The following is a 288,358-nucleotide window of genomic DNA, read 5'->3' on the forward strand; positions in this document are numbered from 1 at the left end:
GGAAAGGGTGGAGGGCAACTCTCATTGAGTTATAATGAGGGCACCCTCACATAACTTCTTTTCTTATGAGTTTTCTCTTCAGTTTTTAAACCCTATTTTTTTAGGAAAAATGTTATTAGTCAAGAAGGCATTTAAGAATTAAAATTAAGGCTGTGAAAGTAAAAGAAATTTGGCTTTGGGTTTGGTTTTGTCATTAGTTTGGGTCTAAACTTGGGTTGGTCTTGGATTAACACTTAACTTGACCCAATCCATCCAATATATACCTACTTTTCCAGATGGAGAGGAAAGGAGGTATTTAATGGAGAGGGAAAAATGTTATAAACATTGACTTCAGAGAAAGTTTATTATTTTGGTTTACCCTTTTTTTAGAGTTAGAATAATTTTTACAATTATGAAAACATCTAAATTCTCTGTCTTAATTCATTTTTGAAGAAGTGCAATTAATTGATGATAACAAATCAAATGTGATTAGTGGAAGGCATTCAAAAGGCAAAGCAAATGAACATTCAAAAGATATTTGTGGAAGGAAACTCTAAACTGGTGATTAGCTGGTTACAACTTACAAGATTGGGGGGGGGGGGTGTCAGAATTATTGCTTTTTCAACAATGAAAGGAAGAAGATCAGGTGGCTAACCAGAGGTTAGAGGTTTGCTAATTCTGTAGTAGATGTCTTAGCTAAACAAGAGGTGGAGAGAGGTTCTATCATTCTATTGGCACACCTGTAGTTAATGAATTGCACCATCCTTTATAAAAAAAAAAATCAATTGTGATTTAGTGAGTGAGTTCACCTTACTTAAAGGGTGGTCTTGGGTTAAGAGGTTTGCTAATTCTGTAGTAGATACCTTAGCTAAACAAGAGGTGGAGAGAGGTTCTATCATTCTATTGGCACAACTTAAGTTAGGTTGGGTTTGGAATTTGTCACATTTTCATAGGATTTGAAGGGCCCTAAATCCTAATTTGAGCATGATGCAATTCAAATTCTTCAAGTTGGACAACCCAACTTGCAGCCTTAGCCTTAATGAGATTCTTAGAAAGTGGCATTAACTATAGAGAAGCAAATTAATCGATGCAAATACATACTTTATATATACATACATTCACATACACACACAATTTGAGGTTAGGGGTGAGCATGGGTTAGTTCGGTTCGGTTTCATGGAACCTACCATGTAGGGGTTGATTCTAGGTTTTTGGAACCAGAATCTACCATGTAGATTTCAGGTCTTTAAATACTTGATTTTCAAAAAAATATAATATAGTTTAAAAATTATATTATTTTTATTGATTAAATTGAGTACTTAATATGTAGGTTATCATTATACAGTTCAAAACTTATAATTTTAATTTAAAATGTGTAAATATTAACTTTTACATTATTTATACACATTCAAATATTAAAATGGAAACAAATGATCAAATCACATAAGTAACTCAGACTCAATTTGGAAGGAGTACAAGTACAAATATACACAGTGCAAATACATACAAAATAATATAAAATATAAGGTTTTGCACTCTACATATTTGTATTTGTCCTCCTTCCAAGTTGAGCCTCAATGTCAGTGAGACCATGGCCTTTGTAACCATGAGTGCTTAGGTTCAAATCTTTACATCCCCAAAAGTATGTTGGGGTTTATTTCAAGGCAAGTTCAGTTCCACCAAGGCCAAGTAAGGCTGGTTCGTCGGATCAATCCGGGTAGAGTAAACCCCTAGACTGTAAAACTGGCCTAAGTAGGGAATTTGGAACTAGAGACTACCCTATAACAGACTGGATAGAGTTGGTTCAAGACCGATTCAAGGCCGATTCCATCAGTTTCGGGTAGAACCTACCCATTATCAAGTGCAGCCTTAACCCATCATTTTTGGACCGGTTATTTTCACAAATGAGCCACTTGGATTAAGGGAATTGTGGTCACTGCCATTGGATTCCACTTCATAGCCTCGAGACAAATTGGACTCCTCTCACTCCACTCTCCTCATGTGCTACTGCTTCCACCATATCCTATAATGTCTTAGTCACCCCCACATGAATTAAGCTTACTTTGGTACCCATTGATTTAAACCTAGGAAAGAAGCCAAGAGAGCAATACAAATAGACAGAACATACCTTGTTTGTAACATGTAAGTTGACAAATTTCCATGGAGAGAGAGAGAGGAACCAACAACACTGGGCCCTAGGTGGGGTTTGTCCTAGCCATTGACTAGCATTATTTCCTTTTAAAAGTCCAAACTCCCATTTGTAAAATACTACTCTCCCCTCCCACATCCCAGCCAGAGTCCCTTTGAAAGTTTTTACAAGGTTGTCTGAAGAATCTCATTATCTCAATGCGTGGTCTTCAAAGCAACCCATCTTTGGTTTTGTGTCCATCACCTCTCTCCATTAGTCTAGTGGAAACAAAACACCCTACATGTCCTACTGAAGGACCACAGAAACATTGTTGCCAAAGTCCAAGGTCTGTACATCCCCATTCACAGAGATAAAAAAAAAGGAGACCATCCTTGACCATTTTACATGGGCCCCACCAAGCCTAGATGAAGACATATGGATGTGTTTAATACATCAAATTGATCAGATGTGAGAGGGCAATTTGTGTGTAGATTACTTGGCAAACTCTGCTCCCTTTGTATTATTAGGTGGGCCCTCAAGTGGGGTGCTCATAATAGTGACATACATTCACACATGCCACAGCTCATAGCTTGTCCCATAGTCAATTTGTATGAATTTTATAGAGATACGACAGAATGGAATGGTATCTCTCCTATACATGAGACCTGGTCAAATGCTTTCATTAGATATTGAAGAAAAATAAAGAAAGGGAATTTCCTTAGATTAGGTTTAGGTTTAGGTTTTTCCCAGGCTACAAACCGCCAACTGCATTGTAGCTTTGTACAAGCTAACCTCATCTTCTACTAAACTACACAAGAACCAGTTTATCAAAACAACAAAAACATATTAATTTCCCATTTGGTTCATGGTTGGTAGTCTTGCAATTGTAAATTAGGCTTGGTTTTGTAGTGGAGTTGTTTGCACTTTGCAGTCCTCCACTAGGTTGCCCATAAAGCAAATTTTGATCCCAAAAAAATCTTGCCACGTGGCTAATATTAGGGTAGGTCATCCAGAGGAGATATCTAATTCAGCAGCTTAATTATATACAGGAAGTCCTTTTTTTGTGGCAAATTGGCATATGGTTGGGCCCCGCATACATATGTGGCAAACCATAGTTTAAACCCTTTGCCACGTGGCTATGTCAGCCTCCACACCCCAATTTGAGGAGGTCCTTATTAAATAAAACATTAAATTAAAGCTTTAAATGGCTTTAGATAATTTGGGTGGAGGGTGGAGAGTGTCTTATTCTGCCATAGGATTCCTCCACCTGGCAAAAGTGGGTGAGATCATCTACCTGCCCCACCGGGTAAGCTAAAAGTATGTTGGATAAATACTAGGCTGGTTGGAGGATCATAATGGGGGGGGGGGGGGGGGGGGGGGGGGCTGTGTCAAGCATTTAAGCCGTCCAGATGAAAATGGGATTAGTGTGAACCCAATCTAGATGCACCTTTTGAATGGCTTAAATGGCCGGAACTTTGCCAAATTGGTGGCCCTCTTGACAGCCTAGCAGTCCCCCTTGCCATTATCATACATGAAAATGATTCGCTGTCTGCTAGCAAATTTAAAAGTGCGTAAGGTCTAATCATGATTGAAACTTGGCATCAAGAATTTCTTGGGGTTGATTTCTTTGCAGGGAAGGGTGGGACCAACCTTGTCACTTCTACCCTATCACGAGCATTCTGTGCGGTCTGATGCTCTCAGCAGATCTCCCCCAATCCCAGATGCAGAGAGAGGTGGGACCTACGCTGTCTTTTATATTCTATTCTAAGTTCTAGGTTCTAACCCCATCACGAGCTGGGAAGTGGGGAACGCTCGCTCATACACAGACGTTGTGCTTGGTGTGATGGTCAAAATCAAGTCTTCCCTTTCCCATGAAGATAGAGATAGATAAGGTGTGAGAGTGGGACCCACTTTGTCGTTTCTGTTTCCCGAGACTCGTTTTTGCCAGGTGGCAGAAGGCTTTCCATGGGTGAGAAGAAATAACTTGCCAGGCAGTATCAGTCTGGGCTGCCACGTTTGTTGCAGTGAAGTGGAACCGCCTTGTAAAAGTTTTTACTCGGATCAATCAGATAAATGGGAGCTTTGTCCAAAAGGGCGGATGATCTAGTATGGCAGTTCACAGAGATTTGTCGCTGGGAAAACGGCCGCTTTTGCCTCTGGCCGTCCAGAAAGAATCTAATCTCTTTTAGGTGGCCATTAATGCCGTGCAGGTTACAGAAGCAGAGAAGATTTTAAGTGAAGTGATTGTTTTGGTGGGACCAATCAAAGCTCTCATAGATTTCAGACCTTTCTCTTCACTCCACAACGTCAACGGTTCCTTTTGTGTCTTGAGCCCTGTTTTACTCTTCTTGAAATCCCCACACCCCCACTTCTTTCACGGTTTCTCTCTCCTCTCTCCTCTCTCCTCTCTCTTCACTTGTGGTTCCCTTTTTTCTTTTTTTGACTTTGGAGTTAAGGAGTCTGGGCAAGCAGAAGGAAAGAGAAATTGCTCCTTGTCTCGATACAGAGGGGAGGGTGGGAGAGGGGGAAGGGGGGAAGGGAAGGGGGGAACGAGAGACACAGGGAGAGAGGAGCAGATTTTTTCTCTCTCCAGGGGCTTTTTTATGTTTCTTGTGTTCTGATCTGAAAGGGGATCCATCAGAGCTTCGGTTGTATCTGCAAAATCGTTTCAGCAGTTATGGTGAGGCGCCATGGGTGGCAACTTCCTGCCCACACCTTTCAGGTTTGTTTCTCTCCTTGAATGAGCACATTACTTCGAACCAGTGAATGTTTGGTTTCAAATGGCGCCTTGGGTTTGCAAAAGGTGTAGTTTCAGGAGGTGCGTATCTGTCGAAAGGCTTCAAAAGAGGGTTTAGTCCATGACTTTTGGTCTTTGCTTTTCATGTTTCTGTGAATCATTTCGAATTTGGTTGAGTGACTAATTTTTCCCCCATTTTCTTGTTTTGTTTCTGAAGGATATTTCTGCTTTGTGGTTTAGGTTTCTCTTAAATGTTCCTAGTTATGGTTTAATGCATGATTTTATGTGGGTTTTTCTCAGTTCTTTGACCAGTGGTTATTTCAACTGACAGATTATTCGCCTATAACACAAAAAATTATATTAATTTCTAATTCGAACCCTTTCTTGTGATAATGTATTGGCTAGTTTCTCTTGCTTTACAAGAAATTAATTGGGTATAATTATATTTTCTACTTTTAGCCTTTAAATGTGTATAAAGGACTAATACTTTGCTTGAGTTGGTTACTTGGTTATTTGACTCTTCTTCTTCTTCTTCTTCACATAAAAATGCTAACTTTGATATTAATGTTATTGTTGTCATTTGCTATTCTGGTATTTTGGGGATAAAGGTTGACATAACCTTTAAAGAATTGGATACTGCTATATCGCTCCAAATCTATATTTTTCTAGTATGAGATTTATCAGTGTCTCTACTCCTAAACTAATATCTTAAGTGCTTTCTGTTTCATCAGTGCAACTTGCATCCAATAAATTGTTATGAGCTCATTATATAACAGAGCTTCCTTGAGAAATGGTTTGGATGGTCATACTAACATGAAATGGCTAGGGATTGGCTTCTTCTAATTTCATTTGCTTTCATAATTTGATTTACCTTGTGTTAATTAGTTTTATGCCATCCTTTGGGGCATCTTCTTCATTTATAATGATTTTTTTTGGTGGGTTTTTGGGGACTCGTAGCTTTTGTTTTCATTTTATTTATTTTCTTATGTTGGCACTAACAGACTCGTGAAATCATTTTGTTTCTTTCTTTCCTTGGAATAGGTTGTTGCAATTACCGTATACTTCCTGTTAGTTGTTGCATTTTATGCCTTTTTTGCACCTTTCCTTGGTGGCCCTATCTTGGAATATGCTTCATTCGGAACTTACACTCCTGTGGTATGTTTAATGATCTCAATGAGCTACCAAGTAAGATTCAACTGTTTTCTCGTATGGAGACGTAGCATTTTATTTATTTATTTTTGATATTTGCCTTTTCCTTTTTGTATTACAGGCACTTCTTGTTTTCATTCTTTATGTCCGTTGTACAGCAATTAACCCTGCTGATCCTGGGATTATGTCAAAGTTTAATGGTGAGCTAATGAATAAACCAGATACAGCTATGGGAATACCAGGTATGAACCTTACTGGTAATTTTGGAGGTGGCACTGGGGCACGTTACTCTCCATCATCAGCTTCTAGAAGCTCCATAACAGGAAACTCTAGCAAAAGGGGTTCAGTTGGTGAAGTTGCAAGAGGGGACATTCCAGTTGCCCTTCCAGGTGGAAAATCATCAACTGGTTTCAGCATTGGAGGAATTTGCTGTGCATTGTTTGTATATGAAGATTGCTGCAAACACGAAGGATCCACTGATCCACAAGGGAATTCCGAAGATGCCTTGTTCTGCACATTGTGCAATGCTGAGGTAGTACTCCATGTTTTCAAAATTGCTAGGATAGACAGATGTCCTACTTACATCTTTAACATTTTTTTTTTCACTTGGTGTTAGGACTGCATGGTCCTTGGTTTTGGTTGCCTTTTCAGCATCTTTAATCTTAATGCCTCTAATAGTCTATTGATCAGTCCTTAAGTGGGTGAACTCTTTAAAGCTTAATTGTGATGTTAAAAGTTCTATACTTCTGTACAGACAAGTTGTTAGACGGAGACGTAAATACTTCATACTGATAACATGTGTTTTATTATCTCTATAACAAACATCATTAAGTTGAGGGCCTGTATTTAGTCTAATCCAAGTTATATGTATCAAAAGACATCCAGTTCCAGTGTATCTGATAATTTTTTATAATGAAGAGGGTTTCTTAGTAGTTATTATGCTGGAGCTTTGGAGTTTTCACATGGTCCGGAAAGGGTGGTGAACCTGATTTAGCAGTCGATGCGGCCTTCCCAGACACATGGGAGAGAGCAGCTTGTTGAGGGTAGAGGTTTTAAGCTTTTCTCCAGGGTGCATACCTGTGGTCTATTTAGTGGATTGCTGTCTAGGGAGTATCATAAAACGTTAAGATGGATGAATCATGAATAAGGTAGCTCCCAAAGATTCAAGCTCATGTGTAGAGAGGCCAGATTTTTCTGCTGGGCTGAACATCTTGATCAGCTAGATCCTGAGATCTGCCAATTCCATGGCTGATAGTTTGCTTTCTCAGGAGAATTGAGGGCCTAGTTACAGGGAACTGAGATCCCATTCTCTTTTGTTATATGACTTATATCACTTTCTTCTTTTAGTTTGTGGTCTTATAATTGTATGCCTGGTTTCCCTTTTTCCCCTTTGTGGGGTAGAAGGGCAGTGTTTTTCTTTTCTTTTTTATGTGTGAGTTCTTTTATCAATTACAAAAAGAAGAAAAGGAATGGTAAACCCATCATTGTAGTCTAGGTTGAAGACTGAAAATTGATGTTACTCTAACTTGACTTAATTTATTCTGTATCCAAAGTTGCCTTTCTGGTTTTGATTATGTTTTCTCACTTTTTGTGTCTAAAAATTAGAAAGAAATAAATAAAAGTAATGCTTATCAAGGTTAAAAGTGTTGATACGTATCACTGTGTCATAAGATACATATTGGTTTTCAGGGTTGCCAATATGTGAAAGACATGGACTTTGGTCTTTTTAATAGATTTAAATAATAATAATCGTCCTGATAGGCTAATATACTTTTTTGAGAACCAAGCATATTGATACTTTGAACCTTGATGTTCATAAGGATTACTAGGGGCTGTTGTTTGGTGCAATGACACAAAATCTTGGCCTGACAAGCATGAGAATGTGAATTTGAGTCTAAGAGTTGCCACTACTTGCAAAAACCAAAGGAAAAAAGAAAAATACCAAATGTTAGGTCCTCATCCACTCTACTCTCCCAAGACTCTAGATAGTAGGGCAGGGGCCAACATTGGTCAATGTGGCCTTTAATGTTTCTTTTTTTTTTTCTGTCTAATTTATTCTTTTAGTTGTGGTGTTTATTCTGTAATGGGAGGGTTATAGCTTTGACATGAGAACATATCCATAAACTGATGGAAGAAGACTCCTCTTTTGTGCCTTTTCTGTGTCATTTATGGCTGAGACTCTTCATCTTGTAGGTGCGCAAGTTCAGCAAACATTGTAGAAGTTGTGATAAATGTGTGGATGGATTTGATCATCATTGTCGGGTACTTTTGTGCTTTACATAACCAGACATTCAATTTTTTTGGACTTCTTGGTTATTGAGAATGCTCTTAGGAAGTTAACCTTGAACATTCTTCTGGATTCAGTGGCTTAACAATTGCGTGGGGAGGAAAAACTATGTAACTTTTATATCTCTTATGGCCACAAGCCTCATCTGGGTATACATAAAAGCTCTATCCTTTATTTTTTCAGAGCTACTAGTATTGAGTTTTGCTTGGTATGTTAGTTAATGATGTCCTTTTCTTCCCATTTAGCTTGTTATTGAAGCTGGAGTAGGTATTGCTGTCTTAGTGCGCTGCTTTGTGGATAAAAGGGACATGGAGAATGAAATTGTTGAGAGGCTTGGCAATGGCTTCTCACGTGCTCCATTTGCAACTGTTGTGGTATGTCTTCTTTGTCAAACAATTCAATTCTGAAATATCTACATGGTAGATTATATGAACAACTTATAACTATCAGAGGCATTATGATAAATTCAGAGATAGAGTGGATACTGACTAGGTGATCACTTATGCTAATCTTAAGTTCCTTATTTATGCAGTCTATATGTTCTGCAGTTTCATTGTTAGCTTGTGTGCCTTTGGGTGAACTTTTCTTCTTCCACATGTTATTGATAAGGAAGGTGAGAGAGTTTTTTCCTTCGGTATTTCTTTTTCATATAAAAAAAGAAAAACAATTTTTACAAGGATATGCATATTTCAAAGTTTCTTGTTGATATTTCTTTTCTTTTACTCCTATTTGTCACTATCAGGGCATTACAACATATGAGTATGTTGTGGCAATGAGGGCCATGAGTGAGGCACCTGCTGGGGCATCTGTAGATGAGGAGATGCCGAATGTTCTTTATTCTCCGACAGGGTCTGCTACAACAGGCTTAAGTGGTGGAAGTTCTCTTGGCCTGCAATATAAGGGTGCATGGTGTACCCCTCCAAGAGTATTTGTGGATTACCAGGTACAACCTTTGAGAATATACTGTATATTTCATAAAGTTGACATTCTTGTCTGGGAAACTAGAAAGATGGATTGCAAAGTTAAAATTATATTGTGGCATTTCTGTCTAAGATGGGATCCATCATTTAATAGGTTTGAGATGGTAGATTCCATGAGAAGTCCACCAGATCAGATCAATGCAAGCATCTGGATGTATATGCTACTAAATGTTTCAAAATGTGTGTGAGGCTACAACGTTGCATTCTCTAGTTAACAGAAGGATTAACCCCATGCTCTACAGTTTTAACAGTTTGTCCGTTGTCTTGTGATATGGACATGTCACATGTTTAGGTTACTAGGGGGCCATTTGGCAAGTCTTTTTTGAAAGATCTTCTGGAATCTCAGACAGTCAAAAGATGTAGTGAGCTTTTGCATCAAGATCTTGACAGCTTGAAGACCGTGTGGTTAAGGTGTGTCTTTCCATGCGAAGACGAGTTGAAAAAAACCTAAAAGCTCCATTTGGAGCTTCCTGAAAATAGCCCAAAACGGGCTTCACGCGTCTTTTCGGCACAATGTCTTTTGGCGACTAGATCTCCTGCAAACCAAATGGAAAAAGACCACAATGCGGTCTGCCGGATTTTTAAATAGCCAACAGACTGCGTGGAAAGATGTGCCAAACGGGGCCTAGGTTATTCTACTAAGTCTTCAGGGTATGCAACCATTGCTGTGCAACATAGTTGATCCATTTATATTGTTTTTTCCTGCAAAAAGCACTTTTTTTTTTAATTTTTTTTTTCTAAAGAAACTTTTCTCTATTACTTTTGTGGATTTCCTGTAATTGTTTGTGATTTAATTCATTTTATTTGAAATGAGGTGGCATAATGCTTAACAGCTTCAGCATCATTTCTCAAGATGGATTCCTGAGACATCCGGGGATCCTGGCACCTCACCTTGCATCTTTTACAAAACTGGTGAAAATGCATTAGATACTCTTGTAATATTTCTGATGGGTTCTCATTTCTAGTCAAACCTTTTATGTCTCACTTTAGTTTTAGGAAGCTTCTTTTCATTTCTTTTGCATTTTTTAATTGTCTCACTGATTCTCTCTCTCTAATATATGATTGGAACCTGTACAGCCACAAGGATTGAAGTATCCTCAAAAATATTTACATCCAAAAAGGAAGAAGAAAAGTTAATTCTCCTTGAAGTGAGCTGTATTTGATAACCACTTTCTTAGAGCCTCAATAATGCCATTAAGCACTCTTTCCACAGGGCTATTTTTCTGCTTATAAAATCTAAGATTCCTTTCCAGCCAACAAACCATAATGCTGTCAAGGGAATAGTAGACCAAAACAAACTGCCTTTCCTGCCCATTCCAGCTACTTTCCATCCCTGTAACAAGGCCTGAACAGAATCCTGCATGCATCCTTGGTAAGAGATGGCCTTGAAGAAGAAAATCCAAATCTTGTAAGTGAAATTGCAGTGGAGGAAGAGATGGTTGGAATACTCTTTCTTCTATCCTGCACAAGGGACAGAGATGATCTGGTAGATTTAACCCCTTTCTTTTTTACATTTGCTTAGTAAGACATATCTTCCAAGCTACCAACCAAGACACAAGATTTAACAGAAAACATGCTAGATTTGGACCATTTCCAGCATCTGGAATCTTGAGCTTGGGGGGTTAACTGCTTAACATTGCAGCATAACCAAATGATCTAATACTAAATGAAACTCCCAGTCATTGAAGTTCTTTCTGAAATCTGTGGACCAAACAACATTACCCCCTACAAACCACAATAATCTGCCACAAAAGCATCTCTATTGCTAGAAAGCAAATAGAGCCCAGGAAAGAGATAACATTAGGACTTTCATCGCACCATGGATCTGTCCAGAACTTTAGCTTCTCACCGTTACCAAGCTATATTGATTTCAGAAAGTGAGGGTAAGCCTTAAAAATCCCTCTCCATACACTGCAACCATAAGGCTGCAAGGGGGGTGCTTGTGTCCCAGCCATTTTCACTATAGCTATACTTTTCAACCGACAGCCCATTAGTTTTGGAGTTGAAATGCCAGAACCATCTTCCTAACAAAGCCAAATTGGTTCTTTTGACCTTTCTTACACCAAACCACCACATGAAAGAGGTTGGCAAATAATCTACTCCCAATTAACCAAATAATACTTTGTGCAATCCTTTCAACCAATCCACATGAAGTTCCTCATGGATTTTTCTATTTTGTCTGCTACCTCTACTGGAATGGGAAAAATGGACATAAAAAGCCCATTAGTTTCGGAGTTGAAATGCCAGAACCATCTTCCTAACAAAGCCAAATTGGTTCTTTTGACCTTTCTTACACCAAACCACCACATGGAAGAGGTTGGCAAATAATCTACTCCCAATTAACCAAATAATACTTTGTGCAATCCTTTCAACCAATCCACATGAAGTCCCTCATGGATTTTTCTATTTTGTCTGCTACCTCTACTGGAATGGGAAAAATGGACATAAAAAGCTGGAATACTAGCCAGTACACCCTTAATTAAAGTCAACTTTCCTTGGGCAACTTTCTTTCTTCCTTTTCAAGCACTGGATTCCAAATATACTTGGGAGTTACAACTGGCTCAGGTTTTCTCAGCTCTAGTATGAGAGGTCTTGGTGTTGGAATCTCTATCCAAGTTGTTCCTACTTCCCACTGGACAGTATTCATTATAGGAGCTGTATGTCTCAGTCTTTTTCTCTGGTTTAATAGTTGGATCCATTAGAAGGTTTTAACTGGTCTTGTGAAAAAAAAAGAGGACACAGAAGGGGAACTGGGAAGAACTATGGTCTAGAATAATAATTCGTAGTTTAGTATCTCCCTCACCTATTCCTTAAAAATTAATTTTGTTTTTGTACAGACTACTAACCCCTTCATTTATGGACATTTCTGCTTGTTGGACTGATTATATCAGGATGAGGTTGTTCCTCACTTGGAGCCTGGAATGGTACCATCGACAGTTGATCCAGATGCTGCTGGAGTAGCAGAGAAAGGCAAGATGCCTAAAAAGAATGTGCGGTTTAGTGCTTGGAAGCTTGCCAAGTTGGATTCAAGTGAGGCAGTGAGAGCAGCAGCCAAAGCTAGGGCGTCGTCCTCTGTTCTCCGGCCAGTTGAAAATCGCCGCTTGCCTGATCTTGATCTCAGCTCCAGTGGAAATTTGAGTGGCCGAAGTAGCATGAGTACTGATATGGGGGCAAATAAAGAAATAAAGAGTGACCTTAGGTTATCTCCTTTGAGGAACTCGTATGCTCCAAGTCTTGCTAGCAGGGATGAATATGAAACTGGAACTCAAAGTGCAAGTAGCTTCAGCAGTCCGAGCCATGTTCATGAATCAGTCACGTTGAGTCCTCTCCCACTAGACCACTCTTCAGGTCCTCCTAATGCTACAAATGCAGTGCCCCAATTTGTAACTGAGCGGCCCTTCACTGCTACTCGTACTAGTAGAGCAGTTTTGCCCAATACTCTCAACAACCCAGTATTCCAATCTTCTTCCTCGGGATTTGATGACAAGATTATGCAGAAGGGTAACAGTACCGATCCCCTGCTACTATCAGCTCCAACTACTTCTCTTCTTCGAGATAGTAAAAGAACATCTGTCATTTGGGACCAAGAAGCTGGAAGGTATGTCTCAGTCCCTGTGTCAGCTAGAACTGCTGAATCTGCATTAGATGCCCGAATTAGATATTCAGCACAAGTTGGAGTAGCACACAGTCATGCAGAGACAATCAACTATTTTAGAAAGCCTACTATTCCGCCATCCGAATCTTCTGCAGCAAAGGCTGCATTTCAGCAGTCGGAGAAGCTGATGTACACGGGGGATTCTATCTTCTTTGGTGGCCCTCTTTTGAGTGTCCCGGTCAAGGATACTACAAGAAGCGAGGCCAATACAAGTTTGAGATCAGATCAGGAGAATGTCTTATCTAGGGAGGCTAGAGCAGGTAGAGTCGTTGCTCCAAATCAGTTCCCTGTGTTCATCCCAGGGGGTTCTGAGAGGGACCCACCATTCAAGTCAAGATAAATTGGGACATGAAGCTTGTGACAAGAGATGCCTTAGAGTTGAGAGTATATGCCAATTGTTACATGATCATTTGCCCAATTTCTGGGGATGACGAAAACACGTGGATGCACCATCCAGGGAACTTCTAACCCATGGAGCTCTTTAACTTTATATTTGCATTCTTGAACTGAGGCTTTGATGGATGGCATAGACCAAGAGGGCGACTTTCAGCCTCTTTTCAAGGTTGGGTTCTGTTTTTTTCTTTAACACGCTGAAGTCATGGTAGTCTTTGCATGCATTTGCTTTTGTTGTAAACCAGATGGTGATCAGAGACTTGTGCAATTTTGTGCATTCTGGAATCAATTCTTTGTGAGCTCTCTATTAAACCCTGTTGTTTCTGAGTTGCGCTGTTGTTCATGTGGATCTCAGTAACACGAGAGGGCAAATGAGAGAAAGAACAGGATTCAGGACTTCAACTGGTAGTCTCGTGTAAATTATTTTATTGAGTTTCAGTAATTTGGTCTGTTAACTGTTGAAGTTGTGGTTGATACTGTTCAAGCTACTGGCCTGAACCCAAGGACAAAAAGCAACTGCCCAGGGGCACATGCAAAAAGCTTTTAAAAAGAACCCAGCATTATTTAATTCCAGGTTTGTATGTACCAACATTCCAGTAAGGTGAATTATTAAAATTTGATTCCATTTCCTGAAGGGCAGTCATTTTGTCTCTTGTCCCATCCTGAAGGACATGAGTCTGGTCTTATTTGCCTAAAAAGATAAAGGACATGAGACTGGTGGAGCCATCTCCACCAAACAGTTCGATTCCTTTTGCTATCACTAATTCAGTCCTGTTTTGCCATGATGCTCTTCTCCAGGTGGGTCCTTTAAATAAGTGTTTTGGAGTATAAAATCCCGGTTGCAGTAGGGTTTGCATTTATTGCATTAACAATATAGAAAGCCCTTCTTCTGAAGAGTGGTGGGTCAGTTAGGTCTCTTTCCAGGTGAAATTTTCTAATCAGGCCACATGGTGAGATAATCTGGTTGGTTCTTGTTTTCATCGGAGGCGGGACCCTCTGGAGTTGGAAACCAGAAACACCCAAACCCAATCCGGTGAGCAGGGTCTTGGGAGGCCTTTCATATGTTGGAACTCTCCAAGTTGAAACCATAGACTCAAGCCTCACTAGGATCGAGGAATCGGAAAACCAGCAGTGTTCTTTAACATGGATTGATTTTCATTTTTTCAGCTTGTTTCCACGAGACCATGACCATGAGTTGGGAGTTGGACCCGTAGAGTGAAATCGGTTGACTGGTTTCAAACACATAAAAAAAGTTGATTCAGAAACTTGGGGAATGATCCATTTTTAGAATTTGAATGTTTTTAACCCAGAAATAACATTTTAGAGAATGGGTTTTTAGTGATTCTGAATAATATTAATCTCAGAAGTCACTGGGGTTGAATCGCGCGTGTTGTTAAACACCATCGGAATTTATAGAGGAAACAAATAAATCTACTTTTTCTTTCAATTTTTACCTCTGCTCAATTAATTTTATAATTTTAGTGTTGCTTTTTGAAAGAAATTGTCAAGTTTCAAATAACCAATTAACAAGCAATATCTGAATTCAAATTTGATTAAATATTTAAGTAGTCCATTAGGTTGATTAATTAAGCCATATGAATAGGATATCTAGTTTTACTGATTATGATATTTCCCAATTCAGGTGCTGTTCGGTAGTGTGTTTATCTCCTGGATGGACCATTTTGGTCCATGCCACGGGGTGAACTCATCGTTCTGTTGGTCGTGGACGGGATTGGTTCATAATATATCGTGGATCGTTCCTGTCCAAAGCCCAAAATCTTGGTCACATTTATATCTCGTGGATGTGGCCAGTTCACAATATTTTCATATTGTATTTTGATATAGTACATCTCTTTTACATACTTTTCTTTCTTCTTAATTTTTAAATTTTAATATAATATTTTTTTAATATTTTATCAATAAAATAATATTTTTAATGTTAATTATAGCACAAGCCTCATGGTGTTCCTTTTTCACTCTTTTTATAATTTATTTAAATATTATTATTTTAAAGTTTTTATCAATAAAATAATATTTTTAAATATTTAAATTATTTTTTTATTATTTTACTATCATTTTATTAAAATTAATATTTATTGATTAATATTAATTTATCAATGCTTTTTTTTTCAATATAGTTATCATATAAAATGCAAAAAATAGACATTTATGATCGACTGTGTAGATCATTCATAAAATGTTTGAGATACATGGAATCAAAATGTGTGGTACCACACCTACAAAACGCCATTGAGTGTGGATTGGTCCAATTCACATAGTCTATCCATAGTTCAGAATAGCTATGGACTGTGGTGTGGTGTGGATTGGTCCCGATCACAGGGTGTGGTGTAGACCAGTCCACATCCACCAATTTTTCATCCACACTACAGAACACCCACTCAGTTTGCTCAAACCCGACCTAGATCCGGACTTAGGCCCAAACCCAATCATATGCATCAACTTCGGGTTTTGATATGGCACTAGTAATGAGTAATGACCCAACCAACCAAATAATTGGTTTTAATTGTAGAGGGGTCAATGGCATCCAAAAATCCTATTCCGAATTCAATATTCAATATGTATTCGATCTGTTCGTTTGAAAGGGCTTTCATGCTGTAGTTTCTGACATTGCAAGCATAAAGAAACCCAGAGAGAAGTCATGCCTCGTTTGGTAAAAATCTAGAAAGCCAAGAAACGGCTTGCATGAGCTGAAAAAATCAACTTTAAGAATTAGTTTTTTGTTCAGTGAAAAAACATTTTTTATTTTGGGAAAATTTCTTAAACTACCCTTATGGTTTAGCTAATTGACTAAGTATACCCCTACTGTTTGACTATTGTCTAACGCCACCCCTACTGTTTAAAAAATTTATCATTGCTGTTAAATATTGACGGAAGGGCTGAAATCTCAATTTTACCTTTCTATTAAATCCCTATAAAAACAGTTCTCTTTCCTCTATCTCTCTCATTCTCTCTCTCTTCACCTCTGCACAACGAAGTCACCGTTGCCACCACTGCATCCCTTCTTCCCCTTCTCTCTCTCTCTCTCTCCCTCTCCATCTCTCTCCCAACACACTTTGTTTTGTAACCTGTCCAAATCCCGCCCAAGAGGATTGAAGGTTGCAGAAACAGAAATGGAGAGGTCTAAGGAAGGGAGGCTCTTGAAGAAGAGCCAACACTGCCTGGATATGCTTGGTGGGAGATGGTGGTGGAAAATGTTTCTTAAAGAACCTCCTTGGCATAGAATTAGAGCTTGGTGCCAGAGATTTCTTAGAGAGCAAATAATGAGTAGGACTTGGACTGTAAAAAGGAAAAAAAAAAAGGAGATTCTTCCTACTTTTGCCTCTGCTTTCTTCTACTACCGTTGTTGTTGGTGGCAATGCTTGTTGCTTTCTACTTTCTGCAAATGGAGCTTTGCTTGCTACTTCTACCTTTGCTTTATCATTTCCCCATTAACAAAATTCTCAAAAGGCTTAGGGTTTTCCTACATTTGCTCATCTTCTCTGTTGGCACAAAGATCAAGTCTTGGGGATGGTTTCGAAGTGCAAAGCCCCATTTCCCCTACTTAAATTCTAATCTAACACATCTCTCCCCAAATCAAACTAGTTCAATCAAGGACCTCTCTCTCTCTGCTACTCTCAACTTTTTTCTCTTAGAGAGAGAGAGAGAGAGGAGTAAAATGAACGATGAGGAAGAGATACAAGATTAAGATCATGGAGAAGAGAAGTGATCTTTTCTAGGGCTTGTTGAGATAAAGAAAAGGAAAGAGGGCTGAGAGAATATCTCAGTGGGAGAGGATTTTTTCTAGCTTGGACATGGTCTTCATGATTCCTCCGTTGCTGTCGATCTCTCCAGTGGCTCCATCTGCTGTGCTTGTTGTGATAGCTGCTGTTGTTCTTCTATCCTACACAAATAGATGAAGGGAAGAGAGGTCGGAGGAGGGTGTCTTGTTTTAGAAAGAGAAGAAGGAGAAAAGGAAGAAAGAGAATGAAAGAGGGAGAGAGGTTGGAGGAGGAGGGGGTTCTTGGACCTGCTAGTCGAGAGGAAGGGGATGAGGGTAATATTGGGTTTTAAAAATATTTAAAATGTCATGTAGTGTCACGTGTGTACGAGTTTTGATGAAATATTGACGGATACTAACGATAAGGGTAGAGCTAGTCAATTATCAAAAACAGTAGGGATAGCATTAGACAATAATCAAACAGTAGGGGTATACTTAGTCAATTAACTAAACCATAAGGGTAGTTTAAGAAATTTGCCATTTTATTTTTTTTTTCATTTGTTTTGGGATACTAAACTACACTTGATTTTTAAAAGAATAGGATCAGCACCAATGTAATATCTTAAAAGCTTTGTTTGTTTGACTTGTAATTAAGGATATGAGCTATTTTTTTGCAAGGTTCAAAATATTGGTATTGTGTATCGTTTCGGTAAGCTTAAAAATTCTCACAAATACATTAATAACACTAAATCTAACATTGAAATATATATGAATAAAATATAACCACATAAGGAATGCCCTAAAAAGTGACACTAGTAACAAAAATAATTCCATTGACACATAGTCCATACTAGTCTGTATCAACCTGTATGGGTCCATATCAACTGATACAAGTTAGTTAGGGCATGATATCCATATCAACCGATACAAGTTAGTTAGGGCATGATATGGATGACACCCACTAGCAGGTGTGAAATGAATGGGCACCAAACCCATTTCTCTAGTGCCATGTTGTGAAGAAGTAAATTAATATTATATTTCCACTATGATATGAACAAGATATGATATCCTGAAAAACTTCTAACCAATCAACTGGAATCATAAATCTGGTAGCGAATCAAGTGTTATTTATCAAAATTCATAGGTGGGTTTTGATGGTCAAAATTCTTTTCATACCGAATCTTTTTCTGGATCATTGATTTTCCCATTATATAATCAAATTTAACTTTTGTAACTTGCACCAAAATTAAGGCAAAGTATCGGCTGGATACAGAAACCATGTCTTATGTGGGAATTAAATTATACACGTTTTAACTAGAATTATAGAAACCATAAGGAGTGCCTTGTAATCGCTCCTGCCCTATAACACAGGCTTTGGAGACACGGGAAAGAACTGTCATGAAGGAAAACTGCTTTTTTTTGGTGGGAGAAAGAAAGTAGGAGGAAGTTTAGGAATTAGAAGCAAGTTAGGAGAGAGGTTGCTTGGATTTACCTCAATAAGACTATCCTAAAATTTTAAGGCTATATCTTGGGGGCCTTTTTTGGGTAAAACTAATCAAGCCTCTCCTAGGTTTTTTCACAAATACTTAAACTTCAGCTGTACCTTGACCTATGCACAAACCTCCTTTGACATAGAAAATTTATGATGTCCAAAATGTATGATATCGGAAAGGTTTTGACCAATCAAAGAACCTCATGAATTTTGCTGATTGGTTACCACTTTTATGATACCGGTTTTTAGTTGTAAGTTTTTCAGTGTCATGTCTTTCTATTATCATAGTTGAACCCTTTGAATTTTGCAGAGGTCAAAGTACAGGGAAGAAGCAGATGATTTGGGGAGAATGACGGTTCAATCCAGCGTCAGAATTCTTAGGTCCAATGTACAGTTGAGGTAGGTCCCGGCTCGGAATTGATGCTAATTAATGGGCGGAAATTGAATTTTTGTAAGTCTGCAGTGGAATTCAGAATTCTGCATTGAGCTGCAGCGTACTTCTCCGAATGATTTATCCCATGAAGATGCAACTTCGAGTCCTGTTACTATCATCTTTGGAAGAAAAAATAGTAGAATAAATGGGAAAGTCTATGATGTGGAAAAGATATGGTATGGGAAGAGTTTTGACCGATCAAAACCCACCCATCAATTTTGATAAATAACACCTAAATAAATACTAAACTGGTTATTGATGTAATGTTATACTGTTCATAGAAAAAAGTAACTGCCTCCATAGAGGATTCAAGCGTTGATTAAAATAAAATGAGGATTCAAGCGTTGATTAAAATAAAAAAAGTATTTTTCTTTTTTAACTGATATTTAATCCACCAAAGCCACCTTTTATAAAAGTGTATAAAGAATCGGTCTGTTTGAACATTTAATAAGTTGCGTTCTCTACTGGCATTGTATTTTAAAAGGGTTTGATTGAGATACCAGAAAAATTTGTAGTCAATCAAACTAGTGTCATCAAAGTGGTGATCAATCATGTGGTTATTTATAAAATTTATAGGAGGGTTTTGATTGGTTAAAACCCTTTTGATATCATGTGTTTGAAAAAATTTGTAGCCAATGAATTGGTATCATGAAAGTGATAACCAATCAAGTGGTGTTTATCAAAATTCATGGATGGATTTTAATTGGTCAAATCCCTTCCAGTATCATGTCTTTCCGATAGCGAAAAATAGAAAAATCCTTTATTCATATTAAAAGTGTCATTCTTTCCTAGTATGTTGCTCGGTACCGATTTGATTTATGGACCATTGTCTTTAATTTATGGACCATTGTACAAATATATAAATGCCTTTAATTTCTGGACCATTGTCTTAAGAACAACAACAACAATGTTGTCCTATAAATCAATGACATGGGATAAGTAGACTGCACTCCACCTCAGAATTCTGAATTTTACTGCAAGCCAATAACAATTCAAAATTTCAAACACCTCCACCTAAACACCAATATCCCAATGGCATTAATTCCGAACTGGCACCTACCCCAACTGTACTGTAGAGCTAAGATTTATGGGGTGGACTAAACAGTAAAAGCCCCTAAGGACAATGGGATGAATTGGCACATGTAGCCAATCCCGTGTTAGTCAGGTCACATTTGATGGAGGGAGAAAGATGGTTCAGCCCAAGATCAGAATTCTTTGGCCCAAAGTACAGTTGGGGTGGGTGCCAGCTCGGAATTGATGCCAGTTCAGGGTAGGCATTGGTGTATAGAGTAGGGGTTTTTGACATTTTGAATGTTTATAGCTCTGCAGTGGAAATCAGAAATCTACATTGGGCCTGTTCGTACTTCTCCCTATTCCTAAATCCAATGTCCATATCAGTCTATTAGATATGCAAACAAGTTGTCCAACAAATGCAGCAAATACCTAATAGTAACAACATTATTTGTATATGAAAATGAACGGTTGCATACTGTAAGCAAGTCATTCAGCCCAAGTAGCCATGAAATCTGGACACAACATGGGTCATATCTCGATCAGATCAGAAATCCCTAATTAGTCTGTTACAAGTTGAAGGGGGCTTGAAGAGGTAGGGGCAGATGGAAAAGAATTTGAGTGGAAGAATAAAAAAAATGATTTAGGGGGTATTCGACAAGTGGTTGGTTTTGTTTTTTTGAAAACAAAAATAAATGCCATGTTAGTAGAAACAATACAATTTTGCTGATGTGGCAATTGTTTTTATTTTTATAAACAAAACCAACAATACTGCTATGTCGGGAGTGTTGTTTTTGAAAACAAAAACAACTGCCATGTTGACAAAAAAAGGTTCGATTATGATACAAGAAAGATATAATAGCAGAGTGAATTACAATCAATCAACCGGTATCATAAAATAGGTGATCAATCAAGTGGTATTTATTAAAATTCATGGGAATGCTTTGATTGGTCAAAACTATTTCAGTACCATGTATTTCTGGTATCATAGATTTTCTCCAACAAAAAACAACATAATTTTGTTTATGTGGCAGTTGTTTTCATTTTAGAAAAGAAAACCAACCATAGTGTTGAACACCCCATTTTTAAGTGTCCATAATGAAAACGAAAGGGTTTATGTCCTAATTGTTTTGACAAAATAGCTATAGAACTAGAATAATAATGGGAACTAATTAAACCCAAATAACTACAAAAATTTAAAAAGAAGAAACATAGTGCAAATAAGCTATCGAAATCCAGTTCTGGTTCAAGGCTAGACAACATGGAAATTGGGATTAATTCCTAATTATCTCCATATCTGCTCGACATGGGTTTTGTAGATGGGAAAATCTATGATGCCAAAAAGACATGATATCGAAAAGGCTTTGACCAATTATAACCTCCTTGGTGAATTTTGGTGAAAACCCAACGATGGTTCCTACTTTTATAATGCCGGTTGATTTGGTTGTAAGTTTTGCCAGTATTATGTCTTTCCGACATCATAGCCAAACCCTTTGTATATACATAATTTTCATGCTATTTCGGCTAGGGATACAAATAAGTCAGATCATCAGATCATATCCAAATCTGATATGAATCCATTAAATAAACAGATCGAATTTGAATTTTGATCGATCTACTATTATATATATATATATGTGTGTGTGTATGTGTATATATGTATGTATGTGTGTATACATATATTTGAAAAATTGTGCTTATAGTCTTGACTTTTCCACTTCTAGCCTGCTGCTGTTCTACATTTTCAAGCGGTTGAAACTCTGTCCTCTGCGGGCCTGCGGCTGAGAGGCTCTGCTATTCCATCACCGGCAACACACCATCCAATGCTGTCACTCTCACTCAGCCATTTAACCATCTTCCACTCCAGAGTTCCAGCTACCAACTAGGTTGTTGCAACTCTCTTTCTCTTACTTACAGTAGCAATCGGATCGAATTGGATTCGAATCAGATATCCATTAAGATTAATGGGTCAAATTGGAATCAGGTTTTGTAAAATCCGCTGGATTATTAATGGATTTGAATCAGTAATAAATATTATCAAATTGAATGGAATCCAATATACCTCTTACCCAATTCGATTCGATCTATTTGCAGCCCTAATTTCTATTAGAAAAATGCAAAGAAAAGGAAGAAAGCAAATGAACCTTTCTTGACGGTGGGATGTTTCTGTTGCACTCGATAGCAATGTTTGGGTAATGTTATGTATTTGACCAATATGCTAAATGCCCTGTGACTGTTGGAACGCATCAGTGCAAGCCATTTAACATTTGGGATTGTGACATACTACCATGATTCTGTAACTAACATTTTGGTAGTGATTGCAACTTGGGAGGGCTGTCCCAATTCGACTCCGGATCTCCTGTCCATCTCTACCCACAACACACTACCTGCAGTGAATTGGGAACATCTCCCCCTACAAAATACTATGCAGAGGATGAGATATTCTCCATGTGTGACTGCGATAAACATGGGCAGAGTTTGTGTAGATAGGAGATCCAGACTCAACCAATACAAGTCCAACCCAAATTGATTTGATTTTATTTTATTTTTGTATGGATTGGGCCTGAGTTTTCAAGCTGTGGGCTGGGCATAAGCCCAAAAACTTGGGCCTGACTAATTGGGTTTGGATAGCCCAAGCTCGACCCAATCCTGGCCTGACTTAACCCTAGTCTATATAAACATGTATTTTATTTATATAAAATATTTTTTTCTAATTATATATACATGTATATATTTATAAAATATGTATTTGTACATATTTGAATCAATTCTACTCTTAAATTGGACCACAAATGACAAAACTCAAGATGGCAATACAAAAATATCTTCAACAACTCGAGCTTGAGTTTGGCCTGGGTTGTATTGGGTTAAACTTTGGTTAGTCCTGAGTTGATAAACTCGGGCTTAACCTCAAGTTGGGCCAAGCTTGAGTCCAAGTTTTGCAGTTTGCACCTTTAAAATTGGGCCTAGGTTGACCTCAAATTCTCAACTCAACCCACCCGAGTTGCACCCCTACTTGGCAGCTCTGAATGTTGGAAAATGGGGTCACTGTAACTTTGGAGGAGAAGCTCTGATGCACGTCTCAATACACTGTCTTTAGAACGTTATTTGCCCCCACTCAGTTTCACTGAGTTTGCTATTAGGTTACAGGCAAATCCGTTCCCAGGATACAATAGAGCCTTGGGTGAGAATCTACAACCAGCAAAGTTGAAGAATCTCTAGAGAAACCTTCTATGAGACTGTAGCAGACCGAACTGAGAGAGAGAGAGAGAGAAAGTGGATTTCGAAAATGTGTGTTTTTGGAGTCTGATTCATGCTCTTTAAATAGTTTATGAAGAGGTATGAAGAAAAAGGTATATGCTGGTTTAGAGAAGGCACATCGAACAGTCACAATTTCAAATCTTGTGACTGTTTAAAAAGTAGTTAACAATTAATGACTATTAACTTTGAATTGTGCCTCTTGATTACGCCCGATCGAATCGTGACCGTTGATCTCATCAACGGTCAGCATCGCACCAAAACCAAAGCTGCCCTTCGTGAGCTACGCGGGTGCGAGCAAAGTGCGCCTCATTGCGACGCACACGCGTGCGCGCGCATTGCGCGGTATCAAACCCCCATACTCTCATCTACTATTTCTAAGGAGTGTAAATCAGCTCCTATTAAAATACTAAAAACAAAACTTATAATTTTCCAATGTGGGACAAATTCAAAACTGGGTTTTGTAAGAGAAAAACTAATTTTTCAATCAAGTGTGCAGGTACAATTTCTCATGTAATTGACCAATAAAACTTATTGGATTTAATCTCATATGAGATTAAAATCCAACAATCCCCTACATTGATTGATCAATTACATAGTTCTCTCTCAATTCAAACTACTATGACACAATTATGCATACAAAATGTGTTTATCAACTTAAACCTTTTGTTAGTATAGATATCTCAGAGCCTTGTCAAAGTTATTGGTGGTAAGACCTTAAACCAATTACTTTCAAGACAGACTGGAGACACTTATACACACAAAAATATTCAGTCTCTGCAAGAGTTTCAAGTTTTGCTCAGCACTGTTATGACCATGTGCTTCTTTCCTGATTTCATAAACAATCTCGAGATCAAACCCAAACTCTCATGAGAAGCGGCACCACTTCTATGTTCACATAGGTGAAGTTCCACTATGTCTTTCATTATTTGACACATTTCAGAACTTCATTAAGAGTTTAACTCAACCTCTCATCATAACGAGCAACACTGTTTATGTTGTGATGAAAAATTTTTCAATGTCAGTGCTAACAATCACATTGCTGTAACTTGTTGTTACCCATTAAATCCAATACTAATGGTTTTTCAGTTCAGGTTGGGTTACCATTATAGGTGACTAAGTAAATGGTTTTTTATTCCCATCTCTTTGGTTGTCATTTTTACCAATTCTCTGGCCAAGCCCTTGGTAAGAGGATCAGCCAAGTTTTTACTTGACTTTACATAGATTATAGTGATGACTCCATCTTGAATCAGTTGACTAACTAATTCATGTCTCAAACTTATATGTCTGGACTTACCATTGTAGGTACCACTGTAGGTTCTTGACAGAGTTGCCTCACTACCACAGTAAATGGAAATTGGAGGCATAGGACTAGGCCAAAGTTTTATATCCAATAATAAATTCCTAATCTATTCAGCCTCCTTTCCAGCAGTCGCTAAGGCTATGAATTCAGATTCCATGGTCGAGTGAGATATACAAGTTTGCCTCTTGGATGCCCAAGAGATCGCACCCCCACCAAGGACAAAAATCCATCCAGCGGTGAATTTGTTATCTCCATTACCGGTAATCCAACTTGCATCAGTGTACCCTTCTAGTACAGCTGAATAATCACAGTAAAACAAGCCAAGTTCCAAGGTTCTCTTGAGATACCCAAGAACTCTCACAATTGCCTTCCAGTGCTCTGCACTGAGATTACTTGTAAACCGACTGAGTTTACTTATTGCAAATGCAATATCAGGTCTAGTACAAAGCAAAACATCCATCAAACTTTCTACTGCACTAAGATAGTCAAGTTGTGCAATTGCTCTTCTAGTGTTTTCTACTAGCTTTATACTAGAATCATATGGCGTGCTATATTCTTTAAACCCTAAATGCTTAAATTTCTCAACTACTTTCTCGATATAATGTGATTGGCTTAATGCATAGCCCCTACTATGCTTTTTAACTTCTATTCCCAAGATGGTATCTACTTCTCCTAAATCTTTCATCTTGAAGACATAGGATAAGTAGTTTTTAGTTTCATTTATGCCAACCATATTTGTACCCACAATAAGCATATCATTAACATAACGACATACAATTACTCCATAATTTTCGGTGAATTTTGAATAGATGCATCTATCAACACTATTATGTTTAAAACCAAAAGCTAGAATGCAAGAATCAAATTTCTCATGCCATTGTTTAGGTGCTTGTTTTAATCCATATAGTGATTTAACTAGTTTACAGACTTTCTTCTCATTTCCAAGAAGAACAAATTCTTCTGGTTGTTCCATATAAACCTCTTCATTTAAATCACTATTTAAGAAAGCAGTTTTAATATTTATTTGGTGAGATAAATGATAAATGGATGCTAATGCTATGAGTGTTCTAATAGAAGTTGTTTTAGCCACTGGTGCATAGGTGTCAAAGTAATCAATCCCGTCATTTTGACTAAATCCTTTGGCTATCAATCTAGCCTTAAAAGTTTGTATAGTTCCATCAGTGTTGTATTTTCTTCTAAACACCCATTTACATTTTATTGGCTTTGATCCTAGAGGCAGGTCTACTAGTACCCATGTGTTATTTGACATTATTGAATCAATTTCATCATTTATAGTTTCCTTCCAAAAGGCAGCATCTCTAGAGGTCATGGCCTCACTGTAGGTTTTTGGATCATTTCCAATGTTCAGGACAATGGGTATCTTATTTAAAATATTCTCTCTATCAACCTCAACCAAAAATACAATTGATTGAGTAGAGATAAAATCTAAACCTAAGTGTTTCTCTGTTTTTTGTCTTTGAATTCTTCTAGGTCCTATTGTAGGTGTTACAGTTGTGTCATTTCTTTTTTCAGTCTCATTATTATCAACATGTATTGAGATCTGAGTTTCTCTTTTAAGTTCTCTATCATTTTCTGTGGGTTCATTTTCTGTAGATTCAAAACACAGTTTATTTTCAAAGAATTCAACATCTCTAGTTTCAATTATTATGTTGGGCTCTAAGTCTAGAAGCTTATAGGCCTTGCTATGTTCTGCATATCCAACAAACATACTTCTCTTAGCTTTGAGTCCTAACTTGGTTCTTTTAGTATCTGAAACTCTATAATATGCTAAGCACCCCCACACTTTTAGATATGCTAAATTAGGCTTTCTTCCTATCCATAATTCATATGGGCATTTTTTATTAACTCTAGAAACAATTCTGTTATGTAAATGACAGACTGTTAGGAGTGCTTGCCCCCACGGGTTTAAGGGTGCATTAGCTTTTAACAACATGCAGTTTATCATTTATGTAAGTGTTCTATTTTTCCTTTCGGTCAGGCTATTCTGTTGAGGGGTATAGGGAGCGGAACACTGATGTATTATTCCAAATTCTTCACAGAAAAAATTAAACTCATTTTTAAAGTATTCAGCACCCCTATCACTTTTAAGGATTTTAATTTTCTTTTCTAGTTGATTTTCAACTTCAGTCTTATACAGTTTAAACATGTCAAAGGCTTCATCCTGAGTTCTCATAAGGTAGACATAGGTGTACCTAGAAAAGTCATCTATAAATGTTATGAAGTATCTCTTACCTCCTCTAGTTAATATACTATTGAGTTCATAGATGTCAGAATGAATTAGTTGTAGAAGTTGAGAATTTCTCTCCACACTAGGGAAATGTTTCTTAGTCATTTTAGATTTTACACATATCTCACATTTTTCAGTTGATTCATTACTGTAAACAATTATACCAAGTTTGCTCATGTTCTTTATGGATTTAAAATTCAAGTGTGCTAATCTATCATGCCATAAAGAGAAAGAATCAACAATATAAGCAGAAATTTTTCCTTCATTAATACTTAATTTGAACATACCATTAGAACTATATCCCTTTCCAACAAACATCCCATTCTTGGATATGATTAGTTTGTCGGATTTGAATCCCCTCTACAAACAAGATTTACTGAGACCAAGTTCTTTCTAATGTCAGAAACATGAAGAACATTCAGGAGAGATAGTGTCTTTCCGAAGGTGAATTTCAACTCTACGCTGCCTCTTCTAGCAACTTTGGCACATGTTTGGTTTTCCATCTGTACCTCCTGGCCATCAGTCACTTCATATATCTTGAACAAGGACTTTCCCTTGCAAACATGGACGGTGGTGCTTGAATCAAACCACCATCCAGAAGACGATTCTGTCATGTTAACTTTAGTAATTATGGCCACTAGATTGTCTTCTACCATGTTTGCAGACTTGATTCCGCCTTTTCGATGTCGGCAGACTCGGGCATAATGCCTATTCTTTCCACAAACATAGCAGGATCCTTTCTTATTGTTGCTCTTCTCGAAGTTTTCCTCATTCTTTACTTGTAATGCAGGGTTAGTCTTCTTCGATAAATTTTCCACAAAATTGACCTTAGAGTTCAGCATATCGGCTAGGGTCTTATCCCTACTGTCTCTAATCCGAGACTCTTCTTCAATACGAAGGTGTTGCTGAATTTGCTCCAAGGTAATTTCTTCAGCCTTGTGCAGAAGCTTCTTCTTGTAATCCTTCCAAGAGGGTGGAAGTTTGGCAATGATTGCTCCCACTTGGAAAGATTTAGGAAGAATGATGTCAAGGGATCGAATTTTGTTGACTATCACCTGTAGTTCATGAACTTGCTCCAACATGGGTTTATAGTTGTTCATGGTGAAGTCAAAGTATTTTGCAATAATATACTTATTCGTACCTGCTTCTTGCACCTTGTATTTGAATTCCAGGGCCTTCCAGATTTCTTTTGGAGATGTATGTTCCTTGTAGAAGTTGTAGAGCCAGTCTGATAAGGCATTCGGTATGTTTCCTCGGCACAGAAGTGAGTCATCTTCTTGTTTTTCTCTTTCCTTCTTTAGTTTTTCTGAGTCTTTGTCAGTGGGTTTAGGAAGTGATTGCATATTTGGGTCCAACAATAGTATATTTTTAGTGTGGTCAGAAAGAAGATCATCTTGTCTTGCCATCGACTGAAGTTTGCTCCATTGAATTGGTCTAATCGAACAAGATCTTGGTTCATCTTGATCGAAGTCATGCTTGCTTCCGCCTCCATTGTAGAATAACGTTATAAAATTGCTGGAAAATGGGGTCATATAACTTTGGAGAAGCTCTGAGGCGCGTTTGAAGACACTGTCTTTAGAACGTTATTTTCCCCCACTCAGTTTCACTGAGTTTGCTGTTGGGTTACAGGCAAATCCGTTCCCAGGATACAACAAAGCCTTGGGCGAGAATCTGCAACCAGAAAAGTTGAAGAATCTCCAGAGAAACCTTCTGTGAGACTGTAGCAGACCGAACTGTAAGAGAGAGAGAAAGTGGATTTCGAAAATGTGTGTTTTTGGAGTCTGATTCATGCTCCTTAAATAGTTTATGAAGAGGTATGAAGAAAAGGTAGGTGCTGGTTTAGAGAAGGCACCTTGAATAGTCACAATTTCAAATATTGTGATTGTTTAAAAAGTAGTTAACAGTTAATGACTGTTAATTTTGAATTGTGCCTTTTGATCACACCCGATCGAATCGTGATCGTTGATCTCATCAACGGTGATCAACGGTCAGAATCGCACCAAAACCAAAGTTGCCCTTCGTGAGCCATGCGGGTGCGAGCAAAGTGCGCCTCTAAAGCGCCTCATTGTGCTGCACACACGCGCGCACACGCGTGCGTGCGCATTGCACGGTATCAAACCCCCATACTCTCCTTTACTATTTCTAAGGAGTGTAAATCAACTCCTATTAAAATACTGAAAAAAAAACTTATAATTTTCCAAAGTGGAACAAGTTCAAAACTGGGTTTTGTAAGAGAAATGCTAATTTTTCAATTAAGTGTGTAGGTGCAATTTCTCATGTAATTGACCAATCAAACCCATTGGATTTAATCTCTTATAAGATTAAAATCCAACACTTAGCTTTCACCTTGGAAGGATCACCTGAGTTGCACTGTCTCTGTGATTTAAATTTGAGTCATGGGTTAAGCTCTCAGATCAGTCAGTGTCTGCAACCCATCATGACCTAGTAGGTCAAACTGCTCAAATTGTCACTTGGAGAGGAGAATGGGTTTGTTTTATCCTAAACCCAGGAATTCTAAAGCTTAATTTGGAAAGAGTATAAATACAGATATGTACATTACAAATACATACAAAATACAAGATTTTGCATTCTATATCTGTACTCCTTCCAACCTAAGCCTAAATGAAAAATAAAAACAAAAAGAAAAGGTTGAATGTGATCCAAATTCATCAAATTGGATGATCAAACTAAAGAACCATTAGGATTATTACTAAATGGCTAAAATTAAATAATTTTAGGGTAAAAGACTTAGAAGTTTTTATAAATTGACTTAAACATATACTAAATAAAATTTTCAAATAGACTTAAATATACTCTATGGAAGAAGAAGAAGAAGACGACTTAAATTCTGTAATGCTTTTAAAGTTCTTATACCTTGAAAAACCTTGGTGGAAAACCAAACTTTGATTAGTTGGACACATGGAGAAAAGGTAGCCATAATTGAAAGCTAACTGTTGATATAGGAGAGAGAGAGATAAGCATCAAAGCCACGTTATTATATGCTGAAATAATATGGTTTGGAAAAGTTGAATTTAATCTTTGTACAAGGTTTGAACGTAAAACTGGAATCTGCTTCTTTATTTTTTCTTTTATCAAGTTGAAATTAGTAGCACATTTTATTAATTTACCCTTTTGAAATTGGGAGAGATAGAGAATATAAGGTTTGTGTTTGTTTTCGATGAAAAATTCATTGATGTAGAACTCAATGATGGGTTTAAAATTTTAGTGAACCATTGGAGTATTTTTTATGTGATAATCGATGTAAATGTACATCCATGATGGGAAGGTTTACATCGAATGAACCGGGTGTGGAGTTTTACATCGGTTTGTATTTACCACAATGGAGTAAAATAAATACATGTAAATGCGAATCCACAATGGAGTTTTACATGGATTCGCATTTACACTGCAAACAAACATGTGCCAAAGAAAAGCTGAGGTTCACTAATTTGCAAACCATGGTCGTTGGACATGTTCGGTATCATTGTGTTGGGTGCCTGTTTTCCCACCTCATCAACACCATATAGGCAATTAGACTTCATCAAACTATAACCCTGTTTGGTTGAGTTCATTAGATATAAACGTTTTGTATTATCTTTTGTTTTGGGTTATGTGAAATTCATTTGGTCTCGTTCGTTTTTTGGATTCGTGGGGGGAGGGAGAGTCGGTCAATGGGATTATGGTTCTCATTGACCACTTTTTTCATGTATATGTATATGTAGGACCCATCTTGAAGGTAGGTAAGTAACTTTTCTACACGAGGGAAAAGTTGGAAATACCTGTTGGACAATTTTTCTTAATCTAACAATGATTATTTATAGATAAAAGAGTCATTGTATAATTTAGGGTCACTTACTAAAACACCCCTTGTAGTTTCATAGATTTACTAAAACCTACTCTATAGTTTGCCGTTTACTAAGACATCCCTTATATTTTGCAACCAATTTACTTAATTGACCTTCCATTAGATGGATGTGAAAAATGACATTTTTGACCTTAACATCTCATCACAAAAATGGAAATATCATTCTTTGTCCATTTTAAAACACAGGCAACAACTCTATTCAATAAAATTTGTTGTCTATTTGAAGAAAGAAGACATGCCATTGCCCATGAAGAACCATAGATACCATTGTTCTCTCTTCTTCATTTTGCTGAAGCCAACATTTGTTGATAGATCTGAAAATCAAACCTTATTTCTTTCTAGAAACTTGATGTAAAGTTTTAGGAGTATCTTCAAAATAAAAAAGCATGGGCTCATGCCCTTAAAAAACATTTTCCACTATTTTTATGGTCATGTTACCATTTTTAGACAAAAATACAAAAGATTCTTAATAGAAGGTCAATTAAGTAAATTGGTTGCAAACTATAGGGTAGGGTTTAGTAAAATTGTGAAACTATAAGGGGTGTTTTAGTAATTAACTATATAATTTACTTAAGGTTTCATTTGTTTACAACTTTGTAACTTACCCGGGTAAATGTGCTTATCCAAGTATATGTTTTCTAGGTAATATTTACTTGGGTAAGTAAGTTCACTTACCCATGTTCTTTTGATCCCTAGGATTCTCAGATAAGTGACGGAATAATGACATTTAAAAAAACTAATATTAAAATGGGTAAAGTTATCCTATTATGTTTGATAAAATTTTCCTCGGATGGGTGGAAAAGTTACTCACTCACATGGGAGATGGGTGAGTTTTACCTAGTGAAGTGAAACTGATTTTACTGTGGGTAAATGTTATCCAAGTAACACTTAATTGGGTAAGTAAACTTACCCAAGTAAATAGCTTTATTAGAGAAAATACCATTTTTACATTTCCTACTTGTGGGGGTGGGGGGGGGGTGTATAGGTGTTTTCTCTTTATGTATCACTTAATGGTGCCAAGCGATGCTCAAGTATAATAAATAGCAATGGTTAAATGCTATGGTTAAATCTTGGCACTTTGTGCCCGACCTGTTTTCTTCCTTTTATCAAGTGTAAATGGAATGCCAACATAGTCATCGTTTCTTCAAAGGCCTTGTTCGTTTATCAATACCCAGGTAATGCGCTTATTCGGGCAAGTGATTCTTAGGCAAAAGTTGTCCAAATAACTTTTGGAGCCAATGTTTAATCACACTTCCACTTGCCCAAATAGGTGGGAGGATTAAAGTTTTTGGCAGGTGGATAAGCAAATAGGAGAGTATTAGTCAAGGTTTTTAAAACTGACCCAGAGAATGAGTCGGTCAAGGGTCTGGTTCCCGGGTCAAACGGTCTGATTATTCGAATTGAACGATCAGCCTGTTTTGACAAAAAAATAAAAAAAAAATAAAAAAAGCAGTCAAAACTGTTGAATGGGTGGAACGGTTCGAATGCCCCAGTCAGCGGTTTGCTAACCAAATCAACATTTTTTTTGCAAATATCCGGTTTTGGGGAAAAATGGAACAATCACCTAACTGGTTCCCAGTTTTTCTGGTCCAGTCCGGTTTTAAAAACCATGGTATTAGTAACTCGCTTGTGCCCCCCTTCCCTCCCTTTAAATAAATTCATTTATCTGGTAAGATCACTGGGCCTCACATATGATCTGCTGACCTGCTGTAGAGTCTGGATGAATTTACATCTCCACCCCACAACGCCCCACACCACATCCTCGCCATGTATTGGAAACATTTCCCGATGATAATACCTGGATCGATGATGTTATCATCGGAAGATATTCCTAATATACGGCAGAAATGTGGTGTGGGCGGAGATGTGAACTCAGAAAAACACGTTCCAACAATCTCACAACATGACCTGATACTACACATCCCATACATTGCTCATCATAATTAATGGTGTATCCTGGTCTCATGATAAGATGCGCGGTGTCAGATGATGTTGGGACGTGTTTTGCTAGTAAGAGATCTCGGCTCCTTGATTTGTCCCTAATAGGTTGACCAGGGGCCAAGCTGGATTAAGCTTAACACATAATAAAAATATATATAGACCAAGCCTAGGCTTGGTTTGAATTGGGTCAGGTTTCAGGACTACGCTCAAAATTTTTAGGCCGGGACAAAATTTTCTGAATAAAAACAATATATTATATTATTTAGGTCAAATAAAAAGTTTTATAGGATTAATGCGAAAAAAATATTCGATAAACCATTATATGCACATTGGTTTTAAATAAAACGAATTGATGAAACAAAATTTCATTTAGCTGATCCATATAGTTGGGATTAGGGATGTTAATGGGTCGGGTTTAGCATGGGTTTACCTCAACACTAATCCAACCCTCGAATGTCAACTTGAGCCTTATCCAACCCGACCCAAAAATTCATATTTCCGGAAACAACCTGACCCTATATGGTCAAACTCGACACAGACCTGACCTAATTAGTAGGATTTCAATTGTATTTAACACATTTTCAAAATTTAAAAGCCATTAATTTAAGTTAGGAATTTGTTTTATAGATCGTAACGTGTCATTTTTTCCATTTAAAATAAAGAAGAAAACCAAAAGGGGTAATAGCATATAAGGCCAATTTTTGAGGTTTAATATCAATAAAAGTAATATATTTAAAAAAATTTCAAAAATATGTTAACTTTTTAAAAATAATATCAATAAAGGGCAAAAACACTGTTCATCTTCTCCTTCTATTTGTTCACCAGAGCCGTTATCTACCGCTGCCCGCTGCCATCTGCCACCGCCTACCACCACCTGCCACCGTCGCCTGGCGCCGCCTTCGACAACATTGCCGGAGGTGGCCGGAGGCAAAGGTGGTGGCGGCGACACTGGTGGTTTCTTTGTCCAACGCCGCCACCTCCGCCTCCGCCTCCGGCAACATTGCCGGAGATGGGTGGAGACAGAGGTGGTGGTGGCGATGGTGGTGGCGGGCGGCAGCTCTAGTGAACAAATGGCAAGAAGAAAAAGATGAACAATGTTTTTTCCCTTTATTGATATTGTTTTTAAAAAGTTAACCTATTTTTGAATTTTTTTTAAATATATTACTTTTATTGATATTAAACCCCAAAAGTTGCCCTTATATACTAGAAACCCAAACCAAAATCAACATGTAAAGAAATCTATTTACGATTATGGAATTAGAACTTAGAAGTCAAAAAGTTACAAGAATACAAATGCAGAGGTATCATGACCCAGTGGAGTGGAGTGGTCAAAACCCAAACCCAATTTGAAATAAAAAAAAAATCAAAACCCTAACCCAACCCTAAAGACAAATATGCTTGATTCTAACCCGAGGGTGGGTCAAGCTGAATTTACCATTTAACCCGACCCATTGACATCCCTAATTGTGATAAGGAATGAACTACGATGATCGATGATGAAACCATTGAATGCATATAGAGAAGAATGGCCAACTAAACAATTACATAATTCAATCATTTTATTTGTAAATTATTACTAAACGATAAAATAATAATAATAATAATAATAATAATAATAAATAAAGTGGAGACAAAAAACTAGAGTGTTATTTTCCCAGAATTCAAAGCAAACACTCTTAAGTCTTTTTCCTTCCATCCATTCACCTTAAGAAAAGTGGGTTCCTTCACGGGCTACTACTCAAGTACTTACTACCACTCAACTACTTACTACCGTAAGAGAAGTGGGCAATTTCTATGATGCCGCAATCAAGAACCATAGCCCCAGTTGTCGGTCTTCAAGTTAGATCTCATCCCCATCCCCATCCCCATCCGTGATCCGTCCATCATGAGAAAATTAATGTAGATAAAGATTTAAAATATTCCGATCAGATCTAGGAGAATGACGGTTCAGCCCAGGGTCAGAATTTCTAGGCCCAAATTACAGTTGGAGTAGGTGCTAGCTCGGAATTGATGCCAATTTATGGGTGGATATTGGTATTTGACATTTTGAATGTTTATGGGTCTCAGTGGAATTCAAAAATCTGCATTGGGCCTGTCTATACTTTTCCAAAAGATCTATTACCATAGCATCTCGTTTGCATAATCTACATAGTTCATTTGGTAGGGTACCTACTTGATGGGTCCCTGTTCTAACCAATCAAAACATATAATTAGAATCAAGAATTAGTCCATTGAACATTAAGGTGGCGTTTGATAAATCTAAAATCTGAAATCTAAAAAGTGGCATATATGATTTTTTTTTTTTTACATTTTTGAGGTTGAATAAATAAGGTTGTTTGTGTTGGATCAAACCTTGAGCATCTGAAATTCCCTAATTTTACAATTTAGCCCTAGAACAGACTATTTGGCCATTTTGAGTTCAATTTGCACTATTTCATAAAAAACAGTTTATCAAATTCAAAATAATATTGAAATAATACAAATACAAAAATTAATATAATAATTAATAATTAATAATTAATACCAAATAAAGATTAAAATAATTAATAAAAATTAATAAAATTAATAATTAATAATTAATAATTAAAATGAATAAAAATTAAAAAACATACTTAATAACTAATAAAAATATTAAAATATATAACATTTATTAATAATTATCAAGAAAATAATATATGAAAAAGTAATAATATATTTAATACTTAATAAAAAATAAAATATTTAATAACTAATACAAATAAAAATGATAAAAAATTTAAAATTGTCAGCCATGTCCACAGGATGAGCTTCCCAAGATCATGTGGTTATTTCTAAAATGGGATTAGGAACTCCACAAGCCGAAGGGTCAGCCATGTCCTTGGGATGAGCTTCCCAAGATCATGCAGTTATTTTTGAAATGGGATTAGGGACCCATTAGGCTGCTTTTGGAAACGATGCAAATGGAGTGTAAATTCCGATTTATGGTAAAGTTGCACTCTAGTTCACTTTTCCCTGTGTTTGGCAACTTACATTTATGCATTTACAAATGATAGATCAATGCATATTTTACATTGATAATAAGATGTAAAAATACATCAATAAAAAAGAAGTAAATTTGCATTCAAGTGGGCTTTTGGTAAAAAAAAAGCATATGTTTTATTGGAATTCATGTTTGCATCCATTACCGCTAAAAATTTGTTTGGTAAAAAGGTAAAATTGTTAGTGCAAAACTAACTCAATTTTGTAATTTATATGAACCATTTTATACTACATATTTGCATCGTTTCCAAACACAGCCTTAGGAGCCTAATATAATCCCTCTGTCAAATGAGATAAGGAACCCAATGCAAATCAATGGCATCGCAATAATGGAGAAAAAAATGTTTACCCCACACCACAGATCGGGATTCGGGGAAACCTAAAACTCTAGGACCGAGGATAAGACAAGAATGGTATTTGTTTACCCCACACCACCTTCGACCCTGAACTAGCCCTGACTATATTATATTACATAATATATATAAAACTATTATTATATATTATATTGTATAATATAATATAATATAATATAGTTGTAAGTATATTTAAAAAAATAAAAAAATTATAAATGTACAAATAGAAATGAACGGGGCAGCCCTCTCCTTCTCCCTTTCCCCCTTCTCTCTTCTCTCCTTTCTCCCTTACCTAGACCTAGCAAAAAGTTGACCCTACTCGTGAACCCGACCCAACCCAACCCGAAAAAGCAGGGTTAGGGTCTCATAAGTAGCTACCCGAATGTGAAAATGGACCGACCCGACCCGAAAAAAACTGGGTTAGGTTGGGTTGGGTTGCGTCATAGGCCAACCCGTTGACCCGGTTGTCAAGTCTAATTGGGATTATTTATGCATCGTTAGAAGTTCCCACTCTTTAATTTTTTCTATTTAGTCTTTACTTTCTATTGTTTACTCTTTAAGTTGTTAAATGTTCAAGTTTTTTATTTTATATTTAAAATTTTAAGGTTAATTCTTTTAATTTTGATGACATTTTTCATGTATTTTTTCTTTATTTTTTTAAATTTCAATTATTTTTTGGGATGATCTGAATTGACCCATGGGTCAATCCTAACCCGAACATTTAGGGTTAGGATCTAGCATTTGACAACCCAACCCGAATCAACCCGAAATACCTTGACCCAACCCGAACCCGAGCCACCCAACCCAATTGCTAGGTCTATTGGCCTTACCCCTTTCTAGTTCTCTCATTCACTCTCTCTTTCCTTTTCTTCCCTACCTAGCCTATCCATTAAGCCATGTAGCAAGGGAGATTTGGTTTTATAATATCTAGCCCCCACCTTCCCCTAAATTATCTCTAATTCCTATTTGTCCTCTCCCACTTTTGATCTATACCTATCTAAAGAAAGTTTGAATTAAAAATTTAATAATTATTTAAATATTATAATGAAATTATGTATTAAATTTAAAATATTTATTATGAACACAAAAATAATATCTTTTATGGATTATTCAATTTAATAATTAAATAATATTTTTAAATTTAAATGACAAAATTATTTAAATATTATTCACATAATAAAAATTTAAAAATAAAATATATTATTTAAATATTTCAATAACTAAATACTTTAAATAAAAAACTCTAAAAATAGATAAATAATTATATAACATAATATTGAATATTACATATTATAATAGATTTCATAATATTTGAATTAATAATATAACAAAATTATATAATAACAATATAAATTATAACTTAATATTATTAAATTCAATAAATAATTAATATTTAAAAAAAATAAATAATTACATTATTTGATTAACTAAATAATATTGTAAATAATTAATTTTTAAATATGTTAAATATAAAAAAATAATAAGTAAATCATATTTTTGATATTAATTAAAAATAGATTAAATAAGGAAATTATGTAATAACTTAAAAAAAATAATATTTTTGAAATATTTATCTATTTATTATATATTTGTATGTATTTGTAGTAATTGTTTATTGTATTTGTGATAAATATATTTTTGACAATTATGTATAAATATAGTTTTGTTGTGTTATTTAACAAAAAAATTTCAATAATTGTTGGAGATAAAAATGTTATTATTTAAGTTTTAAATTTAATTTATTGTACTTTTTGGATTTATTATATTTTTGTTATAATTTATTGATTAATATTTGTTGGAGATTAAACTATTATTGGATATTACACTATTTATTGACTATATTAATATGTTTTTAGTATTTATTGTATTTTCATAATTATTGTATTCATTGTATATTTATTGGTTATTTGTTGTATTTTCATTATAAATATATTTTTAATAATTATGTATTTTTGCTATAAATTCTCAATAATTATCGGAGATTAAACTATTGCTATTTATTAGAGACTTCACCATTAATTTAGCTAAAACTAGGAGTGCTCATGGGTCATTTTGGATTGGTTGAAGGTTGCTTGGCCAACTAAACCAACTTGGTTGGGTTGGGGAGTTGGTCACGTGAAACTAGATGATCATGAGTCGGGTAGACCAATGGGTTGGCTTGGCTCGGCCCATTCTAAATCGATCTTGGACAACATTTTAAGCCCACAGGCTCAAGCTTGGGCTTTAGACATAGGGCTTGACTAGTTTTTGGGATGGGCTCAGGCTTTTCCAAATAAGCCCATCCCAAGCCTGACCTGATAATTTTATATATAGAAAAAATATAATATACATTAATAATGCATAAAATATATATTATATAATAACAAATTTAGTAGTGAAAAAGGTATTATATATTATAATATATAGAATAATATAAAATTTATAGTATAATATTAATAATGTATAATTAATATAATATAAAATATTTGTCTAGATTGGGCTTCGAACTTGGGTTCAAGATTTAGGCCTGATGGTCTGGCTAGGCTTGGGCTTAGGCCTGGTCATTTTCTGTTCATAAAGAGGAAAAGCTCAGCTTGAGCCTACCTGTGTATAGGTCTATATGAAATTGACCAATTGTTAGTAAAAATTAGGCAACTCGGGTTGTATCAATTTGGTCAATCGACTCAAAAGATTTAAACTTAAAAGTTAATTTTAAAATTCAAAATTATAGCAGTATTATTAAAAAAATAAAAAAATAAAAAAATAAAAAATTTAAATTTATAATAAAAAATATTTTAGATTAAGAAATATGAGAAATTTTCCACTTTCTGTATTAAAAATCATATTTAAAATATAAAATATTTATATATATCTATGGTCAAGTTGGTTCGATTTTGGTTAGTTTACAAATGGCCAAAGTTAGGTCGGGTTGGTCAAAGTTAGGTTAGATTGGGAAATTACTAAACCAAAGCTAACAAAAAAAATACTAGAAAACTGACCAACTCAAATCAAATTCGGTCGGATTGGTTGGTTTCATCAATTTGATAAACCATCCTAGTTGAAATTAATTTTTATTATTTTTATATTACAAAAAAATATTAAAAATAGGTTGGATTAAGAAATTACTGAACCGAAGCTGATCGGAGAACACTAGAAAACCGACCAAATCAAATCAAATTAGGTCGAGTTGGTTAGTTTCATCAATTTGATGAACCATCATAACTGAAATTAATTATTATTATTTTTATATTACAAAAAAATTATTAAAAGTAGTATATAAAATATAAATAATTATTAGTTATTTAAAAAATTAAAATATAAAACAATTGTATATTCTTATATATTTGTATTGTCTTATATTCACTTTACAAAGTGCGATGTGCATCGCATTATTTAATGACTACTTACTAATTATTGTATTTTTTTCATTATTAATTTATTTTCAATAATTGTGTGTTTTTGCTATAAATTTTCAATAATTATTGGAGATTAAACTATTGTTATTTATTAGAGATGAGACTATTGATTTAGCTGAAATTATGAGTGTTTATGAGTTGGTTCAATTCGGTTGTAGGCTGTTTGGCCAACCAAATTGACTTGGTCAAGTTGGGGAGCTGGTGAGTTGAAACCGACTAACCATTTGTGAAACCGACCCACTCACGTTGTATCGGTTTGGGTTGACCTTTTGGTTTGGTCAGTTGGTTCAAAAGATTTAAACTAAAAAATTAAATTTAAATTTTAAAAATTTTAGTGCAATTATTAAAAAATAAATTTATGATATAAAACATTTTAAACTAAGAAATATGGGTGATTTCCCACTTTTTCATATTAAAAATTATATTTAAAATATAAAATATTATTATATATCAATGGTCAGGTCATCCGATTTTGGTTGGTTTACAAATGGCCAAAGCAAAACTGGTCCAACTTGGTCAAGTTGGGAAATTTTTGAACCAAAGACGACCTAAAATATTAGAAAACCAACCAACTTGGGTCGAGTTGATCAGGTTGGTCGGTTTCATTAGTTTGATGAATAAATCTAACTAAAATTAATTATTGTTATTTTTGTATTATAAAAAAATTATTAAAAGTAGTATATAAAATATGCATAATTATTAATTATCAAAAAAGTTGAAAATAAAAATAATTGTATACTCTTATGTGTTTCTATTAGGGTCATTACTAGAACACACCTTATAGTTTTACAAATTTACTTAAGCCTACCTTATAGTTTTCATTTTAATAAAATATCTCATATATTTTACAACTTATTTACTTAATCAACTTTTCATTAAGGAGTGTTTGTTTTGCCATTAGGCCCATGATTTTTTATTCCAAAAATACCCTTAACACTTTTTCTGTATAGAAAACAAAATTGACCAAATATAGCCAATAGAGTGGTTGCCCGTGTCTTATTAAGGGCAAAAATGATATTTTTTTTTATTTTCTTTTGATTAAATTTATTTAAATGAATATTAGGGTCGACATGTCATTTTCTATTGTTATCTAATGGAAGATTGATTAAATTCATTGCAAATTATAAGTGGTGTTTTGGTAAAATACAAACTATAAGATAGATTTTAATAAATCCATGAAACAATAGGGAATATTTTAGTAAATAACCCTTTCTATTATTTAGCTTTTGCTTAAGAGGGTCCCCACTTGTATAGTTTTAAGTAGATAAATACACAAGTAGAAATGAATGGGGCCTGTAGGGCAAATTCGAGGGTCCTCGTTCCCGCGATGGGAATGGGGTTGAGATTTTAGACCCACTGACCCACCTTCGGCGCTGAACTAGAAATGAACGGGACCAGGTAGGGCCAATTCGGCTCGGGGCATTTCAGTTCCGGGTCAGGGAGGGGCACGGAAAACCCGGCCCCGCCCCGTTGCCATCAAAGAAGAAGTTTGAGGAGTTACGGTACGGTACGCTTAGTTGAAACTAGAAACGGATTGTTTGTTGGCTAGTTTAAGACTTCAGAAAGGAAGACAGATGAGACGGACTGAATCGCGGCCTTCTCTGTTTTTACTCGCGGAAGCTCTTCCCTTCTAGCGTTATTTCTTGTCTTATTGACTTCTTGTTCGACCCTTTTGCGCCGAGTTGTTTTTGGTAAGAAATTCAGTTTGTTTTTCTGTTGAAACTTTTTCTTTTCTTGATTAATTCGATTAGCTGACTTGCGAAACCGAAGCAGAAGACTAGGGTTTCTGTTTCCGTTCTCATAATTGATCTCTGATTCTTCTAATTACAAGTTTAGAACCCTACTCTTAGAGGTTTTCTCCTTTGTAATAATCGAAGTAGGTTTGTTTTTTCCTTAAACTCCCTTTTTTCTTACTTTTCATTGTTTTATTAATTGAACAAGTTAGTTTACTTCAGCTGAGATTTATACGATTGAACGCGTAATCGTTGATTAAAAAAAACTGCTAATTTGAAATTTGAACGCGAATCTGATTCTTTTTTTTCTTCATAATCTATATAATTGAATTTGGAGATATTGTTTGAATTTCATCTTGGGTTTTACGTGATTTTAAGGTTGACCAAATCTGTTTTTATTAGATATGGATGAAAGCTGGTATTTATGGAAGCTTTTAATGAGAACTTTGAATGATTGTTTTTTGTTATTTTGTTGAATCATATTTTGTTTTTAGTTCATTTTGTTTGGTATTTCTTTGTTTTTCCTAGATATGTTTTGATTGATCTGTAAACTTATTGGTACTTGTAGGTTATTGATTTGAGCAAGATGAATACATCAGTTGTATCGTTGTTCTTTGCCTTGCTGATGCCGTTGACAATTGTGAATGCGAGGAATATTTTGAGGTTACAATATGTTGGTAAGAAAAGTAGATAACAATTTTGTTGATTGTCTGTGGCCTATTCATCTTACAGTATGCCAGGCAACAGGGTTTATGTCAAGAAAATGGGGAAAAGAATTTAAGATCGGTTTCAACAAATTCATCATATCTATTGATATATACTGTTTTTTTTGCATGGGTTTGTGTATTAGGAACCACTGAAGGTGATCTTCTTTTTCATTTTAAGCTAAAATTAAAAGAATGATATCTCTTAAATTACCCATGTATTAGCTTCTTTTGATTGAGCTCAGAATAAAATGTTAGATTTTGTAGTTTTATTGTTGCTAATGAAAATCCTTTCCTTCATTGCTGTTTTAGTGCACCTACGAAGGAAACTAAATAGCATGGAGCCATGGACTAATTTAATTAAAAATAGAGAAAATGGACAGGATAGTTTTCATTAGACTGTTCAATGCTTTTAGTCAATGCACATTGGTATTTATACTTGCTTTTTATTTTGCAATGGGGTACACATATTTTGTAACCTTACTGAATTGACCTTAACAAGTATGGGATTGTGGCCATCATCTTATGCAGGAATTTCAATCAAGGGTGGTGTTACCTCCACCTTTCGGGGTTCAGAAGTATCAGCTTCCAGAGTCCTTCCTTCGACTGAATTATCATCAGATCTTATCTGTTTTTCATGTTTGGAAGCTTCCCGAATGGTTGAGAAAGTATTAAATGATCCAGAGTTACCGGATAAAATTAGCATGTTAAGAAATGAGGTCTGCCATGTTCTGCCTACTGATTTACGTGTAAAGGTATGAACTTTGGCATAAATTCTTAACTTATGGTTCAACAGCATTTATTGATTTTTTTTACCTTAGAAAACAGCATTTATTGATTTTTTTAATGGAAATTCCTTTTGCCAACACTGCAGTGTGATGAGATATTGGAGATGTACACCAATCAAGCTATTGTGTTTCTTCAAGTGTATTTTAGTGAAGAAAATCTTTGCAACAGCACAGGGTTGTGCCCTTCAGATTCTGATATACTTAAGGTGGCAAGCCTTGGCAAGGGTCAACAGTTACCTGAAGTGGAACCAATGCACGATTTGACGAGTAAACTGGTGAAGCGTCTTTCTATGTCACATGAGTCCACTGATAAGGTAACTATCATCTTAACCATTGCTTTCTTTGGGGAGTGAGTTGGTGCTTATTAAGTTAGATATACATTTTTGACCATGTGCAGGAAAATTTTTGATTTTTTTGTTTTTTTACATTTTCTTCCCTAAGAAAATTTACATGGATAAGAATTGGTTTTGATTTTTCCTAGAACCCTATGCTATGTCTGAGTTATTTGTGGTTGTGGGCCAACTAGAGTTGATCTTGTTGTCTTATTTGAAGGCTAGTATGTTGTTTGGAGAAGCAGGAAGAGAATCCCATTTCTGCAACATAAATTACACATGACAGCAGGGGGGAGACAGGAATTTTTTATATGGGGGGCCAACCATTGGGTGGAAAGTGGGGGGAGGGAAGAAACTAGCATGGAAAAATGTACTATGTGTGGAGATTTCTGGACCATAGGGGGGGGCATGGCTCCCCTGGGTCCCCCCTTGGCTCTGCCCCTGCATGACAGATTTGGACAAGGTTGGTCCTGGCTATCCAGAGTTTTTAGAGGGGTGAACTAGATCCAGATCTGGCATTTTCTTGCATGAAGTGGCTTCTCTCAGATTTGGACCTGCATTTTGATGTTCCAGTGTGAGATATTACCATTTCACTAAGCAATAGCCACTTCATTTTCCATGTCACCCTCTATCCAAATGGAAACTTCCAGCATCTTAACTCTCTTCACATGGAAAGTCTTTCCTTTTGAAGGGTTATGGTTATTCATAAGAACAGAAGCCTTGAAGACCAAGATACATTTCTTAACTTGTCTTCTTTAGCTTGCTCACCTACTATTTATTTGAGCACTCTGAAGGTGACTAAGATTCTGTTGTAGCACATTTTCCACAAAGGCATCCTTTTAATGCAATTTATTTTGGTTGGTGGCAGGCTAAAAGTATGTATCTTGGACCTCTCACCTAAGATTTCTCCTCTCTCAGAGTTGCTACTTTGAGACACTGTGCTGAAATCGCACTGTATTAGGGTTGGTTTCACCTGATTATATAGAATGACCTTACAACCTTTCTTTTCTTCTTTTAATCAGTTAAATGGCCTTACACATCTTATTCATATCATGTAAACAGTTCCAACCTAAAAAGTATAGACATTTACATCAATATATGCATAAAGTGGCATGAGAAAAGGAAAATTACCCTTCTATTTTTCAAAATTGTAAGTAAAAAGCATGTGCCTAGTTTACTCATTTGAAGTTTAAGGTGATTGGTAATTTCCTCATAATACATATTCTAAGCCTCTCTATTGTCCATGAGAGCTAACTATGCCATATTTTCTACAGTTATCAAATAACAGAAGCTGTGCTGCTTGTCATGAAGCGATGGATGAGATACATGATGAGTTGGAAGACCCTGAGAAGAAGGTAATGACTTTGGATTGGATAGATGAATTACATAGACTTTTAGCTTTTCATTTCTTGTCATATTGTCTCAGTCGTCTTGTTTGTAATTTACAGATTGAGGTCATTCGTGCACTGCTCAAGGCTTGCGAGAATATTGATGGTTATGTCAAACAAGTGAGTGAATCCTTGTTCCTTAGGCTCAGTTTGGGAGGAGTACAAATGCAAATATGTACAGTACAAATACAAGTAAAATAATACAAAATATAAGGTTTTACACTCTACATATTTGCATTTGTACCTTCCAAACTGAGCCTTAATAAAACTTGGGTCCAGGAGAAAAACTGCATCCTTTCCTTCTGTTTTTATTTAAAACTGACAAGAAATGAAATATTCTTATATTCTTACGCTTTTGCAGTGCAAAAGGATGGTTATGAAATATGGTCCTTTGGTTTTGACAAACCTGGAGAAGTACTTGAGTGACAATGATCTGTGTAGCATGCTTCATGTGTGTGAAGCCCATCTGCTCCACGCTTCTGAGTAAAGATTGAAGGTATTTGATCTGCATTTGGAATTCTGAAATCAGCTCAGATGCTAATACGATCTTGGAATGGATCATGTGTGAATAGAACACGTTGAAATGGTTTGGTTCTGATGTACATAAGTATGTTTCAGTTTGCTTGTACTGCCATAATTTCCACGTCTTTAAAAAAAAAAAAACTCCACATCTTGATACGTTTTATGCAGATGAAGGTGATAAATGGTTTCATTTGCCTATAATAATTAGATTTGATCAAAATATAATTCACAAACTCGTAATAGATAAAATGATAAAAGTTCCATCAGTCGATTAGGTTTGGAAGGCCTATCTCTTAAGCAAGGTTCAAAATATCGACACCTATCGGGTCAGTCATTACAGGGGTTGTATCGGGTCAGCCACTGGTTCAGAGGGTAGTCGGGCTTTAAACCAGCCCCTCTGAATTGATATAAAAAAAAAGTAAAACATAAAAAAAACACCGATACACGGCCCATGTCGATACTTAGAACCTTGCTTTTAAGGGAATTGATTAGTAGAAGAGTGGCAATCCAGACTTGGGTTTCACTAAAACCCAAGTAGTTAATCTGAATCCACTTGCAACTTGCGAGCTACTCCAAGTAGTTAATCTGAGCTGAGTCCACTTGCAACTTGCGAGCTACTCCAAGTAGTTAATCTGAGTCAAGTTCGAGCTTCACAATACTCAGTTTTGGTGTTTTCAACCCGCCATTGCGAGCTATAATCTAGTCAAGTTCGAGCTTCACAATACTTGGCTTTTGTTTTCAACCCACTGTTGATCCAGCTAATTGAACCGTTTGAATCATCATCTGGTGATGATCATGATTCTGGGCCTGGTTTCAGTGAAACCCAGAATTTTGTCAGACTGTTGACTGGGTCAATTTTTAATTATATTACATATAGATTATAATTATATATTACATTTAGATTCTGGACCGGGTCATGATCATGATTTTGGACGAGGAATTTTTAATTTTTTTACAAATAAAACAATGCATATATTACATCTAGATTATAATTATATATTATTTATTGATAAAATGTGTTTATACACACACAAGGGTGTCAATTGCACTGGATTTGGTCCAATCTGATCCAGTCCAATGAGTCTATTACAAATGGACGTGGTCCAATCCGGTCCAATGAATATTTTGGACCAGTAGAATTCAATTGTCTGGACTGTTCAATCTGTTCAAAAATTCGTTATAATTTTAGGATTGGTTCCAACTCAAACCTAATCCATTGACACCTGTATACTAATCTCTTATCAATGGATTTTGATATGAACGGAGTCCAACTTATATATATATATATATATATTGAAAATTGGATAGAGAAAGACTGGAAGTGTTACGGAGGTAGGGCAACCCTAACCAAGACTCAAGAGACCTTGTAAATTGAACGCAGCCCCGGCAAACAGAGGAATCCAAGCTGCCCACATTTTGTATTCTATGTTCTAGGCTAGTTTGGAAGGAGTACAAATACAAATATGAGTGTAAAACCTTGTATTTTGTTCTATTTTATATGTATTTGCACTGTACATATTTGTATTCGTACTCCTTTCAAACTGAGCCTAATAGGCTGTCAATGGACTCCAATTGTTTGAAACGCTTATCCAATATCTAATCCAATTAATTTGGATTCAGTCATTCAGATCCTATAACTTCTTCTGTTTAATAATCGGATTTAGGGGTGTTCACGGGTCGGGTTGGGTCGGTTTATTGGGATTTTCCCAACCGACCCGACCTAGTCGGGTTAGCTAAGGTGGGAACCGAAACCGACCCACTGATAGGCCAAACCGACCTAGTCGGTTTGAGTCGGGTTGGGTCGGTTTGGGTCGGTTTTGCTCCTGTATAAAGCCAAATAAGATCTGATTTAGTTGATAATTTGAATATTTGATATTCAAGAGTCCAAAATAAATCTAAATTTAATTCAGGTAAAGAATAAAATCAATATATATATATATATATATATATATATATATATATCTATATATACTATATTTCAGATATATATTACTATATTTCAGTCTTAACTTTTAAATTTTTAATATATTTCTATATTTTAGTTTCAGAATATATTTTCTGGAATATATTTAACAATTATAGCTGAAATATATAATAATATAAAAATACGTAGTATATATATATATATATTTCGGAAATACACATATTATTTATAATATTTAAAAGTATATTTTCTGAAAATATATAGCTGATATATTTCAGAATATGTACTTTTTAGATATAGATTTTTTCAGATAATTCGGTTTTTATGCAAAACCGAAATATCTTTATTTAACAGTTTTAAATATAAAATATATTTAAATTAAAACCAAAATATATATTTAAATAGATTAGGTTTTTCATAAAAACTGAAAACTGAAGTTTTTATTTTTTAAGATATTTTCTGGAAATATATTTAAAACTGAAATATGTATTTAAAAAAATATATATATATATATATATACATACATACAAATAAAATATATAAACAAAAATATACATACAAATAAAATATATTGGAAATTTGGAATATATATTTTCTGGAAATATATATCTCATATATTTCAGAATATATATGTTTTAGATATAAAGTTTTTCATATATTTCGGTTTTTATGTAAAACTGAAATATCTTTATTTAATAGTTTTAAATATAAAATATATTTAAGAAACCGAAATATATATTTAAATAGATTAGGTTTTTTTATAAAAACTGAAAACTGAAGTTTTATTTTTTAAGATATTTTCTGGAAATATATTTAAAACTGAAATATGTATTTAAAAAATATATATATTAAACAAAAATATACATACAAATAAAATATATTGGAAATTTGGAATATATATTTTCTGGAAATATATATCTCATATATTTCAGAATATATATTTTTTCAGATATTTCGGTTTTTATGTAAAACTGAAATATCTTTATTTAATAGTTTTGAATATAAAATATATTTAAATTAAAACCGAAATATATATTTAAATAGATTAGTTTTTTCATAAAAACTGAAAACTGAAGTTTTTATTTTTTAAGATATTTTCTGAAAATATATTTAAAACTGAAATACGTATTTTAAAAAATATATATATATATAAACAAAAATATACATACAAATAAAATATTTCGGAAATTTGGAAAATATATTTTCTGGAAATATATATCTCATATATTTCAGAATATATATTTTTTAGATATATATTTTTTCAGATATTTCGGTTTTTATGTTAAACTGAAATATCTTTATTTAATAGTTTTAAATATAAAATATATTTAAATTAAAACCAAAATATATACTTAAAATTTTAAATAGATTAGGTTTTTCATACAAAACTGAAGTTTTTTGTGCAAATATATCATCATGAACTGGATTTTTTTCAAAGCTTAAACTTAAACAAAACACAAATAAAATATATCAACTTGTAACATGCATTAAATTAAAAAAATATAAATAAATAAATACTAACCTTTGAATGACTGAAATTGAGACTGATTATTTGAGAATGAGACTTGAGCAGTTGAGCTTGAGGGGGGCGGACCAACCAAGTTAGAGAATAGAAGATTTTAAGAGAAGGATAAAGTGGTCAATAAAATAAAAAATTAGAAACCTTCTAAATTCTAATTTCTAATCTAGGTAAAAAACTAAAAAATGACACCTAATTGAATTCTAATTGTAATTGCCTAATAGGCCTTCTAGAGTTCTAATTCTAGTAGAACTCTAAAAGTAGAAGACTAGTAGGAATTAGGAAACTACTCAAACTAGGAAGTAGGAACTACCAAACTAGTAGAATACTAGTTCGATTTGGGTCGGGTCGGGTTTTCATGCAAAAAAACCGAAACCAACCCGAGATTTCGATTTATGTATGTGCCCAACCCGAAACCGACCGGTATGGATGCAAACCCAGACGACTCGGGTTGGGCATTCTTATGAACAGCCCTAATCGGATTAGATACAGATTTGACCCCGACCCCAACAAATGATCCAATCCATCGAATCTAATTAAGATCCGTGTTAAATTAGAATCTGATTATATATAATTATATGTAGTGATTATGTATATTTAGATATTATAACTTTATTAAGATTTAACGAGTGATAATGTTTTTTTTTTTAACTTAAATTTCTCTTCATTTTAAACACAGCAAATCCCGATGTCCAGTTGGATTGTTGGGATTTGCCCTGTTAAAAACGTGTTAACTTGCTTTTGCTAGCAACGGATCCCACAAATACACTAATAACGTTAAATCCAATGTTGAGATAATAAAGCATAACATGCGTTAATAGTTTATATGAAGAGATGCATTACAATCAAGAATAGCGGGAGTTTAAAACATCTAGATATTATATAATGACTTTACTAATAATTAGGGGTGCAACTTTTCTGGTTTAGGGTTGAAATTTTGTCAAAATTTCAATAGACCTAACCTGAAATCCGAGCCCAAAACAGTGTAAACTAAGGCCAACCCAACTTGCACCCCTACTAATGATATATCAAACAATGTTTGAACTTCCAATCTACTATATACTCATTATAAGATGCACTAAATTGTTATTAGATCAACAAGTTTGATAGATTATTGATAAATCCATCTTATGGTTCTTCCTTATCATGAAAATCATTTAAAATATATAAAACAAATTACTTTTCTTTTTCTTAGATTTTCCTTGAAAAATTAAGAAAAAAATATCATTTTTATATAAACTATTCTTAGAACAATGACTTTAATAGATCATTGATAATTCCGTATTATAGTTCTTTCTTGCAATGAAAACCATTTAAAACATATAAACCAAATTCTTTTTTTTACAGTTTTTAAAAATTTTCAATATTTAGGGGAAAATACATAGATCCAACGTGTTTGGACCACTGCTATAATTGGATATATGTTGGCAGTCCAAATTGTTGAGATAGCATATAAAAATTGTCAAAGAAATGTTGGACGAATGTTGAATAGGAATTCGTTGACCAGTGCTGACAACTTTTCTTTTTTTTTTTTTCTTTTTTGATCAGTAAAAGAAGATTGCATTAATTAGAAGAAAAAAAAATATTACAGAGGAGCTGAGATTCTTCCTGATTATATCATCCCAGTTACAATTCAGCCCAAAAATGGTCGTTCCCTATTAACCCTTGCTTGGCCAAAGAGTTTGCCATTCCATTTACTGTTCTTCTTACCCAGCAATGCTGATGATTAGAAACCTTTAGCAGTAGTAGCCTAGTAGGCCCTCAATGGCACAAGGCTATTCACCAGTGCAATGTACCCATGCCTTTAGATACCAATATGATATGCCCCACATCAGTAGGTGCATTGTGTTGATAATTTTCACCTTACCTCTTGCCTTTAAAGCTGCAAAAAACAGGCTGGACCAACCATTTCTACTCTTACCATTTATTTTAATAGGAACCTGTAATAATAAAAAGAACTTCTGGAATATTTTACATAATCTTGATGGTTAAAATTAGTCAATGAGCCAGAATCTTTGGGTCTACTAATTTGAAAACCTCATTTCACAAAGAAAAAAAGGACTATAGTGGAGAAATCCATAAGCATGCCTGGGCAATGGAAAATTCAGGCACAACCAATTTACAACAGCCATCTCTACCTTAGCTCTGTCCACAGTTGGTGAAGTCTCTGCAGTATGTGCTCCTATAGCTTCATTTAGTATCAATTTCAGGCAATGCAGCAGTGACTACCCTGTGACTACTGACTTCCTTTGTCATAGACTAACAATCACCATTTTTCTTTTTGTTGGCAATGGAAGATATGTCATGATGTACATCCCGGAAGTTGAGAAGGCTACGAAATTTCTGAATTTTCAACACCTGTGAAGTGGTGCAGGATATATATCCAATGGCTGATAGCGCAATCTGTCATTATGAGGCAGTCGTCCATCCTGAAGGTTTCATGAAAATTTTCAATTTATTTACCAAGACAAACAGGGACAAGCATAAGTAACTTCTAGACTACGAAAAGTAGACAGAGACAAGCATCACAATTGGCGGATGACAAATATTTTACATTACTCTCCTATATCTAATCTTAATTTGTTTCCTATTTTGGCTTTTAATGGTTTAACTATGTAGAATGCCAGACTCAGTACATACTGGAAAACATGATTTCAAATCACAGTTCAGTTTGCTTATTGTCATGGCTGTTTTTAGGTCCCCTCCATCCTTGTTGGGAACTGCTGATAGGTGACTTCTGCATAATGAAATAATAAATTCAGATAAGGAAAGTGTATTGAAATGTGAAGGGCAGCTGATTAGGATGGTCCACTAGGTTTTGACAAGAGAAGATTTCAGAGACCCTTTGGTTTACTCCAAAAGAGGGTCGCATAACAAGATTAGGTGTTAACAGGCAGAAGATTTGACAGTAGCCTTCCTATCCTCCTCAAGAAGGAAATATTAAGTATGAAATTGATGATTGCTACCTTGGGAATCATGCCCCTTTGGTACAATTGAGGTTTCAGAGATAGTGCAGGCAATGTTATCATGATCTAATCAGGACTAATTCATCAAATAAAGTCCATTCATGAAAAGATGAAAGCCCTGCTTTAGGAGCTTAGATTCCTTTTTCTTTTAGGAGTGTGGAGAGTAGAAACAGATGGGGACTCTTAGGTGGAAAATGGATGGATGCTATGCTTCTGAATGGCTTGTCCAGATGGATTTCTAGGTTAGATGAAACCATAGCTGAGGGCTTGGCTGAATGTGGGCTTGGGAGGGTTGAGTTTTATTAGGATCCACCCATCATAAATTGATTCTCTTGTTTTGGTCATGTGTTGGCTAACCATATTTCTTGTACCGATTTGTTTCTAGGGCTTGATAGGGTGTCTTCTGTCTATACCTTCTAATGCTTAACAACAATTTTTTTTTGATAAAAAAAAGTCTCATAATTGATGAAGTTAACGAAACACTACACTCAAAATTAAGTGTATGGACAAATACCTTAGATACATGAGGTTTTAGAATAAGTAGGACTAAAACATAACATATGCTATGTAAATTTAATAATAGTAGGAGTGGAAATCAGGGTACAATTAGGATTGGAGACCAAGAGATAACTCAATGTAACCTTTTCCAGTACCTTGGTTCAATAATTCATGCCAAGGGAGAGAGACTAAGGAGGATGTTGTCCATAGACTAGTAGAATGGGCAAAATGAAGGGGTGCACCTGGAGTCTTATGTAATAGGAAAATACCACTTAGATTAAAAGGAAAGTTATATAAAACAGTTATAAGTCCAGCTATACTGTATGGAGCAGAGTTTTGGGCAGTTAAGAAACAACTGCCCAAAAATGAGTGTAGCAAAAATGCACATGCTGAGATGGATGAGTGGAAAAACTAGAAAGGATAGGGTCAGAAATGAAGTAGACAAAGATGGTTTGGTCAGAGTCATAGAAGATGACCTATAACACCTGTAAGAAGTGATTTGTTACAAGTTGAAGGGGCTAGAAGAGCTAGGAGCAGACCAAAAAGGAAGTAGTAAGAAATGATTTAAGTGTTCATAATTTAACAATGGATATGGCATTAAACAAAATGGAATAGTGAAACAGAATTCACGTAGCCAACTGCCATATAGTTGGGATAAAGCTGATGATGATGATAAATAAGGCCCTAAAAGTTACTCATTTTCATCTTGTTAAAGCATTAATACATCAACAGCTAAACCCTAGCTTATACCCTCTTATCCTCTATGGTTGCAAATGAGGTATTGAGTAGCTTGATCCAAGCCTGAGCTAGGATTTGAAGTTTGTAAGATGAGCTTGAGCCTTAAAATTAATCTCTTTAAATCAAACATGATGGCTCGTTATTATATTATGCATGATGTGTTTTGTTGATATTCATATCTGTATGCTGGTAAAACTATAGAAAAAGGGCTGAGAATGCAGAAGTTCATGATGCCAATCATTCTTACATCAGTTACAAATGCAATTTTCAAGTTTGATCATCAATTGCACTAAACTCAACAAAGCCATTTCCAAACTATATGATGAGGTCATAGATGTAAACCTCTTTTGCCATTACACTATCAATGGCCGTGTCCATAGTTCCACTACTAGTAGATGTGCATGTGCGGTATTGAAGCATGTTACAAAGACAAGCAATTGAAGAAGCATAGTGTAGTGGTGGATTTATTGCCTTTCAACTTACAAATTCAAGTTCAAATCTCCCTGCTTAAGCTTTATATGTTTTCAACCTGCAGTTGAATTGGACAGTTTCCAGATAACTTGATGGGTCAAACTACTAACCCATTTGACCTGGTTAATAGGTCACTGGTTTGGCATTAGTTCTCTTTTTCTCTTTATGTATTTTTAGCCATTTCCATCATTAAATGATAAAATCATACTATTTTTGTTTAATATTGATAAGTATATAATATTAGAGACATGTCCAGATTTTCTATTTTTATAGTTTTCTATAATTTTCTATTTTATTATTTAATTTATGACACCATAGGTTGACTTATTTGACCCATACAGTTGAACTGCTAACCCTCCACCTGGTGGGAAAAGCCATTCTGATCAGTTTTTAAAAGATTGTTTTTTCTGAGTGTTTTCAACTTGCAGCCAAATTGGCCTATCAAATAAGTTACCTATAAACCAGTCAGGATTTTGGGTCCATTTCACCACTAAATTACTTGCCTACAAAAAACCATTGACTTGGCCATTGACCTAGTGATCCAACCGGTTGAACCATTGAACCATTTAACTCGACCAATGGGGTTATGAGTTAGATATTAATTCTCTTTTCTGATTTTCTTCTATTCCATTTCCAACATTAACAAAAGTAATTGTTATTTGGAACAGTTATTCTTTGTTTAACAATGATTAATATATAATATTAGATATTTGTGCAAAATTCTTCTAGAGTTTTCTAATTTTCTACATTTTTTGTATGTTATCTATTTTTAATTTTTATAACTTAATTGTGACATCATGTGTTGACCCATTTTGACTTGGATGTTTGCCACCTGGACTAAAAAATGGTTTTGTTTCCGGGCCAGTTTAATATCATTGGTTTTTATACCATTAAAATTATGGGGTATAGATGGAATTTAGTGGTAAGAGAAAAGGGCTAAAAACAAGAGTTAATGAGAGAGAATGGGAGTAATACCTCAGACATAGAAGTTAATGAGAGAGTAGTGTTATAATTCAGGTCTGCCTTAGAGTTCGGCCTGACTGAGTTCAGTTATGTAGAAGAAGAAAAAGTGATAAAGAAAGAGAGAGAGAAAGAGAGGAGAGAGAATTCTGGTTCGAACTGAAGGAGTCAACTTGACTTCTCCTAGTCGGCCAATAAGTATTTATATTATTATTAAAACATAGCTGAAAAGACCAATGTGCCCTTACTTAAGTTAAGAGCACAAGTTTCAACACAACATTACAGATCAGCAACATCAATCAAGGTATAAAGACAGAAATACCCCTACGCTAACACTCCCCCTCAAGCTGGTGAGTATATATCATATACTCCCAGCTTGTTACATATGTAGTCCACTCTTCCCCGACTCAAGCCTTTTGTAAATAAGTCAGCCCACTGATTTCCTATATTAACATGTGTAGTGTCTAGCTCTCCATTCAGCACCTTCTCCCTCACAAAGTGACAGTCAACCTCAATGTGCTTGGTTCTTTCATGAAACACTGGATTAGAGGAGATATGAACTGCAGCCTGATTATCACAATAGAGCTTCATTGGAGTGTTAATGTTGTACCCTACTTCCTGTAGAAGGTTCCTTAGCCACACCAATTCACAAGCGGTATGCGCCATAGCCCTATATTCTGCTTCTGCACTGCTTCTTTCCACAACCGTCTGCTTCTTACTTTTCCATGTCACCAGGTTACCTCCCAAAAACGTGCAATAGCCTGTAGTAGACCGCCTATCAGACATAGAACCGGCCCAATCAGCATCAGAATACCCTTCTATTTCAAGTTTTCCCCCACTCTTGTATATCAGACCGCGACCCGAGGCCCCTTTTAGATACTTCACAATTCTCAGAACCGCATTCCAATGAGGAATCAGAGGTTTTTGCATGAACTAGCTTACCACACTAACTGCAAATGAGATGTTTGGTCTGGTAATGGTTAGGTAGTTCAGTTTGCCCACAAGTCGTCAGTATCTGCTAGGGTCTTCAAACACTTCACCCATATCACTGCTTAGCTTGGTATTTGTGTCCATGGGTGTTTCAGCTGGTTTGGCACCCAACAAGCCTGTTTCTTCCAGCAAATCAAGCACATACTTCCTCTGGCACAGGTTAATCCCATACTTGGATCTCGCTACCTCTATCCCCAAGAAGTATTTCAGTTTACCCAGATCCTTTGTCTGAAAGTGATCCTGCAGATAAGTCTTCAACCTGTCAATACCAATGTTATCATTCCCAGTAATAACAATATCATCTACATACACCACCAACAGTATTTTTCCTCCCGGAGAGTCATGACTAAATACAAAATGGTCAACTTTGCACTGTTTCATGCCAAACTTCTTTACCACCTCACTGAACCTACCAAACCATGCTCTAGGAGACTGTTTAAGCCCATATATAGCCTTCCTTAGTCTGCACACCTTACCATCCTCCCCCTGAGCAACAAACCCTGGAGGTTGCTCCATGTAGACCTCCTCGAGTAAGTCACCATGCAAAAAGGCATTCTTGATATCAAGCTGATATAGTGGCCACTCAAACATGGCTGCAAGAGAGATCACAACACGAACTGACCCTATCTTAGCAACCGGTGAGAAGGTCTTTGTGTAGTCAATGCCATAGGTTTGGGAGTACCCTTTTGCAACTAATCGCGCTTTCAGGCGTTCAACACTACCGTCAGGCAGATACTTAACCGTATAAATCCACTTACAACCAACAACTTGCTTCCCAGGAGGAAGAGCAGTGAGGTCCCAAGTATGATTATGATGAAGGGCTGAGAGTTATTCTTCCATGGCACGGCACCACCCTGGAGAGGCAAGGGCTTCCTGGACATCTTTAGGAACAATAACTGATGATAACAAGGTAACAAACTGGCGATGGGAAGCGGAAAGGTGAGTAAGAGAAACATAATTAGAAATGGGATGAAGGGTGCAAGTACGTTTACCTTTCCGCAAAGCAATGGGTAGATCAATCTCAGATGCTAAGTGGGGGTCTGGTGCCGGATCCGTCGACGGAGATGTAGCCGGAGGAGTAGCTGGTGCACGTGGGCAATGTGTATACACATGACGGATAGGTGGGCGTTCAACAGGTGGTGGCACCGGAGGCAAGGATTTGGTCACGACTGGAACAAAGGGAGGAGGATCGACAACGGGAAGTGGAAGAGGAGGAGGTGATGAGGAGAAAGAAGCATCACCAGACCCCAAAAAGAACGGAGTAGACTCAAAGAAACTGACATCAGCACACACAAAGGACCGTCGAGAACCAGGATGGTAACACCTATACCCTTTCTGGGTCCGAGAATAGCCAAGGAAGATGCACTTGAGAGAACGGGCATCAAACTTGTTGTTCCCGAGACCCAGATTATGGAAAAAACAGACACCCAAAAACTCTCGGCGTAAGAGGGAACGGAGACAAAGTGGGAAACAAGACCTGAAACGGAGACTGACCATCAAGGATGAACGTGGGCATCCGATTAATCAGAAAACAAGAGGTAAGCACTGCATCACTCCAAAAAGTTTGGGAACATGCATGTGATGCATTAGGGATCTTGCTGTTTCAAGGAGATGGCGATTCTTTCTCTCAGCCACCCCATTTTGTTGTGGGGTGTAGGTACACGAGGTCTGATGTATAATGCCGTGTTGGTCCAGGTATTCCTGAAATGATGAGGATAAATATTCGCAGCCATTATCAGAACGAAAAACTTTGATGTGGGTACCAAATTGGTTACGAATTTCAGCATAAAATTTTTGAAAAATGGTAAACAATTCACTTCTTTCTTTCATTAAATAGAGCCTCGTCATCCTTGAAAAATCAGCCACAAAAATGACAAAATATCTGTATCCATTATATGACATTACTTTATAAGGACCCCAAACATCTGAATGAACTAAAGAAAAAGGACTCGACACACGGTTATCAACCCTAGAACTAAAGGGAACACGATGGTGTTTCCCAAACTGACACGACTCACAATCCAAAACAGAAAGCTGACTCAAGGACAGAACCAAGGACTTCAATACTTTGAGCGACGGATGACCAAATCGGCAGTGCCACTGGAGAGGAGAAAGAGATGACTAGAGAGCTGTTGAAGTTCTATCACCACCACCGTCAAGATAATACAGTCCACCTGCTTCATGCCCTCCACCAATTTTCATCCCTGTCTTGAGATCCTGAAAGACACACATAGAAGGATAAAAGGTAATGGAACAGTTAAGTGATTTGGTCAGCTTACTAACAGACATAAGGTTAAAAGGCAATTTAGGAACATACAGAACTGATGAGAGGGATACAGGATTTAGGTCAACATTACCAATACCACAAATTGAGGATGTGGAACCATTAGCAAGGGTGACAGATTGTGATGTTGAGCAATGAGATAAGGAGGAAAACACACCTGGAGTTCCAGTCATGTGATCAGAGGCTCCAGAGTCAATGATCCAGGGATTGGGTGTAGATGCCAGACAAGCCATACCTGAGTGAGCAAAAGTCGCCGTGTTCTGCTGTGATTGGATAAACCTCTCATATTCATCACGGGGAACACTCACCATCTCCTTCATGGGACCATCTGTGGATGTAGGAGGCAACTGGGCAGATGAATGATTCTCCTGTCTAAAGCTGGAACTTGAGTTGCCGGTCGCGGCATGATTGGCCCAGGTTGAGGGAGGACCATGTAAATCATAACAATAGTTGATGGTATGTCCATCCATACCACAATGAGTGCACTTCCTCGGGCCTGAGCTACGTTCTCTACCACGGGATCCCCCTGAATCTCTACTCCCAGTACGACCACCACCACGATTATAAGTAGACCCACCATTGCCACTTCGGCCATATGCAGAACCACTACCAACACCACGGCCAGACTGAGTTCCCCGAGCTCCACCTCTACCACCACGGCCTCTCGATGCAGCAAAGGCAGATCTATCTGAGATATTAGAGTTCTTAGTAGATCCGATAGAAATCCTCCGAAGTCGAGCAAATACCTCTTCTAGGGACGGAAGAGCTGATCCCCCTAATATCTGAGCTCGTACTGGTTCATATTCAGACTTTAGTCCCACCAAAAATCTAGTCACATCAAGCTGCTCTCTCTGTTGTTGCTGAATCTTGACATCAGAAGTGAGAGGATGATAGACATTCAACTCATTACGTATGTTCCTCATGTTGGCATAGTACTCCTCAAGACTCTGATTGCCTTGTTGCAGATTAAAGTACTCTTGATAAAGCTGATAAACTCTGGTTGTATTGTCCTACCCCGAATACAATTTCTTCGCATGGTCCCACACATCTTTGGCAGTATCAAGGAACATGAAGTTCACACTAATCCTGGGTTCCATACTGTTCCACAACCATGTGATGATCTGAGCGTCCTCTTGCTCCCAATCTTCATACTCGTGAGAGTCAGAGGAGGGTTTCTCCTCTCTGATGTGTTTTACCTTCTTCTTTGCCTTCAGAAAGACTTCAACGGATTTAGCCCAAGGCACATAATTCTCTCCATTTAACTTAATGGAGGTCATCTCAACATTCAGGTAGTCTGTAGGCACCATCACACTAGGTTTATAATCATTATTGTCTCCCATTATGTTATTACAAATTCTGCACACTTGCTGAATTCTATTATCACTGAGATCTGCACACTACACACCACTAAGTCACACCTGTTACACTGATTGCAGCACTAATTGTTGCTGGAATGTGTGCTCTTTACACCACAAACCCTAAATCACACCTGTCACACTGATTTCAGCACTTGTTGTTGCTGAAAAGTGTGCTCACACCACAAACCCTACTCCTACAACTACCTGAAATCTCACCACTATATGATCATATCTCTTCCTTCAAAATGCACAAAGAAACCAGCATAAACCCTAGCACTTACTGGCCGAAACCCTATTTAATCCATAACAGATATCATGCACTGAAATCTCTTACCTTATCGCTGAAGTAACACCCATGCGAGCAGGAGAGCAGTCCACACACAACAGCCGCTTCACACACAACAGCCACACACAGTTCGGCCCTCTATTCTTCCTCTACTAGGAGAGGGCGATCTCAGAAATCAGAGCAACCGACCACATACGACCTGACTGGAGGCATAGAGACCCCCAAGGGAAGAGGGCGATCTCAGAAATCACAGCAACCGACCACATACGACCTGACTGGAGGCATAGAGACCCCCAAGGGAAGAGGGCGATCACTCCTTTTCAGCCCTTTCCCTTATCTCCAATCGAACACAGAAAAAAAAAGAGGAAAACCCTAGATAGGGTGCGCAGAGAATGAACCCTAGGCAAGCAGAAATCTAGGCAGATTTAACCTAGCTCTGATACCATGTTATAATTCAGGTCTGCCTTAGAGTTCGGCCTGACTGAGTTCAGTTATGTAGAAGAAGTGATAAAGAAAGAGAGAAAGAGAGAGAGAGAAGAGAGAATTCTGGTTCGAACTGAAGGAGTCAACTTGACTTCTCCCAGTCGGCCAGTAAGTATTTATATAATTATTAAAACATAACTGAAAAGACCTATGTGCCCTTACTTAAGTTAAGAGCACAAGTTTCAACACAACATTACAGATCAGCAACATCAATCAAGGTATAAAGACAGAAATACCCCTATGCTAACAAGTAGGATGAACTGAAATGTAGCAGTTCGAATCACATTTTTTGCCCTCACAATAGAAAGGGGCCAAATTCAAAAATAGGAGTATTTGACAATGTGCAGAGAACCAGACCAGGCATAGAACTGGAAAAGGGAGAGGTTCACGGGTCATAGGTTCAACCATGGTTGAGCTGGAGGTCAAACCATGAAAATATAACATATATACATATATACGGGTCACATAAAAACTATATATAACTGTAGAGATGATGGGCCGAATGGGCCTTAGTTTCTTTATTTTCTTTAAGTTATGTTTATGCCTAATATTTGTAAGTAGTGGGCCTTTTTTCTCTTTTTTATTAGTCTTCAGTGCTGGCCACCCTACTAAGGGTACTCATGTAATTGTCCTCATTATTACAACTAAAGAATAAAAGATATTATTGGGGGCTGAAGAGAGGATCGAACTACTCTCTCTTCTTCCTTCTCTTTCTTCAATCTTCTTCTTTTCTGTTTTTCTTTTCTTTATTTCCGATTATTGCAGGTGGATCTACAACTATAACATATTTTACAAATATTATTATTGCAGGTGGATCTACGTGTGTATTAAAGCAAAAAATACATTAAAGTTGCATAAATGGAAACAAATAAAGAGAAAGATTAATGGTAACAAGGCAATACATTTTGAAAACAAGTAAGAGGTCTTGGGTTCAAGTCTTGCCATTACCATTTTGAAGTTTCTACTCATGTGGTGACCTGAGTGGTTTTATAAAACTGGGACTAGCTCACCAATTTTATAAATCCGAGTGGTTTTATCTCCTAACTGGCCAGTTGGGATTGGGGACCTCTTACTTAAAACGCAGGTCCACTTAAGAGGTCTTGGGTTCCCATTCTAGAGATGCCATTACCATTTTGAAGTTTCATAAGAGGTCTTGGGTTCCTACTCTAGACTCCTCAATAACTACTATATATCATCAGTAAATTACATACATCATGGAACCTCATCCTTCACATGCTTGGTTAGTTCATCCACAATTAGTGTAAAATATGGAGTAAGGGATAACCCCTGATGAAAGATCAAGTAACTGTAAACTTTGATACTTCTTTGGCAGGTTTTCTAACATTGATCATTACACAATCATGCATATCCTTAATTAGCTGAATATACCCATTTAGGGATTCGTTCTTTTCTGAACTATGCTACATAATCTAACTGGGTAATTTATCATATGCTTTCTATGGATCAATGAATAGCATTGTCAAGATCTCTCTTCTTCACTGTGCCATATGTTACAATATAAGGGTCTTGTTCTTGTAATTAATGATTTTTTTGATAGGAAAAAGAATTTGTTAAAAACTTGAAAATAAAAAAGGAGAGTGTGTATACAAGGAGCACAAAGATAAGAACCCTGAATCATAATAATAAGGCAAGGACCAAACCCCAAACTATACAATTGCTGCTAAAAATACCCCAAGCTTAGACCCATCAATTAACCTAGTGTCAACTGAAGGAGGACCCATTCCATAACTGAAAAGCTCTAATAAGAAAAACCAAAAAAATGTGACCCCCTACACCTCTGGAAATTGCCAGTGTACAGACCTTAACCAAAATGACACAACCCATCCATTTCAAAAAAGTCTTTTCCTTTCACTTTTATTTTTAGATGTCTCCTTGGTACCATTGATCTGTTTCTTCTCAATTTTTACCTCCCTCTCCAACCACCTACAACCATCCTTGTATAACACCTTGCTCCACATGGTTAATACTTGAAAGGTTTCTGACCTCAATCAGATCCTCCACACCTACCTAAGAAAAAAGTCATTACCCAATGCTGATGGCAACTACTGTTGTCTTGGGAGGGGTAGAGTGGTCATTCTCAGACTTGAACCTGCATTCCCATGCTTGTCAGCTGGATATTTTATCATTGCACCAAGCAAATTTCCTCCATATCTACCTCTTACCCATAGTCAATGATATGAAGTGATTGCATTTTCCTGTTCAACTGACGACTTTGATATTCTTTAATTGCTAGTTTTTTTTTGATCAATAACAATGAAATTTTATTAATGATCAAGAGAATCAGAATTACAAGGGAAGGAGCTAAAGAATCTTAACTCCCAACTACCCAAAGTACATCCTGACCATGAGGCAATTACAAAACAGCCCAAAATATAGTGTTTCTGTTTACCCCTTGCCTAGCTAGACCATCTGCCAATGCATTTGCACTTCTCTTTATCCATGTACAATGAATTTCCATGTCCTTGGTGAGCCACTTGAACTTCCTCTTTTCATTGTTGTATTTCCAGAGCATAGAACTATCCTCTTTTAGCCAATTCACCACAATTTCAGAACCACCTTCTATAATCAACTTTTTAATATTCATTTCCTTGACCCTTTGTATCCCTTCAATAGCTCCTAGAATCTCAGCCCTCAAGGAGTCTCCCACCCCAATCGAACTAGGGTACATGGCTAACAAATTCCCCTTTTCATCCCTCATCACTCCCCCTACTCCGGAAGGCCCTGGATTGCCTATGCTGCTACCGCTGAAATTCAGTTTGGTAAACCCATGAGGTCGAGGTGTCCAGCAAGAGTTTAAGGTCTTCTTACTTGAGCCTGAATCTGCAATCTCCTTCCAGCTTCTTATCATCTCATCAACTGAGAAAACACTTTAAACAATTCCAATGTTCTCAACCAATGTATCATCCTAATGTGGATAGTCTCTAGGATTTCTTCCAAACTTCTCTCCTTCTTTGAGAATATCTTTGAGTTTCTCTCCTCCCAAACAGTCCAACATACCGCAGCCCTACCACATCTCCACATGATCTTGGCCCTTTTGGTTGGCCAGTTAGGCATGGATGTAAATAATCTTTGCACATTCAAAGGGGGAGTCCACTTGCACCCAAATAGAGAAGTAAACCATTCCCAAATAACTTTAACAAACTGACAAGAAATTAGTAAATGGTATACAGACTCACCATTGGATTTACATAGAACACACCGGTGAGGAGACAAACAACTGTTGGGTCTTTTTCTTTGGAGTAGATCCCCTGTATTAACTCTTTCCAGAAAAGCTTCCCAACAGAAACTCCCAACCTTTGGAGGTATAGGTCAACACCACACTTCTTTAACAAGGAAAGACGATCCAACAAGAGGAGAGGGTAACAAAGCTTTAAAGAAAGAGGCACAAGTGTAGGAACCCGAGGGAGTGAGTGTCCATATTCTGCTATCTGTCTTTGATGGCTCAATGAAGATTGACGACCCCTTCAAGAATGGATAGTAAGGCTAAAGTACAAGCTAACTTTGTGTCCCTGACATCTCTTCTCAAGCTCAAATTCCATCCAAACCCAAAAGGTGAATTAGAAGGAACAAGAAAGGAGGAGACTGGTTCATTTTTAAGGGTAGAAATAGCAAAGAGGCCTGGAAATTGATCTTTCAAAGAGGAATCCCCAACCCAAACATGTTCCCAAAACTTAATGACGTTACCTGAGTGCAAGTCGTACCTGATTCATGGAGAAAATAAGGGCAAGATGCTTGAATAGCTTTCTAAGGAGAAGCTCTTGTAGTCCTAGCTAGAATCCCAGAGTCCCATCCATTGTCTGCCAGCCCATGTATACTTCCCACTATCTTATAACCCATAGTCATTCTTTCTCCAATGAGAATCTCCACAGCCATTTCCCTAGTAATGCTAAGTTCCTAGTCCTAATGTTCCTAATTCCCAAACCTCCCTCCTTTTTACCCCTACATACCACTTCCCACCTGACCCTAATGATCCTTCTTCTCCTCCCCCGGCTCCTAAAGAAAATCTCTTATTAGTTTTTCCAGCCTACTAGCCACCTTAGCCGAAATCTTAAAGACTGACAAAAAATAGACAAGAAGGTTAGCCAAAGTAGACCTAATTAAGGTGATTCTCCCTCCAAGAGAAAAATAGTTTTTCTTCCTGTTGGCAAGTCTCTTTTCAAACCTCTCCACAACAGGGGCCCAAAAATCACCCTTCTAAGGATTATCCCCCAGAGGTAAACCAAGGTAATTTAAGGGCCAATTAGAAACTTCACACCCCAAAATGTCTGCATACTCACCAATCTCCCCTTCCCCCATATTGACTCCAACTATACATCTTTTCTTAAAGTTCACCCTAAGGTTTGACATTTGCTCAAAAAGTTGTATAGTGAGCTTCAAGTTTCTAATCCAATTGATATCCCCTCCACAAAACAGAATTGTGTCGTCTGCAAATTGTAGGTGTGTAAGTGGTATATTATCTCTTCCAATTCTCCACCCTCTTATTAACTCCCTAGAATTTGCTTTGGATATTAGTCCCCCCAACACTTCTGCAACCAATGTAAACAAGAAAGGGGATAGGGGGTCTCCTTGTCTAATCCCCCTTAAAGCTGGGAAAGAGTCCATCACTGTCCCGTTCACTAAAATGGAATAATGACAATCCCTAATGCAACCCATCACCTATTTGCACCAGATATCTCCAAACCCAAAGTTAATCATCACCTCCAATAGGAAGGACCAATCAACCAAGTCATAAGCCTTTTCCAGATCTAATTTATAGACCACACCTCTTCTCTGGATCTCTTATAATCCTCTAGACTCTCATTTGCTACAAATATTTGATCTGTTATTTGCCTTCCCTTCACAAAAGCTCCCTGATTGTTTGCTATGATAGTTGGGAGCACCTTCCTAATTCTAAAGGACAGCACATTAGTGATGATCTTATAAAGGCTATTTACTAGACTGACAAATTTAATTGCTAGTTACTGACAAATTTGATTGTACAAACATCATTATGCCATCTTTCTATCAATTTAACACTTCTTTTTGTGCTCTCAATGATGGTTTCACAACACTAAAGTGAACCACCATTTCTGAGAACAAAGGAAACAAAGATTTAAAAGTAGAGAAATTTTCAATCGATCTATTTTTACTCATTGAGAAGGTATTGCTTACTCTCAACTTGCCAGCATGCCTCATAGATGAACAAAATGTAGTTTGATACCTCAATGTTGTTGAAACAATGCACATTATCTTTCCTCTGGAAAAATGAATTCATGAAAATTGAACTTGGTTGCAGCTGGAATTCGAAACTTTAATTGGATCTTGGAATTGACTGCTTCTTTCTAGTATTTGTCCAAGGTACACGAAAAAGTAGATTTCACAAGGTTTCCTTTCTAATACATTTTTCTTACCAAATATCTATTTATGTTCACAGCTTGCTTGTTTCATTCCTAGTTTTTCATCAGAAAACCATAGACATCAATACAATAACTTGCCGAGCTGAGCCAAGCTTGTCAATATTGTAGTGAACCAATCTCAGGCAGTCAGGTTCAGAATGAACTTGAACCAAGCCTGATCATGATCCTTGAGTGATTGATGCATTCTCAGTTGGGTAAAATTTGGCTCCTTTATGGCTCTATCATCTACTACCATTCTCCCTTTGCTTTATTAATACCAACAATTGTTATTAGTTCTTAAGCAACTAAAAGATAGAAAAGAAATATAAGGATAAATAGAAAACCTCTTCTAAATTTATCTGGAATGGTTGTACAAAATCCTCGAACATTGTTGGAGACATTTCCTTCATCCTTTCCTCTACTTCCTAGAAAAAGAGGCAACATAACATAGTTAAAGGAAATCGTGTGATATTCCAATCATAAAGTATATAATGATACTTTGCCTTTTCTCAAAAAAAAAAAAGGTAATTCCATAAAGTTGCAAAGTAAGTATCCAATCAAGATATCATTTGATTAAGACTTAATTGAATGGACAAAGTAAGTATCCATGAAGTTGCAAAGTAAGTATCCAATCAAGGACAAAGAAATCCATCTATAATATTAGTATGTATATACATTTGTCTGTAAAAAGTTAACACATTTATTGATAAAAATGGTTTAAACATCATATGTTCATGATAGGCTCACAAGTTTAAGTCTGATTTAAGTTATTTTTAATTCATTTTATTAATAAACATATTAATTTAATTTAATAATCATATTTAATATCCAAATCTGATCCAAGTCTGAACATAATCTGATGGGTAAAATTAGATTCAAATGCAAATGTTAATAGGATCGGATTCAAATATAGGTAGATCTGATCCAAATCCTATCCGGTTACAACCTTACTTGCATGGAACTTGTTAAATAGATATCGATCAACCTAAGAATGCTATGCTAAACAAGGACTAACATGATCTCTTCCAAAAAATCAGCTTCAGATTTCTTTTACTGGAAAAAAAGAATGAGAAAAAATAATGGTCATGCATTACCAATCCAGTTATCCTTGATTTTTCTACAAGTTCCCTGGCAATCATATCCAAGATATGCCTGTTCTGCTTTAAACCATTCATTGCAAATTCTTCTGTCTCTTCAATGTACTGGAGATGGTGGAAAGGGAGAAAAGAGAAAATCAACCATCACTTGCTAAATGCACAGAGAAAAATAAAAAGAACAAGAAATGTAGATAATGTAAGATAGATCAAGCATCCATAAATGAACAAATAAATTATATTACTAGCTGATAAAAAAGTGCTAAAAGAAACAATATCATATGATTAATTATTTTGGATGTGAACAGGAAAATGATTGTAATGTTTGTGAGGAAGAGATAAAACAGTTATAATAATTTTATATCCTTTTGTGTAGTGTTACCATATGCGAGTACATAAAATCCTATATGTACATGCATTTTATTTAGCTCATAGGGGCAGATTGGTCTTTGCATAATGTATATATCTTAAACATAAAATAGAAATATCTTTTAGGACTGGTTCCAAGACCAATCTTTTGAACTCTCTTTGCATTTTGTGTTCTTGGGTTTCAGCATACATCTTGTTTAGTTCTGACATGATAACTGAGTAGGATCAGGACAAGGATTTAACAGTGATTTGGGCTTGGATTCTGGGCCTAGAACAACAACCAACTGCATTTGTAGTAGTCTGTTGATAGTCAATTGAAGTAAGGGAAAATCAACTTAATCAGTTGAGTGATTTTGTATCAGCTTCTTTACTTGGTTTTATTTGACTGTTCAGTCAAGGAGTTTTCCTTGATATCGTTCAATATATACTTTCTCCATTGGAATGCATGGCCAATTTTTACTCAAAAGAGTATTATCAGACCATAAAGGCTGATCATAGTTTTGATCACAGATCTAGGTGCTATGGTCACAACTGTTTATGCTATTCTGGACAATATAAAGGTTCAACTGTTCGAGGCCTGTTTTTTCACATCCATCTTGAAATTTAATAAATTTGCTCTTTTTCTTATATATATTTGTCCATTGAAAAGTATTGGGGTGGTGTCTGAAAGGGTGACATACTTTTCAGCCTTAATCATCCAGTGGTGAGTGCTAACTTCTTTGTCTGTGACAGACTTGTTTGTGGTGGTTTAGATGCATTTTGAAAGATTTGACTGTAGGTTGTGCTTTACAGGAGCAGCACTTGACTGAAACATTGATGGCCTTTGGTTTTGAGACAAGAAGGATGAGTGGGTATCATGATAGTCGCAACATTTAACTTTTTTTTTTATCAATAACAGAATTTCATTAGAAATATTAAGAATTACAAGATAGGGAGAGGTAAACTATCTTAACTCTCCACAAACAAAAACATGTTACAGCTGAGCCCAAAACAACTGATTCCTCCCCACTCCTTGTTTTGCTAAAACATCATCAAAACCACTTACTGCCCTTTTAACCCAACTGAACTGCACTTCCATATCTTGAATCTCTTTTTTTCATTATTAAAGATCCAAAATCCTTTATCATCCTTTTGCAACCATTCCAAAACCAGTTTTGAATCACCTTCTACAATCGGCTTTGTGACATTCAGATCTTTTGCCTTTTGCAGACCTTCCATAACCGCCATAACCTCAGCCCTTAGGGAGTCACCTATTCCAATTGGGCCTGAATAAAGACCAATGATCTTGCCTTCACTGTCCCTAAACACCCCTCCAATACCAGATGGGCCTGGATTCCCAGCACTACTTCCATCAAAATTCAACTTGACGTAATCAAACATTGGAAGAGACCAAGCAGGCTTTATGATAGGATAGTGGCAATCAGAACTAGCCACTCCCTTCCATTTGTTCATGATATCATCTGTTGAGAAATCAGCAAAAATCTTCATAGAGTTTACCCAATGAACCACTCTCACCATAATAATATCAATGAAAGCTTCTCTATTTCTTTCCTTGTCTAGGAATGATCTTGCATTTCTTTCTTCTCATAAAGTCCAGCTCACAGCCACCCTTACATCTCCATAATACTCGTCCCCTTTTCTTTGGCCATCTCAAGAAAGTAGAGGCAAATAAGCTTTGCACATTAGCCAGGGGAGACCACCTGCATCCTTACAATGAAAAAAGACATTCCCAAACAAAGGATGCAAGCGGGCAGGAAATTAATAAATGAAAGCAAGTTTCTCCATTAGCCTTACACAAAACACACCAGTGTGGGGATAAACACCAATTAATCCTTTTTCCTTTGGAGCAAGTCACAAGTATTAACTATTTCCAGGAAGACTTCCCAACAAAAACCTTCAATTCTTGGAGGTATGGAATTACCCCAGACCTCCTTAACCGGGAAAGGTATCCCCAAAGAGTCAAAAGGTTGGATCATGGCCCTAAAGAAAGAGGCACAGGAAAATACCCAAGGAGGAAAGGGTCCAAATACAACTGTCAGGTTTAGAGGAATCCAAGTAAATCCCATTAAGGATATGAATCAAGTCCAAAACATCATCAATTTCTGAATCAAGTCCAAAACATCAACATTTAACTTTATTCAATGGTCTCAATTGGAAAAAGGTTTTGGAGTGGTTCCGTGATGCGTTGATTGTTTGACATAGTGGTTATGGAAATGACCCTATTAAGATTGAGATATTAAAAAGGCTTTTGGCATCAACGTTTGAAATCAAAAAGTTGGGGAACTTAAGTGTTTTCTTCTTGGCCGTTGAAGTAGCAAGATTGAAGAAGGGTATATTTGTCTCCTACTACATGTATCCCTTAGATCTCTTGAAAGGAGATAGTCTTAAATAGGTGTATTCTCTCTATCTCTCTTTTAGTCTTTTATCTACCTTCTCGTCATTATATACCTTTCTTCAATCTGAAGTGTTTTCTCCTTCAGTATCTAATGGTTAGAAGGTTGAAGCATGTTCAGAGAAGAAAGTTCCCCAAGCTTTACCATGGGGTACTGAAGGAGGCGATTCACAAGAAAGAGCTATTGTCGAGGACTTAACTGTTCATAGCAAGAAAGATGTTGGCAGAAGGGGTTGAGTCTTGTGATGGAATGTCGGAAAGAATTGAAATGGAAGAAAATTCTGGTAAGGAAGAAAATACTAGAGAGGATATGTGTTTCATCGCCTTGGAGAATAAGACTATCTCCTTTGATTTTAGCAGATTCTGAACCAGGACGTGGTTAGTGAGTCAAGGGACGCGAAGAGTCTAAAGAGGCAAGTTTGACAACTTCGGTCTTTGTAGGAAAGTGGCGAAGCTGTTTAATTCCGAGAATCCCAATGCAGGGGAGCTGAGAAGATTAAAAGGATCCAACAATGGTCAGCTTGTTCATGTAACTAAGGTTTTTCATCGTCTCAAGGAAGGATTGGTCAGTGACAGTCCTTGTTTTGATTCAAGAGAATCTACAAGAGGAAAGGAACTAAAGCTAAATCTAGAGTTTCGAATTGTTTGAAAGACAGGAAATGCAAACTGTTTAGAGGCTGAATCAGACAGGAAAGCTCAGGGCAGAATTTCAAATTTTCAAATTGACAAAGCATCAGTAGGGGAGAAGGAAGATATGAATATTATAAAGTCCTCTGGAAGGAATTTTGAGGAAGAGAAAGACATCGGGAAGAAAGTTGTGAATGAGAAGATTTCTGATTTAGGGGGGGGAGACTGCGAGAAATGGGATGTCAAAAAATTCTTTGGAAACTGAAGTCCAGGATAAGTCTAGAGAGGAAAGAAGTGAAGGGGAGAGGGAGATAGAGGGGAATAAAGCTGAAGGAATCCTCACGGAAAATAGTTCTGAGAAAGGTAAAGTGGGCATTGACCAACTAGTAGACAGACAGATAAATCGAACACTTGGAACGAAATAGAAGGCAGGAAAATAACAAGTGGAAAGTAATTGGGGAAGGGGGTGAGCAATGGGAGGAAGATGGCAGGGAGGCTTGAGACATTGCTGATGAAGAGTGAGGGGAATGTTGGAATTGTCACAGGTGAACGGAGAAGGCTGGTGTTCCTTGGGCAGCTTCGAAATGGTGCTCGGGTTCAGTTCGATTCTCTCAAGAGAAAGATTCCAGATTTGGGTTTTTGCATTCTAATTTGGGGTGGTAAGATGTTCAGGGGAGTATTGGGCTTTGGGTGCCTAGCCTCTCCTTAGTTTGGATGGAGGTGCTGTCTCAGCACCTCTTTAGGTTGCATTTGTTTTTCTTTTTTAATATATTTTCGTTGTTTATCATAAAAAAAAAGAAATACACCTATTTAATGGCTGGGTGGTGTGAGGGCTAGGTTTAGGTCGAAAAACACTTGCGGTTATCTGAAGATTTTGGGTCTTGGCAACGAGGTGATTTAGTGCTTTAAGGGTCGGGAAGGAAAAAAAGATTGTATTCTAAAGGGTTTGGAGGGTTTGGTACTTGGGTCTTCAGGCATTTCCTTTTTTGATCATTGGATATATCTTATTACCTTCTGTAAACTTCATTTTTCTTTATTAAAATTTTCCTTTTTTATTTACAAAAAAGAAATATACCTACAAGTCTCCTAATATTCTGTATTCCTTGAAGGTTTGTTAACTAATTCCATGTTTTTAGACAATTTCCTTGGCTCTTAAATTTTCCAAAATTCTTAGTGAAATTAGCAAAATATCATCTCGGCATGGCAAAATATCCATTGATATCAAATTTGTGAACTATAGTTGTACCTATGTTAACCAATTCAAACATAGGTTATTATCCAATTCAACATGTCAAGCACATTGAAGTTGATAGGAATTTTGTAAAGGATGTCTTGTCTAGAAAAATTAGTCTTCATTTTGTAAGGTCCAAATGTCAACTGGCTAGAGTTGGTACCAGTGAGGCTCACAAGGCAATAAGATAGTATACATCCACAATGATTGTCCAAAGGAATTGTAATGTGAATTGAGTTTCAAAACCTCTTTGGATCCAGAGAAGAGTGAAATCAATCAAAACTGTAAGGAATTATTATCAGAAAGAATATGGGATCTTGCTAGTTGAACCAGCCAAGAGTTACAAAGACATGGTGATAGGAATACCTTTTTGCCACAAGGGGGTAACTGTGAAGTGGTGGAAGGAGAGAAGGCTATTTATATCTTTGCCGAAGGGTTTGGTGAAGAGGAGAGGAGGTTGTTGCAGGGAATGCTCCTTTTCTTGCTCCCATCAAAGGAGGCAAACAGGGTATTGGAGTTATGGCCACAAGTGAAAAGGAGGGAGATCCTAAAAGACCCATCACCTATTGTGACCCCCAATGGTGATTCTCAATGCATTCTCTTTGTCAAGATGTTGAGGTTTTTGACAATTCTCGAATAATGCAATGGCTAAGGAGATAGTTACCCTTGAGTTCAAAAAGTCATCAAGTTTGTAGTACCACTTTCAATTGGGGCACATTGCTCCTCTTGTAGGCGAAGTAGCTCCCATATCTCTACAAAACTTTTCTGAGATGCACTAAGGCACTAATAAGGGAGGTATTATCAAAACCTTTCCAAGCAAAGGGTTGGTCAATTGAGCAATAGGTTGGAAAGGGGCAAAAAGGTAATTTAAGGTGTACGTAAATGGAAAAATAGCAAACCCCAAATCAGTCAAACCAATTGGTAGTTTTTATTGGGAGACATTCCTATAAAGAATTAACACAGGTGACCTGCTTCCAAGAAAGAGACCCAATTCTTGTTTATCCCCACATAGGTGTATTCTCTACGAAGTTGATGGGGAAACTGGTTACCACCTATTGATTTCTTGCATGTTTACTAGAACTATTTGGGAATGGGTTTTCTCCCTTAGCTGGCCAATAAAAAGAGGGAGAATTATGTGGAGATGTATTAGGGCAGCAATCTGTTGGTCTCAGAAAAGTAGAGATCCATTGAGAATTTAATAGAATTGATATACTTAAGGGTGGCTCATTGGCTGAAATCCCTGGACCTATTCACAGATTTCTTCTTGGGTGACTTGCTGAGAAATTGGAAAGAGAGAGTTATTTCTGACTATGTTAATAAGGTTTCTAATCCCTCTTGGACCTCTCCCCCCTCTGAGTTCATAAAACTGAACTTTGATGGCAGTAGCTTAAGGAACCAGGACTCTCTGGTATAGGGGAGTGTTTAGGAATAATGAGGAAGGGCTTATTCTAGCCATGTTCTCGAGCCCTATTAGAGAAGGAGACTCTTTTAGGGCTGTGATCCTTGCGGCTCTAGAAGGTGCTCAAAGAGCAAGGGAGTTAAACATAAGAAGATTGGTTATTGAAGGTGACTCGGAGGTGGTGGTGAGATGGCTAAGGAAGACAACTCTGGTATATGGAATTACATCAAAAGGAAAAAATTTAAGTGGCTGACTAGGGACATTGAGGTGTGTTAAGAGTCGGCTAAGGAAGGGTATTTCTGTCTTTTCATCATGAGTTAAGATGTGTTTTGTCAGTTTGGTACTGTGTTAAGTTACATGTCCCATACTTAAAGTAGGGGTATATTAGACATTGTATATTTCGCATTGACAAATATATACATACATATACATATACATATACATACATGCATGCATACATATATATATGGTCAGCTGGGAGGGTCTTTTGACTTCTCAGAATGACAGTTTTTCTTCTCTCTTTTCTATATTTCTGAACCTGGTTCGACAGAACTATCAACACATGGTATCAGGACGCTAAACAGGAGAGAAGAAGACTACAGCTTCAACTTCATGGTGCTATGATCAGTCCTCCCCTTCTTTCTTTTTGTTTTTTTTCTGGGCTGCGCAACCTGGATTAAGGGTAAGAGAAGGCTGCGGCAATCTACAGAGGGCTGTGGTAACTTATTCAGGTGCTCCTAAGGTTACGGTGGTCTGGATTACAGGTGAGAGAGGAGTGCGGCAGCTCTATTAGGAGGTTTCTGGACTGTTGTCACCATGTGTGACAGCCTTAGTGGTCGTGTGGTTGTGTTTGTGATGGTTTGAACCCTCTACTGAGCAGTTTCAAGAGGGATTTTTTTTTTCAGATGGTGGTTGTGGTGTTATTAGAGGTCGTGTTTTTTTTTTTATCCTAACAAGTGGCCAAATGTGTTCTTAGGTAGTATCATGGTGGTTGGATGAGGAGGTGCTGTACGGTGGTGAGTGAACTGGTGTAGTACTCAAAGAACAACAGTAGGTGTGTCTGGACTGATAATTACTTTTTTTTTTCTGGAAGGGCAGAACCAGTTTCTTGAATTGAAACTTTGATGGCATCAACAGGAGATGTCAGTGGTGACCAGAAATCGAGTGTGATGATTTCCTCAGATTTTTTAAATGTGCAGATGGCATCCTTTAAACTAAACGGTGAAAACTATGTGCCATAAGCTAAGCCGGTGGAAGTGTTTCTTAAGGCTAAGAAGAAAGTAAAACATGTGCGGGAGGAGAAACCTACAGCTGAATCTCCGGGTTTTAGTGATTGGGAGTAGGAGGATGCTCAAATCATGACGTGATTGTGGAACAGTATGGAACCCAAAATCCGTGTTAACTTTATGTTCTTAGACACAGAAAAGGAGATATGGGAGCATGCTAAGAAAATCTATTCCGGCCAAGACAATACTACGAGAGTTTATCAGCTTTATCAGGAGTACTTCAGTTTGCAACAGGGAAATCAGACCCTTAAAGAGTATTATGCCAGTATGAGAAATCTTCAGAACGAACTTAATGTCTATTATCCCTTAACTCCAGATGTCAAAATTCAGCAACAACAAAGGGAGCAACTTGATGTTACCCGGTTCTGAGTGCGGCTGAAATCAGAGTATGAACCTATCAGAGCACAAATATTGGGTGGATCTGCCCTTCCCACTTTAGAGGATCTCTCTTGGACCCACAAAGGGTACCATAACTTCTGATAGATCAGAATTTATTGGAGCACGAGGAGGAGCTTATGGAAATAGAGGAGGTGGTCGTATAGTTCGAGGGGGTTGTGGTAACCCCATGTTCGGTCATAGTCATGGTACTAGTGGAGGTTGTGATTCAGGGGGAGGCTGTGGTAGAGGAAGAGGAAGCACTACTAAGAAATGTACGCACTGTGGAAAGGACAGATGAGCTAATCATGCCGTTGTTGGTGGCAATGAAATCGGTGATAATCAGCCAGTTGATCCAACACCTTCTACATCCACAACTACTTCCGGGAAGGAGATGATGAGTGTCCCAAGAGATGAGTATGAGAGGTTCCTTCAAGCTATTTCACAACAGAATACTGCTACCCTTGCCCATTCAGGTATGGCTTGCCTGGCATCAAAACCTTCCCCTGGATAATTGACTCTGGAGCCTCGGGACCCTAGCCAATGGTTCTACTTCCCCCATTTGTGGTGTTGGTAATATTGACACTACATCTCTTTCCTTGTCTTCTGTTTTATATGTACCCAAGTTTCCATTTAATCTTATGTCTATTAGTAAACTAACCAAGTCTCTCAATTGTTCTTTCGCTTTTTACTCTTCTTCTTGTGTTTTTCAGGATCTCAAAACGGGAAAGAAGATTGTGGAGGGAATGAAGCTAGTGGATTGTATTATCTTGATGGTGGTGGATCCACAGTTGCACTTCAGACTTCTTTGACTCCTCTCTAGTGGCATTGTAGACTTGGTCATTCATCTCTTAAAGCTCTCAAGCTACTTGTTTCGTCATTGAGTCGTTTGTCTTCTTTGCAGTGTGAGACGCATCAATATGGAAAACACCATCAGGTTTCCTTTAGTCCTAGAGTTGATAGTTGTATGCTGAGTCCTTTTGCTTTAATCCATTTAGATGTTTGGGGTCCAACTAGAATTGAGTTCTATAATGGTTACAAGTATTTTGTTATTTTTGTTGACAACTGTTCAGGAATGACATTGATTTATTTAATGAAAGAGAGTGAATTATTCTCCATTTTCCAAAAATTTCATGCTGAGATACATACACAATTTGGTGTTCCAATTAAAATTCTTCGTTCAAACAATGGAAGAGAGTATTTCCTTCATTTCAATAGTACTTGGAGCAACATGGCATTATTCACCAGACCTCCTGTGCATCCACCCCCGACAAAATGGGGTGGCTGAGAGGAAGAACCGACATTTACTTGAAAAAGTTCGGTCCCTTCATCATATAAATGTTCCTAAACGTTTATGGAGTGATGTAGTGCTTACAACTTGTTTTCTCATTAATCAGATGCCTTCATTCATCCTTGGCGGTCATCCTCCTTTTTCGATTTTGTTTCCCACTTTGTCTCCATATCCCTTGACTCGTAGGGTCTTCGAGTGTGTGTGCTTTGTTCATAATCTAGGTCCTGGGGTAGACAAGTTGGATGCACACTCGATTAAGTGCATCTTTCTTGATCCAGTTTCACCTTTCCGCTTCACATTGCCCGTTTGTTTCTCTGTTATCTTCTATGTTTACACCTAAGAATGCCCAGGAGGCTCTTACCTCACCAGGGTGGCATAAAGCTATGGAAGAGGAACTCTCTACCCTTAAACACAACCACACATGGGAACTCACCAATCTTCCCCCCAGGTAAGCATGTTGTTGGTTGTAAATGGGTGTATATTGTTAACTGTAAACTAACAAGCTGAACTCGAAGTAGTAAAGAAGAGGATGAACTTCTTAGATGCAGAGAATGTCGAACTGTGTTTGCAGTCGACTAGGCCTTTATTTAAATATAAGTGAAGTACAAAGTACAATAAAATTACTGGTATACCCCTGATTAGTAATGGAACAACCAGAATACTTAAAACATAAACAGGATTAGGCCCATTAGCAAAGGCCCAGTTACAAGATAAGATTAACATAAGAATGGGCTAATAGGAGACCCTATCAGCTGAACACACTCTAGCATTCTAACACTCCCCCTCAAGCTAAACATGGATATCAATCATGTTCAGCTTGCCAAGTATGTCCTTGAACTTTGTAGTTGCCAGCCCTTTTGTTAATACATCTGCAATCTGCATTTCTGATGGAGTATAAGGCACACAGAGTTCCCCTGAAACAATTCTCTCTCTGACAAAGTGTCGATCAATTTCAATATGTTTTGTCCTATCATGTTGCACGGGATTGGCAATGTTGATAGCTGCTTTATTATCACAATACAACTTGAGAGGACCTTCAGTCTTGATACCAAGCTCATTAAGGAGAGTTTTGAGCCATAAGAGTTCAGCAACCCCATGTGCCGTAGCTCGGTATTCTGCTTCTGCACTTGATCTAGCCACAACATTCTGCTTCTTACTGCGCCATGTAACTAGGTTTCCTCCCAAGAATGTACAGTAACCTGATGTTGATTTTCTATCTCCAACAGACCCAGCCCAATCAGCATCAGTGTAAGCTTCAATTTCAAGTCTACTGTTCTTCTTGAATAGAATTCCTTTCCCTGGGCAAGTTTTCAAGTATCTGAGAATTCTTTCCACTGCTCTCATATGAGGAGTCTTTGGTGAGTGCATGAATTGACTGACAACATGCACTACATAGACAATGTCTGGCCTAGTGAGGGATAAGTATATCAGTTTTCCTACCAATTTTTGGTACCTTTCCTTATCACAGTATTCCTCACCCATTGATTCTTGTAATCCATGGTTCGATTCTATTGGTGTGTCTGCTGGCCTGCACCCCATCATGCCTGTTTCTTCTAGGAGATCTAGCACATATTTTCGTTGACATATGTAAATTCCTTCTCTTGATCTAGCAACTTCAATCCCGAGAAAATATCTCAGATTTCCCAGGTCCTTGATCCCAAATTCTGAAGCTAAGAACTCCTTCAGCCTCTTCATCTCTTTCACATCATTTCCAGTAATCACCATATCATCCACATAAACAATGAGAGCTGTAAGTTTTCCATCCTGCCTCCTTGTAAACAATGTATGATCCGCACTGCTCTGAGTGTACCCCACTTTTTCCATGGCCGTACAGAGTCTCTCAAACCATGCCCGGGGAGATTGCTTCAAGCCATACAAAGCTTTCCTTAATTTACACACCTTCTTTCCAACATTATATCTAGGTGGGGGTTCCATGAATACCTCTTCATGTAGATCACCATTTAGGAAAGCATTCTTCACATCCAGCTGATGGAGTTCCCAAGAGAATTTTGTAGCTAATGACAGTAGAACCCTGATTGTGTTGAGTTTTGCTACCGGGGCAAAGTTTTCCTTGTAGTCAATTCCTTCCTTTTGTGTAAATCCCTTTGGCACAAGTCTGGCCTTGTATCTTTCAATTGACTTGTCTTCCTTGTGCTTTACTGTGAATACCCACTTGCACCCAATAGTGCCTTTCCCTTCTGGCAAGTCCATCAATTCCCACGTTCTTGCTTTCATTAGGGCTTTCATTTCTTCATTCATGGCTTCTTTCCATCTTGGATCAGATACCGCCTCTGAATATTTGGAAGGGACACATACAAAGGAAAGAGCAGACACAAAGGAATGATAGGTAGGTGATAAATGTGAGTAAGAGACATAATCAGCTATGGAATGCCGAGTGGTACAAGAACGAACAGGCTTATGGAGAGCAATAGGAAGATCCAAATCTGAATTGAGAGAGTCAGAAATACCTTGGATTGCCAAGACAGATTGATCTGAGTTCAACTGGTTGCAATCATGAGGTTGAGGGCCCTTCTTCCTTCTACTGTATGTGAGTATCTCTTTCTCTTGCCTGCTGGAGTCATCAGAAGCATCAGCTGAAGCTGGAGTCTCACTAGGTTGACCCAGAATGTTACAACTAAGAGTAGTGGAAGGTGATGAAAGGGGAACAAAAAAAAAGGGAGACTGAGAATCCTCTTCCATTCCACTAGTCTCCCCCTGAAGAGGATTCTGGGAAGACTGGAAATAGGGTTGAGACTCAAAAAAGACTACATCTCTGGTGACATTTTTTCTTGGAGACAGGATCATAACACTTATACCCCTTTTGTGTAGGAGAGTACCCAAAAAATATTCCCTTTGTAGCCTTAGGATCCAGCTTGGTTTTCTTTGGATCCTTCACATGTATGAAGCATGTACATCCAAAAACCTGCGGGGGAAGAGGAAATTCTGGAAGAGTGGGACACAACACAGAGAAGGGGGTCTTCATACCCAGTACCTTAGATGGCATCCGATTTATCAGGTATGATGCAGTGAGGACAGCTTGAGACCAATATTGCTTGGGCACATTGTATTGGAAAAGTAAAGCTCGAGCTGTCTCCATTAGGTGCCTGTTCTTGCGCTCAGCAACTCCATTTTGCTGAGGGGTGTAAGCACATGATGACTGATGTAACATGCCTTTGTCTTCCATGAATGAGTTTAGGGATCTTTCAAAGTATTCAGCTGCATTGTCTGAACGGAATTGTTTAATCTTCTTCCCAAATTGTGTTTCAATCATCTTGCAAAATATCATAGTTATCCGTGGAACTTCTTCACGTCCTTTTAACAGATAAATCCAAGTGCACCGAGAATAATGGTCAATAAAACTAATAAAATAACGAAAGCCATCAATGGAAACAATGGGTCAAGGACCCCAAACATCAGAATGGACCAAATCAAAAGAGGCTTGTATTTCATTACTAGAAATTGGATACATTGATCTGCATTGTTTTGACATTTGACACACATCACAAACTAAACTTTGACTCGGAATTCCCTTACATAAATCGGGAAACAACATAGCTAAAGAAGAAAAGGACAAGTGACCTAGCCTAGCATGCCATATGTGCAGCCTAGCTCTTGACTCCACACTTTCTGGACTAGTAGTAGCAGAAGCTTGCAGTGCTGAGCTGACATCCGCATCAAAATAGTAGAGGCCCTCGTACTCACGACCACTCCCAATCGTTCTCCTCATCAATCTGTCCTGGAAGACAGTGAGAGGGAAAAAAAGTTATACTGCAGTTCAAATTTCTTGTAAGCTTTGAAACAGACAACAGATTTGATGTAAGACTAGGAACATGTAAGACTGATTTAAGAGAGAGATCCTTGCTTAGGTCAACCACTCCCTTTCCCGAGATGGTGGAGAGTGACCCATCAGCTACTCTCATCTTATCCTGGCCAGACAACAAATGATATGAGGAGAATATTGAGGACATGTGTGTCATATGGTCAGTGGCCCCTTTCCCGAGATGGTGGAGAGTGACCCATCAGCTACTCTCATCTTATCCTGGCCAGATAACAAATGATATGAGGAGAATAATGAGGACATGTGTGTCATATGGTCAGTGGCCCCTGAGTCAATCACCCAAGAGCTAGATCTAATGGAACTAGTTGCACTAAATGCAGAGGATGTACCTGATTTGACAAGAGAGGTGGAAGCTAAAGGATTGTTCTTCAGACAAGCTAATGCCCGGCTGAGAACCTCTACCTCACTAGCTGTAAATCCCAAGGTACTTGGTCCAGCAGAATCAACAACCTGCTTTGTGGTGGAGGAAGACACTGGCTGAGTACTCTGTGAGATGTCACTACTGTTGTTGGTGGCAAGATTCCCACTTGCCGTATGGCCCTTATGTTGCCTTTTGTCCTTTCTCAGAGCAGCTGGCTTTAGATGAGGGTACAATACCCAACATTTCTCCTTTGTGTGTTTTTCACCACCAGAATGGTACACTTGAGGATCTTCTTGTCTGAAAATCTGTTTCCCTTAGTGGAGACTAAGGCTGAATGTTCTCCAGATAGTTCTGTTGCTTGTGTCTGGGAATCAACTTGCATCTCCTTTCTCCTTACTTCTTCATTCCTCACCAGGTAGTAAACATGATGAATTTCAGGTAATTCGTCTCTCCCTAGAATCTGTAACCTTTACACCTTCATATATAGGGTCTAAGCCTGCCAGGAACTTGAAGGCTTTGCCCTCCTCAATCTGCTTGTCATGCCTCTCCTTATCCCTTGCATTTTCCCAATCCAAAATCAAGTGATGGTTAAGCTCTTCCCAGAGGCCTTCCAGTGTTGCAAAGTATGTTGCCACAGACATGTCTCCTTGCCTTAGGGCTGCAATGTCTTGGTTCAGCCTGTAGATTCTGGCATTGTTCTTCTTTTGGCCATATGTCTTAGATACTTTCTCCCAGATTTTTGCGGCTGTAGGAAAGTGATGAACAGTTCTGGCCACCCGAGGAGCCATGGAGGCCAGCAACCAAGACATGACTGTGGCATTTTCCTTGCGCCACACAGTGTATTCAGGGCTGCTGATTTCTGGTTCCTTTTTGTCCCCATCCAAATAGCCTGTGAGGTCACGAGAGGTAATGAACAGTCTTGCTGAGACTGACCACTCTCTAAAGTTATACTCATTCAATAGCACACTTGTAATCTGCAAGCTATGCAGATTAGGGTTCTCCAGGTTTGAGGACCTTGTAACAGATCTGTTATCTCTAGAAGAAACTTCACCAGATAGTGATGACATCCTAACTTCGGTCAAAGAGTTTGTTCACAGTGCGGTAGGTGGTTCTGGTTAGGGCTGGCCGAAGTGGTCACAGAGTTCACAGTGCTGGTAGCACACCGGATAAGTTTCACTTCAGAGTTCACAGTGCTGATAACACACTGGATAGGCTTCACTTAGACTAAACTAGTTTGGGTACAGTAGCAAATGAAGGTTGTGAAAATTTGAGAGAAAAAATGAATTGATTGTATTGTCTTGGAAGGAGCATATACACAACTTTATATAGAATTACAGAGCTAATTTACAGGGTGATAAAATAGGAAACTAACTTTTCCTAAAAAACTAATTTCTATATCAGTGGGATTCTCCAATTAATATCCCATGATTCTAGGATATCCCATGATTCTAGGAAATTAAGTTTCCTAAAATGATGGACCTAAAATTATGGAGAATCAATCAGAGTCAATCTTCTACTTTCCAACACTCCCCCTCAAGCTGGTGAATATGCATCTTTCATTCCCAGCTTGGAGATAAGTCCTTGGAATGCGACACTGCAAAGCCCTCTTGTCAGCACATCTGCCAGTTGACCATTCGTTGAGACGTATGGAGTGCAAATTAATCCGCTATCCAGCTTTTCCTTTATGAAATGCCTATCTATCTCAATGTGCTTTGTCCTGTCATGTTGGACGGGATTGTGAGCAATGTTAATAGCTGACTTGTTGTCACAGAATAATCTCATTGGACCTTCCCATCTGATCTTTAGGTCTTCCAAAATTATCTTGAGCCATAGTAATTCACATACTCCCTAAGCCATTGCCTTGAATTCTGCCTCCGCACTTGATCTAGCTACCACATTCTGCTTCTTACTCCTCCATGTCACAAGATTTCCTCCAAGGAATGTACAGTAACCTATAGTGGACCGCCTATCCATGGGAGAGCCTGCATAATCTGCATCGGTGTATGCCTCTAGGGTTAATCTAGTATTTCTTTTAAACAAGATTCCTTTGCCAGGATTAGCCTTTAGGTAAAGTAGTATCCTATAGACCGCCTGTAGGTGAACCTCTTTCGGGTTGTGCATAAACTGGCTAGCCACGCTCACGGCATATGCTATGTCTGGCCTTGTGTGGGCAAGATATATAAGTTTTCCTACTAATCTTTGGTACATTTCCCTATTCACAGCTGGATCTTCATTTGCTTCTCCCAATTTGTGATTTGGCTCAATCGGTGTGGAGGATGGTTTGCATGCTAACTTTCCTGTCTCTCTTAAAAGATCTGTTACATATTTCTGTTGTGAGATAATGATGCCTTCTCTAGAATGAGCTACTTCAATCCCTAGAAAATACTTCAATCTCCCAAGTTCTTTTATTTCGAATTCTTTGACTAGGCATCTTCTCAAGGCTTCCTTCTCCTTTTCATCATTTCCTGCCACAATTATGTCATCGACATATACCAGAAGAGCCGTGACTCCCCCTACATCCGAATGCTTTATAAAGAGTGTATGATCTCCCTGACTTTGTTTGTATCCGATGGCAAGCATAACTTTAGTAAATCTTCCAAACCACGCCCTAGGTGATTGCTTGAGACCATATAGTGCTTTTTTCAACCTACAAACTTTATTTCCTTTTAGATTTCCTTTGAAGCCCGGAGGAATATCCATGTATATCTCCTCCTCTAAATTACCGTGAAGAAAAGCATTCTTTACATCAAATTGCTCCAAGTACCAGTCGAAGTTAGCTGCTAGTGACAACAAAATTCTTACCGTATTCATCTTAGCCACTGGAGCGAATGTCTCCTGATAGTCAACACCATAGGTTTGTGTATATCCTTTTGCCACGAGTCTTGCCTTGTATCTTTCTAGAGAGCCGTATGACTTGTACTTTACTGTGAAAACCCACTTGCAGCCCACGGGTTTCTTTCCTGGTGGTAGGTCAACAATTTCCCATGTTTGATTCTTATCTAGAGCCTGCATCTCTTCTCTTATAGCATCTTTCCATTTCTCATCAGATAATGCCTCAGATAAAGAATTAGGAATATGAATGGTGTTTAGACTAACTAGGAAACTCCTATGTGATGGTGAGAATTTTTTAAAGGACACAAAATTTGCTAAGGGATATAAGGGATGTTTAGTGCATTCTCTTGTACCTTTCCTAAGGGCAATAGAAAGATCTTGGTTAGATGCTAATTCAGAAGAAATTTCTAGAACTGTATTTACCTCATTCTCAGGATTAGGAGTTGAATCTTGAACCTGCACAAGATTAGGATCCTGGTTTCTTCTTCTTGAATATACCTGCAATCTCATAGAGTCACAAAGTTCATCATTCTCTGTCATGAGTCTGGTATGAATGGGTGAAGAAGTTGGTTTGGTTTGATGTGGTTCGATAGGTGCAGATACGGATTGAACTGGTATAAATGCTGAGTTTGGGTGTTGAGAAACTGTAAGTAGACCAAGCGGGAACAATTCTCTATCCTTATCTTCAATGAATGACAAAGACTCCCCCTGAAGATAAGGTTGAGTGAAATATGGTGTTTTTTCTTCAAAAGTGACATCAATAGAGACAAAGAATTTTTTAGTAGGTGGGTAGTAACACTTATAACCCTTTTGGGTGGACGAATAACCCACAAAAATACACTTGATGGCTCTTGGATCTAACTTCCCTCTATTATGGGTATGAACATGGACAAAAGCAGTGCATCCAAAGATTCTTGGGGTGAGATTATTTGTTGTACGTAGATTGGGATAAAGTTGAAAAAGTGTTTCCATTGGTGTTTTAAATCCCAAAACCCTTGAAGGTAATCGATTTATAATGTATGCAGCTGTAAGCACAGCTTCCCCCCAATAGGTTTTTGGAACATGCTGGTGGAAAAGTAAGGCTCGGGTTGCAGCTAGTAGATGACCATTCTTCCTTTCTGCTACTCCGTTTTGTTGTGGAGTATTAATGCAGGAGGATTCATGGATAATCCCTTCTTTTTGAAAATATGGGGATAAAGTTTGGTTGAAATAATCCCGTGCATTATCCGATCTAAATCTTTTGATTCTGACCCCAAACTGATTTTGGATCATGTTATGGAAATTTGGGAGTACACTACTTACATCTGATTTAGATTTAAGAAGAAAGATCCAAGAGACCCTAGTGCAATCATCAATAAAAGAGACGAACCATCGTGAGCCAGACACATTTGGAACTGTGGAGGGTCCCCATATATCACTATGGATCAAAAAGAATGGGACTGAACTTCTCTTGTTACTGATTGGAAAGGGCACACGCTTGTGTTTTGCAAATTCACACACATCACAATGAAAATATTCAACACTCAATCCTTTAAACAAGGAGGGAAACATAGTTTTCAGAATTCCAAAAGATGGATGTCCTAGTCTAAAGTGATGAAGCCAAATGGTGTCTTTGTTGGATGATGAAAGGAATGACAGAGATGACTTATCCTGGACAATATTTGATTTGCATGATTCTTCAAGATAGTAGAGTCCATTCTTCTCCTTAGCAAGTCCAATCCTCTTCCCCGAATCCTGGTCCTGAAATATACAGTAAGAAGGATAGAAAAGCACATTACAGTTCATGTCATGGGTGAGTTTTTGGATGGATATCAGGTTAGTGGACAATTTTGGAACATGAAGGACACTTTTTAGTGTTAGTGATGGATTAATATGGATATCCCCAAGGCCAGCTACGGTAGTAAGGGAACCGTCTGCAATGGCTATTTTTCGATTGCTTGGGCAGGGGGTGTAAGTGCTAAAATGTAGTGAGGAGTGAGTCATGTGATCTGTGGCTCCTGAGTCAATAACCCATAAATCCCTAATAGGTTCATCTGAGACATTTAGTCCGTGAGGAATAGAAAACTTACCTGAGATTGCAAGAGAGCCTGTACCACTAGGTTTCTCCAACGATCCCAGAAGCCCCTTTAACTTTTCGATCTCCTCCTTATTGAACTCGGTCTTGTCTGGAGGCTTTTCTTGGCTCGGCTGATTTGTGGTGAAGTTAGCTTGACTTCGACTCTTCTGTTGTCCTCCTCGGTAGCCCCATTCCCTATTCGATGGTTTACCATTCAGCTTCCAACACTTCTCTTTGGTGTGCCTTGGTTTCTTGCAATAGGTACACCAAAGAGACTCCTTGCTGTCCCGTGCAGAGGACAAATCTGTCTTCATTCCTTCCAGTATTTTCGGTTGTTCCATCCTTGTAGTCATAGCTGAACCTTCTAGTACTTGGGGTTCAAGCATAACCCCCTACGGCTTTCTTCAGCACGAATCAGAGAAATAGTCTCATTTAGAGATGGTACCTCTTCTTTGCCAAGAATCTGGACCCTAACTTGATCAAATTCTGCGTTGAGTCCTGCAAGAAAGTCATAAACGCGATCTTTTTCGATAAAACTCTTTAGGATTGCTGCATCCGCTGCACATTTAGTCTCAATGCACCGATAATGATCGAGTTCTTGCCATAGGTTCTGCAGTAAATTTGCATACTCGGTAACTGTCATGCTGCCTTGTTTAGTTGCTCCAATCTTGACTTTGATTTCGTACACTTGTGCTGCATCACGTGCTTTTGAATATGTTTGTCGGATGGCATCCCAGATCTCTTTAGCCGTGGATAAAAACATACACGTGTCACTGATTTCAGGGTTCATTGAATTCCATAACCATGACATGATCATGGAGTCAGCTTCGTCCCATGCATCAAATCTTGGATCTCCTTCCTTCGGTCCCGTCCCTAAGAGATGGCTAAGCTTTCCTTTTCCCTTTAAATATGTTCGAACAAACTGAGACCACTTCAAATAATTTTTCCCGTTCAACCTATATGCTGCCTGAATGTTTTGTAGGTTGCCAGATGCTTGATGTGAGGAAACTTCTTCCGATTGTGCAGTAGTATTTGATACGGTGGCTTCTGACATATTGGGTGGGCTTCAAGAAAGAGAGAAAAAAACAGACAATGAAGGTCTGAAAAACTTAGTAAGGATTGGCGATGAAGGCCTAAAGAATCTTTCAGCCAATGTAAAAAAAAGGTAACTGTAATGCTCCACCAAACTGAAGAGTGGATCGAAACCACTCAAAATCAAAACTGATCCAAATGAAACCAAAGGGATTCAGTAAATCTGCTCTGGGCAACACCAGATCTAAGATTTCAGACTGATCTGATGTCTCTACAAAGAGATCCAAGAAAAAAGGATGAATCCAATGGCGCAACAGTCCAGAAGAAGCAAAAATGTAGAGTTCAGATCTGTAGCCGATCTCGAAGAAGAATCAAGGACACTCAAGAACCTCCCAAATACTGTTTGAGAGTTCTTGAACGCAGCAGAGATGACCAAAGAGATACTATGTGTGGATTAGGTCGTAACTGGCTCTGATACCATGTGAAAATTTGAGAGAAAAAATGAATTGATTGTATTGCCTTGGAAGGAGCATATACACAACTTTATATAGAATTACAGAGCTAATTTACAGGGTGATAAAATAGGAAACTAACTTTTCCTAAAAAATTAATTTCTATATCAGTGGGATTCTCCAATTAATATCCCATGATTCTAGGAAATTAAGTTTCCTAAACTGATGGACCTAAAATTATGGAGAATCAATCAGAGAGTCAATCTTCTACTTTCCAACAAAGGTCTGTAACTGAACCAGTTCACAGAGCTGAAGTAGTGCTGATACCAGAAGAAGGGCTGATAACCGACCTGGAAATGATCTGTAACTGAAGTCGCCACAGTTCTGTAAAGGTCTTGCTGATGCACCGAAGCTGCAACTGTAGAGGAGGCTATGCCTTTACCACTGTTCTGCACAAATCTGGCTGGAGCACCAAAGCTGCAACTGTAGAGGAAGCCCTCCCCCTTTCGGCTAGTGCTAGGACTGCTGGAATCAGTCCTCAACTAGGTCTGTCTTGTACAGACCTCTCTTAGTAGCCAAATAGCTACTACTTGCTAAAAAAAAACTAGTAGGACATCTACTTCTGGGTCTTACTTCCCTTGAGTCCTACAACCAAGAGAAACCCTAGGTTCAAACTTGCTGAGTTCCCTTACACTCCTAGGTCTTCACTGCAGCAACCCAGAAAGAAAGGAGAAGATAAAAGAAGGCAGCAAGAGAAGATAGTGCACCGGTTGAAACCAGGAAGGAGCTAATGCTCTGATACCATATAAACTAAGAAGCTGAACTCGAAGTAGTAAAGAAGAGGATGAACTTCTTAGATGCAGAGAATGTCGAACTGTGTTAGCAGTCGACTAGGCCTTTATTTAAATATAAGTGAAGTACAAAGTACAATAAAATTACTGGTATACCCCTGATTAGTAATGGGACAACCAGAATACTTAAAACATAAACAGGATTAGGCCCATTAGCAAAGGCCCAGTTACAAGATAAGATTAACATAAGAATGGGCTAATAGGAGACCCTATCAGCCGAACACACTCTAGCATTCTAACATTAACTATTTATCAGATGGGAGAGTGGAACGGCTGAAAGCCCGATTGGTTGCCAAAGGATATTCTCAATTATATGGTATAGATTATGTAAAAACCTTTTCCCCTGTTGCTAAGATTGGCTCAGTCCGTGTTTTGATTTCATTAGTAGTTATTTATGATTGGCCCATGTTTCAACTTCACATTAAAAATGCCTTCCTCCTTGGAGATCTTCTAGAGAAGGTGTACATGGAGTAACCACCAGGGTTTGTTGCTCAGGGGGAGGATCGTAAGGTGTGTAAGCTCAAGAAGGCAATTTATGGGCTCAAATAGCCTCCTTGTGCTTGGTTTGGCAAATTTCGTGAAGTAGTGAAAGAGTTCGGGAAGATCTTGCTAGTGGTTTACATGGATGACAAAGTCCTAACTAGCAATGATAGACTTGGGATTGATAGACTGAAGGTCTTTCTACAAGATCACTTTCAGACAAAGGATCTTGGGAAGTTGAAGTATTTCTTGGGTAATAAAAGTTGCTAGATCGAAGCAATGTATAAACTTGTGTAAGAGGAAATATGTTCTTGACCTATTGGAAGAAACAGGACTATTAGGTGCTAAGCCAGCTAAAACTCCCATGGAACCAAATGTGAAGTTGGGCGGTAATATAGGTGAATTATTTGATGATCTTGGAAGGTATAGAAGGCTAGTGGGAAAACTGAATTACTTAACTATTACTAGACCAGATATCTTCTTTGCTGTCAGTGTGGTAAGTCAATTCATGCAAAGCCCCCGAGTTCCTCACTAGGATGCAATCCTTAGAATTGTACCGTATTTGAAGGGGGCTCCAGGCCATGGATTATTGTCCAAGCTAGGAGGAAGTCTTGAAAAAGTTGGCTATACAAATGCAGATTGGGCAGGTTCAGTATCTAACAGGAGATCCACTACAGGTTATTGCACCTTTCTTAGAGGAAATTTGATGACGTGGAAGAGCAAGAAGCAAACTGTTGTAGTGAGTAGTGCTGAAGCAGAATACAGGGCCATGGCACACATTACAAATGAACTAGTGTGGTTGAAAAATCTTTTGCAGGAAGTCGGGTTCTCAATAAGCAAACCCATGAAACTATAATGTGACAACCAAGCTGCAATTCACATCTCATCCAATCCAATTTTTATTGAGAGGACTAAACACATAAAGGTGGATTGCCATTTTGTAAGGGAAAAAGTCCTTAATGGTGTCATAAGTACAGAGCATGTGAGAACAGGTGATCAATGGGCAGACTTGTTTACAAAAGGGTTGAGTTCGGGAAGAGTAAATTATATATGTAACAAGCTAGGACTATATGACATATATGTAACAAGCTGACTAGGGACATTGAGGTTTGTTAGAGTCGGCTAAGGAAGGGTATTTCTGTGTTTTCATCATGAGTTAAGATGTGTTTTGTCTATTTGGTACTGTGTTAAGTTACATGTCCCATACTTAAGTAAGGGCATATTAGACATTGTGTTTTGCATTGACAAAATAAGGTGAAATACAACTGAACTATCAACACAAGGTGAAATACAGCTGAACTATCTTCTTCTCCCTCTCTTCTTCTCTCTTTCTCTTTTCTATATTTCTGAACCTGGTTCAACTGAACTATCAACACAAGGTGAAATACAGATGGGTAAAGAGAACTGCTAACTCACTCGCTGATGGGTTAACCAAACAAGGGGTGAATAGGGGTTCCTTTTTTTGGGCTCATTTCTAATATTGTATCCTTTGTTTTGTGTTGGTGGGGGAGTTAAGGAAGTTTACCTCCCCCTCTCTTGTAATTAAAGTTTCATAGTCTTAATAAAATTTTCTGTTACTGATAAAAAAAAAGGTGTAATACACATGGAGGCAGATGGACAGAAGACCTAAAGACCCTTCCCAACATCAAAAGACTCCTGAGACAAATCATGTAATGTCTGAAGCTTTCAGTGCAATGCCTGAATGTTCTAGTAGCAAAATGGCCTTGTTTACAATCAAAGGAAGTCATTTTTCTAGTCATGGAGTCACTAAGGGGGTGAAGACACTAGGGGTACCACCAGTGAACCCGTGTACGTCTGTTGACAAGAGCGAATTTTGGCAGGGCCACACAATGCTCAAATTCTAATGGCAAGTGTGGTCCTTTGTTACAACACTTGGAATGAGCTTCATCAATGCTGTCAATGGCACAACCATTAGGGAACAAAAAGGCACTGGTGGTGGTTGGATAGCATTACGTGGAAGATGGTAAAGTTCTATCTGTATCCCCTTTCACTACAATTCTGCAACAATGCTTAGAGGTGGAGCTGACACAAGTGATCACAGCCAAGGAGGATGGGGTAAGTTAGCAACAAGCCCCATTATTATCCTTGGCCAATAAGGTGAAAGCCCAAGAAGAGGCACGCATGAAAGGCAATATCTTTGAATGGGTTGGGATCAACATTAGGGTATATGGGGTTATCTTTATGGGAAGTGATGGCTCTCTTCAAAGCCAACTGTATGGGATTTGCTACATTGAATGATAGATCTTGTTTCACCATCCATTTTGCTTGGTGCCATATCCATTTTTTGAACAAAGGGGGGAGGAAGCCTTGAATGAGCAACTAATAAGAGCCAAGGCTTCTTAGACACCTCCAACAAGTCTAATTTAAGAATTTCCTAACAATCATGGTAAAAAGCCATTGAAAAGCCATCCGAGCCAGGGGCCATGTTTCTATCCATGGAGAAAACTACTTTTTCTATCTCCAAATCAATACCTTTTTCCAATTTTTCAACACCCTCCCTACACTTTTTTATAAGTAAAGTAATTCATTATATTAATTTAGAGAGAAATTATACAACTATTCTTGGAGAGGCACGAGCTGTGTACTTTCCAAGGCAACAACAAACTACAACTATGCCCAAAACAAATGATCCCTGGTAAGATAGTCAGCCATAGCATTTGCTGATCTCCCAACCCATTGTACTCTTACAATCAGACCCTTGTTAACCACTTGAACCTCTTGGTTTCATTCTTATAACACCATATTGCAGTCTCCGGATTCTGTAGCCAACTCACAACCACCTTGGAATCTCCTTCAATTAACTGTACCACACCCAGCTGAATAGAAAACTGTACACCTTAAATTGCAGCTAACAACACTTCCCCAGTGGAACCCCCAAATCCTAGGGGGGCCAAGTAAAGAAGTACCACATTTCCAGCCTCATTTCTTATAACCCCTCCCAATCTAGAAGGGCCTAGATTGCCTTGACTACTTCCATCGAAATTCAACTTCAATGCACCTACAGGAGGAAGTGCCCAGCTTACACTTAATCTAGCCTTTTGAGAAAAGCTACTTGCCACTGCAGCCCAAATTCTCCAAAAGTCATTAAAGGAGAAATGATGGAACAGCTCCGAGAATTTTAACCACTGAACAGCCATGTTCAAGATGCATTCCTTTAGTTCTTGTACATTTCTCTCCTTCTCTTGAAACACTAGCATTCCTCTCCTCTCAAACAGTCCAAATCAATACTGGTCTTGCACACCTCCAGCTTACTTCAGCTAAGAAGGATCAAAAAGCAAGCTTACTTCAGCTAACCTGTTCCACCTGCAACCAAACAACAAAAAGAGCCAATCCCACAACTCTGCAGTGAAAGAACAGGAGATTAGTAAATGGTAGAAGCCTTCACCAAGGGACCTGCAAAGGATGCACCAGTTAGGGGACAGACAAAGGAACAATCTTCTCTTTTGTAAATTATCCAAGGTGTTCATTTTCCCATAGAACACTTCCCAGCAAAAATCCATAACTTTAGGAGGAATAGGCCCCCACCAAGCTTGATAGGAAAAGATTGTTGAGAGGGGGACTAATAGAGAGACCTGAAGAAAGAAGAACAAGAAAAGGACCCTTTAGCCTGTGGTGACCAAAACCGTTTGTTTTTTTTTTTGGTTCAGAGGAATCCAAACAAACTTTAGTAAGAAGACTCAACAGCCCTCCCTACGCTTTTTTTCATACAACATGAATGTGATCTATGTTAGCTCCTAGCTAGTCTTTCATGAATTACTTGGTAGGCATCACCACACTGCATCGTATTCCTTTCTGCTCTAAGGATTATTGGCATTTACAAATGCCCTGACATGTACTCAAAGAAAAGTATACATGTAGTGGTACCCAGACCTCTATTTTGTTAGTGTGTTTTAAAAGCAGTATGATGAAATCTTCTCCCTGCGTCACATTAACTAGATATTTACAACAAAGATTAAATGGAAAGTTTGACCAATATCAGAGTTCTTCAAAACAGGCATCAAATACTCAAGTAATCTTAAATCATAAAGAAATACAGATGGAAAGCTAATCAAATATGTTATCTTTATAATCCACCGACTCATAATATGTAAATTCTTAAAGGAAAGTATGATTACCCTTGTAAGTTCGCGAGTAAATAATTCAGACACTTCAACTGTCATGTCTGCTGGAATCACATCAGGATCATCCCACTATCAAGGTAAAAAGTGTATTTAGACAATCAGGATCATAAATCAATAAAAAAAATGTTCTGATTAGAGTGAGTTTGGTGATGTTATGAGAAATTCTTAATGGTACCTTATACTTTATCATCTCGCCATCAGGACTATCCGGTCGATCCATTAAACCAACCCTTTTTGTCAATGTTGTAAGCCCCAATCTCGAATTCCTAGGGCTGATAACCATCTCTCTTGCAATCTGCAATAATCAGAGGACTTCACAATTATTAGAATTATAATTTATCATCTGCAGCTACAGAAATTACCTCACAATCTTAAGTGAGAACTCAAATAAGAGAACTTAAGAATTCCTTGACAAGTGGGTAATACAACTTTTTTGATATAAATTATGTTATGCCCATGAAACATTAGAAAATATGAAAAGTATATAAGAATACCTAAAAAATGAGCCTTGAATTAGATCTCAGCCCAACCCATGGTGGTCTTGGGGCAGAGATGCAGAAAGCCAGTCCCATCCATGTGCACCCACCTCAAGCGAATTAAAATGCTCTTAATTTTTCATCTTGATTCCTTGAGTTTTTAGCTTGGATTAAATTTCCCCATTGTTTTTCTTTTTCTTGCTACTTGAAATTATTTAAAATACTTGATGTAAGGTGACTAGGAAATTTTATCCAATGGGAGGCTTGGGTGCACTACTCTGAAACAATGCAGAATTTCATAAGGGACACAGCAAATTCTGGTAAACCTTTTCGCTATTGACCAGGACACAAATACCATATTCTGGGAACAAAACATTAGCTATATAAAACCTCAAGCAATCAATAAACTCATTGGAGAACCTTGGATGTATTTAACATCTACCACCAAGAGAAGAATCAATTTTAACTTCACTTGAAAGAGGAAATACTACATACTTTAGTAATCTTCTCCAGATCATCACTTCCTCCATCAGTGATGTCATCCCCAAACACAATACGTTCAGCACAACGACCACCATGTGCTACTACCATTTGCATCTTCATGTAACCAAAGGTTGTATAGCCTTGATCTACCATATCTTCTCTAGGATAGAACACAGATATTGCAGTTTCCTAATCAAGTTCAAAATTGATACATCAACAAACATCTCCGAGAAGATAATTCAATAGCAATAAGCTTAATATCCAACCATATTCCAAATTTGTACCTTGCCACCAGGTAGCAATTGGGAGAATGCATGCCAATCAAATCGAGGAAACAAGTGAGCTAATAATATATGACCAGCTTCATGTACAGCTAGCAATCTCTTCTTTTCAAATGATACCTATTTTATAAGCATAGAGCCCCAATAATTAAAAGAAACACCAGATAACGGCTATCATTTTAAGACGGACCACTTAATAACAATTTCTATAAAAATAGGTACATACACTCTCTTCACATTTCTGCTGTTCTTCCTCTGTAAGTAATACACCCATACCCTCAAGCAATTGTTTATCCAACACATCAATAATATCCTCTTGAAAGATCTTGGAGTGACCCTTCCTCACCTGGAAGTAACGACAGAATAAGTCATACAAATATATATTTGAGAAACCTACAACATGGAACGCCCATTTGATTAAATGAGATCAGATACAAACACATGAAACATAAATATCTCAAACTTTGATCCATCAAAATAAATATATATCAAATTCTAATATTCTTTTTATCCTAATGAAATATATTGAACTTTGACCAAAAAAAGCTATTTAAAAAACAGGGAAAAATCTATCCATAAAGATATTAATCCCTAAGCTAAGGAGAAATTACAAGATGCACACAAGAAACTTTAAGAACCTAAAAAAATCAAAAGTGTTATTTATATGTTTATTTATTAGTTCCACATGCTCATAAAATTGGAAAATTCAACTCCCTCTATGATGCACGTAAGCCTTAATTTCTTTAAGAGAAACAACAGGGAGAAAAGATCTCTCACAAGGTCCTAATCTAAGCAAACAAAAGCTCTCAGTAGATATGAAAAGCTATACACAAATTATAGATAGCTCTCTTGACCAAACCTCAGAAGGCTAAGATAAAGATGGAGGAGAAGACTGTTCATAGCAACAGTCCAACTTCTGGGCAGTAGTTGTAGACTCAATTTCTCTTGATCAAACTGTTGACTGAGCTGATTCTTTTTTTGTATGTTTTTTGATAGAAAAAAGGGAGGTTAATTTGGATATATTGAAGCTTAAGAAGCATATAGCAGGCCCTCCAAATATCAGATCAACCAGACAACAGATAGGCTTTTGTCAAAGGAGGTTAATGTTTTTTTTTTGATAAATACATGAACATTTTATTAATTTGGAAATATTAGCACATACAAGTAGCCCTTGGAGAGGCGCGAGCTGCGATCTCTCCACTACAGAAGAAAACAAAAGCAATAAGGTACAGTTGTGCCCAATACAAAACTTCCCTAGCTGCCCCTTCCTTGGCTGGACAGTTCGCCATAGCATTTGCTGATCTCCCCACCCATTGTAATCTTAGGTCCATGTTTCTTGTCAGCACCTTAAACATTTTAATTTCAAGGGAGGTTAATGTTGTATTTCTGGACTGTCAATAGTTGGTCAAAGTAAAACATCCCAATTAGGGCTGCAATTGAATCAAGCTCTAACAGTTCGGGCTCGAATTCGATTAGGCTCGATTTGAGTTCGATTCTAATTGAGTTCAAGCCAGTTCCAACCTTGGGGTAAGCTCAAATAGTTATTCAAGCTCGAGCTCGACCAATAAAAAGTTTGGCTCGAATGCTCGTGAGCTTGGCTCGATTAACACATACATACATAAAAATATATATTATATATTATAAAAAATATCACACATATAAAATATACAAATATATTTATTTTCGAGTTTTCTAGCCGAACTCGAGCTCATTGAATATTTACTTGAATCAAGCTCGAAATAGAAAATATAGTTCAAATCAAACTCAAGCTCAAATTCAAATCTAGTAGTATTTTAGCCTAGCTAAGCGAACTCAAATCATTGCCTTTTTAAATTCTCATTTGAATATGCTTTACATGCTACATTTATGTACTTTAATTTTAGATAATAGGTTTTTACTTTTTTAAAACATTTATTTAAAATTTAAGTTTATATTTTTTATTTATCTTATGTTTAATATTTTTTTTTATTTTTTTGCATTATTTTGAATTTTTAGCATTTCTTTTGAATTTTATGACTTTTTTTTTAGTAGTTTTTTTTTTTTAATTTTGTGCCTTGCTTCAAAAAGGTGCGCGCCTCGCCTTGCACCTTGGCCACAAATTGACCCCTAAGCCTTTTTTGCGCCTTGTGCTTTTAAAACACTGCCTGAATGGAGTGTGTGTGGATTGCTCAATGCTAGTGATGAAGTTTTGGTGTTTAGTGGATGGGCTCAACTCATTGCTGAGGATCAAAATGCAAACAAGGGCCATTGGTTAGCAGGTTGTAACCAATGTTTTAAAACGCGACGGCGTGACACGAGACGTTCCACTACCTAGAGGCGTGAGGAATAGTTCACAACGCAAGAAGTGTAAGCCTCCCAAACACAAGGAGGCGTAAGCCTCCTTAAGAGGAGGGAGGTTAGGAGGAGGATGAAGAGGAAGGGGGGATCTCATTTTTTCTTTATTTTTAATAAAAATCTTTTATATTAAGAATAAAGATGCATAACATTAGTTGAAAGGGGGGTCTTTTCGACGTGCATGAGGTAGGGGCAAACCACTTTCTTTCCCCTTATCTTTTCTTCCCTTCCCTTTCCTTTCCTTTTCTTTCCTTTTCTCATTTTTTCTTCTTTCTTTTTCTTTCCCTTCCCTTTCTTTTCCTTTCCCTTATTTCTTTTTCCTTTTTTTTTCTGTCTTTTTATATTAGGTGTGCATGAGGCGTACGCCTCAGACGTGTCAGCGCCTCTAGCATATGCCTCAAGGCGTTTTGGGAGCGTCTCGCCTAGAGGCGTACGCCTCCCATGCCTTTTAAAACACTGGTTGTAATAGTTCAGGTCAGGTTTGAAAAGACGGAGAATGGAAGGCAATGAAAGAAAGAATAAAGAAAGGAAGAGGGGAGAGAAGGAGGTGACCAAGAATCCACTGTTTAGGTTGCAGAAAACAGAGAAGGTCGTAACAGTCCATAGGTAGCGATGATAAATTTTACAAGAATTGACATATTACCCAATGAACACTACCAACACTATGTGGAGTAGAAGAGATAGTATTCCATTTCCACTTCCATGGGTAGCAACATGAAAGTTTATTGGAATTGACATATTCCCTAATGAACATTACACAACACTATGCGGAGTACAAGATATAGTATTATAACATAAGTTGGTGACAATATTGTAGATATATGGAGTAACAATGTTATTGCCCACCTAACTTACATGATTACCAATTTGAGCTAGCTCAAAATTCATATCAAACATGAAATTAAATATTAGTTTTTGTTTGTGTAATAGATTATTGGTTGATCTATTACAACCATTTACATTTTCTATTAGGAGTTGAGAGTCTATCACAGGCGATGCAGGCAGGTTGATCCTAGTCATCGGCAGACCTGGCCAGTTCCAGTTCCTTCTGCGGCTCCAGATCCAGAGCCTACTGAGACACCTTCCACTGTTGCCACTTCCCCTTCTGTGGATGACCTTGATCTCCTATTGCCGTCCGCAAAGGGAAACGACATTGCACCACATCTACAACTCACAACATCTCACAGTTCTTATCCTATGATCGCCTATCTCCTGCTTACCGGTCCTATCTCACTTCCATTGCCAATGCCCCTATTCCAAGAACAGTGCAAGAAGCCTTATCAGTTCCAGAATGGAAAGATGCAATGCAAGTCGAAATGGATGCCCTGTTGAAGAATAATACTTGGGCACTGGTTGACCTACCAAAAGGAAAGAAACCGGTTGGATGTAGATGGGTATTCACTGTGAAGCATAATGCTGATGGCTCTATTGAAAGGTACAAAGCCCGACTGGTCGCAAAGGGGTTCACCCAGACTTATGGTATAGACTACTTGGAGACCTTTGCCCCAGTAGCCAAGATGACCACCATTCGAATTCTGTTATCCCTTGCAGCAAATCATTCTTAGCCCTTGTTCCAGATGGATGTTAAAAATGCCTTTCTGAATGGAGACTTACAGGAAGAGGTCTACATGTAGTTGCCTCTTGGATTCTATGATACAGAGACAGGTAAGAAGGTTTGCCGACTGAACGAGGCATTGTATGGTTTGAAGCAGTCACCTAGAGCCTGGTTTGATAGGTTCAGATTAGCCCTTGGAAAGTTCGGTTATGTACAGGCCCAGTCAGATCATACACTGTTCATCAAGAGGGTGGAGTCCTCTCTGACACTACTTGCAGTATATGTTGATGATATTGTGGTGACAGGAAATGATAGCCATGAGATTGAGTTCCTCAAACAGCTCCTTCATCAAGAGTTTGAGGTGAAAGATCTTGGTGCACTACGGTATTTTTTGGGTATTGAGGTTGCTAGATCTAAACAGGGGATTTTTATCTCTCAGAGAAAATATGTTCTAGATCTGTTGGCGAAAACTGGGAAGTTGGGTGTTAAGCCTGCTGATACACCCATTGAACGGAATCACAAGATTAGTGCAGAGGGCGGGGAGCCTCTTGAAGACAAAGTTATGTTGTATTGCTAGCTGAATAGAATCACACTCTGCTTCTTGGAGGAGTAAGAAGCAGAGTGTTGTTTCCCGCTCTAGTGCTGAAGCGGAATACAGGTCAATGGCTAACGGAGTGGCTGAAATCTTATGGCTGAGATCACTACTTGAAGAGTTGGGTATTGACTATGAAAAGCCCTTAATGTTGTATTGTGATAATCAGGCAGCTATTAATATAGCCCAAAACCCAATGCAGCATGACAAAACTAAACATATCGAAGTTGATCGACATTTTGTGCGAGAGAGGGTTACATCACAAGAAGTGTGTCTCCCGTATATCACATCTAATATGCAGCTCGCGGATAACCTCACCAAGGCTGTACCAAGGAAGAAGTTAGAGACAGACCTATCCAAGTTGGGAATGATAAATATCTACTCCCAACTTGAGGGGGAGTGTAGAGAACACTGATGTAGGCCCCACAGCAGTGGTCCCCACTGTGTTTGTAGGACAGCATGTGTAGTTATTTGTTTCAGTTGTTGTTTATTTCAGTTTTTATTTACTTTATTTGTCATGTAAGTACTAAGGGCAGATCTGTCCTTTCCTCTATGTACTAAACATAACCTATAAATACTAAGAGAGTGGCGGCGATGGATGTGTTAGAATTTGTCCCTCCTTTCAAACCCTTGTGTTCTTCTGTTTCTCTTCTCTTCCTTCTCCTTCTTACTTTTCTTCTGCTTTTCTAAACCTAAAATCTATTAGGGTTCAAGACTGATTGCAGTCTTGATTTTCTACTACCTTCTTTAAGTGGTTGTGGTATGATGCTGCACATGAATGTTCCAAAATGTTTTTGGATGGATGTTGTACTTGCGGTTGCGTATATCATTACCTGTATGCCCTCTAGTGTCTTAAATTATAAGGCCCCACATCAATTACTCTATCCTCAGTCCCCTTTGTTCTCCATCCCTATAAGAGTTTTTGGGTGTCAGTTCCTTTGTTCATAATTTGTCCTCTTCTCGTTGCAAGTTGGACCCCAAGTCTATTCCTTGTGTTTTCCTTCACATCCTTCTACTTAGAAGGGTTATAAGTGTTTTGACCTGGTTACCCATCAGTATTTTGTCTCTATGGATGTCTCCTTCGAGTTGGAGCCTTTCTATCCCACTTCTCAAAGGGAGAGTTACACAGAGGAGAAGCAAGTTCAGCAGGTACATCTTCCTTTCATCCCGGACCTTGCTCCTTTCCATGTTTTTCTCCGTAACTATCGTAGAGATCATCAGAGTTCTAAAGATGTGGAGCTCCCAAATACTGTGAATCCAATGCCATCAAATTCTCAAGAGGTGACTCTCATCCCCACTAACTCTTTTGTTCCCATTGCTATTGACAATAATGTGGATGACCTTAACATTCCCAATGCCCATAGAAAGGGTGTTAGGTCATGCACTACTAAACACCCCATTACCCACTATGTGTCTTATGATAATGTTTCACCCTCTTACTGTACCTTCTTGTCTGTCATTGATAGTATCTCCATCCTAGAAGTGTCGTAGAGACCTTGCCTTACTCTGAATGGATAGATGCTATGGAGGAAATTAATGACCTCCACTACACAAGAATAATACATGGGAATTGGTGGATCTTCCAAAGGGGAAGGAGCCAATAAGGTGTAAATAGCTGTTTCCAAAGAAGCACAATGCGGATGGAATAGTAAAAAGGTATAAGGTGAGGGTGGCAAAAAGCTACACACAGTTGTATGGAATTAATTACGTAGAGACCTTCGCACCAGTTGCAAGGATTAATTCTATTCAAGCCCTCCTGTCTCAAGATGTGAGTCTTGATTGGAAGTTGCATCAGCTTGATATCAAAAATGCTCTCTTGAATGGTAATCTGGAGGAGGCGTATATGGTTCAACCACCTAGCTTCCGTACTGTTAGAATGCTCGAGTTAGGGGTATTTTGGTCATTTTGGTAAATGGTCCTGCAGTGTGCAGTCCAAGTGTTTGATGTGTTGACTGAATGATTTCAGCTTTAGAGTGTAGTGTGTAATGTGCAGTTGAAGAAAGTGGGTTGGTGGTATCATAAGTGAGATAAGTCTTGTGACGAGTGTGAGATTATGGTGTATATTCAAAGGTGAAATAATTGAGATGGCTTCAACTGTAGTTGGGAATGACAACAAAACAGGCATCATGCTTTCTTCAGATTATCCAAGTGTTCAAATGACATCCATCAAGTTGAATGGTGAGAACTATGTACCATGGGCAAAATCTGTGGAGGTGTTCTTGAAGGCCAAGCGGAAAGTAAAACATGTGAGGGAGGAAAACCTTCCTCTGATTTTCCTGGGTTCAGTGATTGGGAAAAAGATGATGCACAAATAATGACATGGCTTTGAAACAGCATGGAACCAAAGATTAGTGTGAACTTCATGTTGCTAGATACAGCCAAAGAGATCTGGAATCATGCTAAAAAGTTGTACTCTGGACAAGACAACACAACTAGGGTATATCAGTTATACCAAGAGTACTTCAATTTGAAGCAAGGAAGTCAAAGCTTAGAAGAGTATTATGCAAGTTTGAGGAACATCCGCAATGAGCTAAATGTGTATCACCCTCTAACATCAGATGTCCAGATCCAACAACAGCAACGTGAACAACTTGATGTGACTAGGTTTCTTGTGGGCTTGAAGGCTGAGTATGGGTCTGTCAGAGCACAGATATTGGGGGGATCAGCTCTCCCCTCACTTGAAGAAGTTTTTGCCTGTCTTAAGAGGACATCCATTGGGCCGGTGGAACATTCTTCCTTCTCTGATAGATCTGGTTTGGTAGTGACTAAAGGGAGTGGCCGTGGAAGTAGAAGTGGTGGTGGCAGTAGTGGCCCTCCAAGCAACCGTAGTGGACACATGTTTAACCGGGCTAGTGGCCGGACTGGAGGCCGAGAGTCAGGGTGAGGCCGTGAAAAAGGAAGGGGTAATGCTCAGAGAAAATGTACACATTGTGGCTTAGAGGGGCACACAGTTAATTTCTGCTATGATTTGCGTGGTCCACCCAACACTTGGGCAAACCATGTTACATCTAAGAGTAGTAGCACAATTACTGAAAGCCAACAAACTGCCCCAACCCCCTCCACACCCACTTGTGCTTCCGGGTAGGAAATGGTGAGTGTACCACGAGCAATATATGAGCAGTTCCTTCAAACATCTCAGCAGAACACTACACTTGCCCATTCAGGTATGACTTGTTTAGCTTCCAAAGTCTCACCCTGGATCATTGATTCTGGAGCCTCGAACCATATGTCTGGGACTCTTGATGTATTTTCTTCCCTTTCTCGCACCTCCACATCTCAGACAGCTACACTTGCTAATGGTTCTACATCTCCTATTTGTGGTGTTGGTGATGTTGATCTCTCCTCATTGTCCTTAGCATCTATTTTATATGTTCCTAAATTCCCTTTTAACCTTATGTCTGTTACTAGATTAACCAAGTCCCTTAATTGTTCTGTAACCTTCTATCCTTCTTCTTGTGTGTTTCAGGATCTCAAAACGGGGACAAAGATTGGTGGAGGGCATGAAGCAGGTGGTTTGTATTACCTTGATGGTGGTGGCCCCCCAGTGGCTTTTCAGTCGTCTCTTACTCCTCTCCAATGGCACTGCAGACTTGGTCATCCCTCTCTCAAGGCTTTGAAGCTGCTAGTTCCTTCCTTGAGTCATCTTTCATCATTAGATTGTGAGTCATGTCAGTTGGGAAAACATCATCGAGTCTCATTTAGTCCAAGAATTGATAGTCGTGTCTCAAGTCCTTTGGCTTTAGTTCACTCTGATGTATGGGGTCCAGTTAAGGTGGTGTCATACAATGGGTTTAAGTATTTTGTAATCTTTGTTGATGACTTTTCAAGGATGACATGGATATATCTTATGAAAGACCGTAGTGAATTGTTCTCTATTTTTCAGAAATTTCATGCTGAAATACGCACTCAATTTGGTGTTCATATGAAAATACTTCGCTCCGATAATGCCAAAGAATATATCTCCTCACCATTTCAGCAATACCTAGAACATCATGGAATAATTCATCAAACTTCTTGTGCCTACACCCCGCAACAAAACGGTGTAGCTGAACGGAAAAATAGACATCTTCTTGAAACTGCTCGGTCCTTGATGATCAATATGCATGTCCCAAAGCATTTTTGGAGTGATGCTGTTCTTACATCTCGTTTTCTGATAAATCGGATGCCCATGTCAATCCTTGGAAGCCAATCCCCTTTCTCCGTGTTGTTCCCCACTTTGTCTCCCTTTTCTCTCACCCCAAGAGTCTTTTGCTGTGTTTGTTTTGTTCAACACTTGGGGCCTGGAGTAGACAAGCTAGATGCTCGAGCTACGAAGTGTATTTTTCTTGGCTACTCAAGGACTCAGAAAGGGTACAAGTGTTATAACCCTAAGTTTCATAAATCGTTTGTGTGCCTTGATGTCACCTTCTTTGAATCAGTTCCTTTTTTCTCAGATGCCGGGGTCTCTTCTTCTCCCTCTGTGGTTCCTCTTCCTATTCCGGTTGTGGACCCCCTTCCCGTAGCTCCCATTCCTACTGCAGATGCACATCATATGCCTGTTACTACAGAGAGGCCGCCAATTACTCAAGTGTATACCCGAAGAAGTGCTTCGGCTCCTCCTCCACTTCAGCACCTGTCGACAGATCCTGCTACTGCTCCTCCCACAGATCTTCATCTCCCTATTGCTTTGCGGAAAGGTAAACGTACTTGTACTTCTCATCCCATTTCAGACTATGTTTCCATTGCTCACCTTTCTGCTTCTCATTGCAAGTTTATATCATTACTTTCATCGGTTCCCATTCCCAAGACTGTACAGGAAGCCCTTACCTCCCCAAGGTGGCGGCAAGCCATGGAAGAAGAACTCTCTGCTCTACAACATAATCATACGTGGGAACTCACCACCCTTCCTCCTAGTAAGCACAATGTTGGGTGTAAATGGGTTTATATAGTGAAGCATCTTCCTGATGGCAGTGTGGAACGATTGAAAGCACGGTTAGTGGCCAAGGGCTATTCTCAGTTATATGGTGTGGACTATATGGAGACATTCTCTCCTGTGGCTAAAATTGGTTCAGTTCGGGTGTTGATCTCATTGGCTACTATGTATGATTGGCCTCTCCTACAACTTGACATCAAAAATGCCTTCCTACATGGTGATCTTGTTGAGGAGGTGTATATGGAGCAACCACCAGGGTTTGTTGCTCAGGGGAGGCTGGTAAGGTGTGCAGGCTCAAAAAGGCAATCTATGGACTGAAACAATCTCCTCGTGCATGGTTCGGCAGGTTCAGTGAAGTGGTGAAGGCCTTTGGGATGAAACTGTGTCAGGTTGATCATTCTGTGTTCAGCTATAACTCAAAAGATGGAAAAATCTTGCTAGTCGTGTATGTTGATGATATTGTCATAACTGGAAGTGACAGCAATGAAATTGACAGGCTAAAAAAAATTCTTACAGGACCACTTTAATACGAAAGATCTGGGGAAGCTAAAGTATTTCTTAGGAATAGAAGTTGTGAGGTCAAAACAGGGGATCAACCTATGTCAGAGGAAATATGTTCTTGATCTACTTGAAGAAACAGGGTTGTTAGGTGCTAAACCAGCAGAGACTCCTATGGAACTCAATGCCAAGTTAAGTGTGGATGCAGGTGAAGAGTTTGATGATCCTGGAAGATACAGAAGGTTGATGGGAAAGTTGAACTACCTGATCATTACCCGATCAGACATATCATTTGCTGTGAGTGTGGTGAGTCAGTTTATGCAACATCTCTGGGTTCCTCACTGGGAAGCTGTTCTGAGAATTGTTAGGTACCTAAAGGGTGCTCCAGATCGTGGTTTGTTATACCAAAAGGGAGGAACTCTTGAGATAGTAGGGTACACAGATGCTGATTGAGTTGGCTCTATATCAGACAGGAGGTCAACCACAGGGTATTGTACCTTCCTGGGTGGCAACCTTGTAACTTGGAAGAGCAAGAAGCAAACAGTGGTGGCAAGAAGTAGTGTGGAAGCAGAGTACAGGGCTATGGCCCATACCACATGTGAACTAGTATGGCTAAAGAACCTACTACAGGAAATGGGTTTCTCAATTGACAAACCCATGAAACTATACTGTGATAACCAAGTTGTTGTTCACATCTCATCCAATCCTGTCTTCCATGAAAAAACTAAACATATTGAGGTGGATTGTCACTTTGTGAGAGAGAAAGTGATAAGTGGGGTAATAACTACATCTCATGTGAGCTCAGGAAACCAGTGGGCAGATCTCTTCACAAAAGGATTGTCTCGGGGAAGAATAGATTACATTTGTAACAAGCAGGGACTATATGATATATACTCTCCAGCTTGAGGGGGAGTGTTAGAATGCTCGAGTCAGGGCTATTTTGGTCATTCTGGTGTATCTTATTGAAAGTGAAAGGTCTATTGTATATGAGTTTAAGTTATGTGTCCCATCTTCTATGAGGGACAAAATTGTCTTTCTTGTAACTCAAGTGTTATGAATAAAAGTCCAGTGGGTCGGCTAGGAGAGTGATTTTTTGAACATCCTCTCTTCTAGTCTGGTCGAACACTCTTCTCCTCTCCTTCTTCTTCTTTCCCTTTTCTTTCTTCTTTCTTCTTCTCTACTTTGACCTAGAATCAACTAGGGTTTATTCACACGTACCAAAGGCAGTGAGGAAAAAGTAATGTAGACTGGAGAAATCTTTGTATGGGTTAAAGCAATCCCCTAGAATTTGTCTTAGTAAGTTCCATATGGTTGTTCAACATATTGGCTTCAAACAATGCCAGTTCGTTCATACACTCTTTGTCAAGAGGAATCAGGGAAAGGTTGCAGTATTGATAGTCTATGTAGAGGATATTATAAGTGCAGGTGATTAGAGCCCTGAGATACAAAAGTTGAAGGAATTTTTTTGCCACTCAGTTCGTGTTAAAGGATCTAGGAGCTCTACAATACTTTCTTGAGATTGTGGTTGCCCATTCTAAAAAGGGTATTTTCGTGTCTCAAAGGAAGTACATTCTAGACCTCTTGCAAGACACATGAAAATTAAGTGCAAAACCAGTTGATACCCCTATTGATGTGAATTACAAATTGGGTGATTGTGATGGTGAACCTTTAAAGGATGTGTAACGGTTCCAAAGGTTGGTGGGAAGGTTATTGTACTTGTTAGTGACATGCCCTGATATTGCATATGTTGTGGGGGTCTTGAGCCAATTTATGCACTCTCCAAGAGTACCACACTTGGAAGTTGAAGAAAGGGTACTTAGGTATTTGAAAAAGTTTCTAGGGGCTAGGTTGGATGGTGCTATGGATGATAGAAAGTCTACTAGTGGGTATTGCACCTTTGTAGGTGGAAACATAGTGACTTAGAGGAGCAAGAAGCAAAGTGTAGTTGCAAGATCAAGTGCTGAAGCAAAATACAAAGCTATGGCACATGGAGTTCCACAAATGCTTTGAGTTAAGAACTTGCTAGGAGAGCTGGGGATTAATGTTGACAGCCCAATGTCTCTTCACTGTGACAACAAGGCAGCTATAAACATTGCTTCCAGTCCTGTTCCCCGTGACAGGAAAAAAACATATAGAGGCGGTCAAACACTTTATAAGGGAAAAGTTGGAAAATGACGAACTGTGCAGTGTGCACCACCCTATGTTAATTCAGAAGAACTTGCTGATGTTCTTACAAAGGGACTTCTAAGTCTACAACATAATGAGTTATATGACAAGTTGGGCATGATTAACGTATACAGCCCAACTCAAGGGGGACATGTACAATTACAAGAATGCCCATACAAGGCTGAAAGAGAAAAGAAGAATAAAATGTAAAAGTAATATACAACAAGGACTATACTAATAAGGTACATCAAGTTATAGAGTCTCCACACCCCCCCTCCAATTAATGCCTCAACATAAGCATCAGTTTTGTCTATAAGAAAGAGATGTCGAACTCTAGTCATAGCTTTGGTGAAGATATCAGCAATCTGCATATTCGAGGCTATATGAGGAAGTTATATAGACCCAGTAGTGAAGAGATCTCAGATAAAGTGGCAGTCCACCTCGATGTGCTTGGTCCTCTCATGGAAAACAGGGTTAGATGCAATCTTGATAGCACTCGTATTGTCTGCATAGAGAGGAATAGGAGTAGGAACCTGAATGCCAAGATCCATAAAGAGAGACAGTAACCAAACAATCTAACTACAAACCGAAGACATGGCCCTATACTCTACTTCAGTGGAAGACTTGGAGATTGTTTGTTGTTTCTTACACCTCCAAGAGATGAGTGAATCACCCATAAAAACACACCACCCAAAAGTGGACCTACGAGTGTTTGGACAACCAGCCCAATCCGCATCAGCATATGCTCTCAACTGAATAGCAGAGGAGGAGAAGAACAATCCCTGGGAAATTGTGCTTCTAACATATCAAATGGAGCGATGAATAACAACCATATGAGGCTGACGAGGAGCAGAAACAAATTGACTAACAACTTGGACAGCATGAGAAATATCAGGCCGAGTCATAGTGAGATAAATGAGGGACCCCACAAGCTGGCGATATAAGGCAGCATCAAGAAGTAATGGACCTTCAAATTTAGATAACTTAAGATTTAGCTCCATAGGTGTATCAACATGCTTTTCATCATTAAGACCAAGTTTAACAAGGTCAAAGGCATACTTCTGCTGACAAACAAAATACCCTCGATCATTGCGATGTACTTCCAGTCCCAGGAAATATGTGAGAGGGCCCAAGTCCTTCATGTGAAAGAAATTATGAAGTAATAGTTTCAAATCATGAATGCCTTCAGCATCATTCCCAGTCAACAACATGTCATCAACATATAGTAGGAGAATGGTAATACCCTGAGGACGTCGCCTAACAAATAAAGAGTGATCAGAAGAACTCTGGCTATATCTAGCAGCAATTACAACATCGCGAAAGCGTCCAAACCATGCCGGGGAGCTTGTTTTAGACCATATAGAGATGTTTTGAGGCGACATACTAAAGAAGGATCACTGTAGTATCTAGGAGAAGGCTTCATGTAGGGGTGTAAATGGATCGAATTCGAAGCGAATCAAGATATATCTGAATTCGATAAATAAAGATTCAAATTCGATTCGATATTCGTCGAATATTTAAAATCAATAACTGAATTCGAATTCGAGTGAATAATCGAATATACAATTGATTAGAATTCAACTGTTTAGGTTTGGCATAAAACATAAAAATCTAATTGTAATAAAAATAAAGAAATTGGGGATAAATGAAAGATGAGCCCTTGAAGCAAAATTTCATTGCTCCAAACCCAAAAAACAAGCTACCTATTTCTGTTTGTGAATTAAAATACAAAAATATTACCTAGAATCAAAATATGGTAGCTACAATTTTGACAAAACTGAACCTAAATTCGGCAACCATTCCCATAGTAAAAATTAAGCAAAAGAAGAAATGAAAAAAGCTACAAACACTAGAAAATTTATAGAAGATAAAGCAAAAAGAACAAGTTGGAATCTAGCCTTAGTTGATCAGTTGATCTACCATTGCTGCTAATGCTCCTTGTCGCCATCGACAACAATCGCATCTTAGACAAAAACGACTTCAATGTGGACATCGATCTTTGTTGAAATGCTGCTAATAATATTTGTGAAGAATGTTGCAGTAGCAGAGGTTTCTCCAACTTGTTCGTTCACCATTTTGCTTGTGCAAAGATATTAGCACTAAACTTTGTGAAGGAATGTTGCAGTGGCAAGATTTCTCAACTCTGGTTGCCATTTTGGCTCTTCAAAGAATACACAGGGGAGAAGTATAGAAGGCAATGATGAGGGTTAGGGATTTTAGCTTGGGTTTAGAGTTGGATTTTCAAATGAGAAAGGGGATTTCTTTCTTGGACAGTTCGCTGGTTTTTTGGGCAAGGGGATTTGTTAGAGGATTGACAGCTCGCTGATTTTTTGGGTAAGGGTATTTGTTGGAGGATTGGGCAGCTCGCTGATTTTTTGGGGAAGGAGATTTGTTGGAGGATGCGCCAGATTTTCGAATGGTAGAGAAGATTTGTTGGAATGTGTGTAAGGAAAAATTATTTTACCTTTATACCCTTAAACTATTAAAGAAACATAGATACAATGGGGTTATGCATGTAAATTTATATAATATATTAATATATGTAATTACAATCGGTTCGGATATATATCGGATTGAATCAAGTCAAATTTGAATTCAATCCGATTAAATAATCGGTATGAAAATTAAATTTGAATTCGACTGTTTATTTGATTCGAATATCCGAATTCGATTCGTTTAAGTCGAATCTCGAATTCGGAATCGAATTTCCGGATACCGTTTATAGGCCTAGCTTCATGTAGACCGTCTCCTTCAACTGACCATGAAGAAAGCCATTCTTCACATCAAGCTGGCATACAGTCCAAGACTGAGCAACAGACACTGCTAAAAGAACACGGACTATGGTGATCTTTGCAACAGGAGCAAAGGTTTCTTCATAGTCAATACCATACTCCTGATATATCCTTGGGCAACTAAATGTGCCTTGTATCGATCAAGAGATCCCAAGTGTCATTCTCATGTAAAGCATGAATCTCTGCATCCATGGCTTCCTTCCAATGAGGGCTACTATCAGCTTCTTGGTAGGAGCGAGGAACATTTGTGGAGGATAGAACAATAGACAAAGAGCTATGGTTTGAAGGAAAACCATAGCGGTTAGGAGGTCTAGATATATGAGTAGAACGACGAAGAGGAACAAAAGTATGAAGAATGTCTAAAGTAGAGGTATTACTTACAAGAGAAGTGGTAGGATGATGATCTGAACCAGGAGAAAGGAGAGTCGCGGGCACAACGGCTGGAGCACATAACCGCTTGCGAGAGAAAACGAGAAAGTCCTTCTCAGCAGAAAGAGGTGGAGCATCCTATGAATCATAGTTTGGCAAAATAGAAACAAACGGTGCAGACAGTCTAGCAATTCTAGCAAAAAATGAAATGTGCTCAAGGAAAACAATATTACATGATATACGAATGCGACGAATAGACATAACAAAGAAATCCTTTGTGGTCAGGACTGTAACCCACAAAGGCACACATGACAGACTGTGCAAACAATTTAGAACATTCACGAGAAGGAAGATGATCAAAGCACACACATCCAAAGACATGAAGCATAGACAAATCTGGAGAACGACCAAATAACTTCTGAAAGGGAGACATTACCAAGAACTGAGGAAGGAATATAGTTGATCAAAAACACAGTTGAACTGGCTGCCTCTACCCAAAAGGAAGGTGGAGTATGGGACTCCTGCAATAATGTCCTCACAACACTAAGGATATGTCCATTCTTACGCTCGGCCACACCATTTTAATGAGGAGTATCTGGACAACTTCGTTGCACTTGTATTCCATGATCCTTCAAATAGGATAAAAAATCTCCATCAGTGTATTCTCCACCTGAATCTGAACAGAGAATATGCACTTGTGATTGAACCGAACCCGCACCATAAAATGAAACAACTTAAATGTTGGGAACACCTCAGACTTGGGGCGAAGAAAATATATCCATGTGTACCTGGTACAATCATCAACGAACGACACAAAATATTTGTATCCAAGCCGAGAAGAGACAGAAGCAGTCCAGACATCACTATGTATAAGCTCGAAGGGAGAGGTAGCATGCTCAGATATGTGAGGAAAAGGTAAGGTACGACTCTTACTTAAGCAACAAGAAACACAAGATGTATCAAAGGTGTGCAAGGAAGGAACTTTATTCTTAATAAGGCTTGAATGAAACAAAAATTTTAATTTTTCAGAATGTAAATGACCCAGACGTTTATGCCATAAGTCCCAAACATTATTTCTATGATTTAGAAAGGAACTAGAAGTGGAGGAAATGAAATAAACTGATGATGCTGTTGTTTAAGGCTTCTCAAACTCCAATGCAAACAGACGGCCCAACCTGCGCCCCTTCCCTTTCACCTTCCCAATGTTCCGGTCCTGAATCAAACATCCATCGTGAGAGAAATTAAGAATGTTACATTCATCAATTAATTGGCCAACAGAAATCAAGTTTGTAGTGAGATTAGAAACAAGAAGGGTCTTGGTAAGAGGGAAAGATGCAGTGGGTGAGAGCTTAAGAGATAGATCACTACTACCAATGATGTTTAACTTTTCACCATTGGCAGTAACAATATGTTTGTGATGGGTTTTAGTAAGGTTACTTGGTTGGTTAGGGTAGGCTCTTGTCATGTGGTTGTTAGCTCCAAAGTCAATGATCCAAGTATGAGAAAGAGAAGCACAATAACCAGAAAACTCACCAGATAAGCCAATAGTAGAAAGAGCAGAAGGAATAACAGAAGTTACCAGTTGTCGAATGTTTTTCTCAACCATAGATGCCAAAGAATTACCTTTAACAAAAGAATCGCCACTATTGAAGGCCATTTCAACAAGAAAACAGTAGTCCAGGCACAAGGATATCAAAGAACTAAATTCAGCAATCAAGAACTCAAGATGACAGTCCAAAAAAGGCAAGTTTTTTACGACTGTCGAGTCTAAGGCCCTTCAAATATGAATCTAAAGTATGAATCAAATAAATGGGAGGCAAGAGAACCCTAGGACAACACCAGATCTAGGGTTATAGGTTGATCGAGTCAGCCGATTGAAAGAAATCTATGATTTACCAACACATCAGACGTCTTCTTCACAAACAATGAGGTATCTTATGCTGATTGAGGCAGTCGTCCTTAAAAACTCCAAAGCAGAAACTGAGTGTAGGGTTAAGGAGAGCTTGAAAGAATCCTTCAATCTGGAGAGAAAAACTTAAATCACAAGCTGATGTTGAAGGCCTGAAATCCAAAAAAGGTTGCAGTCCAAAAATGGAAACTATACAGTGCTGCCGCCCCAAGAAGAAGATCAGAACTCCTTCGAAAACTTCACCAAATCAGATGCTGTTTGTAGGTGGAATAGATCAGGTCTAAGCGACACCAGATCTGAAGTCCAAAGCTGTTGCAGTCCAAAAAAGAAAACTGTACAGTGTTGCCACCCCAAAAAGAAGATCAAAACTCCTTCGAAAACTTCACCAAATCAGATGCTGTTTGTAGGGAAAATAGATCAGGTCTAGGTGACACCAGATTTGAAGTTTGGCCTCAAACCAATGTTTCCCAAGAGAGATCTAAAGAAATCTCTCCTGCTGGTTGCGCAAAGAAGAAAGAACAGAAAAGGGTTGATCAAGACAGCCCTAATACAACAGGTATACTGCTTCTAGTAAGGTTCAAGAGAGCGAGAAAATAGATCAGAGAGCAATCTACTCTGAAACCATGTCAACACTCTTGGCCGAATAGAGAAAAGAACAAGAATAATCTTAGAGGCGTCAAGAATGAATGACCCCCACCTCAAAGAGTCTCATATATTAAAAGATATGTATAATTACAAGAATGCCCAAACAGGGCTGAAAGAGAAAAGAAGAATAAGATGTAAAAGTAATATACAACAGGGACTATACTAATAAGGTACATCAAGTTATAGAGTCTTCACAGTCAATCCATTATTAGTCCTATTTTTTTTTTATTATTATTAGTTAGTGCCATAGGAATATATTTGTAATTCTCAATTTTTATTACATTTGTTGTCACATACCTATAAATACCATTGGGGGTTCCACCAGCCCTGATTTTTGGGTCTCCAATCTTTCTCCTCTCTTCTTCCCTTCCTCTCCTCTTCCACTTCGTTTTTTCAATTGAATCTAAGTGAAAACAGGAAGGAAAAAGAAGGGAAAAAGGTGGAAAGAACCCCTAACCCCTTTTCAATGCAGCCCAATTTGGTTTTTTGTGCTGGGGGGTAATTTCTCCACTCCAGCTCATCCGCTCACCTCTGCTTCGACAAGATCCCCCCTTTCAGCTAGTGTCATGCATTTTCATTCTTATTAATATATAAGATTTTTATCAAAAATAACAAAAAATGGGATCCTCCTTCCTCTTCTTCCTCCTCCCCCTCTTCTTAAAGTAGGCTTATGCCTCCTTGTGTTAGGGAGGCTTACGCCTCTTACATTCCGAACTACACCTCACGCCTCTAGGTAGTGGAATGCCTCGTGTATGCCTCATTGTAATAAAACATTGATAAGTACAATCACTTTGGTGAATCACCCCATGCTCCAAAAGAGAAGACGCTAAAGATTTCTCAAAATATTCCCGATTATTATTAGATCATAAAACTTTGACTTCCACTCCAAAGTAAGTAAAATCAACTGATAAATTTGGTAAATAAGTTCAGGAACATCACTAGGGGAATGCATTAAAAATAACCAAGAAAAACAAGAATGGTCACCAACAAATAGAAGGAAATATTTGTAACCCCTCATAGTATGATATAATAGGGCCTCCACACTTCAAATATGAACAATATCAAACAAGGATGCATTTTTTATTACTTAAAAAGAATGTCTACAACAATGTTTAAAAACGCAGAGGTGTGACGCGAGGCGTTCCACTACCTAGAAGGGGCAAACCACTTGCTTTCCCCTTATCTTTTCTTCTCTTCCCTTTCCTTTTCTTTTCTTTCCTTTTCTATTTTTTTCTTCTCTTACTTTTTCTTTCCCTTCCCTTTCTTTTCTTTTCTTTTCCTTTCCTTTCCTTTCCTTTTTTTCTTTTTTCTTTTTTTTTTCTGTCTTTTTATATAAGATGTGCATGAGGCGCATGAGGTGTACGCTGCTAGCACACCTCATGAAAAAAGCGCATGAGGTGTACACCTCAGAGGTGTCAACGCCTCTGGCATATGCCTCAGGGCGTTTTGGGAGCGCCGCATCTCCAGGCGTACGCCTCCCACACCTTTTAAAACACTGGTCTACAATGCTTAGCAAGTGACAGCTATTACACTCCAACACTAAAGAAAAAAAATGACTTAATTGGTTATGCCAAAGCATAATCTGACAAAGATTTTGACCAAACACTACTACTAGCTACTTGATGACTTAAGATTACTAGGTGTCAAAACCTAAAGCTAGATGTCATTCGCCTAATGACCACTCTCAAGCATCTCCTTTGATGCCAAATCCAAAAAATGAACACACTAGTTAGAGAAGAAAAAGGTCACTAATCAGTTCAAACTCTTAGGCAGACTACTAGCAGCAAGAAGGTTATAATTAACTTGGGAACATAGAGGACAAATGATAAAGTAATAGCATTAGAGACTAACATTTCTTCCACCAAATGTAAAGGCAAGGGAATCATCAGTAATAGAAACCCTCCCTACCAAAACATTACTAATAAGATGAGAACAAGAGAATACTGGTAATGTGATCAGGTGCCACAGAATATAAAATTCAAGGAGGAACCTTATTACTTGACATGGAAGCATGCTTTGTAGTAGCTCGAATACCTATGCAAGCAATGGCTAAGTATGCTCTCCTGTACCAAAAAGATTCAAAAGGCTAAAAACTGTAGAGGAACCCCCAACATTACTCTCTAGTTGACGTATGCTCTCCTTTACATCTCTACTTTGGTTGTTGCAAGTGTCTGTGAGGGTAAAATAGAGATCCAATGGAGTCCTATGTAACTGTAATATTTGCAATTTGCATATCCCTCTATATTTCTCAGACAAACAGGCACCAGATTAGGATGAAGCTTCAAACATGTTCCTATGGTATATGTGGGCTTCTTAGTCACATACCAGTTCTTTCTTACCCACCTTCTTATAGTCACATGCCTTTTGCTCTCATTTCCATGAATTAAAGAATAAGTTTGTGAGAGTGTAATACTCTCACATGTGAGAATGTTTTTATTTATTAGGTTAAGAATTCTTGAACATTCTGACATGTGTTGACATGTGTGAGAAACAGCCATTTTTGCATTAGAACTTCCCAGTCATGCATATTTCTTCTAAATCCAGGTATCCAGCTGGGTTTTCTAGGACCACTCTAGGAGTGACTGCAGATCTTCAAAAGTGCTTTGATATTTTGCAAATGTTATTGCTATTTGTTCTGTACAAGAGAAGAAAGAAGGGTGAGAGAAATGGAAAAAACAGATAAGAGAGAATAGAATAATTTCCCCACCAGTCAACAGCCACTTATATATAGGTTTTAGACTACAATAAAAAGACCATCATGCCCTTAACAAAGTGTGGCAGAACCTAAGTAACTATTATAACATAAAAATAAGTGCCTGAAGCAGAGATTTCTGTCAGAAAAGAAAAGAAGGAAGTTCATAGAAAAAGAAAGCAGTCACAAAGTAAAGGTATGTTTTTGCCCTAGACACAGTAAGATTGGTAATGGTTGCTCAATGGAGATTGTTGTAGGAAAGAAGAGGCAAATGACCAGGGTGGAGGAACCTCAAATTTCTAAAGTGTGGAATTCAAAAAAAAAGATGCTTTTGGATGGTTCCAGTGGCTTGCCAGAAGTAGGGTGTGGCTGTGATTGACAGATCTGATGTTGATTTGCTGGTAAGTGAAGAGCAAATTTCATCAGTTCAGGATAAAGGTGAAGAGCTTGTTTTGGTCAGGGTTTTAAGATTCAAATGAACATAAAGGGATTGGAAATGAAGACATGCATTGATTCAAACAAAGATTGGAGTTTGTTGAGAGGTTAGAAGGTAGTGAAGATGAAGGTACAAAAGCATTTGAAATTTTTGAACGTGGGCCTCATGCAGGGGATATGCGGGAAGGAATCATTTAGGACAAAAGGAAGGGGTAGCTTTCGGAATTGAAAATTGGTTATTTGGGTAATGTCCAGTTGCAGAATACAATTGATGTTAGAGTCTCAATTAACTGCATGGGGTGTACTGCATTAGTTGATGTAGAAGTTGCTGTTTTTTTTTTCTGATAGAAATGTGGAAGTTGCTGTTAGCCTGTTACAAATGTGGAAGCTGGTGCTAAGGTTGTTCAAAATAGAGTTGAGATGGGAGGGATTGCTGACAATAAAGAAGGTGGGTTGTTGGTAAATGGTGATTAAGAAGGAAGCCAGGAATGTGCTTCTACACGAGTTTATTAAAAAAAAAAAAAAAGAATTTTAGAATGTGGCCTTTTGTTGATAGTGCAGACAGTGAAGATGAGGGAGGAGCTGAAGATTAACTTCCAAAAGAAACTTATCAAGTTCATGGCACTGTTGACTCAGAGACTGTTGTAAATGCAGAGGTCAAAGTCAGAAACCCTTGGGTTTATTTTTCTTGGGTGGGGAAGAATTTGTGAAAAAAGATTTTTAATGAGTTGAAAGAAAAAGATATGGAGGAGAAAATCTGGGAGAAAGATAAAGAAGAGTTAGTGGCTCGTGAAGTGGAGGGTTCTAATTTTAGGGCAAAAGATTCTGTAGATAGTTTAAGCTCTTTCAGAGCTGCAAGGGAGGTTGACAGGGAGGGAGAAGAGGTTACTGCAAAATAACTCTTTACGAAGAATGTTATTCAGCGTTAGAAAGGATAAACGTCAGTACAAAGGAGATGAAGGATCTTGAGAAACCTTCTAAAGCTGTAAGATGTCTCAGAAGGCAGAAGAATCATTCATCAGGTTTCAAAAGTTTTTGCTAGGTTGAAAGGGGGTTTATTTGGGGTTATGCCTAACAAAATGGTGATGAAATCAAAAAGAGGTTTTAAAAGGAGTAAAGAGGTTCCAGTTTAAGCTACTAATAGGCAAGTTTTCATTGGTGTTAAGTTGGAGCTTGGTGGTCTTTTGTTGTAAGGGCTTGATAATTTGCTTAGGGTTTGGTGTCATAGGTGTTGGGTTGGTTGGGTTTAGTCTTCTTTTGCATTGGTTTAGTGTGTTCTTTTGGAGTTTGTTTTGGAGATTACTAGAAGGTTTGGAAAGTTTGGGTTGTATGTTGGGATGTTTATTTTCTTTTTTCTCCTTTTGGGTGATTTCTTATCACATTCCTTGTATTCATTTTTTTCTCTTAAAAAAATTTTTTACTTACAAAAAGGGAAAGACCAAAATACCCCTAATCTTGTGCCTCTTAACATTTATGGTAAGGCCAAAATACCCCTAATCTAAGACTCAGGTCTTTTACTTTTCAAACTCAACACCCAGGCCATACCTGCAAGGTGCCAACTTGTTGGTTGGAAGGTATCTGGCTGGTTTTAGCAGAGACTTGGGATCAAATCCTGCCTGCTTTGGGTTTGAGGAATGGGCTACCCCCTCCCCCTTGTGTAGCCCCATGAAGCCAAAAAATAAAAAATAACAAAAAAAAACAGGCAATGCCTAGGTCAGTTGACAACCAGGCGTTTCCCTAACACCTAGGTTGAGCTTACTGCCTTGACAACCATGTCTATAACCTAGATACATAAGGCAATATTCGCAAAAAATTAACAAATATAGAGAATAAATGGAAAATCATAGCAAATGTTTACCTTGCTTGGCAATTTAATTATATCACAAGATTCATAACAAGTCTATTGATTCCATGGACACACAAGAACTTTTTAGAAACATAATGATGGAAATTTGTTATTTTAATTTAAAAATTGCATAAGATAATAAAGAATTATAATTATTGATTAAAAGACCAGAAGAAAAAACTTAGAGAATAGGGTTTGTTTTATGACAGACAAGGTTAAGTTCTCTAACTCGATATAACTCTTTCAAACGCTCTTTGATTTTAAATAACCAACTCCAGGTTATTTTATCATTCACCAAACATGTATCGACACGTACTATACATTACCTGTAGTCATTTAAGCAGTAAAGGAATTTTGTTCATGTGTGTTTGGTCAGCACACTTTTCTTTATCACCTTAACTCCACCAGTGTGGCTAAGTACTTTCAAGTGCATCCGTGAAAAAAAAAATGCATCAAAGATGACATACATCAAAATCAATATTTCAAACTCTTAGTGCCCCCATGAGATCTATAGAGAAAGCATTTCTTGAGACTAAACATTCTAAACTAAAGAATACAGAAATGATAAACTTACAGACATTATTCCTGCTTCATTAACAAGATTTCGAATATCTGCCCCAGAATAACCAACAGTACGGAAAACAAGCTGTATAATTAAGAAGTAAAAAAAAAGCAAAAAAAAAATGTCAAAGTTGTCATTAATCAAGAAAAATTTTAGCACATACTGAGACCTTGATAGTAAAAAACAAAATATGACTAAGAATTATGGATCATTTCCAGTTTTAACACATGACAAATAAAATAAATTTCTAATGTTATTTTTTGCAAAATTTTCTTAGTAAAGAATCTACTGGAAACACTAGCTGTCAATTTAAATATATTGAGATGTGCAGTATCTTCCACTTGTATGGAAACAATCACAATAAAACATGCAACTATTGTTACAATGTGGATGAAAACATGGAAGCAAGAAATGAAACCACCAAAAATGATTGGGATTCTTTTTGTCTTGTTCTTTTGTGTTGTCCACAGTAGTGGTTGACCAATAGACCCAACTAGCTGTGTTGTCCACAGTAGTAGACCTTTGTGTCAAGTTTGGTTCATGTTGGTTCACATGGACCTCACGTGCGCTCCACAGCACATCTCAACCGTGCATTAGAACCTCCCCGTGACAAGTATGGGAGATGTTCCCAATGCACGCAGAGATGTCCATGTGGGGAATGTGTGGGGTGTGCTCTCTGGGGAGCCAAGCTGAGTTCCATTTACTCATCAGAGAGTGAGGTTTCAATCTTCTAGATTTTTTTTTTTTTGAGAAAGATGTAAAGTATTGTATTGTATAGATTTAACTGCCATAAAGATGTACAAATATGATCAGGTACAGTGAGCCACTATACAAAATAAACTGCAGATCTCCTGCTAGTTTTGATGTGGAACATCTCTAAAAATATTTGTTGCTGCCAACCAAGAATGGATGATACCCAGGATCTTTCTAAGTATTTCCCTTCCTTTGCTGAACATCTTTCTAAATATTTCTGGGCACTCAAATGGTCGCCACCCCCTCCAAGAAAGAGCAGGAGAGATTAAACAGTCTGCAAAAGTTAGAGTATATTTCTCTTACTATTGAACATTGCAGGAACAGATGTTTTGTGGTTTCTCTGTCAGCTTCACACAGACAAAGGAATCAGATTGAATGGTTATGCCCCTTCTAAGTAGATTGTTTCTTGTGACTTGTGAGACATCTGTCTAGAACTACAGATCACATCAGAAAAGCTACCTTTGAAGGAATCCGAGGTAATGAGACCTCTTTGAGAGGGAAGTTTGAATCCTGAGACCTCTTTGAAGGAATTTCCTGATTGTTCCTACCTCCAGTATCTAGCATCCACCTGATCTGGCTTTCAATAATTTCTGTTAAGCAAACTGAGTAGGGAAGCCAGCTGATTTATCTCCCAATCATTTGGGTTCCTTCTTAGAGAAGGGACCCACGACACCAGTCCATCTTGGGTCTCATAGGCATTGACCACTCTAGCATCTCTGTTTTCTGCTAGTATGAATAGGGAGGGGAATCTCTCCATCAGAGCTTTATTACTGCACCATACATCTCTCCAAAAGCTGACTCTTTCACCATTGCCCATCTTCAAAGAGATGCCTGGAAGGAATTTATTATGATATTTTCCCAATGGCTTTGCAGATGAAGCAGCCATAGGAACCCTCATCAATACCATGATAATCTATTTCCAAAGGAACAGAGGCTGAGTACTGAATCTCCAAACCATTTTGCAATCAGAAAAATAGTTATCTCCTTCAACTTCTTTATTCCTAACCTCCCCCCCCCCCCCAATTGCTTCAGGCAGGCAGAGTTGGTCCCGCTGTACCAAGTGAGCCTGTCTCTTCTTGTCACCCTCTCCAAAGGAAATCCTTTTGGACTTTTTCCAGTTTGTCTGCACCTGCAGCTAATATTGGAAATAAAGACAAGAGTAGTTTGTGATAAGGTGCTTTTCCATAAAGTTTTTTTTTGCCCCAGCTAAAGACGAGAAATACATGAGTAGTTGTGATAAGGTGCTTTTCAATAAAGTTTTTCTTTGCCCCAGCTGAAAGATAGCCATGCTTCCAAGCTGCCAGTTTTTCTTTTCCATAAAGTTTTTCTTGCTGAACATTTGCTCCCCAAGGGTAATCCCAAATATGTGGTAGGGAGTTTTCCCACTTTGCATCCAAGGATGCCTGCAAATTCTTCAATATTTTCCATATTGCCTACTGTAATGATCTCACTTTTGTTCAAATTCACCTTCAACCCAGACACCACTTCAAACCATATTAACACTCCTTTAAGATGCAACAACCGTTCAGGTTCAACAAAAAGAAAGAATGGTGTGTCATCAGCATATTGTAATAAGATCACCATTGTACATTGCTCTCTTACCTCAAAACCTTGTATTACCCCCACCCACCATTGTCCTTATCATGAGAGAGAGCTTCCATCACACAAATGAACAAGAATGGTGATAGAGGCTCTCCTTGCCTGAACTCTCTGGAGCTACTAAAAAAATCAGTTGATTCCCCATTTAACAGGACTGAGAATTTTAGAGTTGGCACATACTCGTATCCAATCCCTCCATTTTCTGCCAAAGTGCACCTGGTCAATATGTGGTCCAGGAAATCCCAACTCACATGATTGTACACCTCCAGGTCTACTTTACATAACGGTCTTCTTTGCCACTCTTCAGCCCTGAATGTATAACCTCATTTGCAATTAGAACCCCATCCAACAACTACCAGTCTGGCAAAAAAGCCCCATTTGAGGAAGATATTATGGAAGCAAGGACCTTTCTTATTCGATTAGCCAATAACTTTGCTAGTACTTTATAGAAGTTGCCTATTAGGCTAATCAATCTATAGTCCTTTAACTGCATCACATCTCTCCTTTGGAATTAGAGTGGTCATTGTAGCAATCAAGTTCCATTCCAAAGAGGCATTCTGATGGAACTCTTCCAGTGATTTCATGATATCATTCTTTACAAAATCCCATGATTTTTTATTGTAGAGAAGATGGGCCGAATGGCCCATAGATTGTTTATTCTTTCTTGTTATTTATGTTTCTTTTCTATAATGGGCCTTGATCTGGGCCCATCCTGTCTATATTAAGTTCTTTGTAAATTCTTGCCCACCTAAGGGCCTCCTTGTAATTATTCAAATATATCTTAATAAAAGAATGTTAGGGTGCTGAGAGAGAGTAGGTTCGAAACTCTCATTCTCAGACCCTCATTGCTGAACTCTCAAGCTCTCCTCTCTTCAGTTTTCTTCATGGTATCAGAGCATATCTGAACCTGAATATCATAGGGCTGGAAGCTTAGTCACATACTGCCTGATTCTTGGAGGTCAGTGGACGAGCCCAAGACTAGAATCTCTTGGGGAAGGGGTTCGGTGGCCAGGAAGAATCAGAGAAAAAAAGGGGAAGGAGAAGGGGAACAGCTCGGTTCTATTTTTGAAGCTCGACTGTGTTTGGACTATTGAAGCTCGAACTGTAAGTTGTGCTCAGTTTCTAGTTGTTCTGTATTATCTTCGACTGTGTTTGGACTGTTGAAGTGTCCGAAAACCCTAGCTGTTCTGTACTACCTTAGACTGCATTAAATCTGGTTTAACCTAGAAATTTCTGGGCTGTTGTTCTCTTCTTCTTGGACTGTTAAAACCTGCCGAAACATCCTTGTAACAAGGCTGTGTATTGTTACGCATATTTTGGCTGTTTTAAGGGGCTGTACGAACTGTTTTTTGGGGTCTTTTCTCTTCCTTGACAGTGGGGCTGTCTCTATTGCCCACACTGTGTTTGTGAAAAGGCCTGTTCAGCAATACCAATTGGTATTTACTGTTCTTGGCTGAGTGCACAGCTTTGAAAAGGTACTTCGGCTGAGTGCACAGCGCCTAGGAGTTTCTGATTACTTCTTGAAGGCTGAACTCAGTATATTGTCTTCTTGTGGTCGGCTGAACTCTGTTTAGAGTGTTTACATGATGTACTCCTCAGAGTTTGAAAACAAAAGTGGTGCTGAATATGGACTGGTTCAGGGAACTCCAAATGATTCCTTATTGACTATGACCACAGTTAAACTAGATGGAACTAATTATCTGGCATGGTCACAATCAGTAAAGATTCATGTTTGTAGTAGAGGAAAGTGGGGATTCATTTCCGGGAGTAAGAAGGCTCCCCCAGAAGATGATCCATCCTACGAGAAGTGGATGCAAGAAAATTACACTGTCATTGGGTGGCTTGTGAACTCAATGCAGCCGCAAATCAGCCAACACTACCTATGGATGAATTCAGCAAAAGAAATTTGGGACAGTGTTGCGGAAACCTATTCACAAAAACTCAATGTGGCCCGGGCATATAAATTGAGAAGTGATGTAAAGAATTTAAGACAAGGGGAGAAACCTCTTGCTGTATATTTCTCAACCCTGAAGTCCTTATGGCAAAAGATTAACCTAATAGAAGTTGTACCTTGGGACACCACCAATGATGCAGAGACCTACAGAAAATTGGTTGAAAGGAACAGGGTATTTGAGTTCTTAACTGGACTAAACCGAGAATATGATATCACAAAACAGAATATTCTTTCCAAGGAGTGTATCTCTTTGTCACAAGCTTATGCATTGGTGAGTAGTGAAGAGAGCAGAAGGGTTGTTCAGGTTCAAGGGGCTGATATGAATGATCACTTTGCCAATATGGGGATTAAACCCAAAGGGAATGCTGGAACTTCTGGTGGCATAGGAAAAAAAGAAGTTATATGTGAGTACTGCAAGAAGTCAAAGCACACCAAAGATAAGTGTTGGAAACTACATCCTAATCTTGTTCCCAGTTGATTTCAGAAAAAGTATGATAGTAAAAGATCAGAAAGTGCAAATGTAGCTGCCGAGCCAGATAGTGAAGAAATGTCTGCTTCTGCACAGTTGGCAGCCATGAGAGCAGAATATGAAAAGTTTGGGAAGATGATCAGTCAACTGAGTGATGTGACCTCTTCTTCCAACCCTTCAAGCAATTCTTCTGCTGCTTTAGCATTTGCTCATTCAGGTATAAGGGCTTCTACCAATCATGCTACCACTTCAGGTAATCTCAAGATCCCTTGGATTATTGACTCAGGTGCTTCTGACCATATGACCAATCTTTCTACCCTATTTGTTTCATATGACTTGCTCCCTGGACATGATAAAATCACTTTAGCTGATGGTTCACTTGCCCCTATCTCTGGTAAGGGAACCATCAAAGCTACGGATTCCTTGTTCCTACCTTCTGCCCTTCATGTACCTAAACTAAATACAAATTTGTTGTCTGTAAGCAGTTTAACCAAGTCACTAAACTGTTGAAAGGTACAAGGCCAGGCTAGTTGCGAAAGGCTATACACAAACATATGGGATTGATTATTTAGAGACCTTTGCACCTATTGCCAAGATGACATCTGTTAGAGTTCTTCTATCTTTAGCTGCTCACTTTGACTGGCCCCTTTATCAATTGGATGTGAAGAATGCATTTCTGAATGGTGAATTACATCAGGATGTTTATATGTCTCTTCCTCCAGGGATGTATGGAACTGATATGAAAGGGAAGGTATGCAGGCTGAAGAAATCTCTTTATGGACTAAAACAGTCCCCTAGAGCATGGTTTGAGAGATTTAGAACAGTACTTGTTAACTTTGGTTATGTGCAAACACAGTCCGATCATACTCTTTTTGTGAAGAGGAGTAGACCTCTGGCAGTATACCTCATTGTGTATGTAGATGATATTGTAGTGACTGGTAATGATGCCTCAGGAATTCATGATCTAAAATCTTTTCTCCATACAGAGTTTGAGATTAAAGATTTGGGGGAATTGAGAAACTTTCTTGGCATAGAAGTGGCTCGATCCATGGATAGGATTCTTATCTCCCAAAGGAAGTATGTCCTTGACTTGCTCTCGAAAACTAGAAAGATGGGTGCTAGACCAATTGCTACTCCTATTGATATGAGTCATAAACTCTCAGCCTCAGAAGGGACATTGTTAGAAGACAAAGGAATCCTTTAGAGACTTCTTGGGAAACTTTTGTACCTATGCATGACTCGGCCAGATATTGCATATGCAGTCAGTTGCATTAGCCAATTCATGCATGCTCCCCGAGACACTCATATGGCAGCTGCAGAGAGAATCTTATGTTATTTGAAGGGCTCCCCAGGAAAGGGTATTTTGTTTGCCAAGCATGGTCATATGAAACTTGAAGCCTACACCGATGCTGACTGGGCCGGAAACATTGATGACAGAAGATCTACTTCTGGGTATTGCAGCTTGGTGGCTGGTAATGTTGTTTCTTGGAGAAGCAAGAAACAATCGGTTGTTGCTCGGTCCTCTGCTGAAGCAGAATACAAGGCCATGGCACATGGAGTTTCTGAATTATTATGGCTAAAATCATTGATGGAAGAACTTGGAGTTGAATATGACAAGCCAATGATGTTGTACTGTGATAATCAGGCTGCCATCAACATTGCTCACAACCCAGTGCAACATGATAGAACCAAGCATATTGAAGTTGATCGACACTTCATTAGGGAAAGGATCTCTTCGGGTGAAGTGTGTCTTCCTTTCATCACATCTGAAGGACAGTTGGCAGATTTTCTCACCAAAGGCATTCCCAAGGCAAAACTTCAGCATGATACCAACAAGCTTGGCATGATTGACATCTATGCTCAGCTTGAGAGGGAGTGTAGAGAAGATGGGCCAATGGCCCATAGGTTGTTTATTCTTTCTTGTTGTTTATGTTTCTTTTCTGTAATGGGCCTTATTCTGGGCCCATCCTGTCTATATTAAGTTCTTTGTAAATTCTTGCCCACTTAAGGGCCTCCTTGTAATTATTCAAATATATCTTAATAAAAGAATGTTAGGGTGCTGAGAGAGAGTAGGTTCGAAACTCTCATTCTCAGACCCTCATTGCTGAACTCTCAAGCTCTCCTCTCTTCAGTTTTCTTCATTTATAAAATAGCATTGTGAAACCATGATACCAAGGAGTTTTGTAACCTTCCAAACTTGAAAATACCTTCACAATTCTTCTGTAAAAGGTTTTTCAAGTTCTTCTCTCTGCCCATCCAAGATAGTCAAGAACTGCAACCCATCCAGCAAGGGTATTTTACTCCATTTTTCCCTAAAGAGATCCTCATAGAAGTTTTGACTATTCTGTTTGAGGATAGATTTGTCCGCCATCCAATGCCCATTCGCCAGAAAATTTCTGATTGCATTGACCTGATGCCCATTTAATAGTCCATGTGTGCTAATGAATTCTGAAAAATCATTCATCACTGCTGTCCTTCTGGAGCCACATTTCTTTTCCTCTAAATAGAAAGAAATGCTGAAATCTCCCCCTGAACCATGGAATTTGCCAACTGCACCTGATCCCATCCAGTCCCTTAAAGCATTTTTCTGCTTGTATCATCATTAGGCTCACATACCCCCGTAATAATGCTTTTGAAGGCATTCTCCAATGTGGCTATCAAAGGTCTTTGCGTGGATAAAAGGAGGCTTATTTGGCATTGGGCCTAAAAAGCTCGTCAAAAAACCCAAAAGATCAGATAGAAGGCAACTAGAAGAATGTTCTCAAAAAGCTGATAAGAAGAGTTTTTGATTGGGAGTCCTTTGTGCGGGTTGGGTGATAGGGGTGGGTCTTCTGTGGATGTCAATTTTGGTTTTTAGGGTCTGGGTTTTGTCTTAGTGTTGCTGTTTTGATTTACATTGTTTATTCCTTTCTGGTTTGCAAGGGTTTTGCTGTTGTTTGGGAAGGTTTTTGTTGGGGTTTGAGGTATTTTCTCTTGGTATCCTGGGTTTGCTGTTTACTCTCTGGTGATTGCCTATCACCTTTCTTGTATCTTCATTTTGTTTAATTAAATTTTTATTTTATCTTCAAAAAAATTATTGGTTATTGAAAATTTCTACACAAAATGGCCTGAGACCTAAATTGATTCAGTATTCAAATCACCAAGATTCCCTCAGCAGTATCCACAGCCTTGAAGAATCTTCACACATTCCCATCTCCACATACATTTCGTACCATTGCAACATCCATGTACATTCCAGGTCTGAAACTCTTACTGTTCTGATGATTAAAACCCTTCTCCTTTCTAAACACAGTCCATGTACATTCCAGGTTATTAGCTTCATTTGGGAAACTTTTCAGCTTATCTGTTACTTACCTCCCCCTTCCTTCCTCCACTCTGCCCTCAGTGCCATTTAAACCCCAGGTAAATCTTAAAACTTTCCTGTGAGTCCTTTGGAGTTCTTCCTTGTTCTCACATTCGCCCTCCCTCTTTCCTCCAAATTTCCCTTTGTTCAATTGCAATCAGCAGGTTCTTCATTTCAGTTTCCATCCCTTTGATTGAGATACACAAATACTACTTATAGAAATTTACTACTTAAAGTAACCTTTTTTATAAATACTACTTATAGTAACCTTCAGGCTTACTATTTACAATCATTCTCGTAAGTCCTATTTATAATAAAATTATGACTTTTCATTAATTTCTGGTTTCTTATATTAAGTTAGTATTATCAAAATTATGAGAGTTACAAAGAATTAAAGATGTGGAGAGTGAATGTTTGGAGAGGGGGAGGAGGTTCAGCTAAACAGAGTGCACCAACCTAGCAAATCATTCCCTGTGGAGAGTGTAGTTCCTCACGAGATCCAGATGGCAAAATTTTTAGGCCTTTTCTGTTTGCTAAGAACAGCACAAAAAAGGCTGTTGTTCAATGCTCGGAAGAGGATGAAGCAAGGAATAGAAAAAGGAAAGAGACTTTAGAGGAAAGGAATGAAAGGGAGTAAGGGAGTGTTGAAAGGAGGTGTAGAAAGAAGACATCCTAAGACCTGAGTTGACAACAATGTCACCAAGGCAGCTAGGTGCACATTAAAAGCAGAAGGGATAAGAAGGCGAGAAGCATGAATTCAAGCTTGATGGGTTGAAAGGTGGGGAATGGTTGTCTGGGATAGATTTCTCCTTTCTTTGTTTAGTTTCTTTATTTGTCTAGTAGAGTTTTGTTGGCAGGTGTGTTTTTGCCCTCAACCCCCAAATTGGCCATTTATCTTAGGGTGAGATTTGTTGTCCGAATGATCACACTCATTGCAGAGCAGTGAGAGCCCCAAACTCAGTGCGGAAGCTTAGCGCTACAACTTCACCTTTCTCCTCCACTATATCAAGTAAACTTTCTTTTTCCGGAAGGAGTTAAAATGACCATACCTTTTAGCTTCAATTCCTTAATTAAGATGTCAAGTAGTTTCTTCCGGTCCGAAACAACTTTTGTAGCTTTGACCATTAGCTCGTTAGTCCATTCCTCCTTTCCAAAATTCACCATTATTTTGCAGTTACCATTCTGTTTCATAACCAAAAATCCACCCTAAATCTGATCCTGAACCTCGCCACTGGGAACATCTCCAGCTTCTTTTCACAGACTCTTGCCTGTTGTGGGTCCTCTAGCCATAAGTTCAGAATCTCTTGCACTGTTTCATAAGTCAACTTCCAGCCCTGAACATTCTTACCTTCTCGAAAACAAACCATCTGCATCCTTCCCATGTCAATAAACTCTTGTAAAGTGATGAATTGTCCTTTTTTGATTCTTCTTGTTTTCACAACATACTTCCATTGTCCCTCCAACATTCTTTGCAGATCTTTCTTCCTTTTGGAGGAGCCGACTTCTAGAAAACTTCCAAACCATTTTAGAGATTTGGTACCAACTAGCAGCACCAACTTTAGATTTGCTTCCCTAATCTTCAACGATCAAGATTGCAAAGAACTAGGAAAAAATTATGAGAGAGTGCTTGTGGGAACCAGGGGATGAAAGAAGGCATCATCTTATAAAATGGGAACAAGTATGCAAACCTAAAGAATTGGGAGGACTTGAACAGGGAATCTAACAAAGAGAAATACAACTCTACTAGGAAAATGGTTCTGGAGGTTTCCTTTAGAAAGAGGATAGATTGTGGCACAAACATAGTTGTCAAGGCGACGCCTAGGCGACAAGGCACCCTTGGAGGCTCGCCTCGCCCAGTCGCCTAGCAGTTTTGTATAGTGTCTTATAAAATACTTTTATATTGTTACTTTTTTGAGATTATAATTATAAAATAGACATTATTAAACAGAAATATTCATTTTTTGTGTTTACAAACTAATTTCTTTTTATTATTTTCTTATTTGTTAGGGTTTAATCAACACAAACATTGCTAACTGCTGTATTGAACCATCAAAGACTTCAGAATTTGAACCAATAAGCAAGGGAAAAACTTAAAGTTTTGTCTAATCAACACATTTCTTCTTCTTCTTCCACCTTTTCTTTTCTTCTTTTCATATAACAAAAATAGGGGTTCAGTCCCCATATTTTTTGAATTTTCTTTTCTTTATTCTTTTTCTTCTCATAAATATGTTGATTTTCTAGACATAAACATGAATTTTATAATTTTCTTATGAAAATTATGGATAGTTATTAAGGAAAGATGGTTATGGAACCTAGGGAACTACCTAGGATATGTATTTTTCACGTAAAAAAAATCCATCGCCTAGGCGACTAGGCACCCCCTTGTTGCCTAGCCTCGCCTTGGCGCCTTGAAAACTATGGGCATAAGGTCATTGGAAGCATTCACGGTATGGCAGAAAATGGCTGGGAATCAATAATAGAGGTATTACCAACCTTCCTCAGTTTCGGTTTGATGTGGGCAATGGGGAGAGGGTCCTATTTTGGGAAGATCTTTGGGTTGGGGATCTACCACTGAAACAGCAATTTCCCTTACTTTTTTCTTTATCTAATTACAAGGCTGAACCCATCTCAAAATTTGGTTTACCATCAGAACTTGGTATAAATTGGGATTTTGAGTTTAGGAGAGGTCTGAGAGATTCTAAACTCGATTCCCTTGACCTCTTACTGTCAAAGCTAGAAAATGTTTTCTTGGACCCTAACTATCCAGATAAAAGAATTTGGTTCCTTTCACCTGATGGCCTTTTCTCTTGTGCTCCCTTCTTTAACCATCTTGTCTTGTCAAAGGCTTTGGGGGAAAATTTCCCGGTTAAAGAAATCTGGTGCAAACCTATTCCTCCTAAAGTACAAGCTTTGTGTTGGGAAGTGCTCATTGGGAAGATCAACACCTATGACTTGCTACAGAAAAGAAAGCCAAACAAATGCCTTTCTCAACATGTGTTTATCCCTTGCAAGAAAAGTGATGAAACCCTTTCTCATTTACTTGTTACCTTCCCTTTTGTGTCTTGTATATGGAAATACATTTGTTCTCACTTTGGTTGCAAATGGGATCTGCCACAAGATGCAGTAGGCCTATTCAATTTCAGTTTCTTAAGGTAACAGAAGAAGAGAGAAAGAGTTATGTGGAGGACAGCAAGAGCAGTGCTGATCTAGACTGTATGGGAAGAAAGAAATCTGAGAATCTTTAATGAGATGAGCAAATCAAAGGAGGAACTGTTTGAAGCCGTAACAGTAAGAACAGCACATTGGGTAAAAACTTTGAATCTCTTTTGAGAATTCTCAACAAATGACATAATAAGATCCTGGACTTAAGTGGCACAAACAGTTAGACCTGCAAAAAGTGTAAGAATAGTTTGGGAACCTCCATCTTTTAACAAACTGAAGCTTAACCTTGATGGTAGCTCATCGGGTAATCCAGGAAGGGCAGGAATAGGTGTTTTTAGAAACCACAAAGGAGTAGTCATGGCATTATTTTCAGGACCAATTGGCTTTGGAGATTCAGTACAAGCTGAAAAGATGACTCTCTTACATGGATTAAGGCTTGCTGTACAATTTGGAGCAAGGGAAATACAGACATGCTTTTAGGGAGATCGACACCTTGGCAAAGAGATCCAATTCCACTTTTGGGTGGATAAGATATGCAAATGGAATGGCAGATGTATTGACAAAGCAAGGAGCTGATAGAGATGGCTTGTTTTGGGCTAAATTGTAATCTGATGTATTTTGGGGTGCTGGGAACTTATAATCCTTTATAGGATTTCTTTGTAACTGTAACTTGATAAGCTCTTGGGGATGACATCCTTGTCATCATATTGTACTGCTACAGCTTTCTTTAAATCTAATAAAATAATTTCTGCTGCTGATCAAAAAGAAAATCTTCAAGGCCAATCTCCCATTGTATCTTAGCTCTTTGAACAAAAAATTCTTTGCTTCAACCATCACTGATTTACTCCAATCTCCCATTGTATCTTTGCTTCAACCAACTAGCAGCACCAATTAGACTTGACTACTCTAGAAAGGACAGAATCATAAATGAGTGCATTAGAGATGACTAAGGAATAGTTCCAATTAGTGACAAGACCAGGGAAGCCAACTGAGATAGTATGATCAAGTACATATATGAAAAATGACTGCACCAAGGAGGAATAAAATGGTGGAAGGAAAAGGCTGTAAAAGAACAAGAGAAAGACCAAAGAAATTTGGTCTAAAGCAGTACAAAATGATTTAAAGACAACTTGACAGAAAACATGGTTATTGATAGAACAAAATGGAGGGACAAGATTTCTATAGCTGACTCCAGATAGTTGGGATTAAAGCTGAGCTAAGTTGAGTGTTCTGAAGATGAAGATGCTTAGATGGATAGGTGAAAAGACTAGAAAGGACAGGATTTTAAATGTGCACACTGTGGGAACTTAGGAGTGGCCCCAATAAGAGAGAAAATGAGGAAAACAGAATAAGATAGTTCATAGTTTCAACATGTAAATGAAAGACCACCTACTGTACCAGTGAAAGTAATCTAATGAATGTTAAAGGGTCTAAAGAGGAAGGCCAAAAAGAACATCAGTTGTGATAGTGCTAAATGAGTCGAGGGTCCATTGCTTAACCAGGTTATAGCCATTGATAGAATGATAAGGTGAAATGATGAAGAACTCGTGTGGTGGACCATGCATAGTTGAGATGAGGCTTTGCTTAGTTGAACTAAGTTAAAATAAGGGGTGATTCAGGAACAACTATTTCTTTATGATGGGGCACATCCCTAATCCTTAGGAAGTATATATTTGAAATGACAAAAAAAAAGAATTGTCTTTTTGGATTTTGTGATTATAAACATAGATATTGTCTATTCACTAGGATAAAAAAACAGAATGAACCAAATCAGGCCCCTAAAATAAATGACACCAAAAATTAGAATCACATTCTTGACAAGCACATTACTGAGGCTAAATTTAAATTGTAAAACAACAACCATAACTAACCTTCCCAAAGTCCACATCCTCAGAAAATTGTTTTCCAGCACTATGTACACCAAAAATTTGCACCCGCTGCTTGGCATCAGGTAAACCAATATATAGACGACGATCAATACGCCCAGGACGGACAAACTCCAGGTCTAGTTCATCTGGTCTATTTGTTGCACAGAGAAAAATTACAGCTTGTCGTAGTGAAAATCGATCTATGCCAGTTTTCTCTTTACTGTACAAAACAATTCTTCGACCATGAGAATATATGACAATAAAATGATGTTTTAATTTGAAAACAAAGCATAAATGAAAATGTTGTGCCTATGGTTCATTTTTCTTGAAATCAGAACAAGGAAACAAATAAGTCAAGGAAAAAGAGTCTATCTAGGTCCCTTGCATTTAAGTTCATCTAATTACCAACTACCACATAAAATCAAGCCACAAAACATTCAGTTTTTCAATATGGATAACAAGCAAAAAAGACTATTTCTTCCAAATAAAATCACCTGGAATCCTTGGCTAGAAACACCTTAATCCAAAGGGAGAAGAAAAGAAACAACAAATAAAATCAGTCGCCCTATAGGATATGAACAAATGACTCACATTCTCCTCATCATCAAAGCACATGTAGCCTTGGAGGAATAGGAACACCCCAAATTCCTTTTAAAGAGACAGACTCCAACTGGATTTTTAGTTAAAGCCAAAAGATATGATTCCATTGTGAATCTCCTGCATTTGCATTCCTTCCACCAATGTTCATCCCTTTCAGTAGCTTGAGATCTTCAACTTCTCTACCTGCTTAACAGCAAAATACACTCTTCCACTTCACTATTCAATAAAGGTCTTCTGCACAGCCACTATGCTTTTAATCACATCATGTCATAATTTGCCTGTATCGACAGGGAAACGCTGCAGTGCCTTGCCCAACAATGAGGAGTTTTTTTTGTAAGTAAATAAAAATAAAATTCATTAAAAGATAAAGGGAGTACAATCCAAAGGGTGATGAGAATCACCAATGAAAGAAGTCAAAGAACAGGAGAGAGAGAGAGAGAGAGAGAGAGAGAGAGAGAACAATACATCAAACCCCCACGTCTAATTCCAATGAAGACCAAGCCCCAAAAGAAGCTGTTGAGAGATCTGAAAATTCTGGAAGAATCAATATCCGATCCAAGATTCTCTTCCCTATAACTGAAGAAATCACTTCTTTACTTCTTGATTTGTCTTCAGAAATTCTTTTGTTCCTTTCTTTCCAAAGTTCCCAACAGACTGCAAAGGCATTACACAACCAAACCAATTTTGCTTTCTTAGTTCCACACAAAACTGGAGAGGAAGAAATTTTTTTCTGCAGGGGAGCTTGGAGACCAAAACCTAGACAACTCTACCCAAACCTAGACCCCCTCAACCTTGCTTCTGGACACAATATCCCACTTTATTAGTAGATTATTAACAGCCGAACAGAGGAGAAGAAAGGTAGGAAAAGGGAAGAGGAAGAGAAAAGAAGAGAGAGATTTGGAGTCTGCTACAGTGCTGGTGGCGCCAGCTTATATTAATATATATAGGGCGACCATAATTAGAAGGGAAAGGACCCTTATGCCCCTACTTAAGTTACAGCATAAAAAACAAAAGAAAAAACTGATTTAATTTGTCCAAATGGACCCTAACTCAGCAGAATACAAACATAACAAATAAAATTAACATTCCAACACTCCCCCTCAAGTTGGGACATGGATGTCAATAATGCCCAACTTGTCACACAAATTATTATGCCGCATGTGTTGAAGGCCCTTGGTGAAGATGTCTGCAAGTTGTTCCTCTGAACTAACATAAGGAGAGCACACTTCTCCGCTCACAAGTTTTTCTCTAATAAATGCTTGTCCACTTCAATATGTTTTGTTCTATCATGGAAGACTGTGTTAGCAGCAATGTTGATAGCAGCCTTGTTGTCACAGTAGAGTGACATAGGTTTGTTAACTGCAAAACCCAACTCCCCTAACAAATTTTTTGTCCACATCATTTCAACAACTCCATGAGACATGGCTCTATATTCTGCCTCAGCACTGGATCTAGCCACCACACTTTGCTTCTTACTTCTCCAAGTGACTAGGTTTCCTCCCACAAAGGTACAATACCCACTGGTAGATTTTCTGTCATCGATTGCCCCTGCCCAATCAGCATTTGTATACACCTCCACTTTCAAATGCCCATGTTTCTAGAAAAGCAAACCAGCTCCTGAGAACTTGAGGTATTTAAGGATTCTTTCTACAGATTCAAAGTGAGTTGTCCTGGGATTATGCATGAATTGACTAAGAACACCCACTGCATAGGCAATATCAGGTATGGCCATAGACAAATATTAGAGTCTCCTTACAAGTCTTTGGAACTTCTTTGCATCTTTAAACACTCCCCCTGACTGCCTCCTAGCTGATGGTTGGGTTCAATGGGTGAATCAATTGGTTTCACTCCCAACTTGCCTGTATCCTCTAATAGATCTAGTACATATTTTCTTTGGGAAATAAAGATGCCCCTTTTTGAGTGGGCAACTTCAATTCCAAGAAAATAACGTAAGGGGCCTAGATCTTTCACCTCAAATTGAGTGGCTAGGAATTTCTTTAGCTTCTATATTTTAGTCTTCCAGTCTCCTGCGATTACTATGTCATCAATATAGACAATTAAAGCAGCAATTTTCCCTCCACCTTTTTTCACAAATAAAGTATGATCTGACTAGCAATGTCTGAATCCCATCTATTGCACTGCTAACTGAAACCTACTAAACCAGGCCCGAGGTGATTGCTTCAACCCATATAAAGATTTTTTTAACTTGCACACCTTCTCCTCACTACCTTTGGCACAGAAACCTGGAGGTTGAGTCATGTAAACTTCTTCCACTAGGTCACCATTCAAGAATGCATTCTTGATATCCAACTGATGAAGTTCCCAATCAAGGTTAGCTGCCAGTGAGAGGAGGATTCTAATTGAATTCATCTTGGCTACTGGAGCAAAGGTCTCTGCATAGTCTACTCCATACACTTGTGTAAATCCTTTGGCCACCAGTCTAGCTTTATATCTTTCTACTGAACCATCAGCTCTATGCTTTACTGTGAATACCCACTTGCAACCCACTGATTCCTTCCCTTCAGAAAGATCCACTAACTCCCAAGTGCCATTTTTGTGTAAGGCATTAATCTCTTCCTTCATTGCATCTGTCCATTCAGGTTTGGATAAAGCTTCTGCCACATTCTTAGGAACAGAGACACTGTCAATAGAGGAAAGGAATGCACAGTATGAAGGTGAAATATGATCATAGGACACAAAGTGAGAGATAGGATGATTAGTAGTACAAGACCTAACACCCTTTCTCTTAGCAAAAGGAACATCAAGATCATTAACAACAGGAGGATCAATGTTAAGAGATTCAGGCATATCAATGGGAACAAGTGTACCTGGCTGATGAGGAGGATCTACCTCTGGAGAATCCGATGATATTGGTTGCATAGTTTCAGGTTCCACGGCTCTTGAACTCTGTTGGCTCTTATGGCGGCGAAGAAAGACCCGAAATGGAGAAGGGTTAGGAAGAGGAGGTAATTGAACCTGAGTGTGTTTCTCCTTAACCCTCCACTTCCCCTAAGTAGAAACCGAGAAGAAGGGTTGACTCTCAAAGAACGATACATCCATGGAGACATAGTACTTGCGTGAAGAAGGATCATTGCAGCGGTAACTCTTTTGAGATAACGGATAACCAAGAAAAACACAAGGAGTGGCACGGGGGTCGAGTTTACAGCGAATAGGAGAAAAGTCATGAACGAAGCAACGACACCCAAAGACACACATTGGAATGGGAGACAACGGAGCTGTAGGAAACAAGAGTTAATGTGGGGCCTTATACTTTAGTAACCGAGATGGCATACGATTGATGATATATGCAGCACACATAACAACATCCATCCAAAAACGTTTCGGAACATTCATATGAAGTAATAAACCACGAGCTACCTCAAGTAGATGACGATTTTTCCTTTCAGCAGCACCGTTTTGTTGAGGTGTCCTGGCACAAGAGCTTCGATGAAGAGATCCACACGAAGCAAAGAACTCCGTGAGATCACTATGGAAGTACAATTTTGCATTGTCCAACTAGAAAATGTGAATTTCAGTTTGAAATTGAGTGAAAACCATTCGTTAAAAGTTTTTCACAATTTTTGGCACTTCAACTCTAGATGGCATAGGATACACCCAAGTATATCTAGAGTAGTCATCGATCAAAGTAATGAAATATTTATATCCAGTCTCAGTAGGTAGAGAAATAGGGCCCCAAACATCAAAATAGACAATATGAAAAGGAAATTAAGATTTTTTATTTCTTAAAGGAAAGGAATTTCTACAATGTTTGCTCAATTGGCATGTATGACACTGCAATTTACTAACTAACAAAGTCTTAAACAACTCGAAAAACATAAGTTTTAAAGACTCAAACGAAAGGTGACCAAGACGATTATGCCACAAGTAGGCATGAAATACACACGAAGGAAAGAAGGTCACTGAACAATTAAAGGAATGAGTAATACTACTAATGGAAAGTAAATTGATAGGTAATTTAGGAACATGAAACACATTAGAGAGAGCAAGACCAAGAGGAAGGGAGATGGTTCCTTGACCAGCTATGGTGGAATAAGACCCATCAGCCAGTCTCACCTTATCTCTCCCAGAAAGGAGGTTATATGCCTGAAATAAATTTAACTTACCAGTCATGTGGTTTGAGGCTCCAGAGTCGATTATCCAAGGGGAATCAGATGTATGAGATGACACACGGAAGGCAGTGGCAGTGTTACCTGATGTAGACACAAAGGAGGAAGGAGTAGGGCCAAAATTCATTTGGCGAAGTGTCCTACCATATAATTCCAAGTGGTCACGAAAGGAGTTGATGATCTCTTCCTTGGGGTCAGAACCAGAGTGTCGCTCTTGGGGTACCATGGGACTAGTCTCTTGAGATGCCACATTTGATGAGTTATATATATTTTGACTCTACTGGGTTGGCTTCTTACTCGCATCAGACTTCTTACTCAATTTCTTAGCCCATTTCGGCTTGCCATGAAGATCCCAACATGTGTCTCTAATGTGCCTGGACTTTTGGCAGTGAGTGCACCAAAGTTTGTCTTTGTCATCCACTCTCTTCTGTGAATCTCCCTTTTTAAAAGAACTTCCAACATTTGAACTTGTACCCCCTCGGACAGCGCAATCGGTTCCCCTTCTGTGCAATTCATCACACTTCTTCTACTCTCTTCAGACTGAACTAGGGCATAAACTTCTTGGACTGAAGGTAGGTTCTTACTTCCTAAGATTTGTACCCTCATGGATTCATATGTAGGATTCAGCCCCAAAAGAAAGGCAAATACCCGTTGCTAGGAAACAAGTGATTTGTAGGCCTTTGCATCCTCATCACACTTCCAATTCATATTTTGATAATGATCCAGTTCCTTCCAAATTGATGTCGTCTGAATAGTACACTGAGAGACTCCTCTCACCTTGCTTGCAAGTGGAGGATTCTGCTTGTAATTGATATATCTTTGCATAGTGTCTCTGTTCTAAATAGGTAGACTTTGCTTGTTCCCATATTTCACAAGCTGTTTCAGCCCACATAAAGGTCTTCCTTACTTGTGGCAGCAAGGAAACCAAGAGCCATGACATCACCATGCTATTTTCTTGGTCCCATTTGTCATGTTCAGCACTACCAATCTTTGGTTCCTTGATTTTACCATTAATATACCCAATTTTTCCTCTAGCAGTAATATAAAGTTTAACTCCCCTAGACCATTCAAGATAGTTTAGTCCATCAAAGGGGATGACAGCCATGGGGAAACTCATATCCATCCCCCCACTCATTCCATTTTGACCTCCTGAAATTCCTGAAGTTGCAGAATTCTCAGAGGACATGATTCAAACACCTTTTAGACCTTACACACACCTTATGATCCCTCCTATCACCAAACAAACAGTCCTAGAAACACCAAAGATGAAGCCCACATGCACACACTACAATCTGAACAAAATCTGACCACAAAGCAACCTAGATTGTCCAAAAAAGGCAAGATTAGGATGATCTCAGAGCTGATATGACCTAGCAGTCACACTCCACCAACTTCCAGACACCCCAAACACATCGACTGCTAGGAGGGGTCATAAACCAGTATGGTTACTCCAAAAGGGTTAAAAGATCAGGTCATCCATGACCTACAGATCTGAATTCTCAGACATGGGATCACACGATCCATAAAAAAAAGAGGTTTGAACCTCACAGCTTCTCAGAAAACATTCAGCAATCTGGAGTCATATAGTTTCTTCTTAGTACACGACCAAGGAAAAGGAAAAAAACACTAAAAAAATCTGTACCAGTCGTAGGTTTGCAATTTTTTTATCTTAGTTGAAGAAGACAGCAGGTTGAAGCTTGTTCGATCGACTCACAGGCCTAGCAGAACCGCTCTAATACCATATTAATAGCCAAACAGAGGAGAAGAGAGGTAGGAAAAGAGAAGAGGAAGAGAGGAGAGAAGAGAGGAGAGGAGAGAAGAGAAGAGAGACATTTGGAGTCTGCTACAGTGCCGCTACAGTCGGCGGCGCCAGCTTATATTAATATATATAGGGCGACCATAATTAGAAGGGAAAGGACCCTTATGCCCCCACTTAAGTTACACCATAAAAACAAAAGAAAAAACTGCTTTAATTTGTCCAAACGGACCCTAACTCAGCAGAATACAAACATAATAAATAATGTTAACATTCCAACAGAGATCAATTTACACCCTTGAAGATTTATTCTAGAAGGAAGATCTTACAACAATCCTGATATGACATAATAATGGTACTCAAGATTTGGGTTTGACTCGCTATCAGAGGTATTTGTGTCATTTCATAATTTTTTTGCGGATCCAATGATAGGGTTTGATTTCTATAGTAATAGTTGGTTTATGCTTAAAGTTTCAAAGCATTTATACTTTATGCTTAAAGTATTTATAAGCACACTCTTTGTACATGGCAGAGGACTACTCACCCTCTTTTATGGTTTGTTATCAATACAACCATCTTACCACCACTTATCAAAAGAAAAAAAAAAAAAAAAGATCGAGTCTGAAGAAATAGTTGGTTAGCCATGAGTGTGGGGTTCCATACCCACACTCAAGCTCTAGTGGGTGTGATTTCATACCCACACCAAGTTGTTTCTAATTTCTTTTGTTAGTAGTTTCTAATTTCTTTTATTAGTAGTTTCAAGTTTCTTTTATTAGAAGTTTCTAATTTCTTTTAAGTTGGGCCGACAGGCCTTATTGTTTCTAATTTTGTTTATTTCCTATTCTTGTAAGGAACCTAAAGCTATAAATAAAGAAGTATATGGGATGGCAGATCATTAACCACCGAACTCCTTCTTCCTTTTCTCCTCTCTTCACTCTTCTCTCTCTCTCTCTCTCTCTTTTTCTTCTCTTCGAACCTGTATTACTTCTCTAATACAGTAAACAGTTCTTCTTCTTCTTCTTTCAAGTTGGTATCAGAGCCTTAGATCTAGGGATTCTCATGTGGATTTAATTCAGCCAACCACATGAGAATTGTTTAGGGCTGAAAGTTCAGAAAGATCCTTACTTCGGCTGATTCTTGGAGGTTGCAAGAAGGCTTTAGCAGCTGTCCAAGGAGGACCCTACTTATGCTAGGTGGGACCAAGAGAAATTTTTGGTGATGACATGGCTATACAACTCTATGCAGCCACACATCAGCCGAAACTACTTGTGGGCCAAAACAGCTAAGGAAATATGGGATGTTATAAAGGAAATCTACTCTCGGCCCCTTAAAGTTGCTAGGGCTTATGAGCTAAAATGTGAGGTTAAAAATCTAAGGCAAGGAGAGAAGCAGGTCTCTGTTTACTTTTCAACCTTAAAATCCCTGTGGCATGAAATTGACCATCTTGAAACAATTGAGTGGGAGAGTCAGAAAGATGCACAAACATATAGAAAGCAGGTTGAAACTAATAGAGTTTTTGAGTTCCTAGCTGGTCTGAACTCTAAATATGGCATTGTGAGACAGCAGTTGTTGATAAGAGATAGTGTGACTTTATCACAAGCCTATTCCCTAGTGCATAGTGAAGAAACTAGGAGAAAGGTTATGTTGCAGCAACAACCCTCCGAATAAGCCTTGGCAGCAGTTAGACCTAAATCATGGGGGGATAAGGAGAAGAAGGAAGCTAAGAAGGACTTAGTATGTGAACAATACAAGAAACTTAAACATACTAAGGACACCTGTTGGAAGTTGCACCCTCATCTAGTTCCAGCAAAGCTCAAAAATAAGAAAGGGAATGCTAATATGGCTGTCAACACTGATAGTACAACTTCATCAGGCACAAGAGGCACTCCTCTAGATACACTAGCTGCAGTCTGAGCTGCTCTGACTAAGCTAGAAAATGAATTTAATAATTCAGTTCAGCCTACATCAGCTCAACAACCTACTTCAGCCCTTGCTCATACAAGTACAAGAGCTACTACTTGCCATGCTTCTGTCCCAGGTAATACTAGACCTTCCTGGGTAATAGATTCAGGTGCTTCAGATCATATGACCACTCTATTTTGTACCTATTGTTTATCCTCTGGGAGAGACAAAGTTTCTATTGTTGATGGCTCTCTTGTACCAATTTCTATCAAGGGAGACATCAGATTATCAGATACCATCAGCCTATCCTCAGTTTTGCATGTTCCCAAGCTTAGTGCTAACTTACTTTCAATTAGTAGTATTACTAAAAATCAAAATTGTTTGGTAACCGTTTTCCCTGATCGGTGTATTTTTCAGAATCTGGAAACGAAGAAGGTGATTGAGAATGGCCATGAGATGAATGGAGTCTACCTACTAGGACATTCACAAGGGGAGCAGAGTGAAGCAGGGAAATTGTTTGTTTCTCAGTCTTGTAGTAAGATTATGCTTTGGCACAACCGCTTAGGTCATTTATCTTTTGGGTCTTTAAAGAGTCTTTTTCCAAACTTGTTTGAGTCAGTAGAAATGCCTGGGTTAAAATGTGAAAGTTGTGAACTTGCAAAACATAGTAGATCATCTTATCTTTTAAGTAATAAAAGAAGCAACCTTCCTTCTGAGATTATGCATACCGATGTTTGGGGGCCTTGCCATACTCCCACCATGGGGGGGTACAGATATTTCTTATTATTTGTTGATGACTATACATGTTTTTCATGGGTCTCTCTTATGCACTCTCGAGATGAGGTCCCCTCTCTGACCCAAGCTTTCCATCAGATGATCCTAACTCAATTTGAAACCAAGACCATGATTCTTAGATCTGATAATGCCAAGGATACTTTGAAAAACCCTTGGCATCCTATATCCTTGATCATGGGATCATTCATCAGAGCACTTGTCCTCACACACCTCAGCAAAACGGGGTTGCTGAGAGAAAAAACATGCATATTTTAGAGGTAGCCAGAAGCATCATGCTCAACTCCAATGCTCCCATACGCTTCTTGGGAGATGCAATCCGTACAGCCATATACCTCATTAACAGGGTTCTTCAGAATCCTAAACATGCAAACCCCGTTTAGTCTTCTATATCCAAATAAGGACATATTCACTATTTCCCTCAAAACTTTTGGGTGTACTTGTTTTGTTCAAATCCTCAGACCTCATCACTCCAAGTTTGATCCCAAAGCCACTAAGTATATTTTCCTTGGGTATGCACAAAATCAAAAGGGATATTGCTGTTATGAATCAGTTTCAGGGAAGCGCTTTGTGTCCATGGATGTCACCTTCTTTGAGGATACGCCCTACTATCATAAGGCTTCTCCTCAGGGGGAGAATAGTGAGGAAGGGATTTCAGTTTCAGCTCCAAGAGTTCCTTTACCTGTTCCAGTTACTGAGGGGGGAGTTGCGAAGAAGGTTGTCCAAAATGCAGGGAGTTGAGAGTGTATCACAAAAAGTGGTGGTGGCAAGTTGATTCTCGTACTCAACAACAATCCAGGCCAGTTCCAATATCTTCTACAGCTCCAGATCCAGACACTACTACTGCTCCCACTGTTACAGATGTTCAGCCTTCACCGACAGATGACCTTGATCTTCCAATTGCTATTCGTAAAGGGAAGTGTCGTTGCACCTCATCCACTACCCATTGCATCTCCATGTTCCTTTCCTATAATTGTCTCTCAGAATCCTACAGATCTTACTTGGCATCTATTTCTACTATTCCTATACCCAGAAAAGTGCAAGAAGCATTTTTGATACCTGAATGGAAGGAAGAAATGCAAGTAGAGATGGATGCTCTTGTCAAGAACAACACATGGGAACTAGTTAACTAGCCTGAAGGGAAGAAACCTGTTGGATGCAGATGGGTGTTTACTGTGAAATATAATGCTGATGGTACTGTAGAGAGGTATAAGGCCAGATTGGTTGCAAAGGGATTCACACAAACTTATGGCATAGACTTTACAGAAACCTTTGCACCTGTTGCAAAAATGAACACTATCAGAGTACTTCTATCCATTGCTGCAAGCTTCTCATGGCCACTATTTCAGCTGAAAGTTAAGAATGCCTTCCTCAACGGAGACTTGCAAGAGGAAGTATACATGGATTTACCCCCTGGTTTTATAGTACAGAAGCAAGAAAGAAAGTTTGCCTTTTGAAGAAGGCCTTGTACGAGCTGAAACAATCCCCGAGAGTTTGGTTTGATAGGTTTAGACTAGCTTCGGACAAATTCGGTTACATACAGACTCAGTCAGATCAGACTCTCTTCTTTAAGAAGACAGGTCATTCCCTGACTCTACTTGCAGTCTATGTAGATGACAATGTGATAACAGGAAGTGACACTAGTGAAATTCAAACCCTTAAGCAGCACCTTCACAAGGAATTTGAAGTGAAAGACCTAGAAAAGTTACACTAGTTCCTAGGAATTAAGGTAGCTCGATCTAAGCATGGCATTTTCATCTCCCAAAGGAAGTATGTTCTGGACTTATTTGACGAAACTGGCAAGTTAGGAGTGAAACCTGGTGATACTCCCATTGAGCCTAACCATAAGATAAGTGCAGAAAGTGGAGAATTCCTTAAGGATAGAGCTATGTACCAAAGGCTGGTTGGGAAACTTCTTTATCTCTGTCTAACCCGACCAGATATTTCTTATGTTGTCAGTGTTGTCAGTCAATACATGCATTCACCTAGGACCACCCATCTCCTTGCAATAGAAAGGATCCTTGCCTACTTAAAGAGATGTCAAGGGAGAGGTATACTCTTCAAGAATAATGGTCATATGAAAATATAAGTGTATACAGATGCGGATTGGGCTGGATGTGTTGACGATAGGAAGTCCACCTCTGGATATTGTGCATTTGTGGGGGGGAATCTTGTTTCCTAGAGAAGCAAGAAACAAAATGTTGTTGCTCGCTCCAGTGCAGAAGCAGAATACAGATCTATGGCCAATGATGTTGCAGAAGTGTTATGGCTGAGATCCTTGCTTAATAAGTTGGAGGTTGATTATGAAAAGCCTCTGATGTTGTATTGTGATAATCAAGCTGCAATTAATATTGCCAACAACCCAATACAGCATGACAGGACTAAGCATATCGAGGTTGACAGACATTTTATCCAAGAGCGAGTCACATCTCAAGAAGTATGCCTTCCTTACGTTGCCTCAGACATGCAGTTAGCTGATCTCTTCACCAAAGCAATCACAAAAAGCAAACTGAAGACATATCTACGCAAATTGGGCATGACAAATATCTACTCCCAACTTAAGGGGGAGTGAAAAAATAGTTGGTTAGCCACGAGTGTGGGGTTCCATACCCACACTCAGGCTCTAGTGTGTGTGGTTTCATACCCACACCTAGTTGTTTCTAATTTCTTTTATTAGTAGTTTCTAATTTCTTTTATTAGTAGTTTCTAATTTCTTTTATTAGAAGTTTCTAATTTCTTTTAAGTTGGGTCGGCTGGCCTTATTGTTTCTAATTTTATTTATGTCCTATTCTTGTAATGAACCTAAAGCTATAAATAAAGAAGTGTATGGGACGGCAGATCATTAACCACCGAACCCCTTCTTTTTTTTCTCCTCTCTTCACTCTTCTTCTTCTTCTTCTTCTCTTCAAACCTATATTACTTCTCTAATACAGTAAACAGTTCTTCTTCTTCTTCTTTCAAGTGAGTCATTGGATAAGTAGTTTACAAGTTATCAAATTACTCACTCTAATGTTTGGGGCCTTGCTTCCTTTGTAATTGAAGGAGGTTGCTGCTACTTTATTAGTTTGTTGAAAATTTTTCTCGGTACACATGGATTTGTTTTTTCGATCCAGAGAGGAGGTTGCAGAAATTATACAAAACTTCCACTATATGGTTTTAAATAGTTTCATGTTGAGATAATTTTTTTCAATCGAATAATACCAATGAGTATTTGAAGGGGGATTTGCAAGACTTCTTTGCTTCTTGCAATTCCATTCACAGAAGATCGTATCCACATAAACCGCAACAAAATGGTGTTGTGGAATGAAAAAACTGTCTTCTTGAAGATTCTCATAGCTTGCTTATTCATATGAATGTCCCATAGAAGTTCTAAATGGATGGTGTGCTTACAGCTACCTACCTAATTAATAGGATGCCTTCTTGTTTTCTATGGTACCAGGCCCCACATCAATGGTTATTCCCCTACCCTCCCTTGTTCTCCATTCCTCTTCATACTTTTACATGTCATTGTTTAGTCCAGAATCACTCTCATGGAAAATTCAATGCTCGTTTTATTCCCTGTATGTTCCTTCAGTATCTTCCTCACAAAAGGGATACAAGTATATTGATCCTAAATCCCAACGGTATTTCATTTCCATGGATGTATCATTTTTTGCGAGTCACCCATTTCTCACCGCCTCTCCTTAGGGGGAGAATGATATACTTGAGGAGAAGCAGGTTCAACATCAGTTGTCTCTTCCTGTTTCTACTCCCTTTCCTCAATCCAGTCCTCTTCAAGTGTTTGCCAGTGATCATTTCCGTCATCACTATAATCATCAAAGCTTGCAAGATGTGGAAACACCAGAAACTATGCATCCAATGCCAATAGACTCTCAAGAGGTAAATCCACAAGGTACAATCGTTCCTATTGTATTCCCACTGATATTGTTCCCAATTTCCCATTGATGTTGTTTCTAGTGATACTCCTATTGCTATTGATGACCTTGGCACTCCTATTGCTATTTGTAAGGGTGCTTGTTCATGCACCCTTGAACACCCAATTGCCCATTTCACTTCTTGTAGTCGATTGTATCCTTTTCATACTTTTCTGACAGCCATTTCCTATGTCTCTATTACTAAGAATGTCTCCTTTTCGTACTTTTCTAACAGCCATTTCCCATGTCTCTATTACTAAGAATGTCAGAGAAACCTTGGTCCAACCTAAAAGGGCAGATGCTATGGAGGAAATCTGAACCTTACACAAAAATGATGCATGGGAGTTAGTTGATCTTCCCAAGGGGAAAGAGCCAATTGGGTGTAAGTAGGTGTTCACCATCAAGCATAGGGAAAATGGCTCAGTGGAGAGATATAAAGCAAGGGTGATAGCAAAGGATTATACACAGGTTTATGGAATGGACTATGCTGAAATATTTGCCCCAGTCGCAAAAATAAATTCAATAAGAGTTCTTTTATCCCTAGTAGCCAACCTTGATTGGGGTTTGCATCAACTTGACATTAAAAATGTTTTGCAAATCACATCTTACATGATAGGATGAAGCACATAGAAGTTGACAAGCATTTCATAAGGGAAAAGATTGAAAAGTTAGAAGTTTGTACTCCTTGTGTAAACTCTGGAGACCAATTAACCATTGTTATTACCAAGGATGTAAATGCCTTGTGCCATAACAAGTTATGTAACAAGTTGGGACTGATTAACATCTATAACCCAACTTGAGGGGGAGTGTTGAAATGTTAGTACATGTATTATATATTAAAAGAAGAGGGGGCCGCCAGGCTCACATTATTGGATTCTTCCAACATTTGATTCTCTCTTTCTCTTCTTCTCTTCCCTTTCTATTCTTTTCTCTTTTGTAGGTCTGAATTTATGTTTTACAGTTGCCCTATCAACTATTTCTCCTCATCAACATCTTTCCACCTCCACCTTATCCAATTCCACTATTTTAGAAAGAACCAAAATCTTTTGTTCTCTAATATGCCCAAAACTCCCTTATTCCAATCCCTTAGCTCCCTTTTGGTCATATCTATAATTTCTTTCAAAACTAAAACCCTTAAATCAAGCACTCTTTACCTCCTCATCTCACAAAGCATCTGTGTTGCTCATAAAGGATAGGTTAGTAAACCATATATTCTCAAATCTAAAAGGTATTGGCCCTGTCCTAGAACTAGTTTGGGCAAGTAGGATGAGACAATGATCTGAGGTTGGTCTTGGAAGTGCACTTCATTGTACTCCATTCCCATGCTCACAACTATATGGTGTTGGCTACATAAATCCCCTTTTGCCATTCCATTCTGTTTTAACTCCGCAAGTGTGAGATTGTCATACACCACCAGTGCCAAGCCCAGATAAAGGAAGATTGTGTAAAGGCTGCTGAAACAGAACAACGGAAAACAATTAGTCAGTTTTACAAGAGAAGGCCACGTCAACACAACAGCTCAGCTAACTGACCGTCCACTTGCAGTGGTTTTAACAGAAAGAAATTAAAGAATGTAAGAAGAGGAACCCTGTAAAACAGTATAAATAATCAAAAACAAGGGAAATAAGGGGATCGATCTTTCAGCATCATTTCTTCTCTCTCTCTCTCTCTCAGCAGGTTGGCTCCCTCGAAGAGCCACGTGTTAGGCAGGTTCCTAACAAGTTGATATCAGAGCCAACATGACCAACACAAGGACAACATTAATAGACGCCCGGGTGGATTAGATGGAGGTACAGATCCATTGGATGTCACCAGACCTCAGAGAAATGAAGGCAGGCTTCACCACTCTCCTCAGTCGGCTGGAGCAAATGTTAACAAACAACGGCAGAGAAAGCCAAGAGGAGCACAGCAATGAAAACAGTCGTAGAACAGGGTCCGCAGCAACGCGAGCAGCAAGAATTGATTTCCCCATCTTCTCAGGTGGCGACCCAACTCCCTGGATTCTCAGAGCCGAATATTATTTCGATTACCATGAGACACCTGGGCAAGATAGGGTGGCTCTAGCTTCGGCACATCTTGAGCGAGAAGTTATCCTATGCTATTAGTGGTTTCGATGGGGGCACCCTCGCCAATCTTGGGCAGACTTCACCGATGCCTTGACCATCCGTTTTGGGTTGTCTGGGTTCGAAGATTACGATGAGAATCTTGCAAAACTGTGCAGATGGGATCGGTTAAAGATTACCAGATGGAGTTCGAAAAGCTAGCAGTGCAAGTCCAAGGGTGGACAGAAAAAGCGCTAGTGGGAAGCTTCGTCGGCGACTTGAAGGAAGAACTACGATTGGAAGTAAAGGCAATGCAGCCTACTTCGGTCATAAACGCAGCAACGCTAGCAAGGCTGTATGAAGACAAGTTCCCTCCAGCAAGAAGGATACATCGGCCATGGGGTTCTGTAACAAGACCGGCAGCACTGGACAAGGAGGAAGGAATATTGGGTTCAGGCCCACCCGTCAAACCCCTGAACCGGTCAAACCCGGTCCCGGAACAATACGTATCAGCTGATACAGGCCGATACGTGTCGATACTTTGAACCTTGGTTACAACAGCGAAGAAAAACTCAGGTCAGACCATCGGTGCAACAAATAACCATTTTTCCTTCAGATGAAGACCGAGGAGGAAGATGGCTTCATCTGTTACGGGGAATCTAACCCCGAGTGGGAAATACAACTCAACGAGACACTTGAAATATCTCTACAAGCCCTTACGGGACTTGCGTCCCTACAAACAATGAGAGTAGTCAGGTTTATCCAAGGGCGCCACGTGTGAATCCTCATAGACAATGGCAGTTCCCTTAATTTCACATCTCAAATTTTGGTGGATAAACTAGGACTTCGAAATCAACCAACAATGGATTTTACGGTACATGTGGCCAACGGTAATAGCCTATCTTGCAACAGTATATGTGTGGGATTACCACTGAAGGTTCAGGGTCACCAGTTTTCGGTGGACCTATACCCCCTTCATCTCAGTGGATCGGACGTAGTGCTAGGCATTCAGTAGTTAGACAATTAGGCTTCACATTGGGGGACTCTACAGTCCATCTACAGGGGAAAACATGCAAAGGTCCAAGGCCCATCAGTATTCCAACATTAACAAAGCAAATGGGAGATCCGGATCAGCCCCTATTCATGCACATGGACTCGAATTGGACCAGCCCATCCTTAGCTAACAGCAACTCAAATGGGCTTGGAGACTACCACAGCCGCCTACAACAACTCCTCTAGCAATATGACAGCGTGTTCAGAGAACCCCAAGAGCTTCCACCACCCCGAGAGCATGACCACTGCATTCCTCTCATGCCAAGAGCCACCCCAACCAATGTAAGACCTTACTGATATCCTTATTTCCAAAAATTTGAAATCGAGAAGCAAGTTCAAGATATGCTTGAGAAAAGAATAATACATCCCAGCCATAGCCCATTCTCCTCACCGGTGTTATTATTCAAAAAGAAGGATGGGACTTGGCGATTTTGTATTGATTATAGGGCCCTCAACAATATCACCATTAAGGACCAATTCCCAATACCGGTCATTGATGAATTACTTGACAAACTTAGTCAGGCCACCATATTCTTGAAATTAGATTTACGGGTCGGGTATCATTAGATAAGGGTACATGTGGAAGATGTTCACAAAATGGCTTTTAGGACACATGATGACCACTACAAGTTCTTGGTCATGCCATTTGGGTTGACCAATGCTCCAGCAACATTTCAAGCCTTAATGAATGACATATTCCGGCCATATTTACGTAAGTTCATTCTTGTTTCTTTGACGACATATTGGTCTATAGCCCCAACTGGGAGGAACATCTAAACCATCTACAGGTCACCCTCTAGTATATTGGGCTGGTCGCAACCCAAAAATGTGAAAGAATTGAGGGCCTTCTTGGGCCTAACAGGTTATTATCGCCGCTTCAACAAAAGCTATAGCCTAATAGCTGCCCCTTTGACCCAATTACCAAAACGAGATGCCTTTCATTGGTCAGCTCAGACCCAACAAGCTTTTGAGCAATTGAAACATACTGTTTCGACACCTCCAACATTAGCACTACCCGATTTCACAAAAGACTTCATCGTAGAATGTGATGCCTCCGGTCAAGGTGTTGGGGCTCTCCTCATGCAAGAAGGCCGACCATTAGCCTTTTTCAACAAGGCCTTGACATCACAGAAATGGGCCAAATCAGTTTACGAACAAGAATTAATAGCAATGGTCTTAGAAATGCAGTGTTGGCGATCCTACTTGCTCGGTAGACGATTCATAATTTGGACCGACCATTGAAGTTTGAAGTTCTTGTTAGAAGAAGTCGTCCTATCACCGGAACAACAACAGTGGATGTCCAAATTATTGGGGTACGACTACACAATTGAGTACAAAGCGAGGGCTACTAACCGCGTTACTGACGCCCTCTCACGGCACCCACAATCATTTCAGCTACTCATGTCATCCCCAACCTCTCCACTCATGGATCAGCTTCAAAAGGAAGCCCACTCCCATACAGAGTTACAGCAATTAAAAGCCCAAGTATTGGAAAATCCATCACAGCACCCCGGGTATACCATCAAGGATGATCTACTCTTCTTCAAGGGACGCCTGGAAATCCCAGCAGATTCTGCACATCTGAAGAAGCTCCTTGAATTATTTCATGCCTCGCCCACAAGTGGTCACTCCAGCATTCTACAAACACAGAAACGCATTGCCACACAATTCCATTGGAAAGGCATGTGTACCTCGACTCAGAATTTCATAGCCGAGTGTGCAGTATGTCAACAAAATAAGACAGCTACTACAACACCAGCAGGCCTCTTGCAACCACTCCCAATCTCAACTCAAGTTTGGGATGATATATCAATGGACTTCGTCACGGGGTTAGTTGTTTCCTCCGGTAAAACCATTATTCTTGTGGTGTTTGATAGATTGACGAAATACAGTCATTCTCTACCTCTATCACACCCATTCACAGCAGTCACAAATGCTGAATTGTTCCTTCGGGAAATTGTGCACCTTCATGGGCTCCCCAACTCAATTGTGTCTGATAGGGACCTTATTTTTATGAGTCGTTTCTGGGCTGAACTTTTTCGTCTACATGGAGTTAAACTCTTCAAATCAACTAGCTACCACCCCTAATCTGATGGACAGGTAGAGGTGGTTAACAAGAGTCTTGAAACATATTTGAGATGCTTCTAGGGAGATCGACCAAGGCAAGGGGTGAAGTGTTAGACAGTTTTGTATGCCCTTAGCTTCAATCCGATTTGATGTACTTTTGTTATTTAGTGGAAATAAATAAAGTGCATGTTTGATTCATGTTGTTTGGTTTAATTCTGTGTAAGACCCTAAAACTGGACACTTATAGAGACTCGTGTTAGTTTTAAATGTTCACAGCCATTGGATAAGTCTGGGGAGATTTATCCTGCCAAGGCTGATACTGGTGTGCCACCAAGTGTTGGGATGGCCTGTCTCGGCCACCAGGGTAAGACCCAAGGTACATGCAGTATGGGATTACTCGAATCCTTGAACCGAACCAGATTTCCAGTATTGCCCTGGACCTTGGAGATAGATGGGCAAAACTGGAACGTTACACCTGACCCATAGACTCGATTATGACACTTCACTAGGTGTCGAATCGGGTTGTCTTTGATATGCCAATCAGTGAGATCCTTAGATGGGGATCCAAACCTGGGTATGTTGGGACAGTCTGAGAATTCATCTGAGTGGGTGATCATAGTGACAGAATCAGCCCCTTTGTCGGACAAAGGTAATGATCGGGAATGCACTCTCTCTGATGGAAACCAAACTGCCGGCAGTTGATTCAATCGTTGGAATTTTGTTTTGCAAAATTAATATATTTATATATATATATATATGTACGGTTTCAAAATGTTTGCAAATGGTTTTAATTCCCGGGATCCATGTGAGTGGAGAGTGCGGCACTGTTCCTTGCAGCCGAGGGAGAGGTCTTCTCTTGTTGGGCAGTGCTTGATCATTAAGGGATGAGAGGTTAAGTGTAAGACCATTTAGGATAATACCTGATGGGCTAATCTTGAACCTGCCCACAGTCCCTGGGTTTTTATAAGATGGCTTGGCCCAGGGACCACTTAATGTAAGTGTTGGGCCCATAGGGTCCATGTGATGGACTCAGGGGTTCACTGAGTTTTTTCAGTGAATTCGGCTGGGCCTTGTATTAAAGGCTGGGCCGAACCCATGTGGCTGGTGTGTAGATCAATGCTTGGGTCCCACGCCATACAAAGAAGCCCAACTGGGCAGCAGATTGGAAACTAGTTAAACACTGAACACTTAATGGGCCAAAAGCCCATTTCGAGCTAGGCTGATATGATCACCCATCTATGGGGCGAATCTGAGATTAATGTTAGTAAAAGAATATGGCCTTTAACCTTATCCACTCTGGGAGACCAAATTCAAAACAGATTTGAATCTGGTAACCTCCTGATAAGATCAGGAGTAAGCTAACTTAATCTGCATATAGGATTAAGATAATCCCCTATCCAAATACAGATTTGGATTGGGATAACTCCTAATTAGGAGGTTTCTTAATCAAGAAGAAAGGAGGAAAAACCCAAGAGAAATATATCAGATTTCAAACCAAGGGTTTTAGTCAAGAAAACCCCCTGCGAACAGAGATTAGATCTCATACAAAACTCCAGAGAGAAGAGAAGCAGTTCAGCCATCTTCGTCCCAGGAGTTCTCCTCCAACCGCCACCATTCCCTCTTGCAAGATTTGATCTTTGCAGCAATAGAGAGTCAAGAAATCAGTTCTTGACATTAGACTTGCGAAAAAGACTAAGAAAGATTCAGTGTTCAGAGTTTCCAGAGGATTCTTGCGAAGGATCCAGTGTGTAGGACGCACCCTGCTGGTTCCGTTCCATCCACAGCTGTGTCATCTTCAGCAGGAGCGGATCTTGGTTTCTTCTTTGGGTGTGAACACCAACTTTGGGAGATATTGCTTCTCCGGATCAGGTATATTCCTCCCTTTTGCTTTTTGGTTCAGATCTGGTTCGATCATGGTTCAAGTAAGATCCTTGAATATAGTATTCTAAATTCAGGGAATATGATTCCCAGTTGGGAGAAGGTAGGAAAATTTTGAAATTCGCCCACCCATTCCGCAACCTTTTGGCGTCCATTAGATGGATCCTACCATTCTTTCATGAAGTGGATCCACTGAGTGGAGTGGTGGTACAACACCACTTTCCATAGCGCTGCCAGGATGACGCCTTTCAGAGCTCTATATGGTCGGGACCCTCCCCCTCTACTTCCTTATGAAAAAGGAACCACTACAGTAGCAGCCTTAGAAGAACAATTAATACAGCAAGATGAGGTGTTAAAAGAGCTGAGAAATCATCTCTTGCAAGCACAACAATGGATGAAGCGCACTTATGATAAGCATCACAAGAATGTCCAATATGAAGTCGGTGATTGGGTGTTTCTTAAATTACATCCCTTCAGACAGATTTCAGTAGCAAGCCGAAAGTGGAACAAACTCAGCCCGCGCTATTTTGGACCATTTAAAATCCTTGAGAGGATAGGGCCTGTGGCATACAAACTGGACCTCCCGGCAACAACAAAGTTGCATCCTGTATTTCATATCTCCTTGCTGAAGAAAGGACCGAAGCCAAGAGTCATTACAAGTGCTACTCTTCCCACATTTTCAGATGAAGGACAAAGTGCAGACTGAGCCAGCCCGCATCATTGATTTCAGATGGGTACAACGTGGAGGAAGAGTCATTCCAGAAGCACTAGTTGTTTGGCCTAAACTTCCAGAAGAGGACGCCACCTGGGAATCTTATTTGGATCTGCAAACAAGTTTTCCCACATTAGAACTTGAGGGCAAGGTCTCTCTAAAGGAGGGAGGGATTGTAAAGGCTGCTGAAACAGAACAACAGAAAACAGTTAGTCAGTTTTACAAGAGAAGGCCACGTCAGCACAACAGCTCAGCTAACTGACCATCCACTTGCAGCGGTTTTAACAGAAACAAATTAAAGAATGTAAGAAGAGGAGCTCTGTAAAACAGTATAAATAATCAAAAACAGAGAAAATAAGGGGATCGATCTTTCAGCATTATTTCTTCTCTCTCTCTCTCTCTCTCTCTCGAACTGAGGAGGTTGGCTCCCTCGAAGAGCCCTGTGTTAGGCAGGTTCCTAACAGATTGAATCAGGTTGGCAGCAAGCCCTAAAACCTTTGCCAAACTCTCATGTCATGAATCCTAATTTGTCTAATCATGAACATTGAAATCCCTCCTATATACCAAGGGCCTGCTGAAAACCTCTTATAGAGAATAATTCTTCCCATAGTTCTTCCCTTTCCCCATAAGAGTTGTTCACAAATACTGGTAACCACCCATGCAAACCAATTGTCTACTATTCTCGTTCACAATTCTATAGAGCTTTGTTCTTGCTTCAAAGGTTTATAAGAGAACATCCATTAAAGTTAATCTCTACAACACCCTGAGAATGGGGGACCTGCTTCTGACCAATGTACAGCCTCCTCATTAATGAGCTGTCAATCGAGTCAATATACCAACTTCTAACATATTGAAGAAAACCCTCCAAAAATTTAGGACCAACAACAAGGAAAAGAATGTGTACTAGCTACAGAAAGAATGAACCAAACAGTTTAATGTCTTCAGGATAGATAGAACATCATTAACTTCAACTTTCCTTCACAACCCAGTAATTCTGGAAACTTTTAAAGAAAACCCTTCAAAAAATTTAAAATTACGACTAAAAACATGGAAAGGAATGCATACTCTCCATCAAGCTGTGAAATCAGTGCTTCAAATGTTGCTCGCCTTCGCGGATCCTTTCTTGCATGCCTTCCAGCAATAGCATCAATTTCATCTACAAATACAAATGATGGTGCCTGCAAAAAGAATATTAGTGCTCTGAGTCTAATAAGAGTCACTCAATACATTTGAAATAACCAGAACCCAAGAATACAAAATTTAAAAGACTTTGAAGATGGAGACATTGCAAAAGGAATAAACTCATTGTCAGTCAACTGCAATAGCATAACCTTGGGATTGAAACTTTCAGAAGAGACCTAATATTCCATTAATTGAATTTACAGTTGAATAGGTTGGATTGGCCTTATTTGGATGGGAATGTAGTTGATTTTCTGGAAAGAAAGTTTGAGGTTGAGGTGATAAAAAATGCCATATTCTTAATTAAGAATGATCTTGTTCAAATTTTCGATGAATCCTATGAAAGGAGTACAATAAACCCAAGACTCAATGCTCCTATCTTAGTCGTGATCCCTAAAAAACTGGAGGATGCATGTCCTAGGGAGCTTAGACCAATTAGTATGGTGACTAGTTTGTACAAGATAATTGCTAAAGTACTCTCACTAAGAATCAAGGTTGTAATTCCTTCCATAATTATACAATTCTAAGGAGCTTCTACTCAGGATAAGCAAATTGTGGATCAAATTCTGATCACCAATGAATGTGTGGAGGAAAAGAGAAGGTCTGGAGGCAAAGGGGTAGTTTGCAAGTTGGATGTTGAGAAAGCCTATAATTTAGTAGATTGGTCTTGATAGAGGTGATGAAAAAATGTGGTTTTGGGGATAATTGGTGTAAATGGATTTTTGGGTGTCTTCAAACTTGTCATTTTTCATTGCTAGCGAATGGAGTGAAAAGAGAGTTTTTCCCTGCATATAGAGAACTCAAACAAGGGGACCCTTTGTCCCCTTTCCTTTTCACACTCCTTGTAGATGTGCTCAGTAGGTTGATTTCAAGAGCTAATAGGAAGGGCCTGATTAGAGGGTGGAGGATTAATAGTGTTTTGTGATGATAACAACAATCAACAGTTTAGAAATTTGAGAAGTTTCTTGATGCTCTTTGAAAAGATGTCATACTTAAGAATAATTTTGAGAAGAGCTGTGTAATGGGGATTAGTATGGAGGAAAGTGAATTAGAAGCAGCTGCTAATGTCTTCAGATGCTCAACTAGTTTTTGGCCTATGAAATATTTGGGTCTACCTTTAGGAGGCACTCCTAGGACTATTAGCTTCTGGAATCCTATTTTAGAAAGATTTGGGAAAAGACTAATGGCTTGGAAGTGTAATTATATCTGCATGGGTGGAAGAATAACTCCAATCAAGTCCACATTGGCCAACCTTCCAATATATTACCTCTTGGTTTTTAAAATGCCAAAAAAAAGTAGCAAATAAATTAGAGAAATTCATGAGAGACTTCTTGTGGGAGCCAGAAGAGGGAAAGAAGGACCACTTGGTCAAATGAGAAATAGTCAGAGGAAGTAAGAACCAAGGAGGTTCGGAGATGGGAAATGTTGTGTCCAAGAATCTATTTTCTCAGATAAAAATGGCTATGGAAGATGCCCATTGAGAATGGAAAGTCCTGGCATAGGGTATTAGCAAGCATGTGCAGGATGATGACGGCTGGAATGTTGGTATATCTCCTCGGGCTACTTTGGTTTCTCCTTGGAAAGTTATTCACGATATTCTTCTTTAAGTTCCTAAGCTCTGACAAGTATGATGTCTACTCAGGGAATAAAGTTTTACATTGGGAAGATCATTTGCCCCTCAAAGATGATTTCTCAACTCTTTATTCTGTATCACATTCAAGAAAAAGCCTATTTCAAACTTCTATTCTTTGGCCGATGATTGATTGGGATTTGGGATTACAAGAGCATTGAAGAGCATGAGTATCATCAAGTTGTTGAGTTTTTAAAAATTCTTGAGAGAGTTGTTTTAGATCTTTATAAGCCTAAGGAAGGATTTGGGCACCCAACCCTAAGGGACTTTTCTCCTGTGCTTCTTTCTTTTGGGTCCTTGTTTCTTTAGATGTCCCTTCTTCTTTTCCTATTCAGGAAGTCCAGTGTAAGCATGTCCCATTAAAAGCTAAGGTGTTTTGCTAGGAGGTTTTTCATGGAAAGATTAATACTTTGGATGTGTTGCTAAAAAGAAGAAATGCTTGCTTGTTCTCAAACTGGTCCATACTCTGCAAGGCTAATGATGAAACTGATTACCACCTATTAATCTCCTCTTCATTTGTTACCTACTTACCTGTTTTTGGAAATTGTTTTTCTCTATATGGGTGCAAATGGACTCTGCCTACGAGCTTGGCCAGTTTGTTTGAGGCTGGAACCTTCAGACGACTGAGGAAAAGAGGAAGAATAATGTGGAGATGCACTAGGGCTGTTGTGTTATGGACAGTATGGGAAGAAAGAAATGTAAGAATAATTTATCAAAAAAAAAAGAAATGTAAGAATATTCAATGAAAAAGAAAGAAGCATAGAAATGATTTTTGAGTGTATCATTGAAACAGTAATTCATCCCATAAAGCCAATATACCTCTTCTCACCTTTTACATATGAACCTTGTGAAGGAAAGAGGGGGGGTGGCTATATCCTCAACCAAGGAAGAATAAAATTCAAAAACAATGGGAACCACATGAAGATAGGCTCATAAAACTAAATTTTGATGGGAGCAATTTTGGAAACCCAAGCCTCCCTCAGGTGTGGAAGGGGGTTTTTGGGGATAAAGACTATAATATATTAGCTTTTTTTCAAGGGCCATGTTAGTTTAGGGGACTCTACAAGAGCTGAACTCCTTGCTATCTTATATGGAGTACAAAAAGGCAAAAGAATTGAACCAGGGGAGTAGTTTTTAAAGAAGACTCTCAGTTGGTGAAAGATGAGAAGAAAACTGTGTATGCACGTGTGGAAAAGCTCCACAAGTAAGGAGAAAAGTGTAAAGAAAAAGTACCAAATATAGACAAATCACTCCAAAATATTCAAGTTTAATATTCACAAAAAGAGACCAATATACTATGGAAGATATTTTGTCTACCATTAACACATGCAACTGAAACTTATTTGGCATAGTTAGGAATCACTAGATGAAATTTTGCACTACAGACCAGAAACAATGGTCCTTACATTTCTCCTTGCAATAGAAAATATTTCATTAATCCTTGCTGCACCACTTTTTTCACTATCAGTGAACTCTGCACCGGAAGCAAAAACAAAAGGCATTCCACTCTCCTTTGCAAGTGTCCTTGCAAAAAGTGTTTTGCCTGTTCCAGGTGGCCCAGATAAAAGAACACCCTGGCATGCATGTAAACATAAAAGTTAGATTACAGTTAATAGAACATGCAGATTTCAGCTCATCTCCAATAAGGAATCCATCTATCAAGAAACTAGAAGAGATTACCCGAACAAATTTGACTTCTTTCTCATAGTACTGCATGGGGTTTCCCATATAAATCATCAACTCATCCAGCAGATCCCAAACGTCACCGCCTAATACTACTTCTTTATACATGGATTTTGTTTCTCCAGAATCTCCTTCTGGCTGAAAGACAACAAGGAACTCAAGTATTATCCTAATAACTGAAACCAAAGCCTCCAATTGAGAAATCGAAATTTTACCAGGATAAAGTTTTCCGCATAAGCCATATCAAAGAGTTGGTTATATTTCTTGTAGAGGTAACGCCTTGATGTGACATGTAAGAGCATCACAGACTCCCTAATAAGCCACAGGATCAGTATTCCAGGAATCAATGCAACAACAACACGAAGAAAATAATTGATTTGCCGCTTCTGAAGGAGATCCACCTCTACTCCAGAACTCGTGATAATTTCAAACAAGTATGGATCAAGGGGAATATCAACCTACAGAAGATTTACCATAAAATGTTAAGGATTCAATGGATCAAACAAGGAATATCCTGGTTTAATTCTTCCACTAGAAATAACAAACTTGAGAAGAAGAAGAAGAAGAAGAATGATATTAGACTCACAACATATTCTAAAGGGAACCCTTCTTTCATTGTAATATATAATTTCTTGAGGTCCTCAGAAAAGACAACAGCAGCAACCTGATCAAAAAGAAGAAATCATATATTTCCTTCTTTTGTTGGCTAATGGAAGAGGCAGCATAAAAATGAATAAAGAAAGAAAATATATAAAGCCACTATACACTCCAATGTATTAAGTAATTATAGCAGAGTTTGTTTGCATCCCTTATTCAATGCAAGATAAGAATACACACTTGAACAGAGATATGTAACATACCTATACAAGTTATGTATTTGGGTAGTCATGTATAGAATGCAAGCTACATATTACATGCAGTTATCTATCGTGTATGTTAAGTCCACCAATCGTGTAATAGGTCTGTAATGCACACAGATAATTGGAAGAATTTGTGGAAATAATCTAAACATTGTACAAACATCAATTCACTCCCAATTGTTCTAATGACTGGAAAAGAAAATCACAGTCAACCCCTCTTAAGTCTATGCTAAGTTGGAGATTATAAAAAGCACATTATAGCAACTAGCTTTTACCTCAGAACAATCAAGTTTGTGAAGAAAATAAGTATATGGAAGCTTTGGACGGTAGCGCCACCATCTTTTAGAAATCCACAATGCCCTAGTGCCTTGTGTACTTGACAGCTTTTCCACCACGTCTTTCTGAAGACTCTTCTCAACTTCTTGCAAGTCAAAGTCAACTACATACTTAGCACTTAAAAAATCTAATTGCTCAGCAAACTTATCCTTTCTGAGAATTTCTCTCCATGCATGAAGCCTTTCACGCCATGTTTCCCTAATTTCTTTTTCCTCCCCTGTCAAGCAAGCATGGATAGATTAGCAGCAAGCAACAAAGATGTTGACTTGGATATTTAACACACTTCCATAAGAAATAGAGAAGATAACCCTTTGGTTAGGTGATCATAATTCATAAGTTCCCAAATGTAAGATTATAATGACTTGAACGTATTCTCACATGCCACAGAATCTTTAGAAATTTTTCACAAGAATGATCTGAACTTCTGGACTTCGGATCAGAGGTAACATCGGTAAGACAAATAATGAAAGATAAAATTTTATTAATATCAAAAGAAAGGAAAATACAAACTGATGAGGAATAACCAATAAACAAACAAAATGTCAGCAGCCCATCAACCCACAAAAGAAACAAGAGAAAAACAACAAAACACAGGCATCCTAACTCTCCCATATACAAATTCCAATGTATACCAGAAAACGTTTTCTAACATACAACTTTCTACCTCACTAAAATCCTTAACAGCCTTTGCCCACTCCAGTAGAGACACTAGAATATGCAAAGAAGTACCTTTGCTACAGGTCACAAGACAGTACACCTTTATATTCTCAAGTCTTGTTTTTTTTCCTTTCTGTAATCAACTTTAAATTGATCTTAGAACCAAAAGAAAAATAAAGGAAAAGGATTCAGAAGCAGGGAAAAATTAAGAGAATAGAAAGAATAGAAGAGAAGAAGGATAGGGTATGACATGATAGAAGATCCTAACTGATCTCTCATAACTGCTCCTTCTTATATTAATATTATAATAAGTGGTGAAATTACAATGCTGCCCTTGATTAAGTAAAAGAATAATAAATCTACCACCGCATACTGCTATCACTCCCCGTCAAGCTGGAGTATAAATGCCATAGAGCTCCACCTTGACATCCTACTCTTTCTTTCTTCTCTTTTCTTCTCTACAGCCGAAACTCTTCATCTTCTTCTTCATTCTCTTCACAATGAATTCATCTAGACTTCCAAACAGTGATTTCTACTTGATTTTAGAGCAGGCCAAAGGTTCCTTGATCTGTTTTCTCATGCAGCCCTAGATCAGCCAACTGCATGGTGATTTCAGAAACTGATCAAAGATCCCAGGTAAGCCCAGTTTTTGGATTTTTTGGTGGATCTGTTTTGCCCTGTAGCTGGTCTAGGGTTTCCCATCAAAATCAGGAGAAACTAGAGAAAGGGGGAGATTCCGGTTTCTGTTGAACTCTTCAGTTTTGACCTAGGAAGCGGCGCCCTAATTTTTTAGGGTTCCTTGGAGTTCTCTATAGGGGGCGGTTCAAGTCCTGCCTGATTTGGAGGTTTCTAGAGAGAGCAGCTGCCTCTTCTCTCTCTTCTCCCGTCTCGTAGAAAAAGAATCTTTTGTGGGAGGACCATCTAGGGGCACCAGAAGGGTGTCGTTGGTACCAAAAGTGATTTATTTGATATTCTTGCATATTACAGTAATCTTCTATCCCCTTTTTGAGAAGTATGGAGGGTAACGGAGTTAAAAACAAGCCTGGGAGTGAAATAAGACCAGTGGGAGGAGGTGTTGGAGACCTTTTCGGGGAATGGGACCATTACTACAGTTAATTTGGATGGTTCAAATTACATTGAATGGTCACAATCTGCAAAGATGGACATTGGTGCTCGTGGGAAGTTAGGGGATATCACTGGTAAAGATGGACTAGCAGCTCCCAGTGGGTACAGGAGAACTATATGGTGATGACTTGGCCATGTAATTCCATGCTGCCCCATATAAGTAAAAACTTTTTGTGGGCAAATACAGTTAAGGAACTATGGGATGGGGTTGTAGAAACCTATTCGCAGAGGGAGAATGTTGCCAGGACTTATCAGTTGAGAAATCAGATTATTGCTACAAGGCAGGGAGATAGACCTATTGTCGTTTACTTTTCAGCCCTTAAAACCCTGTGGCAGGAGATTAACCATTTGGAGACAGTTGCTTGGAAAACCACTAAGGATGCAGCTGCCTACCAAAAGCTCCAAGAGAAGTATAGGGTGTTTGAATTTCTTGTTGGCCTTAATCCCAAACATGATATTACAACACAACACATTCTTTCCAGGGACAATGTTACTCTCTCCCAAGCATATGCCTTTCTGTTAGGGGAAGAGAGCAGGAGAAATGTAATGATGAAAAATTCTGGGTTTAATCAATCAGCCATGGTTAGCACTATGAGACCTAAACAAGGTGGAGACCGGGGTGGCAGTGAAATCAATAAGGAAGACAAAAGGGATTTGATCTGTGACTACTGTAAGAAGCCTAAACACACAAGAGATACTTGTTGGAAGCTTCATCCCCATCTTGTGCCAAATAGACTCAAAAATAAGAAGGGAAAAGCTCACATGGCAGTCACTGGTGACATACCTGGCCTTCTGGAGTCTGTTGCAACTGCTGCAGTGAGGGGCGAACTTGAGAGATATGAGCAGTTCCTGAATCAGCGGGGTACAATCAGTTCTAATTAAGTAACAGGTGGACAACTTGGTAAAGGTGGTTCTAGTGGAGCACACTCTACTTCCTTTGCTCACACAGGTAGTTCACATGCCACTACAAACTATGTTTCTACTACAGGTAAGGAGGGACCTCCTTGGATTATAGACTTCGGAGCCTCAGAGCACATGACCCAAAGTTCTACTATCTTTTCTTCTTCCAACTCTTTTCTGGTAGAGACAGAGTCTCCACAGCTGATGGATCTCATGTTCCCATTGCTGGGAAGGGGTCTGTCAAGATTAATGATTCCATTTCCCTTCCCTCTGTCCTTCATGTTCCCAGATTGAATACTAACTTGTTATCTGTAAATAGTTTGACTAAGAACCTGAATTGCTCAGTAATTTTTTCTCCTGGTCATTGTGTTTTGCAGGATCTGCATTCAAAGAGGACAATTGGGAGTGGTCGTGAAGTGAATGGGATCTACCTCCTAAATGTGATTCCCAATCATTAGGGTCATCATGTCAACAAGGATGGTGAGTTGGGGTCTGTAAGTCAGATTATGCTTTGGCATAATCGGTTGGGTCATTTGTCCTTTTCTTGTTTGAGTTTCTTATTTCCAAAACTTTTTGAGTCTGTTAATTTGTCCAGTCTGGAGTGTGAAGGTTGTCAGCTTGGAAAACATTGTAGACGATCCTTTAAAGCTAGTAATAAAAGATGTTCATCTCCTTTTGATGTTATTCATTCTGATGTGTGGGGACCTTATCATGTTCCTTCTATGCGTGGTTATTGATAATTTCTCTTATTTGTGGATGATTTCTCTCGATATTATTGGATTTACTTAATGAGATCCCGAGTGAGATGAGGTGCCTTCCTTGGTAAGGCAATTTCATCAGATGGTGCTAACACAGTTTGGAACACAAATAAAGGTGTTCAACACAGACAATGCCAGGGAATATTTTGAAAAACACCCTGCTTCATATCTGTTAGAATATGGTGTTGTCCATCAGAGCAGTTGTCCATACAGTCCACAGCAGAATAGTGTTGCAGAAAGGAAGAACAGACACATTGTTTAGATTACAAGAAGCATGATGATCACATCTACAGCTCCAGTTTGGTTTTGGGGTGATGCAGTTCTCACAACAACATTTTTGGTTAACAAGGTGCCCTCCCGTATACTTGGATTCAGCACCCCATTCAGCCTCCTTTTTCCTAAGGGGGAGATGTTCCATATTCCTCTCAAAGTATTTGGGTGTGTTTGCTTTGCACATATTCTTGGTCCTCACTGTTCGAAGCTTGATCCGAAGGCAAAGAAGTGTGTCTTCCTTGGATATGCAGAAAATCAGAAAGGGCACTGTTACTATGATCCAATCTCTGAGAGTCGGTATGTTACTATGGATGTCACTTTTTTTGAGTCCACATACTTCTTCTAGAAGAATCCTTCTCAAGGGAGTGTTTTGGGGAAGTGAGTGAGCAATCTATCCCTCTTTCAATTCCAGTTCCTGTGTTTACTCCTGTGCTTGATCCTCCTATGTCACCAACCTTACCACCTCCCTTACATCCTGCTTCTCAGCATTACTCACGACAGAGACTTCACAGGGAGGTTGATTCCACTGCAGCAAAACTCACATCACTTCCTATCGGTTCCTTGGAGACTCCAGATTCAACTGATACGGATTCAAGTATTCATCATGATCCCTCTACTGTTTCAGTTCCCATTGATTCTACTAACCCCATTACAGATAACCTGGACCTCCCTATTGCTCTTAGAAAAGGGAAGAGAAAGTGTACTGCTCGTTGTATTTCACAGTAATCCTATTTATCAGAATCACTGAATTAATGCATCAGAAGGTGAGCAAGTAAAGTACATTGGGAGATATCAGAGACTTGTGGGGCGGCTGCTATACTTGTGTATGACAAGACCAGACATTTCCTATACAGTAAGTGTGGTAAGTCAATATATGCATGCTCCACGAGTCCAGCATTGGGAAGTTGTTGACAGGATTCTTGCTTATCTGAAGGGACACCCGAGCAGAGGCATATTGTTTGTTGATCATGGACAGTTGAAACTAGAGGCTTATACAGGTGCAGATTGGGCAAGATGCCTTGATGACAGGAGATCTACTTCAGGAGTATGCACCCTTGTTGGGGGTAACCTTGTCTCGTGGAAGAGTAAGAAACAGACAGTGGTGACAAGATCAAGTGCTGAAGCTGAATATAGGGCCATGGCACATGGAGTTTCAGAACTTCTCTGGATCCATTCCCTGTTAGGAGAGATTGGTGTACAAGAAGAACATATGATGTTGTACTGTGATAACCAGGCAGCAATCAACATTGCCCATAACCCAGTTCAGCATGACCAAACAAAGCACATTGAAGTGGATAGACATTTCGTCAGAGAAAGGGTGACTTCTGGGGAAGTTTGTCTCCCATACATTGCTTCTGATTTGCAACTTGCTGATGTTCTCACAAAAGGTGTTTCAAGGAACAAGCTGGAGCATGATCTACGCAAGTTGGGAATGTGTGACATTTACTCCCAACTTGAGGGGGAGTGTTGAGTTGGGCCGATTTCTAGTTATTGGGCCCAGTTATTTAGCTCTTATTTTTTAAGTTGTTAAGTTAGGAAGTTGTTGGGCTTTAGGCCCATTAGCTTATGTTTTTTAGTTGTGACTGTTCAGCTACTTTAGTAGCCACCCTACTAAGGGCATTCTTGTAATCTCTTATTCTTTTAAGTTAAATATAAAATATAATGAAGGATTGGCGGCCAGATCTAATTCAATTCTGGTTGACATCCTACTCTCTCTTTCTTCTCTTTTCTTCTCTACTGCTGAAACTCTTCATCTTCTTCTTCTTTCTCTTCACAAGGAATTCATCTAGACTTCCAAACAGTGATTTCTACTCACTCCAAGTTCCTGAAGAAGATGCCTCAGCTAGATTAACTCACAAGTTGTATGTGCCATTATCATGTATTTTGTTTCAACATCAACACTGCTCCTAGTAACACTACTATACTCTACTTCTTACCCAGAAAAGTGCAATAGCCTGTGGTAGACTTCCTATCTATTGAAGGTCCTACCTAAAGTGGGAGAGTGGTGGTTTCAATAAAGAGGGATGTACAAGAGCGGAACCAAATAAGAGATGAGATAAGAAAGTGTCTTAACCAGAAGAATATGATGATGATCACACCCTTTCAATCAAATATGGCAATATTGTATCTGTTCAAAGTTGTTGATATCAAGGAGATAATGGCACTGTAGCTTTCAACAAGCTTGGGAGCAGTAGAGAACTACAGATCCAGAAACAAGGTCTCGAATCAAATATGTAAGTTTTAGAAGGAAACTCAATCATCAAAGGTGTTCGGCTACCATTCCAAGTGTGAACTGAGTCAACATTAAAGACTGGCAACAGTGTACAGAGGTGTTCTAGAAGACTACAATAAAAGAAGGCATTGGGTGGCAAGCATCAAACTGCCAAGTGTGAAACCAGAGGTAATTCCAAGAATGAGGAAGCTCTCTGTTGATGGTAAGGGGTATAAGGTCTAGCTCCTCTCGTCAATGGAAGGCATGCTCTGGAAGGAAAGTTCAAAGGTTGAAGACAATGAGTTGGAGTCAAAAGGACACATGGTGAACTCCTAAAAGTCCAAGGGCAATTTCAACTTTTTAATGAGAAAATGGAAGCTAAACTGCCAAGGAATAAAAGGGAAGCACAACAAACCCCAAATAACAACTCATATCTAGGTCTGTTGAGAATGGATCCGATGTACAGATTTAAATTGTATGCTAAAGTTGTGTCAGAAGGGGAAGGCAGGTCAAAAGTAGTAGTAGAAGAGGCACAAAACTCTATCCCTCCAATCGGGCCAAGTCGGACAAGAGAGTCAAACCAAAGTGAACCAATCTGGCCACACGATCACTTGAACTTGCACGTTATTAGCAGGCCAGCTCACACAATCAAAGCAAACCAACCTAGCCACGTGAATCACTTAAATTTGCGCCTGACCAGTGGGCCAGGTCAACCAATGGAGGACTGCAACAATAGTCTATCATCATCCTCGTAATTGACAGCAGGGCAGAAGCTTGTGCATGAAGGAGCAGAAAAGCAGGGTAAAAGTGACCTGTTGAAAGGCAGAACAATGATTCCAAGGGGCTCCCACTCAAAAGAAATCCCAACAGAGTGGAGACCAAGGCAAACGAAGTTTTCTACAACTCAAGAGAAGCTAAATCCCAAGATATAATAGAAGCAAAAAGGAGGAGGATGAAGAAGAAAATGGCTGGGAACCGTTTCCGCTTGAAAGCAACAAAAAAATGGATCAGCCTTCTTTGAAATTTAAGTAGGTGGAAGATGGTTTTGAATGGGCATTAACAAATGTTTACAGTCCCAATCATTATAGAGAGAGGAGGAAACTGTGGGAAGAGTTGGGTGATATCAAGGGATTGTGGGAAGGACCTTGGTGTCTAGGAGGTGATTTCAATGTAATAAGATTCTCGGAAGAAACCAACAATCCTAGGCAGAGGGTAACCACAAGTATGAGGAAATTTAATCGGTTTGTGGATATCTTTGAACTGAAAGAGATTCCTTTGGGGCATAGTAACTTTACTTGGTCCAATCTCTAATTGAATCCCATATGCTCTAAGCTGGATAGATTCCTTTTCTCAGCTGACCGGGAAGAACATTGGGGGAATTTGACCTCGAGGGCACTCCCAAGGGTGACTTCAGATCACTGGCCTATTTTAATTAGTAAAGAAGAATTGGAAAATGCTGGACCTGCTCCATTCAGATTTGAAAACATGTGGCGGCATCATCCTGGTTTTATTAAGAAAGGTTGAGATTGATGGATGGAGAGCAATCCAACAATGAACTATGAGATTCCATAAGAAACTCCAATATTTAAAGAAAAAAATTAAAGACTGGAACCTCTTGGAGTTTGGCAGGCTAGAAGAAAGGAGGCAAAATGTAATTCATCAATTGGAGGACTTAGACTTGAAGAAAATAAGGGGGTGTCTTGAAGAGGAGGATACGGAGCAAAGGTGGACATTGAGAAAACAGCTGGAGGAATGCTTACACAAGGAGGAAATTAGTTGGAGGAAAAGTCCAAATGTAAATGGTTGAAGGAGATAGGAATACTAAGTTCTTTCATGTTGTTGCAAATGGTAGGAGGAAAAATTACATCTCAAATTTAGAAATTGAGGGGTTAACCTTATCCCATCAAAATGAGATCGATGGGGCCTTTGCCGATCACTTCAAATCTCTTTTTATAAGTCCCCTGAGTGATAGGGTGTGGCTTAAGGGTAAGGTTCAAAATATCGATATAGACCGATACACCAGTAGGGGCATATCGGCCTGTATCGTGGCTTTTTTTTTTTGTTTCTCTTCTGCAACTGGTTCAGAGGGGTTGATTTAAGGCCCTTCTACCCCATGAACCAATGCAGACCCCAAACACCCTCTATAGGGGTGTATCAAGAAGCTCCCGATACGATACGTGTCAAAATTTTGAACCTTGCTTAAGGGATTGGAATGGCCAAGTTAGAGGATAGGGAGTGGTTGGAGAGAAGTTTTGAGTTGGAAGAGAAGTCAAGGATGCGGTGTTTTCTATGGATATATCAAAAGCACCAGGTCCAGATGGTTTCACAATGGCATTTTATCAGGATTGTTGGGAGATCTTGAAAGAGAACCTAATGGCTGTGTTCGAAGAGTTTCACAGAAGAGGAGTGATTAACCTGGGTAGTTTGATCACTAGAGAAAACTCTAGGAATCTAAAAAGAGGGTGGAGGGTAGGAGGGAGGACATACCTCTAACTCACTTGCAATTTGAAGAAGATACCATATTATTCTATGGAGGGGATCTGAATTGGATTAGGAATATGAAACTTGCAATACAATTTTTGAACAAATGTTAAATCTAAAAGTTAACTTTGACATAAATTGTATTATGGGAGTCAATTTGGGGGAAAGGGAGATACTTGGTTATGCAGGCATTTTGGAGTGTGTCGTGTCTAATTGGCCTCTAAATTACCTAGGTCTGCCGTTAGGGGACAATCATCTAAAGGGAAGTTTCTGGAATCCAATTGTGAAGAGAATTGAAAAGAGATTTGCCTCTTGGAAGAAAAATTACTTATCTCTTGGAGGAAGAGTCACCTTGATTAGCTAAGCAAGGGGCATCAAGGGAACATTTATTCTGGGCAGCTCTGTAAATTTTCGTTTCCTAGTCTGATGTAATACAATGTTGTTGTTTAGAAGAGGTACCAGCTCATGCCTCTTAGGTCTATACTTGCTAACTTTCCTCTTTATTTTCTATTGATTTTTAAGATTCCAATAGTAGTGGCTAACAAGTTGGAAAAGCTAATGAGATACTTTCTGTGGGAACCATGGGAGAAGAAAAAGGACCATAGGGTTGGGTGGGAGGTAGTGAGGAGAGGTACGAAATTTGGTGGTCTTGGCATAGGGAATATTAGGAAGAGGAACTTGGCTCACTTAAGAAAGTCATTGTGGAGGTTCCCTTTAGAGAAAGAGAAGTTGTTGGCCAAGGTTGTAGCTAGTATTCATGGGCTTGCAGATAATGGATGGGACTCTAGATTCTGGCTAGGACAACAAGAGCTTCACCTTGAAAAGCAATCCAAGCTATCCTGCCTCTGTTTTCTACCTAGATCAGCTATGATTTACACTCAAGTAAAATCATCAAATTTTGGGAACAGGTTTGGGTTAGAGATTCCCCTTTTAAATACCAATTTCCAACCTTATTTGCTATCTCTAATTTCAAAAATGAACCTATTTCCACTTGCCTTGTTCCTTCTAACTCGACTTTTGGGTTTGGATGGAACTTGGGTTTGAGAAGCGCTATTAGGCACACAAAATTGGACAATAATTTAACTCTCTTGGGCATCCTTGATGGGATCTTTCTGGACCCCACAATGATGGATAGTAGAATTCGGACCTGTCACCCTCCAGTTCTTTCACTTGTGCCTCCTTCTTTAAGGTCCTTACTCAACCAGTTGACCTTTTTGATTTGTCATTCCCTGTTAAAGAAGTCTGGTGCCAGCTTATCCCTCCAAAGGTTGGGAGTTTTTGTTAGGAAGCTTTTCTGGAAAGAATCAACACAAGAGATTTGCTTCAAAGAGAGAAACCCAATAGGTGTTTATCTCCTCATTGATGTGTTCTTTGTAAGATTGATGGTGAGTACGGTTACCACTTATTAGTTTCCTGCTGATTTGCAAAAAATATTTGGGAATGGTTTACTTCTTTGTTTGGGTGCCGATGGAATCCCCCTCTAAATGTGCAAAGCTTATTTACCTCTTCTTCCTTCAGCTGGGCAACAAAAAGATTAAGGATTATGTGGAGATGTGTTAGGGCCGCTGCATGCTGGTCTTTGGGAGGAAAGAACTCAAGAAAATTTTCTGATAAGGAGAGAAGCCTAGAAAGTGTTAAAGTCAGAAAGAGTGATCCACATAAGGGTAATACATTGACTGAAATCATTGGAATTGTTTGCAGACTTCTCATTGGATGATTTGCTAAGACACTGGAAGGAAATTGCGAAGTCAGTCCCAACTAAGATGACTTCAAGTCCCTTATAGAATCCTCCCCCTCATGGCTTCATCAAGCTGAATTTCAACGATAGCAGTTTGGGAAATCCAGGGCCTTTTGGCATTGGGGGAGTTCTAAGGAATGAAGAACGGAATATAATAGCCAGGTTTTCTGGTTCAATTGGAGTGGGAGACTCCCTTAGGGCTGAGGTAATGGAGGCCATGGAAGGGGTAAATAGAGCTAGGGACCTGAATATAAATAAGCTGGTCATAGAAGGAAATTCTGAGATAGTAGTGGGTTGGTTAAAGGAAGACCAAGATTGGGCTCTGGAACTACAGCAATGAGAAGAGCAAGTTTGAGTGGTTGACAAAGGACATTGATATAAAATGTATTTGGGTAAAGAGAAGTGCCAATTCCCTCGCCGATAGGCTAGCTAGGTAAGGGGTGAATAGGGATTCTATTTTTTGGGTTCATTTGTAACTATTCTTCTCTTTCTTTGGACTATTTTTTCTGATCCCTCGGGGAGTTAAGATACTTTATCTCCCCTTCTTTGTATTTTAACCTTTTATATTAATGAAATGCTTCCTGTAATTGATCAGAAAAAAAAAAAAAGTGGATCAGCCTTCAAGCATTGGAAGCTTAGACAGCACCGAAGCATGTAAGACATGGGATGAAGATCAGTTGGGTACAGAACTCTTGTTTGAAGAATCCTCATCTCTCACTATCAAAGAAGACAACAGCAGCAAGGGACGAAGATCAAGAGATGACAAGAGGCAACAGGGGTTGAACCATCTATAGGAAAAAATGAGCAGGGTGTACGTTCTTGAAGTAATTGGTCGAATCAAAAGTCGAGCTTAAGTGCTACGGAGTCACTACAGGAAGAATTGGAAGGATGTGGAGTGTACACAAGAAAGAATAAAGAGCAAGGCACAAAAGAAAGAGAAAAAAGAGTGAGTTGGAGAAATTAAACTGTTGGATAGATTATGAAAAGGATGAGAGTGGAAGGAAGGAGAGCAGGCAAGGAAGCAAAGAAAGGAATGTAGAACTTTAGGGTTGCAATAGTTGAAATCAAATGTAATTATTAGCCAGAATGTCAGAGGGTTAGGGATGCAAGGAAAAGGAGTCTGGCTAGAAACCTAGTAAAAAAAGAGAGAGAGAAAGAGAAATCAAATATGGTTCTGTTTAAAGAGACTAAACTTTCTGAGGTTGATAGGAGATGGATAAGAAGCATCCACAGTGTTAGAGGATAAAGCTGGGTTTTTGCTCATTCATGGGGGGGGCATGGGCATCAGGTGGCATCTTGACGGTTTGGAGGAATGAATAGATTGAATGTCTTAAGAAATTAATTGGGCAGTTCTCTGTTTCAATTAAAAACAAAATACCGAAACATGGTAAAATGTGAACTCTAACGAATGTCTATGGTCCTTTTTTTGGATCAATTACTGAAACAGATTAACTAAATTAAGGATAAAGATAAAAATGCACAAAGAGAGGAGAGATAACTCTCTTAACTCTCCCATAAAATAAGCAAGATTACAACAAATCCCAAAACAGCTGATTCCTTCCCACCTCTTGTTTGGCCAATGTATCAGCAAAGGAATTAGCCTCTCCTTTTACCCACAGAAAAGATACCTCCATTTATTGTAACAGCCACCTAATTCGCCTCTCATAAATGTAGCTCCACCACCTAACATCCTCTTTCTTTTGAAGCCAGCTCATAACAAGCTTTGAATCCCCTTCAGTTACCAACTTACGGATTTGCATGTCCTTAACTTTCTGAAGCTAAAATTCCAGCCCTCAAAGAATCACATACCCCAATTGGACCAAAGAAAAATGCAATAATACTACCTTCATCATTTCTTAAGATTCCTCAATGCCTGAAAAACCTAGATTTCCTTCACTGCTACCATCAAAATTCAGCTTTAAAAAAACTACCGAAGGTAGGAACCAAATAGACCAAAGAAAAACCTTCATGGGAGCAGAGTCAGCAACTTCCATCCACTTTCTCACCACATCACCAGCTGGAATGTCCTCAAACAGCTTCAAAGACTTCACCCAATAAACCACTCTAATGATAATGGCTTCAATAATTAAAGCACCCCTACTTCTTTCTTTGTCTGAGAAGGTTCTTTGATTTCTTTATTTCCAAAGTGTCCAGCAAACAGCTGCCCTTGTACACCTCCATAAAGTTCTACCCCTCTTCTTCGGCCAGCTAACAAAGGTAGAGGCAAATAGTCTTTGTACATTGGCAGGGGGTTCCACCTGCACCCAAACAACAAAAGAAACCATTCCCAAATTGAAGAGGTAAAGGGGCAGAAGTTAACAGTTAGTCTTTTTCTTTGCAGTAAGTCAAAGGTGTTAATTCTTTCCAGAAAAACTTCCCAACAAAAATCCTCAATCCTCGGCAGAATAAGTGTACTCCAAATCTCTTTTATAGGGAAAGGCACTCCAAAACTATCATTCAGCTGTGTTAAAGATGGAACGAACGAGGCACAAGTAAAAAGACCAAAAGAAGAAAGGGTCCAGATTCGATTGTTCCTTTTGGAAGGATCCAGGATCACCCTATCAAGACCTCAGAGTGGAGCTGAGACACTATCAATTTCAGACTCACAAAAGCCTCTCCTAAAACCCAAATCCCAATCTTGAGTTATAAGGAACTGTAAAAGAAGTAATGGGCTCCTCCTTACGGTTGGGAAGGGCATAGAAAGAACGTTTTAAAGGTGAATTGACCAGCCACACATGTTCCCAAAATTTGGCAAGATTTCTAGAACAAGGATTATACCTAATGAATGGTAGGAAGGAAGGATGGCATGAATGGATTTCAATGGAGATGCTCTTGTAGCCCTAGCCAAAATTCCAGAATCCCACCCATCAGTTGCAAGCCCATGAATAATTATTACCACCTTTACCAACAATTTATCTCTATCCATTGGCAATCTCCACAACCACTTCCCTACCAGAGTGATATTCCTATCATGAATGTTTCCAAAACCTAAACCACCAAACCTCTTGCTTCTACAAACCACTTCCCAACTTACTTTATGGCCCTTCTTCTCCTCCCCTACCTCCCACAAAAAACCTCTCATCAACTTCTCCACTTTCCTACTAACCCCCACAGGAATCCTAAAAACTAACAAAAAGTGTACAGGTAGGGTAGCTAGTGTAGACCTAACTAGTGTGATCCTACCTCCCAAAGATAAATAATCCCTCTTCCAAGAAGCCAATGTCTTTGTAAATCTTTCAAGTAAGTCATAGGCCATTGTGAAACTACATAACCCAAATTTCTACGCCATCTAAGATCTCCCTCTCCTCCATGTTCAATCCCACAAAACTTTTATCAAATTTGATTTTCAAATTGGAGATTTGCTCAAAAGTTCACATGACCAACTTTAAATTTCTCACCCAACTAGGATTGCCTCCTTTACAGAAAAGGATTGTATCATCAGACAATTGTAGGCGAGTGATTGGCACCTCATCTCTACCCACCCACTAACCCCTAATCAGGTTTCTAGAATCCACTCTTGAAATTAATCTTCCAAAAACATCTACAATTAAGGTGAAGAGAAAAGGAGAAAGGGGTCCCCTTGCCTAAGAGCTCTTAAGGCTGAAAATGGTCCACCACAATTCCATTCACCAAGATTGAGTAGTGGCACGTCCTAATACGCCCCAGAATCCATTTGCACCATCTATCGTCGAACCTAAAGTTCTTCATTACCTCCAATAAGAAACCCCAAACAAATGTCTAAGGTCTTAACCCATACAAGGAGAAGAATCTTTTTGGAAGGAGTTAAGTGTAATTAGGGGTCTGTGGGAGAGTCCTTGATGTGATGGTGGCAATATTAATGTGATAAGACTCTTAAATGAATCAAATAATCCCAACCAAAGTATAGCCACTAGCACGAGAAAGTCCAATAATTTGGTGAGACTTTTGAATTGAAGGAGTTGCCTCTCTTGTATGCAAACTTCACTTGGTCCAATTTTCAAGCTAACCCAGTTTGCTTAAAATTGGATATATTTTTATATTCGGTAGATTGGGAAGAGATGTCGGAAGACTTAATGGCTAGAGTTTTAATAAACAACTTCAAAACACTGTCTTGTAAGTCTAGGGCAAGAGAGGCATTTAAGCGGTCTAACACATTTTGGGTTTGAATATGTGGTTGGAAGATCCTCAACTCATCTTGAAAGTTAAGAGTTGGTGGAAGGAAAGTGGAATTCAATTAGAAGAAAGGAAGTGAGAATTGTTAGGTCATAGAGAGACCTCCCAACAGAAAACCTTGATCATTGGACATTGGTGGGGAAGGGCCAACCCAAATGGACTTCCAAGGATAAGAGGAAAGAGGAAACTGAGTTTGGGATAGCTCAAGAAGTTTGAATAAGGGAGAAACAGAAATAAGAACCTGATGGGCAAGGGTACCAGATTCTTTCACCATATCCAGAAAAAGCAATAAAGACAGGATTGATAAAGTTCAGGAAACCCAAGAGCTCATTCATTTTCCAAAGCTAAAACTCTCCTAAAACCCAAATTTCAATAAATGTTGCCCTCTCCATAGTTGACCATGTCAGCAGTGGATTTGTTTCTATGCAAGGACAGGTTATACAAACGAGGGTACGCAATAAACAAAGGAATTGCCTCTATAGTTCCTCTGTTCTACTTCTGTGAAAGATGAAAGCACATTAAAGAGAGTGTGGTCTCCTCTAAACTAAAAGAAAAGAAACTGCCTTCATAGTGACTATGCAACTCACCTAAAAAACCAAAGCCTAAAAGAAGGATCATGTAGAAAGACCAAAACCCTAGGCTCGATGATCCCATGAAGACCAACATATGCTTGATAAAAATATTCTGGAAAAAGCTAAATGCTCAAAGAAAATGATTACACAGAATGAACCATCAAAGCACAGCACATATTCTTCTGTTCCTTGAACCAACCTGAAATTCCAAAGTCTTTTTTCAGTTCCTTCTTTTCCTCTGGGTTCAATTTTATATCAGTGTCAATAATTTGTTTTACTTTCTCTTGAGTAGGCTCTGGATCATCAACCCATGCATCTTCCCCAACATAGGAACTGTCATGAATAAGTGCCCCATCAGGTCCTTCAATGAACTTCTTCATTTTCAGGCCCTTGGGCATTGTTTTCCTCCATATACTCTTCTTGTACCTGCAATATAAAGAAATAGGGTCTCAGCCATTTTGCCACACAAATGCTTAAGGAAAGGTGTGGAGACCATTGAAGAAAATTAGTTGAAAAATGTTGGCCTTTATCGTCCAAATCAAATCAAGCATTAAGCACATACAGACTAACCATTTTACAGATACCATGTCAAGGTTCTATGAACATTTTTGTGAAAAATGAGGTGCTTCTATAGTCATTAGTTTTGATAGTAAAGTACAAACTCAATCGCAAGCTTGGGTTCAGAACTTGTGCTCATAAGCCTCATATTATAACCTACAATAAATACCAATCTGAAAACCTACAAATGGTCCACCAACCTGTTTTGAACCCCTCCCAAAAGCACAGGTATAAAGGAATATAGGATGCCAATTTAAATTATACCTACACTCAAAAGCATGACCACTACTAGGGTTGTAAATGGATCAGGTCTACCCAACAGAACCAAACCAATTATGTCAGTTCTGGTTTCGTGGCTGTCCTGATTAATAATTGGATCAGATGTGCTTCTTGCTGTTTTGGTTAAAACACTTGTTTTATCAACATAATCATCAAGTATAATTGGGTCTAATCAGCTCAGACCTGATTGGGTCCTTTGGTGGAGAAACAAAGTAACAAACACAGCCTAAAGAAAAATAAAGGGGATGTAGATCTGATTAGTCAAATGGCTCAAATCTGAGCTGCTGCAGGAACAATAAGCAGTCAGATGGGGAAGAAGGAGAGTGATGGGTCAGAGGTTGGCTATCTAGGAAGCTCGAAATGGAGTGGTGCAGGTTGAAGCAAGTCAGATGAGGAAGATAGGTGAGAATTGAAGGCCCTTAACGCGAGTCTAGTTGGAAGGTTCGTTTGATTGGATTTGGAAGAAGAAAAAGTGGAAGCTTGAACAGGATTTGAATGGGGGAAAGAGAGTTATGGGTGTTTGAAAGCTGAATGGAGGCTTGTTCCTGTTTGTGTTACATACTAGAAAAGCTGCAGAGTGAGTTGTGGAGTCAGAAGAGAAGAAGAGCAGGAATAGTGATCTAAGGTTAAGCTGGACCTCTCAGACACTGATTAAGGAGAAAACGCATTGAATCCCAGTTCCAACCATCTCAGGATTATTCTTATTTTATGTTCAAAAGGAAGGAAGACATGGAAGTGGTTCTGAAGAATGAAGCTGGAGCCATTATCAATATCCAGAATTAAGATTAAGGTGATGGTCTTCGATGGTTGGGCAGATAATGAGCAATGAAGCAGGTGTTTGTGAACCCAAAAAATGATGTTCATTTTAATCTTAGGGTGTTGGAGAGGAGTTTGGTTGGTCGATTTGTTAATTACTTAATTCGGATCCAGATGCGGAAGATGTTAGGGAGTGGGCTGTTGCTATATGGCGCCCAAGAAAGTCTTTGCAGGTAAGGAAACTAAATTCTGGTCTCTTCCTCTTTACATTTGATAGTGTGGTGGAGGCAAACCTTATTCTAGAGCAAGAGCAAAATGAGATGCAATCTCCAGATCTTAGAAACGAGAGATGGTTTCCCTGGGTTGATGCTATCAGAGGTGTGGGTCCATCGAGCTTGGTTGGATTTTAATTTTCAGTATTCCTTTATATGCTTGGAGTTTTCCTATGTCCAAAGCTGTGATGGATGCTTGTGAAGGTTTAGATTTGTTGATCCAAAAATGAACTCATGGCGGAACTTGAATGCTGCGGGAATTCTGGTCAAAGTTGCAGAGATCCAAATGGTGCCAATTTTGTCATCTATTCACTTTGCTAGGGAGGTGTGAATTAAGACTTGACATTGAAGGATCCTACCCTTTAAGGTGGGTGGATAACTTCAAAGAGTGGAGGGAGTTCAGCTGCAAGAGAGCTAAGTTTTCTGAATAAACAAGTGAGAAGCTGAACAGACAGGTGGTGGCAGGAAAAACAGAGGTAGATGACGAGGGTATTTCTGGTATTTTTGGAAAAAGTAATGGGGATGGCTTGATGGGTCACGACGAAGATGGAATTCGTAAGAAATTGAAGAGTCAGGAAGTGTGTGGGCCCAGATGAAGTCAGCTGACTTAACCGAAAGGGTGGGCTCAATTGTTTTAGTGGGCTGCAGAGATGGTGTGGAGAAAGGGGAGGTGGGACACATGGATAGCCTTAATGAGAAGTCAGTGGATTTCGAAGAGATGCTTAAGACTACTGGACCCAATGAGGAATCAAGGCCTTGAATGTTAACATTAATGATAGTAAAAGAGGGCTTCTAGGTTTCAATCACCCAAAATTTTAAAGGTATGGGACATCACAAAGAAGATGTTCGACCAAAGTTAGAAAGGAAAAGGAAGAAAGATGGATTTGGGTGATCGCCAAGTATGATAGGAGTGGTAAGAAAACGATTATTTGAAGAACAAGGGCAGAAAATGTTTATCGTCACTCTTCTCCCGTTGATGGAAATTCAAGCTTCAGCTTTCAGGTTGTTAGAGTTCCCACGGTGGTATGTGTTGCTTCTGAGCATGCGGAGGATGCTGTTGCGATATCTCAAGGAATCAGGTATGTTTTGCACAAACCAGCATTGTTGGACTTAGGGGAGGATTTTTCTGCTGAGAAGGATAGGTCGGAAGAGGGGGAGGAGGCAAACCAAACCACCATGAAAGGTCCTTCAACTTGTAAGTCCACTTTCCTGGGTATCTCCTCACTCCTCAGTCTTGACTTCACTCAGTAAAATAGCCGCACACCCAAGGTCCCCCCCCCCCCAAGAAAAACACCATCAAGACATGCTCCACATAGCACTGCGATTACTTCTGCTACTTCATGACTCTAAAGATGAAATGGTAGTCCAATAACACACACTACTAGCCCATTCATAATAGAGAAGTCCTTCAAGTATGATGATGGGGACCATCTGAAAATATTTACCAACCCATAATCATCTTGCAGACACAAAGCCTCGACTTCTAATTTATTCTCGAGCAGGTCGAGCAAAGCTCTGCAACTATGAAATGGCATTAGAACAAAAGTATTTTTTAGCTTCAACTATTTTGTCAAGAGATCAGCAATCTTCTTCCAATCTCTGATTGGGTCTTTAACTTCAACAATCAACTTGCTTGCCCATTCTCCTTTCCCAGCAGTCACCAACAAAGACGACTTACTTTTAGCTTGTGACAAGGACAAGATCTGCCTAAGGGACTCAACACTACTTGCTGCCTTAGATAATTGGATTTCTACAATTCTATGATCGAAATAAATTCAATCAAGAATTAGTTCTCTACTTTTCCATTCTTTTGTTTATATTTAGTTTCGTCAAGGGAGACCTTTTGTAAAGCCCTTACTAGAAAATGATTTATTTACGTTATTTAAGACCAGAAATTGAGTTTACATTCCATCATATGTAGGTTAGAGAGCTATTGTAATTGGATTTATTTGACTTTCAAGTCAAACTTGATCATATCATCTTAGCCTTCTATTGCATAGGTGGTAAATTCTATTGTTTTAGGTACATATGTGGAAGTCTGGTAGATATGGATTAAAATTACAATAAAGTCTCTTCATTATATATATTTATCCTTTAATATATCTATATTTAATTTTTTGACAAGTTTGTAATAATAGCAGTAATCTTATGATTTATGATACAATTCACGATTCAATTTGATTCAACATTCTCTACGATTTTCAAAACCGTGCACCTAACCAGCTTCAGTTGACTCAATCATGTCTCCAATAAGGGCTGTATAAAAGAATTTGCAGTTTTCTTTCCTCAAGAATCTTCTTTCCAACTAGTATCATTCCAAAATAGGGGGCAGGTTCCAATTTTTGCAACAAAATAAGACATTTATCAATCTCTCTTTGAGGAATAGGTCAATACAAGATGGGTTTCCAAATTACCAAGGCTTCATGGATGGAGCAAAATGCATTAATAGCCCTACAGAGATGAGAGGAAGTACAAGACAGTATGAAACTACCAATTGGATGTACAAGATAATAAGACACTAACAATTTTAACCATAGGAATAAACAGGAGATTCACTTCACAATAACCTGTGTTTTTTAAATAAAAAAGAACAGGAGTTTCTATTGCAAATCCACATTACCATAGAGATCTTCTTGCAGTGCATATTGTATAGTGTTGGCATGGACTCGTGATTTTTGGTTCGATGTCCAGAATATATATATATATATATAGTAAGAATGACTTCAGCGATCATAATTTAACAATGAATATGGCACTAAACAGAAAGGAATGGCAAAACAGGGTTCATGTAGCAAACCCCATATAATTGGGATAAGGCTTAGATGATACAACATCATCATAGCTATCCATACATATCTATACAACAATAAATTGATTGCTACTTCTCAAGAAAACAAATAGAAAAAAAAAAAAGAATGAGAACTTACTTCCTAATATTACTTGGAGATGGCTCAGGAATCAAAGCTTCCATAAAGGCCTCAGTCAACTCCTCCTTGCTTTGACGATCTAGACGAGGTGTCTTTAAAGCCACATACACTCTTTGACATGAAATTATGACAACAAAGATATAGAAGATCAAAGCACCAATTCTTTTAGGTTCCCAATTCTTGACATCCTGAGGAAACAATGCCCTATATTGTTAATTGGTTTATATAAATGTTGTGTAAACAGTAACAAAAATAAGTTAAATAACTATGAAAATATATGTCAAAGAATAACAAGCATTTATAAACCCAACTAACTATTTATATACTGTTGCTTTCTATATTTGAGATATTGCCTCCTTGAGGCTTTTTTTTTCTTCTCCCTGCCTTGGGAGCGTGAGGTTGTAACATCCTCTCCCTCCCTCCTTCCCTCTCTCTCTCTCTCATTAAAAGTGTTGAGTTGGGCCGATTTCTAGTTATTGGGCCCAGTTATTTATTTTTTATTTTTAAGTTGTTAAATTAGGAAGTTATTGGGCTTTAGGCCCATTAGTTTATGTTTTTAAGTTATGTTCAGCTACTTAAGTAGCCGTCCTAGTAAGGGCATTCTTGTAATCTCTCATTATATTTAATTCAAGTATATAATACAAAGAGGGGTTGACGGCCAGAACTAATTCAATTCTGGTCGACATCCCACTCAACTTTTCTTCTCCTCTCTTCTTCTCTACTGCTGAAACCTTTCATCTTCTTCTTCTCTTCTTCACAAGGAATTCATCTAAAACTGGTATCAGCAATTTCTACTTGGTATCAGAGAGGCCGAAGGTTCCTTGAGCTGTTCTATCATGCAGCCCTAGATCGGCCGACTGCAAGGTGATTTGAGAGGCTGATCGAAGATCTCAGGTAAGCCTAGTTTTTGGATATTTTTTGGTGGATCTGTTTTGCCCTGTAGCTTGTCTTAGGTTTCCCATCAAATTCAAGAAAAACTAGAGAACGGGGGAGAGTCTTGTTTCTGTAGGACTCTTCAATTTTGACTTAGGAAGTGGAGGCCTAATTTTTTAGGGTTCCTTGGAGTTTTCTAAAGGAGGCGGTTCAAGTCCTATCAGTTTTGGAGGTCTCTGGAGAGAGCGGCTGCCTCTTCTCTCTTTCCACCCGTCCCGCAGAAAATGAATCTTTTGTGGGAGGATCATCTAGGGCACCAGAAGGGTATTTGTGGTACTGGAAGGGTTTTATTTCATATTCTATCATCTTACAGTAACCTATTAACCCTTTTATGGGAATTATGGAGAGTAACAGAGTTGAAAACAAACCCGGGAGTGAAATGGGACCAGTGGGAGGAGGGGTCGAAGACTTTTTCGGGGCCGGAACCATTACTAGAGGTAAGTTGGATGGTTCAAATTACTTAGAATGGTCACAATCTGCAAAGATGGCCATTGGTGCTCGTGGAAAGTTGTGGTAATATCACTTGTGAGAAAGTGAAACCCAAGACTAACAACTCCCGGTGGGTACAAGAAAATTATATGGTAATGACTTGGTTGTGTAATTCGATGCTGCCCCATATAAGCAAAATTTTTTTGTGGACAAATACGGCTAAGGAGATATGGGATGGGGTTGCAGAAACCTACTCACAAAGTGATAATGTTGCTAGGACCTATCAGTTGAAGAATCAGATTATTGCTACCAGGCAAGGAGATAGACCTATTGTTGTTTACTTTTCAGCCCTTAAAACACTGTGGCAGGAGATTGACCATTTGAAGACAGTTGTTTGGGAAACTACTAAGGATGCAGCTGCCTACCAGAAGCTCCTAGAGAAGTATAGGGTTTTTGAATTTCATGCTGGCCTTAATCCTAAGTATGATATTGCAAGACAGCACATTCTTTCCAGGGACAGTGTTTCTCTCAGGCATATGCCTTTGTATCAGGGGAAGAGAGCAGGAGAAATGTAATGATGAAAATTTCTAGTTTTGATCAATCAGCCATGGCCAGTACTATGAAACCTAAACAGAGTGGAGACCAAGGTGGCAGTGAAATCAAGAAGGAAGATAAGAAGGATTTGGTTTGTGATTACTGTAAGAAGCCTAAACACACAAGAGATACCTGTTGGAAGCTTCATCCTCATCTTGTGCCGAATAGACTCAAAAACAAGAAGGGAAATGCTCACATGGCAGTCACTAGTGACATACCTGGCCCTCCTACTACAGCCACTCTGGAGTTTATTGCAGTTGTTGCAATGAGGGCCGAACTTGAGAGATAAAGGCAGTTCCTTAATCAACGGGGTACAGTCAGTCCTAATTCAGTAACAGGTGGACAGCTTGGTACATGTGGTTCTGGTGGAGAACACTCTACTTCCTTTGCTCACACAGGTAGTTCACATGCCACTGCAAACTACATTTCTACTACAGGTAAGGAAGGACCTCCTTGGATTATAGATTTTGGAGCCTCAGAGCACATGACCTATAGTTCTACTATCTTTTCTTCTTACCAACTCTGTTCTGGCAAAGACAAAGTCTCCACAGTTGATGGATCTCATGTTCCCATTGCTGGGAAGGGGTCTGTCAAGATTAATGATTCCATTTCCCTACCCTCAGTCCTTCATGTTCCCAGATTGAGTACTAACTTGTTATCTGTTAGTAGTTTGACTAAGAACCTGAATTGCTCAGTAATTTTTTCTCCCAATCATTGTGTTTTGCAGGATCTGGATTCAAAGAGGACGATTAGGAGTGGTCGTGAAGTGAATGGGATCTACCTCCTGGATGTGCTTCCCAATCATCAGGGTCATCATGTCAACAGAGATAGTGAGTCGGGATCAGTGAGTCAAATTATGCTTTGGCATAATTGGTTGGGTCATTTGTCCTTTTCTTCTTTGAGTTTCTTATTTTCAAAATTTTTTAAGTCTGTTAATTTGTCTAGTCTAAAGTGTGAAGGTTGTTAGCCTGGAAAACATTGTAGACATTCCTTTAAAGCTAATAATAAAAGATGTTCATCTGCTTTTGATGTTATTCATTCTGATGTATGGGGACCATAACATGTTCCTTCTATGGGTGTCTATCAATATTTTCTTTTATTTGTGGATGATTTTTCTCGATATTCGTGAATTTACTTAATGAGATCTCAAGATGAGGTACCATCGTTGGTTTAGCAATTTCATCAGATAGTGCTAACATAGTTTGGGATACGAATAAAGGTGTTCAGATCAGACAATGCCACGGAATATTTTGAGAAGAACCTTGCTTCGTATCTGTTAGAGTATGGAGTTGTTCATCAGAGCAGTTGTTCTTACAGTCCACAACAGAATGGTGTTGCAGAGAGAGAACAGACACATTGTTGAGATTGTAAGAAGCATGATGATCACATCTACTGTTCCAGTTCGGTTTTGGGGTGATGCAGTTCTCATAGCAGTTTTTCTGATTAATAGGGTGCCTTCATGTATACTTGGATTCAGCACCCCATTCAACCTCCTTTTTCCTAAGGGGGAGATGTTCCATATTCCTCTTAGAGTATTTGGGTGTTTTGCTTTGCACATATTCTTGGTCCTCACCGTTCGAAACTTGATCCGAAGGCAAAGAAGTGTGTCTTCCTTGGATATGCAGAAAATTAGAAAGGGCACTGCTACTATGATCCAGTCTCTGAGAGTCGGTATGTTACTATGGATGTCACTTTTTTTGAGTCCACATCCTTTTTCTCGAAGGATCCTTCTCAGGGGGAGTGTTTTGGGGAAGTGAGTGAGCAGTCTATCCCTCTTCCAGTTCCAGTTCTTGTATCCACTCCTGTGTCTAATCCTCCTATTTCACCTACCTTACCACCTCCAATTGCGTCCTGCTTCGCAGTGTTTACTCACGACAAAGACTTTATAAGGAGGTTGATTCCACTGCAGAAGAACTCACATCACTTCCTGTCGGTTCCTTGGAGACTCCAGATTCAGTGGACACAGATTTAGGTATTCCTCTTAATCCCTCTATTGTTTCAGTTCCCATTGATTCTACTAATCCCATTACAGATAACGCGGACCTTCCTATTGCTCTCAGAAAAGGGAAGAGAAAGTGTACTGCTCATTGTATTTCACAGTACCTATCCTACAGTGGACTTTCTCCTTCCTATCGTACTTACCTTGCTTCTCTTGACTTTGTGTCTATACCCAAGGGTGTCAGTGAGGCTCTCTCCAAACCTGAGTGGAAGATAGCTATGCAGGAAGAGATGGAAGCCTTAATTAAGAATCAAACATGGAAAATTGTAGATCTACTAGAGGGCAAGGAGACTGTTGGATGCAGATGGATTTACACAGTTAAATATAAGGCAGATGGGAGTATAGAAAGGTATAAGGCCAGACTGGTTGCAAAAGGGTACACACAGACCTATGGCATTGATTACTTAGAGACCTTTGAACCAATTGCAAAGATGACTTCTGTTTGGATACTTCTCTCTCTTGCTGCCACATACTCGTGGCCCCTATTTCAACTTGATGTGAAAAATGCTTTCCTAAATGGAGATTTGCAAGAAGTGTATATGGATCTCCCTGCCGGTTTCTACAGTGATGTTGAAAAAGGGAAGGTATGCAGACTTAAGAAGCCACTTTATGGTTTAAAGCAGTCTCCCAGAGTATGGTTTGACAGGTTCAGGAAGGCATTGATTGCTTTTGTCTACACTTAGACTCAATTAGATCATACCTTGTTTGTGAAGCGGAAGGGATCCTTGGTGTCAGTCCTAATTGTTTATGTGGATGATATTGTTGTCACAGGAAATGACCCAAGTGAGATTGACAGTTTGAAGAAGAATCTATACAAAGAATTTGAAATTAAGGATCTTAGGGAGCTTAGGTACTTCTTAGGCATTGAAGTTGCAAGATCAAAACATGGAATCTTTATTTCTCAGATGAAGTATGTTATGGATCTGCTACAAGAAACAAGGAAGTTTGGAACAAAGGTTTCCAGTACTCCTATTGATCAGAATCACAGAATAATGCATCAGAAGGTGAGTTGGTAAAGGATATTGGGAGATATCAGAGACTTGTAGGGCGTTTGCTATATTTGTGTATAACAAGACCAGATATTTCCTATGCAGTGAGTGTGGTGAGTCAATACATGCATGCCTCGCGAGTCCAGAATTGGGAGGCTGTTGATAGAAATCTTGCTTATCTAAAGGGACACCCAGGCAGAGGCATACTATTTGCTGACCATGGACAGTTGAAGCTAAAGACTTATATAGATGTTGATTGGGCAGGATGCCTTGATGACAGGAGATCTACTTCAGGAGTCTGCACCCTGTTGGGGGTAATCTTGTCTCATAGAAAAGTAAGAAACAGACTGTGGTGGCAAGATCAAGTGCAGAAGCTGAATACAGGGCCATGGCACATGGAGTTTCAGAACTTCTCTAGATCCGCTCCTTGTTAGGAGAGATTGGTGTAGAGGCAGAAGAACCTATGATGTACTGTGATAATCAGGCAGCAATTAACATTGCTCATAACCCAGTTCAGCATGACAAGACAAAGCACATTGAAGTGGATAGACATTTCATAAGAGAAAGGGTGATTTCAAGGAATGTTTGTCTTCCATACATCGCTTCTGATTTGCAACTGATTGATGTTCTCACAAAAGGTGTTGCAAGAAACAAGCTGGAACATGATCTACGCAAGTTGGGAATGTGTGACATTTACTCCCAACTTGAGGGGGAGTGTTGAGTTGGGCCGATTTCTAGTTATTGAGCCCAGTTTATTTATCTTTTATTTTTAAGTTGTTAAGTTAGGAAGTTATTGGGCTTTAGGCCCATTAGTTTATGTTTTTAAGTTGTGACTGTTCAGTTACTTAAGTAGCCGCCCTACTAAGGGCATTCTTGTAATCTCTCATTATTTTTAATTCAAGTATATAATACAGAGGGGTTGGCGGCCAGAACTCTGGTCAACATCCCACTCAACTTTTCTTCTCCTCTCTTCTTCTCTACTGCTGAAACCTTTCATCTTCTTCTCTTCTTCACAAGGAATTCATCTAAAACTGGTATCAGCAATTTCTACTAAAAGATTGAAACTGATATTTCACATGTTCTATTTTCGCATTTTATTCACACGTTCTATTCCTGTGTGTGTGTGTATACACCAAAAAAAAGGCTTCATCCTCAAGTTCTAGCTGAGGATCTACCGACTTCAGTATACTCTTTTGAATTTGAGATACTGACTTTGGCCTGATTTTTTAGCCATATGATATGTGTATGCGTTCCAATAATAACATCAACAGTCTACCTATTGAAGTATTATGATTCATGACCTACATACCCTCTAACAAGGGATCAGGCAGCTATGGAAAAAAATATGTGCTTGATTTATTAGAAGAAACAGGTTTGTTGGGTACTAAACCGACTGAGACACCTATGGAAACAAATACGAGGCTGAGCAGTGATATAGGTGAAGTATTTGAAGACTCTGGCAGATACCAACGTCTTGTAGGCAAACTAAACTACCTAACCATTACTCGGCCAGATATTTCATTTGCGGTTAGTGTGGTGAGTTAGTTCATGCAGAAACCTTTGGTCCCACATTGGAATGCAGTGCTAAGGATTGTGAGGTACTTGAAAGGAGCTCTTGGTCGTGGTTTGCTGTACAAAAGTGGCGAAAAACTGGAAGTAGAAGGATACACCGATGCTGATTGGGCAGGTTCTATGTCTGATAGACGGTCTACCACAGGCTATTGCACCTTCCTGGGGGGTAACCTGGTAACGTGGAAAAGTAAGAAGCAAACAGTTGTGGCAAGAAGCAGTGCAGAAGCAGAATATAGGGCCATAGCACATACTGCTTGTGAATTATTGTGGCTAAGGAACCTTCTATAGGAGATAGGATATGACATCAGTACTCCAATGAAGCTTTATTGTGACAATCAGGCAATGGTTCATATCTCTTCCAATCCAGTGTTTCATGAAAGAACCAAGCACATCGAAGTTGACTGTCATTTTGTGAGAGAGAAGGTGCTGAATGGAGTGATAGACACTGCATATGTTAATACAGGAAATCAGTGGGTAGACTTGTTTACAAAAAGTTGACTGTCATTTTGTGAGAGAGAAGGTGCTGAATGGAGCGATAGAGACTGCATATGTTAATACAAGAAATCAGTGGGTAGACTTGTTTACAAAAGGTTCGAGTCGGGGGAGAGTGGACTACATATGTAACAAGCTGGGATTATATGATATATACTCACCAGCTTGAGGGGGAGTGTTAGTGAAGGGGTATTTCGGTCTTTGTACCTGTTGAGAGTGCTGATGTGTACTATTATGTTAGTTTGAGTGCCTCTTACTTAAATAAGGGCACTTATGTCTTTTCCAATTACATTAATAATATAATAACAGGTCTGGCCGAAACTAGGATTGACTTTTTCCTAATTTCGAACCAGACCTTTTCTCTTCTCCTTCCTCTTTCTTCCTTCTTCTTTCCTCTCTTCCTTCTTGTTGTTTACTTTACCTTTCAGCTAACAAACAAAACAGACTTCTAGGGCAGGCCGAACTTTAACAAGATATCTTAGAGGCCACTCTCCACTCTCACAACCCAAAGTCTCTGCAACAACCCTAAGCTTCTCTTCTTCCAAATTGATACCAGCCACCAAGCTCTTATTCCAATTTACACTGAAATTAGACACCTTCTCAAACAAACTAACCACCAGCTTCAAATTCTCAATCCTCTCCCTACTCTCTCCACCACAGAAGATTAAAACATCACCTACAAACTAGAGGTGAGTCACCACAATCCTATCTCACCCTAATGACCAACCTCTGAACAACTACAAACAACTGACTCTTGAAATCAGTTTACTAAGGACCTCAGCCACCAAGTAAAGAGAAAGGGAGAGAGGGGATCACCCTACCTTAAACCTCTAAGCCCTTCAAAAAAAAATCAACCACTGAACCATTGACAATTATTGAAAAATGGCTAGTTTCCAGACATCCTTTAATCTACTTGCACCACACCTCCCCAAACCCACAAATCCTCAAAAGCTTGATAAGATCATAAGAAATAAGGGAATTTGAAATTATAAATAAAACTTGGGGTCTAAGGGGGTGGTTTTTTGGCCACATGTAAATGGAGTGTTGGACAAATTGTAAATACAAATTGGAGTGGTGGAATGAATGTAATCCAAGGGTGGAATGAGAAGGGATGAGGTTCCATAAAAAATTACAATTTTTGAAAACAAAAATATAGGAATGGAATCAGTTGGAGTTTGGAAGGCTTGAAGAAAGAAAAAGAATTTTGATGGACCAACTTGAGAGCTTAGATTTGAAAGAAGAAAGGGGAGTTTTTGGACAGGCAAATAGGGAACTAAGAAGAGATTTGAGAAGACAATTAGAGTAATGCCTACACAAGGAGGAAATAAGCTGGAGGCAAAAATCTAGATGTAAAGGGTTACAAGAGGGAGATAGAAACACAAGGTTCTTTCATTCTTTGGCTAATGGGAGGAGGAGGAATTTTATATCCAAATTGGAGGTGGATGGAGTTGAGTTAACACAACAAGATGAGATTGTTGGGGCCCTTGTAGGACATTTTAAATCCATACTAAGAAGGTCTATGAGTAGGGGGTGTGGCTAGAAGGTTTGGACTGGCCAGATGTAGGGGTTGAGAACTAGAGAAGGTTGGAAAGAAGATTTGAGGTGGAAGAAATTAAAGAGACTATATTCTCTATGGATACAACTAAAGCTCCAGGTCCAGATGGTTTCACAATGGCCTTCTACCAAGACTGTTGGGATACATTGAAAGGTGATCTGATGATGGTGTTTGAGGAACTTCATAGGAGAGGAGTGGTAAACCCGGGTGTGAATTCTACCTTTTTAGCATTGGTTCCGAAAAAGAAAGATGCATCCCATCCAAAGGACTTTAGGCCAATCAATTTGGTAAACAGATTGTACAAGATCCTTGCGAAGGTTCTACCACTGAAATTAAAGGAAGTATTGCCAGATATCATTACACCAAACCAAGGAGCCTTTGTAAGTGGAAGACAAATTACAGATCAGATCCTAATTGCGAATGAGAGTGTTGAAAATGTTAGGAAGGATGGAAAGAAGGGAGTGGTATGTAAGTTGGATCTGGAAAAAGCTTATGATTTGGTAGATTCGGATTTCTTAAGGAGAATTATGACTAAATTTGGATTTGGGGCTAGATGGTGCAAATGGATTATGGGATGTGTTCGGAATTGTCATTACTCTATACTGGTGAATGGGACAGTGGCAGATTTCTTTCCAGCTACTAGGGGTATAAGATAAGGGGACCCCCTTTCTCCTATATTGTTCACATTGATTGCTGATGTCCTGGGGAGATTGATTAATAGAGCAGACTTTAGGGGTCTCATTAGAGGATTGAGAGTCGGAAGGGAGGAAACCCCCCTCACCCATTTACAATTTGCAGATGACACAATTTTGTTTTGTGAAGGAGGAAACTTGGAATACATTAGGAATACGAAATTGGTGATACTACTTTTTGAACACATGTCAAGACTGAAGGTGAACTTTGAGAAAAGTTGTGTAGTGGGTGTGAATTTGGAGGAGGATGAAATTAGGGAGAGTGCAGAAGTGCTAGGGTGTGAGGTTTCGGGATGGCCATTGAACTACTTGGGAATGCCATTGGGTAACAATCCAAAGAGGAAGAATTTCTGGAATCCGGTGGTGGAAAATTTTGAAAAGAGACTTATTTCTTGGAAAAAGAATTACCTTTCTCTTGGTGGTAGGATGACACTGATTAAGGCTACCCTAGCAAATTTACGCAGTTATTTCCTTTCAGTGTTCAAATCCCAATTAAGGTTGCTAACAGATTGGAAAAGATGATGAGAAACTTCCTTTGGAAGCCGGGAGAGGAGAAGAGGGACTATAGGGTAAGTTGGAAGGTGGTGACCAGGAGTAAACATAGTGGTGGATTAGGGCTTGGGAACATTAGAGAAAGGAATTTGGCCCTTTTGGGGAAATGGTTGTGGAGATTCCCACTAGAAAATGAGAAATTATGGGCTAAAATAGTGGCAAGCATACATGGTTGGAGCTAAATGGATGGGATGCTGGACTCCAGACTAGGACCACAAGCGCTTCGCCTTGGAAAGCCATTCATGATCTATTACTAGTTTTTTCCTCTCTTATCAGGTATGATTCGAACTCAGCTAACTCCATAAAATTCTGGGAACAAACTTGGGTAAGGGATGCCCCTTTAAAGGACCAGTTTCCTTCTTTGTATGCCCAATCTGTTTTCAAAAATGAGACAGTTTCCTCTTTTATTACCCCTTCCTCTTCCATTTCTGGGTTTGGATGGAATTTGGGTATGAAAAGGGCTGTGAGAGATTCAGACCTCGATAGTGTTTCGAGTCTACTCCAACTTCTTGATAATGTATTCTTAGATCCATCTAAGGAAGACTCTAGAATTTGGACCCCCACTCCTACTGGCTCCTTCTCCTGTGCCTCCTTCTTTAAAGTGTTAAGCCAGTCCACCAATCCTATAACCCCTCCCTTCCCTGTTAATGAGGTATGGTACAGACCAATTCCTTCTAGGGTTGGTAGTTTTTGTTGGGAAGCATTTCTGAAAAGAATCAACACCGGTGATCTGCTCCAAAAGAAGAGACCCAATTCTTGTTTGTCCCCTCATTGGTGTGTTCTTTGTAAGGCTGATGGGAAGACTGGTTTCCACCTACTGGTGTCCTGCCAATTTGCAAAAACTATTTGGGAGTGGGTTTTATCTCTATTTGGGTGTACTTGGAATCCTCCATCAAATCTGCAAAGTTTGTTTGCTCCTTTTTTCAGGTGGCGTATGAAAAGGGGACTCCCCCGCCTGTGGATTTCATAAAACTAAACTTTGATGGAAGTAGCAAAGGGAACCCTGGACAATCAGGGATTGGGGGTGTCTTTAGGGATGAGTATGGGGCTGTTTCTGCCATGTTTTTAGGCCCCATTGGAGTGGGAGACTCCCTTAGAGCTGAGATCCATGCTGTCTTGGAAGGAGTCCAGAAAGCTAGGGAGATGAATCTCAAAAAACTCATAATTGAAGGGGACTTGGAGGTGGTGGTAGGGTGGCTGAAGAAAGACGATAGTGGTTTATGGAGATATAGCAATATGAGAAGGAAATTCATATGGCTGGTTCGAGAAATGGAAGTTAAAATCAATTGGGTAAAAAGATCAGCTAATTCTTTTGTTGAGGGGTTAGCAAAACAAGGGGTGGACAGGGAGTCAATGTTCTGGGTACAGTTGTAGTTTAAATTTGATTTCTCTTTTTTCCTTTCTCTCCTGTTCAGTTCTTGGGGATTAAGATGAAGTTGGAAGATAAGAAAGTTTGTCTTCCTCTTTGTAATTCTAATTGTTGATAATTAGTGAAATGTGTTATTGATCAAAAAAATTGTAAATACAAATTCTTGCATCAATATTAATAAGTTTAAAGTTATCCATCAAATGATAACTATAAATTTCATATCAAGACATAGAAAATCATCATATTGATGAGAAGATAGACATTTAAATATCTTATTTTTATAACAAAGTGATAATTTATTAAAACAAAAAAAAAGTACAAGAAAAGTGGCAAGGAGTCACCTAAGGTAAAGGGAAACAGCCCTTCACACAACCAAAATCCAACTCCAAACCAACAAAATCAAAAATATATTAATTTCAATATTTCAAATATAACATTGCAATATAATTAAAATTATAACTCAATAAAGCAACTAACCTATTATTCTATGCCTTTTTTACTATTTTTTGTTTTTATACCATAATCTTTTTTGGTTGGTAATTTTTAATATATTGTATTGATCAACTAACCAGAAATATACAGCAACCCATGTACATTGAGAAACTGTACAGTGGGGATGTACAATGCAAAAAGAAGCAAAACATATTATCAAAAAGAGGTCCATCAGGAATGGATTCCCTGAAATGATTTATGTTATCAGTGCTTAGCCAAGACCCAAGAACATAACAGAACTTTCAAATTACTTCTTACTGTATCCATATCTGAGAACTTTTTGTTGGTGATTTTAAATGCCATAATCTAATCATGTTCCATAACAAAATACAAGCATGCATTATCTCGAATAATTCTAAATAAAAGCAAACAAATAAGGCTTTAAAATGATTTTGTCGTTGACTAGCCATTAATCAAGTGGTCAAACCTATTCGATAATCAGTTGTCCTATGTAGCTGCATCAAAAGTATCAACCAACTAGATAGTGATGCATTTGCCAGTCAGTCTGGCCCTAAACTGGCTATGCATGACTAGTTGACGCTTTGATAATACTAGTGAGCAGAGCACCTTTTCTAGAAGCAATGCAATCAGACAACACCCCAAAACTGCTTAGTCATCTAGGCAATGCCTATGAACCCACTTAAGTATGGGCTTGACAACTACGGTGAGGGCTTGCTTTACCAAGAAAAAAAAAAAAAAAAAAAAACATCATATATAAGGCATCTAGCCAAGGAAAGGAACTTCTGCCCCAAATAGAACTTCAGCCATATCTGTTATTCCCTAGAAATGAAAAAAAAGGCCATTACCCAATGTTGATCCCAGCTATCTGGGATCTGGGAGGGGTGGACTGGATATGCACCTAACTTTTGGCATTTTTACACAAAGTGGCCGCTCACAGACTCAAACCTTCGTTCTCACACTTGATGACCAGAGATGTTACCATTACACCAAGTAATGGCCCCTTATCATTCCCATTTAGAGAAACCAGACCATCCTCTACCTTTTGGAAAAGAAAAATGCATTCAGTTATTCCTTTGTTTAATAGGGGATTCCAAACCACCAAATTGCCTTGCAAAGAGAGGAACTAATTTCCATTGCCACTTGAAGGGACAATCTACGGATTTTTAGACGGAAGGAGCTTGAGATGCCTGCCCCACTCCAATTTAAATTCAGTCAAGGGGGCATATTCATATAACTTCATAATGCTTTTCCAGAAAGAACAGTACTCTGCAAGTATCACCCAGCAAATTTAACATTTTTTACTCAATTGAAGTTCTATCCTTTGACCAAAAAGAAGGTATCTAACTTAGACTATTTGGGACTAACGACAATTTGCAAGCCTTTAACACTATTTGATTGATAGAAAGAAATACTACTGAAAATAAATTAATAATAGATGTTAAGGTTGGACCGTGAAAAAAAGATTTTCAAAACTATTATAGAACCACTAACACTCGAACCAAATTCAAAACCAGAAGGATAAAATGATTGAAATGGGTTGAGAAACTACCTTCCACCGCTCCCACTTATTCCAGTCAATGAACTTGGGGACCCATTCGAACTTAAACCGATCAAATACGATCTCACCCTTCTTCGCCGTGTCCCTAACCTGACCCAGAAGCCCAACCACCTTTTCATTGGCGTCTTCTAAATCAAACCCGGTTTCTTTCTTCACCAACTCTCCGAAATTCGACAAAACTCTCTCGGAACCTCGACGTATCGAATGCCTGACCCTCGACCACGAGAAACTCTCCGACCCATTTTCATTACCAGAAGCAGAAGCTCGGACAATCAGTTTTGAGCGGGAATTTCTTTCTCTTTGCTTCCAATGTAGGGGTACTGGCTTGAAAAGAAAGAATTTTAGTAAGTTTCTATTGAAACAATTAGATGGAAGGAGAAGAGGATTTGGTCTGTGTTGGAGACTAAGCTCCATTGCAGACCAACAACAGGTGCGACAAAGAACCAATAGACAGTGAAATCTTGCGAAGTCTCAGACTGCCGAAGCAGCTGTGTTCTTGGCTTGGTGGAGAGGCTGGGTTTATGGGTTTTATCTATAGAGAGCTTTCTGCTTCAGTTACCAGGAATTATTCTATGGTGTACACAAACACCACAGTCATTGAGAACGCACATCTCCATCTCAACTTCTAAGGCACCTGATGCGATGAATACAACGGTAGATAAGCCTTTCGATCACATCTTATAAGAAGATTTTTAAGCTGCTTTCACTAAGCCTAACTTTACCGAAAAGTCAATTTAGTGGCCGTTTCAGAGGGCTTTCACGCAGCGGCTTCTGGTGTTGTAAGGTAGGTATTATCACACACAAAGCCCTCGGTCCGTGTTTGGTGAAAAGCCCAGAAAGCCAATTAGACACGTTCATGAGCCGAGACATCGACTTTCCCATGAAGCTATAGTTTCTCTGAAGCAGTTAGTCAATGCAACTCAATCAATAGATTTAACACTGAAATCCTCCCAAACAGGCCTTCGCCCATCCCCCAACTCATATCTAGGGGTGTCACGATTTTAACAAAACCGTGGGACATTTTTTGGAACCGAACCGGTACTATCTGTTTTTGGAAAACCGATAATTGGAACTGAACCGAAGCCAATTGGTTAACCAGTTGACCGGTTCGGTTAACCATCAATTTTTTGGTTTTCTAGTTTTTACAATATATATTATAAATATATATATATAATAAAAATATATAAATATATATAATATTATATTCTAAATAATATATAATATATTATAAATATATATTTATATATATAATGCATATTTATTAATTTATAATATATAAAAATATATAATATATAATATGCATAAATATATATAGAATATATAGAAATATATGTATACTAATCGGTTCGGTTAACTGTTGGTTACCTAAATTGGTTAACCGAAATTGTACCGGTACCTTCGGTTTTTTAAAAACACCAAATCAAAACCGAACTGACCTCAGTTAACAGATTTTTTCAGTTTGGTTTTTTTTTTTTTTTTGCTCACCCTACCAATTAGCCAATTGGCGCCCTATAAAGCCAAATGAAAATGTATATGGGCTTTTAGGTTATTTTTTCTTTTGGATAAATTGTAGAAACCTCCTTTGAAGTTTTTGACCATTGCTAAAACCTCCCTTGAAGTTTGGCAATTACCTCCCCTAAACTTTCTGACATAATTTTTTTTTATAAATAACTTTCTGACAATTTTTTTTTATAAATAACTTTCTGACATAATTGCAAGTTGACCCCTTTCACCATTTGTTAGAATTCTCTAGAGGTATGAAAATGTCCAAAATATCCCTATAGTTACTTTTGACCAAACCAACATATTCCAAATTTTCTCTTCATATGAATCGCTAGCCCAAACCCTTCCAATCTTTTGTAAAGTTGTAACTTTAAATTCTCTTTTTTTGTTGTTTTTTTATAAAATTTGTATTGTTTTTTTTTTTTGGTAGAACCAGCTTCAACAATACCTGCATAGGTATTTTGGATATTTTCATGCATTTTGTTAGAGAATTCTAACAAAGGGGATCTACTTGCAATTCTGTCAGAAAGTTAAGGGGAGGTGATTGTAATTACCAAACTCAAAGGAGGCTTCAGCAATGGTTAGAAACTTCAAAGAGGTTCCGGTGATTTACCCTTTTCTTTTTTTTATGGAAAAAAGTTGGGATGCAACAGGAAAACTTCCCTTTTCTTTTTTTCTTTTGATAAGTATATGGGCTTTTTAGATTTTTTACCAAATATAACTTCTATAGGCTTTCCATGTGGGACCCACCTTGTAAAAAAGAAACTGATGCATACAAGCCCTCCCATATGGGCAATGATCCAATAGCACGTGCATGAAGAACACAATAAGAGAGATGAAGAGGTTAAATAGATTAATAGAGGAAAGAAGATGGTCTCACAATTTAAATAAATTAAATTGATCACCCCATTGTCCCTTCAGTTGGATGTAGTGAAGGTTTTTGGCTCCTATGGTCTCACAATATCTCTCTTCATAATGCCTTTTCATCCAACCATATTATTCTTGTTATATGTACTAGATCACCCTACACACTTTCAATGGAGCACTTTCTTTGTTTATGGGCAACCTAATAAGTCATAGAGAGCACATATTAAGGGGTTAAATGGTTGTGGAACCAACGAATTTGGATTAACTAAACGCTTTAGCTTGTAGCAAGTTGTGGGATCAATGACAATGCCCATATCAGTGATAAAATGCACAGGTCCCACATTAAGGAGTTGAAAGGTTGTGGGGTCCATGTATTTTATGACTGATGTGAAGTGTTATAATTGATTCCACAGTCTGTTGAACAACTATTATGTTTATCTAATCCTATCTCGGATCCAACACCTTACAGCGATGGCCAATGATCATTGTCCAATTATTTTACACTATACAATACCCTAAAAGGCTGGAAGGCTCGACGGGTGATGAGAGGAGTCCTAGGATTCATGAAGTGGGGTTGTTGAATCTTACGAGAATAACCCATTTTCCAAGGCTTCAGATTGTGCATGGCACAAATAAAGGGGTAAATCAAGAGAATATGAAGCAAAGCAAGAATACATCAACAAGGGGTAAACAACGGGGAGAGAGGACAAATTGTTGGATTATCGAAAGGACAAAAATGCTTCCCAATAAACTCAGGGAGACAAATAATTACCAACTCTTGGAACTAGTAAGGGAAGTTGAGAACTTTTGCCTGGATCCAACTCCATCCCTCCAAACAAACCCAAGTAACCGAGTAAATTCAGTTTTTGCTATTGATGCATTTTATGTGTCCTACATTCCAAATTTCGATCCCATTCCAAGTTCTACAGCCCTAGTATGTGAATCCAACAAAGGTAGTGGGTGCTCTAAGATTGTGGAGAGGGTGATGAAGAACCAAGGGGAGTTGATAGGGAGGTATAGGAAATTATTGAAGGAATATTTAGTGAAGTGGAACAAAATGTGTTGTGGAGGAAGGATATGAATGAGATCAGAGGGGAGGGGTCAATAGAGAGGAGAGTAGGACAGAAGAGGAGAAATGAAGGGGAAATGGCAAAAAGGATATTGGTGGAGGGAGACATGAGAAATGATTCAATAGCATAATTTGTGGGGAAGTTGGGATGTAGAATGGAGAACTTGAATGTCCTGAAAGGTGGCCTACAAAAGAAAAAGGAGGAGATCATAGTGAAGAAAAAGAAATTGAGTGACATTGAGAGGTTGAAAAGGGATGTGGAAGGTGATAAGAAATTCAAGGTGAAAGGAGATAAAAGAAAGGGGGGAAGTAGTGGGTAGGTGAAGAAGGAAACTAAGAAAGAGATGATAATGAAGATACTTAGCTGGAATATGAGGGGTATAGGAAGTGCAAGGAAAAAACAACAATTAAATATGTGTTAAAGAGGTTTGACCCGGACATTGTATTAATACATAAATCCAAAAGAATGGAGTTTGATAGTAGATGGGCAAAAAGTGTATAGAAAGCCAAGGAGAATAGCTGGGTGGCTGCCTCATCATGGGGAGCCTCTGGGGGATAGTAACAATGTGGAAGAAGGATGTGGTTGAAGGTGTGGAGGAATTAATCGTGAAATATTCAGTCTCATTGAAATTTAAGCAGTAAGAGGATGATTATATGTGAGTACTAACAAATGTTTATGGACCAAATGATTACATAGAAATGAAGGAATTGTGGGAGGAATTCGCTAATGTCAGAGGACTATGGAATGGAAATTGGTGTCTAGGTGGGGACTTCAATGTGATTAGATTCACATAGGAAACCAATATTATTAATCAAAGGGTGACAACCAGTATGAAGAAGTTTAACCGATTTGTGGATGCCTTTGAACTCAAAGAGATACCTTTAGCCCACAAGACATTCACATGGTCAAATCTCCAATCGAGTCCCATTTGCTCTAAACTGGATAGATTCCTATTCCCATTGGATTGGGAAGACCATTAGGGGAACCTAGCCTCTAAAGCTCTTCCTAGATTGACCTCAGATCATTGGCCAATTGTGATCTGCAAAGAGGAGAGGAGTGGAGGACCTACCCCTTTTAGGTTTGAAAATATGTGGTTGCTCCATCTTGGGCTTACTACGAGAGTAAAGGAGTGGTGGAATGAGTGTAACCCAGTTGTGGAATGGGAAGGCATGAGGTTTCATAAAAAAAACTGCAATTTCTGAAAGCCAAGCTCAAGGAGTGGAATCATTGTAATTTGGGAGGTTAGAAGATAGGAAGAGCACCTTGATGGATCAAATTGAATTCCTTGATTCGAAAGAAAAAAGGGGAGAATTTGGAGAGGTAGATAAGGAACAAAGAATAAGTCTAAGAAGGCAGTTAGAGGATTTTCTACATAAAGAGGAAGTAAATTGGAGGCAAAAATCTCAATGTTGGGGATGAGAATGACTTTGTTTCAGCCTTGTTCTCAGGCCCAATTGGAGTGGGTGACTTTCTTACGGTTGAGTCTTTGCAGTTTTGGAAGGAGTCCAAAGAGCAAAGGAGATGAGTATAAGAAAACTCATAATTGAAGGGGCTCGGAGGTGGTGGTAGGGTGGCTAAATAAAGAAAATAATAGGTTATGGATGTACAGTAATGAGAGGAGGAAATTTAGGTGGCTGGTTCAAGAGATAGAAGTCAAGATCAATTGGGTGAAAAGATCAGCTAACTCTTTTGTTGATGGGTTAGCTAAGCAAGGGGTCAAGAAAGAGTCCATGTTTTGGGCACGTGTAATTTTTTTCCTTTTTTTGTTATTGGGAGCTCAAACTCCAATTGCAAGATAAGAAAGTTTATCTTCCTCCATGTAATTACTTTTGTGTTTAATTAATGAAATGTTGTTATTATTGATAAAAAAAAATACAATACCACAGAAGGAACCATACTCCTAGACTTTTGAATCTTATTGGATCAAGCATGTCCAATTATTTTACACTATACAATACCATAGAAGGAGCCACCATCCGAGGCTTTTGAATCATATTGTATCAAGCTTATAGTTTTTTTAAGATTTCTTACAGACAACTTGGATGCAAAATACTAGTGACTTTTTAACTAAATGTTTCACTATTGAAGGATTCCATGGACTGTTGGACCTTTGATGCCTCTCTCATTGAACACCAGATTTGTTTGACTGTTGGACCTTTGATTCCATGGACTGTTTACTTCATCATCTCCATCATTGTTAGACTGCCCATCAGATTTGTTTGATCAAAAGGTTATAGATGTGAATGACACCTTCCTATGTGCCATTTCCACTACAGCAAAAATCAAGACTGCTCTTTTTGCCATTAGGCCCACTAAATGTCAAGGCCCAAATGGCAGTAATGCCTAGTTTTTTTAGAAATGTTGGATTGAAGTTGGTGTTGAACTAGTCACATATGTTCAAAATATTTTTTCCCACCCAGAGAATATTAAACATATTAATGGTACTCATATTGTTTTGATCCAAAGAAAGATAGTGTGGAGGTTGCTTTAAACTTTAGGCCCATTGGAAAATAGTGGCTAAAATCATTACTACATGAAAAGGCATCCTACATCCCTCATATCTCCCATGAACGCTTTACTTACGGGAAAGAACATTTTGGACAATCGGGTGATAGTTTCAAAGGTTTTGCATTTGGTAAAGAAAAAGAAAGGTCAACATGCACAAGGGTGGAGCTAGGATTTTTTATTGATGGAGGCCAAAGTGTAATAAACATGTATAGGGGGTCCAAAAGATATGAAACATGGGTAGGAGGGGCAAAATATATGTGAGATTTAAATGGCTATTATGGCGATTTTCAAGGCATGAGGGGGCCATGGCTCCCCTCTGCCCCTGTCAACATGGGTGTTTCATTCTGAAAGTAAACCTTAATAACTAGTAAGGCATACGAAAAGATGGAATGGTCTTTTTTCATACATGTTCTTTCACTATAGGGGTTTTTTGATCAATTCTGTCATCTAATTACAATATTGGTAAATGAATTTTCAATCAATCAAAATAAGGAACAATGTTTTAAAAATCGACCTAGAGGTCAAGCCGTTTTTGCCTTCGGGTCACAAGTCATTAATTTGACTAGCTAGGTCAAACGATTTAGACCATGCAGCGTCAGTACATATATGTATTAAGTATATATTAGTTGAAAAACGAATGCACGTGTTAGCACGCTAGATCGAGCAACGACATTGCTTGCTCTAGTTGCTTGGCTAGGATAGAACCAGTGCTTAGTAAGCAGCAGAGGCGCTCCATTTGTTAGGTTGGAGCTCTACTTTTCCCCTCACTAGCCCTTCGTGTATGAGCAAAGCCGCCTGGAAAAAAGAAGAGTAGCGTACTACAACTAGCATCCAATTTAAAAACATGAGTGCGCTAGCGCGATACGACTTTTCAACCACATCTTACTGACTATGCTAACAGCACGATTCCAAACTATAGCACAACAAGCAACGAATTGAGCACTAACGTGCAATAGGCGCAACAGCAGCACGCTAGCGCATGCCTTTGTTTGTCATCTTGCTGCTTGTTGTAGTAGCACTCAAGCAAGTAGGCTCGAAAGCCGAAGTGTGCATTAGCTCACTTCTATTTTCTCATTTTTTGTATTTGTTTTCTTGCAGGGCATTAGCACAACTGTTTTGAAGTTGGGCATGCAAGCTAGGTTAAGGGCTTTCTTCACATAATGCTTTTCAGCCTTCGTTTGCAGGCTTAATAGCCCCTAACCTAGGTTAGGGCACATCCGCACACTATAGTTTTCTACACACAACGAAATTCAGTCTTCGAGACAAGCGAGTGTGCGCCCCTATAGATCGTGCCACGTAAGTGCATATATGTATTAAGTATATATATACACACATAGACATAGGCATATATACACATATATATACATATATATATGTATATATATATGTGTACAAATATATATACAAATATGTTTTAGATATTCTATATGTATTATACTATTATTGTATATTTAATATATGTTTTTAATTTTTATTTATAAAAAATATTAAAATTACTATTTGAGGCCAAAAAGGTTTTTTTTTGCAAAAATAACAGGGCAAGGCACCTTGGGACGCATAGATCTCAAAAAGTTACCCAAAATAAAAAAAAAATCACACTAATCGAACACCATAGTGCAATATGGCCTCCAAAAGTTTTGCATGAATTGAGTGTACAACCCACAACCCAGTCACCCAGTCGAACGGGTGAACGGTCAAATGAGTCAGGTTGAATGGTTCTTGACCAAGTCAACAGTTTATGACCATCTAGTAGGTCTTGACTGAAGCGGACCTGAAATCCTAGTCGGGTGACGGTTCAACTGACAGGGTCAACAACGGGTTGAAAACATTGGTAAGGACTAAAGGCCATCTTTAGCCAATCATTTCCCCATGGTTCCTTATCATTTATTTAGACAATGGTTAGTCCATTTGAGCCTATCATCAGAACCTTTCATGAAAAAAAAGAATATAGTAAAAATATTGCAAAAACAAAAAAAAGAGAGTGAAGAAAGAAAACGGAGAAAGAAACTAGGGGCAAACTCCGTAGGGAGCCCCAACAGTTTCAATAATTCCCCCTTAAGCATCCATCTGGGAACAAGCTTGACATATATTTCCTTTCATGAATTGTGCATATAATCAAGAGATAAGGGAAGCCATTTATTGAACATTTGCTTCACCTTGTTTACTATAACTCCTTTTAATTAATCTGCTAACCAACCCTTTCAACCTTTATGTTAACCATTTTTCTTTGATTAAACCCTTTTCCAAGAATCAAATGTCAAAAGTTCAAATGTCCTTACAACAAAACAAGAGAAAGCTAGGGAAACAACAAAAAAAGAGATGAGAAATTGGAAAATATGGTCAATCAAAAGGAGAAAATTACAGCAACAAAGTACAATCTTGAAAAAAAAAAAGAATAGAAAAGAAAGGCGATAATGTGTTAAATGCCTATATATCAACTCAAGCATCCAAAACTCATATAAAAAAGAGCGATTGAGTATTCTATCCTTTAGTTTTAATCCCTGCCCTAAGCCATATTTTAATCTCAGTGCAAAGCAATGTACCTAAAGAGCTCGACAACCTATGATTGGACCATCATGTACTCAAACTTTTCACATGAAGTCCAAATCCTTACTGGGGGCATTATACTTAATTCAACACTATGACACTTTACACTACAAAATTTTGATTGTCTAATTTATCAAGATTTTGATGCGCAATTTTCTCCCATTTGAAAGACTCTTGTTACCTATTAGGACGATAGCAGACACTATGTTAATCATATGACCTCTACCAAGTTTTCAAAATGATTTTCTAAAAAGTTTTCAAATCAAATACCCATAAAAATGTATTCAACATTAACTTCTATCAAACATAAGAATTCATAAAAACTCAATAAGATTCATCAAATAACAAATTTGTGAACCTAACTAAAGTATCCAAAAGCATCAAATCAACACATTAATCTATAATGCAAGCCTCAATCAAAAATTAAAAGAAAAAGAGAAAAGAAATGTTAGTTACGAGTAACTATTTCTACATTGACATCACTATGTTTTTCACATGTTTGCTTGAAGGTTGCATTTACCTTCAAAGGCTTGGGATTGTCTCTACATTCCTAGCAAAGGAATTACACGACATCAATTTCAACCTTGACTAAAATTCCAGTAGCAAAACTCTTCTTCTATTTTCTTTTCACTTGCAAAAATCTGTGTGCTTTTTTTTTCTCTATTGTTTGACAAATCACTACCTCCAACAAAAAGGACAATTGTCAATACCCAATATTTTCTCAGTCCCTTCACCCCACCTCTTTATACCCTCTTTTGAGAACCTAAAACTTGAAAACATAACCGGATCAACTTGACACTTGTAGAAATCCAAAATTCCCTCCTTTTGGCACAATTTACACGTTAATCACCTAACCAATAAACTTAAATTTTGATTAATGAGGACATTGAGATCAACATCTAATACTACATAGGCTTTAATACCCCAATCAAGCACAGTCCTTAGACCTAAGAAACTATAACATAGTTACACGTTAAATTTCATGACCAAACTCCAAAGATCCATTGTCCATTACACTAACTTCCTCATTAACAATCTTTATTTATAGAATGTTTAAACCTTGACTCAACAAAATCAAATTTGATACATTCATTGCCTCAAGGGCACTAAGATAAAATCAACCCCCAAATCCCACTTTAAATCTATAACAATTAACCTTGAAAAATGCTGAGATTCCATCAATGGCCTTGGATGAATAGAACTAGACAATCAAGATCAACAAATTCCTAAGCAATCAAACACCTCTCATTAAATCTAAAATCCTCAAAATAATCCACCTGTTCAATGTTAGCCTTAATTTCTTCAATTTCCTTCTAAAATAAGCAAGACTCAATTTTGAGCCTTCTCATTGGTTGATAAACCATAAGATAAAACCTTGATCTAAATCTAATATTTCTATCTACATCTTTGATCACATATCCATCTCTTCATCAGAGTCAAGACACTCAAAAGTGCCCCTACATGTCAAATTTCATCCCAAGATTCCCCCATTTGACCCACTATCAAGCCAATATTATGTTTTAGAAAATCTCGTTGATTAGAACGTACCAGCCATAGATCTCTATCATCCAAATATCATTTAAACAACCAGACCTCACTACCACTTTTAGAGACCAAATAAAACCCAATACATTAAGTTCCATTACATAATTCCTCTATTTGACTGTTAAACAAGCAAAATTCTCTTCTAAACATCCTTATTAGTTAATAAACCATAAGCTAAAACCTTGATCCAAGCCAAATTTTTCAATCCACACCTCTAATTAAAGATTCATCCCTTCCATCAGATTCAAGACATTTAAAAATGACTACCCACTATATTTCATTCCAAGACTCACTCATTTGACCCACTATTAAAAGTAAGGTTTTATTTTAGTAAATTTTGTTAATTAGAGCTACCAACCATAGATCTTCAACATCCAAACCCCAATTAACAAATCAAACCTCACAACCAAGCTTAGAGACCAAAAAAATTCCTTTATTGTCAAGTTTCACGACCTAATTCACCTATTTGACCATTAAGCATAAATGATTCTATTTTAATGCTCCATATTAAATTGCCCTTTATCTGTCCCAACTTGAGACCTCAAGAAGGTGGGGCTGATGTCAGCCCTATACTTGATCTATTAAAATACATAGAGCAATAAAATTGGGCCTAGTAGAGTTAACCCCCACAAAAAAAAAAACAAAATGGCATTAAATTTACATTTTACGCCATTGGGAGCCCAAATATGAGACTATAATGGTAGACACACCCAAGACCTTCATTGAACACACAAAACCTGTGAAAATCAACCCTAAATTGAGGAAAATTGTTGATTGCAAACCTTTTCCATTTGAAAATCCTTGCCAATTTCATGAAAATGCCCTCTTGAAGTCCAAGCTTTGTGATTGCACAAGTTTAGGCTTGATTTTCCTTCCTTTCTTTATAAATAGAGCCCCAACTCAAGCTAGAGAAGAGGAGAAATCCTAAAAATATTCATAGCATCTATAAAGATCCCATTTACCAGAAATCTCTAAGTATTTGAGTCTTAAACTTTAAATCCGCCCGCTATGTTTCAAACTTGAGATTTGCAAAAACTCTTCAAGCTTTTGACAGTTTTAGATTTTCTTTGACGTTAAATGCCAACTAAAAGCATTTCCCCAGCTCAAGAGCTCATTAAAACACCACTTTAGCTTGGTTCAACTATTGGAAAATCCTTGTTAATATTACAAACAAAGGGTAATGCTCACCCTTATGCTTACCTAGTTTCTTTTTTTTTTTGGTATTTTAGTATTTTGGTGCCACACGCCATTAATAACCCCCCTTCCCCAAATTTTGGGTTATAGGTATCGATTATGTGCAAATGCTGGAGTGAACCAACTAACATGCCAATGAGCCACCCCCCTAATTAGTCCTATGTTTAACTAGTCACCTGACTAGGATTTTAAGTTCATTTCACAACCAAGTTGTTTGCTTGCCAAAAAAAACTAATAACTCAAGTAACAACATTGTTACCTAACCAATTGAAACGTTTGACCTGATTAATAGAGTCCCGTGTTATGCATTAATTCTTTATTTCCTTATTTTGTATAGTTTATTTCCATCATTACTAAAAAATTCTTATTTATTAAACTTTCTTTTGTTTAATATGATGAATACAAAGTACTAGATATGTACCTAAATCTTTTCTACAATTTTTGTATAACATTTTTCTATTTTTATCATTTTTCATCTTCATTTTGTAATTTTGATATCATGGATTGATCCATTTAACCTAGACAATTGAAGCATTGGCCTACAATTTGGACGAAAACGATTTTGATTCTAGAAAGTTTTAAATTTTGTATTCAATTTCTATCATTAATAAAATAAATCTTGTTTGCGAGTTGAGATGCTATCTTTGTTTATTATGATGAATATATAATATTACAAATGTGTACAAATTTCTTTTATCCATTTTCTATATATTTCTATTTACTTTATTTGTTTAATATTTAATTAGAACATCATGGGTTGACTGGATTTTAGATGAATTGTTGGGAAAACAGTTTTATTTTTTTGTCAGTTTAAAATTTTTGTATTTCATTTTCATCATTGATAATACTTCTCATTTAACATATTTTTATTCAATATGAAGAATAAATTATATTAGAGATGCACACAGATGCTTTCACAATTTTTTATATTTTTAATATTTTAGTTTTATTATTTAATTATGATGTCATGAGTTAACAAATTTAACCTAGATGGAAATGGTTTCATTTGTGTTGATTTAGATTTTCTATTCTATTCTCATCATCAACAAAAATAATTATTATTTAACACTTATTTTTTTCACAAAGCAGTAACATCCACCGACCTTACCACGAGGAGCCTGCAATTATGCACGTTTGATTTTACACCCCCATATATGGAGGGACACCAAGTGACCATCTCAGCTACTAGGTCATCGGTGATTGTTGGGCAGAATTGGTACATTATTCGGATGGCCCAGATTAGTTGAAATGTTGGTTTTACTTGGATGATTTAGATATACTAATTTGATACCTTATGTGGGTTAGCTAAGTTAGTTTAAATCACTACAAATAATTGAATAGATGAGATAAATTGACTATAAGCCATTTTGATGCTCCAAATCTTTTGGCTTGTTTTGTATATCACTTCATTTGACATAGATCTTCTAGAAATTTTATTGCTTTATTTGAATGGATAAGGTTAGTTGAAACCTTAGTACATTACATGGATGGCTACATTAACTCTTATACTTAAAGACATTTTTCTATTTCAATAATTTCTCTCATTTAGACTGTTTAGTTTGAAAGAAAGGTAGGGAAAAAAAGGGTAACGCAGGGAACCTTAACAAAGTTTTCTTATCTTTCCCTACTTTTTCTTTGAAACCAAACGTAGCCTTAAGGTCAATAGATGGTTATAGCTGAACTAGGGATCGAATCCTAACATTACTAGGGTTTGGGGGACAGGCTACCGCTACCTCCTGTTGTACAGCTCCATGAACCGAAAGAAAATTTCTTTCCATTCAAATTACCTCTTTTAACGCTTCTCACTCTTTCTCCATCATTAACACCCGACTGTTAACGCTTCTCACTCTTTCCATTCCTACTTTAGAGAAATGGTTAAACAGTACTTCTATTCTCAATAAAGAATATCCACTATCTAGGGAGTAATTGTTTCTATTCTCAGAAAAGTTTCAAATCACTTAACAATAGATTATGGCTCAGTTAGTAAAATTTTTTTGGTTGCATAGGAGACCTAAGATAAAATCCTAGGGCTGGTAAGTTCTGATAGTCTGAATGACCTTTTTGGGTCCCAATATGAACCAATGTTTTTGAGCCATCATTGACCTTGGAAACTGTCCAGGCAACTAATTCCATTTTATCCCAAACCTGGTCCTTAGCCAAAAGCCATTGAATCAATCAATCCCCCACTGACCAGGGCAGTCAAACTGTCGACCCATTAAACGATTTTTGTCTTTTTTTTTATTTTAATTATTTCTAGTTGGAATAAGATGTTTGTTCAAACTGGATAGTTGAACCATCAACCCAAAAACCAATGGCCAGAACGGTTCAGGTTCTGGGTCAATTTTTAAAACCTTGGTTTGAACAGGTAACTGCCAAGCATGTCCGACTCTTCTAACATTGGTCCTAACCGAGTCCCAAGGCTATATTTAACTTTGAGCAGAAAAGCGGGAAGCGGGTTCAAAAGGCTCGACGCCTTTTACAACATAGCCTGATACTTGGATTCTTCGGTTATTTTCCCTCTTCCCTCGAGTTGTAACTTCTCACCGTCTCATCACCTCTACCTCAATGAATGTCATGTATTACGCATACAGACCAGAGGGAGCATGAAGCATCAACAAATTAGTAACCAAATATCTCTTTATCCACTTCACAAACTGAATAAAATGATTATATAAACAAGGGTGTTGGTGTTACCAAAGCGAACAAAAGTAAAATCTATACAGAACCAGTCTTAAACGGCACTTCTAACCAATCATACTACACTTCACAAACCCAGCTGGAATTGCCGCCTCAAATTGATCACGAATAGTGAGCATTCAATATCTCCCGATATACCATGTCAATGAAACGATTGTCCTACAAGATTGAAGGGAAAGGAGGGGAATTAGTATATGAAAAACTTCACTCAGAAGAGGAACTATTAATCTTACAAGAAAAGCAGTAACATTCATGAAATAAAACAGTAAAATTAGAATGGTGGTGGACCTACTCTTCTCATTTTAGTGATCTACAATTTAAAATGTAACAACAATCCTAAAACAATAGGCCACACATTAATCAGTGGCTATCACTTTGTGCCTGCATAGTATGCCAATGTAAATGCTCAATAACCCTAAGCAGCCTCTTACCCAAAACAAAAACCCCAAATAGTTAAAGATATTGCTTAGTCATTTATAATAGCTCTGCTGTCTTCACCACTAATATTACTAGTGCACTGAAACTAGGCAATACCATATCACTAAAAAGTTTAATAAAGAAAATAAATAGACTGAATTCCAATGAGGTGCAATGAATTACGCCCAAGAAATTGCTTCCCTTCTCGAGTGGAATTTAATGTTCATTGGCCAATGCAGAGCAAGAAGACACATAGAGTCTAGGCATTTTTGGCTTAAACCATTCAACACAGCGAAACGCTAATACTCTCAGCATTACTTACATGCGTGCCCACATGAGGTGGCATAACTAATCAAATTACCACCATCTCAAAACCGTTGACATGGACACATGTAAAAACACTAGACGGTCCAATAAAAGCCCTTTGTTGTTAAAAAGTCCCTAATTTGATGAAGTACAGAAACATGTCCCAGTTCATTTCTGTCGTGCACCATACCAATTCCATCTGTCCAACATATGGGGACATCTGAATTGACAATGTGTTCAACCTGCAATACCAGCAGCCCTGTACATCTAGTATTGATATTGCCTACAACTGCTTTCTTTTTTTTATGAGCAACATAAATTTTAATAAATGAAAAGATAAAACAGAATTACAATAGATCAGACAACAGTCATTGGGATGAACTGATCTCAAAATAATACATTAATGGGACATCCCATCCCCCTAAAACAGATTCTTTCTACCCCTTGTCCTGCTAGCCCATTTGCAGATCTGTACACCCAATGTACTGCAACTATGGTACTCCACACAACTGATATTAGCAGTTCAAATTGTTGACTTTTTAGTATAAAGCTTGCCCAAAAAGCTTATCCTGGACATATGAGAATGTTTTTTAGCCCCCATCCATCTTGAAATGTACAAGAACCCATCCAATGGACATATAGAAGACACCAAGAAGCCACTCAGGCTTGAAGTCAAAGTCTACTTTTTCTCGTCTCATCTTACCGTAACTCACAGAAAGTCCACACTTTCCTCTTTCTAGTATTAAAGAACCATCTGACTTGAAACTCAGTAACTTGGAAATTGTTTAATTATCAATTAACCATGAAGGTTAGGTATTTCCGTGCAAAGAAATTTTGGTTCACATTTGACCACCTTCTCCCAACCCTTACATTTGCATTTTAACTCCTATACCATACACAATTTACTAGGACAAAAATTCCTATTTCGTCTTCGAACTTTTTTATAGCTTATTTTATTTATGAACCTAGACGTTCAAATCTCATAATTAACCCTCTTTATTGGGATTAGAATGGCATCCTATTGAACCCAAGGTTCAAAGTATCGATACGATACGAGTTTCGGCCGTATCGTATCAGCACTTAGAAACGGCCAAAACTCTTTTTTTTTTTTCAAATTTTAGTTTTTTGGGAAGCTTTTAGCATGCTTTTTATTATTAAAAAAATTGGGGGTCCAAAACACCTGGAAACAGGCGTTTCGGACCGTATCGTTTTCAAAAGATACGATACGATATGCCCGATATGAGGCGTATAGTATCAATACTTTGAACCATGATTGAACCTTTTTCTGCATAGACTGCCATTTTACTTGAAATCCTAAGTACTGATTTGAACTTCTTTGTCCAGAAATTCTTAAGTAATTTTCCAGATTTTATTAAGAAAATTCATTATAAGTAGGGAAGGCAAATTTCCCCTTCCCTGCCAGGTACCCAGCTTCCCTGACCTAATGAGGTCAGGAATGGAGATTGCCTTGGTGGGGGACAGGGGCAGGGACAAGGAGTGAATATTTTATATATATATATATATTAAAAAGTACACATATAATTCCATATATTATACTATTTATATTATATATCAAAATATACTTAAAATATTTTTTTTATTTTAAAAATTTCCCTTATTTTAAATAAATATATTTTCTAAAAAACTTGTAATTTAAAAATTTCGGGGATCCGGGTCCCCAATGGGGGACCCATCTCCATTGAGGACCAGAAATGGAGGGTCATATTAATCCGCAGCAGGGATTGGGGTAGGGGACGGGAATTTATTTCAAAATTGGGTTGGGAATGGGGAATATGGTCCACACCCCATTGTCATTCCTAATTATACAAAGGATATGGGAGGGGAAAGAATATCTCAAGATGTACCATTTGGACAGATTGGAAAAGTTATGGGTATTTCCCATCCTCCATCTTCACTTTGATCATTTTAACGAATGAATTTGGAATCAGTCAAATACAGCAGTTTCAAAACCACATATTATTTTGAGCGAAAATCTGCACTTATAAAAAGCTTTAAACTTCAGACGAATATGAGGTGAGCAGCAGTTGAACTAAAGACAGGAACACTTCAAGAAATCTTCTCATTAATAAAACAAAATCAACCAAAAGCCTAAGGGTACATTCAATGCTCTTCTAATTTTAGTTGCAATATCATTGATCTAGCTTATCCATAGCATGAGCCATTTACAACAGAAAAAAAAAAAAACATCCAACATATCTACTTCACGTACATTAACAAAATTCTGAAATCTATATTTAATGGCAATATATATAGTGGCATCTGACTTCATTCCATTGAAAAAAAAGAATCTGTGAGCCTTGTGGATGGCGTTTAATAAAAAAGTGAATAAGTAGACAAATTACAAGGCACATACCTGAACCAGCCTCAGAAGTGCATCACGGACTTTGTCTCTGTTAATAACTGGGCCATAGTTTGGAGCAGGAGCAGGTGCAGGAGTAAGAGATGGGGGTGGAGTGGGTGGTGGAAAGGGTTGAAGCAGCGGAGTACCATATGGGCGCTGCAGATTCACAGGAGGATGAAGAGGAGGAGCAGTTGGCATAGATGAGATAGGTGGCATCAATGCAGATGAGGATGGAGGAGGTGTAAAAAATGAAGAAGGCTTTACAAGATTAGTAGCTCGGTTACTGCCACTGGATTCAGTTGTATCAAGGAGTGGCATTATAGGAGTAGATGAAGCTGGCAAAGCAGATGGCATTTGTAGGGCTGGCACAGGAGAAGGAACAACACTAGGAGTGTGGGAAGACAGAGGGATTGTTGCAGAAGACTGGTGAGGTTGCCCTGAAATTGCTCCACCAGGAGTGTTCCCTATGTTCATAGCCGCCTGTCACAACAGCATTAAAAGGATTTCCAATTGTCAGATACAGGCAAGAAAACTAAGCTTGCATGTGCACCAAAAACAAGCTGAAGGATAGATAATGACTGTAAACAAAAAATCCAGAATGAGATTTCATATAGAGGAAAAGTCAATTATCACTTATCACATTGCCATCTTGCAGAAAAGGGACCACTGTAGGATGCAACTGGAACATCCAATCCATTATATAATTTCATAACTCCACAAAGACTTCCTTTCACTCCAATCTGTATTAGATTTTTGTGTTTCATGTTATAATTCTAATTATTTATTAGCATAAAGTGTTATATCCAATGTGACTTTTACAGTTCACATAACCCTTTCTTAGTGCACTTTAGTTCTTGTATTTTCTTTCCTTTTTCTTTTGCAATTTTTTCATAAAGAAAAGGCAAATTGTCACCTTTCCTCTTTAGCATTTCAAGAGGGGAATTCCTTGAATCAAAAAGGTTCTCCCCTCATTTATTTTTTTTCTTTTGATAAATAGTTCTCCCCTCATTTATTCCCAGTTTCAAGGGGCCTTCACTCAGGAAAGGCAAATTGTGGATCAGATCTTAATTGCTAATGAGCGTATTGAGACCCAGAAAAGATTAAAGAAGAAAGGAATTGTGGTTAAATTGGACTTGAAGAAGGCATACAATCAAGTGGATTGGAAGTTCTTAATTAATATAATGAGAAGTTGTGGCTTTGGGGATTTATGGTGTAAATGAATCAGATATTGTCTGGAATCTAGTCATTACTCAATATTTTTCAATGGGTCGGTGGTGGTTGATTTGTGGTCCTAGGGGAAGTTGGCTTGGATAGTAGGGTGTGGACCCTTAATCCAGCCAGACTTTTCACCTATACGTCTTTGTTTACCTCTCTTATTCCCTCCTCACTTTCCCCTTCTTCCTTTCCTATTAAGGAAATCTGGTATGCTCCCATTCCTCCAAGAGTCCGTGCTTTCTGCCAGTAAGTGTTTCATGGTTGTATTAACACTTGTGATGTACTTCAAAACTTCAAAGGAAGAGGCCAAACTGGTACTTGTCCCCCAACTGGTGCTATTTATGCAAGTTAAATGGTGAGATTCTGTTTCATCTCCAAATACCTTGTCCCTTTGTTGGCTTTATCTGGGATTGGTTTGCTTCACTTTTTAGTTGTGGGTGGCTACCTCTTGATAGTTTGGAAGGGTTGTTTAGCCCTTTTGTTTGCAGTGGTATAAAAAGGAAGGGCAGGTTAATGTGGAAATGTACTAGGGCAGTAGTGGTTTGGACAATGGGTCTATTGCTGACTCCTCTTCTAGAAGACAGATGGTAACAGGAAATAGTGGAATGGTCACCCCCACTTACTGGCTGGATGAAGCTGGACTTTGATGGGAGTTGTGTGGGAAATCCTGGCCCATCTAGAATTTGAGGGTTAATCAGGGGTGAGGAAGGAAACATACGTCCTTTTTTCTCAGGTCCAAATGAGCAAGGTGATGTTGCCATAGCAGAATTCTTGGCAGCAGTTTCTGGAGTTGCAAAAGCCAAAGAATTGGGTTTCAAAAGGTTAATTATTGGACGATTCAATTAGATTTCTAAGGACATGTCCATTCAAGTTAATTGGGTAAGAAGGTCTGCTAACAGCTTGGCAGATGGTCTAGCTAAGCAAGGGGTTCAGAGACAATCTATGTTTTGGGCTCAATTGTAATTCTGTGGGGGGATTTTGACTCTGTTGAGTCTATTTGTTTATTCCACAACTTCTTGTTCTGTTTTCTCATAATTTTAATAAATTTCTTTCTGAGTACTGATAAAAAAAAAAAAAAAAAAAAACATTTCAAGAGGGGAAGTTCCATTGGTACATTGACATGAAGTGCAGATCCTTAACCCAAAGGGTGGACACCTTGTTCAGATGGGTCTGATGATCTATAAATGATTTGGCAATACTCTCTGCTTATAGGTGAAATGGATGAACATTTGAGACAGACATTAGATTGGAGAAGCATGGCACTTGTCATTTGATTTGGGTACAGAATTTCAACGGATACCCAGATCTGCCAAGTGCTAGTTCACTTGCTGATTCCCTAAGCTGCAAAGGAGTTAGCAGACATGCCTTGGCGTGGGGTAATCATCCTTTGAATACTTGGCCATTGTAAAATTGGAGACCTGAAAGGACCAGGGGGAAGCAGTGCAGGACTGGCTCCATGACACTGCCTATACATCATCAGAAGTGCATACACTCTGTATGTACATACTGTACATTTTCTGATAACATTAATAAAGCATCATCAGTTATTGATCAAGAAAACCTCCAAATTCTTCAACAGATTAACCAGCAAGGGAAGAGGCAAATCAGGATTAGTATTACAAGGGATTTACCATTCTTGGGTAGTTCATACAATTGAGAAACAAAGGGTGACTAGGCCCCGTTGGCTCAGTCTTTACATCTGCTAAGGAGCTTTCTGTACTACTATATCTATACCAGTGTTTTAAAAGTGAGAGGCACAAGAAAGCAAAAGGGCCTTTCTAGCGCCCAGTTGCATGGCAAGGTGCAGATCTAGATGGAACAAGGCCCAAATTGTTGGAAAATAAAATAATGAAATATACAGATTTATACATAAAAATATGACAACCTGAATTTAAAAGAAATTAAATGTTTAAAAAAAACTATTAGCCCAAATCAAAATACATAAGAAGGATATAAAACAATTCACTGTAAAAGCAAGGTACTTCGAGCACTCAACAATTCAAGTATGCTAAACTCTGAAAGAGTTTGTCTCATCTCATAGTTATGTTACTTAATGTGGCTATTGTGGTGTTAGATGTCTTATATTCCTTATCCCAAGGTATCGAGGCCTTTAAACTGGTATGTCTTCAAGGCCCCTTGAGGCAAGTCCAAAAACATTTGGCAGAATTTTTTGCCCATATATACAAGGGTGTTGGTTTTGTGATGTTTCTCTTTTGATAAATAGTTAGTTTTGGTTTTGTTGCTTTTGTGATGTTGGCCACAGTTTATTTTATTATAGTGTTAAGGATGTCTGATTAGTTGTAACATCATTGCTTCTCTGGTGGAAAATTTTATTTAGGAGATCCTATCTGCAACAACCAGGGCTTCAGGTATTCAAAAATCATTGTTTTTCGCTTCTTTTAACTAGGAGATCCCCACATCCTGGTGCAGGCGGGATTCAGAGACCTTCCAACTAGCCAGTTGGCACCTTGCAACATCATTGACAATATCTCCATCAATATGGCACATTGGATCAAAACCATAGAGCTTTTTGAATCATATGCAACTGATGACATCATTAGGAGTTGGAGAAGAGTGAATGGTTCTGCCCCAAACAGGTCAATAGCATGAGCTGAATGGTTTCCACCGCCCCCCTATATGAAGCTGAACTTTGATGGTTGCGGAAAAGGCAACCCTGATACATTAGGTATAGGAGTAGTAGTTAGAAATCAAACAGGTGACATCATGAATAAATATTCATGACCTAGTGGTGTTGGGGATTCAATTAGGAGAGAACCTAAGGCTGTTCTGGCAGGTTTGAAAAGGCCTGCACTTGTAAGGTAAAACAATACAATTAATGAAGAGGGGGGGGTTCAAAGATCATAACAGGCTGGTTGGGAAGAAATCAGGACAGACCATGGAAGCACAGATATGAGATTGGAGAAGCTAAAGAATGAATAAAGGAATTGAGAGCAGCCATAAAGCAGATGCCTACGTCTACTAATAGTCTAGCAGAAGCTAAACAATTAATGTATCAGGGAATTGTGTTTGATACTAAATCTCACAAGGATGGTTAGTTGAGGCTGACCATCCCTATATAGCTATGTACATTAACTTATTTCCTATTAACCAACTAATAAAACTCTTCAATGTTACTAAAAAACATGCATACATACAATGAAAATATGTCGGGGTTGGGTTGGATCGGGCTGCCCATGGCCTCAGCCTTAACCTAATTCAAAGTTATGTTGGGTTCATATCCAAACCCTAATCTGACCTTCAACCAACTCAATTTTTTTGGGTTAGTTTTAGGCTAGCCCGACCCAAGTTGCACCACCAAGCGCACCTAAGGCATACATTTTAAATCACTGATCCACACACACACATGAACATATCTATCTTATATCATAAGTTTTGTTGATAAGAAATCAAGCATTATCTATCTAAGGTATGATCTAAACCTGTTGGTATAACAAATCTGATCAAATTAGGGTTGTTTTGGCACCATAGTGTGTTGAGTCCGTATGTTTGTACTTGAAATTCCAGTATTCCACATAAGCACCATTTAGGCATTTCAACTTTTTTTATCATGATTTAGGCATTTCAATTTCTTTTTTTTATTATTTCTTTTTTTATCAATAACGGCAAAAAAAATGTGTTTGGTTGCATAGATTTAAGTTCCAATTTTTGTACCACTTTCTGCATAGGGTTATGTGCCTAGGGGGCATTTCTACTTTGGTTGTCCTACATGGCATCTAGTGGCACGGCACCTAGTGATGCCTGTGTCAAAAACACAAAATTCCAATGTTGTAATTCAAGTACAAAAATTGATTATTAACACCCCATGGTACCAAACATATCCTAGGAGGGAACCCAATCTAACATTCCAAAAGGGTCTGAAGCAGATCTTGTATGGAGTATCCTTGAATAAACCCTTCATACACCTTGCTTGCATTCTCCCACATATCATGACGGACTTTCTACAATACCCACCTTCCCTTTCCTATGGTATTTTATTATATATAGTACCTTCATATATCAATACACACCAAGCTCTCGTCCAAACCCCTAGTGAGTGCACTCATTCATGCATGGATCACACAGATGCATGTGAAATACCACCAAATCTCTAGAACTTTTCATGTTTAATGCTCACAACTTCTTTATCCTGGTCTACACTCATTGGTTGAGGTTGAATATGCATTGAGCTCTACAATATAATAATGCACTTTATAGGAAGACTGAATTAGAGAAATATGGCAATGAGTGATAAAAAATGCAAGTTCAAGGCTATTAATGTTCATGATAAAATGTCTCAGTCAAGAATAAATGTATCGGGGAACAAAGCCCAATCATGAGAGTAAAAAGCTTCCTTGAAAAAGAAGAAAATGAGTGTAAAAAGTGCCTTCAAAAGAGAAACATCAAATACAAGATGGCTGCTAAAGTGTGATAATATTTGCATAGTAAGACTTTTTTTTTTTATAATTGTATTTGCATAGTAAGACTTTTCAATTTAGTATTGAGAAACCATACACTAAAGAAATTCACGAATGAAGAATCATCAGGAACACTAGCAGCAGTTGACGATGATGGCTCCAGTGGGCCCTCCATCACGGCCATCGTTGGAACTGCTTCCAATTCCTCAAACTCACTGCAAGGTAGCATATGCTAATAAGTAGACAATGAAGAGTCCTCAAAATTATATCAAAATTTTCTAAAAGTTATTGTAAATATGTTGTCCTGGAAAAAATTTATAATGTAGCATAGGAAACTGAAACAAAAGACTGCTCAGTGAACTACAAAAATGTAAAAATAAAATGTAAGTTCCTAATCATGGGAGATAGACAAAACCTGATTTAATTCTAAAACTAAACACAATTAAAACAAATGCCAGACAAAAAGAACCCTAACAATCTTAGTTTCTCTTTCAAAGAATCTACTTACAGCCTTGAATCACTTTGTCCTCCAATTTGAAACTTTAGATCGGCTAGAAACTTAGTTTATTCAAGTGACTAAACCGTCCTAAGAATACAAAGAAAAAAGAAATAACTAAAATTGATTGATATCAAATGAGAAGGAAACAAGACAAAACATAAATCGTAGATCAACTAAGCTCGCTCAGGTTCTTCCCATAATTTCAAATGTCGCGAAATGTCGCTAATGTCGCCCGACATATGTCGACGTCGAGGCTCACCGACATGAAAATGGATGGTAATATAAAAATTACATTATTTCGGTCGACATTTCCTATATTTCAGAAATGTCAACCAAATCTATCCAAATAATAAAATAAAAGACAGTTTTTCCTATTATGTCGACAAGATGCCGACTAATGTACATTAATAATATAAGATATTAGTATATTATATTAATATAATACAGTATATTAATATAACTTATTCCATTAATAATTTCTATTTAATATTTCAAATAAAATATTTATAAAAAAGAATTAACAAAATATAAAAACAAAAGAATAAATTAATTACTTTATAATATAAAACATAAAATGTTTTTCAAGTAATAAAATATTAACTAGTTAGTAATTTTTGAAATATTTATTAAAATCAGAAAATGTTTATTAAATTTTATAATAAATCATATTCTACATTTAATATAAAAAATCAGAATAAATTTATTAAATTTTATACTAAATCATAATTTATTATAAATTTAGTATTAAATTTTAGTGAAATGCTTTGAAAGGATCTCCAACTTGAGAGTAAACTTGGGTAAAAGCTATTTGGTAGGGCTGAATATAGGAGAGGAAGGGTTGATAGATGCTGCTGAGATATTGGGTTGTTCAATTGCTCAATGGCCAATCAAGTATCTTGGCCTCCCTCTTGATGGGAACCCAAAGGCCTCTTCTTTCTAGAACCCAAAGGTGTTGTCTCTTAGGATTAGACAGGTGCTCCCTACCCTTGTAACACAACCAAGGAGCTTTTGTGAAGGTAAGGTAGATAACTGATCAAATACTTATGAAAGTGTTGAGGGTTTCAAGAAGTCAAGGAAAAAGGGAGTGGTTTGCAAGTTGGATCTAGAAAAAGCTTATGATTTAGTAGATTGGTCTTTGCTGGAGATGATGATTCACTTTGGGTTTGGAGATAGATGGTGCAGTTGGGTGATGGGGATGCATTAGGACTTGTCACTATTCTATCTTGGTAAATAGGACGGTGGTGGATTTCTTTCTGGCTTTGAGAGGAATAAGACAAGGAGACCCCATTTCTCCTTTTTTGTTTACTTTGGTTGCAGAAATTTTGGGGTGACTGATCTCTAGAGCAGATTCCAAGAACTTAGTTAGAGGGTGGAGAGTAGGTAGGGAGGACATACCACTCACGCACTTGCAATTTGTAGATGATACATACTCTTCTATAAAGAAGGGGATTTGAATTGGATTAGGAACCTAAAACTTACAAAACAACTTTTTGAGCATATGTCAAGTCTAAAGGTAAATTTTGAAAAAGTTGTATAGTGGGAGTTAATCTAGGGGAAGGAGAGATTCTCGAGTAGCATTCTGGAATGTGCAATATCTAATTGGCCTCTAAACTACCTTGGTCCACTTCTAGGAGATAATCCTTACAAAGGAAAGTACTAGATTTCGGTTGTGGAGAATTTTGAGAAAAGACTTGCATCTTGGAAGAAAAAATACTTATCTCTTGAAAGAAGAATCACCTTGATTAGGTCTGCTTTAGCTAACTTGCCTGTCTATTTTTTGTCGACCTTTAAGATTCCAGTAGGGGTGGTTAGCAAGTTGGAAAAACTAATGAGAGACTTCCTTTAGGAGCCAGGGGAGGAGAAAAAGGACCATAGGGTTGGGTGGGAGGTGGTGTGTGGAAGTAAGAAGTTGGAGGTCCTGGCATAAGGAAGAGAAACTTGGCTCTTTTAGGGATGTGGTTGTGGAGGTTCCATTAGAAAAGTTGTGGGCTGAGATAGTAGATAGTATTCATGAGCTTACGAAGAATGGATGGGACTCAAGGATTCTAGCTAGGACTACAAGAGCATCACCTTGGAAAGCAATCCAAACTATTCCGCCCCTATTTTCACCCTAGATGAAGTATGACTTGCACTCAAGAAATCTCATCATCAAGTTTTGGGAACATGTTTGGGTTGGGGATTCTCATTTGAAAGACCAATTTCTGGCCCTTTTTGCTATCTCTATCTTTAAAAATGAACCGATCTCCACTTTCCTTGTACCCTCTAACTCGAACTCTGGGTTTGGATGGAACTTCGGTTTAAGAAGAGCTATCAGGGACATAGAACTGGAGAGTACTTTGACTCTCTTGACCATCCTTGATGGGGTTTTCCTAAAACCCACAAAGATAAACAGCAGAATTTTGACCCCCTCTCCATCAAGTTCTTTTACTTGTGTTTCCTTCTTTAAAGCCCTAATTTAATCGGTTGTCCCTCTTGGCTTGTCATTCTTTGTTAAATAAGTTTGGTATCAGCCTATCCCACCAAAGGTTGGGAGTTCTTGTTGGAAAGCCTTCTTGGAAAGAGTCAACACAAGAGATTTGCTTGAAAGAAAGAGACCCAATAGATGTTTTTCTTCTCACGGGTGTGTTCATTGTAAAGCTGATGGTGAGTCTGGTTACCACTTACTAGTATCCCAGCAATTTGCAAAAACTATTTGGGAATGGTTTACTTCTATTCTTGGGTGCAGGTGGACTCCCCCACTGGATGTGCAAAGCTTGTTACTTCCTCTTCCTTCAACTGGCCAACAAAAAGGGTAAGGATTATGTGGGGATGTGTTAGCGCTGTTGTTTGTCGAACTATATGGGAAGAAAGAAATTCTAGGATTTTTCGGATAAGGAGAGAAGTCTAAAAGTTGTGCTAGAAGTGATTCACATAAGGGTGATACCTTGGATGAAATAATTGGATTTGTTTACAGATTTTTTCAGTGGATGATAGGATAAGGTTAAGAAAATGGAAAGAAATTGCTAGTTCAGTCTCAGTTAAGAAGACCTCAAGTCCTTCTTGGGGTCCACCTCAAGGCTTTGTTAAGCTGAATTTTGATGGTAGTAGTATGGGAAATCCAAGGCCTTCTGGTATTGGGGGAGTTCTAAGGAATGAGAAAGGGAATGTAGTAGCTATGTTCTCTGGCCCAATCAGAGTGGGAGATTCTCTGAGGGCCAAGGTACTAGCAGCTTTGGAAGGGGTAGAAAGAGCTAAAGACCTAAATAATAATAAGCTGGTCATAGATGGAGATTCTGAGGTTCTAGTGAGCTGATTAAAGGAAGACAACGCTAGGTTCTGGAACTACAGCAATGAAAGGAGAAAGTTTAAGTGGCTGACTAAGGACATTGGAGTTAAACGCACATGGGTAAAGAGAAGTGCAAATTCTTATGCAGATTGGTTAGCTAGGCAATGGGTGAATAGGGATTTTGTTTTCTGGGTGCAGATGTAATCATTTTTCTTCTTTATTGGGTGTTTTTCGGCATCCTTGAGGAGTTAAGATAATTTAGCTCCCCTCCCTTGTAAGTTACATTCATTCTGTTAATGAAATTTCCGATTATTGATAAAAAAAAAAAAAGATAAATTCTCTAAGAGAATGGCTACATGGAAGAAAAATTACATTTCCTTGGGGGGAGGATTACCTTGACCAAGTCCACTCTAACCAACCTACCTATTTACTTCCTTTCACTTTAGAATTCCACTTAAAGAAGCAAAGAGGATTGAAAAACTCATGAGAAATTTTTAATGGGAGCCAAGGAAAATTACATTTCCTTAGAATTCCACTCTTCCATTGACTCTCAAAGAACACATCTATTAGCAAACAGAAACCTCTACTCTTGACATGATTTTGTGTAAGAATACTGTCAAGCAAAACCATACAATGCAAATGCCTCCACCCTTGGGGGAACCAGATTTCCCCAAACTCCTTTCACTTTGGGACCAACCACCTGATTTCTTGACAGTACTCTGTAGAATGATTTAACTGTAAACTACCATTCCTACACTCTTTCCACCATCTTTCATCTAGCCAATTCACATCAATCACTCTAAATGTAATTTGGATTTTGGACAGAAACCGAATGCATTCTTCCACTTCTCTATCCAGCAAAGGCCTTCTAAACTTTGGGGCCCAAACCACTGAACCCTAGTTTAATTGATAGCATTGTGAAATTACTACGTTCTTTTCGCTCAAATTGTAAAGTCTAGGACAAATCTCACAAAGCTTTCCCACTCCCAAACAACCATCCTCCCAAAACCAAGTGGCATTACCCAAACCTACCCCCTTCAACCTGTTAAATTGACCATTAAAGAATGAGACTTCATGATGATCCCCTTCCACACCCCCACTCCTCCATAAGTTGAAACTTCCCTAGAATCCGACCCAAAGTTAATCACCTTGAATTTCCTTTCCACTACCCTTCTCCAAAAAGTTTCCTTCTCCACCCCAAATCTCCAACCCCACTTACCCAGCAATGACTTGTTCATCAACCCTACCTTCCTAATGCAGCCCCCCCCCCCTCCAAATCCTTTTTGGCCATACACATCCAATCCCATTTAACCAAATGAAACTCCTGGACTTCATAATTAAAATCCCAGAGAAACCCCCTCTGAATCTTTTTTATCTCATCTGCCACCATAGCTGGAATCTTGACAATGGAAAGATAATACACAGGAAGATTGGACAAAACACTTTTTATAAGCATAATCCTTCCTCCCAAGGATAAATACCTCCCCCTCCACTCTGATAGCTTTTGGTCAATCCTATTTATTACAGGCTGCCACATTGAAAGCGCAGAAGCTTTTGCACCAATGGGAAGTCCCAAATTAGTAAACAGGAATGCCCCAACTAAATAACTCATGGCTTTTGCACACTCCTAGTCTTCCAGAACAGAATTAGACATAGCCCCCACACCAATCATTACGCTTTCCTTCAAGTTAATTTTCAAACCGGCCAGCAACTCAAAACCTTTTAAAGTCGCTCTTAAACTCAGCCATTATGATTTCTGCCAGCCCTATTACAATTCACCCAAAACAATTGTTCCCTATATGCCCCTTGCTTGGCCATGCAATCTACCATTTCATTTACGGTCCTCCTATTCCAAATGAAGGTAGCTTCCATTTCATTGGCTAAAGATTGAATTTCCCTTATTGTTGTCTATACTCCAAATCTCCTGGAATATTACTGCTTAACCAAGAAATAACCAACTTGGAGCCCCCTCCACGTTCAATAGTTGGGTTCCAACGCTCCTGTTGCATCTCAAGTTGTGTCGCTTTCTCTCAAAATGGAATTTATTGGAATTTAGGATTAAGAAGGCTTAGGGAGTTTGAATCATAGAGGAAGCCATACCCCCTATGCATTGGTTGGAAGATGTTTTTCATGATCAAACTAAACTGGATACCAGAACTGGCCCCTTCTTCTGGCATCTTCTCCTGTGCTTCATTCTTGGAAGTCTTTCTTTGGATTCCAAATCCAATCTGTCTTATGAATGCAATTTGTGGAGGCCCTGTACACCCTAGAATAAGGGATTCCTATTGGGCGGTTTTTAATGATAAAATTAACTCTTGTGAGATTCTGCAAAGGAGAAAACCGTTTTGATATCTCTCTCCTCATGTTTGGCAAGCTAGTGGTGAAAATACTCCCCATCTGCTAATCTCCTGTATCTATGTGATGACTATCTGGAAACATTGTTGTATTTGGGTGTAGACAATCTCCTGACAACTTGAAGAGCCTTTTTTTTTATAAGCCACTGATAAATTTCATTAATAAAAGAAGCAATTACCATATCCAAAATACAGCAACAAACATCATAAAGAAAAGGGCTCCCAGACAAATGCAGCCCCAGAAGGCCAGAACACGAAAAGGAACAAGAGAACCAAAACAAAACTATTACAGATACAAGTTATAGCCTGGATCAGGACATCCCCATTCTAGATGTTCCTTTAACACTCCTTCCCTTGCCAGTATGTCTGCCACCATATTGGCACTTCCATGTATCCAATTGAATGAGGTATTCAAGAAGCTCCCAACAAAAAAGTGTCTGCCTCACCATCCATCTAACCCTCTGAGGTACTTCATCTTGGTTATTAAGCCAACAAGTAACAGTTTGACTTTGACAATCTCCTATTTCCACGTCTTTCATCCCATATGGTCTTAGTAGCTTTAGGCCTTGGATAACAACCATCAATTCAGCCCTTAGAGAGTTACCATGCCCAATTGGACCTGAAAAACTTAAAGCCTTCCTGCTGTTAGTGACTTGGTGGGGACCATTTTGGTCAATCTTTGTGGTCCTGTATATTGAACTCACATCAGGTGGTCTCCTCCTGACAACTTGAAGAGCATATTTGAGACTTCTTTCTTCTCACCTCCAAGGGAAAGAGGTAAAATCCTCTGGAGATGCACTAGAACAGTTGTTCTGTGGTGTATTTGAAAAGAGAGGAATGCAAGATTGTTAAGAGAGAAGCAAAAAAAGAGTGGAGGAACTCAAAGAAATCACAATAAAGGTTGTTCATTGGGTGAAGACTTAAGACCTGTTTGTTCCATTCTCTATCGATGATATATGCAGATACTGGAAAGTAGCATCTGATTTTTCCTTGCCATTTGGAAGCCAGTAGTTTATTTGAGCCCTCCCTCCACTTTACCTCAAGCTGAACTTTGATGGGTGTAGCCTTGGTAACCTTGGAAGCTCCAGAGTTGGAGGAGTGCTTTGAAATGAGGTGGATCATATTGCACCTATGATCTCAGGGCCAATGGTGGTGGGAAATTCAGGGCAGAGCTAACAGTGGTTCAGTTGGGCTTGAAAAAAGGCAAAATCCTTAAATTACAGAAATATCATTTCAGAGAGAAACTATAAAGTGGTTATCAGGAGACTGCAGAATGATTGGAGGGGCCGTGGAAATATAACCATACGGTAAGGGAGATCAGGGGCTGTCTAAGGAGCTTCATGTTAGCATTAAGTGGATACCAAGATCTGCTAATAGTTTAGCGGATGAATTGCACAACAAGGGGTTGTTAGTAATCAGATGTATTGAGGTGCAGTGGACACAAGGGGGGAGTTGTAATTTTGTATTGGGAAGACTAGCTGAGGCTAACCTATGGACTAATGATGCTTTGTACTTTCCTGATTGATTAATACATACATATACATGTATCTATATAAGCATATTTCATATGAGAGCAGAAAACCACACCAGCCTAGTATTCTAGAATGGAAAGGCAAATGCAAATCAACATGATGCTCAAAACTAAGATCCACAGGACAGGATGGTTTCAGTCAATGTGATGCTAAGCAGGAAGTTCAATGTTACAACCTTCTAAAATGGCAAATATCTTAGTTTCCCTCAATAATTTACAACAACCTATCTTTAATCGCTTCATCTGCTGAAATAATCATTTTTTGGTTAAAAGGATAATTCATTGAAACTAAGAACTAGTACATAGCCTTGGATACATGCAAATGCAAATCGATATGATGATCAAAAAGGAGATCTACAGAACAAGATGATTTTAATCAATGTGATGCTAAGCAGGAAGTTTGATGTTACTACCCTCTAAAATGGCAAATGTCTTTGTTTCCCTCAATAATTTACAACAACCTACCTTTACTTGTTTAATCTGATGAAATGATCTTTTTTGGTTAAAAGGATAATTCATTGAAACTAAGAACTAGTGCATAGCCTTGGATACATGCAAATGCAAATCAATATGATAAAATAATCTCAGATACCATGCCAATGATAGCTCAAGTAATAGCACACAGAAATGAACTTCGTACCATGCAAATGGAAGACAAGAAAATAGATCCCAAAATAACCCATAACATAAAAGTTCAAAAGATAATGTATACAATTAATCTTGGTTAATTAAGTACCAAAAAAAAATAATCTTGGTTAATTTGGCAGTAGACAAAATAGTACCTTTTATTAGAGGATACTTTTTGCTTTGAAGGAACCTTGGAGTATGCATTAAGTATCCTGAAAAAACAATGAGAAGTTCAACACACACAAGGAAATATACATGTTCCTCAAACAATTAGAATGATTCAAAGGCCAAATAAGAAGTTCCTTTAAAGACAGGATCAGTCATTTGGTGCTACAAGGACTTCCTAAGAAAGGCAAGCTGGTTAACAAATAACATGTCTGTTAGCTCACATTGGGTGAGCAGGTCAGCAAATGCTTTGGTTGATCATCTTGCTGAACAAGGGGTTTTGAGGGAACATCTGTACTGGGCAACATTGTAATGTTTTTGGTGTAGCTTTTACACTTTAATCTCAAGGGAGGCTGCACCCCATGCCTCTCCTTGGGGTGCTTGTAACATTTCTGATATATCATTAATAAATCTCTTTTCAATTATCAGAAAAAAAAAGAAGTTCCTTTAGAGACATGTAATAGAAATTTATAAATTCTGCAATGAGACTTACCTAACCTATATAGTTTTAGATATTTGAATAAAAGCATATACAATAAACTTTTGATATAAAAAATACATAAATTAAATTTAGAAATTCAGGTGACTAGGATTAACAGCATGAACGTGAAAAAGGAAACCAGACAGATATTTCTACTACCTCCAGAGATACAAGTTGTTTGTTTGGAACATTCTCGCATGTGCAAACATTAAAGTTTACTAACTTAACATGAGACGAGAAGATCTTGGGGACAGTTTATGGTCAACTATGGGGTTGGTTTGTAGTTTTTGTTTGCTTTGGTATATGTTTATGTTTTGCAGTGCAAATTCTTATTGTTTTTTCCTTTTAATGAAATTTAACTTTTTACTATTAAAAAAAGACATGAAAGAGATGCAAATATTAATAATGCCTAGACTAAAGGGCAACAAAAACAGAAATGTAGTCATCAGATGCTATAAGCTTAAAAACTCTAAATTACTGAAAATGTCAAATAGATTTTAAAGAGACCAACCATATTTTAACATTTCCAGAAATAGTATAGACTACTTCAAATCATCCACAGTTGATTATTTCAGAATTTCTTCTGGACTCCACAATGAAGGATTGGCTCACTGTTGCCTTAGGGGCGAGAAATACAAGATTACTTGGACCTGGTGAGTGAGGCACCAGCAGAACCAAGACAATACCCATTGCAAGGACCTCAAAACTTTAATAGTTTTTTTTTTTCTTTTGAAAGTAAAAATAAAATTTCATTGAAAAGAAAAAAGTTACATCCTATCCAGGTGTTAAGGCAACACCCACATGCCAGGAATTCTGGCCAAATAACTACATTTGAATCCTCAAAACCTCAAGCTTATCCCCAATGTCTTATTTCGGTTACTTGCCTAATTCTGGTACTAGATCTTGGCCTACAACAGTTTTGCTGACTGTCGCCACTATCCTCTCCAAATTTTAAGCTTTGGCTACAAAAATTCTTCTAATTCTTTCCTTCCATATATTCCAACACCTTGAAAATGGAATGAAACTATAAATCAACAAATTCTTCTAACTCTTTCCTTCCATATACTTCTTCTTTCATCTCTCAATCCCCTAAAATTCCAATATACCGACTTCATCTTCAAAGTCAGACTCCAACTCCCCCCCCCCCCCTCCTCTACATTTTCTGCAACCTCCATCTACTCTTCATCAACTATTCCTTCTTCCTACGCTTCACCCCCTTCCCCAATAAATCTCTTTTTGTTATGTTCTTTCCTTCTGCTTCTCTCAAAATGTTCTATTGCCTTTCTCACTACCCCCATCCCCTAGAAAAAATAGGCCCAGACCCAAAAGACAATCCCTTTAATTACAACACAACCCAAAGGGTAACCCAACAGAAATTTCCTACTAACTAGAACCATAGCCCAAAACAAAAATTGTCTTTGAACTCCTTGCTTAGCTAGACCATCCCATGCTGTTAGCTGATCTTCTAATCCATCTTATTTGAATCACCATGTCATTAGAAGCCTGTTTGAAGCGCCTGAACTCATTCCTTAACTGCCAAATAATTCCCTCCCCTTTCTTCAGCCAGTTCACCACAGTTTTTGAGTCCCCTTCAACAATCAACCTATCAATCCCCATTTCTTTGGCTTTTTCAACACCAAACACTACTGCCTTCATTTCTGAACTCGCCACATCACCATGCTAAATAGGACCTGCAAACATGGCTAGCATATTTTCATTATCTTTCCTTATTACCCTACCAATGCCCGATGGCCCCGGATTTCCCAAACAGCTGCCATCAAAATTTAGTTTCTTCCACCCAGCATCCAGAGGGGACCAGGATTCAATCACCATAGATTTCCTAGATGCAGTTTTTGCAATTATTCCCCTTGACCTAAAAAAGTCCTCTGTCTTAAAATCAGCAAATAAATTTATTGTTTTCACCCAATGCACCACCCTTAGAGTTATCACTTCAATCACAGCTTCTTCTTTCTTTGTCTTCAAATATCCTCAGATTTCTTTCTTCCTAAATTGTCCAAGCAACTGCTGCTCTAGTGCATCTTCCCATAATTCTGCCTCTCCTTTTAGAACACCTGAATAAGTGAGAGCTAAATAAGCTTTCCAGGTTAGCAGGAGGAGTCCAGCTGCATCAAAACAGAGAGGAAAACCACTCCCAAATGAAGTTAGCAAAAGGACAGGAAATTAAAAGATGAAAGGCAGTCTCACCATGCAGCTTACATAAGGAGCTCCAATTTGGGGACAAGCACCAATTTGGTCTTTTCCTCTAGAGTAGATCACAGGTATTGATGGAGCCATGGAACACTTCCCAACAGAATGCACTGACTTTAGGAGGGATTGGCTGAAGCCAAATCTCCTTGACAGGGAAAGGAGAGGAGGATGTGGCAACAAGAGTTCAAAAAGCCAATTTGGTCTTTTTCTCAGTATTGTCTTCCCCAATATCCTTTCAATTTCAACCCCCACTCTCTCCTCTTCTCCCTCCCCTGTAACCTCTCCTCTCTCCCTTTGGTCCTCCATTTCTACCCTTTTGACCAGACCCCTAAACCTCCTTGCCCCACCGTCCTTTTTCTGTTATAGACCTTGTGTTGGTCCTCCCCTGATTTTTTTTCTTTTCAAACTACTTCCCCTTTCGTTCGTTACTTCAAACCCATCTCCCCTATTATCTCCCTCTTGCAGGAATTTTCAAGTCCAAAGAAGTAAATGAAGCGGATGGAGAAGTGGAAGACACAAAGTCCAAACCTACCTCATTGTTCAGTTGAGCTATGAGGTTTTGGAAGGCATCCATGCACTATCACTAGTTAGTACTAAGATAGGTGGAGGCTTTTGTTGAATTTCCACTTGCTTAGACAATGGCATGCTTATACAAGAGCACGACCAAAGAAGAAAGAAAAGAAAATTCAGACAATACAGGGGCCGAGACCCTATTTTTGTCCTAGGAAAAGAAGAAAAGATGGAAGAAGAAGAATGTGTTGATTGGACAAAATGTTAAGTTCTTCCCTACTTGTTGATTCAGATTTTGAAGTCTTTGAGGCTTGAGACAGCATACAGCAACATGTGTGCTGATTAAACCCTAACAAATAAGAAAGTAATAAAAAAAAAAACTAGAATATAAACCCACAAAATGAATATCTTAGTTTAATAATGTCTATTTTATTATGATAATCTCAAAAAATTAAGAATATAAAATGTATTTCATAGTTCCATGGACAAATTAACTTGAAAATTAAGCAAAGCAACCCTCCATAGTCACCTTTTCACCTTGACAACTATGTGTCCAAAAATCTAATTTCACATTTATACTTTCTTCCTTATCTTTAATAAATTTTGTTACTAATAAAAAATTCCTAATGGTTTTCTACACTATCAGAAGTCAAAACATAAGGAACATGAACATGAAGAATGCCATGTGACCTAAAATTTCTGAGTGTTGTATTCATCAAAAAAAATTCTGAGTGTTGAAATGGAAGTGTGGAATACCTGCTGAATAGATTTGCAACTTCTTCACATTCTCGTGAATTGTAAAACCAAATACCATTAACTTCTTGGGCTGCATTCCGATACAATAAATATGGAACTTGGACTTCATATTCAAAATCCCCCAAGAGGTTTTCCACCAGATTATCTGATCATACAGACATGTTAAACCATTCGATAAAAATAAATACAAAAAAATCATATGCAATATGAGATTGAGATTATCAAACACCAATATCAACATGTAGTGCAAACACCATAAACAAGTAATGCAATATCTTGGTTATAGGGCTACAAAATCAGTAGGATGGACGAAAGGCTCCCCATAATAATCCCATATCCAATTACCATTCACCAGCAGCAACTAAGGCTATGTTCAAATAGTGGGGAGTAGGAAGTCAGAGTGAGAACCAAATTTTCAACTTCCTTTTCTGCCACCATTGTGGGTGTGTGGGTGTGGGTGTGTGTGTGTGTATTTTTATAAGCAATGATCAAATTTATTAATTACAACATAAAAAATTATTTACAAGTACAAGTACGAGAAGCAAAAGCTCCCATATCATTAGACCAGCACCTGATGGCTGGAGAGTCTTCATATGCTGATTCTCATCCAGACATATTTGGGTGTTTTGCAGCATTAGTAGTCTCCCCACAAAATACTTAGGTCCACCATTGGGCCACTGTGGGACCCAATATAGAGAGATGCGACAAGATAATGGCTACTTAGAAATCCAGATAGTTCTCTAAGGATGGGAAGCTCATTTATCAGAAGTGCTCTCTCATCACTACCAATTTATTATTTATCCCTATTCCAATGTTTTAAAAGGCAATGGAAGGTGTACATCTGATACACATTCTGGAAGCGTCCTATTTCAACATTCCATTCTGTTCAATGCCATATCCATCATAAGATTATGGGTTCTTAAACCATTTCTTATTACTTCCACCCAAGTCCTTTTTGATTTATCCCTATCTCCTCTAGCCCCTTCAATTGAGGATCTTCCATGCAGGCATGCACATGACCAAACTATCTGAATCTACTTTCTCTTGTCATGCCTCTTGGAGTTACTCCTAGGTTTCTTCATTTAACTTCTTTTATAACCCTGTCCTTTCTAATTTTATCATTCGTCCCATCATCCACCTAAACATTCATATTTCTACCACACTCATTTTTCGGGCATGTCATTTCTTGACTGCCTAATACTCTGCTCCCTACAACATCAATGGCCTTACAGTAGTTTTGTAGAATTTTCCTTTTGGCCAAAGTGGTATTGGACTTTCATATAAGATTCTATATGCATCAATTTTACCCATCCTGTTCTAATTTTATGGGTGACATCCTCCTCAGTCTCTCCTTTATTATGAATTATTGAACCAAGGTAGTGGAAGAGGCCACATTAAGTAATCTTTTGGTCTCCAAATGTGCCCTGGTTTGCTCTCCTTTTTTTATCAATGAAGAAATTTTTTTATCGGCATTACAAGCATCCTTTTTTTATCAATCAAGAAGAATTTATTAATTAAAAAAATCAAAGCCATACAAGCATCCCTAAGAGAGGCGCGAGCTGTGCCCTCTGCTGTAAACAATCAGCCAAAGCATTTGCTGCCCTTCCCGTCCATTGAATGCTTATATTCATATTTCATGTAAGCCACTTGAATTTCTTGATTTCATTCTTATTGCACCTAATAAGTGAATAGATTTTGAATCCTTCAACCACCCCACCACTTTTCAGTCCTCTTCTATCAGTAGAGATTCCACACCAAGCTAATTTGCAATATGCACTCATTGAATAGCCGCTAGTAATTCAGCCCTTATAGTCTCTGACTCCCAACCAATGTTTTAAAAAATGACCCAGAACCGGAACCGTTCTGGCCACCGGTTTCCGGGTCGACGGTTCAACTGTCCGGGTCAACAGGTTGTTGATCGATTCAACGGTTTTTTGCCAGGGACTGGGCTTGGGGTAAAACATAACCGGTTGCCTGGACGGTTCTCAGGCCAAACGGTCTGACCGTCCAGGTCAGCAATGGTTTGAAAACCATGCTCCCAACGGACCCATGGAAAAAAAAATAAAATATATCCAACCTCATTTATTAGGACCCCACCTATTTCAAACAGACCTAGATTACCATGGTACTTCCATCAAAGTTTAGCTTTACATAGCCTTCAGGAGGAGGTATCCAAGTTGCCAGTGGTTTGTTCTTTTTGGAAGAGCAACTTCCGAGTTCCAACTGATGAGGCGATGACAAATTCCTTGATAAATCATCAAAGAAAAATTGACCAATTTCTCTTATTACTATTATTATTAAGGGTCCTTTTGGTTCATGGGAATAGGGGTCTAGAATCATAATCAAAATGACCCATCCTATTCCAACCATTTGGTTGGGCAAAGTCAAAGTCCAATTCCCATCCCTAGTAGAATGGCATTCCCCATTCGAGGGAATGACCATTTCCTCCCCCTCCCTTGAGAATGAGAATCCCATTCCAGCCAATTCTAATTCCAATTCCAATTTCCATCGAAACTAAATAGGAGGGGGGAATAAACCATTCTAATTCTGATTACGAGGGGTTTTGATTCTGATTCCAATTCTGATTTCGAATGCAAACCAAACGGACCCTAAATTTACGTTGTTTAATTCTATTTTAGTCCTATTATTTTAAAACCTCTTATTTCTAAAGCATTTGTCCATAAACCTAAGTTTGCATTTAACCCCTCACTAGTCTCATCAATTATACTATGTCATCAGCAATCAAACATTAGGCATCATGGGATTCTTGAATATGTTTAGTCAATTCATCTATAACTAGTGCAAATAAACAAGGAATAAGTCCTAAACCTTCCTGAAGACACATTCTAACTGCAAAATCTGATATTCTCCAACAGGTGTTCTAACATTGGGTTTTTTTTTGATAAATAACATCAATTCCATTAAAATAATGAATAGATACAAGAAGATCCCCTTAGAGGCGCGAGGAGCAGCCTCTCCAAACAGCAAAAACACAAACTACAACAGAGAAAACATGAATGTTGAAATTAAAAGAATAGTTACAATTGTGCCCAGAACAATGTTTCCCTATTTATCCCTTGTTTTGCCAAGACATCAGCAAAAGCATTAGCTGATCTCCCAACCCATTGTACTGTTATAGACATATTTCTTGTCAACCATTTGAATTTCTTTAACTCATTTTTGTAGCCCCAAGTGACATCCTCCGGATTATTTAACCAGTCCACCACTGTCTTAGAGTCTCCTTCAATCAGAAGTTGCTCCACGCCCACTTCTTTGCAAGAAGTATTCCTTGTATTGCAGCTAGCAGTTCTGCCCGGATAGAGTTCCCAACTTCTAAAGAGCCAGAGTAGATTAAGACAACCTCTCCAGCCTCATTCCTCAGTACACCTCCCATCCCAGAGGGACCCGGGTTACCCTGGCTACTCCCATCAAAATTCAGCTTCAAAGAACCAAGAGGAGGGGGGACCCAACTAGTCACTGCCCTTCCCTTGTAGGAGGAACAGCTTGCTACCAACTTTCAATCCTTCCAACAATCAGCAAAAGTAAAATGGTTAAATAATTCTAGAGTCTTTAACCAATGTAAAGACCTGGACAAAATGCAGTCCCTTAAGGTTTGACTGCTTCTTCCTCTTTCTTGGAAGATTCTAGCATTCCTTTCTTCCCATACTGTCCATAACAATGCTGCTCGTGAGCATCTCCACATTTTCCTTCCTCTTTTATGGGGCCAAGAGAATAAGGGTTAAAGGTTGTACTTACTTCTGCTGGCATATCCCAACTAGACCCAAACAAAGATAGAAGCCAAGCCCAGAGCTCTACAGTGACACTACAAGATAAAAATAGATGATTACAATCCTCACCATGAGATCTGCAAAAAATGCACCAGTTTGGTGAAATACAAAGGACGGGTCTTCTCTTTTATAGGTTGTCCATCGTGTTTACTTTACCATGCCACACTTCCCAACACAAAGCCATAACCTTGGGGGGGACCGGCCTACACCAGACTTCTTTGAAAGGGAAACTCTGATGAGAGGGAGATTGGCAGAGGAACTTGAAAAAGGAACCACAAGAAAAAGACCTTTGGGGTGAATGGCCCAAATCCTTTTATCAGGTTTAGAGGGATCCAACCAAACCTTATCAAGGAGACATAGAAGAGTAGACAAACACTCAATTCTAACATTGGTTTTTGCACCATCATACATATCCTTAATTAGGTCCACATAACCACTTGGGACTCCTTTCTTTTCCAGAATCCACCATATTACCACTTTAGGGAGTATATATCATATGATCTCTCTAGATCAATGAAAACCGTATGAAGATCTCTCTTCTTCTCTCTAAACTTTTCTACCAATCATCTTAACAGAAAGATGGTTTCCATGGTTGATCTCCCTGGCATAAACCCAAACTGGTTTCCTAAAATATTTAAAGCAACAGTATAAATACAATAAAATACAAACATATTATATATTATTTCAAATAATAAGAGATATAAACAAACAAAAAGCTTTAAAACAATTTTGTGGATAACTAGTTAACCTAGTTGATGATTAGTGGCCCTAGGAGCCCACATCATGAGTATCAACAAACTAGTCACTGATGCAGCGATCTGGCCCTCAACAGACCAGACAGTCCATTAGTGGACGCTTTGGTAACACTTGTATCATCTTGAGCAGTTGAGCTAAATGGAATAAAAAACTGCGCTACCTTGATTTCTCTTAGACCTAGAATGTCGGTGTTATTTCTTATCGTGCATCATGAATCACATAACTCATCAAAATAGATCAAAGGGATCTACGACAATGGTGGCAATAATCAAAGAGAAAAACATATAAAACAATGAAAATGAGACCACAGAAATGGAATATGCTAACCCGTATTTCGCCTGTTCATTACAATAAACTGAAATCGAGGCTGAGTATTCCTGTATCAACAGCAACGACCACATAATTATATAACAAAAGAACAAGAACAAGAAGACAACGACGACGACGATGATGAGGATAAGGAGGAGAAGCTATGGGAGTCACAAAATGATCAATCTCAAAATATTTATCAAAAAAAAAAATGATCAATCTCAAAAAGAAGAATCAGAATCCGCACCTATTCCAAGTATGAAAATGCCAAAATCTTATTCCTACAAAACACTTCCTTAAGAACGCTAATTAAGAACACTAAACTGTTACCTTTTAACGACGAAGAGAGATCCCTCAACATCCTTGCGACTCTGCAAGTGAATCAGAAGAAGTGAATCAGAGAGCGAAAACCAATCTAGTAATAAAAATAAGGGAAAATCAAAACAAGAAATTCTTTACAAACCCATTGATTGAGCTCAATGTTGAATTCGTAGAAGGTGACATGAGCTGCAGTAATCAAAATCTCTTCCACGAAGGGATCGATCCTCTGAAGCACCGTGAGATTAAGAACTTTGGTGCTTTGTTGATCGAGATTGGGCATCAATTTCCCGTTCTGAGACATTCTCGCACGGTGGGATTCAGAACCCTAACTCTTACCGGAACTGGAAAACAATAAGCTCTTCTCACATGAGCTCGAGGTCGGTTAATTCTCACCTGGACAGAAAAGGTATTACAAATTTACAATGGTTTTATTTTTCGGGGACGAGTATGCTGGGCGTGTCGTCTAGTAAAGAAATGACCTATAATCTACCACGTGGCAACCTTATGATATCGTCTACTACAATCCTAGTATCCTACTTGTGATGTTGGGCCAATCACCGTGAGTTGAGATCTGTTCTTCACAGAGCGCCTCACACCAACCTCACAGATACATCACACTCTAAATTGGGAGCATCTCTCGGGAGATGTTTTCGATGTGCGGCTAAGATATGCTGTGAAATCGATGTGAGGCACTAACCGTAATTAGCAGATCTGGACTCTAATCATCATACTGTCCATACAGGTCAGTTCCATACACTGTGTCTGACACGCCATGCTGATGTGGGATGTCACGATCGGCTCTAAATACTGATCAGATTGAGAAACAAGATGCAACAATGGAGTTCGAATGTTCCCCCACCCCACCGAAGTTGCGCTCACAAAAGTCCCACGGCATATTGTGATGCCGCGTGTCTTCACACATCCGAGTACCTCTCTCACACAGCCGTAAACTCCCATTTTGCCCAAAAAGCCAGTTCGATCCCATCTCTCACCCTTTTCTTTGGAATTTCAGCCTCTCACCGGAACTCTCAACCTTCGCTCCCTGAAATCCGTTCGAGATCGCCGGAACTTGCCGAGTTCCATCTTCACTCTCATATCTGACATTCTTAGATCCGTTTATCTCAATTCTTTTAATTTGTTTTTTCCAATAGAAAAAAACATAGAGGATGCGTACTCCCCATTTTAATAGATACATGTGCGGTGATGCCGTGGAGATGAAAACGCACCATCAAAGCTCGTCGAGTATGCACCGTGCGGTGATGTCAGATCTAAGAGTGAAGATGGAAACGCATCGTCGGTTGGCTATCTGCTAAAACGAACTCAACAAGCTCTAGCGATCTTCGATGGGTTTTAAAAAGTGTGTTGAATTTTAATCTCAATAGAGATTAAATCCAATAGAGTTTGATTAATAAATTACATAAAAATCAAACTTATACATATTTATGAAAATAGTTTTTTCTCTTACTAAAACTAATTTTCAATTTATCTCACGTTCGGAAATTACAAAACTTGTTTTAAGTTTTTACAATAATTTAAAATTGTCTTTGAATTCGACAAACTAATCATGTCCAAGAAATGTTTATTGGAAAATGATATAGTTGTAATGGTATGTTCAAATCGAATATTAATGAAGGAAAAGAATATACTTATATTGTTGATTCTTTCTCTTTATAGCATGATAGATTAACACACTTGAATTTTAAATCCATAAAAACATGAATAACTTGGTTTAATTACTTGTAATAATGAATTAAATGAAAAATGTGAGATATGTGTAAAATCTAAAATAGCCAATAAACATTTCCTAAGTGTTAAGATAAATACTCAACTTCTACAACTAATTCATTTTGACATCTGTGAACTTAATGGTATATTAACTAGAGGATATAAGAAACATTTCATAACATTTATTGATGATTTTTCAAAATACACCTATATCTACCTTATGAGAACTAAGGATGAACATTTGACATGTTTAAACTATACAAATATGAAGTTGAAAATCAATTGGAAAAGAAAATTAAAATCCTTCGAAGTGATAAGGGTGCTAAGTACTTTAAGAATGAATTAGTTCTTTATGTGATGAATTTGGAATAATACATCAAAGTTCTGCTCCCTATACCCCTCAATAGAATGGCCTGGCGAAAGGAAAAACATAATACATAAAGAAATGATAAATTGTATGCTGATGAAAGCTAATGCACCATTAAACCTGTGGAGGGAAGTACTCCTAACAGCTTGCTATTTACATAACATAATTGTTTCTACAGTTAATAATAAGTGTCCATATGAATTATGGATAGGAAGAAAGTCTAACTTAATATACCTAAAAGTGTGGGGGTGCTTAACATATTACAGAGTTCATACCATAAAAGAACCAAGCTATGACTCAAAGCAAAAAGAAGCATGTTTGTTGGATATGAAGAACATAGCAAGGCCTATAAACTTATAGATTTAGAGTCCAACATAATAATTGAAAGTAGAGATGTTGAATTATTTGAAAATAAATTATGTTATAAATCCACAGAAAATAATAGAGAAGTATGAAGATAAATTCATATCTCAATACCTATTGGTAACAATGAGACTTAAAGAAGAAACAACACAACTATAACACCTATAATAAAACCTAGAATAAGTCAAAGACAAATAATAGAGAAACACTTAAGTTATGACTTTATCTCTACTCAGTCGATTGTATTATTGGTTGAGGCTAATAGAGAAAATATTTTAAATAAGATATCCATTGTATTAAACATTAAAAATGATTCGATGACCTACAATGAGACCGTGACCTCTAGATATGTTGCCTTTTGGAATGAAGCTATAACTGATGAAATTGATTCAATAATGTCAAATAACACATGGGTACTAGTGGAGTTGCCTCTATGATCAAAATCAATCAAATGTAAAAGGTGTTTAGAAGAAAATACAATACTGATGAATTTGTACAAATTTTTAAGGGTGGTTTTGACTTTTAATGCGAGGCTGACCATTGATGTTTCAATGGTCACGATTCGATCAAGGTAATCAGGAGGCACTATTCAAAATTAACAGTCATTAATTGTTAACTACCTTTTTAACAACTACAATGTTTGAAATTGTGACTATTCAATGAGCATTTTTTTAGCTAGCACATTCTTTTGCTTCATTACTCTTCAAAAATTATTTAAGGAGTGTGAATCAATCAAATGCACATACAAGCTTTTTGAAAATCAAATTTATCTCTATCTGTTTGATTTGCTATTATTTTGCAAAAGGTTTTTTCGAAGAATCTTCAACTTTGCTAGTTGTAAATTCTCGTCTAAGGCTATGTTGTATCCTGAGAACGGATTTGCCTGTAACCCAACAGCAAAATCAGTGGAACTGAGTGGAGGCGAATAACATTCTAAAGATAGTGTCTTCAGACATGCATCAGAGCTTATCCTCCAAGTTTCAGTGACCTCAATTCCCAATAGAGCGGAGATCGAGAGTTCTAGTGAAAGGCTGAGATTCGAGAGAGAAGAGTGAGATATGGGTTTGAACTAGCTTTTTGGGCAAAATGGGGGCTAATGGGATGAGCTAACGACCGCCCTATTAGCTTCACATGAGGGAGAGGTGCCTGGGTGTATGGGGACATGTGACATCTTGTGATGTCGTGGGACGTTTTTGGGGCGCAACTTTTTGGGGGGCAAATTCGAACATGCATCATTGACATACATTTAACACGTTGCTAAGATAAAGTTGGTCTTGCCTTACAAAAAATGGGTATAACCCAACTTGGGTGTAAAAAAACCCTGAGCAAATTAATTGAACCTAGCAGCAAGGTTCAAAAACTTCTAGACCCAATAGGCCCAAGCCCATGTAGATCTGGCCTGGACCTATATTTAAATGATGGTGTCCCAGTTAGGCCAGACCAAGCCTTAATGGTATGTTTGGTTGCTGTGATGGGGAAGGGAAAAATGGGAATATTCCCATAAGATTATGGTTTTCCAATATTTGTTCAAAGGGATGGGAAGGGAAACATGTGGGACACAGGTTCCCAAAATTGATGAAACGAGGTTGTGTTGATTTGGTGCGACCCCAGTGCAAAAGGAAACTTCTAAGAAAAAAGATCCAGCTCTTCCTCCTGCTCTCTTTCTATACAACCCTCACTACGAACATGGGTCAACAACAGTCTTCTCACCGGCGCTGCTATCGTTGATCTCCAGACAAGGTGCGATCATGAACATGACCACCGACGATCGGCTGGTATTTTTTACACTATTTTTTTAGCCATCGAGCTCCGCTTGTTGGCAGGAAGAAATGGCTTCTCTCTGGCTAAAATCCATTCTTACTGACATGTAACCTTGATTGTTTCTACAGATCTACACTTCTATCTTGTAGATCTAACATTTATTTTTTTGTGTTTTTAACTTGTAGGGTCCAAATCTCCTTGCTCACTCGTATAAAGGTAAGATATCCTAACTTTTTTCAAATCCAAAATGATGAACGATTGTTATAGATCTACCGTAAGCTCTATATTCTTTTTCGATTTTGTGGTCATTTTTTTCAATATGGTACATTCTCAATAAACAAACGCAGGAAACTGGTTATTTAGCATATTGTTTCTCGGGCAACAAACACAGGATGCAAATCTAAGAAAAAATATTTTCTCATCCCATCCTTTATAGTCGCATCCTTCCTCGGCAACCAAACGTACCATAAGCATCTCAAATCAGCTTCTATACCAGAATTTTAAGTTTTTTTTGGTAATCATGTGAGTGGATATCAATTGGTCGCGACAATCCCTTACATCTCCCCAATGAAACATGAGAATGTCAGCGAGGGAAATTCTTTTTTAAAGTCTATGTAATGTTATGGATTTATTTTCATTGTTGATATGCCCATTTTTCATTGGGCTCAAGGGATTGTTGGGAGCACATATATACCCTTCCCAACGAGTTTACCGAAAAAACATCAACCCAATGAGATAACAACTAATGGAAAGGGACAAACCAACAATAATAACTTGTATTGACTAAATGATAGTTCAAACAATCAAACTAGAGTGCTCGTCAAATGTAGTTTTTACAAGGTGTGGTTTGTTTGGATCTATTGGCCCCATTGTGGTGTAGTTGAATTACATAGTTTAACCACCAACAAAAAAAATTTACATGGTTTAATCATACCACACTCCACAAGATTTTATGCTTTGTAGTTGCAATGTTTTAAAAATTGGTCGAACTGTTTTTGCCTTTGATTATGGATCAAACCGTACCACATTAGTAATATGTAAATACATGTATATGTATAAACATATATTTTTATTAATAAATGATGTATATTTATGTTCCACATTGTAATATATGTATTATTTTATATTTTATTTATTTTTAATCCAATTTTTATTTTTTATTTGTAAAAAAATATTAAAATTTGCAATTTGATGCCTAAAAGTTCTTTTTGGTGAATATAATGGGACAAGGCACCTATTGGGACACATAGATCTTGAAAATTTACCCAAAAAATACCTCAATTAGTTGGAGTGCAAAATTATGGCAACCCAAAGCCAAAGTTTACATACACATTTAGTGTACAACCTGTGACTCAGCCATCGGGTTGAATGGGTCAATGGTCCAACTGCCCAAGTCAAGAGGTTTTTTACCAATTCAATGATTTTAACCATTTTCCAAGTTTTATTAAAACCAATCCCAAATCTTGGATGGGTGACGATTCAACCAATTGGGTCAAACAATGAGTTGAAAGCACTACCATGGTGTGCTTGTATTATTAACATAATTTTGGATAAATTTATTTTAGTTATCCATCTCTCTTTTTTTTTATGTGTGTGTGTGTGTAGATAGATAGATAGGGGTGCTCACAGTTCGGACCGAACAAGTACTACTAGTTTATAGAAAACCGGTAGCCAAAACCAAACTGAAGCCAATCGGTTAACCAGTTTAGTTAACTAGTGGTTTGGTTCGTCGGTTTTTCATTTTTTTTGTTTTTACAATATATTATAAAAATATAAAAAACTAAAAATATATAATATTATATTTTAAATAATAATCAATATATTATATATTATAAATATATATAATGCATATTTATTAATTTATAATATATAATAGAAACATATGTATACTGGTCAGTTCGGTTAACTGTTGGTTTTCTATATTGGTTAACCAAAACCGAATCAGTACCTTTGCTTTTTTTAAAATATCAAACCAAAGCCGAATCGACCAATTCGTTTAATCGAATTTTCGTTTTGGTTTCAGTCAGTTTTTCGATTCGGTTTGGTTTTTTGGTTTTTCTTACTCACCCCTAATAATAGAAAGAGGAGTTTGTAGAGGCCAATTGTCCTCTCACCATAGGCCTTGCACATTATCTTTCTCTTCTCATTTCTCACACATGAGGGCATCTATTTTTAAACTAAATTACTAAAAGTATAAAAAGCCACAATAAAACCCTCATAGGTCTTAATTTCATCTAATAAAATCCATCATTACTCTCTCTAATAACATTATTCTTAAATCCCCCACTAGTTAATGTTCATAACATCTCTCCTTTTCCTTCTTTGCTCTTAAATCTCTCTTAATAAAGCAAAGGTATAAATTAGATGGGTTGGATTGGGTTAAGGGCCAACTCAAGACTAACCCTCCAAAAATCAAATTTCCCAATCCAAATCTAATCAAATTTCTATTGTCTACTTGCTTTATTACTTATGGTGATTATTTAATTTACCATGGTATGGATTGATCCAAAAATTTAATGTTTCAAAACCATATACATATAGTTTCAAAACATGCCACTCCCATAAACAATGCCTAATGAGTGTGACATGTTCGGGGATAGAACAATTCACAAATACAGAATATCCATAGTACAAAACACCCACTTAGTTTCACAACTTTTACTATTTCACACAACTGGGCTCCACTTTTAGGTCTCATGTGTGAGCCAACCTCAAGGTTCCTTGTGTTGCTCTCACTTGCATATAGGCTTATCAATGATATAGAAAATTCAAGGCCCAATCCAACATCAGATCCAATTATCTTAGATTTGGATGATGTATTTATGTAGTTAGATTATATTTGGATATTACAATATACATCCAAGATCGAATTTGGATTTGACACTACTTGATCCAATTAAATTTCAAAATCGAGTATATTATAATATTTATTGATTTTAATATATAAAATCTATATAATTATATTTAAAATTATAAAGAATATATATTATATATTACACTATATATGGATTTATATATTACTAAACTCAGTATGTTATATTTACATCGATTTATTATTTACAAAAGTTGGAAAGTAAATATTTTTTTATATTTTAAAAAAATAAAGCGGGATCAGGATAAATCTAAATCCCAACCGTTAGAATTTGAATTCAAATCCGATCAAATTCAATACAATCTTTCAATAATCAAATGGGATTTGAATTTTACTAAAACTGATCTGAATCCCTCCATCCGATTACAGTCTTACTTGCATTTGTTAACCATAACAAATAAGCATGAGAGAGAGAGAGAGCCTGCTGCCCCTTAAATGATTATGATACTAGGGATGCATGTGGGCCCACAAACAATAGAGACCCTTCGGCCCCTTGATAAAAAAGAGCCCACTACCCCTTAAAAAATACCTAGTGAAGATACTATTAGACAGTGTATGCCCTTAGCTCCAATCAGAATGATGTACCTTATGGCATTTAATGTAAATGAATAAAGTACATATTTGATTCATGTTATTGTGGTGTGTTTCTGTGTAATACCCTTAAACTGGACACATATGAGACTCGTGTTAGTTTAAAATATTCACAGCCCCCAGATTTATCCTGCTAAGGCTAACACTGATGTGCCGCCAAGTTGGTTGGGGTAGCCTGTCTCAGCTGCGAGAGTGAGACCTGAGGTACATGTAGTGTAGGTTTACTTGAAATCCAGAACCGGACCAGAATTCCAGTATTGCCCTGGACCTTGGTGATTAGTGCGCAAAACTGGAATGTTACACCTGACCCCTACACTTGATTATGATACTACACTATGTGTCGGATTGGGCTGTTTTTGATATGCCAATCAGTGAGATCCTTAGAGGGGGTCAAAACCTGTGTATGTTGGGGACAGTCCGAGAATTCATCTGAGTGGGTGATCATAGTGACATGATCAGCCCCTTTGTCGGACAAAGGTAATGATCGGGGATGCACTCTCTCTGATGGAAACCAAAGCTGCCGGTAGCCGATTTCAACCGTTGAAATTTGGTTTCAAAATGTTTGCAAAAAGGTTTTAATTCCCGGGATCCATGTGAGTAGAGAGTGCATCACTGTTCCTTGCAGCCGAGGGAAAGGTCCTCTCTTGTCGGGCAGTGTTTGATCATTATGGGCTGAGAGGTTGAGTGTAAGACCATTGAGGGTAATACTTGATGGGCTAATTTTGCATCTGCCCACAGTCCCTGGGTTTTATAAGGTGGCTTGGCGCAGGGACCACTTAGTGTAAGTGTTGGGCCCATTAAGATCCCATGGTGATGGGCTTAGGGATTCACTATCCATTACAGTGAATTCGGCCATACCTTGTAACAGAGGGTAGGCTGAACCCATGTGGTTGATGTGTAGATCAATGTTTGGGTCCCATGCCATACAAGGAAGCCCAACTGGGCAGCAGTTTGGAGGCCGAATGAGCACATGGACTTAATGGGTCTAAAGCCCAATTCGAACTGGTTTAATTTGATTAATTAAGGAGGGGCTGTTCTGGGATTTAGATCAACAGATGGGATAGGGATAACTATCCACCTAGAGAGTCCAGATCCAAATAGAGATTTGGATCAGGAAGCTCCTAATAAGATTAAGAGGGCTGATCTAATCTGCAGATAAGATAAGGGCTTATCCTTATCTCTTAAAGAGAGTCCATATCCAAATAATGATTTGGATTAGGAAACTCCTAATGAGATTAGGAACTCTCATTAAAGCTATAAAAAGAGGAGGAGGGCGAACCTCCATTCACAAAAACTCAATCAGATCTCAGATACAAGAGAGAAAGAAAGCAACAATAAGACTGCGCATTCTTCTGCTCTTGTCTTCTCCTCCTGTTGCCGCCTTTGCCAGTTCGTTCTCCACCTGTAGGAGCGATCAAGAAGCATTTTGATATCATTTTTTGGTGAAAAACAGATATGAAGTCGTGCTCACTTACCCTCCATCGAATTCTTTCTGAAGGATTCGGTTCTTGTGAAAAATCACCTACTGATTCTGCTCCACCCTACGCTGTGTCATCTTCAGTGGGAGCAGTCTTTGAAGTTTTCCTTGGGTGTGAACACCTTCGTTGGGAGTTACTGCTACTCCGTATCTGGTATATCCCTTTCTTACCTTTTGGTTTCATATCTGGTTTGGTTTAGGTTCAAGATTGATCATTGAAAATGCAAATTTTCTAAAACAGAGAATGTGATTCCCACATGGGAGAGAGATAAATTTTTGAAATTTCGCCCTATCTACTTACAGGGTTTGGATATCCATGTAATGGATCTATCATCCCTTCGAAGACAACAATAGAGAGCCTGTTGCCCCTTGAAAAAACCCAATAAAGAGAACAATAGAGAACCCGCTGCTCCTTAAAAAATATCCAATAATAGACAACAATAGAGAGCCTGTTGGTTGTTGCCCCTTAAAAAAACAATAAAGAGCCTATTTTTTTCTATTAATTCCTACTCATGCTCTTAAATGATACTTTGCAAAGTTGCGAACTAACCACCTAGACTGTCTTATTTGACACCAAAGGAAATGTTAGGTCTACTGCTAACAGAAATGTTGCCTTTTGAGTTCCATTACATATAGTACGATGGGGAAGGCATCATACCTAAAAAACTTTATAGCCATACAAGTGGTTTTTTTTTTATCAAAATTCAAGGGAGATTTGATTGGTCCAAGCCCTTTTCTTATTCTCAGTTTGGAAGGAGTATAGATACAAATATGTAGAGTGCAAAACATTGTATTTTGTATGATTTTGTATATATTTGTATTGTACATGTTTGTATTTGTACTCTTTCCAAACTGAGCCGAAAGTTTGTGTCATTTGTCTTCATCGTTCAAAACACGAGCTCGAGTTTGTTGAGCCCAGATCTTCTTAAATGAAAGAAAAGAACTTCAACATGGTATTCAACTGTACATTAGGAATATCTCCCTTAAGTCATGCTCATTTTTTGAGAGGGAGAAAAATCTTTTCTTGTGGGTAATGGTTTTATTGGTAGTAGATCTGAACTCTCAAAGCACAACGTGGACAAAGCAATATTTCCAATGTATCAGGGATAGGGTAGCACAAAACTTCTTATGTTAGCAACAAATCCAACAATGTATATTGATGGAAAGTTTTTTTTTTCATTGTTACTTGTTGAACATATTAAATCTAATAAATCTTTTGGATTATAATGATTTGTAACAAAACCAATCGAACTTAGGCGTTGTTCTTTTTTCAGCACCTAGGTAAAATACTTCCCCAAACAAATGGTTCTTGGGAAGAAGTTGCTTGGTAACTTTTAGGGAAAATTCCCGATTAATACCCTATACTTTGGGCCTAGTGCCACTTTGGTCCTCGAAATTTAAAATCCGACAATTCAGTACTCGAACTTTCAAAACATGACAATCCAGTACTTGTTGTTAACCATCCGTTAAGTGGCATTTGAAAAAGACACAAATGCCCTTCAAGTGTCATCTAATTTTCTTTATCAACCATTCAAACATTGACAAAAAATGAACAATTTCAAATCCTTGCCTCTTCTATTCAAGAAAATTGGGGTCACTAGAATGCCCACTCAAATGTGACCCCAACTTTCTTGAATGGAAAAGACAAGGATTTGAGACTATTAATTTTTTATCAACGTTTAGATAGCTGATAAAGAAAATTAAATAACACTTTAAGGGCATTTGTGTCCTTTTCAAATACCACTTAACAACTGTATAACAACTAGATAACGACAGGTACTGGATTGTTACGTTTTAAAAGTTTGGGTACTGAATTGTTGCATTTTAAAATTTGGGAACCAAAATGGCACTAGGCCCAAAGTACAGAATTCTAATCGAGAATTTTCCCTAACTTTTAAAGTCGGTATTCATATGCGCCATCACTTACCCAGGTAACGTGTGAGGTAGGAGTGAATTATGTTTTCAGATGGGTAAGTTTTTTGTGGGACCCATAATAGTGGCACAAGAACGCGAGGAAATTGTTCAATTATCTAGTTAACCAATTTGCCCCGGGCAAGATACCGGTAAACAAACGAGGCCTTAATTGTATTAACTAGACTGGTTTGGTAGTCTAGCCTAAGCAACAAAGCAATGTGACTCAAGGGAGTGTTTTGCATAGGGTTTCAAATGGATTGGTTGTATTGGAATCAGGCTATATCCGAATTCGATGCGATACTATAAATCTCGTATCTGATATGATCCAAATATCCAATTGGATCTCAAAAAGGTCTATTCAAATTCAAATTTGTTAAGTATGTCAGATATTTGAATCTAATCAGATCTGATTTTATTTCTATAAAATGTAACAAATTATTAAAATGAAAAAACATAATAGTCTGTATAAAGAAAAACATAAAATACAAGCATTTTTCAACTATTTATATTGTATACATACATGTTATTTTTCTAAAAAATAATTAATATAAAAAATTAGAAAAAATGCATTTTGGACCAAATGTCGAGTGATATGATATGATATGATTTTTAATTGGATCCAATTATTTGATCTATTCCAATTCGAAAATATGAGGGGTGTGCATATCCGAATTTGACAAAATAGGGCCAAATTCAAATTCAGATTGGATCATGATCTTTGCACCCCCTAATTCTGCATCTACAAGATTATAGCAAGATATAGGACTTGGGGTGAGCATTCAGTTTATTCAATTAAAACCAAACCGAATAAATAAAAAATTTTGATACCAAACTTCAAATTGGAAAAACCAAACTGAAACCAACTTGGGCAAAAATAGAAATAATTGAACCAAAATTTCCCATTAAGTTTTCAATTATATTTTGATTAAAACTAAATTTTATTACATATTGAATATATATTAATATAATATATATTATAATATATTATAATATTATTTTATATAATACATACAATATATAATTAAATTAACTAGAAATTTAAATATGAGAATTGTAATATTTGAACTAACCAAACCAAAACCAAGATTTTCATTTTAGTTTTTTTGGTTTTATCTGAGTTATGCACAACCCTAGCATTGGTTATAGTGTTGAAACCAATGTTCTAAAAACCGAATCGGACCAGGCAGTTGAACCGATCAAACCATGACCCGGCCCCCTCACCTGTTTGGACATACCCCCAAAATAGTTTTATTAAAAAAACTATAAAAAACCGTCCACCCATCCAGTTCAACCTAGGAACTGGTGAACCGGTCCCGGTTTTGCATAACCGTCTAGTTTTGTTACACCCCAACTTTTATCACAAAAAGACAAAAATATGCAAAATTGAACCAAACAAGACTTAAGGTCTTAATATACAAACCTAAATAGGGGTGAGCATAATTCGATTTTAAAAGCCGAACAGAAATTTCAATTTCATTTTAATCAGTTTAGTCTAATTGGTTTTTCGGTCAGGTTCAGTTTTGTTATTCGATTATTTTGTACTTCGGGTTTTGTTTCGGTTATCATAGTTGATAAATCAGTTAATCGAAAAAACCGATTTAATTTTAGGGTAAATTTCTTAAACTACCCTTATGGTTTATCTAATTGGCTAAGTGTACCCTTACTGTTTGAAAAATGACTAACACTCCCCCTACTATTTTTGGCAATTGACTAGTCCTTCTTTGTTAGTAACGTATGTCAACGGAAATATGAAAAAGACTATTTTACCCTCTACTTTTCTTTAAATCTTGAAAAAGTGTATCTCTCCCTCTCCCTTTCGTTCTCTTCTCTGAAACCGCTAGAACCGCCAAAAAATTAGATTTTTCAAATCTCTCCATATGATGATCAATTATTCTATAGCCCATTCTGATTGGAAGTTTTGGTGTCGATACTTCTAAAAGATTCAATTTTGGAATCATTGGCTTTGTCGCATGTGGGAGTTGTAGTTTAACCATTGATCCTTCATCCAAACCAAAGAGGAAGTCAGGATGGGTTCTCTCCTTATGGCTTGATGAACTTAATTGGGATGCTCTGCGTTTATGCAATCATATCTAACCACAAGGGTATGCTGTTGAGGTTATCAGGGACAAGAGTTGCTTGAAAGGGTTAGTTCAATGCATTGAATACAGATTATGATCACAGAGCATTGGATATGGTCGTCGGTAGATCCTTATGCGAAGAATGAAGCCTACAAGATGTGTTCAAGTGGAAGCATCTGTAAAGGGTGTTGGGGAAGCAGTTTGGGGTTCATGAACGGGCTCTGGCATAAAATCAAGACAAAAAAAGACAAAAAAAAGGACCTCAATTTTGTTTTAGAGTTGGATGTTCATAAAATAAAGACAAAAAAAGGCACATCTTAGGCAGATCTTCTCTACAACAACCGACACAATCTAGTTCTATTACAGAGATCATTTCTGAAATCAATGTTGTAGAGGGTGTTCAAGCAAAGAGTGGACTTTTGTTATGTTTCAGAGTTGGAAGTTCATAAAATCAAGACAAAAAAGACACATCCTAGGCAGGTCTTCTCTGCAACCAACTAGTGCAAACTAGTATTGATCACTCACAAAATGCAACTTTAACATGCATTGGGTACCAAATACCACTAGGTGAGAGTAGTGAGTAGAAAAAATAGGTTCGTGAGGGAGAATTTTCTTGCTTACCCTTTTGTAAATGGTATTTTCTTCTTCAATGGTCCAACCAAACTGATTTTGCGTCGATAACTTTTACTGGTAATTTCCGAGACCTTGAAAGATAATCCAGTGCTCATACCACCATTATTGGTTGCACCCCATACTTGAAATTTTTATTGGGTTTTATTTTGAAATAGGAACTTAGTTCTTGGGTTTTCGCCGAAACTGAGGATGTTGGAACTAAGATCTCTTTTCCAAAACTAAGATTGACATCTCTTCTCCTGGGTTTTTGTTTGAAAAAGATAAAAGAGTAATGAAAGAAGAAAGGTTTTAGGGATGGTATTTTAGGAACAAAAGTCAAAGGGATGTGAAAAGGTTTGGGAATGAATGTGAAAAGGGTATTCTAGTAATTTTTAATAAATATATCAATCACGTGATGTCACATGTAACAGGAAGTTAACGGATGCTAACAGTAAGGGTAGAGTTAGTCAAATGTAAAAAACAGTAGGTCTAGTGTTAGTCAATTTTCAAACAGTAAGGGTACACTTTGTCAATTAGTTAAATCATAACGATAGTTTAAGAAATTTACCCTTAATTTTATATCTATATATTTTAATATTATTTATATTATAATTTATAATTTTGTATTAATATTTAATATGTTATGCATCATTACTTCATTTTCATTAGATGGGACCACAAAATAATTGTGGACCGTATTTCATATCGTGTTTGCCAAGTTTCCAAAAGAAGCAAAACTCAAAAGAGTGAAAGACAAGTAAACTATAGGTGTGGGCATCTTCCTTCCTCAATTGGTCTCTCTCTATAGTCTCAAGTCTCTAATTTCTGTATTTGGAAATCTGGAATACGAATTGAATAGGCTGGCCTGCTGGGTGAGGGGCTGAGGGTGTCTTCCTCAATCGGTCAATCCCATTCCTCATGTCCTGTCGACTACCGAATGTTGTGGTTTCCATTGCGTTTGCTCTGTGCCTTTGCCTCTACGTGAGACCTGAGAGGCTGATTGGCCGAGTCTTTGAGACCCTGAGACGTGAGTGTGTCTTGCTCTTGCATCTTTCTCCAGGCTCTATTCCTCATGTTTCAGTTTAAGAGAGATAGAGAGTCAAATAACCAAGATTCAATACTTTCAGTCTTGCATGTTCCTCTGTTCATTTAGGGCCTTCAAGTTCAAGTGTTCACCTCAATTACAACCTTAAAATTATAGGTAACTTCTTCTCCTCCTCCTCCTCCTCCTTTGTTTTTGATAGAACACAAAAGGCTAAAACTATGAAATAAGAATTTTATTTTTAGCTTATTTAATCTTAATTCTTGAATACATACATAAATATATTGACTTACTGAGCAACCGGTATATATGTTTTTTGGTCTTGGGTGTATGGCGGTATGGCCGTATGGCCGTATGGAGATTCTTTTAGTCTACAATCCCTTTGGTTTGAGTTGTTTGGTTGGAAAGAAACTCATGTATGTTTTTAGTAGAAATTAAATATCAAAATCTTTTATATATTTAGATTGATCCTGGTGAAGAAGACCAACATCAATTAAGCACAAATATCAAAATCTTTTAAATATTTAGATTTTTAAAAGAAAATAACTAATATGTTGAACAAGACCAAATAACTAATAGATAGAAAATGGAACAACTTCATTTAAAATTGTGGATGATGAGAACTAGCATTAAGAGAAAAACTAATATGCTGAGTTGGCCAGGTTAAATAATTATAGTTTTAACTGAAGTATCCGAAATAACTGAAAAAAATTGGTTTGGCTTGATCAGTTTTCACATATTTCGGTTTCGGTTCGGTTTACCATCTTGTTAAATTAGTTTTTTAGATTTCAGTTTTTTCAGTTTGTTTTTGAACGGAAAAAGCCGAATGCTCACCCCTAAACCTAAACCAAAACCAAAACCAAATCAGAATCCCCAAAACCCTCATCCCTCTTTCTCTTTTGTTCAAATTCCAGCCATCACTGAACATCACCTCCTCCACTACTAGCAACAGTTGCAACTCATTGCCTTGTCGTTGACCGCCTCAAGCAGTAGTTGACGACGCTAGGTACTCTCTCTCTCATCTTCCTTTACTTCCTCCTCCTCCCCCTCTTCTTCTTCTTCTTCTTCCCACTGGTGGTCTGTTCACCGTATCCCTTTAGCTCTATTGGTCGTTTGTTCTCCTCCTCTTCCTCCTCCTCCTTCTCTAGTGGTGGTCTGTTCATCGCCACTTGTGTGCCAATGGCTTCTCCTCTTTTCTTCTTCTTTTCCTTCTCCTCCTCCTCCCACAGCTTGACGCCTATTTTTGCAATCTCTAGAAATTTATTTTATTTTAAATTTTAAATATTTATTTTTAAATTTCTGAATTTGAAAATTTGTTTACATTTCACTAGTTTTGTTTACCGGTTTGCTCAAATTCGATTGATCTTTGTTTCAGGCTTTAAGCCCACCAAATTCTTACACAATAGACAAGATAACCCACCTACTTGTTCAGTTCTAGGTTAACCTAATGTCACGGGCCTAGACTCTTTTAGCGTCTCGTGCGGCACTTGGGCAACAGTTTGTCGCTCCACAAGTCAGCATTCCCTATTTAGAGCACTTCCTGGGTCTTGAGACCAAATAGTTTATCAACTCGTCCCACACACTAAGACACACGCTTAAGCAACAAAGGCACAAAGCACACAAGGAAAGAGAGATGAAGAAATCAAAGGAACTCTTTGTATAGCTCAAGAAAGGAATACAACACTTGATTGCTTGGTTGAATGCAAATGAGGGAGGGGTCCCCTTTATAGGCACTTCCACCTCCTTAAAGGATTTCTCTAGAACTATGTACACTTGGGATCATATAAAAGTACTTTTAGAACATCTTATCTTTTACACTCTGTAGGGGATGCCTTCTCCATAAGATACAAGAACACTCTAGAGGAAGTCTAGATTGCTCCCAACCCCTTTAGGTTGTTCTACACAAATCCGGATTGTTCCACAAGGTTCTAGAGAGTTCCACCAGCATATAGACCCTTCTAAACACATGGAGAACACTCCAGAACACTTCGTAAACATGCAGAATTGGCTAAAAGCCTCAAGAAACATCTAGAAAACCTCTAGCTTAGCAACCGATTGTATCACCCCGTGACACTAAGCCCCCTTCAAAGCTTGAAACAGAAATATAGAAATAGTGAAATTTAAACTTCAATAAATTGATGCCATATTTTGAATTTTGTAGAAATAAATTAAATAATTAAATACTATGATTTAGGAATTAGGATAAACAATTGTGTTTAGTTTATAATTTTTTACTGTCTAATTTGTTAGGATTGAATCTTTAACTTTGTTTGTTGATGTATTTATTTTCATTATGAACATATTGTCTTAAACTTTGAAAGTTTGAATTGTTATTTTATTTCTATATTGGATTATTTTGGATTAATTTTCCTTTATATTAGTATTTTGTATATATATATATATATATAATTTATTACATCAACATGGTTTGACCTTCGAATCAACCCCGATCAAACCTCTAACTCATGAACCTCTGCCTTTACCGGGTCAATGTCCGGTCCGATTCTCAAAACATAGGTTGAAACACTCCTTGTACTAATGAGTTCGCATATGTTGTATTTGTGGCCTCGTTAGAACTCTCTATTGAGTATAAGAATCGGCATAGTTATTCAGTTGTTTTAATTTAAAACATAGGTGATTGTTTTTCTTCCCCTCAGGGCAAATGCTAGAGGTGGTGCACGAACTGAGGTTGTAGTCAGATAGTCCTTGCCAATAGGACGGAGCCGAGGTAGAAGGATGAAGTCGCGTTTCAAGACCTGTGATCAAGAGAGGATGTCAAAGGCCTAAGGAGTTATCCCCGGGTAGGCACTCCGACGCTCAAGTCCAGTAGAAAGTGGTGGATGGTCGGGTCGAGTAGTGAGGGTGTTGGTATGAGCAAAGTGATAGTATGAGTGCTAGAAGTTGGAATCCCCTACCTTGAGTGGGAGATACTTTTTTATAACCGAAGGTCCGTGTCCTGGTCGGATTAAGCTTCTAGGGTTGTCGGGATGAAGTTAACTGCCTAGGTCTTTGGTATAGAGTCCTAATCCCCAACGGAATTGTCCTCATCCTTCCTCCTGTTCTTAGTCGTGCTTATCCGCATAACGTGTGACTGACGTGGCTGAGAGGATAAGGTAGGGGCTACGAAGTTAGCGTGGCATGGTCATGGCTACGGAGTCGGTGTATGCCGTGGATTTGGCCGAGATGACTAGGCGGCCAGATGGCATTTAAGGCCAGCTCAACCATGACCCAAACAATGTTCATATTTGATTAGATGATGGTAAGAAAATTCTACAAGCAAGCAAGTGTATTCCTTATATAATAGGCCAAAAGCCACAAAATCCTGATAAAATTGGTTGGATTGGGTTGGATTGGGCTTTGGTCACGATTGGCACCTGTCTTAAGGATCCGGCGGTTCGGCTACTAGACCAGGCTTTGAGCCTTTTTCTTGTTTTTGTTTTCTGCCGCATTAAACCTATAAATACATTGCTAAAATACAAAACCTAAGCCCAAATTCACAAATTACTGTCAACTGAGCGGTGGAAAATTTATGATGTACAAGTTAAGAAGAGAGTTATTATCGTATTGTTGTACAATTCCAAAAGAGAAAATTTATGATGCCGAACAAACATGTTACTATAAAAGCTTTGACAAATCAAATTCATATGAGAATTTTAATAAATACCATCCGACTGGTTATCACATTTATGATACCATTGGATTAGTCACAAAATTTTCGAATATCATATCTTTTCGGTATCATAGTTTAGTCCCACAATTTACCACGCTTTTTTGATAATACATGCCTGTTTTGATTCAAAACCACCAAAACCGAACCAATTCTATTATAATTGGGACATAGTATCAAAATCCAAAATCATCCCAATTATGATAGGCAGCGGTTATGTTGGGTCCACCGTTCACCTAACCCATCTACAGTCCTAAATAATTGGTTAAAGGCTGAATACAAAGAGTTAACATCTGCCTCTCATAGTGTCCCACAGCACATCCCTACTGTGTATTGAGAACATCTCTCAATGATAATCTCAGAAATGATGATGTCATCATCGGGAGATGCTCTTAATACATGGCGGAGATGTGCTATGGGACGTTGTGGGGGGCTGATTTGAACTCGGGTGCAGATGTGAACTCGAATAAAAAGGGTACCTAGTAGGCATAAGTTCCCATAAAAGAAAAGTCTTTTTTTTTAATTTTACAAGTATAAATACAAAAAAAAAAATCCTTATCCCTAATAACTCCAAACAAGGATGAGATCAGGAGACGTAAGCTCTGATCGAGGAGGAAGTAGTGAAAATGAATTTCGCATTGAAGGTTTGAAACGGTTGGATTGAAATGCCAATAATTTGAGTTGGAACTGCTCCCAACAGTTCAAACACGCTTACAACATTTTCTCCATGTAAGATTGGGATCCACCAGGTCTAAGATGTGTAGGTACACAGACATTTTTTTTTTTCGTTAAGGGAGAAGGCACCCAACATGATATTGGAGGAGTAGACCCAGTGTGAAGATCAATACTGAGAACATTCTTGGCCATTTGATGTGCAGCTTTGTTAGTACTTCGAGAGACCTATTGTATGGAGCAGTGAGGGGATCTGTGAAATAACGAGTTTTGCAATCAGCAACAATCGTTCTGATTCGCTAAGGAGGAGTTGAATAAAAGAATAAAAGTCCAATAATTAAAGGCGTGGATGCGATCTCAAATAATTAAAGTCCAAGATTCCCAACAATAATTGTCCCAACTTGCTTCTCTCAGGATATGCATCCATACATTTTATCATGAGATTGGGATCTACTATGTTTGAGATGTGTAAACATAGCTTATGTTGGATATATATATATATATATTTATTTATTTGTTAGAAGTAGATTAGGTCTTGTGTTCACTCAAGTGAATTGATTGGTCAGGGTTAATTTTGGTTGTGCTTGGTACTATTGCTAATTCTATTTGCAACATTTTAAATTGGTCAATGCAAATTTTATGAGAATACATTTTTTATACCGCAAATGTTTTGAGTTATCAATACAACATTTGATACTATTGTTGTTTCTCCCTGAAACATCAAATTTAATATTTCTACCGTAAATACCAACATCTAATGCAATGCATATATTTTTTGAGTGGAATTAGTTACCTTGTGTGATGTAACAAGACAAATTCTCAAAAATTTGTCACTGATGGTGCATGATGACCAATTCTTTCATGGACACTAATGGTGAGTTGGTGAACTCATGAGAGATGGATATCCCATAAGTGAGTGTCTAATAGGTGGGTGGGCTACCAAAGTATCAATCTTATCCCCTGAAAAAAGTATCAATTTCTATTTATCTATATATCTATCTATCTACTATTAAAAGTACCAATGAGAGTGTGGAACATTTGTTTGACTAAAATACTCTTATTTTTAAATTTAGTCCATTTAATTATGATGGAGCATTCCCCATCTATATATCCCTCTCATTTAGTCCCGTATTTAAGTAATTAGATCTCATTCTCTCTCATTTAATCCTATATTTAACATATTTTTCCTCACCAATAAATTTTATCAATTAGATCTATATTCAATACTTTTAAGGTCTGTTTGGTTCATAATCGTAAATAAAATTGAAATCAAAATCAATTGGAATGAATTCTCACTCCTAAGGGGGAGGGAATGGCCATTCCCTTAAATGGGAGAATGCCATTCCACCAAGAATGAGAATTGGATTCTGATTCCACCCAACCACGTGGTTGGAATGGGAATCATTCATTTTGATTCCAACTCCAAACTGTATCTATGCGAACCAAACATACCCTGTAGTTTTAACAATATAAAACCCATGTTTTTTATTTAATTATAAAACCCAAGTGTTCTTCAATCATGGTGGTAGGTAAAGAATTCACCCATGATGTCATAATTAAATATTAAAACCTTTTAAAATAAAAAATTACAAAAAAAGTAAAAGAAATTAGACATCTCTATTATTTTATGTTAACCACAACAAAGAAAAATAAGTTTGATAAATAATAATTGTTTTTATTGATATTGGAAATGAAATATAAAATTTAAAACCGACCAAAAATGAAATTGTTTTCCTACTTGTGATATGTCAACCAATCGACCTTTTGAGTCAAATGTGTCAACCCTTGATGTCATAATTAAATGATAAAAATAGAAAAACAACATAAAAAAATGACAAAAGAAATACATAAAATTTGTAGAAAACATTTGGACACATCTCTAACATTTTATATTAATCATGTCAAAAGAAAATAAATGTGATAAAGAAGATTTGTTTTTATTAACAATGGAAATAAAATACAAAACTTAAAACTAACCCCAAAATGGAATTGTTTTCTTTGTTTGGTGGTGGGTCAACAATTTAATTTTTTAAATCAAATGTAATATCAAGACTTGATGCAACAATTAAATAATAAAAATAAAAAAATAATAAAAAGACAATAATTACAAAAATACAAAACATTTGGACATATATCTAATCATATATTCATCATATTAAGCAAAAATAAGTGTAATAAATAAAAATTATTTTTATATACATAAAAATATAAAAAAATAATTAAAAAACATGAAAAAATTTTCAACATCATCATCATCTAAAATTGCCACATGCTAGTAGGCTTCAAAAGTCTGAAGCATATTTAATCACAACAAGTCAATCCAGAATGTAATTCACTTCCCCTAAAACATGCATGTACATGACTATCCCCTAAAACGCATCCTGAGTTTCTTTAAACTTTTCTAAAATGTTCTTTTTCTTTTCTAGAATATTTCTAAAAACTAATTTCTTCCCCTTGTTTAATTCTTCCGAAATTCTATTTCTCTTTTCCAGAATTCGAGGTCCTTTTGATCCAATGTTTCTTTCATTCCAATCTTTATTAATGATATCCTTAATATCTTGGCAATTTCCTCACATTAATTAAAATACGAAAGGCTTAGGCCCAAAATTAAACGTGCCATCCGTGTTTATTAACAATTGGGTATGATCCAAAGTTCCAAACTTAAAAATAGGTAAGATTTTGTATGCATTTGGGTAGGGGTGTTAATTGGACTGGATTTGGTCCAATCCGATTCAGTCTAATGTGAGTCCATTATAAATAGATCATGTTCAATCCAATCCAATGAATATTTTGGACTACTTTGAACTGGTCTAAATCAATGTCTGAACCATCTAATCTGTTCAAATTTGTTTTGATTTAGATTGGTTTCAACCCAAGCCTGGTCCATTGATACTTATATTCTTATCTTATATCAATGGATTAGATATTGGCTTAATCCAACCCAATCCAATATAAATTTATTACGGACTTAGGTCCAATCCAATCTAATAAATATTTTGGACTATATTGACCCAATCCAATATGTCTTGTTGGTCTGTCCAATCCATCCAAATTAATTTTGAACTGGATGGGGTCCAATCCAAAACTGGTCCATTGACACGCTTACATTTGGATATAATGATGTTCTCCATGAAGAATTGATTAAAGCTTGATCAAGTTTCCATTTTCATCAAGCTACAATCTTCTATCATATCATTGAAAGCTCTAGTTTGACTTAGTGTAACATTTCTGCCCCAACTTTTTACTAGGATGTCTAATAGCATTGAAATTTCCAATAATCAATCATGGCAAGTTTGTCAAGTTGGCTATCTCCTTCAAACATTGTTAACTGGGAACTTCATCGCTCCTATTTGGGGAGGGGGGGGGGTGGATACAAACAAGTGTACATCCTGATTATAATTTTTTTTTTCACAATCTTAATGAGACAATGAACAATTCTATCATTCAAGAAGATATCATCTACAAAACATACAAATTTTTCCACAAAACCCATATTCCAGCCAAGTAACCTATCAAGTTTACCACATACCAAAAGTGAAAACCAACACTAGAAGCAAACTTACTAATATTAGTGGACTGAACTTGGGTTGCCATTAGGCTCAGTTTGGAAGGAATACAGATACAAATATGTACAGTACAAATGCATGCAAAACAATACAAATTATAAGGTTTTGCACTCTACATATTTGCATTTGTACTCCTTCCAGTTCAGGGTAAATTTGTACTCTGATTCATTTTTGCCTATGTTTGGCAACATTACATTTATGCATTGACAAATGACATACCAATGCATATTCACATTGATAATAAGATGTAAAAGTATATCAATAAAAAAGAAGTAAATTTGCATTCAAGTGGGCTTTTGATAAAAAAAAAAAAAACATATGCTTTATTGGAATTCATGTTTGCAACCATTACAGCTAAAAGTCTGTTTGGTAAGAATGTAAATTTGTCAGTGCAAAACTAACCCAATTTTGTAATTTATATGAATCGTTTTACACTCTATATATTTGCATTCACACTTATTTGCATCTTTTTCAAACGCAGCCTAATAAACAAAGCATAAGGATGAGGACAATGACTTCTAACTAGTTCATTGACTTGCCTTCTAAGAATGCATCGACCCCACTCCTTTAACATTCCTTGCCAGCATCTTCATTTTTAACATTGTTTTCCTTGATCAGTTCTGAACCCATACCTTCCATATTGTACTCAACCATCTTACATTTTCATTGAAAATCAGGCAGATGACCTCACAAGGAAACACACATCCTGCTCATCATGTTTTTTAACCCACTTGGTCCGTTTTTCATTGGCATTGATCTCATCTTCTAATGAACCTTGGGATTTTTTGACTGCATTCCACCTCAGAAATCTTTTTTGCAGCCCTCTCCTAGTCTACTAGTAGCCCCCCCATAAACCACATCCTGCCTGTGAATTTGGCATCAATCCACAGGCAGGATTCATTCCAACCCTAGGTGGAGCTAGGATTTCCTAGGGGTGGAATGAATCATAAAAACCCCATAAATCTTCCTCTTTATCTTCGTCCTCCTTGACATCAGCAATCTCATCACCATCCATGTTGTCTTGAAACTGCAAATGAGTTAATAAGAGTCTAATTTTGGTCATTGGTTTTCATTTTGCTTTGTTTATTTGCAGAGCATATGAAGTAAAAACAAACCAAAATTTGCAAAAGTCTCATTTGCAATATCATCACCTTGTCATGTAAAAAATTAAACAAAATTGTTTTCTTCATTAAAAGAAAACATGAAAAAGATTCTCATCTTTAGAAAGTAAATTGATTAATAAACATTGAACCAATAATCAATCCAAGTGTGAGGATTATTAAAGACCAAAACTTAGGTGAATTTTAATTCAAATTCAAATTTGAGGTCTTCAAATCCAATGAGACTTTGGAAAGTTGAAAAATAATTAACTTTTTATTCTTTTGTATTTTTAAAAATTAAAGCCAAATTGAATTAAATATGAATCCAATCCGAATCCAAGGTCTTCAAATCCAATCAAATTTCGGATCTGAATCAAATTCACAGTCCAATCTGACACCCATTTCGCTTATCTTGGATTCAAATCATGTGTTTATGTAATAGGATCGGATTCAAATTTTGCATATGCATCCAATTAATAATTAGACCGGATTCAGATTTTACTCCATCCAATTTCGTTATGTTATAATATTTATTGATATTAATATATAAAATTTATATACTTATACTTAAAATTATAAAAAATTATATTTGCATATATTATATTATTATATAAAATTATATATATAATAAATTTAACATGTTATATTTACATTAATTTATTATTACATATAAAATTTGGAAAGTAATTAACTTTTTTTTTATATTTTAAAAATTAAAGTAGAGCTAGATCGAATTCAAATTAGAATCCAATGATCATATTGAATTTGGATTTTGCTGAATTTGATCCAAAATTCCAAATCTTACGTATGGTTCTAAGAAAGAAGGATAACAAAATGGCGTATCAACAAGTTTAGATGGGTACTTTAGGAAATAAAAAGTTGATCATTCACAAATAGAGGGAGAGTGTTAAACTCCCTCAAAGTTAAAGCTGAGTTGGATTAAACCCGTATTTGATCTGAGTACGTTAGGCTTCAATTTTGAATGTTAGGTCTTCAAATCCAATTGGATTTTCGGAAGGTTGAAATAAATCAACAGTTTTTTTTTTTGTCTTGAAGTGAAATCGGATTAAATCCAATCTAAATCTTTTAAGATTTGAATTCGAATTTAATAATCGGATCAAATTCAGATCCAAACTTGATCGGTTTGTAATCGTAAGAAAGAAGGATAACAAAGTGGGGTATCAACAAATTTAGATTAACGCTTTAAGGAAATAAAAAGTCGATCATTGATGAAATGAGGGAGAGTATTAAACTCCCTCTTTTTATATAATAGATAGAAAAATGAACTTGCATTGCAAGTAAATAGAGGGTGACTATTTTATCCATTGGAAACAAAGCAAAAAAATTAAGGGTAAATTTCTTAAACTACCCCGTATATTTTAACTAATTGACTAAAATTGATTTTATGACAATTGTCTAGCTCTATTCTTATGTTAGGATCAGTTAATATTTCATCAAAATACATACACACATGATTTAAAATTTTTTAAAACCCAATGTTACCCTCGTCCCCTTCTTCCCCGAACCTCTCTCTATTCGGGCTTCAAATTCTCTTTGATCCAACAATGGAAGCCATTGATGCATAAGCAGCGCATCTCCATCACCGTCTCCATCTCCGACTCCAAATCTAACTCCGACCCAATCTCCATCTCATCATCGTCTTGGATTCCGTGTCCATCTCCGACTCCGATTCCAACTTGGACCCATCTCCGTCTCATCACTGTCTTTGATTCTATGTTCGTCTTCGTTTCCAACTCTGACTCCAACTCCTACTCTATCTCTGTCTCATTTGAAAGTTCACAATGTAATTGTGTTCTTGATCTGGAAATTCTTTGAACTGTAGTGTTCATTTTTTCTAATGTATTAAGCAGACAAAACACAAAACCAGGGTTGTAATCATTCAAACTCGGTGAAGAAGCCGTTTTAACCCAAGCTCATGATATTAAAAACTTAAAATTAACAAAAAGAAATACTAAGAAAATAATATCTCAGGTTGAAAAATAAAAGAAAAAATATAGATAATGATAAAGAGAGAACCCTCTCTTCTTGAACTACAAACTATTGTTTCAAAGAACACCTCTCAAGGCACTATTTCCAAGGCCCTGTTTCAGACATCTCTGGCTTCCTTAGAGATGAACGTGATCTCCGCCCAAAGACCCTCGGCTTAATACATTAGAAAAAAATGAGAGTCACTTCAGAGAACTTCCAGATCGGGAATGCAATCACTCTTTTTTCATGTCTGCTTAATACATTAGAAAAAAATTCAGAGAACTTCCAGATCAGGAACCCAATCGCTCCTTTTTCATGAATTAGCGTCTCCAAATTTCTGCTCATGGAGGAAAATTCATGAGCCAGGGTTGTGGTTATGAAGTTGATGTGGCGTTGGAAGAAAATTCACAACCCAGCAAAGTCATTTATGAAAAGTCTGTGTTATTGCTTACAGAAAAACAAAAAAAAAAAGAAAATCCGTGATATGATCAGAAATTCTGATGCACAAGAGCAAACATAACAGACTTCAGACGAGCCCTATTGTTGCTCCTACAATTGACCGAGAAGACGCAATTTCTTTTTCTTCTTCCAGTTGTTGCTTCTGCAACTACCTCCCAAATGGGAACCTGAGTGTGCTCCTCCATGGAACAAGGAAGGACGGAGCAGATTGAGAAGCAGTGAGGACGGGGCCCATGTGATACAGTAGGTGGACGACGAGCCCTCATACTTCTTCAAGCTTCCGGAATCGACAGCAATAGTGTTGCTGCTAATTTGTTTATGAGGCCATGGGTGCCACTCTGTCAAAGGTGATTCCTTAGTTACGCCATCAAGCATCTACCGTGAGCCATCAGAGTGTCAACCGCGTGCCTTCATGGTGTCAACATGTGTGTCATGGGTGGGTTTTGCATGTATTTTGTAAGGGGGGACTGCTAATGGCGTTATTGTAATTACTCAGTATGAATTTTCATCATTTTGATGTTTCCTATTGTCACTCCCCAAAAGCTTAATGTACTCTTTGAGGAGAGGTAGGTAGTCGAGTGAGTCATGAGCATGTAAAGGTTAAGCATGAGATCCCTTCGACATTGAACTGTGTGCTTATGCTTGCCATCCATTAATGCAATACAAGTGGCATTTTTCTAATTCGTGTGCCACCTTTGTTGCCTTTTCTTGTGTTGTTGCTTGTTTCTTAGGCTTATTCGTCGTATTCGAGTGCCGCACGGGATTCCAACGACTACCCCCGTGACAGTTGGTATCAGAGCAGGAGCTCCTACACACACTATGGACCTTGTCTTCGTCCCTACATCAACACAATGAAGAGCAACCGTGGCATTGCCGATGACACACCACATGGGCGGCTTCAAGCCCACGACACTGATAAAGCTCCACTTGACAAATCTACCAAGACACAAGCCCCAAAGGGCCGTACAACTAAAGCTAGCAAGCACGACAAATCAGTCCACCAACTAGCTACCGTGGACATGCGCCTCCTACGTTGCGAGGTGACAGTGGGAGAAACCCGAGATCGGGTTGATGAACTCCACCTCAACCTAGAGACGGTTGAGAATGCAGTGGTGGAACTAGAAAGACGTTTCAATGGCGCCTTCAGAGACATGCACACCACCATACAGAATTCGGGAGTTGGGCCTTCCCAAAGCAGCCTACAAGGCTTGCTAGACAGATTTCAAGCGCAATTGGATGAGGTGAGAGATGAGATGACTCTCCTAAAGAGGGCAGTGGCCAACGCACCTAGCACTCCCTCCACCTAGTTTCCATGAACATCAAGATCCGAGAGCCAACACCTTACTCGAGTGCTCGGGATGCTAGGGAGCTGGACAACTTTTTGTGGCAATTGGAGCAATATTTCTCCGCCACTGGCATCGTTGACAACCAAACTCAGGTACGTACAACTGCTATGTATTTGACTGATATCACAATGTTATGGTGGCGTAGGTGTTGCCAAGACATTGAATGTGGAACCCGCACCATCGACACCTGGGTTGGATTCAAGCGTGAGATCAAGCGGCAGTTTTACCCAGAAAAAGTGGAGTACCTGGCGCGCCGAAGAATGAAGAATCTCAGACATCAAGAATCACTACATGACTATGTCAAGGAGTTTTCGGCCTTGACGCTGGAGATCACTGACATGTCAGACAAGGATCTTCTGTTCAATTTTATGGACGGTCTCAAGCCATGGGCCGAGCTCGAACTCCAGCGACGCGAGGTTGAGGACCTCGCCACCGCCATGGCCGTAGCTGAGCAACTTGTTGATTTGAGAACACCTAAGGAAGATGTGCAAAAACCATCCAGCCCACGTACCATGAGTTTGAGTGGGGGAGATCAACAATCAACCTCTACAAAGGAGAAGCCAGTGCCCGCAGACAAGCCCTACAATTACCAACACGGGAAGAAGCCACAAGGAGGCCTAAGCTATCAGGGCCACCAATCCACTAGGAGACCTCCTCCTGCGCCTTGTTACCTTTGCAACGGGAAGCATTGGACGAGTGACTGTCAAACCCGAAAGAAAATAACTGCCCTCATCGCCAAACTCAGCGATAGTGAAGAGAGCGATGAGGAGAAACCCACAATGGCGCCAAGAGTAGGCGCCCTCCAACTCATCAATGCCATGGTCAAGAAAGAGGCCACATCCAAGCGGCCCACCAAAGCCCACAAGGGGCTGAATTATGTAGACATCACCCTCGGCGGGAGGTCGACCCAAGCCTTGGTGGACACTGGGGCCACCCACAACTTCATTTTGCTTGCGGAGGCAAAGCGATTCGGCTTGACCACCACCAAACAAACTGGGTGGGTCAAGGCTGTCAACTCCGGGGCCAAAGCAGTAGAGGGCACGACCCGTGGAGTAGAACTCCGAGTTGGACCATGGAAAGGACCCATCAATCTATCTGTGGTTCCCTTGGATGATTTTCAGGTTGTTCTTGGAGTGGAGTTCCTCATGCAGGCAGAAGCAGTACTTATGCCACACATCAACAGTTTGCTTATTCTGGACGAACACTCCCCTTGCATGGTTCCTGTCTCATCAGCCTTGCAGATACTTGGGAAGCAGCTTTCAGCCTTGCAGTTGTACTAAGAAACCAGCAACCATGAAGACAGCGCCGCATCAACAAGGAAGAACCCCTGTCAAGTACCTTACAGCGACACTGGAACTGGTTGGGAAGTCGTCACCAGGAAGAAGTCACCCCCAAGACAGTTCCATTTCCAGCGCCAACGCCAATGCCAACACCCAAGTCAGCACCAACATCAGCATCAGCATCAGCTTCATCACCAACCACATCAGTAGAAGTTGACTTCGCAGTAGAAGCCGCAAGCGCCCGCAAGTGATGGGCCCAACAGAAGACCCAAGGCCATGTCAAACCTTGCCCACATCTACTACCACAACCCCCGGGGAGAGCGAGTGCCACCCAAGCCATCTAGGAACCACATTCACATCATCCCTCAGGCTAATTACCGTAGTAGCTCTGTGAGTTACCCTTGGGGAAAAATGTATGGGAACCCACACCTTAATAATCCAAAACACCATTTTGATCCTTACCTGGCCCAAACCTACCCCTTAGCCAAACTGAACCAGCCACTAACATACATTGAGGCTGCTAGGAAAGGACTTAGCCATAGGAAACCCCAACAGAATGAGCCAACCCAACCATGCCACCAAAATATACACCTCGGCCTTGGACGACAGCCGGTTTGGGGAGCAGCAGAAGAACCTTCCTTCCGCAACAGTGACTCTAAGGGACTAGCCGAAGCCGATCTCTGAGGACGTAGATCAAATTGAGTGGGGGAGAATGTCACAGGTGACTCCTTCGTCACGCCATCAAGCACCTACCGTGAGCCATCAGAGTGCCAACCGCGTGCCTTCATGGTGTCAACATGTGTGTCATGGGTGGGCTTTGCATGTATTTTGTAAGGGGAGACCGCCAATGGCATTATTGTAATTACTCAGTATGAATTTTCATCCTTTTGATGTTTCCTATTGTCACTCCCCTAAAAGCTTAACGTACTCTTTGAGGGGAGGTAGGTAGTCGAGTGAGTCATGAGCATGTAAAGGTTAAGCATGAGATCCCCTTGACACTGAACTGTGTGCTTATGCTTGCCATCCATTAATGCAATACAAGTGGCCTTTTTCTAATTCGTGTGCCATCTTTATTGCCTTTTCTTGTGTTTTTGCTTGTTTCTTAGGCTTACTCGTCACATTCGAGTGCCGCACAGGGTCCCAATGACTACCCCTGTGACAACTCGACGATCGGACTGATGAGGGAGAACATAACGATGGTGGTTAATATCAGTATGAGAAGCACTGAAACAAGTGGCGCAAAAGACGGGCAAACACAATTTCCGGGAATATTTGAAAATGAAGGCAAAGTGGAATATTTGAGAATGATGGGTAAAATGGTCTTTTTCATTTTTTTTTCTAGATGTTACGTTAAGAGGATTTAGTTAATTGTTTGAAAACTTAGGGGTATTTTAAGTCAATTTCTACACAGTAGGGGTGAAGTTAATTAATTAACTAAATCATAGGGGTACTTTAAAAATTTACCCAAAAATTAATTGGGAGAAGTACGAATCAGCCCAGCTCAGAATTTACTAGGCTGAAAGTACAGGGGGAATGCATCCCGACCGTGAATTGATGCCAAATTCACGAGCAGGATGTGGTTTATAGGGGGGACAGGGCTAGTTGTAGGGGGGGCTAGAATTCAGAATTCTGCATCATGTGTTTCCGTACTTTTCCCAAATTAATTCAATAAGAATTCTAAATGGCTCCGAATTCGGTGCATCCCACTTGACCCCCACAACACATCTTAGCGTGCATTGGAAGTTCCCAATGGATTGAGTTTAAATTGGTGCCCCACAAGCACCCCACATTCACATCTCAATATGTATTGGGAACATCTCCTATTCTGGTCATGGGGAGATATTCTGAATACACAGTTGAGATGTACTATGGGACAAATTCCTATTGGGGCCACATCCTAGTTGTTTGTATTTACCACGTGGATGTCATATCCGTTGAGCTCAACTGACGAGTTTGGTCACGTTAACAACACTAAGTATCAAGTAGGCGAATAGGCTGCCTCACGAAGACCTCTCTCGGGAAGCAATGCGCGAGACATGGAACATATCCCATTGAATTACGACACATTGCTATTTAAAGGTATTTGACCCCAAGGTTAGGCATCTTTTACCTCTTTCTAAGGTTCAAAGTATAGGAAATGCCAAGTGTATGAGAAAGGCAATTTTAAGAAACGTATCGAGATACGCCTTGGATATGCATGTGTATCGGAGAAAAACTAAGATACACATAGATACGCTTGGAAACACTATAAACACTTTAATAAATCATAAAAGTACATCAGTAACACTAAATATAAGACCTCAATGAGGTGTATATACATTAAATTAATTTATTTTAATTGTTTTATGAAGAAATATATTATACTCAATTATAATTTCATTAAAAATCTTATGCTTAACTATAATTTATAAATTATAATTCTTAAGTTTTAATGTTTTATGGGATGGGAAAAACCCAACTCTCCTATCCAACCATAAAACATGCATTGGCACAACTTCTAAGTGAAAATATAATCAATAATTATTTCCAAAAATTATAAAAAATAAATAAGCATTGTATAATATATTCAAAAAATAGTTATTAAAGAATAAATTTCAATTGCTTTGTGGATATGATAGATCATCCATAGAATTATAATATATTCAATCATTGTGATCAAATGATAAAATATAATTAATTTTTTATTCTAAAAGTTTAAAAATAAAAAAATAATTATTAAATAAGAAATTTCAATTGGTCTATGGATATGATATATCATCCATAGAATTATAATATATTCAATTGTTGTGATCAAATGATAAAATATAATTAATTATTATTTAATTTTTAATTCTAAAAATATAAAAAATCAAAAAAATTCTAAAGAAGAAATTTCAATTGCTCTATGGATATGGTAGATAAATCCATAGATCTAAAACATATTTAGTCTTTATAGGTAGAGAAAAATTACATTTTCAAATATTTTATTAATTTATATTTTTCCCAAATGACTTCATGAAATTTCCATAAATTTATTAATAACACAAAAAAAAATTATGATTTTGAATGTAAGAAATGTAGATCAACATAAATTTAAACATTCAAGAAAAAAAGAAATCACAATATATTATAAAAATTGAAAAAAACTTACCTATTTTTGCCATATTTTTCAAAAAAATTAACAATTCACATTTGTTTCTTGCAAATTTTTGCAAGTTTAGCACTCTAGGAATGGGGTTTTGAGTTTTAGAGTCATTTGGGAGGGGGGGTGTAAAAGAAGGCTTGTTTTAGGGAAAAGAAGCTTGCTTTTCCTCTTTATTTTTATTTTCAGTTTTTGATCGTATCTTGTTCGTTGATATGCTACCAATACGCCCTGATACGGGTCCGATACACATGAAAAAAAGATGAGACGTTCAATTTCCATGTGTATCCCGTATCTGTTTTTCAAAGATACGATATAATATGCCCCTTATCAGGCGTATCGTATCAAAATTTTAAACCTTGCCTTTTTCACTCGTTCTCTTGGCTCCCATACTTCCTTCTCGGCTCGGACCAGCCTGTTCTCAATAGCTTGGCTTGACCGACCTTATCACTCGGTTACTAACTTGAGCATCATAATGCCTTTCTTGGAGACCTCATCCTTAGGCGTCTGACTTCCTCTTTGCTTACAGATCCCCTCGGTGTATGACCCTGTCTTTCTACCTCGGCTTCATCCAAGTTGGCAGGACTATCTATTGCGTGTTCAGATCATGTCGATAGAACAAAATCAGATTGACGCTGCCTGTGGGAATTGGTACGAAAAGCCTTTGATTTCTTTCTCTCTCCTCATGCATTAAAGTGATCATGCCTCCTAAGAACACCTTTGACTGCTATGGCACTTAGTCCCCATCACGGGGGTCCACTCCTGCTGTACCTCTCCTCTTCGTGAGCTGTGACGATTGAAACAAGTGAACCCCAAAGAGTTTGCTGCTCTGCAGGAGACGATCGATTGGCTCATCGTGATGATGGAAGCATTAAGATAGTCTGGAGACTCTAGACGCGCCCCAATGACCGCATTGCCCCCAGTTTAAGTGCTCACTATGGTTGATCCTCGAGCCAATGACCCCAAAGGGCGCCCAGGAGACTTATCGAATCCTAAAGTCAAGCGTGAGCAACCATGACGCTGCCGAAGACAGTTCAGGCTTATGGTCGGAGCCGAACCCATGACACTCACTCGCAATTGCACCGTTTTGGCAGTCATATCGCCTCGGACCTTAGGTGCAACACCAACAACCCTAGATTTTCCAGGCCAAGTCATGGTGTTGGGGCCATATCCTAGCCATTCGTATTCACCACGTAGATGCCATATCCGTTGATCTTGGCCACGTTAGCAGCACTGGGTCAGCATCAAGTATGTGATCAAGCAGCCTCACGAAGACCTTGGGCGGATAAGCTCCAACACACTTCGTGCCATAACACACAAGGAGCATCCCATTGAATTATGACACATTGCTATTTAAAGGTATCTCCCCCTAAGGTCAAGCATCTTTTACCTCTCTCACTCGTTCTCTTGGTTCTCATACTTCCTCCTCGGCTCGGACCAGTTCGTCCTCAACAACTCGACCTTACCATCCTTATCACCTTGCTACTGACTTGAGCGAGATTGCCTTTCTTGGGGTTGGGGACCTCATCCATGGGCCTCTGACTTCCTCTTTGCTTATAGATCCCCTTGGTGCACGACTCCATGCTTCCCGCCTTGGCTTCGTCCAAATTGATGCATGTTCAAATCACGTATTGTCTCTATATAAAGCGTGCTCCACAACACATCAAAACATTTCTTCGTGACAAAAAAGGGAGATATTTGGTATTCCCACTTCACGCAGAAATGTACTGTGAGGGACACCGAATTCAATCCTCACGAGTGTATTCATACCATATTCATACCGACTTCCAACCGTGTATTGGAAATATCTTCGTACTTATATTCATGGGAGATTGCCAATGTATACCTGCGAATGGCCGTGAAAACGATGTATACAAGGCCTTTTGAGGACTGAATCCGTGGTCACGTGGGAAGACAACTCTAAACCATTTCCTACCCTAAAGTAGCCGAACTGAATGGCTTATTTCATTGTTTTTTAGCGAATAAGTTATCAAGAAGGTTTTTAAGCTCTTTAATGGCTGAAAGCCTGAAACTGAAATTGGGTTATTTATTATACATATAAATATTTAATCATTTTATCCAGTAAAAAAGACAAAGCAATTTCCAATACGTCATTGGCTTCATACACCGATACACGTCAGCCCTTAGCCCCTTGCCAAACATAAACAATCGTTACGTGTATCGGCAGCCATCTCCTCGGATTCCAATCAGACGCTTGGCATGTACTTACCAATAGGATTTGAGAAATTTGCTGCTGCAATTATTATACTTCTACCAGATTATTTGGAAGTGTTTCCGAGGCCCCACAATCAATGCATGAAACAAAACGTTACCCAATTGACTGAACAGATCCTCTGCACCCAAAGAATCAAATTCGCACTTTTATTTTGTCTTGGATCCAGTCCAATCCAAACTTTAACCCACTCTTTTAGTGATAAGCTGACTAGGATCCACCACAGCAAAACAAGAGATGAGAGAGAAGCCAGAGAGAAATGTCACACCTTCCTCAGTGCTGATTCCTTCAGGATGTGTTTGGTTTGAAGGAAAAAGTAGGAAAAGCTTTACAAACTTCATATGGGTTTCTCTACTTTTTCTTTCTTTTCCTCACCTTTTCCTTCAAACCAAATAACAAATCCTTGTTGAATGTTCAAATCCAAAGGGTTTCAGATAAATCAAAGGGATGATAAATCTAATATTCTTGTTCCCAAATTTACCCTTGAATGTCAACATGATCATCCCTTGAGAATATTATTAGGGTGGCCTTGTACCAAATTATTCTGAGCTCTGATGCAATGAATAGATTCATGGGCTCTTTCTGTCTGGATATTATTATTTTCTCGTTTTGGCCCCATTGATGGTGGAATATGAGCGTGGTGGACCCTGAAAGTCTTTCGGATTTTTTGGAAACAGAAGAAGGGTATTCTCGTCCAATGAATGTTGACAAGCTACCAAGTTTGTTAAGAGTTTGTTTTTTATAAGGAGAAAATGATGGCCGTCTGCACTCCCTGTAGGAACTTGCATTGCTGAGAGGCGAAAGATGACGATCAACCATCTCCTTCGATCTGGTTTCACTTCAAAGGTTCCAATCCTGCAGACCCATTCTTTGGTTCATCTTGTTTTTCTCTCCTTTGTATTTTGCTACTTGGACTGTTGGATATTTTGTGGTTTCTGCTTCGGAAATTGGTAGTTCGTCCATGGTTTTTCACTGGGAATCCTGTTTTGATCTTTCTAACCCATCAATATTTTCATATTTTTTGTTGGTTTCAATCATTTGGTTGATTTGTGTCTACATTTCTGTTGATATTTGATGGTACAGTTTTAGCATGGTAGCACAATATTCTACTCCCTTGAAAGAATATTTAATGTGGCCTGTACTCTGTAGTTAACGGACTTTATATATTTTTGTTTGCTGCTTCGGTTTTATTTTATATTTAGATTGATTCATGGTTTGAGTTATTTTTGGACTCTTGAGAAAATAAATGATTGCTAATGAGGAACACTGGGACGACATCTGACAAGATTGTACAATATGAATGGCTCTCCAAATCCTATGTTCAGTCAGTTAACTGGTGGCCTTCCTCTTAATTGGGCACGATCCGGATCGGAGCAACTTCATAAGTCTTAACCTTTTGATATATTTTTTTCTAAACTAATAAGTGTAGAGAGTCAGGTGGATCTTTTGCTTTTGTTTTCTTGTTTTTTTCTTCCTCATCGTCTGTTTCATTTTTTATTCCATGCCCTGTCAAACATTTACTAATTGAGTGGCTTATCTTGGCAATTGCCATGAACACAATGTTTTGGTGGTCTGCATTGTTGGTTTAGACTTTCGAGTGCAAGCAGCAAACTATTAATCTTCCTGAGATGCTTCTTTATAAGCAGCCGTCTGGTTGGTATTAGCCTGGTTAGAACCTGCCTGCACCCATTTCAAGATAAAAGCCTTTCCCCCTTTTCTCCTTCCTCAGTGGATTCTTCATGTACATTTTTCTGGTTGATTTATTTGCTTTTTTTGTCATCTTCCGACATGGTTTTAGTGATATGATTACTTTTTTTTTTTTTTATTGTAAGCAGTAGTTTTCTTTAGTACGGAAATTGGTAAACAATTTTGGATTGCAATGTTGAGTATGTATCTGATTTGCATAATCAGGTTTTTTTTTTTAAACAGAGTTTATTGCACAGACTTTGTTGTACACAAATTATTTTGTCCTTGGCATCAGTTGTCATGCATGAGGCCCATGGAAATTACAATTCACATTGACGTCCATACAATAGCAGCGAGAAAGGGAAACAAATGACAAAAGTTATGCATGACACGTTGGAACAGGAAAAACTACCAATATGTCTCCTAAGAGAGCTATTCATGCGGAAAAATGGTTTTCCTTGTAGCTTCGGTCTTTACAATTGCTTCAGAGTACTCTAATATATGCATTTCTATTAGTTCAAATTATGTAAAACTTTTCTAGAATCTAGATATGCAAATGTTTAAAAACTTGAACACTTGCATAAATATTCAAAAAGGTCCATGATTCCTCTTGTCTAGACTATACTTAAGTTGTAAATCTAGACCATTCTTCAGTTGTATAATGTAGTCCAATGCTGCAATGCTTGTTATCTCATGATCTTTTATTATTTTCTTCTTGCTCTTTTCCAGGCTGGTGGGATTCTAAGACAGGTTTCAGCATCTGGAAGTTTCCAGGAGCAATTTTTGTGGACTCCTAAACTTGCTAGATGGAACAGTACAGAGGCATCTCTTCAGAAGGAAGGTCAAACACCTGAATTAAAGGATGGGAAGGGGTATGCAATGTTTCCTTTTGCTCCATGATTTGATTACTTTTTGATGCCTTCACCCCTCTTGGTTTTTGGCTGTGCTTGTAAAAATACATGTACACACATACACTTGGATGCACATTACACTGGATCTATTTAGTTATGTTACTGAATAGTGTATGTATAACAACCTGTTTAAGTAATTAGCAGATGCATGCATTATTTTTCCATAATTGGTTTCTTATTTTATCTTAAAAATACAAGAAATCTTGTTAGGGCTCAATGTTGTGACAGGATTTGTGTAGCCAATCCCAAATAGTTGGATTTAAGCTTGTATTAGTTGAGTTGGGTTTCTTATTTCTCCGTATTTACTAAAATATATTAAGTAAAACAGGTTTAAGGGGCATGATATGCTGGCACCATTCACTGCGGGGTGGCAGTCCAATGATTTGCATCCTCTGGTTATTGAAAAGTCTGAGGTAAATAACTCTTTATGATATGTTTTCAATTGGAAAAATTATATCTGAGGTTAAATAATCCATATTCAAGTCTTTTGTAAAAGCATCCTATGCCTTCAATTTTTATTTTCTATTAACCCTAAATCTGAGATAGAACTGAAACAATGTTGGTTATCTTATTTTATTTTTAAGCACTGCCATCTGTTCAAAAGCCATTTGATGATTTCAGATATATGATTTGTTGTTTTATTCAAAAAATGGGTGCAGGGTTGTTATGTGTATGATATCAATGGAAATAAATTTCTTGATTCCCTTGCTGGTCTATGGTGCACAGCCTTAGGTACTTATAAGTCCTTCTCTGTTTCTCTTTTTTCCATACTTTTATGAGGGACTAGATTGCTATTATTTCTGCTTTCCTACTTCTCTGCATGTTAACTGCTTTTCAGAATGACATTTTAACTCTTTATCAAATTACCATCCATCTTTCTGCTCATACTTTTCTGTGGGCTAAAATTGCTATTGTTTCTAGTATTTGCACATGTTAATTTCTTTCTAAATTTGAATTTTAACTTTTTGACTTAAAATTTTCTTTAGATATTGCTTTACTTGGTTTCTTATTATCCAATCAAAGAGTCATCTCATGAAGTTCAAATGTATAATTACAGTTTAGGAACAACAATATCAATTGCTATTTATTAATAACCGGAGAATTGGCAGAGGAAGCATTTACCATTTCTATTTTGTATTTAAGAAGGATAATTTTCAAAGTTGTCTATATTCTACTTGAGATTTCTCTATTAGGCTCTTTTCATTTTCCTATTGGTAGATTTTATTTGAATAGCACATTAATTTATGCAAAGAAACTATACCTTTACCATTTTAATGTGAAAAACACTTAGTGGTTGCACTCACGAGCAAATCCTTGTAAACATTTGACACACCCAGACTTTATAGTAGAATGGGTCCTTTAGTTAATATTCCATATTATATGAGTGTGCAAGGCCGATTTACTTTTGTTGGCTTATCATGATGGCAAAGAAGAGGACCCCAAATTCTCTATATAGACAATTGTCTTGATTGACAAACGGTAATAAACTGCTTTGATTCAATAATATTATCTAGAATGCTATACCAGCTACTGTTATATTTGCATATTTAGAAACTATCAATTAGGGATAGAGGAATTGAAGAAAGATTTGCCTCTACTTCTATTGCATAGGTTCTTTTGGGAAAAGATTGTTAGTGCCATTGTGGTTTTGTACCAATCACATGCACAAATACAGGAAAAAATGATGGTTCTATTTCTTGGGATACACGTTAAGTTATTTTTGGATGTTTTTACAAACATTCCTAGGGTCCATTTATAATATATTTCTGGGGATTTTTGCAGGAGGAAATGAACCTCGACTTGTTGCTGCTGCAACCAAGCAATTGGATACCTTGCCATTTTACCATTCCTTTTGGAACCGCACCACAAAACCTTCCTTGGTATTCATGATTTGATTCTACATAATAAATGATGGTTTTGTGTCTTTCTTAATATGTTCATTCATGTTTCTCAGCTGCATTTATTCAAATACTATAGTAATTGTGTAAATAAGATGGAAATATACTGGATACCAAAATAATTATGTAGCTAATTCCTCAACTATCTGGAGGGCCACAGAAAGAATGATATAGTAATAGCAATGGTGCCTCTATATATGTGTGCCCACTGAGACAGGTGATAAGCCACTCCATTAGTCCATTTGCTCTTCTAGGAGTGTTTACATTGAGAGTTTCTTATCGTAGCTCAAATGTTTTGTATTAGCTTGTAACATAGAATGCATCTTCCAGGACCAAAGTGATTCACCATGATCATTCTCTGAATATCCTCAGGCATCCACAGAATCACCCTGATTAACTGTAGGCCCTTGACTGAGGTTGCTCTAGCAAGTGTTATTCTTGCATATATTTCTGTGGGAGAGTGTGCAAAACTGAAACTTCTCAAAATGAAAAAGAGTTTATGAATATAATGAATAATTATAAGATAACCATCACAGTAGAATTTCTAATCATAAGAAGGATTAATATTAATTTTAGATAAGCGAAATGAGGTTTCTCTGTATTACTAAAATGGTTACTACATGATTATTAGTGCTGACACTATCTCTGTGTAGTCTTGCATGCTTGAATTGGTAATTTAACCCCAAAACCATATCTACCACCTAGAACTGCCTTATGCCCCCACTAGTTTTCCTCTGGAAGAAGACATTTTCCTGCTAACCCATTAGGCCAATAAGATACAAGTGAAATACTGAATCACCTGCATCTTCTCCTCCCATTTAGGAAGGATGTTCCAACATGTGGATTTTCAGGCAGCTTGAGTATCATGGTTCTGTTACCTTTCACATTGGAAAAGGGCATGGCTAGCATTCTCAGTATGGTAATGATAAAATGGGCACTGCACCTACTTGTTTCTTAAACTATGGAATATCTTCAAAGCCACTAATTATTCACTAATTTCCTATGTGAGTTTGAGGTAAGTCACATGTACCAATGATTATAAGCTGATTTTGCTGCCATTGCACCTATTTAAGTGTAAGGCTGATGTTGGGAGTCATCTTGAGGTTGATGAGAAAGATGATGCTTTTTTTTGATAAATGAATTTTATTAATAAGCTTTATGCAATATCTTTACAAGCATTCCATAGAGAGGCACGAGCTGCTATCTCTCATACAAAAAGGGAAGATGATGTTTTAGTGCCCTATCAAAGTTCCTTTTCATTCTTTTTTCTTTTTTGTATTTGACTGTGAAAGAGAGTGTGGATATTTGCTTAGCATATATTGGGATGATGGCAACATTTTTTTGGTATTACATGATACACATTACAGGGGGTTTCAGGGAGGACAGAGTGGGTGCATGTGAAGTCCACTTATCATGGAAAGCCTGTGGTTCCACCTGTTTGATCCCATTCCTCCATTTTCAGAGGGATACTTAGTGACCAACTCAACTACTGGGGTCATCAGTGGTATGGTGTCAGCATGAATTTCATGAGAGTTGTACAATCTGCTTAGGGGAGAATGGGCCTTGCTATTGTTGGCACTTTTGTTGTGTCTACTAGACATGAGGTTTGGAAGCTTCTGTCATTTCCTGTGGCCACAAAATTAGGTCACCCAGATATTTTTAGATGGTTCTTCACATGATATTGCACGAAGTTGACTTTTATGTCAGTAGGATATTTTTGAGCTAGCATTTGTGGCTGATCCCTGAAAATTCACCAGATGGCCTAAGATATCACCAAATGGCTTAGATGTATCTGTGACATTGACATTACTTGTTTTGGATAGAGGTGCCCTGTACAAAAGAAACCAATCATCTACAAGCAATGGATGTGAAATTGGAGGGGCTTATCTAACCTTAATCGTGGTGCAAACTGATCAACACTGTAACATTTTTGGTGGCAAATTTTCACCTAAAATGAATAATATGGAGAGATTAGTTACTCTTACAGAATCCACTAAATGGTTGAAAGGAACCATGGAGGAGGTTGTATAGCCTACTGGAGAAAGAGGCCACTTTATATTATTATTTCAAGAAGTTTGGCACCTTTCTCTTGTATTAATCCCTGTTTTCTTGTGTTAGTAATAAACCATGTTGCAATTTGGCCTTGTCAGACTATTGTATTTATTCGAGTAGCATAGATGTGCATTCTATAAAAAAATTGCATAGACATGCAGACACTTTTTATTAGCAACACGAACAACTTAAGTTTACATATATCTCTTGTTGGCAACTATAAATTTATCTACCTTAGAAAATATCTCATGCTTTCAAGTATATTTTTTTTTGATCAATTGTTTTCAAGTATAAATTATATACCATTTACATAATTTTTTCTTGTACACCAAATATCAAAAGATAACTTCATACCCATAAAATCTCTAAAACATTCCTCTTATGTTTCACAATTACATGGACTATGTTTTTCAAAGAACATGTCTCAAGGCATTTAAAATGAAATGTGTGTATATTTACTAATTTTCTTCCACATTGGCAGTGTCACATAGAGGAGACCAAAATTAATGTTGGTGTCATTGTTAAATAGATAACAATGCTTACTTCTTTTTTGCATCGTCTTCTATAGTATCAACATTTCTCTTGGGTATTGGATGACTGGTTGCACAATTATTTGAATCTCATATTTCTTTCTTGGGTATTTAGGGATTATCCCAGATAAATCTGGATCGTTCATTTGTGTTGCTTCTCTGTACAGGATCTTGCAAAGGATATCCTTGAGATCTTTACAGCAAGGAAAATGGGAAAAGTCTTCTTTACTAATAGTGGATCAGAAGCTAATGATACTCAGGTTTACCCATTATATATGAAAACTTTCTTTTCTCCTTTTTATGAAGGTGGAGTCATATCATAGAAGCCCATTGTAACACATCCAAGATATTACATTTAGAGTTATTCTTAAAAGAAGTGCAGGTGGCAATGGGAGTTAAAAAAGCTTGAACTTCACTAATATTCAGTTTTAATATGTCACTTGGGGGTAGAATAATCCCAGTTGTCATTTGAATTATTGAATTGAAATATGGTATCTACAGTTTTGTTCTGTAGAACTGATTTGACTTCAAAATCAGTAGGTGGGCAGTGGGCTGAGTAACATGGTTCAGCCAAATTGTATTTCAGGAATATTAAAGAATCATTTTCATATTGATGCACTTATTATAGACCTTTTATATTCTGACTCCAAATTATAATTTCTTCATTCTTTTGCATTGGTTTATTTTTTGTAGGTGAAGCTAGTTTGGTATTATAACAATGCGCTTGGAAGGCCAAACAAAAAGAAATTTATAGCACGGGCAAAATCGTATATTCTTGGCTGACCAACTAATTTATATTTTCTAATAGCATATAAATAATTGAAGTAATTCCTAATTTCCTATATTGTTTTGCATTATTACAGATACCATGGATCAACTCTAATATCAGCTAGTCTTTCTGGGTAAGTAGTTAAAAAGGCAATATTGCTAATGTAATGTCTGCTACTAAATCTGTTAACTTATTTATCACTGGGTACATTCTTATTGCTGGGATTTAACCTTTACATGATATGTTTGGCATTTTTTTGGTCTATTGCTCATTTTATGTTCCTTGATTGATTTTCTCAAATAAAAAAATAGAATCAGTATTAGAAATAAGAACTTTGAACTGACTAGGCAATTTTGTTCATAAAAAGAAACTGATTAAGGATTTTTTGCAGCCTTCCTGCTCTGCATCAGAAATTTGATCTCCCTGCACCATTTGTATTGCATACTGACTGCCCACATTACTGGCGTTTTCATTTACCAGGTTTGTATTTTACTCATTAGAAGTCTGACATTTTCTTTTTCTAATATTTTGGTTTTTACCATTGAAGACATGCTAACTTGTGTGCTAGGTGAAACGGAGGAGGAATTCTCAACCAGATTAGCAAAAAATCTAGAGAATCTTATCCTAAAGGAGGGACCTGAGACGGTAGTTTCTTCAGATATTACCTAACCTTAATGAGTTATTGAATAATTTACATGGGATGTTTCTGTTACTGACCTAGCATCTGTGCTTGTCAGATTGCTGCATTCATTGCTGAACCTGTCATGGGTGCTGGTGGTGTCATCCCTCCCCCTGCAACTTATTTTGAGAAGGTGAGGTATCAAAATCATGAAAGGTTGGAAATTCCTCACCTGCTGTTGTCATCTCTGGAAAGCAGTATGACTTATTTACAGAGCCATATGTGCATACATTCACACGAAGAAATACATAACCCTTAACATGTTTGTTAGATATGCATAGAGGTCCATATATATCTGCATACATCATTTTCTTGATGTCATGCACACATGTAGTGCAATGATTATATGGTAAAAGATATACAAACACATACATGCATTGTACAGAAATCCTGTCATGTATTTTTCCACAGTTCAGATGCAAACATAATGTATAAGTCTATGTTACCTCAATATGTCTGACATGACATGACACCCTTGTTCGATATCCACTCATGAGAAGTTCAAAGGTATACCACACAATTCTTTTGATTTTGATGTTTTGTTTTCTTAAAGATATCCTCCAAGCCATATGATGTTTGCTGGAAGAAATGTATAGTAACTCACTGTACATGTTTTGTATATGATGTTTTACATGATGAATATAATACTACTTAACCTTTTGCTGAAAACGTTTTCTAAGACAGTGGCAATTCTGTAATTTTATTTTCCCTTAGTTCTATTAGGATTGACCACTCTAATTGTGTCTATACATGTTTAAGGTGTAAAAACATGAAAAATGAATTAAAGTTTGAATTCTAATAGTCTATTGCTAAGAGCGATGAGTGTTTCCCATGCCTTACACTGAGTAAAGGCACCCTTTTGAGTGGTTCCAGGTTTTTCTACTCTCTACTTCTTTCTAATTATGCAAGCAGTAATAACAGCCATAAACAACACACAAAATTTTCATTCAACATCTCTGAAGGATTGAAATTGACCCAAGACAAGGTTGGGTTTTGGTTTGGTGAAGTTGAGGTCAACCTTAACTCTAGTTGTTGAATCCCCACCCCTGACCTAGGTTGGGTTTTGGTTGGCCTGATTTCTTAACTTCTTTTTTTTCCTAAAATCTTCTAATTTCTTAAATTTAAGATTAGCAGATTAAGGTTAACTCAGCTTAGCATTATCATATGTATAAGGACATAATTGTGGCACCAGGATTTTTTTTTCTTTAAACTTAAGATTTTTGATACACACACAAGTAATGAGTAAATATATAGATGTATACATTCATGGATGCAGTTGCTTACATACATAAACATGCACATGCATAAATACATATTTATATGATATTAAACATACAAATATGAGGTCTCAACCCTAATCCAACCTGAAGTTAAGTTGGGTTCAAAATTTTCATACCTAACTTTAACCCAAACTTCTGACCCAACCCAACCTTTTTTGGGGTGTTTTCGGGGCTTTGGGCTAACTTGGCCCAAGTTGCAGCCCTGGCCTTGAGACCTTTCCTAACCCAATCGGTTTCTATTTTTAGTCCTAAAATCATCCCAATCCCTTCTTAACCACCCATCATTACCCTTGTAGATGTATCCTTGGTCACTCCGGTCCTACAATGAAATTGGTATTAGAGCTAATGGTTAGTCAATATATTCTGACAAAACGACTGGTTCCATAGGCCTAGGTATCTTCTAAACAATCTTATGGGTCTATAATGAATAGTAGTTGGTGTTTTGAATCATATCAAGGGTCTTTGGTTTTAATTGTATGTTGTAAAGGGATTGGTGGTGTGGGACTTTCTAGTCTGTTACCTTTTGTTGGGAGAAAGCTTTGGTTAGGGACTCTTATGATATGGTGGTTAAATTAGTGTCATAGTTAATGTGCTTGGTTATTTAATTTGATTATTCATTTTTTTCTGTGTATCTTCCTTCTGGATTTTCCTTGTTTATATGGTAGCTTCTCTGTTTGTCTTTTTTGTTTTTTTTTTATATGTGATTTCTTATTAACTTGTTTCATTTCTTATGATGTAGGTTCAAGCAGTAGTGAAAAAATATGACATTCTCTTCATTGCAGATGAGGTATTTTAGAATCTTGTTGTTCGGATTTGCATTTTATCTGAATTCAAAGCTTTCTCTTTCAGTCCTTGCGACCTTGCCTTAGAACTGGTGTTGTATTTACTTCAAACTTGTTATTTTAGGTAATATGTGCCTTTGGAAGGCTAGGGACAATGTTTGGGTGTGACAAATATAATATTACTCCGGACCTTGTTTCCGTTGCCAAGGTAAGATTTTATAAGTTCTGCTGAATTTGGACTTTTCATGCATATATCACATAATGCAATAATTCAATTTCCTTGAGCCCTTTCAAATTGGATTTTCAGGCTCTTTCGTCTGCATACATGCCCATTGGTGCAGTTCTTGTGAGCCCTGAAATTTCAGAAGTCATACACTCTCAAAGTAACAAGCTTGGTATGTATGTGATAATCCAATTGTGTTGATGGAAACCTTCTCATCTTTTTTTTTTGTTCTTTTGCTTCTTTTCTTTTTTAATTCTGTTGAGTATTGTTCCTAATTTTGTTATTTTCAGGTTCCTTTTCTCATGGATTTACCTATTCTGGGCACCCAGTGTCGTGTGCAGTTGCAGTGGAAGCACTCAAACTTTACAAGTATGCTTACTGTACATATCTCTGTGAGTGTCAAACAAAAACAGTGTTCTAAAACTTTATTCCTTGTCTCCAGGGAAAAAAATATTGCCGAATATGTCAAGAGTGTTTCTCCAAAGTTTCAGAATGGATTAAAAGCCTTTTCTGACAGTCCTATTATTGGGGAGGTATTCCATGCCTCTTGTTTTTAAATGCGTGGTAGCTGATGAAGATTATTTGTCTTTAATAAAATTTTATGGATCACTTGATTGTGCAGATTCGAGGAACTGGATTGATTCTTGGAACCGAGTTCACCGACAATAAGTCACCTAATGATTTATTCCCTCCTGAATGGGGTAAGTTCCATATTTATCTGCTATCTGATATTCTAAATAAAAGGATGCATTTATTGTGGAAACTATAAAAAAAGAGAATCTCACATGAAACTTCCCATTATAATAGAAAAGAGAACATCTATAACAAGAGATGATTTCAAGGGAATATCAACCATCCAAATTAGGAGACCTATACGCAAGAAATTCATCAGTTGGAGCACCTTAATCGTGTCTTTTTGTAGAAATTTTCTGCTTAGCTTGCAGTAACTTTGTTAGCTGCACAATTGGCTGCAATAGCTCGAACCATGATGATTGCAGTCATAAAATAGCATTAGATGTTTTGGGATGGGAGGTGTAGCTATCAATGATTGTTTCTTGTTATTTCTTTTTCTCTTAACGTGCTTCTCTTGGCCTATGCTTTGTTTGAGTAGCTGATTTGTGTCAGAATATGTGACATTCTCTTAATATCTTTACTTGTGTGTTCTTTTCTAATTGTTTGTTGATATGCTGTGGCAGGCATTGGTGCATATTTTGGGGCACAGTGCGAGAAGCGTGGGATGTTAGTGAGAGTTGCAGGTGATAACATAATGATGTCCCCTCCATTAATTATCACTCCAGAAGAAATCGATGAGGTATGATTGATATATTTTTGTTGGTTGATGAAAAGTAAAAGAGAAAATTTACCACTATTTAAGGACATCTTTATTAGTGAAAAAGGTGAAACTAAAAATCTTCTTGATGATTTCTACAATACTTGTCGAAACAAACTTGGCTGTAGTGTCATTTATTATCAAAGAAGTTGTAGTTTATGGAGGATTTTCTCCTATTTTTTGGTAAGCCAATGTTTCAGTAAAACAACAAAGGGAAGAACAGATAGTTTTTCTTCTTTGACCACAGGGCAAACCAAGAGAGGGGGAGGGGCGTCATTTACAAAATGAGACTTCATCCACAGAACATCCATACAACTCAATTTGCTAAGACACGAACTACCTGGTTTAAATTCATAGCTACATAAACACTGTAGGCTGCATTTGTTTTCATGTAAAAGGAGAGGAAAACAAAGGTTTACCATAAAAAGCTAACACATATTACTGATATTCCAGATTGAAAAATTTTCTGCTTCTCTAACAGTTAAACAACTGGAACCATAGCCAGGAAGAAGAGGCTATAGCACTGGACTATTAATAAGGTGTAATAAAAAAAAAATATTTCTGCCTCTCATACAGTTAACTGGAACCACGGCAGGAAGAAGAGACTATAGAACTGGTCCACTGGACTCTATTAATATGGTGTAACAAAACACTAAAAACCCAATCTATATCAGCTTTTTGATTGATGATGAATCTGTATCGGATTTGACTTCCAAATACTTCACATTCCTGTGAATGGAAAGCCTGCATCATATGCTTGGAATGATTGACTGAAGCTCCTATTGAAAACTGGGTTTTGTACAAAATATTTCAGATTGCATAATTGTATATTTTTTTTTTTGTTTATCTTGTTTTTATCAGACAGTTCATGCTCATCAGTCCAGCCGTGGGTTGCGTTGGTACATATATATAATAATGTTTGTAAGATTTTCACCTAGGCTTTGATGGAAATATTAACTAAAACTTCTGTCCTTTTCAGTTAATAAGCATTTATGGAGATGCCTTGAGAGCTACAGAAGAGAGGGTGAAAGAACTCAAGTCCCAACAAAGGAAGCTATAGACTTTGGAATAATTTGATTTTCATAGTCTTGGTCTTGCCTAATAATGACGAAAAAAGTATGTTGGATTATGTAATTTTGATGGTTGCTAGATAGTCACATATTAGTAAATCATCTCCTATTCTTCCATCTTGGTGATGGAATCCATTTTTTCTGATTTTCTACATGTACCAAACTATCAATATATAAATTTAGTGGTGGATTGAATATGAATGGGAGCTAGAGGGTCTTATTAGACTTTTTCTTTGACCTTTTTGTGGATGATGTATTTGGGGACCAGGGGATTCCATTCAACGAGGGCGCTGTCGTTGGATCACCTTTCTGTAATCCGTATAACCATTTGCTTTTTATGACGTTTGTTGCGGAGAAAAATTGCTAAGAAAGTGGATTTTCTCAAAGCCAGAAGGCAGAAGAAAAAACCAAAAAGGGGGGAAAAACACCTGTACATCTCTTGGAAGGCAATGTATTGGGCCTTCAGAGCCATGACCCCTAAGTGGGGTCTGGGACTCCATCTGTCCTATGTATCAAGAAATGGGACCCACCATTGGATGGCTCTTAACTAAAATAACGCCAACTAATTCAGAGTTGCACAAGGTTGATCTTTTAATAACTAATAAATAATTAGGGCTATCAATGAACTGGATATTGGTCCAATCTGATCCGGTTCAACATGAGTCCTTTGTAGATAGACCAGGTCCAATCAGTCAGATAAATATTTTGGATTGGACTTGTCAAATTCAATGTCTTATTGGACGGCTGGACCATCCAATCTGTTCAAATTGGTTTTAATTTGGATTGTATCCAATCCAAACCTGGTCAATTGACAGCCCTATTCTTGTGTCAATATTGGTTCAGCTCGACTTGATCCAATATAAATCCATTACAGATGGACAAGGTCCAATCAAATCCAATAAATACTTTGACCATTAAGTCTGGACTGGTCCAATTCAATGTCTTATAGCTATAGGACTGTCCAACCCATTCAAATTGGTTTTGATTCAAACGGGTCCAACCAAAACCTGGTCCCTACTAATAATCATGGTTGAAGGATATTCTGAGTTGTTGAAGATTATAAGTAAATGCTATTAAGAACCAGCATATAATTTTTATATATAGATATCATGTCATATTTTATAAATTTCATGTATTTGAGTAAGCTCTTAGATGCATCCTCCTCAGTCCTTACCATAAATAAACTCAGCCCCTTTTTTCATTTCCAAAATACTATCATGTACCATCGATAGATTAAACTAAAAGTGATCAGAATATTACATATTTATTGATAAAATGAAATAGAAATGATCTTGATATAAAATACATATAAATATAAATTTATACTACTTTAAAAAGTACGAATAGCCTCAATAATATTTCTGAATTTTTTTGAGGATAAAATTTACCCCTTAATATTTAAATTTATTGATAAAAAAGAGGCAAATAGGGTAATTGGTTATTGATATTAAATGAATTGAAAAGAGGTAATTTTAAGATATTCAATGTATTCAATTCCTTCTCATTAAATCCAACATTTACGGTATTAACTTGCACTCACCTTCATTGAATCATATATTTAGGGAATTTTTGTTTTTTCTCATCATTAAATTCTATTAATTAAATCTATATATAATAAATTAATATTTTCAATAACACAAAAACTTATACTTTAAAATAGACCTTAAAAAAAGTGTTTTCATCTAGGTGGTGGTAAGAAATTAAATCATTTTGGGTCAAATGGGACAATCCATGTTGTCACAATTAAATAATAAAATTCAAAAATAGATAAAATGCAAAAAATGGGAAAATTTTTAACATCATATATTCGACATAGTAAACAAGAATAAGTATGATAAATAAGAAATGGTTTTATTAGCGATGGAAATGGAATGTAAAATTTAAAACTAATTGGAAATAAAACTATTTTCCTATTTTCACTCATTAGATCTCATATCTAAGGTATATTCTCTCATTAAATTCTATATCTAAGATATATTTTTCTCATCATTAAATTCTACTAATTAAATCCATAACATTAATTTTAATAGTATGAAAATAAATATTTTAAAAAAGGAATTTAAAAACAAAACCATTTCTTCCCTCCCGGTGGTGGGTAAGCAATTCTACCATATTAGGTTAAATGGGTTAATAAATAATATCATAATTAAATAATAAAATAAGTTAAATATATAATACAAATACAAACAAAAATAATTGGGCATATCTCTAATATTGTATATTCAATATACAAAGAATCACAAAAATAAAAAATAAAGAAACATTTGGGCACATATCTAATGTTACGTATTTATAAAAATAAATAAAATATTGGGTACATATCTAATGTTATACATTCATTATATTGAACAAAAAATAAGTATTATACATAAGAAATAATTTTATCAAAGATGGAAATGTAATACAAAATATAATGTCAACATAGAAATCAAACTATTTTTCTTTTTGGGTGGTGGGTTAGTGGTTTGGATCAAATGGAATAGTCGATGATATGATAGCTAAATAATACATCTTTTAAAAAATAAAAAAGTATAAGTAATCAAAAGAATATATAAAGAATTATATATTAATTATGCCAAACGAAAATTAAGTATGATAAGTAGAAATTATTTATATAATGTAGATGAAATATATTACTTAAAACTAATCCAAAATTAAAACTATTTTCTTATTTAGATGGTGGGTCAATGGTCCAACTTTTCAAAGAAACTCAAGATGTCATAATTGAATAATAAATATTTAAAAAAAAGATAGAACACAAAAAATAAAAAGTGTAAAATTTTGTCGAAAACATTTGGAAACATTTCTAATGTTTTACATTCATCATATTAAATAAACATAATTGTTAAAATAAAAATTATTTTTATTTATGATATAAATGGAATACAAAAACTCAATAATAATAATAATAATAATAATAATAATAATAATAATAATAATAATAATAATAATAAAATAAAAATAAAAATAAGTGTTATTATAATTTAAAATTCCCATGTGCAACGCACATGCACATTTACAACAAGCATTTTAGTTCAGTTTTAATCATATTGTTACTTTTGTTAATTTTCAATTTCTATCTTAACTATAGTGTATCTAAAATTCAAGTAATTAATATGAAGAAAAAATTCTCACGTGCAACACACGTGCTTAATTACTAGTATATATAAAAGTTAAGAATATGCAATATAATGGAAGGGTTTTTTTTTTGGGTTTTTTCATTTCCTCTTTGTATTTCGATTTTAGCAACATTATAAACTTTTAGTCTCTAGTGTGAATAGTAACTCGAGACACTTTCGTAAAAATTCTTCTTCTCTTCTTCTCCCTTCTTCTCCCTTCTCCTCATTTCTGTTCTTCTTCCTTTGTTTTTATAGGCTTCATCTTAAACAACTTGGTATCAAATCTCATCTGGATTCAAGGCAGGCTTCTGTTGGTGTTTATTACCCTAGAGGCAACCTGCTAACATTAGACCACCATTGGATTGATGCTATCCATTTGAATTCATGCACTTGTGCTCTACAACAAAATGGGGTTGTTGAGAGAAAGAATAAACATGTTGTTGAAGTTGCTAAAGGGTTGTTTCAGACTCATGTTCTCACTTGCCTTTGGAGAGATGCTGTTGAGCCAGTTGTGTACCTCATTAATCAACTTCCATCAAGGAGCCTCAAACTTCAATCTCCTCATCAACTCCTTTTTCCTGATGAACCACCTTTTAGTTTCCCTCTTAGGGTCTCTAGTTGTGTTTGCTTTGTTCATGATATGAGTCCCTGTAGACACAAATTTGATCCTAAGTCTATCAGATGTGTTTTCCTAGGTTATTCTCCTATTTAGAAAGGATAGTGCTGCTTTGATCCTTAATTTGGAGGGAGATATGTTTCTAAGGATCTTACATTCATTGAGTCCTCCACTTTTTTTAGTCATCTTGTCATTCTCTTCGGGGGGAGAATGTCATTGAAGATCAAACTCTCTTTTATCTTCCTATTCTAGATTCATCTTCTACTTCCAATCCATCTTCTACCACCATTCCTTCACCTCCTCTTCCCCTTCTTGTGTATTGTCCTCAGAATAGATTTGATTAGGTAGTAGAAAAAGGTGGCTCCTAATGCTAAAGTCCATTACAGTCTGAATACTCGAACACATGTAACCTTGATCCTACTCCTCTTGAACCTATTGATGCTCCTATCACCATTGATCTTGACCTTGATCTTCCCATTGCCATTCACAAAGGAAAGAGAAAGTGCACCAAGTATTTCATCACCAGTTATGTTTCTTATGATGCTCTCTCACCCTTTTGTTGTGTCTATATCTCAGCTATCTCTTCTGTTTCTATTCCTCATAGTGTTACAGAGACAATGCTATCACCTCATTGGAAAGAAGCTATGAACTTGGAGATGGATGCCCTTATAAAGAATCGGACTTGGGAGCTTGTTTCTCTTCCTAAGGATAAATCTACGGTTTGATGTAAGTAGATGTATACAGTCAAACACAAGGTTGATGGCTTTTTTAAAAGATATAAGACACGCTTTTTTTTTTGATAGAAAATTAGCAAGACGAATTCATTAAGATAGAAAAGTCATGAGATACAAAAAACATCAACAGTTAAGGTCTATTTAAGTCTAGGTTGGCCAAATCTTGTATCCATTCTGGTGGATCATGGACAAACAACCCAGACTCCTGTAGACCCTTCTTAGCCAACAAGTGAGCTGAAACATTACAAAACCTATTTACATAACCAAAAGAAATTGCTAGATCATCAGTCAGTAATTTTATATCTAAACATAGAAAGTTTGCATCCGAAACTACTTCCAAGTTTCCTGATTTAAGCGCCTGCACCAAAATTTGACAGTCCGATTCTACTTCAATATCTTCTTCTTTGTACATGCTCAAAACCTCCAGGCTATTGAGAATCACCATTGCTTCTGCCTGTATGGGGGAAGATGCTGTAGATTTGCCAAAAACTGCAGCTATGATTGCACCATTTTCATTCCTTAGCACTTCTCCAAAACCTGATCTACTAGGACACACAAAACTCCCATCCACATTTAATTTGAGCTTCCTTGGATCTGGCGCTTTCCAAAAAGAGGATCTTCCCTCACTCAAGTTTGGATGTTGATGTGAAGAATCTGGCAATCCTACTTGGGAAGTCATCAGTCTCTCCCTCCACATCCTATAAGAAGTTGCAAGAGTGACTTTAGGAGATGGGTCAATATTCTAAAAAATTTTCCTGTTTCTAGATTTTCATATATTCCATAAAAGCATAAAAGAAAAAGCCAATAAATCTTCTTTTCTATCTCTCTTTGTTAGACATAACTCAACCCAGTTTAGAAACCAAATATTATATAAATGATATATTTGTTCCAACTCTCCCTCCCATAAAACTTAGATGAGAGCCAAACCAGGCAGCTTTTGCACGATCACATTCAAATAGGCAAGGCAATGCATTACAGTTTCAGGTTGTTGATTACAAATAGGACATAGACTGTCATTTGAGAGTTTCCTTTTATAGAGATTTTCCCGCACAGCCAGGGCATGTTGAGAATACTTCCAAATAAAATTCTTGATTTTTAGGTCAATTTTTGTTTTCTAGATTTCATTCCACAATTTTTTCCCCAGATTAAAGGCTCAGTGGCTGGAACCCTATTGAAAGATGCTAAGGCATAGTACCTAGTCTTATGGCATTGATTATTAGGAAACATTTGTTTCAATGACTAAAACGAGTTCAATCTGTATGATTTTGTCTCTTGCGGCACACTTCTCTTGGCCTTTATATAAGATGTATGTGAACTTTCTTAATGGAGACCTATAGGAGGAAATGTATAATATGGACCTACCACTAGGAGTGAGCCTTCCTAATAGTGAGGGATGTTTGTTGCTTAAATAAGTCTCTCTATGGACTTAGACAATCTCCTAGAGCTGAGCTTGGTTTGATAGATTCAGAAGAGTAATCTTGATAGTTGGGTTCTCTCAATCTTAAGTTGATCATACTTTGTTCTTAGGAAGGCATGATGGTTGGGTGACTATGCTAATAGTTTATGTAAATGATATTGTTTTGACTGGAGATGACATTTCTAGAAATTCTTAGTTGAAATCTTTTCATGCTTTTGAGTTTGAAATCAAGGACATTGGTGATCTTAAATACTTTTTGGGAATTGAAGTAGCAAGATTAAAGAAGAATATTTTCATTCATAAAAAAAAATAGGTTCTTGACTTGCTCCAAGATGTTGGAAAATTGGGGTGTAAACCAGTTGGAACCCCAACTAACCCTAACCACAAGTTGAATGCCACAAATAGAGATGTTCTTCTAGATAGAGGTCTATCAAAAATTGGTTGGTTGTCTTCTCTATCTATGTTTGACCAGACTAAATATATCCCATGTAGTCAGTGTGGTTAATCAGTATATGCATTAGCACAGAACCTCACATGCAAACTATCAATAGGATTCTCGCTTACTTGAAGGGTTGTCCTGACAAAGGAATATTATACTTTAATCATGGGAATTTGAAGATTGAGGCCTAGACAAATGTATGTTGGTCAGGGTCAATGGACAACAGATCTATTTCTAGTTATTGTGCCTTAGTTGGGGGCAATGTGATATCTTGGACAAGCAAGAAGCAATATCTCATTATCTTGTATCGAGAATATGCAATATGATGAACTCACTTTTTTGGGTTTTTTCATTAACTCTTTGTATTTGGGCACCCAAGTAAGGACAAACTTTTACTTTCAACGACATTATTAATTTTTAGTCTCTGTAGTGAGCAATAACTCAAGGCACACCTTCATAACATTTCTTCTTTTTCTCTTCTTTTCCTCCTTTCTTCTTCCTTTGTTTTTAAGCTTCACCTTAAAAAACTATATATATTTAAATATTATTGGATAAGATTGGAATGAATCTGTATATAATCCAAGCAATTATAAAGGGATCAAATTCGGATAATCCTGGATATGAATTGGGACGAACATAAACCATTTGCAAACCTACTCAAAGATTCACTATAAACATCCATCATCCATGCGATGGGACATCATGGGAGTGGGACCATTGAATCTAAACAAATTGGTGAACCAAGGAATTATTAAATTCTGGGTTAAGAAAAAGTGTTACTTGAGAAGTGTAGTCTCATTGGCTTACTTCCACTTCCAAATATCAAGCCGCCAAGTAAAAACACATAAAAAAGGGGGGAAAACGACATAGGAGAAATTATAGCCCTGGATAGAACGATATTTAAAGCAACATAGGAGAAAGAATAGCCCTTAATACAGCAGCAATGGGAAGCTAATGGATGGTAGACAACAGCATAAGAGAAATAATGGTGATAGAGATTATAAAATGAAGACAGGGACGTCAACTTTCAATGTACAGCTGTACATTGAAGATTTTGTTGATTGGATTCATAATGTGGAGTTCTTAGAGTTTGCAGAGGCAGCAAAAAGATAAGAAAGTGACGACGGTCTGTTGCAAACTAAAGGGACGAGGTGCCACTTGGTAGGATCATTCAGATGGAGAAAAATTGAGCTGGGAAGCAAGCTATTAGGACATGGTCGAAAATAAAGCAACTAATTTGGACTCGATTCCTTCCGGCTTCCACATGATTATAATAAATACTGGTTTTAGTAATACCAGCATTGTAATGCAAGGTACACAAAAGGCTGCTTGATTTATTGAAGGTCTTAAACCAATTATACAACAAAAGACATTTCAGTTGTAGCTTGTGACTTTAGCACAAGGCCACAAGCTGAGATTTCATTTCATGCTTGCAGTATGAACCGAAAGAATCAGAGAACAAAATCCCAAGAAAGCTGTGGAAAGCAGTGATTTTAAACATCAAACATAATTTCAGGCAGATTAGTTCATTCGTACAAATTCAAGAGGTTCCCCATAGCTCATTTATAGTTGAAGCTAGAGTAACCGCAGTTCAAGTGAAAAAGGCCGACCATATAAAGGCCATGCTCCCATTACTCATCAACCAAAAGAATTAATTAGGAGCGCCCCTGCGCCACAATGATGAAATATGGGCCAGACTAAAGAACAATGCCCATCGTTCAAGGAAAAAAAGGAACAGAAAAACCCAGCACAGAATTCTAAAAGTTAGTATGTACAGTGAAGTCCTTATTCACAACCATTACGAGACCTTCATGGACGAACTTTTCCTGTGTTAAGGCCGCATTAGAGAACCCGAAGCTGAGCAAGGAAAGCAGCACAAAGATCCAGGAACAGAAACTGAGGTCCGTTCACTCTTTGTAGGTCAAGAAGATACTTTTCCTCTCGAGTCTTGTAGAGCTGTTCACATAGACACAACAAAGAAACCCGTCAATAGCAAAAAAATTGGGAAACTGCTAAGCAAAACCAGCAGACTTTGTTTTTAAATTTATTATTTTTTGTATATTTTGAACTCAACCCTGGACTAGTTAGTAGTCTTTATTTACAATTTTGCATGGCCAATTGCATCAATTAAATACTTTTGAAGTGACCCATAACCAAGTTTTTTAGCATCACCGGAAGCAAATGAAAAAACTAAATGTTTTCAAAAGATAATTAGAACATCAAATCTAGCACTGTGAACAGGGGATTAGAACCATCCAGTGATTTCTCTGGCAATCCCTTTTATGAACTACACAAACTGCTATACGCTCACACTAGCCCATCACTAAGATTCCAGATGACATGTCCTAAATTTTCTCATTCCACATAAATATAGAAAATTATCCCAAAAGTTTTGAATAAATAAAACAGGTATGACATTGTACTAGCGAGTACAAGAATGAAAAGACCAACAGACCTGTAACTCAAACTTGACCACATTTGGTGACCTAATCACACCATCATTCTCGGTAATGGAAGATTCATCTCCAAAGTAATGGTTACCACGTGCCCCACTGTTGACCATGCCTTCATGCTTAGGAAAGCCAGGAAACCATCTGCACTTCATGTTGTAGTGCCCAATCTTCTTCCAAGCCACATTAAGTTCTTGCAAAGCTTTGAGAACCTCTGTCATTATTTCACGAGGGTGGGCTCGAGACTTTTGAGTAACATCAGTAACAAATTAGTATCTAATTGAATTTCAATACAAAGAAGAGAGCTCAGTTCAGGATGAAAGGATGATATGACATTAATCACCAAGCCATTAACTCAAGTGGCTGCGCTAGCTAGTGAGCTTTCTGGGACCATCTACTGGTCTTGCCCATCTAAGTTATTATATTCGTTAAAATGGTGAGCAATTAGAATGCACTGGTCTAAAAAGTAAATATTTAGACAGTATTTTCAAGTTGAGACAATAACTGATACGATTTTCACTCAGTTATATGTGAGCATCATGTATATAGTAATTGAAAACTATATCACATGTATAGCAGGGTGGATGCCTGTTCACATCCTCTCATCCTGAAGTAAGATCCAAAAGAAAGCAAGTTCAACCTGAAGCCCAAGAGCCCATTTCCTTTCGACTGGGAATTGGGGTCTTAAACCAATTCCTGGATGATCCATGTATCCTGGAAGGCGGTGCCCAATGGGTGAAGTTGCAACTTCACCTGGATGCATGCGAGTGAAACCACATTCCTGGAAAATTAAGCAATAAAATCTCAATAAATAAAAATACTACTTTAAACTTGGCAATTTCTATGGTGCAGGAAGGGGCATGATACTGGAATAAGTCAATACCAAAAAAAAAAAAAAAGATTGGTTACTACTTTTATGATACCAGTTGATTTGTTGTCAGTTTTTTAGGTATCATGCCTTTCCAGCATCACAGTGGGACTTGAACTGAATACATATCAGAAAAAAGATGATAAGCTACCAAAAGAAATATTAGACCAACGGTCTTCAAATGGCATGGTTTAAAAGTGATGAACATGCATGAGGTAGAATATGCTATTTGATGGGAACATGGGTTAGACTTGTGGGGCATCTGGAAATCACAACAGTTGTATCAATTTCCTTTGACATTCAAAATCACGAAATGCACCATCTAGAATTTATACTCAAACACAGGGAGTCTACAATAAAGACAGAAATAAGATCATTTTATAACTTCAATAGATGTATTCACCGTCACATTCTAATTAACACCCCACTGATGCATGCATTCTAAATGAGTCTGGATGATGAAGGCACCGTGATCATCTTAGATTGGACAAACTAGATAAAAGATCTAATTGTACTTGCAGAGAGGCAAAAAACCCATAAACCAAGACTTGTGATCAACTGGTAAGGTCAAAGTTTTGGAGCAGGAATCTTTAGGCAGAAGCAGAACAACAGCATAAGGAAATGTGATTCATATCATACCCACGATGTGGTATCCCTTCTGTAGAGTGTAGAGCATACAGAAAAGTCTAGCTTCAAAGTAAACTATTATGAAAAAGAAAATTCCTACATGAATTAGAGCACCATATTACAACTTTAACAAGAAAACAGACCATGGATTCCTGAAACTCTGCTCCGAGGTAACCACTTGAAACACGAAACCTGTTGTCCAACAGCAAGTAGTATGCAACAGTTGCCTGAAAATTTGTAACAAGTTTGACCATCAATTGGAATGTTAGAAAAGCAGAGGTTTCAATCCACAAACCAATAATATGGTACCTCATTTTGTACTCTGTTGCGAAGATATTCAATTAGTTGGTTCCTATCAAATCTCATCTTAACAACTTCTTGAAGAATTTCCTCATCAATCTGCAACAACAGCAGTATGACAATTTGACTCGATTTTCTGAACATTTCATAATAAAGTTACTCAATACACTTATTGACCACAGAATGATCCAGCAACACAACATGTGCATGTAACTACATGTTATACGCATAATAGTACCTAATGCCATTTGAGATACTAAATAATAGTGTGTGGACATTGAGGAAAAATAAAAATCCATATGAACCCCCCCTCCCCCCACCCCCACCCCACCCCACCACCAAAAGGAAAAAGGATGTCATTTCATAAATCTAGGTCTCAGTTCAACAACCAAATTATTGCAAGTCCCACAACTAAATGCCCAAGAAAAGGAAAATTCCCCAGGAGCTACCTGGTTCAAAAGATGACTCCCATTAGTCACCCCAAGGTTCCTCCTTATAAATGTGAAATTACATTAGCAAGGGCAAAAAGTCCTAATTACCCTTGATCAAATCGTTTGTTGTATTATCATTTTTTAAATGACATAAAAACACTTTCTCCTTCCCTCCCACCCTCGCTTACATCTTGTAGTTTTGATTGGATCAATTCTTTTTTTTTTTTTAATTCACTTATTCAATAACTTGTAGATATATTTATCCAATAGCCACCTACATATTGATCATCTAAGCCATTCCATTGGATGGGTATCCCCTCCTCTCAATCACATTGTTAAAAATATATGGCTCTTTTTATGACTTTCCATCATTTGTTCATGACAGCACAAACATGTTTTCATGACCAATAGATTGCTCTGATGGTTCCATCAATATATGCCATGGCCCATGAGTACAAACAGAATAAATGGTCCTGATTAGCTCATAAAACAATCATGGTCATATTCATTAATATATTTTGTTGATGAGCACAACGATGGTTAATACTTAATAGAACCTAGTGGACTTTGGAAAAGGTAGTCTTCAGAACTTTAAGCATGATGACACACATAACAACAAAGAAAGCAAAAAAACAGAGAAAGAGTAGGGTTTTGTCAAAGAGGAAGAAATTTTGACCAATGCTAAGAAATTGCTATTTTGGGAAAGTTACGTAAAGAATAGTATTTGTGTAAAAAGTCATCAAATAAGTGAAGACAGTTGGGACATTTTATTGTTGCTAATGCATTCTCAGTTTCAAAAATTCAAAAATATAGGAAGTTTGAGATCACTTTCAAACTTTGAGACAGCTAGAGAAAAGATTTTCTAAACCAGGCAGCTGCTGGTAATTTTCCTTGAAAGAAAAATTTCTTCCCATCAGATTCCTTTTTCTAACTTAAGTGGAATCAGCACCAGCAGCAATATCTTGTATCTGTTCAGAGGTTTTCATGTTTAGACTTTAGACATCGGAGTGCATTTTGGATTAGGCTTATACCGTGTGCAACTTGTACCAACCTGACCTTTGCCTAGACTTAAGCTTGAACTTAATAAATCTAAACACTGTGTATACAAGGTACATCTGTTTACATAAGTATATAAAACTGTTCTCAGTGGTACAGTATTCTACAAGGGAGGAAACATGACTTCAAGTCCACAATGTTCATCTTTACCTTATGATGGTTTATATGATTATCCTGTAATCATAAAGTTAGGAATTTTGTATTGCACAATGACTGCACTCACACAACCTGTGTGTTTTCTGCCAATCCAATGTGCTTTTTTTTTTAAGAAAATAAATAGAAATTTTATTAAGAAAAAAAATATGAACATGATACTGGCTTAAATCCAACTTCAAAGACCATTTCTTGGTTCAGTGTTTGTAAAGATAAACGAGTTCCTTAAAAAAAAAAGATACATGAGTCCCTTAATCCCTCCATATTGAAGAATGAAAATCTCATCCACACAGAAAAGAAAGAAAAAAAATGCAAACCCATACCTTTTTTGCTTGCTGCATGGTGTCAGGTGGAGGCACAGCCAGATACCGTGGAAGGTGAGCTTGGAACCATGGGTGTTGACGGATTTCAGGAATTGTCATCCTCTTCATTGGATCAACCACAAGCATCCTTGGGATCAAATCCCTGGCTCCAGCTGATAAATGACTTGGAAGAGTATATATGCCACCCTGAGAGATGAGATGGTAGGGCATTTACTAAAGAATCATAATAGTACAAAGAGAAGATACCTAGCAAGTGAAGAGAGTACCACCTTCATTTAGATACAAAGATCAGCAAATGGC

The 288,358-nt window shown here is 37.9% G+C and overlaps 7 protein-coding genes across 11 annotated transcripts in view; 3 read left to right on the plus strand and 4 right to left on the minus strand.

Annotated features, from left to right (window-relative positions):
- Nucleotides 1–4,208: 4,208 nt before the first annotated feature.
- On the plus strand, nucleotides 4,209–13,763 carry LOC104599666 (DHHC-type zinc finger family protein). The gene is made up of 9 exons (XM_010262288.3): nucleotides 4,209–4,829; nucleotides 5,886–5,999; nucleotides 6,115–6,525; nucleotides 8,187–8,255; nucleotides 8,358–8,429; nucleotides 8,526–8,654; nucleotides 8,813–8,893; nucleotides 9,023–9,223; nucleotides 12,152–13,763. Exons 1-9 carry the CDS (start codon nucleotides 4,785–4,787, stop codon nucleotides 13,253–13,255), a joined length of 2,226 nt encoding a protein of 741 aa, XP_010260590.1. The 5' UTR covers nucleotides 4,209–4,784; the 3' UTR covers nucleotides 13,256–13,763.
- Nucleotides 13,764–40,845: 27,082 nt separating this feature from the next.
- On the plus strand, nucleotides 40,846–44,921 carry LOC104599667 (uncharacterized). 3 transcript variants are annotated; one of them, XM_010262289.3, is made up of 7 exons: nucleotides 40,846–41,034; nucleotides 41,645–41,753; nucleotides 42,312–42,535; nucleotides 42,655–42,882; nucleotides 44,175–44,255; nucleotides 44,349–44,408; nucleotides 44,650–44,921. In XM_010262289.3, the coding sequence occupies exons 2-7, from the start codon at nucleotides 41,663–41,665 to the stop codon at nucleotides 44,773–44,775; spliced, it is 810 nt and encodes a 269-aa protein (XP_010260591.1). In that variant the 5' UTR covers nucleotides 40,846–41,034; nucleotides 41,645–41,662; the 3' UTR covers nucleotides 44,776–44,921. The 3 variants fall into 3 exon arrangements, with proteins under 3 accessions (XP_010260591.1, XP_088748087.1, XP_088748086.1); XM_088891961.1 differs by lacking the exon at nucleotides 40,846–41,034 and adding an exon at nucleotides 41,039–41,223; XM_088891960.1 differs by lacking the exon at nucleotides 40,846–41,034 and adding an exon at nucleotides 41,082–41,219.
- Nucleotides 44,922–50,150: 5,229 nt separating this feature from the next.
- Nucleotides 50,151–188,520, minus strand: FTSH12 (FTSH protease 12). Its single transcript, XM_010262291.3, has 19 exons — nucleotides 187,856–188,520; nucleotides 174,678–174,865; nucleotides 170,085–170,311; nucleotides 154,957–155,234; nucleotides 154,408–154,485; nucleotides 154,037–154,279; nucleotides 153,819–153,959; nucleotides 153,545–153,712; nucleotides 150,395–150,507; nucleotides 128,490–128,706; nucleotides 115,351–115,422; nucleotides 92,258–92,377; nucleotides 92,035–92,151; nucleotides 91,763–91,939; nucleotides 90,967–91,086; nucleotides 90,786–90,860; nucleotides 65,778–65,885; nucleotides 65,028–65,108; nucleotides 50,151–50,682 (listed from the first exon to the last, which is right to left on the minus strand). Exons 1-19 carry the CDS (start codon nucleotides 188,276–188,278, stop codon nucleotides 50,605–50,607), a joined length of 3,024 nt encoding a protein of 1,007 aa, XP_010260593.1. The 5' UTR covers nucleotides 188,279–188,520; the 3' UTR covers nucleotides 50,151–50,604.
- Nucleotides 188,521–201,699: 13,179 nt separating this feature from the next.
- On the minus strand, nucleotides 201,700–228,493 carry DCP1 (decapping 1). Its single transcript, XM_010262293.3, has 8 exons — nucleotides 228,223–228,493; nucleotides 228,090–228,130; nucleotides 227,778–227,827; nucleotides 222,907–223,051; nucleotides 218,942–218,998; nucleotides 210,608–210,725; nucleotides 204,893–205,360; nucleotides 201,700–201,954 (listed from the first exon to the last, which is right to left on the minus strand). The coding sequence occupies exons 1-8, from the start codon at nucleotides 228,379–228,381 to the stop codon at nucleotides 201,898–201,900; spliced, it is 1,095 nt and encodes a 364-aa protein (XP_010260595.1). The 5' UTR covers nucleotides 228,382–228,493; the 3' UTR covers nucleotides 201,700–201,897.
- Nucleotides 228,494–262,861: 34,368 nt separating this feature from the next.
- Nucleotides 262,862–275,750, plus strand: POP2 (Pyridoxal phosphate (PLP)-dependent transferases superfamily protein). Its single transcript, XM_010262294.3, has 19 exons — nucleotides 262,862–263,161; nucleotides 264,731–264,873; nucleotides 265,241–265,325; nucleotides 265,572–265,644; nucleotides 266,695–266,792; nucleotides 269,560–269,652; nucleotides 270,086–270,159; nucleotides 270,256–270,294; nucleotides 270,553–270,641; nucleotides 270,730–270,806; nucleotides 270,899–270,973; nucleotides 272,860–272,907; nucleotides 273,027–273,110; nucleotides 273,210–273,297; nucleotides 273,416–273,494; nucleotides 273,568–273,658; nucleotides 273,748–273,826; nucleotides 274,322–274,437; nucleotides 275,435–275,750. Exons 1-19 carry the CDS (start codon nucleotides 263,120–263,122, stop codon nucleotides 275,513–275,515), a joined length of 1,554 nt encoding a protein of 517 aa, XP_010260596.1. The 5' UTR covers nucleotides 262,862–263,119; the 3' UTR covers nucleotides 275,516–275,750.
- A 4,374-nt stretch (nucleotides 275,751–280,124) lies between these two features.
- Nucleotides 280,125–280,691, minus strand: LOC148790509 (uncharacterized). The gene has a single exon (XM_088892328.1). It carries the CDS (start codon nucleotides 280,689–280,691, stop codon nucleotides 280,125–280,127), a length of 567 nt encoding a protein of 188 aa, XP_088748454.1.
- A 2,650-nt stretch (nucleotides 280,692–283,341) lies between these two features.
- The window catches only part of LOC104599671 (SNF1-related protein kinase catalytic subunit alpha KIN10), a 41,844-nt gene continuing 36,827 nt past the window's right edge, over nucleotides 283,342–288,358 (minus strand). For all 3 annotated transcript variants that reach the window (XM_010262295.3, XM_010262296.3, XM_088891538.1), the window contains 6 exons: nucleotides 288,059–288,244; nucleotides 286,105–286,194; nucleotides 285,939–286,022; nucleotides 284,941–285,081; nucleotides 284,306–284,545; nucleotides 283,342–283,806 (listed from right to left, as the gene is read on the minus strand). In XM_010262295.3, the coding sequence (XP_010260597.1) occupies nucleotides 283,693–283,806; nucleotides 284,306–284,545; nucleotides 284,941–285,081; nucleotides 285,939–286,022; nucleotides 286,105–286,194; nucleotides 288,059–288,244 (855 nt within the window). In that variant the 3' untranslated portion in view covers nucleotides 283,342–283,692. The remainder of the gene's footprint in view (nucleotides 283,807–284,305; nucleotides 284,546–284,940; nucleotides 285,082–285,938; nucleotides 286,023–286,104; nucleotides 286,195–288,058; nucleotides 288,245–288,358) is intronic.

This window comes from Nelumbo nucifera, chromosome 7 (assembly GCF_055504915.1).
Source record: "Nelumbo nucifera cultivar China Antique chromosome 7, China Antique-T2T, whole genome shotgun sequence".
Taxonomy (NCBI): Eukaryota; Viridiplantae; Streptophyta; class Magnoliopsida; order Proteales; family Nelumbonaceae; genus Nelumbo; species Nelumbo nucifera.

What these genes read in the sequence shown, in the direction of transcription:
- POP2 (XM_010262294.3), top strand. Translation starts at nt 263,120, where the DNA reads ATGACGATCAACCATCTCCTTCGATCTGGTTTCACTTCAAAG. An exon ending in GCACCACAAAACCTTCCTTG is followed by an intron (nt 266,793 to 269,559) that starts GTATTCATGATT and finishes TTCTCTGTACAG; the next exon opens with GATCTTGCAAAGGATATCCT. An exon ending in CAGAAGCTAATGATACTCAG is followed by an intron (nt 269,653 to 270,085) that starts GTTTACCCATTA and finishes TATTTTTTGTAG; the next exon opens with GTGAAGCTAGTTTGGTATTA.
- FTSH12 (XM_010262291.3), bottom strand. Translation starts at nt 188,278, where the DNA reads ATGGAGCTTAGTCTCCAACACAGACCAAATCCTCTTCTCCTTCCATCT. An exon ending in AAGAAGTCAAATTTGTTCGG is followed by an intron (nt 153,713 to 153,818) that starts GTAATCTCTTCT and finishes CATGCATGCCAG; the next exon opens with GGTGTTCTTTTATCTGGGCC. An exon ending in AGCAGAAATGTGAAGAGAGT is followed by an intron (nt 92,152 to 92,257) that starts GTATGTACCTAT and finishes CTTATAAAATAG; the next exon opens with GTATCATTTGAAAAGAAGAG.
- DCP1 (XM_010262293.3), bottom strand. Translation starts at nt 228,381, where the DNA reads ATGTCTCAGAACGGGAAATTGATGCCCAATCTCGATCAACAAAGCACC. An exon ending in TCTCTCTTCGTCGTTAAAAG is followed by an intron (nt 227,828 to 228,089) that starts GTAACAGTTTAG and finishes CTGTTGATACAG; the next exon opens with GAATACTCAGCCTCGATTTC. An exon ending in GTTGCAAATCTATTCAGCAG is followed by an intron (nt 218,999 to 222,906) that starts GTATTCCACACT and finishes TTGTTTTTTCAG; the next exon opens with GATACTTAATGCATACTCCA.
- LOC104599667 (XM_010262289.3), top strand. Translation starts at nt 41,663, where the DNA reads ATGAATACATCAGTTGTATCGTTGTTCTTTGCCTTGCTGATGCCGTTG. An exon ending in TTTGAGGTTACAATATGTTG is followed by an intron (nt 41,754 to 42,311) that starts GTAAGAAAAGTA and finishes CATCTTATGCAG; the next exon opens with GAATTTCAATCAAGGGTGGT. An exon ending in CACATGAGTCCACTGATAAG is followed by an intron (nt 42,883 to 44,174) that starts GTAACTATCATC and finishes TATTTTCTACAG; the next exon opens with TTATCAAATAACAGAAGCTG.
- LOC104599666 (XM_010262288.3), top strand. Translation starts at nt 4,785, where the DNA reads ATGGTGAGGCGCCATGGGTGGCAACTTCCTGCCCACACCTTTCAG. An exon ending in GATTTGATCATCATTGTCGG is followed by an intron (nt 8,256 to 8,357) that starts GTACTTTTGTGC and finishes TTCTGGATTCAG; the next exon opens with TGGCTTAACAATTGCGTGGG. An exon ending in TGGCCACAAGCCTCATCTGG is followed by an intron (nt 8,430 to 8,525) that starts GTATACATAAAA and finishes CTTCCCATTTAG; the next exon opens with CTTGTTATTGAAGCTGGAGT.
- LOC148790509 (XM_088892328.1), bottom strand. Translation starts at nt 280,691, where the DNA reads ATGTGGAGGGAGAGACTGATGACTTCCCAAGTAGGATTGCCAGATTCT.